General features: G+C 39.4%; 2 protein-coding genes across 5 annotated transcripts; one reads left to right on the forward strand and one right to left on the reverse strand.

Annotated features, from left to right (window-relative positions):
• The first annotated feature begins 37,252 nt into the window (after window positions 1-37,252).
• Cdkl5 (cyclin dependent kinase like 5) lies at window positions 37,253-207,805 on the forward strand. Of its 4 annotated transcripts, XM_051141722.1 has the most exons (21): window positions 37,287-37,359; window positions 44,075-44,179; window positions 98,705-98,935; window positions 102,261-102,295; window positions 120,116-120,244; window positions 150,006-150,051; window positions 160,476-160,612; window positions 164,787-164,907; window positions 166,941-167,000; window positions 169,072-169,162; window positions 171,598-171,787; window positions 178,075-178,155; window positions 181,946-182,097; window positions 187,362-188,328; window positions 191,737-191,838; window positions 192,108-192,213; window positions 194,445-194,568; window positions 200,771-200,870; window positions 204,870-204,992; window positions 206,210-206,329; window positions 207,367-207,805. In XM_051141722.1, the coding sequence occupies exons 5-21, from the start codon at window positions 120,167-120,169 to the stop codon at window positions 207,751-207,753; spliced, it is 2,985 nt and encodes a 994-aa protein (XP_050997679.1). In that variant the 5' UTR covers window positions 37,287-37,359; window positions 44,075-44,179; window positions 98,705-98,935; window positions 102,261-102,295; window positions 120,116-120,166; the 3' UTR covers window positions 207,754-207,805. The 4 variants fall into 4 exon arrangements, with proteins under 4 accessions (XP_050997678.1, XP_050997679.1, XP_050997677.1 ...); XM_051141720.1 differs by lacking the exon at window positions 120,116-120,244 and having other exon boundaries at window positions 37,288-37,359; XM_051141721.1 differs by lacking the exons at window positions 44,075-44,179; window positions 120,116-120,244 and having other exon boundaries at window positions 37,253-37,359.
• A 13,020-nt stretch (window positions 207,806-220,825) lies between these two features.
• On the reverse strand, window positions 220,826-234,436 carry Rs1 (retinoschisin 1). Its single transcript, XM_051141725.1, has 5 exons — window positions 234,248-234,436; window positions 231,660-231,765; window positions 224,987-225,128; window positions 224,324-224,519; window positions 220,826-221,439 (listed from the first exon to the last, which is right to left on the reverse strand). The coding sequence occupies exons 1-5, from the start codon at window positions 234,332-234,334 to the stop codon at window positions 221,287-221,289; spliced, it is 684 nt and encodes a 227-aa protein (XP_050997682.1). The 5' UTR covers window positions 234,335-234,436; the 3' UTR covers window positions 220,826-221,286.
• Between the last annotated feature and the right edge of the window lie 53,922 nt (window positions 234,437-288,358).

Consider the following 288,358-nt stretch of genomic DNA (forward strand, 5'->3'; position numbering starts at 1 on the left):
TCCCCTTACCCTTGTGACCTCCCCAATGGGAAAAAAGGAAATGAAACAAAACAAAGCAAAAACCAGAAAAAAACACAGTCCAATTTGTGTTGCGTGGTCAAACTCCCAGTGGCCAGCCTCTTGAAGAGAGTTGAGACCTTCCCTACCCACAACCCCGCCTGAAGCCATCAGCTGTGGAGAGCTACACTTCAGCATCCTTATCACAATTTTTAGTTAGGAGTTCTCTTCAGTGTCTTTCTATTGTTGTTGTTGTTGTTGTTGTTGTTGTTGTTGTTGTTGTTTTGGAGGGGAGACGGGTTGTATCAGAAGCCTCCTCCAACTCTCTCTCTCAACTGTAAGTTGGCTGTCATCAATACCACTGCAAAAGTAGTTCTTTGCCCTTTATAGTCATGGACCATGCATTCCAGATGATTTCTGATGACAGCATGGACCACCCCATCCACGTGGTCTCCAGCCTCAGCCTGTACCATGGACCTCAGCATGGCCTCTGGTGGCAATACAGACTACAGACATCACCACGGCCCTCTGTCACAGCACAGGCCACAGACATCAACGTGGCTTCAGGTAGCATCACTGACCACAAATATCCTAATGGCTTTTCTTCAGTGGTAAGATGGACCACGGACATCAACACAGCCCCTGGCTGCAGTAGGTTCATGGACCCCAACATGGACACCAATAATGCCCCTCAGCAGCAGCACAGACCACAGACAGCAGAGCAAACAGAGCAGGCCAGGCACATCAACATGGCCTCAGGCAGAAATCAGACCCAGGGACACTACCTTGGCCCCCACAGTTGAACAGATTAGGGATGTCAATCTGTCCTCCAAGAGGGAGCCCAGACCATGACACTCATATGAACCTTGGGCTTCCATTTGGCATGGGGCAGCAGCATGGACCATGGATCCTCCACAGGTAGCACTGACCATGAGGGTCTTTCGAGAAGGTCCAATCCAAAAAATGAACTGTTCTTCATCTTGGACATCCTGCAGTTGCTCAGAGCCAGGGAGATTTTGTAGCTGGGCAATATGTTCCAGGAGGGAGTGAAGTGCTGAGTCTGTACAAGCTCCAGATTGCTGCTCATCACCCTCTCCATCCTACTCAACAATGACATGCTCCCTGGTCCACAGCAGCCTTGCTTGCCTCACAACTGTCACCACTGTCAAGTATCTAACTCTGCCTCTCCCTCCTGCACAAGCGGCACTCTGCTCCTCCATCTCTCCTACCTCTCCATTGCATACTTGTTCATCATAGTGGCATGGAAACTGAAGTGTGGCACACAGTATACCCCTTTGTCCAAACAGCTTTACATGCTGAGAGACATCCAATCTCATGGAACTAGAATTATAAACAGCTGTAGGCCATCCAATGTGGGTCCTGGCAACAAAACTCAATCCTCCAGAAAAGCAGCAAGGACTCTTTGGTGGAGCTATTACTCCAGTGCCTTTGGGTTTTTTTGTTTGTTTGTTTGTTTGTTTTGTTTTGTTTTGTTTGTTTGTTTGTTTTTTGTGGGGATTATTTGGCATTTGTTTGTTTGAGACAAAGTCTTATGCAGCCCAGGATGGCCTCTTCCTCCCTGGTGTTGGGATTTACAGACTTGTGCAATCACACCCAGTTTGGTATCCGCCTTTTGAAAGGTTGGTGGCTATATGGAAGCAGGAGATTTCTTCAATATAACACCAAAACAAGACGAATACAAAACAGATCTGACTTAACTGGGCCAAGGAAATACATGGTTTAATTCCCCTGAAAGAAAGAAACAAACGCCCTTGTAAACTACACTGTGAAGCACTTGAAGATGCCCGCTGTTTTGTCAGCAGATGGCACTATGAGACAGATAAAATCAATTCTGCTGTGTTTGGGCAGTGTTGACAGAAGCTAGGAAAATGGCTCAAACCAGACCTTTTAATTGTTTTCGTCTCCAGATGGGCATGATGGCTCACAACTGTAATCTCAGAACTGTGGGAGGCAGGGGCAGGTGGACATCTATAAGATTGAGGCCAGTCAGGTCTACAAAGTGAGTCTAGGACAATCAACTGTACACACAGAAACCATGTCTCGGAAACCAAAAATGAAACAAAACAACACAACAACAAAACCAAAAGAAAAAAGAAAAAAACCTTCATTTCCAAGGAATTCTTCTGGGTAATGAAAATCTATATAAATTCGTAGGAAAATGGATCAAAGAAGAAGGCAAAGACTTCTCTGAAAGGAAAGAAGTTGCATTTACCTGTGTTAAGTAACCAGAAAGGTCTTTTGGACTACTATTTAAACATAAACGATACCACAAAGCAGCCTATTGTACCATCATTAGTGCCTTTCCAGGCTTTCCTCTGAAATCTTGTATTGGAATTCCCTGACAGGCCAAGAATAGGTCCAAATAGGCAAGACTTGCCAGGAGATCAAGTGTGATGCTCAGGGAAAATCTAGGATGGAACCACAAGTAAACTCTTAGGCACTGGTTTCCAGAAGGAAACTCTGGATGGGTGGTCACTTGGGTTAAAAGGCAATTCCCCAATTGACAGGCTCAGAGGCACTTGCCCCAATTAGGATCAATTGGAGATGAAACCCAGATATTCTGAGCTTGAGATAGGAGCCAATTCCTCAACCTCCCCAGTGGACATTCTTCTAAAACAGTTGCTAATAGTCTCAGAGAGTCACAATTTTTATAGTGTCATCCCACAGTCAAGTCTCAGCTTTTATTGACTGTCCCAGTAGAGGTCACTGATGACTGAAAGCTAGATTGAGGGGTATCTTATAAACATAAAACTAGGATCTGGAGCGATGGTTCAGAATTCAAGAGCACTGGACTCTTCTCGAGTCCTTATGTTTTATTGCCAGAACCCACACAGTGGTTCATAAACATCTGGAACTCTAGTTCTAGAAGATCCAGTGTGTTCTTCTAGGCACCAGGCATATATATGGTACACAGGCATACATGTAAGCCAAACACCTATATACATAAATTAAAATTAAATTAAAAAGGAAAGAACATGAAGTTAACTGGGCATGGTGACATATGACTCTAAACACAGTGCTAGAGAGGCAGAAGCAGTAGGATTGATACAAGTTTGAGGCTGGCCTGGAGCTAAACAGTGAATTTCAAGCTGCCCATGGATATATTGAGATAAACAAATATGAAACTGTAAGGTTCTCTCTCTCAGCCAGCCTGGGAAGGTGACCCAGGCAAGCTTGGGAAAATGACCCAAAAAGAATTGAAGGCCAGCTCACCTTCAGTTTCTGAGATCAAAGTGGCCAACTGAGATAAACAATTTTAACTAAGATAAACAATTTTCAAAAAGGTACCATCTGCAAATTCTGGAAACTCCCCAACACCCCTCCCTGCCAAGAATAGCCCCCAAGACCAACGACCCTGGCAATAGCCAATAACATTTAGACAAACACCCCTAGCGACCACTAGGGCCAATCCTAACATAGGGCATGTAGCCCCTCCTAACTTTTGCGGTTTTAACCTTTAAAAAGTCTGTGACAGTGACTGGGGGGGGGCGCCTCCTCCCTCGTTCCTGAGTGAGTGCTGAGGCCCCCTGATGTGCATCAGCAATAAATCTTGTGCTTTTGCATCAACACTGTGGTCCTCGAGTGGTCTCTCGCGATGACCCCCTATTACCTGAGTGGACTCTAGGGTCCAACAAAACCAAATTATCAACCAGGAGTGGGGTACTCACTTGTCATCATAGCAGTCCAGAGTAGATGGGGAGCACAAGGTCGGCTTCGGCGACATAGTGAGTTCATAGCCAACCAAGTAATATGAAAACTTGACTCAAATAAACAAAATAAAACAAAACAGATAAACAAGCAGAGACAATCACAGCATCCAAGATAAGACATGTTGGATGTGTGATTTTAAGAAAAGCAATGAATGAAAATTTAAATATATAATAAACTTATACTTGAAACATCATTTAGTACTTAACTGAAATTCAAATGTAGACATTTTATCTGGCTACCCTACTATGGTGGGGCCATAGGGCTCTCCCATTTTTCCTCTGGTCTTCTACAAGTCTTCCCATTCAGAGCCAAGCTAGAAGGCAGAAGTAAAGTTGAAGTCTTTAGGGGCCAACTTCCTTCATGTGCCAGTTTTCTCTGGAGTGAAATAGAAAAGAGCAAATTAAATACTTTAGTTGGTGGCATAGAAATGGGAATTAATTGCTCTCTGTGATGCTTTTATTTTCTTTCAGTTTAAAGTTCCTAACCAAATTTTGGTAGGTTTTATTATTTGTGTGTGTGTGTGTGTGTGTGTGTGTGTGTGTGCGTTGTCAAGTTTTTTCACAAGGTCTCACTATGTAGCCCTGGTTAACCTGGTTAACCTATGTAGACCAAGCTAGCTTCAGAATCCCAGAAATCTACCTGCCTTTTTGCCTACCAAGTGCTGGAATGAAAGTTATTTGAGACCATGCCCAGACCCCAAATTTCTAAGCCAAATTTAGTTAAATATTTAGTCTCTGTTAAAGTAGCAATTGGTGCTAGACCTGTCTGTCATTTTAGTATCTTTTTAAAAACATTTATTTATTTTGTCTGTTTGCAAGTGTGTGTGCATATACACGTGTGTGTCAGAGCACAAGTAGCAGGACTCCATTTTTCTTTCCATGGTGAGGGTTCCAGGGATCAAACTCAGACCATCAGGCTTGGGAGCAAGTACCTTTAACTACAGTCCTCTTTCTGACTCTTTGGTGTGTTTTCTTTTGGGGGGGTTCGAGACAGGGCTTCTCTGTGTAGCCTTGGCTGTCCTAGACTTGCTTTGTAGACCAGGCTGGCCTCGAACTCATAGCGATCTGCCTGCCTCTGCCTCTCGAGTGCTGGGATTAAAGGTGTGCACCACCACACCCGGCCCTGGTGTGTTTTCTATATGCTTAAATATTTTAAATGGTTTAACAATGTTAACTATTGTGTAGATAGGTGTCAGGTATAACTTTTATACAATATATCAACATTTACATGGCACTGGATATATGGAAATGTAGAGAAAATTGACACTTTGTCATACCAGTAAAAGATCTAGTGATGACACTGGAGTGGAATTTCTTAAACTTTTCTTATTCTCAGCACATTTCACACACAAATTGTCATGCTACTCCTAGAATATAATTATACAAAACAAATGCAAATCTATATTATAAATAAATATATTTTAAAGCAAAAATTTGATTGTATACAACTTTTATCATTATCAAATATAAAAAGAAATCTGTATACTAATTAGAATGAATGTGCATATTTATTTTATATAAAAATTAAGTCATGGTTACACAGGGAAACCCTGACTCATAAAACCAAAGTAATTAATTTATTAAATCATGGCTAAATATTTAACGCTGTAGGACATAGAATTGGCAGGTATTTTGATTTTATAATTGTCAATATGGAGAATGCTACTTCATATAAACACATAATACAAAGTTGCAGAGATGTGATTAGGGTATGTTCAGAAATTGTTGGAAATTCTATCCTATTATCAAGGTAAAATTCACTTAATGATTCTTAAAAACTTTTATCGAACCTGGGTAGTAGTGCACACCTTTAATCCCAGCATTCATGAGGCGGAGGCTAGCCTGGTTTACAGAGTGAGTTCCAGGACAGCCAGGGCTATACAGAGAAACCCTGTCTTGGAAAACAAACAAACAAAACACCCACAACTTTTGTTGCATTTTCACCTATTATTTTCAGAACCTGTGCATAAATGTGTGGCGTGTAGTGTTTGTGTGTCATGGCACATGGATGGAGGTCAGCGAAAAATTGCAGGAGTCAGTTCTCTGCTCCACCTTTGAGTTTCCAGGGATTGAATGCAGGTCCTTGGACTTGGCAGTAGGAACAGTGGTGCCTTTTTCCTGCTGAGCCATTTTGCCAGGCCATGATTTCATTTTTATTAAACACAAGTCAACAAATCAAACAGCAGTATTTTTATATCAAACATTCTCACAACATAATACAAATATAGATTAATTTGTTATTTTCATGTTGAAGAATGGCAACACAAAAATACTGAAGTGTTTCTTTTCTGAAAATTATGTTTTCTATAAAAATAGAATAGTTTATGTGTACAGTAATAACTGTATATCATAACTTTCAAAAACTTGGAATATGAAGCAAGATATTTAGGTAGGTTTATTGATGTTGTGTGTCATAATGGCACATGTAGGGCAAAGTGTGCATGTTGTGCTGTTAGAACCAAGTCTTCAGGAACATCAAGGAATTTTTGTAGGCCTTGCACTGCCAGGGTCACCTCCAGTTCATTATGCTTTTGACTTTGAGTTCATTTTTAGTCATACCCCATTTAGAAACCTTTTTACCAATCACAAATTTTCAACAAACCCCACATTAGAGGCTAGAGAGCTAGCTCAGTCGTTAAAGCATAAGGATTTGATTTCAACTCTCAGAACACATGGAAAAATGCTGACCATGTTGGCAAACATTTGAACAGATCCTTAGGAGCTAATTGATCAACCTAGTCTAATTGGAGAGTCCCAAGTCTCAGTGACTGCCTTTTTATCAAGAGAATCAAGATAGATGGCTCCTGAGGAATGACCCATAAGGGATGAAATCTGGTCTCTAAGTGCTCTCGCTCTCTCTCTCTCTCTCTCTCTCTCTCTCTCTCTCTCTCTCTCTCTCTCTCTCTCTCTCACACACACACACACACACACACACACACACTAAACTGGACCTAATGATACAGGCCTTTAATCTCAGCTTCTCAGAAAGCACAGGCCAGAAAATCACAATTTCAAAGCTGGCCTGAGTTATAGAGTGAGTGGAAGGCCAGCCTAGGCAATTTAGTGAAACCCAGACTCAAAATAAAAAGTTCAAAAGGATCTGGAGGATATAACTCAGTACTAGAACACGTGCTTAGCATGTATGAATCCATGTGTTCAATGCCTGGAAATAAATAAATAAATAAATAAATAAATAAATAAATAAATAGCAAGCTATAAAGACATTCATATTCAGAATATGGAAGGAACACTGGGATAGAGAGCTAAGAAAGCTTCAAAGAAAAATTGGGATGGATCAGGGTCTTAGAAGCTGGCTAGAACTTGCATAGTATCTATGAAAGAGGCTTAGCATTCTATGTAGTTTTTAGAAAGTGAAAAAAAAATGAACCTACTGTGCAGAACCCTAAATGGTCAGCAAAGTATATGAGGGTCCACAGAAATGGCTAAGGATGAAAAATATGTTGGAACAGGAGTCCATGAAACTTAAAAGTCCCTTCCCCAACCACCAAGCTTACTCTGCATATGCCTTGCTCTATCAGGCCAAAAAAGCATTCTCTTAAAGTCCCTCAAAGTCCCATGAAGAGCCTGCATCTTTCTTTATAGAGTGTGGGCAGTCATAAAGCTTTTCATAGCTAAAAAGTGACACAATGCAATCTGTGATGTAGGCAGATTTACTTGGCAACTCCAACACATGAGAGACTGAAGAAGAGCAAGAACTAGAAATGGAAGAAACATTCAGAGACCAAAGCCATTGAAAGACATGGGGAGGTAAGGGCCTAAAGGAAGCTAACAAGACAGAACTGCAAATAAGAAAAGAAAAAAGAAACAAGGAAATAACTAGCAAACCTGAACAACTATTATGTCTAAAGGAATAAAAGGAATTAAGGAGGGATGCAAAGTTTCGAAGAACAGTGGTGTTCTCTTTTAAAATTTTATTTATGTATTTAATTTGCACCATGGTTGTAGCCCCCTCCCTCCTCTCCTATCACCCTCCCTTCACCATCCCTCTTTTCTTATTCCTCAGAAATGGGGAGCTCCCATACCCACCCACCCCAGCACATCAAGTTTCATTAGGACTGTGTTTGTCCTCTTCCCCTGTGGCCTGACAAGGCAGTCCAGCCAGGGAGGGAGTGATCAAAAAGCTGGCAACAGAGTCCATGCCAGAGACGGCTCCCACTCCCTTTACTAGTAGACCCACATGAAGCATGAGCTGCCCATGGGCTACATCTGTATAGGGGGCCTAGGTCCAGTTCATGGGTGGTCCTTGGTTGCTGCTTTAGACTCCACAAGGCCCTCTGGGCCCTGGTTAGTTCACTCTGTTGGTCTTCTTGTGGAGCTCCTGTCATCTCCAGATCCTTTTTATTTTTCCCCCTACTTTTCCACAAGACTCCCTATGCTTCACCCAATGTTTGGCTGTGAGTCTCAGCATCTGTTTCAAAATCACTGCTGGGTGGAGTCTCTTAGAAGACAACTCTGCTAGGCTTTTGTCTGCAAGCATAACAAAATATCATTAATAGTGTCAGGGGTTGGCTCTCTCCCATGGGGTGGGTCTTCGGTTGGGTCAGGCATTGGTTGGACATTCCCTCAATCTCTGCTCTATCTGTTCTATCTTTATTCCTACATGTCTTGTAGACAGGATGAGTTTTGGGTCAAAGTTTTGGTGGGTGGGTTGATGTTATCCTCCCTCTATTAGGAAACTTCTCTAGTTAGAGGGTATCTGCTTCAGACTTTATGGCACCTACTACTAGGAGTCTCCCAGAAGCCTATTTTGACTTAGGTCTCTAACTTATCACAGAAATTCCCCACCCACAGTATCTTTTCTCTGCAGGCCTTCTGCCCTCCCACTCCTGCTCTACCCAGGTCTGATCTCCACCCTTATCTCTCTCTCTGCACTCCCTCTCCTACCTTATTCCCTCTCTTCAACCACTACCTCTGTCTACTCTATTTTCCCTTCTAGATGAGATTTAAGCATCCTTCCTTGGGTCCTCCTTGTTACTTACCTTCTTTGGATCTGTGCATTGCAGTATGGTTATCTTGTATTATATGACTAATATCTGCTTATAAGATACACCATGCATGTTTTTCTGGGTCTGGATTACCTCACTCAGGATAATCTTTTCCAGACCCATCCATTAGCCTGTAAATTTCACAATGTCCTTGTTTTTAATAGCTGAGTAGTATTCCATTGTGTAGATGTACCACAGTTTCTCTTTCCATTCTTTGGTTGAGGGACATCTAGGTTGTTCCCAGTTTCTGGCTATTATGAATAAAGCTGCTTTGAACATAGTTGAGCAAATGTCCTTATTGTGTGGTGGAACATCATTTGAGAGTATGCCCAGAAGTAGTATAGCTGGGTCTTGAGGTAGAACTATTCCCAATTTTCTGAGAAAGAGCCAGATTGATTTCCAAAGTGGCTGTACAAGTTTTCATTCCCATCAGCAATGGAAGAGTGTTCCCCTTTCTCTACATCCTTACCAGCATGTGCTGTCACTTGAGGTTTTGATCTTAGACATTCTGACAGGTGTCATAAGGACAATACCTTTAAAGTGGCAGGCGGCTTTGAGAAGATTTGAAGTGTATTTGAGAGGAGAGGATGAAGACCAGTTGACACACTGCTTGTTGAATATGAATAAAGCCTTAGGTTCCATTCCCAACACTGTATAAATCACATGAACTGGACATGGTGGTACACATCTATAGTCTCAGCAGTTAGGAGGCAGATGCGGTAGAATCTAAGTTTAAGACAATCATCTACACAGTAAATGTGAGGCTAGCTTTGTCAGTGTAGGGAGAACCCACTTCAAAAATAAGAGGAAGGAAAAAAGGAGGGGCAAGGTTGAAAGAGTTAGAGAGATAATTCATTAGGATAAAATTTGAGCCTGAGGACTAATAAAAAGATTAGCTGAACTGTCTAGTCTATACAGCAGGAGCTTTGAGACCAAGTGCTTGGGGGAAATCAGAGCTGCTGATTCAGGTTTGAGTGTTGCATGCTTTTTTAGATGAACAATTAAGGGAGGAAAAAGGTGCACCATGGGCTTTTCCTATAGAATAAAGAACAAAAAGCTCAAAGAAAGCAGAGAAAAGAGAAAGCCATAGATATTGTATGGCTTAGTGACTCACTCCTGAAATCCCAGTACTTAGAAGATGAAGGACAGGCACCAGAGAAACAGCTCAGTGGTTAATAGCACTTCCTGCTTGTGGTGGTTTGAAAGAAAATGGCCCCAATAGGCTCATAGAGAATGGTACAATCAAAAGATGTGGCCTTGTTGGAGTAGGTATGGCTTTGTTGGATGTAGTGTGTCACTGGGGGTGGGCTTTGAGATTTAGATGTTCAAGCATCCTGTTGCCTGGGGATTGAGATATCTAACACCATGTCTGCCTGCATGCTGCCATACTTCCCACCATGATGATAACGGACTAAATAAACCTCTGAACCAATAAGCCAGCACCAATTAGATGTTTTCCTTTATAAAAATTGCCGTGGTCATGGTGTCTCTTCACAGCAATAAAAACCCTAATTCAGACACTGTTCTTCTGGAGGACTTGAGTTTGATTCCCAGCAGTCACATGATGTCTCACAACCATCTGTAACTCCAGTTCCTGAGGCACAATGCCCTTTTCTGGTCTGCATGGGCACAAGACACAGCCATGGTGCACAGGCTTACAGTAGGGAAAATGCCCATGCATTTAAATTTTAAATCAATGTTTTAAAAAAGAAGAGTTCAAGGCTACACTTGATTTGATACTCAGTTCAGTTCAAGGTGAGCACAGACTGTTGGAGACCCTGCTTCAAGAGAGCAAAGCTAACTAAAAAGTCAGGCATGGTGCAAATGCCTTTAATCCTAGTATATATGGGGCAGAGGAAGAGAGCTCTTTGAGTTCAAGGCCAGCCTTATTTACATAGTGACTTCTAGATCATCCAGATCTACACAGTAATTTTTTCTCAAGCAAACAAAGAAGAAAACAAAACAGACAAAAAGAACAATAACAAAACCCAAAGAGGCCTGTGGATGTGTCTCAGTTGGAAAAATGTTTTCCTAGGAAGCCTGGGACCCTGGGCTCAATCCTCAGCACTACATAATTAAAACTTGAAGGTCATCCTTTGCTTCATAGTGAATTAATGGCCAGCCTGAGCTACAAGAGACACTGTCTCAAAACAAAAGAAAACAGAAAAACAGAAAGTCGGGAGAGAGGGAGAGGCAGCAGACCGAAAGAGATTGGGGAGGAGAGGAGAGGAGAGGAGGGGAGAGAGAGAGAGAGAGAGAGAGAGAGAGAGAGAGAGAGAGAGAGAGAGAGAGAGAGAGAGAGAGAGACTAACTGCATTAAGAGAAGCTATGGTAGCTCACAGAGAAGGAAAGCCAGCTTTCTATGGGCCACAGACAATTGTTTGCCTACCTGTTATCTCTTGAGCAGAGCAGTCTCCTGTCTTGAAGAATTCCAGTGTCCTTTTTAACATTACTTTTAAAAATGTAATCACATGTGCATACATCTTACTCAGAAGGGGTGGGTGTGGTTCACATGAGTGCATGGCTCCCATGGGGAGGTCAGAATCAACTAGTGGCAAGCTGCTACAGTATGGGTCCTGGAGAGCAAACTCAGCTCAGCACACTTGACAGCAAGCATATTTATTCACTGAGCCTTTGTACTTGCCCAAGTACTGAAGAATTCCTAGCTTCCGTTCAGCTCTGGCCACACTCAAGGATGTTCAGGACATGAAATGTTTGCTAGTCTTTAATTGTCCCAGGAAGCTTTCATCTTGCCAATTCTCTCATCCCTCAAGTGTCTTGAAGTGTTTCAATTACATATGTCCTGCTCTGCAACCTCACAGCACATTTCTTGACCTTCCATTGGTCCTCAAATAATTCTACCAAATGACATTCTGATGTCATGTGACTGGGTTTCAACATAGGCTTCATCATGTCCTGTCTGTAACTTGAGGTTGATTAGTGAACTTGCCACATTCGATTTAATTTGGCTAGCAGAGGCCTAGAGCAGTGATGACTGTAATTCATAGTGACTTGGTTGAATCAGACTTTGCAAATGCCTGGGTGCTACGTGTTACTATTTATTGTATTGTACTGCCTTCATGTTTTCATTTTTGTCTGCACTATGGTGATTTTAGAAGAAAAGGAAGTATATACTGGCCACGTGCTCAGGAGGTAGAACAGTAAGAAGAGAGAAATAGCATGTTAATGGAAGGAGACAGTGAAAGGCTTTTTTAGAATAATGAAGACCTGCGTGCAATTGAGGAGCAATAGGAAGAACTGAAATAAGTGCAAAAACTGGAATGGGACTTTGTAGGGTAAACTAGATCTGAGGTAGTCATGAATGCCAGGGCCTGAAGAGATGGCTAAGGAGTTCAAAGCATTGGCTGCTCATCTAGAGGATCCAGGTTTAATTCCAGCACCCACATGGTGGCTCACAACAGGATGTAACCCTGGTCTCAGGGCATTCAACACTCTCTTCTGGCTCTGTAGTACACAGGCATGCATTCAGGCAAAGTCTCATACATATAAAATAAAAATAAAATATCAAAAAATCATGAGCACCAAGGAAGATAATTTCTTCTTCTTCTTCTTCTTCTTCTTCTTCTTCTTCTTCTTCTTCTTCTTCTTCTTCTTCCTCTTCCTCTTCCTCTTCTCTTTATCTCTCCCTCCTTTTTGGTAGGGTCTCTCAGACTAACTTGAACTCTCTTTGTAACTAAGGGGGAGGATACTTTTGAACTCCTGCCTTCAGTTTACACATATACCACCATACTTGGTTTTTCCTTTCTTTTGTTTAAAACCCAATTTTTAAAGATGTATATATTCATGTGTTTTATGTATGTTAGTGCTCTGTCTTTACTCATACCAGAAGAGGGCATCAGAATCTGTTACAAATGGTTGTGAGCCACCATGTGGGTGCTCATAATTGAACTCAGGACCTCTGGGAGAGTAGCCACATCTTCTTAACTGCTGGGACATCTATCTAGTCCCCTAAAAACATTTTTAAACATCTGTGAAAGCAATAAAAATCCCCCTAAAGAGAAATTATCAGTTAGTAGCTGAGAAAGCCATCGTGCCAAATATATAATTTTTAAACAGATTTTTCAATGAAACCTTGACATTTTCATGCATGTACTAATAAAAACTATGTGCAGTAGTAACACATAAATATGCTTTAAATGATTTAACCATTTGAAAAGCAATATGGTCAAATGTATTAAATAAAAATAGAGGTAATTTGTTATGGCACCAAAGACAGTCGAAATCCTCATGCTACATGCTACCCATTAACATTTAAACTAGGGCTAGGGATTGTGGCTCAATAGTAGAGTGTTTGCCTGTAAACTGTGTTTACTTCCTCAGATGGTGAGATGAGATGAGAGCTATACACAAACTTTACTAAGGCATGGCTTGGGCTGAGCCCAGATCATTTCCATCTAACTATCCCTAGACCTAGGCCTGGAAGCTTGTAGCTTCTGTACAATTAAATCTTCTCCACACCTAGGCCTTGAAGGCTTCCACTTCTAGCCTCTGTCTGCTAACTTTGACCTAGAATGTTTTCAGCTTCTGAGATTTACAGCTGAATAAGCTTTCTAGTTCTTTCTGAACTCTGGCTATCCGGTTCAAATCAGCTATTCTTAAAACTCAAAACTCCTCTCCAAACTGACTGATTCAAACTGGCTTCTCACTGAATTGCTTTGCTTAGCCTCAAATTAACTCTGGCAATTTGTTCTCACCTTCTGGCTCTGCCTTAGCCTCTTCCTCTTCAACTGCCTCTGCTGACCTGCACTGAACTGCATGAACTCACAAATGAACTCAGCTCCATTACACTACGCTTACTGTACTGACTCCCAACTGTTCAACTGAACTGCCAGAACTGACTGAACTGATTCAACTCTGTCTCTGTCTCTCTGTCTCTCTGTCTCTCTGTCTCTCTGTCTCTCTGTCTCCCTCTCCCTCTCCCTCTCCCTCTCCCCCACTTCTCTCTCTGCCTCTCTCTCTCTCCAAGACAGGGTTTCTCTTATAATCCTGGCTGTTCCGGACTCACTTTGTAGACCAGGGTTGCCTCGAACTCAAAGAAATCCACCTGCCTCTGCCTCCCAAATGCTGGGATTAAAGGTACACACCACTATGTATCTCTCTTAAGTTGCTTCTCTTTCCTGCCTGTTCTCTTGAGAGTTGGGTGTATCCTATCTATGACTCATTTTGTCAATTCTTTTTCTGAGTCATCCCTTTGTCTGCCCATGAACTAGACATCATTTTTAAACATGGTTGCTTCCTTCAACCAATTAACCTTGCCTACATTGTTTGGGACTAAAGGTGTAGGCTAAGGCCCTGTCTATATTCCAGCTAGAGGGGTTAAAGGTGTGTGGCATTGTCTGCCGTGTCTAGCACACAGCCCTAGAAGGTAATGGGATGTGATCAGAGCAGCCATGTTGATGGATTAAAATTCCTCTACAATTGCCTACTATGTTCAAGACCCATGGATTCCATCTCCAGCATGTAGAAAATTAAAAATTAAAAATTAAGCTCAGGACTGGTAATGTATGTAGTTCAGTTGGCAGAGTGCTTGTCTAGCATGCCAGAATACTTGGTTTTGATCCTCAGCACCAAATAAACTGGCAAGAATAGCATATGTCTATATTGCCAGCACTCAGGAGGTGGAGATAGGAAGATCATGAATTTAAGGTCATTTCAGCCACATTGGGAATTTGTTTGAGGAGACTCTGGGGTTGATAAGGCCCTGTCTTAATCAATGGAAAAAAATTAAATTAGGCTGCATTTGTCCCTGTATCATCATAACTGAGGAACCTGAGTTGGACCACAATACCTTCACTTGCTGGTTCTCTTTTGCTTCAGCCTCCTGAGAACTTATCCTTGACCTCCCACCACAGTTTTGTTCAATACTCAATATGGGAGGATATATAGAGGCTCAGAAATGAGACCCCTTCCATGACACACTGTGATGTGTGATAAAGGGATAATTTGGAGTCTAAGGGAACTGGTGTCTTGGAAGATGCAGATTTTACCATAGGCCAGAAGCTGTAGATACAGAGAAAGCAAATAATTCAATGCAGACTATAAGGAAATTGATGGACAAAGACACAGCAATTCATGGGGCCAGACAAGATCATCTCATGGACAAGAGTGGGGAGTGGCACAGGCTGAGTGAAGTCAAGTTTGGGTTAAAAGCACAAGTATTGACAAGAAGGAAAAGCTACGTTAAGAAGTCTCATTCTTAGAAATGGTGGTGGATGACTGTGGGAGGCCTCAGCCCACTGTCCTATTGCAGGGAGTACTTGGAGTTCACTATTCAGTCTTTTCTGCTGGACAGAAGAATCTTTTAGTCTTTCAACCAGCACATATATCTGTAAGGAGGTATGGTCTCTTTGAAAATTGGGTAGAATATATGTGTTGTTCCCTAAAAGGCAGAGGGGTGCATAAAACCTCCACATTTTGCAAATAGTTTGAGAGAATTGTGGACCCCACCCTCCCTTGAGAATAAATACTCAAGGTAAGAATAAAAATCTTAGGAGGAGAATAGCAAAATAAAAGGATGCAGAGGGTCCTAGAAACCTACAAGTAGAACAATATGATAGGCAGATTTGGGCCAAGGGGTCCCGCTCAAACTAAGGCACCAGCCAAGGACAATACAGGAGGTAAACTTTAAACCCCTTCCCAGATCTAGCCAATGGTCAGAATATTCTCCACAGTTGAGTGGAGAGTGTGATATGACTTTCTCACGTACTATGGTGCCTCACATTTGACCATGTCCCCTGGAGGGGGAGACCTGGTGGCACTCAGACGAAGGACAGCAGGTAGCCAAGAAGAGACTTGATACCCTATGAGAATATATAGGGGGAGGTAATCCCCCTCAGGAACAGTCATAGGGGAGGGGAATAATGGGAAAATGGGGGGGGGGGGAGGAATGGGAGGATGCAAGGGATGGGATAAACATTGAGATGTAACAAGAATAAATTAATTAAAAAATAAAAATAAAAATAAAATAAAAATTAAAAAAAAAAGAATTCCTACTCCAGAATTTTATCCTGTGATGCTCAGGGTGGAACTCAGGGCTTTTGCACATGCTAAGCAAGTGCTCTACCAATGAGCTATACCCCTACTACCTACTCTTGGATGCTTATGTTCACTCCAGCTCCTTATTGAAATCAAAGTATTTAATTCTCATACATTAAAGAAAGGTGTATTGAAAGTTCTTGGCAACCTACTGTTCCCCAGCACCTTCACAGCACAATTGAGAAACCTGAACTGCAGAAACAATATGCTCACAAATCCTCTTTTGAAATGATGTGCTTCCTGGACACAGTGGCTCACATCTGTAATCCCAGCACTGCAGAGGCTGAGGCAAAAGGATCAGGAATTCAGATTGAGAGCAGCCTAGGCCACAGGAGACTGTTTAAAATAAGCACACAACCAAAAATATATTAAGAACAAGAAAAGTTGATGAGCATGGTGCTTATGCCTGTAAGCCTCGCACTTGGGAGGCTGAGACAAGATCACCACAAATATGAAGCCTGGGCTACATTACATCATGAGTTGGAGGCTAAACTTAGCCACGTGCGACCCTGAATTAAAAAAAAGCAGAAAACTCCAAAACAACAGCAACACAACAAACTCTGTAACACTGTTTTTCTGCCTTTTTCCCCTTCCCCTTCATCTCCTGTGAATGAACAGTAGGGAGCAGATGGGTTGAAAGTGCTCTGGGAACCTTTGGGTATATTTTTGCATGAAGTGGGAGTTACAGGTTGAGTTATGTTGCCCAAAATTCATAGACTATACTCTTAATCCTCACCCCCTTGGAATGTGACTGAGGGAAGACATAGGGTCATTGAAAGCACAGTTATTTAGAATGAAATCATCAAGGGGCAGAGGGAATTATAATCCAATATGACTGCTGGGGTTTTTTGTTGTTGTTGTTGTTGTTGTTGTTGTTGTTTTAAAGGAGACTGTGCACACAGACAGGAACTCAGATAAAATAGCATGTCAAGATAAAGGCAAAATATGAGATAAAGTGTTTGCATGCCAAGAAATGTTAGATTTTACCAGTAAGCCACCAGAAGTGAGGAGCAGGTTCTCCTTATTGGCCTTGGGAGGGATCAATGCTACCCTTGACCTTCATGCCAGACTCCTGGCCTCCAGAACTGAATGACAGTGTTAGGGTTGAAGTTCCATAGTACAATGTTTGCTTGGTATGTGTGAATCCCCAGGTGCAATTTTCAGCAACACAAAATAAAAAAGATTCTCAAAGGCTGTTGGGATAGTAAAGGTGCCCGCCATCACACCTGAGAATCAGTTCAATCCTTGGGGACCCACATGATAGAGGAAGGCAACCAACTCCTACATCTTGTCCTCCAAACTGCACATGTACACCGTGGCATTCTCTCTCTCTCTCTCTCTCTCTCTCTCTCTCTCTCTCTCTCTCTCTCTCTCTCTCTCTCTCTCTCTCTCTCTCTCTCTCTCTCACACACACACACACACACACACACACACTTTTTATATAGTTAAAAAGTTCTCTGAGAGTGGTAAGTACTTTGTTACAGTAACCTAAAAGAGTAATATAGTGAGAGAGTATTTCCTACCCTTGTTTGAGAGCTGAGCACTGTCAGAACATAGAGGAACTGCTGAGGTTTACAGGAAAATGCCCTTCCTGTGCAAGCCTTTCTTTGATGGAGGGGAGGAAACAAGAACTGCATGGAAATAGAGTGGGTCAGGCCAACTGGCTCTGACCAAGAGAAGCAGGTTTGTTTGGTTTTAGGACTGAGCAGCCTTTGGAGCAGGGAAATAATGAGAAATGAGGTCACAGAATGGAACAGGAAAATGGCTCAAAGTAAATGAAATTGGCTTCAGATAGATTGATTTTAGTTATGGAAAAGGGAATGTGGGGACAGAGAAGACTAGGGAAGAACCTCATCAGCATTCACCTTCCTAGCATTCACCTTAAATAGCATACATTGTAAATAAAAAAAATGTACTGATGTGAAGACACAGTCTTTTGAAGAGGCAACCAGCTTGTTGCCGTAAGTCCTTGCACTGTTAGTTTGTTGGTGTTATGGAAACAAAATACCACAAACTTTGTAGTTTCACCAGCAAAATCACATTTTGTCATTGTTCTGGAGGTTAGAAATGCAAGATCAAGGTGTTTGCAAGCTTCGTGTATCTTGAGACCTCTCTGCTTGGTTTGGGGATAACCACCTTCTTAGAGGGTCCTTACGCTAGCACATCCCTGGGACTCTTCATCTACTGATGGGGACACCAGTCATATGTGATGGGATATCTACCATAAGTGGCTAATTAAATCATAGTTATTTTCTTTGTAAATTTTTTTTTAGATTTTATTTTATGTGTATTGAGTATTTTGTCTGCATGTATGTATGTGCACCTTATGTGTCTGGTTCCCACAGAGGTCAGAAAAGAATATCAAATCTCCTGGAATTGTAGTTGCATATGGTTGTAAACCACCATGTGAGTTCAAGGAATGCAACCCAAGTCCCCTGTGAGAGTAAGAAATCCTCTTAACCAATGAGCCATCTCTCCAGCTCGTTTGAAGGTCCAATATCCAAATACAGTTACATTGAGGACTAAGACCTCAACATATAAATTTAGGGACAACACAATGTGATCTAGAGCACCTTTCCTATGAAAAATGAGAAGGCCACCTTTGTAGTAAGGTATGGAAAATTGTAAGGAACTCATCATACATTTGGCTTAATAAAACAGCTTGAGAAGGTGAGCAACAGGTGAAACTATGAGGGACAGTTTAAAAGGCAGAACACCAGGTGGGGGTGTTGGCATAATGTTCTTGTGAAATGTATACAGTTTACTCTTGTTCATTCAAAGGCTGGTGTCATTCTAGACGTTGCATTGTGATGTTTATTCTAAGTATCTCCTGTCTCAAGTTTGTATAAACAAAACACTTTGTATTGTCAATAAAATGCAACTAGCCAATGCTGAGCAAGACATAGGATGGGACATCCTAGTCCAATGAGGGGAAGAGAAGAACAAGAAGGACAGGAGGGATGCACATATAGAGATCCTGGAAACACCAGGAGAAATTAGCTGGACCTAGAATATGAGTAAAAAGCAAGTATAATGTGGGAAATCTGAATGAGAAGAAACTATACTAGCTTAGAGTTTTAGGATGGAGTAATTATTGCTGAGTATTGTGCTCTAGGCTAGTTAAATATATCCTAGTCTCTGTGGTTATTTGGGTATATACCTGTTTAAGGAGTAATCAGTGATTATACTAAAATTAAAAATCAACATAAATATTAATGATCACTCAACATGGAGGAGATGTTACCCAGTTTGTAAAGTTCTTGCCTAGCATGCACAAGGCCACTGGATCCACAGTACCACATAAACTGAACGTACTGACTCATTCTTCTAATTCCAGTACCAGAAGGTGGAGACAGGAGGAACAGGAGTTTGAGATTATCCTTGACCACATAGAGACCACACTGGGCTGAAGAAAAAAAGAAAGAGGAAGAGAGAAAGAAAGAAAGAAAGAAAGAAAGAAAGAAAGAAAGAAAGAAAGAAAGAAAGAGAGAAAGAAGGAAAAAAGAGAGAGAATGAGGTGGGGTAGGGTGTTTGTTGAGAGATTGCTCCGCAGCTAAGAGCAATAATTGCTCTTCCAGAGAACCCAAATTTGAATCCCAGCACTAACATGATAGCTCACAAACACCTGTAGCTCCAGTTCCAAAGGACTCAATGCTCTCTTCTGGCCTCCACTGGCATTAGGTACACAAGTGGTGTGCAGATATGCAGGTAAAACACACATACACACACACATTTTTTTAAAAGAGAAAGGGGAAGGGAGGGAGGGAAGAAGAGAGAGAGAATGAGAGAGAAGGAGAGAGAGAGAGAGAGAGAGAGAGAGAGAGAGAGAGAGAGAGAGAGAGAGAGAGAGAAGTTAATTGAGCTTGTTATAGGTTGGATTTCCAAAAATACAGACCTTACAACAGGCACAAGATGTTTATCATTAGAAGCACCCTTAGGGTCAACTCCTGTGGACCAAAGGTGAGTAGTGCAGGAGTGGGAGGCTGCCATGCAGGTCCAACTACAGCCTCCAGGAAGTTAGCTTTTCCACTTGAGTTAGCCATTATGACCTTTATCAACTCTTATCTTAATTATCCACTGGGCCCAGCTGCTCCTTGCAGCTGAGCCACCACCTCATGAAAGGGCTCCAAACTGCTGGGAAAACAAGCCTTTCAACAAACCTAGCTCAAAGTTGCGCATCAAAGTGTTCAGTATGATACTTACAAATGGATGACAAATATGAATTGACTGTGTAGGAAAAGGAGGATTTCTTTAAATTATCATTTCTAGTTTACCCAATCTTTACTCAGCAAGATTTTAAAAAAGAACTCTAAATCCCTCACTGATCATCGATGTCCCGAACCCTAGACAACCGTCAGTTTGCTCTCTCTGTCACCATGGATTTGCTTATTATGGCTATTTTATAAAAGGAAACCATATAGTATATGGTCTTTTTGTATATAACTTCCTTTATTCAGAATAATGTCAAGGCTGAACCAAACTGAACAATGTATCAGGGGTTTATTCCTGGAGTAGGAAGTGGGGATGATCTTTATGGCAGAGCATTGAGACCCTGGGTTAAATCCTCAGCGTTGGAAAAAAAAAAACAACAAAAATATTTGCTTTTATTTCCCAGTGGTATTTTATACCACATTTTTGTTTAGCCATCCATTTCTTCACTCAGGGATATTTGAGTTGTTTCTGCCTTTTTACTACTTCTGTCATCAAATGTTCAATTTTATAGTGGGATTTTGCTAGTTTTACTAATTGATTGGTCACTTTGTTGTTCAAGTGTCAACTGTCAGGAAAAATTACACATATCACATCAACACTATAGGTTGGCTTTAGTGAGCCCTTTATGTGTCTTTTCTCAGAACTACATTTGATAGGAAAAATACCAAATCAAGAATGATAGGGAGTCTGGGGGAGTGGATAGAAAGGGAGACTGGGACCCCAAAATAAACACTGTTGCCTGTGGGAAGGATTGTAAGCGTTGTCACAGGTGAAAGCAGTCTTTGCCCTTGGACACACTATGGATACTCCCTGAGATTAACCTTGAGATAGACTGGGTGGAGCCATCCTGGGCCTGGAATTCAGGAAGCGGATGGGGGGGGTGAGAGGGGCGGGGGACACTCCACCTGGACTATTGTGTTTCTAATCGACCCTCTATGGGAAGAGGAGACCAGCCCTTGCACGTGAGAGACAGGCAGGCATAGAGGACAGAGGAGCAGCAGGTTCAGACTGGACTTGAGCACATGTAGATCAGGAAAAGGATCAGCAAACAGGCTGGACCAGCACGCAGGCCAGAGACACCTAGGGACCTGTTTCGTGGAACGGATCCTGGAAGGTTCACTCTTTTTGCCCTTTTGTGTAATCTAGTTGGGTTGTATAATAAAGTTTAACTGTTAAGGAGAGTGGGATATGACTTTCTCACGTACTCTGGTGCCTCACATTTGACCATGTCCCCTGGAGGGGGAGACCTGGTGGCACTCAGAGGAAGGACAGCAGGTAGCCAAGAAGAGACTTGATACCCTATGAGCATATACAGGGGGAGGTAATCCCCCTCAGGAACAGTCATAGGGGAGGGGAATAAGGGGAAAATGGGAGGGAGGGAAGAATGGGAGGATACAAGGGATGGGATAAACATTGAGATGTAACAAGAATAAATTAATAAAAAAATTAAAAAATAAAAGAAACAGAGCCAGCAATTGCCTACACATTGCCTGGTGTCAGTGAATCCATAGGTAAATTTCTAAAGGCATCTAAGATATTGCAATCATTTAATCTTTGTGTCTACTTAGGTATTCCTTTACTTGGATGCTGGTGAATAAACATGAAGCTTTGAAAACTACTATACACAAGTCTTTTGCTCTGTTTTGTATTATTTGGATTTTTTTTTTTTGAAGCAGGCTTGTACTATGTAAGCTTGACTGGCTTGGGCATTTCTGTGTGAACCAGACTGGCCCCCAAATTTTTGGTTATTCTCCTGTGTCTGCCTTCTCATTGCTAGGGTTATGGGCGTGAACCACAATGCCTGACTTGTATCCACCAAGTCTAGAAGTTATATATTTTATACCAGGGCAATCCATTCCTAAGGAAACAAGCTTGTGTTTTTATTTGATTAGTCTGTATAATGTTTCATGAGATGAGTACCCTATTTACAAATTATAAAGAAACAGGGTTCCATCACCCCTTGATGTTTCATGATTACTTTTTGATTATGTCTATGTGTATGAGCCATTTAGAAAAGAAATAATCAGGAAAATATAGCTTAAGATGATTGGCTGCCCCTTTCATGTACCTCCACTGTGATAATACAGTGTTTTCTATGTAAAAAGTACTCGTTAGTCTTTGTTAGATGGATGAACTCAAGCCAACCTGGCCATTTGCTAGAAATTCTTGTGAGGGAAGAAAAATGTAATATGCAAGAGGCTAACAAAATTGGTTAATGAAATGGTTGTATTGTTGGGGTCAATTGGTTTTAAATTCTTTATTTCCTACTTTGGACAATAAACATGGTTTTTCTTTTGATTTTGGAAACTGGTATGTGCAAATCAAAGGTTTTGTCCTAACTATTGTTAGCAGTTGACTTTAAAAAAACAATTTGTATATGTGTGTATGCAAGTTCAAGTAGGTGAGTGACGTTGAATGCCTGTGGAAGTCAGAGAACAATCCTAGGTTTCTGCCTTTGCCTTCCATCTTGTTTGAGACAGGGTATCTTTGTTGTTCACTGCTGTATACGCCAAACTAACTGGCCCATGTGCTTCCAGGGATTTCCACCCTCTATGCACTGCAGAAGCTGGGGCAGGTGAACAGGCAGAGATTCCACATGTGTGCTACTGTGTCCCATTTTAAATGGTTTCTGGAGATCTGAGTATGGGTCCTCATGCTTGTGTGACAAGTGCTTTATTCACAGAACCAGCTTAGTAATCCTTGGAGCAGTTATCTCTTGCTGAATAACAAACTCCCCCTAAAGTACAGTGGCTTCCAATCCTTTAACTAGAAACCTGCATCAAGGCATGGTGGTGCATGCTGTCATCCCAGCACCAGGAAGCAGAGGCAGGCAGATCGCTGTGAGTTTGAGGCCAGCCTGGTCTACAAATTGAGTTCAGGACAACCGAGGCTACACAGAGAAACCCTGTCTCAAACAACAACAAATTTGGAACCTGCAATTTGAGCTGGGTTTGTATATACAGTTAATTCCATTCCAAGCAGCACCTGCTAGATTGACTAGACTAGCACTGGGGAGTACACTTCTAGAAGTGGCTCTCTCAATGGTGTTATGCCCAAATTCTGAGAGATTCCCTAAACAGACCACCCAAGATCTGAGTCCAAATGCAATCGCAAGGAAGTCTTTATTGCAGGTTCGAACCCAGGCCACACCTCCTATGCACTGACACAGCAGATGCAGGGGAGTGGCCCCGAGTCTCAATTGAAAGGGGTTTTTATATGTTTTAGACAAAGAAATTGGTTTTACAGTACATGAGTGGATGGCATTTGGGCAGAAAAGCTGTAAGCAGGGAGTTAGAAGCCTTGGCGTTTCGTGGTTGGGCAATAGGTGTAGGGCCAAGTTTGTCTACAGAAAAGATTGGTTAAAACAGTCATGGGGGCCTTGGGAACTTTGGCCTGGCTTCTCCTAATTGGTTGTTGATATGTGCCAGATCACCTGCTGGTCAGTTTGATCAGCCGAGAGTATGTTTGGACTTTCCCAAGGTGAGCTGATCCTCCTTATCAATCCAATTCCATGCCTTGTTTCTTTCTCTTTTTAGAAAATAAGCAGGCATATAAAAAAAATAAACTAGTGTAGAATAAAACAAACAAAAATGGGGGAAAAGAACAGAATGCATGAGAAGTGCATATACATGTAGAAACACATGCTCACACAGAACATCCATAAAAACACAAAATCAGAAGTCATAATATATAAGCAAAAGTCCAGTAAGGTAATAAAAGTGTCCATGTAAAGCATTATAATAAAAAGACTCTGAAGTATTATTGAGTTCATTTTATATTGGCCATCTATTGCTGGGCATTGGGTCTACCTTTAAGTGTGGTTTGTACCCGGTGATACTACTTTGGAGAAAACTAATTTTGCCTTTGTGAGTGGTTTTCAGTTGGAGATAGCTTCTTGGCTAGGGATAGAAGATCATGTATACTTCCCCTCTCAGTGCCAGGGCCCCATCTGGAAGGCCCTGGACATTCTGCCGCAGGCTCTCTGGGTCAATATGTGCCAAGTCCAGTTGGAAGATTCCAAAAGACAAATATCGTATGTATTTGCTTATAAGTAGACTCTAGCTGCTAAGCCTTCAATAGGCATGCTACTATCCATATCACAGAGGTGGGTTAGCAAGTGAGGGACTAGGAAGAAAGGAAGTTGTTTTCCCAAGGAAGGAGAAATAGAATATATCATTTAAAAGGTGTTCTTGAAGTGTGAGTATATGTACATGAGCAGGTGCTCCTATCTGTACCTATTGAGAGGCCAGAGGAGGGTGATCATGCCTCTGAGTTGGAGATACAGGCTTTTGCGAAAGAGCTGACTTGTGGCACTGGTACTGGATTCTGGATTCTGATCTTCATGATGGCACAGCAAGCACTCAACTTCAGAGGCATCCCTCCTATCCTACATCATATCTTTATATATATATATATACACACACACACGTATATATATTACTTCTTGAGATTATAATATATCATTTCCTCCTTCCCTCCAACTCTCCCATATACCCCTCTTTGCTCTCTTTCAAACTCTAGCTTCTTTTATTATTGTTTGTTTTTACATACAAATATGTATATGCAAATGCACATATATTCCTAAATACAGCCTGCTCAGTCTGTATAACGTTACTTGTGTATGTTCTCAGGGCTGATCATTTGGTATTGGATACCAATTTGTGTGCTTTTCCTCAGGAAGACCATTTCTCTTGCTCTCCACATTCCTTAGTTGCTTGTATTACTTTGTGTAGGGTTACAATCTCCATTACACTTTACCATGTCTATCATTGCCCCGGTTCAGTTCCTGATGAGGTAGTCATGTTGGTGAGGCTTTATGGATGTAGCTTCTGTCAGTCTTTTTGTTTTGGGGTCTTTTTTTTGAGACAGGGTTTCTCTGTTTAGCCTTGGCTGTCCTGGGCTCGCTGTATAGACCAGGCTGGCCTTGAACTCACAGACACCCACCTGCCTCTACTTCCCAAGCGCTGGGATTAAAGGGGTGCCCCACCAGGAACAGCTGCTTTCCTCATTCTTTCGAGAAACAATCAGGGAAAACTCTATGATCCTCAGGTTCATACAATCTTTCCATCCTCTCTTCCACAATGATTCCTGAACCTTAGGTATGGAAGTTGTATTGCAGATATATTGTTGGGACTGGGCTCCCTAACTCTGCATTTTCATTTGTTATGGCTTTCTGTACTGGTCTCTGTCTAATTGATCAGGGTTGAGTACTACACTTCTCTGTGGGTATGAGGACAATTATTTAGAATGTAGATTGTGTTGGTTTAGTAAGGTGGAGGTTGTAGATTTATTTATTTATTTATTTTTATTTTTTCCTTTTTGTGTTGTAATGTATTTGTCTCTCATGATCTGGTCTCAGAGGTTAAGTCCTTGTCCTCACCACATCTTTCATTAAGATAAAACTTTTTACATGGATTTTTTCTAAGTCTGCATATCACTGTCTAATAAACTTCGACAAACACATGCTGCTCTTGTATTTTCTTTTTTTTTTACTTTTTTTATTAATTTATTCATATTACATCTAGATTGTTAGCCCTTCCCCTGTTTCCTCCCATTCTTCCCTCCCTCCCACTACCCCCCTTCTTCCCTCCCCTATGTCTGTGATTGAGGGAGACCTCCTCCCCCTATATATGCTCTCAGGGTCCTGGAAATCTACAAGAAGAACTTTATGACAGGCAGATCTGGGTCCTGGGGTCCTCCTCAAACTAAGGCACCAGCCAAGGAAAATATAGGCAGTAAGCTTCGAACCCCTACCAAGACCTAACCGACGAACATGATATTCTCCACCGTTGAGTGGAGAGTGAGATCTGACTCACACAAACTCTGGTGCCCCTTTTCTGACCATGTCCCCTGGATGGGGAGGCCTGGCGGCACTCAGAGGAAGGATAGCAAGTTACCAAGAAGAGACTCGATATTGTATATTTATTTATAGTTTTTTTATTTAGAATTTCCCACACTGATTTCCATAGAACCTGGACTAGTTTTCATTCCTACCAAGAGTGAGTAAGAGTTCCCTTTCCCCACATCCATTCCAGCATTTGTTGTTAGTTGCTTTGTTGATCTTTGCTATTCTGAATAGATTAGATGAAATCCAAAGATGTTTTGATTTTTATTTCCCTAATTGCTATGAAGATGAACATTTTTGAGATATTTCTTAGCCATTTTTTTTATTCTTTTAAGAACAGTCTCTTTAGGTTCCAAGATCATTTTTTTAAAATGAGTCACTTGTTTTGTTTTTAGTTCCTTATGTAATTCAGATATTAATCCTCTGGCAGATGTATACCTGGCAAGGTTCTCTCCCATTCTGTTTGGTTTCTCTTCACCCTGTTGGTTATTTCTTCAGATGTACAGTAGCGTTTTAGTTTCAGGAGGTCCCACTTGTCAATTGTTGGTTGTAATTCTTGGGCAATGGAGTCCTATTCAGAAAGTCCTTTTCTACACCTGTATCATGAAGGGTACTGCTTATGTTTTCTTCTAGCAGTGTCTGTGTTTTCGGTGTGCACATCTAGGTTTTGGGGCCAGTTGGAGTTAAATTTTGTGTAAAATAATAGATATGTGCTTATGTCTTTCTTCTGCAGGTAGACATCCCGTTTTTTTCCAGCACCATTTGTTGAAGATGCTTTCTTTTCTTAGCATATGTTTTTGAAACTTTGTCAAATATTAAATGGCTGAAGTTACATGTACCCATGTTTTGGTCTCTGGTTTTATTCCATTGGTCTATAGTGTGTGTGTGTGTGTGTGTGTGTGTGTGTGTGTGTGTGTGTGTGTGTGTCTTTGTGCATGTGTCAGTATTATTTTTATTACTATGGCTCTGTAATATATCTTAAGATCTAGAATGGTAATCCCTCTAGTATGTTACTTTTTGCTTAAGATTATTTTTGCTATCCCAGGTCTTTTTTGGTTACATATAAATTTTAGGGTTTTTTCCTATTTCTGTGATGAATAAGTGGGAGGTTTTCAAGATTGCATTAAATTTGTAAATATCTTCATTTTTCTTCAGATTAATTCTACTAGTCCATGAGCATTTTCTAGCATATTTCTCTATCTCTTTCTTCAGAGATTTAAAGTTTTCATGGGTGAAGACCTTTACTTCTTTGGTTAGGTTTATTCTGTGATATTTTATTTTCTTTGAGATTATATTAAATGGGAGCATGTCCGTGATCTCTTTCTCCCTATTTTTGTTGTTGGTACATAGAAAATCTCTGGATTTTTGAAAGTTGATTCTGTTTCATATCGCTTTGCTAAATGTGTTGATCATTTCTAGAAGTTTCTGTTGCATAATATCATGTCATCTTCAAATAGGAACACATTGTTTTTTTATTTACCTATTTTTATGCCTTTAATTTCCTTCTCTTGCCTTATTAATCCAGCTAGTGCCTCAAGCACAATATTGAAAAGTATTGAGGATAGTCATCATCCCTGTGTCTCTCATCATTTAAGTGGGGTTGTTTCAAGTTTTCTCTTTTAGGATGATGTTGGCTGTGTGTTTCTCATATATATTTTTGACTATGCTAAAGTATGTGCCTTATATTCCTACAATCTTTAGGACCCTTATGTAGGCATGTTGAATTTTTGTCAATAGCTTTTTCTGCATCATTGAGATTATCATGTGATTTGTATCTTTAAGTCCCTTCATGTGGTTTATTGTGTTTACTGACTTCCATATGTTGAACCATCCCTGCATTTCAGTGATAAAGACTACTTAGTTGTGGTAGATAATGTTTTTGATGTATGTTTGTATTATGTTTATAAGCATTTTATTGAGTATTTTTTGAATCTATGTTCATCAGAAATATCGACCTGTAGTTTTCTTTTCTTGTAGTTGGTGTGCCTTTTCCTGGTTTTGGTATTAGAATGATACTGGTTTCATAGGAGGAGTTTGGGAGTGCTCCTTCTGTTTCTATTTTTTAAAATAGTTTTTAAAGGATTGGCTGTAGATCTTCTTTGAAAGTCTGGTAGAACTCTGCTGTGAATCCATCTGGCCCATCTGGCACTGGACTTTTTTTTAGTTGAGAGGCTTTTTATTACTATATCAATGTCCTAGTTTGTTATGGGACTATATAAGTTGTTGATTTCTTCTTGGTTTAATTTTCATAGTTTGGCTAAATCTAGAAATCCTTTTTTAAAAAAGGTTTTCCAGTGTAATAGAGTACAGGTTTTAAAAAATACTCACTTATAATATTCTAAATTTCTTTGTGATCTGCTGTACTGTTTCCCTATTCATTTCTGATTCAGTTAATTTGGGTTCTTACTTTCTTTCTTTTGGTAGGTTGGGCCAAGAGTCTGTAACACTTGTTTATCATCTCAAAGACTCAGCTCTTAGATTTGTTGATATGTTGTATTGTTTTCTTTCTTTTCATTTCATTAATTTTGGCTCTCATTTTTTTATTTCTTGCTTCTACTGGGTTTGTTTTGTTTTGTTTTTGTTTTTTTTCCAGCTTTTGAAGTTGCATCATTAAGTCACTTATTTGTGCTCTTTATGAATTTTTAAATGTAGGCACATAGAAGTATAAATTTTTCTCATAGGACTGTTTTTGATGTTTTCTAGAGGGCTTGTTGTAGTGTGTCTTCATTTTCATTTAGTTCCAGGAAAAATTTAAAATTTCCTCCTTGATTTCTTCTTTGACTCATCCACCATTCAATAATGAGTTGTTTAATCTTCATGAGTTTATATTTTGTAAAGGGTTGTTTGTTGTCAGTTTTGAATTTTATTGCTTTGTGGTAAGACAGGATATGAGGAGTTATTTCAATCTTTTTGTATTTGTAAAGATTCCTTTTATGTCCCAGGATGTGATGTACTTTAGGTAAGTTTCTGTGTGCTGCTAAGTAGAATGTGTATTCTTTGGTGTTTATATACTCTAGATATTTGTTAAGTCCATTTGATGTATGATACCAAATAACTCTGATGTGTGTCTCTTTATTTTTTTTTTCCAGAGGATCTGTGTATTGGAGAAAGTGGGATGTTGAAATCACACTTCTTTCTCATTGTGTTCTATCTGGACTCTCAACAGATTAGATGTTGTCCACTTCCACTAGGGAGGGTGGGCCTGCTTCATTCGGTCTGGTAATCCTGTCTGGAAACACCCTTACAGACAAACCCACAAATATGGTTTTACCAAATATATGGGCATTCCTTAGACCATTCACACTGACAAATGAAATAAGTCATCGCACTTGAGGCAATTGTACAGAAGGGTCAGGCTTATTCCACAACTGCCGTGCCTTTCGTTAAACTTTGCTTTCTGTTGTTGTGATAATCATGGCATGTAAAAAAGAACTTGGGGAGGAAAGGATTTATTTCATTTTACACTTCTAGGTTAACAGTTTATCATGGAGGAAAATCAGGGCAGGAACCTGAATCAGGAGCTGAGGCAGAGGCTGAGGAAGAAGGCTGCTTACAGGTTTGCTCTCAGGTTCATGTTAGCTACCTTTCTTATACAGCCCAGCCCACCCACCCAGGAATGGAACTGTGCACAGTTATTTGGACCTCCCTACATCAATTAACAATCAAGAAAATGTCCACCGACATGTCCTCAGGCCACTATGGAACAAGAAGTTATTCAATTGAGTTTCTGCTTTTCCTGGTGTGTCAAGTTGACAACCCAGATCAGCCATTGCAGCTTTTCATTCCAATTTACTTCCCACAATCGGGGCGACCCTAAATTGTGTTCCTCTTTGTTTTACTTTTCTTCCTGTTAACATGTATTTCTCAGTCCACTGTCTGGATCCATGATTTCCCTCTGTGTATGTCAACAGAGCCTGAAATGAGTGATTGTGTGGGAATACAGATGAGCTAATTAATGGATTAATTCGGCAAATGCTTATTGATTGTCATGCTTCATGCTAGGCATCAAGAAAACAACTCAAATAGAACAAAACTCAATCCATACTCTTTTTTTCCTTTGTTGCTCTTGATTAGAAAAGATTTCCCTGCCTGGCTTGGAACTCATGGACAGTCCTCCTGCCTCTGCCTCTGAAAACTGGTATGGAGGGGTGCACCACTTCACATGGTGACTTTTTTGTTGATGTTGTTCTTCTTTTTGTTTTTGTTTTGTTGTTGTTGTTTTGTAGTCCAGGATGGCTTTTCACTGCAATGTAGCTGAGAATAAGTTTGAACTTCTGATCAATCTGTCCCCACCCACCCCCTCCTGAGTGCTAAGATTACCAGGGGTATGGTAGGTACCATGCTCAGTTTATGCAATTCTGGGGATTGAACTAAAGGCTTTTTGTATGTTACACAAACACTCTACCCTCACAGCCACATCATCAGCCTCATTCTGTGTCCTTTTATATAACTGTCCTAGAATTCTAACATGCCTTATAAAGAGTTTGTAAAATGGCATTGAATCATATCTGTTATTAAAAAGAAAATGTAATGTACATCATTTTACTATTTTTAGTACTATTATTCTGTGAATTCACTTATTTCTGTAAAAATTAAACGTTGTTTTTAAAATGTTTTCCACTTATAAATAAGTATTAGGATATGATAATATATATATATATAGTCTATCTTACTCTATCTGTACAAATTCAGGGGGATGGCATTATTTGGAATCATTTCACACTATGCAAATCCTGTAAGGAACTGATATAAGTAAGATGCTCATTAAGACACCTTGTACTTGAGCTAAGTAAGTAAGCAAAGGACAAAAATGAAATGAATAGCTCAGGCATAGTGGAGCGCACCTGTGATCCCAGCAGACAAGAGGTTGAGGCAGGAGAATGCAGAGTTTTAGGACAGACCAGGCTGCGTAGTAAGACTTCATCTGTTGTGGGAGGGCAGCAGTAAAACAGAGCTCACTCATTCACCTCTATGTACATTGTTGTCATTTGACTGTAATTTGATAACTTGTAAGAGGCAGAAAGGAGTCTTCAGTGCACAGCTCTTATAGGAGTAAAGGACACAACAGTATTTATATGGTTTCTACTGACACAAAGAGGGGGTATAGCCTCATGATTATGAGGTTCAGTTTCTTGGGTCAGTCACCTGTGGACTATTTTCACTGCCTACTACGTGGTTAAGATTGGGCAGCTTACTGAAACCTCACCTGTAAAGTGGAGCTAGAAACCATATACATGAGTCAGGACTGCAGCATAAGAAATTACCACAAAGTGAGTGGCTTCAAACAACAAATATGTGTCATCTTGTAGTTTCTGAGGCTTAGAAATCCATAAGTAGCTCAGTGGAATGCTTCTGTCCTGGGTCTTTCATGAGATTGAAATAAGAATGTCAGGTAGGACTGAGGCCATGAAGGAGGAGACAGGATTGAACATCTGCTTCCAAGATGGCTACTGTCATGTCCTCTGGAATAGTCCTTAGCTTCTCACTTCATGGCCATCCTGAGTGTCCTAATGACATGCATCTGTCTTCGCCCATGGTGAGCAATTTAACAAAGAGAGTGAAATGGAACACCATTTCTGACCTAATGTTACATCAGGACCATTCATGTGAGAGCAAGTATATAGCCTATACAAAGGGGTTTTATGTGTTATTTTTACATTAATAAAATTTAGTGTGTGTGTGCGCGCGCGCCTGCACCTTTACCAACTGGGCCATTTTACCAAGTCCCTTTTGTATGTTCTTAAGATAAAGGCCAATGGTTCTTTCTCTCCTCTGCTTGCTACAAACTATGGTCAGAGACATTAGGTTTGGGCAGGAACGTGAAAATACCCTCTGAGGAACTGGTGTTCAAAGGAAAGACCTATCCCATCTCCTGATCACTCCATTTGCCTTTAGTCACAGCCTGGTGGGCTGGTGATGGCAAGAGAGGGAAAGGGAGATTTTTGTTGTTTATTTGGGGATTTTAAAAGTCTTTATGTATGTTTGAATTTCTTTTGAGACAGGGTCTCTTGTATTATGAAGCTGACCTCACACTTGATGTGTAGCCAAGGATAAACTTGAATTTCTGATCTTCCTGCCTTCACTCTTGACTGATGGGATCACAGGTGGGTGCCGTTATAGTATAGTTATGCAGTGCTGGGAATCAAACACAAGGTTTCATGCATACTAGGCAAGCATTCCACCAAGTGAGGGGTATCTCTGGCTCCTAAAGGTTACCTTTTAAAGTAAATAGTTTCATTCATTACAGCATTTTGACAATATGTGTATAGTTTGCTCTTACTTATCCTCTTCTCCAACTGTTTCTGCCACCATCATCGGCCACCATGAGCCCTTTCTCCCTCTAGCTGGCTCCCTTCCTTCTTCCAGATAGTTCCTCCTTCTACTGTGATGTCTCATTTATCCCATTAGCCTCTGAAATTGGAAAATTTGATCAAATGCAGATTCTAGTATTGAGCTGGATTGATTTTTTAACAGCTGAAAAAGACCCAAAAGTCAGAAGCATCAGCCAAGATGGAAAGGTATATGAAAGGCAAATTCTTCATAAAGTGGAACTCAAAGTGTTGATTATAGGGGGAAAGTACTTCAAGTTTATATGGAGTGGAGGCTGTTGGAAAACAACTAAAGGTTACAAAGTCTTTACTATAGGTCGGTTGATTGGTCTAGGGCATTTACTAGTCACCTACCTACATGTGAAAGAAGTATAAATGTTGTGCTCCCATCATAGAAGAGGAAACCGAGGCACACAGAACCTGAGCAATTGATGCAAGGCCATAACTGAAACTAGCATTTGAGCCTAGGTAAACTGCCCTTCTATAGCTTTAGCTAGGGAAGCTTTCATGTGGCACTCTATTCTGTGGTTTGGTTTTGCTCTCTCTAGTCATTCTTTTTTTACTTTTTGTTTTTTATCATGTAGTCCTGATCCTTTGGCTTTTACCTCCAGAGTGCTGGAATTACAAGAGCACACCACCAGTCTTGGTTTATTTGGTGCTGGGGATCCATATATTAATTCATATATGCTGGGCCAATGCACTACCAACTTCATTACATCCCCAGAACATATCTGTCTGTCTGTCTGTCTGTCTGTCGTCTATCTATCTTACTGAGACAAGCTCTCACTCTATAGCTCAGGTTAGCCTCAAACTATTATGTCCTGCCCTAACCTTCACAAATGAAAGGATTATAGGCATAAGTTAACAAGGTCACCTTTTCATGTTTTAATTTAGAACAACTTCTTACTTCCTCTGACATTAGGATAACTCTCTAAACAATTGTCTGTAGTGTTGGTAGTTAAGGCAGAGTATACAGACATAGGTTGTGTGGTCAAAACAGCTATGTCCTTTTTTTAGAGACAGGGTTTCTCTGTGTATCCCTGGTGGTCCTGCAACTTGCACTGTAGACCAGGCTGGCCTTGAACTCACAGATATCTGCCTGCCTCTGCCTCCAGTGTGCTGGGATTAAAAGTGTGCACTACTAACTCCCTGCCAGAAAGGCTGTATAATAGAACACTTTTGTTGTTGTTTTACTTTGGCTTTGCTTTTTTGAGAGAGACTAACTATGGAGCTCTGGCTGTCCTGGAATTTACTATGTAGACCAGGGTAACCTTGAAAAGCATAGCGATCTGCCTGTCTCTGCTGCCCAAGTTCCAAGAGTAAATGCACATGCCAAAATGTCCTGCCTGTTGTTGTTTTGAAACAAAGTTGGAGTTTATTAAAAGGGCACTTTTTTTAGTGTGTGTGTGTGTGTGTGTGTGTGTGTGTGTGTTCAAGTGTGCCTGTGAACAGATAGAAGGGCAGGTGCATATATGTGCATACATATGTTGAGGCCAGGGGTATTGTTAATCAGGAAATATGCACGTTTATTTAGCCTGGGCCTTACTAATTAAGCTAGGCTGGCTGGCCAATAAGTCCAGGGATCTATACATATCTGCCTTCCCAGCCCTGGATTACAAACCCTCAAGCAAACCTTTGTCACCTGGCTTGGCTTTTGATGTGGGTGCTGGGAATGAAGTCAGGCCCTCACGCTTGAACAGTAACAGCTTACCCACTGAGCCACCGTCCAGCTCCAAAACACAGACTTTAATAGAAACAAAGAATAAGACACACCCAGCGTCATGAACTTGGGCTTCTCAGAGGAAAAGTCTCTTCTTGGTTTTTTTTTTAAAGACATGACCACAGTTTAAGATGTGTTAAAGGCATAGTATGTTAAGGAACATTCATGCTCCTTCTACACCATTTGTGGCTAAACTTAGTGGCCAGAGAACAAAGATAGCGACTTTAAAAGCTTAAGTCAAGCACTGGACTTGAATGCCAAAAATGACATTTCCTCCAATAGCATACCATTTATTTTTAGTTTTTGCTTTGTTTTCTCAGACAATGTGTCACTGCTGTAGCCATGGCTGGCCTGGAACATTCTATGTAGATCTGAATGGTCTTGAAGTTGCTGTGATTCTACTGCTTCTGCCTTTCAAGTGCTGGCATTGCAAAGGTGTGCTACCACACCTTGTTTGTTTGTTTATTTATTTATTTATTTGCTTTTATGTATTATAAACTTTGGACAAAGTCATGTAAGATCTGGTATGGTTTGAACTCTGAACAGGGCAAAACAATTACCGATGCTGTCTTCTGCCTCCAAGTACTGCCAGTTCAGCCTTTGAGTTGATTCTTCGGCCTTGCAGCAGACCCAGGCTGTATCATGAAGTTTAGACCCAGATGGGCACTTCATAAATGTGCATGTTGTCAATAACCTACTTTTTGTTTTCCCTTTCTGTTTTTTTTAAACTTTAATTACTATGTGGGCTTTGAATTATGGCTGGCTTTCTTCTTAGATACAAAATGGCTGATTGTTGCATTTGGGATATTTAACTTCCTTGTTCATCCAGAAGGTATAGAGAAAAAAAAATCTCTCTTTCAAACCATGGGGTGTTAAGCTCTTTCTTTTAGTCTAATTAAGCCACATAGGATTGACTGAGACTAATTTAGACTCAGCCTCTGGAAGTGTGGAGGGTCTGGGTATCTGAAAATAGTGGGGGTTCCTTTAGAAGGGAGAGGGAGCAAATAGATGCTGAGGAGGCTCAGAACTAGGGTCTCCATCTGGAAATGGTAAGACTTGCTGAGACTTGTGAGGAGTACAGATAATGTGTGGAACATTACCAACTTGTTCAATGTAGCAAATAAAAACAGGTTACCCAGTTAGACGTGAATTTCAGATAAATAGCAACTCATTTGTCAGTATCTGTATCCTTTTCTACAAATACTACAAATTTGTTTAGTTTGCCCAGAAGAGTGTTTCATAAAATTCTTTTTGGACGGGGATTAAAAGGTTTACTCATTCTTCTAGCCTTGTTCTGAATGTATTAGGGTACTATATATATTAAACATTACCTTTTGTTCATTTAACACTCAAATTTATGGGGGCAGCCTGTATTTTTTTCTGTCAGACCCTAATATCCGTAGAATTCTTAGCATAAAGTAGGCATTTACAGGAAACTATTGTTGCTCTTTTTACACAAGAAAAGACCTCAGGTAAATGACAGCATGGTATTTCTTAAAAACACTTACAATGTCTAGCTTTCTTACAAAAAAGCAATCAACAAAACTGGATGTAGCTCCAATAAACCAGTGCTGAACACCAGATCAAGCAAACATCCTTCAGTGAAGGGACAAGTTTGCCCGTGGTATGTATGACCCACTGGAAAACATCTAAAACAGCTACTTAAAAGGACATTGAACTTACATCTGTGAGCATTCTATTACTGTTGTTTTGAACCTTCTTCTCATTCTATTCAGATAAACCATCCTTCATTTGATTCCAAGGCAATGGTGCTGAAATTTCTAGTACAGAGACACTGACAGGGGGTGATAATGCAGTGATTGTCCCAGGAATTCTGGCTCCATGTGGGTGAAGCATGAGGTCACAGCACTGTTGGAGACAGGAGCCTCTGCAAAGCCTGACTCCATTTTTTCCTCACTGTGAACTCACTGCTCCTACCTGAAATTTTTTCTAATATGCTTCCTGAGAAAGTAGGTGCCTTCAATTGCTTATGAAATATTTGCCCCGTTATGAAAAAGAACATCTTACTGGTTTGGCATCAAGTGCACAAACCCATAACATAGCTACTTGTCATTACCAGATTCAAGAGAAGGGTAGATTAAATAGATTTAATGCAAGACATATGTTTTCTATTACAAAAGGCTATTTCTGATTTGGTGGCATCTTTGACCTCATACACTACCTATTTTCTGTCCCTTCCTAAAAGCCCTTAGGCTTTCTCTCTTATTCTTTCTCTCTTCTTTTTTAAAGTGGAAATCATCATGCAGTTTTTCATAGATTTCTCTGCAGCATCTTTCACAAAGATCATTTTTTTCCTAAATTAAAAAAAAAACAGCACTGGAAGTATAGCTCTATCCCATCACCTAATTCATCCTCATTGAAAACCTGATCCATGGTGGGTATTACGGTCTTTATATTTCTTCTGATCAGGCGATGACTTCATTGCTTTTATACCAGCCAGGGAATCCTGTGAGGCAGAGCATCGGATGGGAGTAGAGTTGTGGATTGCTGCAGCAGCCTCGGTTTGCATGCTTCCAGCTGCTGTGTAAGGAATCCTCAGGCTGCCAGTTTTTTGCCTTTAAATCACCCCAGGGGGTCGCAGGCTGCTAGCTGAACGCGCTTGTGAATGTGTTTGCGCGCGAGTGCACGCACAGCTGCAACAGTTAGGCAGCAGCAAAGGACTTTGATATGGTTAAAAAAAAAAACCGCTCGAGTTGAGCCATCCTTCGTCCTTTATTCTTAAGCAGCGCCCGGGCTCCCTCCGGGAATGCGTTCTCTCGGCCCTCCACCCACTCTGCACATGGGGTCCCCAGAAAGGGAGGCCAGGATAGCTGCGCTGCAGGCAGGATTTCCCTTTTTTTTAGTACTGCAGTGACAGGTGGATTCCCAGGCCTCCTCCCTTCTATCCCCGCTCCCCCGCATCTACCCCTCTTTCAGTCACGATCTCCCCCCCACCTCTACTCCTCCCTTTTCTCCCCCTCCCCACGTAGGCTCGCAGCTCGAGCCCCGCCCCTCCCAGCCTTGCAGACCAGGTTGCTAGGTCTTGGCGGGGCAACCAAACCTGGTGCTCCAGGAGAAGCATCGTGAACGCGCAAGCGCGTTCGCGAAGCAGAAAGCTAACATAAGAAACCCGAGTTCTGGGATTCTCAGGCTTCCAGAACGAGCGGCGTGGGCTGGGCGCGCGAGCCCAAACTCGAGCACGAGCGTTTTATCGTCATTGGCGCCTATGAGAAGTAGGCGGGGCTAAGGCGGGACCTAGCAGGGTGAGAGGAGATTGCCGATTGGTTCGAATGCGCAGACCGGGGGCGGAGCAAACAGCAAATTAGGGTGCGCGAGGCTTCCAGCGAGAGGGCGGGGTCAGAGCTTTCGCTTACTTGTCCCTGCCGCTAGGGTAGGTAAAGCGGCGACGGCGGCAGCGAGGGAGAGTGGAGGCTTCCCCACTAGAGGTGGGGCACTCGGCAGGGTGAGTAGTTGCTCTGCTGGTCAGGCCGTATCACATTGGTCGTGTGTCCACTATCTTGTCCCTAGAGAGGGAACCCAGTCGGTCCACTCAGAAGGGTGACAGGAGGGGTGGCAGTGCCGGCCCTCTACAACGGCGACGCGGCGAGGGCGTCCCATGCTGGAGTCTCCCTTGGCGACCCACAGCGCGACTCTCGAGGGGCTTCCCAGAAGGGCTGGGGCTGGGATTTTTGGTGCCAGGAGACAGAGTGGGCTTATGTTAGCCGGACAGTAGGTCGAGGCATCACTCCACGGGGCTCCCCTCTGCTGCAGGTCTGCGGTGTCCCCACCCTGCCGCCCTCGTGGCCAGGGCTCTCTGGGGCTTGCTGCGAGGGAAGCCCTTTTCCGCTAACGCCTAGGAGGGCCCTGAACCCCCCCCCCCCCGCCCAAGTTCCCAGAGAACCTGGAACCAGGCAAGGGTTGTGAGTCGCAGCCCTGGTCCTTCTGACCTTGGCTGCCCGGGAGGGTGGGCGAGCGTCCCCCTCTGCAGCCAAGCAGGTTTCTGACACCATCCGCGGGACAACTTTTCAGGCGTTGTTATTAAGTTCACGGCTGGCATGCTGGCAGAGAAGCAGAAATTGACCCCTTCTCAGACCTTCCTATCCTTTGGACCTACATAGAAATTGAATCCTGGGGTTTGGAACCATCTGCCAGAACGAACAGGTCCTTCTCACATTGACACTTTTTTTTTTCCGTGCCCACGTTGGGATAAAAAATAACCTGGGCATATTTCAGTGTAAAAGCAGATCTTTCTTGGAGGTTTTATACCCCCCCCCCCCGCTGAGTGGTATGGCACAGATGCTTGAATAAGAGATGCCCGACCTTAGTATTTCTAAAGACAGGCTAGAAAGCTGCTGTGATATTTAAATAGTTGCAGATCAGTATTCTGTTAACCCAATTTATTTTTAATTGGCTGAAATTTAAGCTGATTTTAGAAAGTATTGGCACAGAATAATTTCTTTCCGCGCATCTGATTTAGGCTTGTTTGAACATAATGGTTATGTAGGCAGTATAAAAGATTACACAAATTAATTTGTCTGAGAGCGTTTGACTAAAAACAGGAGGCATACATATGTATAGAATATAGGATTAGGGTTTTAGATAACATCTGCTGGAATACTTCCAGTTTGTTTCTTTCTTGCTGTAGGCTTACAAAAACAGAAAAACAAAACAAAATTTTATCCAGACACTTTTTATTTAGAAACTGCATAACATTTAGATATAGATTCATTTTTCGTTCCATTAAGTGTTTTAATTTTTTTTCTTAAAATGTGAAGAGGCTGTGTTTCCTTATCCCTGTATATCTGGTGTTGAAAGGGGGAGTATGATCTTACACTGAACAACCCAACTAGGATTCATGAATAATAAAAATGTAAAAGGCCTCCATCTTTCCGAGTATATGGTATTTAAGGACCTAGCAAGCCTTTTCATTTCTTTATTAAAGTACTATTTTAGGTTGGAGCATTTTTGGTGTTGACACTAGAAAAGGAGTAAGGAAGCCTGCAGCAGTATTACCAGTTTGACACCACCAGTGGGTGTTTCTGTTGACAAATGCTGAGAGGAGACCATTTGGGAAAGAAATCTTTTTTTGGGGGGATGGGATGGAGTGGGGTAAGGAGGATAGGTGAGGGAAGAAGGAGCCAGAAGAGAGAAGCTGTAGAACTTAACGCTGCCAACACTGTGTGCTGGCCATCACAAGTACAGGGGAACCTAATTAGGGAGAAAAATACCATTTGGCTGCATTAAAGAATAGAACTCCAAAATAGGCATACTAAATAAAGTTAGCCATTCCAAGAGTGTTTAATAATCCACCATTTCTGAGTACTTGGGAAGAGGGCTCCTCTGTTGGAAAGGGCATCAAATCCTTTTGAATTGGCTTGCCTCTTAAACATAATCAGTGCAGTGGTTCATTTCTCAGGTAGAAAAAGAAACACTTTACTGTCCTTATTGTGTTGATTTAGCATAGCTCATAAGATATATATATATATATATATATATATATATATATATATATATACTTTTTTTTTAGGAAAATTATTTGGAATAAAACTCCTTCCCCAGGGAGCATTACTTTTGTCACTGCTCAGTGTTATTTTAATGATTTAGGTAAAGCCTCCCCTCCCTTTAAGGTTTTGATTTTCTTATTGTTTATACAAGGGTCTCACTAAGTCTATTTAAATCAGAGTTATTTAAATCAGATATATCTACTGTGCTTCCTGGCTTTTTTTTTTTTTTTTAAGGAAAGGCTTCTATTGAGAGAAATGGCAGAGACATCAGACATAAATGAGTAATAGAAGATTGACTAATTGTGAATAAAATGTATTCTGTTCCAGATATTCCGCATTTGAGAAGAACCAGACTTTACATGGCATTTTCGGTTTTGAAGGTACAGTGTTTTTACACTACAAACCTTCAACACAGAGGTGGAGAAATTCCTTTAAGTATGCATTTTCCCCCAACCTGTTTCTCCACAATGGCTAAGAATCCATGAGGCATTCTTAGCCACAGTTGCATTGTTGAAAATGACAGCAGGTCCTTTTGCAGAAAGTTAGCTTTTCAGTATGATTTGCATTTCACTTTACTTTGTAATAGAAGACCAAGCTATATCTGGGAAATAAGCTTGTAGGACATTTGTAAAGAAGCGGAAAAGGGAAATGTTTTCTCACATGTTTTCTGACCCTTTTTCTTCTGTTTTGACAGTTTTGGTGCTTATCTCCTTTATTTTAATAGGATTTTAATGTTTGACTGTTGGAAGGTGTGCTAATATAGAATTTTATTTTTGGCATTTAGTGTGAGAGAACGACACTCTAGTATAACAGGTTGATGTCAAATAACATGAGTTGCTTAAAATGAACAAAGCAAAACACTTGCATAGATCCGAAATAGGACAGAGATCTTTTATATAATTCCTAATGTTAGTACAAAACCAGCAAGATTTCAAGTACTTAGTTGTTTTCTGATTAGAAAGGACTGTTCAGTTAGAATCATATAATTTTAGATCTTAAGGTTTTATTTGGCAACGTCAAATCCCTTGGCAGAGGAGAAGATAAAATGTCAAAGGTTGTTTAACATCTGATAATCATGTCAGTTGGACCACATATTTCAATCTAGGGAACAATGCAGTCAAGACATTTTTTTAGTGCTAGAGCTGCAGATCAGGCAGAGTACATGGCCCTGAATTGGATCTCTAGCACCAGAGGTGAGTGGGACAGTAGTCTGCATTTAAGCTCTTTGTATTGCTTTCAATCTTTTTAGTTTTGTTTTATTTTTATTTTTTTCAGGCAAGGTTTCTCTGTGTAGCCTTTACTACCCTGGAACTCACTCTGGCGTCAAACTCAGAGATCTCCCTGCCTCTGCCTCCCAAGTGCTAGGAGGACACCACTACCACCCAGCCTTGCTTTCTATCTTAAAGTTGAATTTTTTTTTTTTGATAATTAACAGTTTTAGTGTTTGGATTTTTATTTTTGTTGTTTTGTTGTTTTTAGATAGGATGTCATTTTTTTTTAATTCCAGGCAGGCTTGGAACTAAGTCACCTTCCCAGGTGCTGGGATTACTGAGATTATTGGGAATACTGGTATAAGATACTATGCTTGATCCAGATGTAGTATTTTGATATTTTTTCTTTTCTATGAGGTAGTGCATGCATTAGTGAATTATTTAAAGATTGGGACTCATTTCTCATTTGTGTTTATATATTTCTTCATATGGAGATAGGAATTTGGGAGGCAAGTCTGTCAGTGGATATGAAAACTGAGACTGAGAACTTTCTACCTAAAGAAATATTTAACATTTAAACATTGCACATTTGTAAATTAACAGAAAACTATTTATTGGTTTAAAAGGACCAGGCTCTTGGAAATTTTGAATTAAACCTTTTTACTTAAAAACATTTGTTTTAGGGGGGAAGTTTTTTTTTTTAATCAGAGTCAATTTTTGAGTATTGTCTCTCTTTTGTATAGTCTGCTTTATAATTTTCATGATGCTACATCTATTGACTCTTACAGAATACCAGCTGCTTTGGCAAATTATTTGTTCACATGGATGCATGTGTGCTCATAGCCTTTTCTCCAAGGTAGATGTTTTCCTTATTTCCCATATATATGTCAGACAGACTCAGAAATAATCTGCACATATTAGCTAGCTAGTCAGCAGAAGAGGCAACATTGCCTTACAAACCGGTCTGACTTGAAATTGTGCTTTTCCAAGCCATGCTTTATGCCTCTCTTGAAGAGTATGGTTTCTAAAGCCTGTTTTGAATTTATTCTGTACCTTGTGCCTGGAGAGCCTGGGAGGTATAAACTTGCTTCCTGGATTTGATGGACCTCACTGGCAAGGCTGTCTAGCCTTCTGTGACATGGAGAACTGGACTAGATCCATCAAGACTGCTAGTCAGGAAAATCAGAAGAATAGACTTTTGCAAGTACAGGTTCATTGGTGTGAGTCTTTCATAAATGAAAGTTGTACATATTATCGTGTATATGCAAAATGAGATAAGTGTTTCAATCATGTATGTCCAAAATGAGATAATTGTTTCTGGTTAAACACTTGATGCTTCATGTTTCTGCATATTCATTATAGCTTTTCACTGCTTGATTAAATTTACCATACTAATAAAGACTATGCAGATACCCTTTGAATTCAATTTTGCCTGTGTGTGTGTGTGTGTGTGTGCGTGCGTGTTGCTAGGGATAGAATCCAGAGTATTGAATATTCCAGGCAAGTATTCTGTTATTAGCTACATTCCTTGACCAGATCAGAAAGATGTTGTGCATAGAAGGAACCTTGGCAATATTTCTTGTCTTCTCTACAAAGTACATCTTTCCATATATAGTTTATTTATTTATTTGTTTGTTTGTTTGTTTGTTTTTTTGAGACAGGGTTTCTCTGTGTAACCTTGGCTGTCCTGGACTCACTTTATAGACCAGGCTGGCCTCGAACTCACAGTGATCCACCTGCCTCTGCTTCCCGAGTGCTGGGATTAAAGGCGTGTGCCGTGTCAGTATATACTTTAACATGTTTATTTTTGAAAGGCAGTCTCAGTGTGTAGACCTGGCTGGCCTTGAGCTCAAAAGACATCAACCTGCTTCTGCCTCTTTAGTCCTGAAATTAGATGTGTGCCCTGCCCCAAGCAAATTTGTCTCTTATAAAAGTATACTAATCAACATTCTTTAATAAATTTATGTAGGCTTATAGCCACTATTATCAATTTTCAGAATATTTCCATCATTCTCAAAAATAATTTCCTCTTGAAACATAATTTTTGAAATCCTATTTATCTGCTTCAACTAGACCTCTTAGTCATCAAATACCAGTAACATTTTTTGTGTGTGTTTTTTTAAAAGATAGGGTTTCTCTGTGTTGCCTTGGCTATTCTGGACTCACTTTGCAGACCAATCTGGCCTTGAATTCACAGAGATCCTCCTGCCTCTCCCTTCCCTGGCACTAGTAACATCTTAAAAGCTATCTTTAAAATATAACTTACACATATAATTTTTGACTTTCAACTTTTAAATATTTATTACATTTTTATTTATTTGGTGGTGTGTGTGTATGTGCGTGCATGTGTGTGTTTCTGTCTATTTGTGAGAGTATAAACATGCCTGTGCAAGTCAGAGGACAACTTTCAGGAATCAGTTCTCTCCTTCCGCTATGTGGACCTCTAGAATTAAACTCATTAGGCTTAGTGCCAAATACCTTTACCTACTGAGCCACCTTTCGGGCCTGTTTCAAGTTTTGACCTAAGCATGATGCTAAGTAGAAAACCCAGAGCCTCAAACGAGCTAGGCAGCTGAAGCACATTCCTAGTCCTGTTTTCTTCTTTTTGTAAAGCTGGCAAATAAAATAACACCAGTCTTAGGGATATATTAGAGATGCATAGAAAAGAAATTGAGGGGAAAAATCATACAGTTATTGTATAAGGAAAAATCATTTTCAGATATAAGACAGAATATAAGACAGAATAATTGGTTTTCTTGGTACAGAGCCAGTGACATTGTGCTGTTTACTATTTGATCTCTTATTTGAGTTCTGATTGTCCTTGACAGGTCATCTCTGTTGTGTGAGCTATAGAGCAGTCTTCATTGTGTTCAGATACCCAAACCTTTTGTACTTTCTGTGTTGCTTCAGACTGGATTGTGGTGAGATTTAGTCATGACATTCCTACTTGTATCATTTTCTTCTTAGGTATCATTTATGTGGACTGGAGAGTAAACCCAGCTAGGGAATATAGAAAAAGGATAAAATTGTATAACACTGCCTACTTGTGCCACATTGTGGGATAATTGGTCTTTGCCTAGTGCGTTAATGATATAGGTGGGGACTGCTTATAGGATAGCTTACATGTCATCTTTTGGGCATACATAATGAGGGGGATATGCTTTGATTAGAAGTGTTTGGAAAGGTGTGTCTAACCTTTAGATAAATAATTCTTGTGGGAAAGTGACTCTTAAAATGCTATGCAGGTAAATCAGTAACTCTGTTGTGTCTGGATTTGTAAACACAGATTAGACAAATAGTGCTGGTCTGATATTAATAGATTACTGCCAATTCAGTCATAACTGGGTTGAAATAGTGTTTCTAATATTTAACAGCTATGAATATATTTCTTTCCTAATATCTAATAGTACCATTGAAGTGATTTCTGGAAAAAAAAATATATGTTTATGTTTTGTTTGTGTAGGTGTGGGTTCTTGGGTGTACTCTATATATACAGTGGCTGCAGAATCCAGAAGAGGTCATCAGATTCCCTAGATCTGAAGTTGCAAGCATCTGTGAGTTGCCCAATGTGGGTGTTAGAAAAGAAACCTGGGTCCTCTGCAGGCGCAACAAGTATTCTTAACTGCTGAGTCATTTCTCCCGCCCTGCAATAACTTTAGATAAATAGTGAGAAAACAGGTTTCTGAGAGCTAATGAAACATGGATGAGTACATTTGTTTTAAAACATTATTCATTTTTAAAACTTATCTTTTACTTTTTAATTGTGTGTCTGTGTGTGTACATGTATGTCTGAGTGTGTATATGTATGTAAGCAATAGATGCCCAAAAAATCTAGAGGAATTGGACCTTCCAGATCTAGAATGTGGTTGCGGGGAATGAACCCATGTTCTATGCAAGAGTGTACTTTCTCTTAACCACTAAGCCATCTCTCCAGCCCTTTATCTATCTGTCTGTCTGTCTATCTATCTATCTCTATTTATTTATTTATACATACATAAATATTTATAACTATTCTGTGTGCTTGTGTGTATGCATGCATATGTACATGGAATGTGTACAGGTCAAAATACAGTTTCCAGGGGTTGGGTGTTCATTCTACTGTGTGGGTTCCTGGTATTGAACCCAGGTTGTCTGTCAGGCTTGGTTGAAAACCTGGGCCATTTAAATTTTTATTTTCTAGAAATTTATTTATTTAATCACTTAACTCAACCATAGCCCCCTACTTCCTCTCCTCCCAGTCCCATCCTCCTCTTCTCCTCAGAAAAGGGAACACCCTCATTATCAACCCACCCAGGCACATCAATCAAGTGAGGCCCAACAAGGCAGCCCGGGTAGGGGAAAGTGATCCAAAAGCAGGCAGCAGAGTCCATGTCAGAGACTTCTCTGCTAAATTGTTAGGAGACCCACATGAAGACCAAGCTGCCCATCGTATATGTGTGTGTATATATATATGTGTATATATATGTGTGTATATATATATGTGTGTGTATGTATAAACATATATATAGGCCATCCTGGTCTACAAAGTGAGTTCTAGGACAGCCAGAGCTACACAGAGGAACCCTGTCTTGAAAAACCAAACCAAAACAAAGATTGCCCTTAAATTATTTTAGGCAAGTTGCAGTTACAGATCTTTGTATTATGCCTAAAGATTAGATTCTTGGCAAAGTGAGATTAAGTTACAATAAATCAGATCAAACATATAGGAAGATATGGCAAATAAAAAATAAAAAATGGTGACAAATGGGGCTGGGGAGATGAGTAAGTTGGTAAAATGCTTGCCATGCAAGCTTGAAGATCTGAGATCAGTCCCTAGTACTAATTTTTTTTTTTAAGGTATCTTGATGCAGTGGTGCAGACTTGTGATCCCAGCACACTGGGAAGTAGAGGCAGGTGGATCTCTGCTAGCCTGGTCTACAAAGTGAATCCAGGACACCTGAGGCTGCACAGAGAAGCCTTGTCAGAGGAGGCGGTGGGATGGGGGGCCGGAGGAGAAAGAAAGAAAAGGAAAAAAAAGATGTCTTTTTTTTTTCTGGCCTCATTATGCTTTGTGATTGTTTGTTTGTTTTTACTGTACACATCTGTTGGTTTCTGATTTTGTTCTTGCGGGGTGTGTGTGTGTGTGTGTGTGTGTGTGTGTATCTCTATCTCTATGTGTTACCTGTGATTTTCTTTGGCTCTTTTTCTGTTTATTTTGCCCTATTCTGGTTTTTATTTTATTATTATTTTTAGACTCCTCTTTTACTTTTTATTTTATTTTAATTTTTTTGGTCTTTTCAGACAGGGTTTCTCTGTGTAGCCTTGGCTATCCTGGACTTGATTTGTAGACTAGACTGGCCTTGAACTCACAGTGATATGTTTGCCTCTGCCTCCCTGAGTGCTGGGATTATAGGCATGCATCACTGAGCCTGACTTAAATGCCTGTTTTCTAATGCTTGAGAGAAAAAAATGTGTAGAGTTGAGTGATGGAGAGTAGGGGAGGAGCTGCGGATGAGGAGACTATAATCAGAGTATATTGTGTAAAAAAATCTATTTTCAAAAAAAGATAAAATTAATTTAATACAGAGCTTGGTGTGGGGCAAGCACACACTGGTAACCTCAGTGGTCATGATGGGGTAGAGACAGGTCAATCCCAGATGTTTGTGGGCCACCCAGTCTGGCTGAATCAGTGTCTCCAAATTCAATGAGAAACGTTATCACATTAAGAGCAGAATAGTCTAGGAAGTCACCAGATGTTGAGCTCTTGTTTCCAGACACATGTGAACACCTAAGTACACATATGTGCACACAAGAACATGTACATATGCATACACACGTATCCCCCACAAAATGGTGATAAATGATAGCTGAAGAAACCTTGTTGGATTGGATTTGCCAAGTTCCCTGACATTTGGCCAATTGTGGAAACTAGTTTCCTGAGAAGTATTATCTTTCACGGATTGTCAGAGTTGGTTTAAATGAGACATACCCTAGCATTAATCCACCCTCCACCCTAGCTTGTCAGGTACTTGTGGGACATATAGGCTTTAATTGCTAGTAATTATTATTAATAGTATTACAATTAATTTTAAAATTCAAGGTGTAAAATACATACATGAAGAACATTTTCTCCTGAAGCAGAGTTGGAATTTATTAAAAAGGATTTAAAAATATTTATTTTTATGTGTAGGGGTGTTTTGTTTATGTATATGTCTGGATACATGCCAGAAGAGGATGTCAGATGACCTGCGACTGAAGTTGTGATGATTGTCAGGTGCCATGGGGGTGCTGGGATTTGCACCTAGGTCCTCTGGAAGAGGAGGAGCCAGTGCTCTTAACTGCTGAGCTGTCTCTCCAGCCCCTGGATATAGTTTGAACAAAGATTGAAGTGTGGTTGTGGTGGTCATGGTGGTTGTAGCGGTTGTGATTGTGGTGGTGGATGGCAGGTGGCAAGTGTGAGGGGAGTGGTCAATAGGAAGGCACTCGTGAACAAATAAGCTATGCCTGAGTGAAGGCATAGGCTTCTCAAGGGAACATCACTGAGAAGGCTATTCAAAATTGGTTGACATAAACAAAAGTTAATTTTGTGTAAAATGGAATTTCATCCTGTATCAGTTCATTGTAGGACAATCTAGCTTACATCCTGATATCTGCTTTTGCTTCATTTAGCAAATACTTAATGAGTAGCTACTGTGGCCCTGCCCTCTAATTAAGAGTTTAGTTTTGAGATGGAGACAGAGGAGGAAGGAAGTCACCTGTGGGAACAAATAACATGATTAAGGTGGCTAACCTATTCTGAGGCTTAATAGGAAGGTCACCTTGAGATAACTTTTAGGTGAATTTTTTTTAATTTTTTATTTTTTTATTAATTTATTCTTGTTACATCTCAATGTTTATCCCATCCCTTGTGTCCTCCCATTCTTCCCTCCCCCCCATTTTCCCATTATTCCCCTCCCCTATGACTGTTCCTGAGGGGGATTACTTCCCCCTGTATATGCTCATAGGGTATCAAGTCTCTTCTTGGCAACCTGCTGTCCTTCCTCTGAGTGCCACCAGGCCACTTTTAGGTGAATTTTAAAGATAAGAAGGATTGCTTTGAGAAATGTGGTTTCCAAAACAGTAGGTGCAAATGTCCTGAGACAAAGTGAGAGACTTAGAGACTTTTGAAAAATAAGATCTTTGACTCTTAGCTTGATATAATGGTTAACTATATAGAAATATACATATTTATACATTTATATATTTATATTATATATTTTACATGTATATATTATATATTTTAAAATATATATGTACATGTATATAATGTTTAAATGGGTAAAACAAGAAAGGAGGCCAGGAGATAAGAGATGTGCTGAGGAGTGGCCAGTGGAGGGCAAAAAGATTGTGATTGTGGTGGTGGATGGCAGGTGACCTGAGATCTGGAAGGAGACTGGGAAATGTAGAAAGAAAGTGAGAGGGAAGAGGGACGATAGAGGGAGAAGAGAATATACTAAAACCAAAACATATTGCTTTGAAAATGCCATAAAATGAGGGGCTGGAGAGGTGGTTCTGTGATATACTACTCAAGTTCAGTTCCCAGCACCCATGGCAGGTGGTTCACAACAACACTTAGCTCTAGCTCCAGGGCATCTGATCCCTTCTGGAATCCTCTGCACTCAAGTGCACATACTCTCTCTTCTAAGTAATTAAAAATAAATTAAGATCATCTCAAAAGAAAATGCCATAATGCTATCTAATGTCCTTGTATGCTACTTTTTTGTTTGATTTATTTTATGTGTATGCTTGGTTTTGCCTGTATATATGTATGTGCACCACATTTGTGCCTGGTGCCAGCAGAGGTCAGAAGAGAGTACCAGATTGCCTGGGGCTGGAGTTAACAGATGGTTGTGAGCCACTATGTAGGTACTAGGAATGGAATCCAGGTCCTCTGCAAGTACAACAAGTGCCCTTAACTATTGAACAAGTGCCCTTAACTATGGAGTCATTTCTCCACACCCTTGTATGAGTGTCCAGGATTCCAGAAGGGATTGGATCCTCTGGAGCTCCTTGGGAGCCACCTGATGTGGGGAACCATTGGAGATTTTTAAGCAGGGGTGTGATGTGAGATGCATGGCTGCAAAAAAGCCAAGAATTAGAGCTCAGTGGAATCTTAACAGTTCCTCAAAAAGTTCATAATCTCTGCAAGGTAAAATATTCTTCTCATCTTGTTAAATTTTTTTTGCAACTGCTTCCTTGATGGATTGTCATCTGCAGTACTCGTTGCTTGTTTTTGAAAAAGCTACCTTTACTTTTCTAAAGATTGCTTTTCTCCTCCACCATGCTGTTAACCTTACAAAGGAATTTCATTTCTATTTATAACTGAATTAAAATATTTTTTTCTAACAGTTTCATTTTTCTCTTCGTTATTTAAAGTTAAAACTGCCGCTGGTTCTCCCTCATACCATTTATCTGCTGAAGTTATTTAATGTCTTAATGAAACATTTTGTTAAATAGCAACATTAAATTTGATTATTCTTTTGTTTTTCCAAATACAGCATCTTGGATCTGTTTTAATATTTTGTAACACGTATGTTGTTTCTTTCTTATTCTGTAATTTTTTTTGGTGCACTTACAGTGTCTTGAAGTAATCTTGTTAATATTGTTCATGGGCACCCGACTTCAGGAAGAGTACCATTTCAAGTCTCGTTTCTTCATGACCTTGTCATTTATATTAAACTATTCTGCATCAGACTTTTATTCTTCGTTACTTTCTCAGTGTATACACATGTGTAAATGTATGATGTAAGCCAGAGGAGAATGTCTGGTATTATGCTCTATCATTCTCCATGTTAAACTTGTATGGCTGGCCAGCGCCCCTGAGCCAATCCTCTTGTCTCTGAGCCCAGATCCCCAGCAGAAATGGATTTAGGTTCATGAAGGGCCACACCTGGCTTTTTTTTTTTTTACACAAGCACTGGGGTATCTGAATTTAGGCTTTATGCTCTTAACTCCCTAGGCCATCCAGCCTGTGTTTTAGCCTTTTTGTGTTGAGATTAATTTATGTGTGCTCATGCTCTGCAGAGGTGCTATTTTGAATATCCAGATTTGTTGCGTTCTCCTACAGTAAGCATCCTAACATGTTTAGGAGATTTTTTTTTCTATAAGACAAAAAGTCTCAAGTAGCCTTGCTTTTAGCAGAGGATGCATTTGAATTACAGGTGTGTACTTCCATGCCAGACATTTAGTTTATTTTTAAATGATACCTTCAGCCATGCATGATTTTTGTTTGCCTTGCTGACTGCATGAGGTTCAGGTCTTCATTGGTTTAGAATTGTTAGCTCCGACCTGTACTGAATGCTGCTATTTCCACTTTCTCCTTCTACATATACAAATAATAACCACAGCATCATCACATTCTTCCAGGATTTCCTGTGTAACCTACCTTTTGATGTAGCCGTTAACTTAGCTTACTTTCAGCATTGGTTCTTAGGGTTTTTGGAACTGTCCTATACCTGTTCAGTTTGCCTGCCTGCCTGCCCTCCTTCCTCCCTCCCTTCCTCCTTTCCTCCCTTCCACCTTTGTTGGTGGCCCTTCCTTGCTCCCTTTCTTGGTGGTTGAGTTGAAGAGTTGGAAAATGGTTTATGTCAGGATTTTTTTTTCAGTTTTGTCCAGCCCAGGGCATGTACTTGAAAATAATTTTCTCTTTTCCGAATAAGGAACAGGAAACCAAAGTTTTTGTCCTACTGGTTTCTCTAGTCTCCAGAGTCAATATTCTTGATTTAGAGGTGTGTTTTGAAGTCTCTCTGTCTCCATATATGCAGGATTGGTAAAGGAAATTGAAACTTTCTTGGCTGACCTTATGCTAGGGGAACAGTTTGAGTATTTGAGTGTCATTGTTACTGTTCAGGCAACTGAGAGAACGTTCTGTAAGCCAGGAGGAGAGGCCAAATACAGTGACTAAAGCATTGGGTCATAGTACATTCAAATGGAAAAGCATGGGACAAGTGGCCTAGGCAGACTTAAGACCAAAAAAAAAAAAAAAAAAAAAAAAAGGAACGAAGAGTGGTTTGAGAGTGGGTGAAATGAACCTTAAGAGAAGCCCAGATATGTCAGGGTAAAGAAATGGACCTTAAGAGGGTATATTCAAGACAGAGATCTATAAATAGGCATGTAAACCCAGGAGAATTGCAAAAATAACAATGACAAAGATATGAATTCATGTTTTGAACGCCTCACATTGTCCCAGGACTTTGGTTTTCTTTTTTTATGGCCCTTGAGAATGTATGAATATTAAAACTAGTAGTTGAAATAGTGGTGAGTCTTAGGATAATGGACAAGCCCGTGGTACGTTTTTTGTTTTTGTTTTTATTTTTAAAGATCGGTCTTTTCTATGTAACCTTGGCAGCCCTGGACTTGCTTTGTAGACCAGGCTGGCTTCGAACTCAAAGCGATCTTCCTGTTTCTGACTTCCTGAGTGCTGGGATTAAAGGCAGGCTCCATCGTGCCCAGCTCCATGGTATTTGTTTTGAGCTGTAAACTCTGTGATGGCATGGTGTAGGCACAGCATGTGGCACATAGGAAATATGCAGTAGACATTTCTCCTTTGAAAGGTGCCCCTTTTCTGTCATCTCCCATCTCATGCCAGTACCTTCTTGTTTGTTGGCTTCTCCTCTATATTAGGTACCTATTTTGTGAATTTCCTTTTCTGCTCCCCCCTGTAGAGATGCCTTTTCAGTCACCTGCCTATGGACATAATTGTGTTATCTTTGGCCCCACATTGGTACATGAATAGGTGCTGATGGTTTCCTCTGGGGTGATATAAACTCTTCCACCAGCGTTAATAGTACAGTTGATGAGAAAGCCAAAGCTGGTAATTGTAAAAATAACAAATGGAGTTTTTTCATGATTTATTATGCTAGTTAATGTAATTGCAGAGTCCTCATTTATGATAATCTCTCTCTGACCCCATCTCTCTCTCCCTCCCCACTTTCTCCTTCCCCTTCCTCCTCCTTTACCATCAAACAAAAGTGCTGTTCTTGGCGCATGTTGCATATTTATCATGTGTCTTCACAAACCCCTAGGCTCCTACTTAGGTCTTTTTAGGCTGGCAAACTAGTTTTAAATGTGTTACCATACTGAGGTAAAATACTGTCACATAAAAATACTCTGGGAATGCAGTAATGTAACCAAAAAATTAATTTGCCATGATATAAATTAGTTAGAAGGCTTCTGCAGTTTTTGAGGTGTCCAGTAGTTTTAAGTATCCTTTCTACCTTCAAATTAATTTACAGGCTCTACTTTACTGGAAAACGTGTACCCCAAGCCTCTCATATGGGCTTGTGACATCAGTTTGACAAGTAAGTTACACAATGGATGCTTGGGCACAGTGTGAGCCTGGTGTAGTGGCGATCATACTGAATTAATGACCTGTAAATCATGTTGCTAAAGGAATTTTCTTTTTTAAAAATGCAGATTTTTACATTTGTGTGTATGCATGTGTGCATTGTGCATGCAGGAGCCCATGGAGGGCAGCAGAGAGTGTCATATTCCTTGGAACTGGAATTATAGACAATCGTGAACTATGATTTTGCTCCTGAAAACCCAACCCAGGTGTTTTGCAAGAGCAGTAAGTGCTCTTAAAATCACTGAACCATGTCTCCAGCCCCAGGTTTTGAAGGAGTGGCAATTACAGGGCTTTGGGAATTTAGTCTTTAGTGTTACTAAGTAATGGTGGCAATAATGTAAGAGTATTTTTTTTTTTTTTAGATTATCTGGCATTCGAATCTTATGATCATTTAGGGATATTTTTTAGCCATTATTTCCTCAAGTACTTCTGTCTTGTTCTTTCTTCTTTCCATGAGTCTAGTTATATTATGTCACAGCCTTTGATACTGCCCCACAGATCTTTCCTATTAAGCTCTCCCCCAGCATGACATTCACCCACCTTCAAGTTCACTAATTTCTTTCCTTGGCTGGTTTGTGTCTGCTGTGAACTTGTTGAAGTGGGTGTCTCTCTTAGATGGTAGCATTGCACTGGTGGCAGTTTCATTTGATTGCTTTTTACAGTTTCCATTTCTCTGCTGGAATTCCCCCATCTGATTTTTTTTTCATGTTGTTGATTTTTGGGGGCCAGAGCCCCCAACATACTGTTTAACTCTTTTGTGTTTTCTGAGCATTTGTTTCATTGTATTCTCTTATGCCTCGTGGTTTAATTTTCTTATAGCTGTTGCAAGCCTGACTTACTGTGTGCAGTGGTGGAGATGAAGGTGCATGACTATTGTATTTTGCATGGGCATGTCTTTCTTCTAGGCCTTTAATGCTAGGATTTGAGTTAATCCAGTTAAGAGTTGGCCTGTTTCTTTTTCCCTATCATTGTGGTTTCCCTCAGAGTACCCCAGGCTTCAAATTCTCTTAGTGATACTTTGCTTTAGAGTGGGAGTTAGTATCTGTTCCATTCAAAATCTTGAGTCTCCCCTTTGAGTTTTGCCTTGACAAGTTTTTGTTTGTTTGTTTTGTTTTTTCCAGGCTCTTGTTTTTCTTTTGAAATTTGCTTTACTGTTCCTAGAGGTTCTTTAGCTTGATGGAGTGGTAGAATGTGGCCTCTGTTTTTCTGATTAAACCTTGGATTTAGGTTGAAGTCCCAGGGTCTTGCCCCTCTGTGTGTTCTGTTGGCCTCTTTGTGGAATGCTGTCCCACTCTCAGAAGTAGGATACAGCTTCCTTCTGTAATCCCCCTTGCTGGGAGCTTCCAACTAGCTCTTAAAGATAGAAGTGGTTAGAAGTAACAACTGCCTTTCTTTCTCTGTTGGACATGGTCATGATCTGGGGAGTGCCCTGCTCCTTGTACTACTGCTACTGTGCAGCCTGCATCACAATGGATACCCTCAGGGCTTTTTGCCTCAGTGCCTGTGGGGTATGGGCAGGGGTTGGTGGCTGGAGGCTCAAGATCCTGGAAGAGATTGGGCCTCCCCAAACTCTGCAGCCCCCAGAAGATTCACACTACCCCTTCAGCAAGCCACTCAGGCTTTCCCCACTTTGCAACCTGTTTTCAAACTCCTTTTTTTGCTGTTCACTTGCAATCTATTCCAGGTAAGTACTGGATTGTCTCCTTTCCCCCTGTTTCTTTACTCTAGGAGCCAGCTGTTTGCTGTAGGTTGAGCCAGATAAATGGTTATTCTTAAGAATCTAGCATATATATGTAGTTAAACCTGAATTTAATTATCATTCCTATTCTCCTAAATTTGACTGAGATTTTACAATGTTTATTCTTAACCCTGGTGGCCTCTTCCAGAATAATGTTTCTTATATGTTAATTTTGCTTCAATTAAACTACCTTAAGCGGATAAGCACAGTGAATACTTTGTGCACCAATATGTTCTTCAATTTTTTTTCTTAGCTGTTCTTCCTTCACCCTTTTTCTTCCTTGTTGGCTAAGTTTCCTTCTGTAAACATAAAAATACTGACCCTGCTTTAAGGAAAGGAGCCAAATATGAGTAACCATGATCTGAGAACATGGATTCAAGTTACTCTGAATGACCTGTTCTACCATGGGAAAGATGATGTGAACTTTTATAGTCATAGTAAAGAAGCTTATGAATGGATGTACTTAGAAAATACATAGGCGTTTTATGTTAATTGATAGCCCAGGTAAGAGGGGAAATTGTAAGCCTTAGATATATTTCTTACAGTATCAGCTTTAGTGTTGAAGGGACAACGCATGGTAAGCTTAGTGATATATTCCGAGAGTTTTATCTAAAAGTCAAGAAGTTTTAGGTCACAAATAGGCTATTAAAAAGGAACAAGTAGTAACCCAAAATAATTTGATTCTTGACCTGAACAATCCCACCTCTTCACAATCCTAGAGTTGTACTCAGCCAAGGTCAAGCTATCTGCAAGCTCTCTAATGCACATGTGGCTTCCTAAGAGAACATCACATTCTGTCTAAATATTCTTAAGTAGTTAGTTCTTTCAGTAACTGTCCATCTGTAGTAAGTCTGTTCTGAATGTTTCTGAAACCTCCCCAACTTCATGTTTTCTCTTGAATGATTGTTCGGTGGGGCATAGAATTTCAGGTTGACAGTAGTTTTCTCCCTGTACATTGATAATGTGAGTCTCTTATGCTTTGACAAGTTTTGTTAATAAGAAGTCTCTAGTTGATTCACTTGTAATTTCCTAGTAGGCAAATCATTATTTTTTCTCTTGGGCCTCTTTTGGAGACATTTTGTTTTGTTTTGTTTTGTTTTGTTTTGGTTTGGTTTTGGTTGGCAGTTTCTCTGCACTATCTTTAGCCATGGATTTGTTTTTATTTATCTTGCACTTATTTGGTGTATTCCATCAGTCTGAGGACTCCTGATATTCTCAGTTGTGTTTGTGATCTTTAAAAATATTGCTTCTCAGTGGAGACTGACTCTGACATGAACTCTGGTGCCCCATATTTGACCACGTCCCCAGTGGCACTTTTTGAGGTATTGCTCAGTTGGTGTGTATTTTTAACTATTTTAATGGGGTTCTTATATCCCTATCTCCCTTTACCCCAATCCCTTCCAACACACCAACACCAGGTAGGAGAGGAAGGTTAGTAGGGAGAAGGGGCCTAAGTCTCAGCTACTTCCTACTGGTTAGGGTCGTTGGAGTCCTTGGGGGCAAGTCCAGTCTTCATTTCAGGTTATCCAGCAGTCCAGCAAACCAACACTATCAAATGCAGCCCCAAGATGAACCAGCAGCAGTAGTGAGCAGCAGCAGGGAGAACAGCAGCCATCATAGTCACTATTGGGGGTCTTGGCATTTATTCCCTCTCAAGAGTCCCCAGAATTAAAGTAACACCACTGCTGGAGCACAAGATCATCATAGGTAATGAGTGTGAACAAACAGTAGCAGCCCCATATTCCACACCTGGGATTCCACACCTGAGTTTTTAAAGACACCAAAACTTCTACTACATTGCTCAGAAGAGGGAGTATAAATTCTGTATCTGAAGACCATCTTGCAGCCTTTTGATCATTGTTGGGATTCATTAATTTTAGCCAGTGAGAAGTGTAAGTTAGATTTTCAGGAGAAGGAGGCTCTTTTCTTTTTCATGTCTTAGTGCTTTGGTCACTTTTTCTTGGCACAGTCTTGGACTGACATGTGGAGCTTTTTTTTTTTTCACTGAAAAGTATCTGTGTATTTACTGGTGGTTTACATCCAGCTTCTTCCTGTGCACAGATTTGGGTCATTTTTCAGCTTCTTGACTTTATAGTCATTTGACTTTCCAGTTCTTGGTTTAGGGGAAAGAAAGAAGCAAATCTTTGTCCTGTGGAAAATTGTGGGTACTATATTGTCACTATTTGTGTCACTTGTTCCTGTTGTTATTTTCTTCCTGACTGTGTCACCAAGTATTTAAAAAAACATAAGAAGTTACAACCACAGAAATCCTCTACCTTATGCAGGTTACGTGGTTGTGTAGAACATAGTTCATAGTATCTAGTATAATTTTTATTTTTTAAGAGTTAGTTTCCAAAGTGTAACCATCAGGAGCCTGTTTTTTCCATTATCTGGATTAAATTCATAGAATTTTTTTGCAGACTATAATCGATACATAAATGATAACTTCTGTTAGAAAACAATTTTAAGATTCTCAGAAGGGAATATGTAATGGTGCACAACCCCACTTTGTCCATTTTCTGCTTCCATAACATACTCCTATATTATTTGACTCATGTTTATGGAGACTTGGAAATCTAAAAACATAGTTTCAATGTGTGTTGAGATCATTAATGCTATGTGAGCCCATGACAGAAGGGCAAGGAAACACAATATATAGAGAGGGAATTAGGCCCAGGTCATCTTTTCTATTAGTAACTACTCTCTTAATAATGACATCAGTATATTCTTGAAGGAGAGTCCTTATGACATGATAAATTCTCGAAGAGCCCACATCTTTTTTTTTTTCAGACAGAATCTCTCTAGGTAAGCCTGGTTGCCCTAGAACTCACTATGTAAACCAGGCCAAACTTGAATTCATAGAGATCTGCTGGCCTCTGTCATGATAATGTTGGGATTCAAGGCTCCAGCTACCACACTCAATAAGGTTCTACCTATTAATGCTGTTATAATGCCAACTACATATTGGCATTAGTCTTGGAGTAGACATTCAAACCAATGGTTTTGCATTGGTTGTTACAAATCCTACACATTAGTTTCATATTTGCTACTAAGTCATCATCACTCATGTCTGGTGTTGTTCAACTCCTGGAACCATCTTCAAATAAATCATCTTCTGTCCTTAGACCTGCCCTTTCCTTCTCATCTTTCCCATCTGACATACTTCTTGGTGATTGACTGCTGTTTGAGACTAGGCCATGGCCAGGGAGCCTCAACTTCACTACAGCTATTTCAACAGTCTTTTCCTATCACCTATTCCCTCACTTTCTCCCTATGTTGTTCTTGGAGAGTTCTCAATGGGGCAGGACAGGTTTTTGTTTTTGTTTTGTTGTTTGTTTTTTGGTTTTTTGTTTTGTTTTGTTTTGTTTTTTGTTTTTGCTCTCAGGACATCTTTGGGTAGAGGCCAAGGATGCTGGCAAACATCCTAGGATGTACAAGCTCACTGCCCATAACAGAATTACCTCACCTTAAATGTCAGCAGTGCTGAGGTTTAGTAACATTGTTGAATCCTTGGTTTCCCTTTTGCCTCTTCTGTTGTCTCTGCCCATATTCTTGTGTTTTTTTCCCTTTCATTTAAAAAAGTATTTTATGTTTTGCCTGCATGTATATCTGTGTACAGGTGTCAGGTCTTGGAGTTAACAGACAGTTGTGAGCTGCCATGTGGATGCTGGGATTTTGGGTTCTCTTAACTGCTGAGCCATCTCTCTAGCCCCTCTTATCATACTCTTATTCTTAAGGTTCTCATTCTAGAATGCCTTTCCTAGGAGCTGATGAGATAGTGGTAAGCACCTGCTGCTCTTTGAGAGGATCCCAGGTAGGTCCCCAGGGTCCACATTATTGACTTACAACTTCCTGTAGCTCCAGCGGATCTGATGCCTTCTTCTGGCCTCTGAATACACCTATATTCATGTGAATGTATATACACACACACCTCTATTTTAAAAATAAAATTCAACTAATTACGAAAAAGAAAAAAAGGCCATGGTGGCACATGCCTTTAATCCCAGCACTCAGGAGACAGAGGCAGGTGGATCGCTGTGCAGTTCCAGGCCAGCCTGATTTACATAGTAAGTTCCAGGAGAGCCAGAGCTACATAATGCTATCCTGTGTAGAAAAAAACAAAAACAAAAGAAAAGAGAGAGGCATGGGGGAGGGAGAGAGGGAGAGAGAGGTGGGGTGGGGAGGTGGGGGGAGGGAGAAACTCAAGGCAGAAGTTTGAAGCAGAGGCCATATAGAAACTGTGATTATCTTTCTTATGTAGCCTAGGCCCACATGCCAAAGGATGGTGCAGCCTGCAACAAGCCGGACCCTCCAACATTATCTAGGAACAAAAAAACAAAATGTCCCACAGACATGCCCATAAGCCAGGTTGAGGCATTTCTACAATTGAGATCCTCTCTTCCCAGATATGTCAGGTTAACAAAAAACGGTTAGCACAGAATCCAACCTGAGCTACAAAGCCAGTACTAGCCAGCCCATTACAGTGAGACCCTGTCTCAAAAAACAGTAGCAACAAAAAGTACCTTTCAAGGGGATTTTGAAAACTAAATAGCATAGTTAAGTGCCCAGCACAGTACTGACTGAATAATATACACTAGTTCAATATTTCTCTGTGTATTCTTTCTTCATTGGTAGATTATTAAAATAAATATAGAACATCCTACCGTAGATAGAAAAAAATCACATGTGCTTACTGAAGCCTTGCTAAATGAAGGGGTATGGAGATATTAAGACTGTTTCCTGTCTAAGGATAAACGTCAGGTTAGTGTATATTTTTTATTTCTAAGTCACCCTTCCTGCCTTTTTAGCATGCTGTTCTTTCTGACGGTTTCAGTCTTTCAACTATGTCATTTCATTTGAGCACAGAACACTTTAAAGGTTGGTTTGCCACATTTACTCCATTACATCTCTGTAAGAGTGACTATTAGCTCCATTTTATGTATAGGGACCTTGAAGGGTGATCTTGCTCAGTTTCTGACAAAGGGGTAAAAATACAGTATATGGGGCTGTATAAGAATGCTTACCATTATATTTCCAGACACAGTAGGTGCTGAATAAATAGTTGTTGAATGATAGAACAATATGTTATCAAATGGTACATTGAAAGCTGGTTGAGGTAGACCCTGCTTGTATTAATAACCCCAGTTCCCAGTGTTTATGAGGTAGAGCAAGGAGGATCAGGAGTTAAAGACATTCCCAAGCTAACCTAGGCTATATGAGACCCTATCTTGACACGTTGACAGCCATTCACCCACCTTGAAATCAAATAAAATCCATTACTTTTATTATTTTAATTTATTTTTATGTTTGAGATTATACTTTAATTACATATCTCCCTTCTCTTTCCTCCTTATAACCCCTCCCATATAACTCTCCCGACTCCTCACTCTCTTTGTATGTTCACATCTTCCTGTTTTATTATTGTCCCTGTGTATATAAGCTGCTTAATAGGAACACTAGAATTCAATGGTTAGAGTCAGTCATAGTAGTACACACTTGTATTCAGGAAGCTGAGTCAGAGGGATTAGATGTTCCAGGCTAGCCTTGACTACATAATCTCAAGTTTGGAGCCAGAGTAAATGACCCATTTGTTGTACCTTTTTTTGTTAAAGGGAGGGCCTGAGATGTCTCAGTAAAGGTACTTGCCACTAAGCCTGACCACTTGAGTTCAAACTTGGAGACCCTCCTGGTGGAAAGAGACAGCTGATTGTTGAAGGCTGCCCCCTGGCCTCAACATGTGAGCCACACACAGAATAAGTAAATGCAATAACATAAAAATACCCCTCCCAAAACCTAACAAAACTGGAGGCTGGAGAGATGGTTCATGTCTGACTGGTTTGGCTCACTGTACTGTTTCTTACATCTGGTATCATAGAGTATTTGCACAGTAAATGCTTCTGGAACAAAGAAATGATTGGTGAATGTTCCATTTTTTTCTGTATTTTTGTTCCTAGTATTCTAATTTTTAGTTATATGTGGACAAATTAAGTCATGAATTTATTTTTATTTGTGTATGTGTACAAACTATGTCACTGTCCCAAAGATTACATTCTAAAATGCAGGGTTCTTAGTTTTGTTTTTGTTTTGACCTCTGTATGGATTCTTAGTGTACTTGGATTTATTTTCCTTTAGGTGTTTTGTTTGTTTGTTTGTTGTTTTTGTTTTTGCTTTTTGTGGTGGGAACTAGAGAAAGAGAGCCCAATGGTTAAGAGCACTGCATAAGTTTGCAAAGGACCCCAGGTGTTTACCAACACACACATCCATAATTCCAGTTTCAACGGTTCTGAAATGGTAAACATGAAAGCATTATGGGACTAATATAATGCGATTTAGATTAATATAGTAATCTTTAGTGGGGTTTTTTCTTTTCTTTTTCTTTTTGAGTCCTGGAAATGGAACCTAGCACCTCACACAGGCCTAAACACTGATTTATATCCATAGTCTTCATCCTCAGTCTTTTAAATCAAATTTTGTTACCTCTTATTTTTGGCCAAACATGTTTTTCCAGACCTAGTTCAAACCCTGTCTTTATTGTAAAGCATGGCCTTCCAAGACTTAAGTAAACATTGTCCTTTGAAGTATTAGTAACCATTTTTATTTGTATAGCTCATTTAAATTTGAATTGTCTCATTTTGCATGTTGTCTTCCATTATCCTAGGATCTTGAGATGTTGTAGTGTTTGTTGAAACCAGCAAACATTTATTGACTACTTATATTGTCCTAATGGCTGAGTAAAATTTTCATATATTCCAGTTTTTACGACTGGGCTATATGATAGTTAAAGGAAGACTTGTATGGATGTCTGAGTTTCATGAGCAACTCTTTTTATATGTAAGTGGTGTTTTGTTGGTGTGTAATTAATCTGAAAACAAACTTGAAACATTATTTTATTTTCCTTAAACTACTTAGAGTCTTCACAGATCTTTTAGAGAAACTTTCCAAATGCTTGTTGTCATTGTAATTTGCATATTTGCCATGATTTATTGAGATCCTTTTGTTGTACTCCCTCCCTTACCTAAATGATGGGCATCAATCTCCAGAACCTGTACATTTAGATGAGTGCATATCCCCGAGGTTCCATCCCCAGATCAACTCGTTTTGAGAATTATATCAAAATGAAGAAAATAATAATAGATTTTATTTTATATAACTAATTTGATTTCCAAACATGGTTTGAGCTTAAAAGCAGTCATAGTCCAGCATCAGTTGAGGGCTTTCCTTAGATGCATAGATTTTGTGTGTAGACTTGAAGGAATGAGCACTAAGAATGTAGAATGTTTCCTCTGAGAATCCTGTTCATTTGATTGATTGTAGTCAATAATTGGATTTTTAAAGAAGATTTATTTATTTTTATTATGTATACAGTGTTCCGCCTGCATGTATACCTGCACTCCAGAAGAATGCACCAGATCTTATTGTAGATGATTGTGAGCCACTAGGTAGTTGCTGGGAATTGAACTCAGGACCTCTAGAAGAGCAGGCAGTGCTCTTAACCTCTGAGCCATCTCTCCAGCCCAAGTTGGATTTTTTAAAAAGAAAGAATGAAAGAGTCTAACCTTGTAGCAAAAAAAAGGCAAGTCTTCCAAGAGTGTAGATATGTACTCCTACACCTGGCTAAATTAATCTTTCAGGTTGGTTATGTAACTAAGAACACGTGTATAATTATATTGCTATAAGCATTTTCTTATTTTTACTTATGTGACTATGTGTGTGTTTAAAAGGGGAGGGGAGAGAGAGGAGGGAGGGAGGAAGAAAGAAAGAAAATGTGTTCAAGTGTGTGAGCTTGTGTGTATGTGTGTGCATGCGTGCGTGTGTGTGTGTGTGTGTGTGTGTGTGTGTGTGTGTGTGTGTGTCCAACTCCAGGTACCCTTGGAGGGAGAAGCAGGTGTTGCATCCTCTGAGGCCAGAATTAGAGGTGGTTGTGAACTGTCTGACTCGGGGAATTGAACTCAGGTCTTCTCTAACAGCAGTTTATGCTCCTATGCTCCTATGTTTAGGTGGCTATGTCTCTCAGCCACCTAAAGCATGGTTCTTCTCTAATGTGTTTATGTAGGTCCAAGGCCATTTTCAGTTGACCAAAGCCCCATCACACCTTTATTATGTGAACTGTGCCCATAATCTCTCCAGTTGTAGCAGTAGATACAGTTTTAATTCATGAACATGAAACAAAAAAATTAGATAATTGAATAAACCATCTAGTACAGAATGATGTTTCTACAGTTTCATGTTTTTTAATATTATCTAACCCATATCTAATTTGACAGTGACATTTTAAAAGTGATTCATCACCTTTGTTCAATCTTGCCAAAGCATCCAACATAATTTTTGCCAAAAGTGTAACTCTCTTTCTGTTGGTTTTCATACTACTTAATTGAAAAACATGCAATGATTATTTTAAAAAGACTTGAAAATTTTAGGGGAGAAATGCAACTGACTTTGATGTTACCTATGTAGCTCAATTTAAGGGAACGGAAGTGTGAAGTAAAGCTTTGATTCATGGTTCAAGTTTGTAATTTCAGCATAGAAGAGGCTAAGGCAGGAGGATCACTGAATGTTACAGGCTAGCTTTAGCTACAAAGTGGGTCCCAGGACTCTGACTCAAAGAACAAGAAGGGCTTAAAAATAGTGTGAAGGTGTGTTAACTTCTAGAGAAAACGCATAGGTTCCATTGTTATCAGCCAGTCTGTTTTATAGAGGTTGGTGGTTAGGTAAGGTAGTGAGGTCAGTTCTGTTAGACCTGCTAAATAGAGAGACCAGTATGGTTTGAGAACACAGTGTAAATTGCCATTTGTAGTGCACTTTATTCTTTTCAAAACTCCATTAACCCTGAATAACATGCTTAAAAGAAACTTTCCAGAAGGTAACTAGTATTGTCAGACTGCCTGGAGGAAATCAGTATTCTCTCTTGAGATTTAGCCGTTAAGCCATTCCCCTTTCTTCAGCCATCTTCACTTTCTCCCTCATTTAGACATGGGAAACATCTTAAATAGTCCTTTACTTCTAGCACTTTTCAGGGAGAGTTCATTCAGTCTCTTGCTCTTTCTTGAGTTTTTCCTTCATATAGTTTTTGTACCTGATAGTTCATACACAGTTGGTCTAGCTCAATGAACTGAATGAAAGATACTTTTTTGGCATATGTAATAACCTAAACTTGCTGAGAAAAGCTTTCATTGGTGAGCTATATAAAAGTAAGTTGTTATATATACATTCAGGCCAGGAAATACTTTGTACTTATACATAATTGAATATATTCTATACGTCTAAGATACTCTGCTGTCTATAAAGTCCTGATTTGGTTCTTGTCTGTAGACACAGTTATTATTAGTTCAGTGGGACTGTATGAATGAGAGAGCTTAATTAGAGCCTGGAAGAATCCAAGAAGACTTAATATGGATAGGACCTGGACAAGGTTGACAGTTCACTTTTGGGTGGTAGCTACTCAGATCCTTACTGCTTTGTCACATTTAACAGTTGCTGTCTCTTTCAATTGTTTTTCGTTTCCATTATACACTCCTAGTGTTGCTACTTCCATTCCTAGCTTCCTTCCTCTGCCATTTCTTGATTTTGTAAACAATATTCTTTCTGTTCTTGGTGGAGTACTTCATTGCTCTAACCCTAACCCTGTGCTTCTGGAAATATGCTTTTCCATTTTTGCACATCACAATTCTTCATTGATTGACCTCTTGCAATACTCTGGTTAAACATACCTTTACTAGGCTGCAACTTCTGGAAGGCAAGTCACATCTTTGTAGATATTAAAATAGCCTGCGTATCATTTTCTAAGTAGAAGGAGCTACATATTATTTTTCTGAAATTCAGCTTCATTACCCAAACTTGGCTTATCTTTGAGACTTTTCCTTTTTCTGTTTACGGCACTAGTTTTCTTTCAAGTCCACATTTGGTTGGCAAGTTTTGCTTTGTCTTCCTAATGTATGTGTAGCCATATCATTCTTTCCACCCTCATCAAACCTAAGAATTTAGTGCATAATGTATTTTAAGCATTCAGTAGGTTCTAGAAATGTAGAAAGGAACTCTTGTTCTTAGAATAACAAGTGGGTATGGGCCAAGATGGGGAAAGAGCATGAGACACCAAGACTGACTTATTTTGGCATTTTATTTACTGATTTCTTTTTGCATTATCGTAGGCACAGTCAAGCTATAGTCGGTCATTTCTCACAGGCTACTTAGCTTTAAGAAGAAGCTTAGAAAACAGTTGCTAGGTTTCTTTTGTCTGAAGGAGTATTTTCTTTCCCGTGTTTTAGCATTTCTGGAATCCAGAAGAGTCCAAATCTTGTCCTGTATATTTTATGGAGTTTTCAATTTTCCCTTCAAGAGATGTTAAATTGATAAGTAGTGGAACCTTATAACTAGACAGCTGTGTGATAAGTATTATTGTAAAAGTATGTTTAATAGTGCACTGTCAAATATGGTAGCTGTAGCCACAAATAGCTGTTTAATATAACTTAACTAGACATTAAATTTAATCTTAAATTTACTTAAAATTAAAAGATTTAGTTCCTCTGCTTCACTAGGCACAATTCATGTTGCAAATTTGCCTAGTGGTATTGGACAATATAGATAGTAAAGCATTACCATTTTAGATCAGTGGTTCTCAGTCTTCCTAATGCTGTGACCCTTTAATATAGTTTCTCATATTGTCATGTCTACCAGCCATAAAGTTATTTTTGTGCTATTTCATAACTGTAATCTTGCTACTGTTATGAATTGTAATATAAATATCTGATATTCAGAATATCTGATGTGACCACTGTGAAAAGGTTCTTTGACCCCCAAAGGGGTTTCGACCCATAGATTGAGAACTACTGTTTTAGTTAGTTCTGGTTTAGAATGTGGTTTTCTAGTACCTGGAAGTTTGGAATATGCTTTAGTTCTTTGCTCCTTGGTGTTATTATTATATGTATTTCTTCCTTTAAGCATGTAAGGTACTTATCTTTGGTTTTACCAGTGCATGGAGCAATGTGGGACATTAGGAACCAGGGGGAAGGGAACAAAAATGGAGCAGTAAGAAGCTCAGATGGAAGTAAGAAAAGCTTTTAATTTCATAGCTTAGCCCAGTTTTATTCAGTGTATAGCCTGGTGTCTTTTTTGTTTGTTTCTTTTTGAAATTACAATATATGAAGACCCTCTTCCCTTCCCTTTTCTGCTTTTATCCCCTGCTATGTACCACATAGATTTTTTTCTTTAATTTTACAAGCACACACACACACACACACACACACACACACACACACACACACACACACACAGAGACAGAGGCAGAGAGAGACAGAGACACAAAGACACAGAGACAGAGAGAGAGACAGAGGGGGGGGGAACTTGCTCAGTCATATTAATGTTACTTGTGCTTCTTTCCAATTTATCTTGGAGATTGTTCTCTGTGTATCATGGAATTTGCAAACTCTTTGCCTGAGCTTTCTGAGTGTTGAAATTGCAGGTTTGTGCCATGATGCCTCTTCCACTGTCCTTTTTAACAGAGGTAATAGTTTAACAACACATTTCATTGCATTAAATATTTAAGGATTTTTGCATAGGCCCTTAGCACTTATGGAGTATGGTTCAAGGAAGCCTATTATGTTAGAAGGTTATGGTTTCATGGGATGTATACCACAGCAAAAATTTCTGAATTAGATATTACAGTACTACATATATTTCCTCAGAGAAGATGTAGTTTGGATTAACATGGAAATAATTACATAAAATTATAATTCCCATGGATTTATTTTTAATTTGGTGAGTGTGGTTTGCAATGATTTGAGGCAAAGTGTTTCTAAATCTTTTTCTTTTGTATTTTTTTTAATCTTTTTTTTTATTAATTTATTCTTGTTACATCTCAAAGTTTATCCCATCCCTTGTATCCTCCCATTCCCCCCCCCCCATTTTCCCATTATTCCCCTCCCCTATGACTGTTCCTGAGGGGGATTACCTCCCCCTATATATTCTCATAGGGTATCAAGTCTCTTCTTGGCTACCTGCTGTCCTTCCTCTGAGTGCCACCAGGTCTCCCCCTCCAGGGGACATGGTCAAATGTGAGGCACCAGAGTACGTGAGAAAGTCGTATCACACTCTCCACTCAACTGTGGAGAATATTCTGACCATTGGCTAGATCTGGGAAGGGGTTTAAAGTTTACCTCCTGTATTGTCCTTGGCTGGTGCCTTAGTTTGAGCGGGACCCCTGGGCCCAAATCTGCCTATCATATTGTTCTACTTGTGGATTTCTTATTTTATTGCATGAAAACAATCTATCCATTCTCCTGCTAATGGTCATCTAGATAGTTTCTCTCATTTGGCTACAAAAGGTAGGCAGATGCTTTCATTTCTCCCTGTTACATACCTGCAGGCAGTTGCTAAGCTACAGTACAAGGACTCAATGCCAAATAGTTTTCTAAGGTAGCCAGACTAATTCATGTTGATTCCAAGAGATTAAGGCTCAATCATGTATGGATTTTTATATCTATTTCCCCACATGTCCCAGAGCTGTAGAATCACAAATAAACCTAAAAATAACACAGACCTATAATGTTGTTCAAAGTACCTTTAAATGGTACAGACACCAAGGGAATTCTTTTTTTTCCCCCTATGGGCAATCTTGACTAATTGTTTTAATTCACATTACATTCCCATTGCAGGCCCCTCCCCCATCCTCTCCTCCTGGTCCTGTCCTCCTATTCTCTTCCCCTTGATTAATTTTTGAACTACATGTTCTGGTGAAACTCCTTCCTCTCTTTGTAATTGGATTGCATTGAATGCTGGATTTCTATTGCTTTCTGTGATGGGAGAGAGTGATATAGTGTACTTTGCTTATCATTGGTATCAGTTGTGTTTGGGAACTTACAATGCCAAGTATATAAGAAATCGAAGAATAAAAGTATTCTAAAAGTTTTTAAAATTAATTCTTGTGGTGTTAGGACCAAACCCAGAGTCTTACAAATGCAAGATAAGGCCTCTACCATGGAACTATTCCTTCAACCAGGTCTTTAAGTTTCATTTAGTCAAGTTCAGCATGGTAAATTTGCGAGTTTCAAGCTGAATTCTTGGTAGTTTTTGAAGCTCTCTCTTAAGCATTTCATCATCTAAAGGTTGATAAGAACAAGTCTCCTAATGTCATCTCATTTAGTGAGGATAGGAGACACAAAATGCTTAGAACAGCAATCATTATAAGTAAGGTTCCCTGTCTCTTCTGTAGCATTCCTGATTTGAGTTGCAGAGAGGGAATGATATCCTACAAGACTTCAGGGGAGAGAGATAGTCTATGGAATCAAATTTGAGAGGACGTTGGCTAAGGTTGTATTATATGTAAGGTGAAGGGAACTGCTTGATGGAATCATGAAACAGGAAAGTGTATGGTCTATACCAAATTTTTCTCGAGTGTCTGGTCTCAGATCAAGAGCATCACCAACTTCCTGCAGACTTACTAGAAGTGCAGATTCTTGGTCCCCACTACAAACCTCTTGATCTACAAAATCTGGCCTTTTAACAACTCCTTTAGCCGGGCGTGGTGGCCCACGCCTTTAATCCCAGCACTCGGGAGGCAGAGGCAGACGGATCGCTGTGAGTTCGAGGCCAGCCTGGTCTACAAAGCGAGTCCAGGACAGCCAAGGCTACATAGAGAAACCCTGTCTCAAAAAACTAAAAAATAAATAAATAAATAAATAAATAAAAACAACTCCTTTAGTTAATTGTGATATGCTAAAATTTGAAAACCATTACCATGGGCCTATATTTACTTAGTCATCGAATAGTAAAGCCGCTGTTGTTAGGAGAATAAAGATTGATGAAGGAAGAGGTAAACAAAAAGGGAAAAGCTTTAATGGGGATTTGGCGTGTTAGGTTGTGAGTATATAGGTGTTATCAAATGGCCCAGGAGAACTTTAGGAACTTTGGGAACAGTAAGATGAGACTTTTGTAAGAAGTCATAGATGAGGGCTATTGAACTGGGCATGGTAGTACCACATGCCTATAATCTAGCACTGAGGGAGCTGAGCCAGGGGGATTATGAGGTAAAACTGACTGAGAAAAATTAGACTTGTCTTCCACACCAAACCAAGCAATGAAACAAACTGAGCTCTTGAGGGATACTGGAAGAAGAAGTGAATGTAAATTAGGGGCACAGGATCCTTGGGACTTGAAAGGAAACCACTGCAAAGGAGCAGCAGAGCTGGGAGGGGCCAGCCTTGAGACTTCTGGCTCAGTGCCAGAAAAAGGCAACTTAGAACCTAAGAAGCAGCTGAAGCCTTGAACCTGGGTGTTGAGACAGGACTTGCAGAAGCCACCCAGGCAGAGGCTAAGATGTCACATGGTTTAAAAAGTGGGCTAGGGAAGGAAGGAATGTTCTCTACAGGTAAAGATCCCTCCAAGATACAACTTCAGTGTAGGAAACGTAGAGACTTGAGAGAAGGGGAAGAGGAAAGCAGAGTTGCCTTCAATCCCACTTTACTGAGATAAGCAAAACCATGCTCTCTCTCTGTTTAAATATTTATGAGTTCACATTTGTTTATTTAAATTCAGTTTGGCATACATGGAATTATACAGTTCTGCAACCAAATTTTCTTAGACAAGTGATCTTAAACACATGTCAGTGTTCCACGCGTCAGAGTATACCCAGGTCAATGTGTGTTTGGAAATTAGTGGATTTTATGTTAGAGAGACAGAATGTTTATACAAGCAGCTAATTGGTAAAGATTGCAATTTCATTTGGCATGATTACAAAAATGTCCTGTCTGCATCTATTTTTCCATGAAATCTGGAGCAAGACAGTCTAAGATGAATGGTGTGCTGGCTATTGGGCTGAGGAGAAAAACTCCCAAATGTAAAGAAGGAAGAGATAAAACATTTGTGACTTTTATTAGGATTTCAAGGCTATTGTTTTTATAAGAACTAATTAAAACAGGTGTGGTTTAGTACCTGTATAATTCCAGCACTAGGAAAGTAGAGGTGGCAGTGTCTACAAGTTTAAAGCCAGCCTTGTCTGTACAGTGAGTGCCAGATCAGCTAGGGTTTCACAGAGAAACTCACCCTCTCTTTTCATTTCTTTCCTTTTTTCCTTCCTTCCTGTTATGTTTTTATTTTTCTTTTTTTGTTTATTTTTAAAAATTAATTTATTCAGATCAATTGTTATCCCCTCAATTGTATCCTCCCTCCCTCCCTCTTTCATCCTATTCCCCTCCCCTAGGTCTGTGACTGAGGAGGACCTCCTCCCCCACTATATGGTCACAGCCTATCAAGTCTCATCTTGGTAGCCTGCCTATCCTTTCTCTGAGTGCCACCAGGCCTGTCAAACAAGGGGAAGTGGTCAAATATGGGGCACCAGAGCTCACATCAGAGTCAGTCCCTGCTCTCCACATAACTGTGGAGAATGTGCTGTCCATTGGCTAGATCTGAATAGGGGTTTTATGTTTACTATTGTATTGTCCTTGGTTAGTGTAATAGTTTGAGCAGACCCCCCCCCACCCCCGGGACCCAATCCACCCATTACGATGTTCTTCTTGCAAGTTTCTAGGACCCTCTGGATCCTTCTGTTTCCCCATTTTCCCATACTTCTCTCACCTAGAGTCCCAATAGGAAGTCCTCGCATCTATCCCAATCTCCTGTTAAGTGAAGACTTTCAGGGGACATTCCTTTTGGGCTAGTGTCTAATTATAAAAGAAGAAGCTCAGGAATATACAAATAATCAGATGAAGGAAATCAATAAAAACAGTTCTAGATCAGTCATGATGATTCATTTCTTAATAATTTATCAACACCATGTTAACTGATACTAGGTTAGTTTTTGTTGTTGATTTTATGAACATCATTGTTCCATCAACCTTTGGCTATTTGTCAGATAATCTCCTGAAGATAGATTGATTCCCCCTCCCCTCTCTCTCTCACTCTGGTTTTTTGAGACAGGGTTTCTCTGTGTTAACCTTGGCTGGCCTGGAGTCGCTTTGTAGACCAGGCTGCCCTCAACTCACAGCCTCTGCCTCTGCCTCCCAAGTGCTGGGATTAAAGGCGTGCACCACCAAGCCCAGCTGAAGATAGATCTCTTAAAGTACACTTTGAAAGAAAAAAATGTTTTCAGCCAGGAGTGATGGAGCATACCTTTAATTCCAGGCAGAGGCAGGTGTAGCTTTAGTTTGAGGCCAGCCTGATTTACAGAGCTAGTTCCAAGACAGCCAGGGTTACACAGAGAAACCCTGTCAGGAAAAACAAACAAAATAAGGTTTCTTAAATTGAAAAAATATGTATGCGTATGGGCATTTTGCCTATATGTATGTCTACACCACACATATACTTGGTGGCCAAAAAAGGGCATCAGATCCCCTGGAACTGGAGTTAACAGACAATTGTGAACTATCATGTAAGGCTGGAAATTGAATCCAAGTCCTCTAGAGAGTAGCCAGTGCTCTTAACTGCTTAGCCTAGCCTAGTGGAAGTACATTTTAAAAATCAGTTATACATTTAAAATATTTAATACTTGTTGCTGGATTATTCTCCAGAATCCATTATATTCCTACTTACTGTGAGTGTTAACTCACATTTTCTGGCACCTGCAATAGCATGAAATACTTGTAATTTACAGTGTGATTTCTTTTGAAACTTATTTGGACAATCGTGGTAGGACACACCTTTAATCCTAACCCTGGGAATGGGTGGGGGACAGAGACAGGAAGGTCTTTGTGAGTTTAAGGCTAGCTTGGTCTACATACTAAATTCCAGGACAACTAAGGATACATTGTAAAACCTTGTCTCCAAAATTAATTTAAGCTGGGCGTGGTGAAGCATGCCTTTAATTCTAGCACATGATAGGCAGAGGCAGGGGGATCTCTGCGAGCTGGAGGCTAGCTTGGTCTACAAAGCAAGTCTAGGACAGCCAAGGCTACATAGAGAAACCCTGTCTCGAACCCTCCCAAAAAAACCCCAAAACTTTATCATTACCACCACCACTACCACCACCACCACTGTTATTGTGAAGATGTTCCACAGTGCCTATGTGTCATGGTGTGCATGTGGAGGGCAGAGGAAAATTTTGGTAGAGTCAGTTATGTCTTTCCACTGTATGTCCCGGGATTGCACTTGGGTCATTTGTCGGGGTTTTGTGGCTAGCACTTTTAGCTGCTGTGCCATCTTATCTGCCCAGGTTAAACATGCTTTCTTATTTGTATCTTATTTATTTTTCTTTTTATGAGACAGAGTTTCATGTATCTTGGGTTAGTTTTGAACCAAACTCCTGATACTTGTACTTTGGCCTTCCAAGTTCTGGGATTATACCTCATTTATCTTGTATTTAACTGACTACTGGTGAAATTTTAAACAAATCATTTCTTTTTTAGATAGACCTGCTCATATAGCTATTCTTTATCTGTTTTCTTTTGGATTGTTTAAATCATATTAAATTGTAAGGTGCTAACATATTAAGGATATTCAGTCTGTCTCATTTTGTAAATCATTTGTTGACTTTTAAGCTTCTTTATATTGATACATGAAGAAATAAAGCTATATGAGAACATCAATGAATTATCATAAAGCCAACACTAATGTAATGTTACCCACCTTGTCCACTTAAAATTCTATTTAATATTATCACTGGCATATAGAAATTAATACTAACTTATGTGTCCCTTATGTTGATGATAACATTTATTTCTCCCTAATTTGTAAGCCAGTTTTTAATTTTTTATCTATATAATTTGTGAGTAATGGTAGTTTTTTCTCCACAATTTATATCTTTTATTTCCCTTCCAAATATTATAGAGGAAGGGAAATGTCTTTCCTATAGTAAAAATGTACCCACTTCTATCCTTTTTCAAAATGAAGAAATTGAGTAAATTAAGGAAAGAAAAATGTCAGCACTATTATGCCAACCCCAAAAGACATCATGCTGTGGCTGCCACTTTCCCAGGCTTCTTTAGATATTTTAACAGATCTAAGCATCAGAGAATGGAGTAGACTCATAGCAAAACCAGCACTAGTCTGGGCTAAACCTCCCTGGGCCTTGCTATGTAGTCCTATGGTGAGCTGAACAACCAGAGGGCACTGTCATCTCTTGAGATCACTGGCACTGGTTTTGTTTTCTTTTGTCTTTTGAGTCAAGATGTTGCCTATGTCTATATAACCAATACTGCCATGGAACTTGCTATGTGGCCCAGGCTGGCATTGGCCATATGATCCTTTTGCTAAATTCAGCTTCCTGAGTGCTGGGATTATAGGCCCATGCCACCATGCTTAGCTATGTAGCTTTTTCTTCATTCCATGCCCTCATGTTTTGCCCAGCTTTTTGCTTGTCTGGATTGCCTAAGCATTATTAAAAAATAAAATATTTTGAATGAAAATTAAATTAAACTGCATCCTGTTTTCATTTTGGAATTATTTTTTAATATAAACACAGTTCTTTAGAGGTTTCAATGGCCATGAGACTCAGTTAAAGCTCCTAATGCCATAAATGTTAATAATAATGCCACAAATATTTCTAAGGCTGTTAAACAAATCACTTAAAATATTTTTAACGTTGAAAATTTTATTCTGAGAACACTGTGAAGGTAAAGGAGTTATAGATAAAGGCTTGCCAGTAGATACAAAAACTTCCTCCAAGTAATGGAGTTACTAGTGAAGCCACAGGGCATCTCTGGTGAATTCTCCTTTCTTAGTCATTATTCTTAATAGTCTCCCACAGGAGGTAGCCCAGAGAGGTTTCCTTGCTCTTGTGATGCTGTGTGGTGCCAATAGAGATAGGAACTGCAGGAACTGTAGAAATTGTGTGGGGCAGAGAAGTAGCATATGTGTGTCAGTGTGTGCAATGTCTGGTACTGTTTACACACAATTTCCAAGTTAGGTAGTAATTTGTTTAGTTACAGCTGAGGGATCAAGTATCACTTATAGGTTGTCCTCCGGCAACGTCATAGTAGTGAGCAAAAGAAGTCTGTGGGCCATTGTGGTCTGCCAAAGTCAAGTCAATGGAGCATACTGTGGTGTCTCGTAACTGTAAACCTGCACTTGGAAGGCTGAAGTAGGAGAATTGCTATGAGCTCCGCACAAGCTTGGGCTATACAGGGTGTTACAGGTCAGCTAGGGTTACAGAGTTAGACCCTATCAAAAATCCAAGGCAGAAGAAAAACAATGGGTGTTGGGCAGCCTCAAGAGCCAGATGGCAATTTAAGGGATTACTGCTACAGGGTCATCTCCATGGGAGGAGCTCCTGGCCATCATGATGGTGGCCTTTCAACAAAAATGTGATGCAAGTGTCGGGTAGCAAATGACAACTCATGAGACTGGTGAGCTTCTATTGCACTAAAAAGCTGCTTATGTGATAGTTTTATTTTTGGGTCATATGACACTTTTGATGAGTAAGGCCTTCATTGACTATTTGAGGGTTATAAGAGTGGGCAAGCAAAAACTAACTAGTTTTGTGAAATGACAATAAAATTTCCCCTTCCATTTCTTGTCCTTCACAGCCCCTTGCACATGATAGGTGTTTGATGAATGTCAGTGGTCTGTGTGAATCATCATTAAGACTTCAGAAGACTCTAGAGACTTTTGAATGTTACTGAAATGAGTTCCGTTTAAAAAAAAAAGTTTATCTTTGACCAACTAGCTGGTTTAAAGTAATTTTATTTCCCTAGGTTAAGATATTTTAATAACAAGTTTGGAGAAAATCATATTCTAATTTTAGAACATGATGTATTTGAATTCAATTTGCAGATTTCAAGTTTGAAGAAAATAGTGATGGCTGTAATTATAATCAGCAGATGAATGGGATGTGAGACCCATTTAAGTAAAAAAAAAAATGACCTTAAATTAATTAATTCAGAATGTCCTGGATGCTCTTCAGACTGTGCTGGTGTTTTAAGTAGAAATTCCCTTCACAGGACATATAAATAGAATCTATGCAATAGTAAACTAACGATTGTGAAGGAAGCAACGTGGAGTAAACTGCTTCTTGTTTAACTAGGAGTTCTTACTGGATCATTTTATTAGTCGGGTGGGACTTTCTTGAGTTGTGAATTTATGCAGTGAACTAAATGAATCCTTCATGACCGAAACATATTCTCTCCTTAATTAATCTTAAAGGGAGGAATCTAGAAGTGGGACTTTAGAAAGCACAGCTGCCGATATAGTTTAAACTTGCTGCTATATAATAGCACTATCTTTTAAAATAGTTTCCTCTCAACTTCTCTATATGGAGTCATTTCAAATATATCATAGTGCTATTTCTTTTAAATAAAGGGTGAAAAGAATTCTTCCATTTATTCATTAGCATGAATAGCCCAATCTTTTTCTCCCCTACCTGAACACATATTTTGGTCCTTATAGGGAGGGATTTTAATATGTATGTTTCTCAATTACAAATAGTATGTCAGAGATTAGTACCTGAATTTGGTATTTAATAATTGTTCTTAGTCATGGTAGAATGTCTTTTCAATTTTGAAATTTTTTATGTTATTGGATATGGTAGGCTAACTATAGAATACCTTGTGTCATAGTTGTTAAAAATAGTTGGTAATTTAGCATTTATGGAAGTGTATTCAGCTGTTGTGATTGTTAAATTCTGAGTAGAGTGGCCTGGAGGGATCATTGTTTAAGACTATTTGCTGTTCTTGTTGAGGACCTGGGTTCAGTTCCCAGTACCCACATGGTGACTTATACCCATTCATAAATCTGGTTACTGGGGATCCATTGGCCTCGTCTGACCTTAGGCACCAGCATTCATGTGGGTGTATGTACACACAGGCAAAACATTCATACACACAAAATAAAATAAGTAAATCTAGAAGAACCCAAATAGGCCTTGAGGAATCTCAAGAAAAGCTGTGGAAGGGGCTCAGTGGATAAGCACTTGCCACAGAAACATGAGGATTGGAGTTTGGGTCCTGAGAATCCATGTACAAAGTGAGGCAGGTGAGGCCGCCACCTGCAATTCCAGTTCTCAGGGAACAAAGATAGGCTCTCGGGTGCAAACTGGCTAGCTAAACTAACTCTTATTGGCCTGCTCTAAGTTCAGTGAGAAACCCTGCCTTATTAATAGTTTCAGAACATGATGCTTGAGGTCAGCTTTAGGCCACTACAGACATGTAATCACATGTGCGGCCACACATGTTGGCATCCACACACAAACATTTGGCTGTGCATACAAGACACACACACACACACACACACACACACACACACACACACACACACCCCACAACACAGAAAATTAGTGACCCAGACATTTCAGTATCTAGTTCAGAATTTGGTTGGTTAGTGCATACTCATTTTTTTTTTTTTTTAGAGAGAGAAGGTATTTCTCATGGCTTCATGTTTTGCTGACCTTGAGCTCATGATCTTCCTGCTTCAGGCATCTGAGTACTTCCAGGATGATAGGCATGTGCCACCAAGCTCAACTGCATTCTTATAATCTTATAGTTAGAATTCATGAGCTCACTTTGAGAACACTTATTTAAAACTATTCTTTTTGGGCCATTTCTTTTGCAACTCCTCAGAAGAAAAAAAATTTTTTTTAAATTATCACTTAAAAACTAAAATGTTGACACATTATTCTTGTAAGGCCAACTTAGAGTAAATATGGTTAGATTATGTAGTAGGTATTTTTATGTGCTACATATGGGGAAATAATTAAAGGTAATAATAGAGCGGGCTGACCAGATGACTCAGTGGGTAAAGGTACTTGCTAGCAAGCTTAATGACCTGAGGTTGATCCCTGGAACCCACATCTCTTGCAATATGTCCTCTAAACCTGCATATGTGCTCCATCTCCACATACTACACTCATACAAGTAAATAAATATTTTAAATGAAGTAAATGGATAAAGACTTTGAAAGTAGTTATTTCTGGAAAAATTCATGTTAGTAGTAACAGAAAAGCAGCTTTCAGTGTTTAAAGTCATTCTGTCAGTATGGCTGGCTTACAAATTAATTGCTTAATATTGACTATATGGGGTTTCAATCAGATAAATGGAACCACTGTGAGCATTGTGGCAGGGGCATTTGTTACTGTCATCTGCCACCACCACCATCATCATTATTATTAATAGGGGTAGGTGGGGAACATATGGAAAGCAAACTGTAGTCACTAATAGATCCTCTAATAGCACTGGTGAAGGTTGACAAGTGACGATTTACTTAGAAAATTTTTAGAAACCAAATATATACAGCCACCAAAGTGCTCTTGCAATGCATCTTTTTACAGGGATGTCTGTGGGAGGTATTGCCTCTCTGAGTCCACAGCCCACAGCCAAGCATATGTTGTTGGGTCCTTGGCTTCTGTTGGCCAGCTCAGAAGAAGGGCCGGCTACAGAGGGAGACAAGAGGGGAATCAGGAGGATATGGACAATGACATGTACTTCTCCATTATGAAGGCTTTCCAAGACTGGCTTTCTGTATCTCCACCTACATCATATGGGAAGTCAATTTTAGAAAATAGTTGCCAGTTTAATCAACTTCTCCTTAAAATGATTCAATTCATTCAGCTTCTTATTTTGAACATATCTTTTGGTTTCCTCTCATCAATAGGTGAAAATGGGTTCCATTTCTGGCTCCAGGGTATACCTTGGTGGCAGTTGGAACACTTGGCTAGCATGGACTAGGCCCTGAGTTATATCCACAGCAACAACCTAGGAAAGAAAACATCTGTTCTTATTTTTTATGGTATTTTTTAGGGGAATGTTCATAAGCTGTCATCATCACTGGTGAATTTAAAATGTTGTATTTTGGATAGCTTTTCTTTTCTTCTTTTGTTTAAATCCACAACAGTCTTCTCCTAGTGAACTTCACTGTATGATTTAACTACATTTTATGTACTGATTTTTTTTCCCTTTTATTGTTGGTGAAGCTTTACAGTGCCACCAAGCAATTTCTACATGGGTAGTAACATTCTAATTTTGAAGAGAAATCAGATAGAAAATTTAAATATGATTAGCTTTGAATAGTCTTTGGTGGGATTTGGGGTTAAACATAACAAAGCAACCCTTCTGTGGTGTTAAATCTTCGCAGTTGTGAATGAAAGGAGATGACCTTTTGCAAGATTTTAACTTGTGGACATTGAGGCTCTTTGAGTCACCGAACCTCATAGTGTTTTTCACATTATATGTGTTTATATATTCAGCCAGCAAAATTAAGTAGTTGCTTGTTCTTGGACACTCACAATATGCTTCATGTTCTGGGTTGGCCTTCTCTCTTCTCCAGAATGACTGTAATATACATTCCTACTTTTTTAAATGGATAGCTGATTTTAAAAAATGGGCATAAGGGTAAGATAAAAGAGAAAGTTTTGAGATATTGTCATTTATTTCCTTCCTACAGTACATTACTGGGTAAACTCGTTTCCTTTTTATTTACTCCCTTACCCCACCCCCATAAGAATCCGTTCTACTTTGGTAAGGAATGTTTGTTGATACTGACTGAAATATATGAGAGAGTTACATCTTAGACACAGTTTTAGGATGTTTAGTGTATTTTAAGTTGGTTTCCAGGGTCTGTTTTCATTTAGTATAGTAACTTGTCATCCAGGTAAAAAAAAAAAATCATTTCTTGGTCTACTCTTCAGGCAGGTGCAGGTACAGGAGTAAGTGCTGTCCAGTAGGATATGAGTGGAAATGTTGGGGACATCTTCTGTGTTTCCCCTAGAAGGAAAGGAGTTTGGCGTTCCCTGCATCCCACTTTCTATGACTGGGGTACAGTGAAAATGGTGAAAGCTTTTTTTTTTTTTTTCATTATGAGATGGAAAACTCTGGAATCACCCAGATAGTTACATGAAAGATATATAAGTTTCTGTTTTATTGAAGCCACTGTTATTTTGTGTCTTGATGTTAGAGCACCTAAATTAATATCCTGATTCAAGTACTAGTATTCGTTTAGTAGGTGCAGTGGCTCATGCCTGTAATTCCAACACCAAGTAGGCTCAGGCAGGAAGGAGTGCTGGCAATTTGAGGCCGGCCTAGTCTTAGTTTCTTTCCCACTGCTGGGACAAAACACCGCAACAAAAATCAACTTAAAAGAAAAAGGGTTTGTTTTATCTTACAGTTTCCAGAGAGCTATGGTCCCTATAGTGGCAAGGAAAGGCATCAGGAGCATGCCTCATCTTGTCACACCGCATCAGGAAACTGATGAATGCACACGCTGGTGCTCAGCTGGCTTTCTGTGTTCCATATTGTCTGGAGTACCCCCTAGTCAGGGAATAGTCTTGCCCATAGTTTAGGTGGAGCTGCCCACAGCAATCAAGATAATTCCTCAGGGACAGGCCATTCTTGATCTCTCAGGTCAACAGATAAAAGTAATCAACACAACTAAATAGTGACTTTACCCTGAGCTAAAGAAGACTCACTCCCCACAACAAAACAAAACCTCCCCTGTCAAATATATATTTCCTAATATGATTAGGCATTGGCTGAAAGAATAGACATTTTTGTATAAAATAACTTCGTGACAATGAGATTTTGTATGAACTCAGTGTATCATCTTGAAAGTTATTCAGAAAACAATCAGGCCTCTTTTGCCTACCTTTAAGGTTTGCCCCTCTCCAGGTAATTTCCAAAGTTCTAAGTTACTACCACTTGACAATCATAACCTAAAGCCCCCCCCCATCTGGTGGATCTTCTAATGCACTCTGAAGATATTTACTGTCTTGGTCTAGGAGTTGAATCCCCATCTCCCAGAAAGAATATTCTCTTTCCAGCTTTAGCCAGGGGTTTGTCTCTAGTGGAATAAATTATGGCCCAGGGCAGTGCCCTGTGCTATTGTAAAGCTGGCATCTAAGACTTTGAATGGACTCTTACTGTTTTTCCTAGAGTGTGGCTACGATGAATGGAAATGATTGGAACCTTCTCTGGGCAAAAGCTCATGGCAAAATTTTTGAAATGTGTTAATATTTTGTTCTGACTGTTCAGTGGTTCTTTGAATTTCATAACAATTGGAAAGACAAAAGAGGGGCTGAGGACGTAGCCCAGTTGGAAAAATACTTGCCTAGCATGCACAAAGCACTATGTCCAAACCCCAGAACTTTATACACCAGGCGTTGTGGCACACATGTCTGTAATCACAGAATTTGGAAGTGGAGGCAGGAGGATCAGGAGTTCACATGGTTAGCTACAACATAACAAGTCTTGCCTGGCCTACACCCTGTCTCCAAAAATGTAAATTATGAAAAGACAAAACACTTGAAATATTTCAGGAGGCCTCTTAGTGTATGCTGGGTTGTAAGCCCTAAAATAAAATGCTAACATTACTCAGAACCTAAAAGACTTTCATGTAAGTCTACAAATCAAAATATATACCATGTAAGTTTTGGTTTTTGCTAAGACAGAAAAGGCAACTATGCACACTAAAGGATGAGCAGTTTATTCCTTTCATAGTACTTAGCTCTTCATATAATATAGTTTTGTTCTGTTTGATACGTTAATCTGGAATAATGGGTTAGAGTTGCAATAATGTATGCTTCCATATTAAATTTGTTGTCTGAATTTTGGAGTCTTATTTGGCCTGTGGCTTATTTGGAGGTGTAGTTATTATGAAAATGAATATTACCCATTCTGCTAGAAAATTTTTCTTTAATGCAAATCAAAGTGGAATCGATATCATAGGCAGTTTATGCTTTCATGATAAAATGAAAAAATATATAGTACATAGTAATATAGCCCCTCTTTTGTGTGTGTGTGAGTTCACATGTGCCACAGCATGTATATATAGAGACAGGTCAGAGAACAAATAACCTCAGATATCAGTCCTTACTTTCTACCTTATTTGAGAGGAGGACCTGCTGATCACTACCATGGCTACCTGGCCCTGAATTTTCAGTATTCTGTTCTAGCCTCGCATCTCTTGTTATGTATGGCGTCTGGGATTCCAGTTAGCCTGTGCTATTACGTGTGGCTTTTTATGTGAGTTCAGAGAATCTGACCTTAGGTCATCAGGCTTGTATAGTAAGCAATTTGCCCACTGAGTCATCTTGCCAGCTGCTGCCGCCTCCTCCTCCTCCTCTTCCTCTTCTTTTAGATGGGGTCTCACTAAGTAGGTCAGGCTGCCTTGGAACTTCCTGTGTAGCTCAGGCTGTCCTGAAACTCAAGATCTTTATGTCTCAGCTTCCCCAGTGCCAACCATACTTAGCTCAGAGCACTCACTTTGTGCACTACACTGATCACACAATTGAAGACTATTTTCTAGTGTTTATGAAATGCTTATTACTGTGAGCCACATACTTTAAAAAGTGATATTCCTGAGACAGATAGGATTCTTGCTTAATGATTGTGAAAGGTACTTGCTAATACTGGTCATTCCATTGACTTGGTTATATTCTCTGAGGGTGATAACTTAAGCACAAGTTTTGTTTTGTCTTCTGCTGTAGAGACCACTTCATTTGGGTATTTGCGCTTTCATTAGTGCTCCACAAAAATACAAGTTAGAAGTGAGATGTGTGAAGTCAACACTTTTATTTTTGACTGACCATAACCTTTGTTTAAAATAAAATTCAAATTTCATTTCTTGTATAATTGAATCTCTAGCACTGAATTTCATTTATATGTAAGAATTATTTGTGTGTGTGTGTGTGTGTGTGTGTGTGTGTGTGTGTGTGTGTGTGTGTGAGAGAGAGAGAGAGAGAGGGGGGGGGGGAGAGGGAGAGGGAGAGGGAGGGAGAAAATTCAATAGAAAAAGAATTGTTTGTGGTTTTTTTTTAAAGACCTGAAGTATTGGGAGAGGTGGGTATAGGAAAAGTAGATTTTCAAAGGAACTATGATTCTAATGAAATTAAACTTCTATAGCTTGTTCCTTTTATAATATCAGTATAGATTTTATCCAATTTCATAAGACATTCTTTTCAAAACCAAGCTAGCGTAGAACTCCCAGAGATCTGTCTACCTGCCTCTGCTTTTAAGCACTGGGATTAAAGTAATTTAAAGCCCTGCACTATGTCGGGCTCTAATTTGTAAGTTTGGTGTCATCATCACTTTTTAAAACATTTTTAATAATTTCTAATATCTACAGATCAAATGGTACACTGCATACTACATTTGAGTGTTCAGACCCAAAAATAGTCCTAAAATTATTAGTTAATATAATTTTGTCTGAGAGAGAGAGAGAGAGAGAGAGAGAGAGAGAGAGAGAGAGAGAGAGAGACACTCTGAGAGACTAGGGAGGTAACTCAGTCTGTAAACTATGTGCTATGCAAGCATGAAGAACTAAGTTTAATTACCAGAACTCATGTAAGGAAGAAAAAAAACAAAGGCACAGACTAAACTGGGTGTAGTGTTAAGTGCTTATAATTCCATTTCTGGGGAGGCTGAGACAGGTAGATCCCTGGGGCTCACTCCTCTACATACTCTAGTTCAATATCAAGTTCCAGGCCAAATGAAAAAATTTGTCTCAGAGAAGAAGTTGAGGCTGGGCATGGTGGCATAGATTGTTACTTCCAGTATTCAGTAATTAATGGCAGGTGTCTCTCTGAGAGTTCAAGGCCAGCCTGGTCTACAAAGAGAGTCCAGGACAGCCAAGGCTACACAGAGAAACCCTGCCTCAAAAACCAAAAAACAACTAAAGAAACAAGAAAACAAAACAAACAAAAAACAAGATGAGGCTGGGCATGGTGGCATAAGCCTTTAATTCCAATATTCATGAATTAATGGCAGGTGTCTCTCTCTGTGAGTTTGAGGCCATCCTTATCTATATAGCATGTTCCAGTCCAGCCAGGGCTACATACTAAAATCTTGTCTTAAAAAAAAAGCTGGATGGCACATACAACAAAGGATATCTGAAGTTGACTTTCTGGTCTCCGAATACATGCAAGCACACAAACATGCTCACACAAACACACATAGACAACCCACACAAAGAAGCTGAGAGAATAAAGATTAAGTATATATTTGCATGTAATATGGCATCAGTATTTATCATTTTTTATTCTCTTCATTTCTTTATTTCTCTGTGTTGCTATATGTTGTCATTTCCTTATTGCACTACAGATTTGCCCCGTTCACGTTTTTTGTCTTTTGTTTTTGTTTTTGTTTTGCCTTAGTAGCCCTTAAATAAGTGTGTGGACTCAGCATTATTGTCTTGTGTCACTTGCTTCTAGAGTAAAATTTCCTTTCATATTTCTTGTATATCTTCTAGATGTGAATGATTTCATTTTTATTGATGAAGTTACATTTATTTTTTCCTTTATGCCTGAAGCAGTTTACAGGTTTCTGTTTTCATCACTATTTTGAATGTTGAACATGTCACCTGCTGCTTCCTCTTCTTCTCTCCCCATCCCCCTTTCTCTATCTCATTCCCTCTCTTCTTTGACATGGTCTTCCTATGTGGCCCCAGCTGGTTTGGAACTAATATAAACCAGACTGGCCTTGAATGTGGGGGTGATCCTCCTGTTTTTAGCCTCCTGAAGTGCTAGAACTCCATGTGTGTGCAGCCACGTGTGTGCAGCTAAGTCTTTATTTCCATTTTTTTTCTAACCAGAAGTCAGCTATTAACCTTGCTGAGAATACCTTGTATGTGACAGTTTGTTTTTCCTTTTACTGCTTTTACCATTGTCTGTTTTTTTCAGTATTTTGAGTATGTGTCTTGGTGTGGATCTTATTGAAGTTGATTGAAATTCTTAGATGTTGTCTAAGTCACTATTCTACTACTATGAAGAGACACCATGACCAATGCAATTCTTGCAAGAGAAAGCATTTAAATGGGGCTGGCTTACAGTTTCAGAGGCTTTAGTCCATTATCATCAAGGTAGAGAGCATGGTGGCACTCATGGCTCTGAAGCAGTAGCTGGCATGGCCAGAATGTTTGGACAAGTACCTAGGATTTTTGTAACATGGCCAGAATAATGTTTAAACAAATATCTAGGGTTTTTGTGGTCCAGCGAAGTTGACGCTACAATTAACTAACACAGCATACTCAAAAGTAGCCTGTGTTGTTCTAAGGCCTGTTTATTTTCCTTCATTCTGTTTTCTTCATAGTTCATAATCTTTTGCCAGTACAGTCTACAAGTTCACTGTTTCTTCTGCCAGCTAAATTATGGGCAGCCTCTTTAATGAGTTTTTAAAAATAATTAGGTCCAATATTTAGGATAATTTTCAGAATAGAGAAATATTGCAAAGGTAGTGGAGGTCCCATCTTCTCCCATTACCATCTTACATTAGTAGTATATAATCATGACAATTTATAAATTGGTATTGGTAGTGATTATTGGTATTGCTAATATGGTTTCCAGACTTCATTCAGATCTCATTTGTAATATGACAGGAGAATTCAGGAGAGGTAATAACAAAGTCCCATTAAGCAAAAGATTTTGTTACCATTCTATAATACTCAGCCTCTCTGTTTACTAAAGCAACCCACTGGAGTTCCTTTTTGTGTTTTTTTCCTTTTAGTTTACACTTACTTATTTTGTGTATGGGGGTGCATGTGTGCATGTGCAAGTCAGAGGACAAATTCTGGACATTGATTCTCCTCTTTCAGTATGTAGGTTCCAGGGATCAAACTCAAGTTGTTAGCTGTGGCAGCAAGAAATGCTTTTGCCCGTGGAGTCATCACAGCATATCTCCTTTTTGTTTCATACATTGTCTATTACCTAGTTCATATATGACTAGTAATAAGAGAAAAATTAAAATTTCTGTGCTCTGTTCAATTAGAAATTGTTCTCTCAAAACCCTGATATCTTTTTTTATTAATTTCTCAAGTTTTAATTTCCATGATTTAAAAAAATGTCAAAATTCTATAAATTCTTACCCTTGGCTCTTACAGAGATTTCCTCATGTGGTTATTTTTTTCTGTACATGTATATAATCCTTAGCCAAATTATAACTTTTAAAAGGTAGATATCATACCCAGAGCCTGGTCCATGCATATAACATAGGTGCTAATTTTTTTAAAAAAAATCACAAAATATAATAAGAAACATCTAGAATTTCCAAGGTTTTGTCTTTGGGCAGATAGATTTCAGTTTCATTATTTTTGCTGTCAAAAGCTCTTTTTAAAGTGCTCAAAAATGTAATTTCAGTTGTTTTCTGCCTGTACACAAAGAAGAACTTAATAACAGCCCACATTTATTAAAGAATGATAAAATCAAAGAAAGTAAGAGGCTTAGAATAAGTTGTCCTAACAATTCATAAAGAATAACTGAACTGCATATTTATAACAACAGTAACTGATGGAAAATGAACTTGTAAACAATATTACTGTCTCTATGTAGTTTATCCATAATATATTTTGCAGTTCCACAGAGTTATTAGTGTGTGGTTTTCCTTGGTTTTTTGTTTGTTTGTTTGTTTGTTTTTTGTTTTTTTCTCGAGACAGGGTTTCTCTGTGTAGGCCTGGTTGGCCTGGAACTCATTGGGTAGATCAAGGTGATTTAGAACTCACAGAGATCCACCTGCCTCTGCTTCCCAAGTGCTGGAAACAAAGGCATATGCTACCATGCCTGGCTAATTATTTGTGTTTTGAATTCCGTGCAGAACAGATTGTAAAGCCCGTTGAAACAGCATCCATCACTTTCCTGTTCAGGGACCCACAGAATCTGAAAGCTGGAACAAATCTTATGCATTCATCCCACAACACAGAGGAAATGGAGTTTAGATGCATGTCTTAGAAGCAGCTTTTGAGAGGGTGCTTCACAGCAGAGCAGAGGGAGTACAGCATAGCTTCCTGATGACCATTCAGCCTAGGTCTCATCACGGATCATCATTTTTCTCAAAATAAGTACTACTTTACTTAACCATAGATGCAAGATTCAGTCCTCTAAAACGACCCACACACATTGCAAATGTAATAACTATCTTATCTGCTGTTGCAGTTAGTCAGGTTAGCATAGCCTAATTTTAAATGTCATGAGTGACTTTTTAGTTTCCTCACATTGATATGTCTTCCTTAGAAGATGAGACATCATTATTTCAACAACTGAAGTCCTATTAAGATGACGAACAGTCAGTCCCCACGCACTGCTTGTGGCACAAACTCTTCCTACCAGGTTCTATTCTCAGGGAATACTGATAAATCTGAGTGCCCTCGCTCACTAATTACATGACCATAACCAAGTCCTTTTTTAAAAAAACCCCTTTCAGCTTGTTTTCTTATTCATTAAGAGGAAATAACAGTATCTGAACAAAAATAGGTTAATAAGGAAGATTGAGATTATATACATAAAACCTCTGATGCTTGGTAGCTGTATAAAAAAGAACAATTGTTATCACTAATTAGATAATGACAGAAGTATGACATAGAAAATGACAGAAATAAAGCAAATATCTCCATAAAGTGGGATTTATCATCTTAATTAGTAGTTTGCACTTAAAGGGGTTTCCCAACTGACATAAGTAATTTATGTCAAGACCCAAAAGGGATAGTAAATTCATAAAATATCATTAGCAATTTTGAGGGATGGCAGTAGTCAGTCTTGCTGTGTAGCGTCAGGCTAGCCTTTAGCTTCCTGCTAAATGTCAGGATTACAGATATATACCACCCTGTCAAGCTCATTAGCTTTTAAGTGTGTGTGTGTGTGTGTGTGTGTGTGTGTGTGTGTTTGTGTGTGCGTGTGCACACGCACGCGCGGAAGACAGAGACAAAAGCTTTATGAGAAAAGTAAAACTTTAAACCCAAGCAGTAAATATTAAAAATGACTTTAAAAATCTAGGATTGTAAAATTTTGTACAGCAACAGAAATCATAATGGAAATAAAATGAGTACAGTCAGACCTATACCACTGCTGAGAGGATTGACTGTTTGGATAAATGCTTTGTTAGACACATTTTTGTTTTGTGCTCACCATCATTAGATATAAAGTTGCTTAAGCTCTTTAACTTCAAATTTTCCCCATCTACCTGCAATATTTTTCCTTTTAAGTCTATTCTCAGAAATGTATATATACTTATCTATATTTATCAAACTCAGGCTAATTCTTCTTGACTAAGCTTATTGATCTTGGCTAATAATTTCCATATTAATCTGTATTTTAATTTATTTTATTCAAAATAAATTGTTAATTTACTTATTAGAAAAAAATTAACTCATTAATTTATTTAAGTTTAAATTTATTGTTAAATTAAACAACATCATTGAAAAATTTGGGTCTGGAGAGATGATAGCTCAGTGGTTAAGAAACTTGTTACTCAGTCAATGAAACAGAAACTAAACTGAGAAATAATGACACTAACAGACGTCACTAATCAAATGAACCTAACTGATATCTACAGAAGTTTTCACCAAAACACCAAGGATTATACCTTCTTCTCAGTACCTTCTGAAACCTTATCCAAAATTGACCATATAAAGGTCACAAAGCAAGCCTCAATAGATACAGGAAGATTGAAATAATAGCTTGTCTCCTATCGGACCACAGTGGACTAAAGCTGGACCTCAACAACAAGGGAAATAACAAAAAGCCTACACATATAGAAATTAAACAATGTTCTACTGAGTGATAACTCGTCAGGGAAGAAATAAAGAAAGAAATTAGAGACTTCCTAAATTTCAATGTAAATGAAGGTATAACATACCCAAATTTATAGGACACATTGAAAACAGTGCTAAGAGGAAAATTCATAGCACTAAGTGCCTTCATAAAGAAATTGGAAACATCTCATATAGGCAAATTGCAAGTTGCTTCTGTCCTTCTACTGTGTGGGTTCTTGCAATTAAATTCAAATGGGGATTGAATTTAGGGCATCCTACTTCACAACTAGTGCCTTTACCTGAAGAGCCATCTCACAGGGTCAGCACTAGTTGCACACTAATTGGTTATCCAGGACCAAATGGTCAGCCCTGAAAACATACATGAACTGAGAGGTTGCACTTGTGTGTGTGTGTGTGTGTGTGTGTGACAACAATTTTTTAAAAGGCCATGAACTTGAGAGCAAGAAGGGCTGTATGGGAAGAAGTGAGGGAGGAAGGGGAAGGGGGTAGTGATGTAATGATATTAATCTAAAAAATTTGGGCTTCTACTCTTAGTTGAACAGAAAGATTAGGGACTTTTGTTAGGATAGTGACTGTAATATGAATAGATTTTCATTTCTGTTTCCCCCTTTCTGTTTTATGGATATCTAAACTCAGATAGATATCTAAACTCAGATAGATATGGGCAAAATGGATTCCTGGATTGCCTTTCTTTTCAAAATATGATGTCACATTTTCATGTCACCCCTGTGTCTCTGCCCTTCCTTTATGACCATCCAGTTGCTCCTTATATCCCATGATAAAAATTGTAGCATTTGAAATAAGTAGTTTGGGCTAGTGAGTAAAGGTGCTTGACAGCAAAACTGGTGACCTTAAACTCACGCAGTTGAAGAAAGAACCTGCTCCTGGAAGTTGTCCCCTGACCTTTATACCTTCTCATTCATTGGAAATGCACACACAGGCATGTGCAACCACCCTACACACACACACCACACACATACAAGGAGGCCAGGGGCATGGAGTTACAGGACTTATGAGGCACCTAACATGGGTACTTGGAACTGAACTCAGTTCTTCTGGAAGAACAGCAGGTCTTCCTAACCACTGAGCCACCTCACCATCCCCAAACTCAGTATTCATTAAACAGTCTTCAACAGCAGCTTTTTCTATCCTTTTGTAATTTTAAGGGTTTTGTTGTTGTTGTTTTTCTTTTCTTTTCTTGTAGAAGGGGACATAGTAACTTGAATAATATTTTCTGGTTCTTATTAATGTACCAAAATCTAGGAAGTTCCCAACTTTCTAAGTTTATTTTAAATTTGGTTATTTAGGGTTTTGGAATTTAGAATCTATTATTTCCTGGTAACCTTACTAAAATTGATCTTTACATTTTTTTCACATAGGTACCTTCAAAAATAACATCTAAGATACCTTAAAGAGTACCCACACAGTACCCTCTAAGTTTTTCCTGCCCTATTTTAGCTTCTGTTTTCAATCTGGTTCCCAAAGAGCTTGGAGTTTAGTAAGGTTGGCTCAGCTGGGGAAATGAGCATTGAATTGTTATTGGTTCCTTCCTTGTAGAAAGATTGACAAGGACAAAGGAAGATACATGCTTGCTAGCTTAAACTTCTTATGCTAGCAAGTTATGTATAACTCATGCTTATCAAGTAGGTGTTTGATTTAATAATAGGAACTAAATTTTAGAAGGCAGATGATTAAGTCAAATTACTTTCTACTATTGAGAGAATAAAGCAGAATGAAGACCCTGTTAGCTGAGGATCAGATGGTCCTATCTAGGAGGAACACTAAATAGAATGCAATATTCTTTTCCCATTTCAATGTAAAAAGTCCCCACAAGATCATTCTGATGCTTTTCCGTAGAAATGGCTTCCTTCTAGCCGTAGATCCTGAGCTGTTTTTTTTTTTTAATTAAATTTATTTAGTTATTCACTTTACATCCCAGTCTCAGCCCTCTCCCTCCTCTCCTCCTGGTCCCACCCTTCTACCTTTTCCACCTTCCCCTTCTCCTTAGGAAAGGAGAGTCTCACCTCCCCAATCCCCCACCCCCAAGCCCCCCATCCACATACCAACCCTCACTGGCACATGAAATCTCATCAGGACTAAGCAACTAAGTCCTCTTCCACTGAGGCCTGACAAGGCAGCCCAGCTAGGGAAAGGGCATCCAAAGACAGACAACAGAGTCCATGTCAGAGAGAGCCCCCACTTCAGTCGCTAGAGGATCTACATGAAGGCTATACTGCCCATCAGTTATATATGTGTCGGGGGCTTAGGTCCCGTCCATGAGTGCTCTTTGTTTGGGCTACAGTCTCTGTTAGTCCCCAGTTAGTTGACTTTGTTGGTCTTTTGGAGTTCTTGAGCCCTCTGTGCTCTTCTATCCTTCCTCCAGTTCTTCCTCAAGACTCCCCAAACTCTGCCTATTTGGCAGTGGTCTCAGCATCTGATTCCATCAGCTGTTGTATGGAGCCCCTCAGAAGACAGTTATCCTAGGCTCCAGTCTGCAAGCATAGTAGAGTATCATTAATAGTGTCAGGGGTTGGCTCTCATGAGGTGGGTCTGAAGTTGGGCCAATCTTTGCCTGGCAATTTCCCTTAATCTCTGCTCCATCTTTATCCCTACACACATTTTAGGCAGGGTAAATTTTGGGTCAAAGGTTTTGTGGGTATATTGGTGTCCCCCTCCCTCCACTGGAAGTTCTGCCTGGCTAGGAGGTGGCCATTTCAGTCTCCATGTGCCCTGCAGCTAGGAGTCTCAGTTAGAATCATCCCCATATCATCCTAGGAGCCTACCCTGTTGCAGGTCTCCAGCTTGTCCCAAAGATGCCCTCCTCCCTTGGTCTCCCTTCTCTGTAAGCCCTCTCACTACCACCCTCACTCCCCACACACCTGATTCTTGCTCTTGCTCCCCTCCGCACTCCCCTTCCCACCCAGTTCCCTTACTTCATCCACTTCTGATATCTATTTTGTTTCCCCTTCTGAGTGGGATTTAAGCATCCTCCCTTGGGCATTCTTTGTTACTTAGCTTCTTTGGGTCTATGAATTGTAGCATGATTACCCTTTATTTTGCAGCTAATATCCACTTAAAAGTAAGTACATATCATGTATGTTTTTCTGGGTTTTAGTTATCTCACTCCGGATAATATTTTCTACTTCCATCCATTTACCTGCAAATTTCATGAGGATCCTGAGTTTTAAAATGCTTTCAAATCATTTGAACTCTTCTATTATAACAAATTTAGTCATGTTCCAATTTTGTTCCTGTGCCATCTTCAGTGACAAAATGGTTTTCTCATTTGTATGTATAAAAACAATGCCAGGAACAAAAACAAAACTCATGATTCAATGGATTTTGTTCTTTCTTTGAAAAGAAGAAAAGATCCTCTGAGATGAAGATTTTAATTTTGGCAATGAAGGGAACATTCGAGGCCCAGGCAGCTTTTAAGTTCAGTGCTCATAATTTATGAGATACACTGTAAGTCTTATCTTTTTGTCAGTTTTTTAGCTACCTGCTTGCTTATAAATGCAGATACAAAATTGTTTAATTCTGGGGCTGATGAGTTAGCTCAGTACAAGCCTGACTCCTGAGTGTGATCCCCAGAACCCACATGGTGGAGGGAGAGAATAGAATTCTACAAGTTGCCTTCTGAACTCTACACATGTGCCATGACACGCATGCATTATATCTTTGGTGTCTTTTTCTTTGTCTCTCTCTCTCTTTCTCTCTCACTCCATCTCTCTCACTGAATATATAAATGTAATAATTTTTGAAATTCTCTTAACTCTAGATGTTATTTATTATTACTGTGAGACATCTGGTTATTTGTTTATAAGGTTAAGGGCTAGTAATCTAAAGTCTTTCCTTTGGAAGGTACTATAAAGGACATCTAGTTCAGTGTAAGACTCCTTTCTTTTGGGGACAAACTGTTTATAACTACCCCAGCCTGACACCTGCTGGTCTCTTCTTTGTCTGTTCTGCTTTAGATATACAGGCCTTCTCTGTTCTTCAGCTTATCAAGTTCTTCTTTGTATTGCCTTGAATGCTTTTCTCACAGCGCTGTGCAAGCCGTGGCTTGCTTCTTTTCAGGGACAGGAATGAGATTTCTCGGACAGGTCACTGTCAGACCACCTATCTAAAGGACCCTTCCCTGTCTTCTGCAATGACTTTAATTTTTTAATAATAATTGTCACTCAAAATTATCATGTCTGTTTGTTGCCCACGTCCCCTTAGCTTCATGAAAGCAAGAGGCAGGCCAGTGTTCACTAGTGTACCCTGAAGCCTTTCTAGCATCAGCTGGCCTGTCGGAGGTATCTGACACACATGTCCAATGTGAGCTTCATGAATATGACTGATCCTTTCCTAATCACTACTGTTCTGCAATCTGTTTCTTTTCCGCTTCTCCCAGTACTCTTCATTCTTCTCCCTGAAATAAATCTCTACATCCGCTTCCTCTTTCAAACAGGTTCAGATGGGATGTTAGTCATTTCTGATAGAAGGCAAACTCAGTCTCTTCTTTAGCTCCTCATCAGGTATGATTTTAGGAGTGGTCACTTTGGTTTATTGTTCCTTGATGGTATTTTTGCTTTGTTACTATATCTAACAACAGACGTAGTATAATATGTAGAGTTAGGCCTCAGCAAGAGAAAGGACAGACTTTTTTGTTTATTGATGCAGTGCTCAATGCTTTATGAATTTTCTTTTCCTCCAAATAAATGGTTAAGAAACTAAATATATATGGTGTCTTAGAGTCATTGTGAATTCTGAAAAACATGTTTTATTATTGAATATAGCAGCATAGAAATACCTAAAACACAGACAATAGTGAAAAAATATGAGTGAATTGTTAATTAAGACAGCAATTAAGAAACAGAAATGGCATCTCCAAAAGACCATCTTGGTATGCATTTCTTCTCCATTTTACTGCTCCCTAGATGTAATTAATATCCTGAATTTTGTAACAAATACATAATCACATATATGCCTATATGGTTTGTGGTTTAGTTTTTCTGTTTTTATTAGTTTTCTGTTGTGTAATAAGTTGCCACTAGCTTACCTCTGAAAATGACCCATATGTATTTGCTCAAAGTTCTTTGGGGCAGAAGTTTACCCTGGCATGGTTAACTTTTCTGTTCAGGAGATGTTGAAGCTGACACTCTGACTCTTGTATTTTTAAATTTTTGTTAATAGGCTCTCTCTATGCACCCCAGACTGGCCTCAGTCTCAGTCCTCTAGCTTTACTCTCCCAAATGCTGAGGTTGCAGTCCTGTTCATATTCTACCATATCTACCTTTTTTTTAATAAAGTAAATTGTAGCTTTGATTTCCAAGGTCCAAGAATTTCTGACACAAGTGATTTTTTATATTTATCGTATATATCCCTTTTAACCTTGAGATTGGTGATTAGTTCATTTATTTTCAGTGTATGCATTTTCTGATGTATGAGTATTAGTTTCCTTTCTTCTTTAAAACAAACAAACATTTGCTTTGTGTAGTTGTAAGTGTGTGACATATGTGTGGAGGTCAGAGGACAAGGCAATCTACAAAAGCTGGTTCTTTCCTTTCATGATATGGGTCCTGGGGATTGAACTCAGGTTGTCAAGCTTGGTGCCAAATGCCTGTGCCTGCTCTCATTCTTTAGACCTTGGCAGTTTCCCTTTCTAAATATTGATTTAGCTTCTTGTCATACATTTGCAGCTTTGTAATTTTTAAGTGTTTTGATTTCTTGTTTGACTCAGTAATAGAATATTATGGGAATTATTAATTTCCACACTTAATAATTTTTCCTTTATTTATTGTTTGTTTGTTTTTCAGTATGGTGTTTCTCTGTGTAGCTTTGGCTGTCCTGGACTCCTTTTGCTTTGAACTTACAGTGATGCCAATGCTGGGATCACAGGCATGGGCCATTGCACCAGCTCCAATTATTTCTTTTGTATTTGACATCTCACATATTTTAGTTAGGGAGAGAGACTATGCTCTGACTTCATCCCTTGTAATTTGGTTGGAATTATAATTATGGCCTAGCATGCCATCAGTTTTATAAATGTCTATGTGCTGGAGAATTAGAGAACAGGTATTGTGTGGTGTTTTTAGAAACCATCTAAGATCTTCTGAATGCTGACACTTTTCTTTTTCATTGAGTTCCTTTTGTGTTTTGCTACTGTGTTAGTATTCTAACTCATTGAGTTTTGTCTCCCCCCCTTTCCGCTACCCAGTCATAAAAATGCCTGACTTTTTTTTTTTTTTTTTTTTAGTTTTCTTCTACATGAATCCTGCAGGTATTTCATGGGCTATCTTGATTATTTGACTATTTCCGATTCTTTGAGTCACTTTCTGTTTCAGCTGTTTGTTTCTGTTAGTTCTTGCTTATGGGATCTCACCTTGTATTTCTGTCCATCTTTGCTCCCATTTTGTACACTGTAAATGAGAAATGATTTGTGACACTATTATGAGATCTAGATTGGTGCTGTCTTTCCTAGAAAAAATAATCCCCCTTTTACTTTACCGTAGACCAGTGATACCACCAATCTGAATGTGGAACCATCTTAGTCCAAGGTATATGTAGAGGTTTTATATAGATCTGTCCAAGCATTGACATATTGCTGGCTTACTTTGTTCTGAAATTGAAGCTTCTTCTGGGCTCCAGTTTCTAACCAGCTTTGTCCTTTTGAAACACCCCTTTCTTTGATATCCGTGCCCCTATATCTGTAAGGATTTCATAAGCAACCTGTTTTTCTTTCATTTTTTTCTATTTCTTCAAATTCCCAAAGAGATCAAAATAGAGTGATTTTGGCTACCTCTCTGGGTTCTATTCTTTTGCCTTGATTTGAACCAGATACGTCTTTATAAATGTGTTAACTATCAGAGCTTTCAAATTCTTTTTTACAAAGTATTTTCCCCAGTATTTGTATTTGGCCTCAAAGACACATTTCATCCAAGTTATATAATTTGCCATTAAAAGCAGCTAAAATGTCTTCATTTTTGTATCATTTTTTTTCTTTCAAGATTAATCAATGTTATTCAGCTAAATTTGACACAGTGCTTGTTTTGTTGTTTTTGTTTGTTTGTTTATTTGTTTTTTGTTTGGTTTTGTCTCAGTATGAATACCGGTAGTTAAAACATTGAGTTTGACACCAGTGTTATATATGCGCTGGCATATTTAAATTGAGATTCTCAGTTTACATTATTTGGGTTGCCACAGAGACTAGGTGATAACAAATCTTTCCTGTATCTCTTGCTGTGGATCTATTTTGGGTGCTGGGCCTTCTTAGTGGAGATCATTTAATTTTTACCACAGTTCCTTTGAAATGAGCTACACCATATTTGTCAGAAGAGTAGATGCTTAGATGTTCCCTGGGTCTTTCAAACCAGCCTTAGAAAAGGAAGATTAAATCTCAGAAAGACCCTGAGTATCTTTTAACTGGACATGATAGTTGTGTCTCTTCATATGGCTCGTTTCTTATCACTGCCATCTCCACCCTCACATTTGTTGAAAAGCCCTCCCTGTTGGAAAGAAAATCTCATTTTCTTTCTTTTCTACCTATATTATTATCTGTTTGGAGTTTACCTCCCTCTGCACAATGAAAAGCTCTATGATGGTGAGGGCCTAGGTTATTTATTCACTATGGCTTTGTGTGTCTTTTCAGTTAATCAGTCCATTATTATTGTGTCTGTATGGTGTGTGTGCGTGTATGTGTTTACCATGGTGACATGAGAGTAGAGGTCAGAGGTCTGGTCTTTCCTTCACTATGGGCTCCAGGGATCTGTACTTAGGTTATCAAGCTTATGTGGCAAGTGTTTTTCTTGTTGAGCCATCTCACTGACCCTTGTGGTTCTTACTTACCTACTCCCTATGACATGAGAGACAGTCCTGAAGTGAGTGTTAAATCAATAATAGAAGAGTTGGGTTTTTCCCAAACTATAGCATTGTAAGACAGATATTCAAACAGATGCCTGTGATTCCAGCACTCAAGAGGCCAAGGAAAAGGAGGATTGCCATGAGTTTGATGCCAGCCTAGGTTATAGATTTTGTGACTGCCATCTTAAAAACGATAGCAATGCATGATTGTACCATATGTTTTACTGACTATTATAGTAAACTCTTAAAACAGTGGTTCTCAACCTGTGGGTCATGACCCCTTTGACAAACCTCTGTCTCCAAAAATATTTACATAACAATTCATACCAATAGCAAAGATGCAGTTATGAAGTAGCAATGATAATTTTATGGTCGGGAGTCTCCACAGCATGAGGAACTGTATTAAAGTGTCCAGCATTAGGACAGTTGAAAACCTCTGCATTAGAAATCTATACTTACATGGAAGAGACTTGCTTTAGTTTCCTAAGGGAGGTATAGTGAAAGGTGGTCAGTGTGATTGGAGCCAGGCTAGCAGATGTTCCCAGAGGGTGAGCGTTGAGGCATGTGGCCTACGGGTGGGCTTCAGCCACTACTTTTGATGATATGGGAAGTCACTCCAGAATTTCAATGAGAAGTAACATGACCTGATTTACTGTAAAAAGTTACTCTGAGTCTGATCAGGATTGTAAGAAGTTGTAGGGGTATGGTATTATTGTTGTTGCTTATTCTTTGTGTTCATGCCTGTTCCATGGTCTTAATTTGCCAGTCTGGTGTCAAGACCACCTTCTTAATTTCCATTCAGTATATTCTCAGTATATATCTCTCAGTATATTCTGTTGTATATGCAGTCAAATCCTCCTGCCTAAGCCTGACTTCCATTTTTGTTATCTTAAAAAAAACATTTATTTATTTAATGTACATTTGTGTTTTGCCTGCTTGTGTGTCTGTGTGATGGTGTCAGATCATGGAGTTACAGACAGATGTGAGCTGCCATGTGGGTGCTGGGATTTGAACCCTGGTCATCTGGAAGAACAGTCATTGCTCTTAACCACTAAACCATCTCTCCATCCATCCTGAATTCCATTCTTATTCTTTTCTCCTTATACAAAGAGTATTGTTTCTATTGGTAACTCTGCTCTTCCATGTAGATTTTGAGAGCAACTTGTCTTAATTCCTCAGAAACCATGTGGGGGCTTGATTAGAATTGAATTGAAGGAATTGGCATTTTTATAGCATCCAATCATCTTAGCCTTCAAATTTGAAAAACTTGTATTCATTAGGGTTTTCTTTAATGGCTTTAGATACAGTCTTATATATTTGTGTTAGAGATCTTCGATAGCTTTCATGTTAAATCCTAAATTCTTCTTTTGGTTCTTATAAATGTGGTCTACTATAGAACATGCTTATTTTTTACTAATGTTTACAAAGGTAATTAATATTTATATATGAAGCCTATGTTTAGCTACCTTGTTAGATACTTAAATTTCTGATAGTTTACCAGTTATTATCCTCTCAGTTTTCTTTTCTTTCCTTCCTTCCTGCCCCCTCCCTATTCCTTCCTAAACCATACTTCTACAAGCAATAACTGCTTTAAAAGGAAATGAATACAAACAAAGAAATTGCCTTTGCTGCCTATGGTATCTGAAGCTTTTTAAAAATAACTGTCTCATGTAGAGTAGGTAAGTTGACAGGAATTGTTCTTTTAGACATGATGATAGGAATGTAAACTGGGCATTGTAAACTCCCTTCTCTTCTGTGCCCCATTTTTCTTTCTCACATTTTATCTTTTTAAAAAATCATTATTACTCTTTCTGTATATGTATACATATGTGGTCAGAGGACATCTCTTGGTAGTTGGTTATTTCCTTTCATTATGTGATACCCGGGATTAACTTCAGGTTGCAAAATTAAAAGTCTTTTTTATTATCTGAAGCATTCTCAGCCCCTCTTTTTTGATTTGATTTGATTTCATTTCATTTGCACACAAGGTCTCATTTGTTGTTCAGGCTGGCCTTCTGCGCCCACCTTCTTTCTGAATGCTGGGGTTACAGGCATGCATCACCAATTCTGACTCCCTTTAAATTTATAGATAATATCTGTAGTTTCTGTTTTGTATCCCTTTTGAATCCTCTACATTTTATCAGTTCATGTATGTGCATGTGCCCCATACTTTGCTAGTAAGCCTAGAACCTAACAAGATGATTGAATATTTTTAAAAATAAATATGAATAGGTAGAGTTCATTGTTATGTTTTAATATTTATTTTAAATTCATATTTGTGCATATGAATGTGGTACCCAGAAGGCCAGAAGAGGGCAGCAGATTCCTTGGAGCTAGAATTGTAAGCATCTGTGAGCAGCTTCTCTAGGTGCTAAGAACCAAACATCGATCCTTTGCAAGAACAAAATTCTCTGAACTAGTGAGCCATCCCTCCATCCCCAGTAGATTTAATTAAAAGAAAACCATGTCTGATCATTTACTTTTAAGACTATTGGTTGCAGGTGCTCTTTTTTTTCCTTCTGAGTCAGCATCTTGCTCAGTAGACCAGGCTGGCCTTGAACATACAGAGATCCTCCTGCCTTTGTCTTCTAAGTGCTAGATTCATTATGCCTGACTGTTGCAGGGTTCTATATGGTCACACATCTTTATCTGGATAAGAACATTTAAATCTCATTTAATTATGGACATTCTAATTATTTGAAAGTCTTGCCCTAGTTTACGTCTCCACCATCATGTTTGAAAGAACACTTTCTGTCTATAAATCACATGGGGTACTCTTTTATTTTTTAATTTGACATTCCACAGGAAACGAGGAATTATCTTTGTTTAAATTTATTTCTTCCTTTTAAAACATTGGGTTTTAAAAATTTTGTTATTGTAGAAATAGGACACATTTTTTTAAAATAAAAGAACTACAACAAACAAAAAACTAGAGTATTTTTTATAGCCTAAGTATTATCTAAGTCAGTACTGAATAATCTGTAAGCATTTAAATTTTGTTTGTTTGGGGTTGACTTTCAACTCCCAATTTGACCAAGGCTAGGTATGAACTTCTGATCTTCCTGCTTTAACATCCCAAGTGCTGAAATTACAGTCATAAACACCGCACCTGGCTAGATTTATGCCTCTCATTTCTAGTAGAATTGCCACAGAAGTAGTGTTGTGGTGTGTTCTCTCAGGAGACATGTAATGTTGGTTTCTTCCATTAGTGACCATGTTAACTTTGATCACTTAATTATGGTATGGCTGGAATGATTCTTCAGTATATAATTACTCCTTGTCCTTTTGTAGTTAATAGGTACCTGGTGGGTAGATAGTCTGAGACAAGATATATTGTTTTTCCTGTAACTTTCAACTATAAGTTTTAGCACATATTGATGACACTTCCCTAAAGTAATTATTACTAGAATGGCTGCCAAATGGAGATTTTCTAATTCTATTACTGCCTTTATTATTTGTTATAAAACTTCATAAAAAGTTTTGCCTGCATTTATTTATAGATATATGTTTTATTCTACAGACTATAATTTATTAATATCTTTATTTTTTAACTGTTGAATATTACCCATATGGCCAGAATGAGTCAGTTTAGCTTGGCTGCTGAGCCCATTTGACATGTCCTGATTGTTTTTTGAGCATTTCTTTACTTTCTGGCTCTGCACTTATCCTGTCCTATTCCTGAATTAATCATCTCTCCAATGAACTGGGAATCTTTTCACTAGTGTATGCACTGTGCTCAGAGCTATTGATGTGCCATTACTTGTATGCTCACTCTCTCAGGGCATGGAGCTTTAGAATATGTATATGTGGGGACATAAACACTTAAATATTTTCTTGCCCTTTCATATTGCATTTCCCTTTTGTAATATTAAGAAATAAGGGTCTTATTTCAGCCTGGGGAAAGTAGGGTTCCTAAGGCCCTACTCCTAGCAGAGGAGCCATTGGCAGTTGATAGAAACTGTCAGTTTTCTTTAGGGATGTGGCCCAGGGTAGGTTGTCCGTGCTCCAGTGGATGGCGCCCTACATCCATGAACATTCTGGCTGCACTAATTGGATTATGTGGGTTATTAAAAAAGAGAAGGCATGGAGTTTGGAAGGGGAGTTGATGGTGGGTTGTCTATGAGGAGTTCAAGGCTCTAGTTGAAGGAAGCAGGGTAGAGGTGCGTGTGTGTGTGTGTGTGTGTGTGTGTGTGTGTGTGTGTGTGTGTGATGTATGCATGTATGCGGTTCCAAAGAATAAATTTTTTAAAAATTAAAAACAGAAAACAGAGGTCTCATTATTCACTGTATACTTACCTGTTCATTTCCCGGTATACATAGAGAAGTTTCTTGTCAGCTGTGTGTGATGGAATACAGCATTAGTTTCAGCACTCCAGCACACTGGAGTCAAGAGGCATGTAGATCTCTGAGTTCCAGCCGGGGCTGCATAGTGAGACTCTGTCTTCAATTAAAGGTTCTATCACTGTTAAAGACACACATCTAAGATCTAAGTGGCTGAGATGGTTGAGCACAACATTTATTTTTGATTTTAGATTGAGGACACTAAGTGCTAGTTTCAGAAGTTAACTGGTCCTTCCCTTCTCTAGTTGTGGTCATGGTATTAATTTTAAATACTAAGGTTCATTTCATGTGAAGTTCTTTCTTCCTATGCTATCACAGCATATGATACATTAACATGGATTAAAAATCATTAAAAAATAGATATGATAGGTTGAGCATTGTAACATGATACTAATGGTGTTTCATTGTGTTTGTTCTTTCAGACGCTCATTTAATACTTCAACATTGAACAAATGTATAAAAGTTTCTTGCCAAGCACTGAAAATTTCTTCGTTGGAACATTTTTTTTCCTACTTACTGAATAACTTTGTAGAAGATCCTTTTTTGGTGCCATGTTCCATGGCTTACATCAAAAAAGGAGTTTGTCTTCATGAAGATTCCTAACATTGGTAATGTGATGAATAAATTTGAGATCCTTGGGGTTGTAGGTGAAGGTAAGTTAGAGTTTCACATTTGAAGTTTGGAGTGTTATATCATTTTCTACATCACCAAAACTTTATTCAGATCCTCTTAATTTAGCATCTTAACTCAGATATGCACCTGAGTGTACAGTAGTAAAAATAAAACTGCTCTTCAGCTATGTGGTTCTTACTCTCCAAGTGAAAACTAATAACATTTAAAACCATTACAAGTTTAATAGATTTTTGTAAGACCAAGTCTCTCTGTATAGCCTTTACCTTCCTAGAACTTCTTCTATAAGACCAGGATGGCCTTGAATGCAAAGATTCCCTTGCCTCTGCCTCTAAGTGCTGGGATTCAACACATAAACCACCATACTTGGCAATCAGGGACATTTTTAAACTGACCTGATTTCATTCTTTTCACTAGTATGGTTTCCTTAGTCTATGTATTTTTATTATTGTTACATTTTATGTAATCTAAGCTTACTTTTAAATAACATAAAATTTATTTGTACTAGATGCTAAACAAATGGATAAATAACTTCCATTTCTTTGAGAACAACAGATTACAGTTTATAAGTATGGAGTTTGGTTATATTTTTAACATCTTAAATCAGTATGCATGATATGGTTTTAGTGCCATTACTTTTTGTTTTCTTGTAGAGCATACCATGATGCTTTTATGCTTAAGATACTATTGATTTGTGAAAGTATAATTCATTTTCAAAAATTGAATCCTAGAAAAAGAAATCACCCTGATTTTCTTGCTTAGTCATTTTGATTCTTAGAGATAACTTGACAGATACTTTTAAAAATGGTTTTAATAGGATATAAATGAAAATGTTTCTTAGCATTTATAAAAAGCAGATGTTACCAAAGTTTTGTATTTTTGGTTTTTAAAATAAAATTTGAATTTCAAGAATTTAAAATTTTTACAGAGCTCCTCAAGATTTTAATATTAGGTTGGCAAATCTTTCTCAAGTAAATAGAAACAATGAGAGTCTGATTATTAATTAAGTGCTTGTTTCAAGGTTTGAAGTTCAAACCTTACCAGAAACTGGTCCGCCTTCCTTCACTAGTTCACTCCTTTTCATTGCGTCATTTGTAATATGTAACAAAAATTCATTGTTAGTCTCTTATCTGTGTTATAAAATTTGCCGTTGTGGGCCAGCAAGATGGCTCAGTCAGTAGGGGTGCTTGCCACCAATCCTGAGACTCTGAGATTTGTCCCAGGACTCACAAGATGGGTGAAGAAAACTAACTCCACAGGGTTGTCCTCTAATATTCATATGCACAATGGGACACACACACACACGCACACACACACACACACACACACACACACACACATACACACGCTCATGCGTGCGCACACACGCATACAGAGGCACACATTTTTTAAGACAGGGTTTCTCTGTGTAGCCTTGGCTATCCTAGACTCACTTTGTAGACCAAGCTGGCCTCAAACACAGTGATCCACCCGCCTCTGCCTCCCAGGTGCTGGCATTAAAGACCTGTGCCGCTGCCACCACCTAACTGTAACAAATAATTTCTTGTTTTTGAGAGAGGCTTTCTCTGTGTGGCCTTGGCTGTCTTGGACTTGCTTTGTAGAGCAGGCTGACCTTGAGCTCACAGCAATCTGGATCCGAGTGGCTCTGCCTCTGGTGTGCTGGGATTAAAGGCGTGTGCCGCCACGCTCGGCTGTAACAAATAATTTTTAAACACTGTTTTTTCAAATTTTAATTTTTAAAGCTCTAGCAGTTAAAGACTCATGCAGTAAAGGGTAAATGCCAGGTAGAGTGTAACAAGTTTGGAGTGTTCCAATGTTTGTCTTTGACTGTCTAGACTATAACCTTGGTTTTTTTCTAAGTATCTGTCAATGATCTTTTTAGGTATTGGCTTAGATTAGCCAAGATTGCAAGGCTATTCTTTATACATTAGATTCTATTAATTTAAGTTATAGCCAGACATTGCTATATACTTTTTCTTTGTAAACTACCTCGGTTGGCTTGGGGTTAGGAAATGCATCTGTCAAGCATACATTCCTGTAGCCTAGATGAGCCATTTTCACCTGATTGAAAAGTTGCTGTGGATTGACTGTTTTCCGGTGACTGTGGAGTTAGTTTGGATGGTTCTAAGTGCTGGTTCCATCTTACCTATGATTAGAAGATCCATGCCTCTCTACCAAAATGAAGGAGCCACTCTACAGTGTCCTAGAGCCTTAGAGACATATCTCCCAGTTTGTCTCACCCAAGTCTGCCCCCTCTCATAGTAGCTTGCAAGATATGCCTGTCTGGTAATAAAAATATCTGTAGTGTTTCTTCAGCACTCCATCATCTATCTATATGTTATGTTTTGATTCTTTTGATAAGATTTTTCACATTGTAACTTTAGCCTCAGTTTCCAGGGTACTTTCCTAACAATTGTTTCTTTGTTCTGCCTCTAGCCAGGTAAGTTTACCACCTACATAATAGGATGAGTAACTCAAGAGGTAGAAAGAGATCATGTCAGAATAAAGCAGAGACAGTGGGAGTGTTCCGGGCCCTATGCCTGTAACCTGAACTTTGGTGGTTAGAAGGGTAGTGCTTCTTACTGTTTAATGAGATTGCTGAGGATGGTACAGTTCTTTTTGTTAGGGTGTGGTGTGTGTGTGTGTGTGTGTGTATGTGTGTGTGTGTGTGTGTGTGTGTGTGTGTTTTAATGGGCATAGAACCCAGGGAAAGACAAGTACTCTAGCAGTGATCCTCACCCCTAGCTCCAACCTATAATATTTTTCCTGCTAGGAAATATATCACACTATTCTAGAAGACGCTTTATTTTCCTCCAAGGACAGAGAACTTATTTGGGTAGGCTCTGTGTTTGAACTTACTCATGGGAAAGTATTAGCTTTTAATAATCTATTGAGTTGATTTTTATTTGCTCAAAAAGTATGTGTTTGATATGTTGTCTTGCTGTGTACCCCCGATTGGCTCAGTACTCACTATGTAGTCCAGATTCGGCCTCACACTAATGGCAGCCCTCTTGCCTAAGCCTCTTAAGTGCTGTGATTGGAGTGTGCACCACTATGGCCGGTTCACATAACCTTATAGCTGTATGGTCTACTTATTTATTTATTTACTTGATCCTGTCTTGCCTAACATTTCAAAAGACTTATCTGGAGCAATCACTTGTCTATACTCTTGATTTATTAAAAAAACATAGTAAAAGATTCCTGCTATATTTGTACGAGGTTCATGATGTTATCACTCAAGAATATTGTCATAGGTGTTGTTATTCTAACATATGCTCATAAGCTATATAAATATAGAACTATAGTTTGTATGCATGTCTCTGATTGCTTATTTCTTTTTAATTATAGGAGCCTATGGAGTTGTACTTAAATGCAGACACAAGGCAAGTACATGATTTTTACAAGGGAAAATATGAATATATTTCCACTGTTTTGAAAGTAAAGCACTGTTCTTTATTTGTGGGCATATAATTAAAATTGTCTGATTCTGATAGTAACTCTTAATGAAATAGGATTGATTTGTAAACCCAGAGAAAAGGTAACTTTTGGGGTAAACATGATCATGGTAAGTGATCATTAGCTTTTTTCCCCACTCAGATGCTATGTTTCTAAGCCAATCTATTTGTGTATAGGTGAAAAATTGTCTAATGTAAAGAAAGAGGTTGGATGGAAAGAAGGAAGCAAGACAGTTACAAATGAACAAGGAGTTTTGTTGTATGATTTTTTTTCATGTACGCCCAGCTGATTATTTGGTGGATTTCCATCTAGGTTTTAAAAGGTAGTGAATGGGCAGATGTTTGGCTGTGTACTGGGCTTTGGGATAATACTGCATGTTTATAAGTACTGGCTATAGTTTATCACTCTCAAAGTCAACCTTATTATAGGCTTTTGACTACAGCAACCGTAAATTACTCATAAAGTTACTTGAAGTTTCATAGCTGTTACTTGGTGAATTCATCTTACTCGGAGACTTCCTTTTGTTGTTGTTGTTATTGTTGTTGTTGTTTTGAGACAGTTTCTCTGTGGCCTTGGCTGTGCTGGACGCAGGACAGCCTCAACAGCCCCTTTGTAGACCAGGCAAGTCTCAAACTCACGGAAATCCACCTTCCTCTGACTCCTCCTCCCTGAGTTCTGGGACTAGAATTATTAGAATGTATCCAGTCAAAGTATTAGTATTTGGCCTCCTGTTATGGCTTTATTATTTTGTGATATTTTTTTTCCTTTTTAGTGATGCAGTTTGGATCTGAAATGAGTTCAACTACTGGACTCAAAATGTTTAATCATCTCAAAACATGTAATCATTTGAATCTATCATCCATCAGTAGTAATATGTATCTTTAAATAATGAAAGCTTTTTATGTTGGCTTCTCCTTATAAATAGTTGTTGCCTTCTGATTTTAGAATCCATTACCGTACGGTTTTGTGTTTTACAGTACAGACCTTTTTTTTAATACAATGACTTCTTAATTCTTGAATTTGAATGTTTGAATTACTTTTATGTTGCAAAGTTATCTGCAGATCTTTGTCAGTAACTAAGCCTCAAAATTGCTTGAATGCTAGTGGCTCTTGATTAAGGATGATTAAGAATTTAAAATAAGTGCAATCAAAATAAATTTAGTACATTGACTATCTTGTTAAGAAGCATTACTTTAGTTTGAAATCAAACAAATGAAAAGTTCCCTGATGAAATGCTCTTTTTAAATGAGTTTCCTTGAGTCATAATAAATTTCCAAAGCTAAAACAATTCTTGGATGGCTATTACTTATATATAAAAAAAAAAGGGTGTTAGTTTCTGAGTTAAAGCTGACTTTTTTGTGAACATATTATGCCCCTGTCTGTTATGACTATGTTTTGTACAGCATTGTAATATAGAAACTTCAATTTTTAGTTGTGAGTTTTACTTTTTTTTTTAATTATTATTCTTTAAAACAAGGCCTCAAAACTCCCAGACTGGCCTCAAACTGACTGTTTAGCTAGGAATGGATGGCAATAAACTTCTAATCACCTGCCTCTACACTAGAGTGCTGGGATTACAGTTGTGTGCCAACACAGTCAAGTAATGCAGGGTTGGGAATTGAACCCAGGGCTCCTGCGAATAACAAGCAAGTATTCCATGAAGTGAGCTACATCTGTACTTAATCCTAGTGGTGGGTTTTAAGCCTTTAGGATTTAGGAGATACAGACATGCCTGGCGCACGCACGCGCGCGCGCGCGCGCGCGCACACACACACACACACACACACACACTATTTAATTATCATATATATGTATATAATTTTCTGCTAGTCTTTGTCATTCATTGGCTAAATTTAGCCTTTGTTGATTTCTGGGAGGAGTGGTTTGAGAGAGGGTCTCATGTAGTTTAGCCTGCAGTTAAACTTCCTGTGTAGCTGAGGATGACCACAAACTCCTCATCCTCCTGCCTCTACCTTGGAAGCACTGAGCTTACAAAGTATGCACTGTCATACCTAGCAAGATGCTATTTCATTTATAGTAACCTCGAGTTAGTTTTCAGAGTAACTATTTTCATATAGACCATAAAAGGCAAGAAAAGTATGGTATTCATTATTCCTATCATATGATATTATAAGTATTCATCCTTGTAATTCAAAGTGTTGTATATATAGTCAGTAGGAATCACTGTTCACATTCAAAATGGATTTCCCAAGACCAGAGATTGCCCACTTCTAACAGCTTTCCTTCAGGCCTATATTGCTAGTATTATGTATTATCAAAGCCAAATATATATAAAGACAACATTTTAACAAGTAAATAGAAAGATAAAAAGAAAGTACTCCAGCTAGAGGTGTAGCTCATTTGGTAAAGTGCTTACCTGGCATACAGAAAAATCTAGGGTTACTCCACAGTATAGCATAAACCAGGCATGGTGACACACACCTGTAATCCCAGCACTTGGGGGATAGAGGCAGGAGAATAAGGAATTCTAGGTTTAAGCCAGTCAGCCTGGGCTTTGCATCTAAAATATATCTTTTCCTGCTCATCACTAAATGAGAGACTCAGATCAGCATTCAAAGTATTGTTGCTTTTCTCTTTCATGCATCTATAAAGATTATCACAGGATGGAAATTTTAAAGCATAAATTAGTACCTAACTCAGAATAATATGAAACTCTTTTTAGCTTTGACAGCTGTTTAGTCATTTGACTTGCTAGAGTATATCCTTTTCCCAGCTAAAATCAGACCTTCAAATCTATGATCCATTATATAAAAATAAAGACTCTGATGTGCCTCCTAGGATTTATCCTTTAGAATCAAATGAACAGATTACTATGGAGTTCATGTTATAGTTAAAATATATGTAATCTTTATTTTGTTCATTATATGAAAAATAGTTGTGGCAATATATTTGCATAGCCAACATTATTTACACCTATATGATTATTTATACAGTAGGTCTATTTTTAACCATAGATCAGCCATTGTTATATATATATAAACATATATAATTAAATAGTTCATAATATATTATATATCTGAGCAAGTATGAAAAAAGTCACTTTATATCTGTGTACTGATAAGAGGTTTAAAGGTCAAATATGCCTTTTCTTTTCTGAACATAGCTATTCCAGGCCAAAAACTATGTTTGTTTCTTATAAACTTTTTTTTTGAGGTTATAATATGGGGTTGGAGAGATGGCTCAGTGGTTAAGAGATTATATAATTACATCATTTTCTACCATCCTTTTTCTCTGTTTAGACACTCTCATATACTACTCTGTGCTCTCTTTCAGACTTACGGTTTCTCTTTTCATTAATTGTTTTGTGTGTGTGCGTGCGTGCGTGTGTGCACATGTACACATGAGTAGACATACAGTCACACACACGTGTGCAAGCACACACACTCATGTAGATACAATTTAAAATAAATTAAAACATGTTAAAAATAAATTTTGTAAAAAAAAACTAAAATAAAATCTTATAATAAACACCACATATTAAGCGCTGTCGTATACTAGACACTCTGTTGACATTAAATTTCCAGAACAGTTCTGTTTTTGCCCCCATTTTACAGGTAAGAAACCAGTAATAAGTGGGCCATAGAAGAAAGCCATGATCATGTATCTGTTAAGTGGAGAAACCAGGCTTTGTTCTGCCCCCAGAAGTAGCTAACTTGGGAGGAAAATGGAGTTTTGAAATGATAGGATGCTTACATGAGGGAGTACAGAGCTGAATGAATGGGCTATTGAAATTGGTGAGTCTAAAGGAGTTTGGAACGAAGGAAGATCTTGAAACATAGTATTCATCAGTACTCTAAAAACTATAGGACCTTGGATAAGGATTGAGAGGCCTCTAAAGTGAAATGATCACGAGATGTTTTTCATAAAAGTAGACGATTTAGAATGTGCCATTTTCTTCTTTAACATGTTTTAAAAAATGAGATTGTAGTAGAATTGACTACAGAATTGATTGTAGGGGAATTGACTAAATATTTGCTAGTTGTGTTGACTAGTATTGTCTCAATGTGACACAAGCAAGAATCATCTGGGAGGAGGGAACCTCAATCGAGAAAATGCCTCCATAAGATCCAGCTGTAAGACGTTTTCTTAATTAGTGACCAATGGGAGAGGGTCCAACCTGTTGTGAGTGGTGCCAACCCTGGTCTGGAGGCCTTGTGTTCTATCATAAAGCAGGCTGAGCAAGCCATATGAAGCAAGCCAATAAGCAGAACCCCTCCATGGCCTCTACACCATCTCCTGCCTCTGAGTTCCTACACTTTCTGCTTTTGATAATGAACTCTCATGTGAAATTATGATTGAACACTCCTCCCCAACCGTTGCTTTTGGTCATGCTGCTTCATCACAGCAGTAGTAACCTTAATACACTACTAACAAATCTGAGGAGACATTCTTAATTGTTTATTACTCAATTGTCACAGCTTAACATTTGTTATAAGGCTTCATTGTTGTTTTTTACATTTTTTGAGATATGAAGTGTATTGTTGAATAAAAATGGCCCCCATAGGTTCATACTGAGAAGCACTATTAGGAGATGGGGCCTTTTTGGAGTAGGTGTGGCTCTTTGAAGGAATTCTGTTACTGGGGGTAGGCTTTAAAGTCTCAGATGTTCAAGCCAGGCCCACTATCTCTCTCTTCTTGCTGCCTGGGGATCTGGATGTAGAACTCTCAGCTACCCTCTTTTATGTCTGCCTGCATGCCACCATGCTTCCTGCCATGAGGACAGTGGACTGAACCTCAGAAACTATAAGACAGCCCCAATTAAATGTTTTTCTTTATAAGAGTTGCTTTGTGGGTATATTCCAAGGAGTGGGATAGCTGGGTCTTGAGGAAGCCCTATTCTCATTTTTCTGAGAAAGCGCCAGATGGCTTTCCAAAGTGGTTGTACTAGTTTGCATTCCCACCAGCAATGAAGGAGTGTTCCTCTCTCTCCACATCCTCGCCAACATGTGGTATCATTTGAGTTTTTGATCTTAGCCATTCTGATGGGTGTAAGATGGAATCTCAGTGTCGTTTTGATTTGCATTTCTCTGATGACTAACGAGGACGAGCATTTCTTTATAAGTGTTTCTCGGCCATTTGATACTCCTCTGTTGAGAATTCTCTGTTAAGTTCCAAGCCCCATTTCGCAACTGGGTTGTTTGGTTTTGTGGTGTTTAATTTCTTGAGTTCTTTATATATTTTGGATATTAAACCTTTGTCAGATGACTATCCCACTCCTTGGAATATACCCAGAAAATGCCCTACCACACAACAGGGACATATGCTCAACCATGTTCATAGCTGCTCTATACATAATAGCCAGAACATGGAAACAGCCTAAGTGTCCCTCAGTAGAAGAATGGACTAAGAAACTGTGGTATATTTACACAATGGAATACTACTCAGCTATTAAAAACGAGGAATTCCCAAAATTTGTGGACAAGTGGATTGATCTAGAAATTATCATAATGAGTGAGTTCACCCAGAAGCAAAAAGAGACAAACGGTATATACTCACTTATATCAAAACACTAGTCCAAGGGATACATACCATGAAAATCTTTACTTACCAAGAAAGTGGGTCAGAGGAGAGGATATCCGATTGAGACTTTAGGCAAGAGTAGCATGGAAGAAAGAGGAAATAGTAGGACCCACAGGGTCCTGGAAACCTACAAGAAGAACTTTATGACAGGCAGATCTGGATCCTGGGGTCCTCCTCAAACTAAGGCACCAGCCAAGGAGAATATAGGCAGTAAGCTTCGAACCCCTACCAAGACCTAGCCGACGAACATGATACTCTCCACCGTTGAGTGGAGAGTGAGATCTGACTCTCACACGAACTCTGGTGCCCCTTTTCTGACCATGTCCCCCAGATGGGGAGACCTGGTGGCACTCAGAGGAAGGATAGCTAGTTACCAAGAAGAGACTTGATATTCTGAGAGCATATATAGGGGGAGGAGGTCTCCCTCGGTCACGGACATAGGGAAGGGGAGAAGGGGAGAAATGGGAGGGAGGGATAAATGGGAGGAAACAGGGGAAGGGCTAACAATCGAGATGTAATATGAATAAATTAATAAAAAAAGATTAAAAAAAAAAGAGTTGCTTTGGTTGTGGTGTCTCTTCAGAGCAATAGAAACCCCAAAATAGTGTGTGTCTTCATAATGTATGTAATCTAGGCTTCCTGAAACTCACTATGAAACCCAGGCTAGCCTTGGTCCTCCTGTCTTAGCCACCTGAGTACTGGCTTGAGCCATCTTGCCTGACCAGATTTCATTGTTAGCAGCATACTTTTTCTTTTCTTTTCTTTCTTTCTTTCTTTCTTTCTTTCTTTCTTTCTTTCTTTCTTTCTTAGTTTTCTCACCTTTCTGTTTGTCTTTCTCTTCGCTTTGCTTCCCTTCCATCCCCCTCCCTTCCTTCTTTCCTTTTTCTTTTTTTCTTTTTCTTCTTCTTTGTTTTTGTTTTTTCCAGACAGGGTTTCTCTTTGTAGCCTTGGCTGTCCTTGACTTGCTTTATAGAATAGGCTGGCCTCAAACTCACAGAGATCAACCTGCCTCTCCCTCCCTGAGTGCTAGGATTAAAGACCTGTGCCACTGTGCGCTGCTTCTTTCTTCTTTTTGAGCTAGTGACTCATACTATAGCACCGAGTGTCCTAGAATTCACTGTGTAGCTTAAGTTGACCTTAAAGATGTAGCAATCCTACTTCATCCTTCCAAGAGGTAGTAGGATTCAGATATGAGCTATCATGCCTGACAAAATAAAACAAAACAATTTGTGGGCTTTTTAAACATCAAACTGTATTAAGGAAATATTTGAGGGAAAGCCAGTGACCAATCACCAATTTTATACTTTTTTATACTTTGAGCAAACAGCTGCCACCTAAAATCATTCAGTATTTTCTACGAAAATGAAACTAACTTATTTCTTTTTTCTATTTGTTTGGTTTTGTTTTGAGACAGGGTTTCTCTGTGTAGCCCTGGCTATCCTTCAACTTACTATGTAGACCAGGATTGCCTCAAGCTCACAGAGAACCTCTTGCCTCTGCCTCCAAGTAAGTGTTGGGATTAAAGGTATACCACACCATGCCTGGCTGAGTTGGTTTTTTGTTTGGTGTTTTGTATTTTTTGTTTTTTGTTTTGTTGTTGTTGTTTTGAGACAGGGTTTCTCTGTGTAACCTTGGTTGTCCTGGACTCACTTTGTAGACCAGGCTGGCCTCGAACTAATAGTGATACACCTGCCTCTGCCTCCCAAGTGCTGGGATTAAAGGTGTGTGCCACCATGCCTGGCCTACTTAACTTGTTTTTTAAACCACATTAAATAAAGAAAATCTATTTCTTTTATCTTTTAGTTTTAGGCTTCATATGTGAATTACAATTTTAAAACAAAACATGAAAGAGATATACCATGTGTGTCTTTCTGGGTCTGGGTTGCCCCACTCAGGATGATAGTCCCTGGTTCCACCTATTTGCTTGCAAATTTCAAGATTTCCTTGTTTTTGATAGCTGAATAGTATTCTAGTGTGTAAATGTACCAGAGTTTCTTTATCCATTCTTTGGTTGAGGGACGTCTAGGTTGTTTCCAAATATTGGCTTGTATGAATAAAGCTGCTATGAACATAATAGAGCAAATGTCTACATAGTATATAGTCACTTTATAAGTGGATATTAGCCCAACATAGATGTCCTCTGAGATACCCCACCCAGCAGGGGATCAGAACAGATACTGGGACTTGCAGCTGCATTTGGGGGAAAGAGCTGCAAGTTGTATGGCAGAAATGGGGCATGGAAGGGAGGTTGTTAGGAGCACTACAGGGAGAATACCAAGGCTGATGGAGCTGGACACAATAGGGCCTACACAGAGTGATGTACCAACCAAGGACAGTACAAGCAGAGGACTTGGACCCCCTGTTTGGGTGTAGCTCATTCCCCATATGGGGAAGAGGTAGGGGGAATGGGGGACTATCTCTGACACAGTCTCTGGTGCCTGGGATTTGATCACTGCCCCTTGGTGAAGAGGCCCTGTGGGAACACAGAGGAAAGGGATACAGGCTATCAAAATGAGACCTGATAGGCTGTGGTCAGATGGTATGGGAGGAGGACTCCACTTATCAGAGGTCTAGGGCAGTGGAATAGATTAGAGCCAGGGGCTAGGGGAGGTAGGAACAGAAAGATAAGAGGAAGGACATTACAATCCAGATATAATGTGAATAAATTATAATAATAAAAAAGAGGAAAGAGATAATGGAGTCAAGTAGAATAGAAGTTTTTTTTATTATTTTCTCCATCCTTGTTTTCCTTTTTATTTAAATAAATATCAAAGTTCCCATTTCTGTATATATTTTTATTACTTAAAATAATAGAGAAGCTTAGGGTTTTAATAAAGATTATAAAAAAGCTTGAAATAATTTTGCACTTTTCATCATACTTCATTTTAAAGGATTTATTCTCTTAAATGGCTCTCCTAAATTTACTGCAGGTTGTGGAGATTAATGAGATGTTACTGGACTTCAGGCTTGGAACAAAGATAATAGGAATCATTAATAAAGAAAAACATCTTTTGTCCTTTTTTAAAGAGGCACTCATATGGAACCACTAGTTCACTTGATTTCTGCTCTTGACCTGTTTTTGTTGTTGGTGGTGATCCAATTAATTTTTTGAAATACTGCAAGTCTTTCATTAAAATCTTACTTCTCTGTAGTTATGTGTTATATTTCAGAATCTGCTAGTCTTTACTTATTTATTTTTGTAACAATGTAGTATATTGGATCTCACTATGCTGTACAGGCTGGCCTGGAACTTGTGGTGTTCTTTCTGCTCCAGTCTCTGATTTATGAGAATTACAGATATGAGCAGCCAAGCCCATCTGCTAATCTATTGCTAGGAAAAACTACCCATATTCCTATACCAACAAAGAAGTGTGTCTTATTTTCTAGGCAGATATGGCTTCTTTAGGTAACTGGAAGAATTGGACCTTTTCTTGCTTCCTGGTCGCTTTAATGTTCATTGTCCTCATCTAGATTTGGTTTTATGTTTGTTTCTTAGTTACTATGGTAAAGACATACTCATTAGAAGTCCCCTTAAGCTCTGTCTACACTGAAGAGTTTGCCTCATTCTTTTTTTTTTTCTTGCTTTGTCTTTTTATTTTTCCCTTCTGTTCCTCCCTTCCTTTCTTTTTCTTGCATTTAGTCCTGACTGGCCTGGAACTTGATATGTACAGACCAGGCTGGTCTCTGCCTGTTCCTGCCTGTCAAGTGCTGGTATTAAGGCCTGCAACACCATGCCTGTCCCTGACTCAGTTTCTAAAACATCCTTTCCACCCTCTGTAGAGTATTTGTTCCCCAGGCTACTTTTCCAGTTTACCACATTCAAATGATCAGGATCATCCTGGATCCCTTGTTAGGGACCAAGTTCAGCTTTTCTGTCCCACCTCTTTACTCAGTTTCATTTCAATCAATGTCATTATTTATTAGGCACTTCTAGGGTGAGTTTTAAATTCCTTTTAATGCAAATCATGACATAATTAGTTCAAAGACAAGAACATTCTTTTTTTCTCTCTGTCTCTCTCTGTCTTTCTGTCTCTCTGTCTCTCTCTCTGTCTGTCTGTCTCTCTCTCTCTCTCTCTCTCTCTCTCTCTCTCTCTCTCTCTCTCTCTCTCTCTCTCTCTCTCTCTCTTAAGATCCTGTCTCCAAAAACAAACTAAATTCAATAAGAATTTGTAGGTGTGGGTTTTTTTTTAACTATTTAATTTGGTTATTATGTCTACCACCCTTCTCCACCCCAATCCTTTCCAACCCCAAACACTAGGAAGAGGAGAAAGAAGGTTAGAGAGGAAATGGGACATAGACTTCTTTAAAGTATTTCCTGCTGATTAGGGGTGTTGGGGTTCTAGGGGGCAAGTCCAATCTTTGTTGTCAGAGTATCTCTGGGTTCTGCTCATCAAATCAGAACAAGAGCAACCAGGAGCAGCAGGGGGAAGCAGCAGCCTCCCTTCTGAGCCCCTCATTCCCTCTTGGGGCTCTGGCATTTATCCCCTCTGGAAAGTTCCTAGAATTCCAAATGTCACACACTCAAAGAAACTATCTGCAACTGGCAAAACCACACATTCTTGCAGGAGAGTGGTAAATAAATCATAGTCACCTGCTGTGAAGCAGCTGTGGACAATCTGAAGCAGCACCTGGGATTAAAACAAAAACATATTCACATAACACAATAAAATTCTCATTACAAGAATTAATTCTTTTGAGAAACTAAGTTCAGCCTAGCTAAATCGACACATGTAAGGTTACATTTTCCATTGTTAGGGAGCTTAAATGTCGTTAAGGAGGTCAATATGAATCTAATAGAAGATGGCAATTGAAAGGATAGTGTGAAAACCTTTTTCCTGCTAAGTTCTCTATTTAAGCCTGCTTATGAAAAATTCTTGTCAGAAATAAAACCATAAAAATTACAGTATTTCCCAGTACTGCTTAAAACAACTACAACAATGTTGAGAATAGAATTAGGAAGCAGCGCCATTAGCTGATGACATCATGAATGAGAATGGTGTAATGAGAAACTCTTTCACAAACTCTGGGGGCCTAGAATCCTTGTAGTAATAATATCATGGGTTATAGGACTCAGATGGCACACTGCAAACTTGACCATAGGCCCTGGTCATTTCCTTTAAATTTAAGGGCACCATATTAGGATGGGTAAGAAAATTATCCTGAGGATGTAGTCCGGGACTTACAAACTACCACATATGGGCCAAATCAGGCCTACAATCTATTTCTTAAATAAAGTTTTGTTGGAACACAGCCATAGTCATTCATGTGTGTTATTTCTGTGGATGCTTTGGGTGATACAGTTAATGAGCTGTGTATTTTCATTATATGACCCATGAAGCCTGAAGTACTTAGCATCTGGCTTTCACAAAGTAATTTGCTTATTTCTGTAGTTAAGCAAACCCTAACTAGGAGAATATGGTGGGATAGCATAATGGTCTCAATAAACCAACAATCTCAGTTTTCTGTTTCTTTTAGCCCAGGGAATTAAAGTTAATAAGGTTGGGGATATCCACTGAAAATATCTTTTCCTTTTATTTTGGGTAAATTCTTTAAATGGTTATATGGATAGTTGTGTATAGTTACCTCTTCCCTGTATTAGTCATCAAGCAAAGAAGTAGAATGTTCTGGGAATCTAGCATGCAGAAACATAATAACTATTCATGCTTGTCTAATCAACGGTTTGAATGGCTGTTGTTCCACGCAAAGATGAACAAAGCACAATGCACTCTCCTTGAGAACGATGAACACAGTCTTCGATTAAAAAAAAAAAAAAGGACATTCTCACAACATGAAGAATAAAATTCTTTTGAGAAAAGCAATTTCTTGTTTAAGTCAAGTAGAAATAAATATATTAATAGGACATAACAATAACTTCCACTTAAAGTCTCTCATCCATGTATTGTGTTAGCTGTTTTACCTCCTAACTTTAATTTAGAAAAAAAAATTATTCTTTTAGTGAGGGAAACTGATGCTTAAATAGTTTAATGTCCTAAGACCCATTCAAGTTGATTCTTCATAGAAGTGGTAGTTAAGACATATTTTTGCCCCTCCCCATTAATATAAAATTTACATTATGTAATTAACCATTTTCAAATGCACATTTCAGTGACATTGCGTACATTCACAGTCTTTCAGATTTCAGAGTATTTTTCCATTCCCCGAAAGAAAACTCCACATTTTATAAGTGTAAACTCCCCATTTTAACTCTCCTCCTGGCATCTGGATTTGCTCTCTGTACCTATGGATTTAGATATTCTGAATATTTGATAGGTGAAATTGTATGACTTGACTTTTTAATTTGCTTTTCTTTGCTTAACAAAGTTTTTTGAGCTTCATCCACATTGTACTCTGTATCAATGCTCCATTCTTCATCTAGCCTGAATGGCATTTTGATATATTGCTTGCATTATCATGTTTGGCTTATATATTTTTAGTGGATGGATGCCTGGCTGTATCTACCTTTTGATTATTGTGAATAGTGCTGCTATGAGCATTCATGTACAAGTATTGGATTTCAGTTTTCAGTTCTGTAGGGTGGATACCTAGGATGGAAAGACTATCATATGGAAATTCTATGTTTAACTTTTCTGAGGAACTGCCTAACTGGTTTCCATAGCAGCAGCACCACTCTATATTCTCACCAGCAATGTACACAGGCTCCAGTTTTTCCATATCTTCATCTTATTTCCCTTTTTAAACATTTTAGCCATCTCAGTGGATGTAAAGTATCATTGTTTTGATTTACACTTCCCTAGGACTGGTTATGATAAACATCTTTATGTACACTTACTGGCCATTTGTATATCTTCTTTTTCTTTAAAAATATTTATGCTGATTTATTTGTGTGTGTGTGTGTGTGATGTATGCATGTCTTTGTGTGTTTGAGCATGCGTATGTGTACACATGCAGGTGTTCATGCATATAGACACATGGAAGCCTGAAGAAGGCATTAAGCATCCTCTTTAATCATTCATTCTCTACTTGTTTCTTTGAGGCAGAATCCCCTCCTGTATTTGAGGCTTGTGTCTTAGCTAGGCTGGAAGCCAGCAAGCCCCAGTGAGCCTCCTGTGTCTGTCTCCCCCAGAGATGGAGTATTAATAAGCTTTTGTAGGAATGCCTGTTTCTTCCATGGTTGTAGGGATTGGAACTCTGGTCCTTATTGTTGCACAACAAGTACTCTTAACCACTCAGCCATCTGTCTAGCCATTTGCATATCATGTTTAGGGAATTATCCCTTCAACTCTTTTGCCCATTTTTAAATTGAGTTGTTTTATGTTGGTGTAGTTGAGTTGGAGTACAAATTTCTCATCAGGTATATGATTTGCAAATATTTTCTCTCATTCTGTAGGTGGCCCTTTCATATTCTTGTTAGTGATTTTGATGCACAAATGCTTTTAATTTTGATAAATTGTTTACTTAATGTGTATCCCTGGCTTGCCTCAAACTCAGAGATCAATATGTCTATCTTTCCCATTTTAGTGCTGATAATAAAGGCATAATTTGTGTTTTTAGTACATTAACTATAATTTTGTTTTTGTTTGACATAGTGTCTTTCTATGTAGCGTTGGTGGGCCACCTGCATCACCGGTCTGAGTACTAGGATTACAAGCAAGAACCATAATGGCTGGTTTATTCGTAATTATTTTAAATTCCTTATATACTCAAGTCTGTGACTTATCTTCATTTGGCTCTGTTACTACTTTTGTCTAATTGGATAGTTTTCTTGCCGTTTTGCATGCCTTGTATTGTGTGTATTCCTGCTGGATATGGTATATTGGGTGATACAAATGGAAATAACTAGGCTTTTAGCAAAAGGTTTTATGTTCCTCAGCCAGGAACTGAGCCATTAAGTTTTTCCATTCATTCATTCATTCATTCATTTTGTATGTATGCATGCATGCAAGTGTGTGACTGCACATGTCGGAGTCAAAGGACAGTTTGCAGAGATTAGTTAGTTCTTCCTTCCAGCATATGAGTTCTGGGAATTTAACTCAGGTTCTCAAGGTTGGCTGCAAGCACCCTTACTTGCTAAGCTATGTCACCTCACTAGCCCATTTCGAATGCTACAAGTTTAGTTGCTACAGCCTTCAACAATGGTTCCTCTACTGCAGTGGTCCACAAGCTTTTTGTTTGTTTGTTAGATTTATTTATTTATTATGTATACAATGTTCTGTCTGCATGTATACCTGCATGCCAGAAGAGGGCACCAGATCTCATTATAGATGGTTGTGAGCCACCATGTGGTTGCTGGGAATTGAACTCAGGACCTCTGGAAGAACAGGCAGTGCTCTCAACCTCTGAGCCATCTCTCCAGCGCCCCCCTCCCCAAGCTTTTTTAATGCCGCAAACTTTTTAATGCACTCCCTTATGCTGTGGTGAGCTGCCAACTATAAAACTGTGTCATTGCTATTTCATAACAGTGATTTTCCTACTGTTAGGAATTATAATGTAAATATCTAATATGCGACCCCCAGCAGGTTGAGAACCACAACTCTAGTGCCCTTTGTTTGTTTTTTCTACCCTTGTGTCCTTTCCTTTCCCTAAGAACATTAAATAGAGACTGCCTCACTTGCAGCACTTTTTGGTGGCGATCCACTGTTCTGTACTGAAACCCACTGAAATGGCGGGAAAGAGTAAGATGGGGAAGTGTTGTATCACCTCGGGCTTCATTGGGCACAAGTCCTTGGCTCTATCCTTCCCAAACAGTTTTAGGGCTGTTGCTTCATTCTCTTCCTTTTGTCAAGTAAAACCAGAATAACACTTGGACTATATAGCTAATTAATTTCCCTTTTTTTCAGGATATATACGTTTCTGATACATTTTGTTTGGGAGTGTTAGCCTTTGTTATTGAAGAATATTCTGAATTTATGTGAAATAGGCATGATGATACAGACTTGTAATCCTAACTATTTGGGAGTCTGAAGCAGGAGATTCCAAGTTACAAGAAAGAATTGGTTCGAAAACTGTTAGCCTCCCCCCTCCAGATTTCAACAATACTTATTACATTCTCCTTCCCCAAAGAAGAGGGTGGTTTTTTAAATTTTTTGTTTTTTAGCTCTTTCTGTTGTTTTATTTTGAGACAGGGTCTTTGTGCGTCAAATTGCCTCTGTCTCTCAGGTGCTGGCATCAAAGAAAGGCAAGCACCACCATGCCTAACAAGAAAGACATTCCTATTGGCTCTTACTTTTCCTTCCCTACAAAGGGGAGGAGATTTCAGAGTCAGAACCTAGTGCGATCCCAGAAGGCAAATCTGCAAGAGAGGGAGGGCCTCCTGCCTCGCTTCGCATTTGCCGGATTGATTTTCATTGCTATTATTTTACTCTAGAGCCTTCTGCCTCAGGTAAGTGTCTTAGGTGGGCCTCCAAGTATTTGCCTATCTAGAGAGAGGGGACTGTCTGGCCTATGTCCTCACTTCTCTAGGGGGTTGGAACAAACTTGCTGACTTGAAATTTGTTCGGTTTTTTTTCTTGCTGTAATGTAGGGAATGGTAATTTATCTAAGCGCTGCATGTGTTGGAGCTGAAACTGGAAGTCCTACGTTTATATTTTAAAATTAGAAAGATCTTGTCCAGTTTAAAAATAATGTTCTGCAAGAGGTTTTAAACTTTCCTGTGAACCATTTGCTTAGCAAAGATGACTCATTCTTGGTTATTTTCATCCTTTTGAATCTTAGATATCTATTTTCATATGTTTAGTAAGAACTTTTTCAGAACAAAATATTTGAAAAGCTTAAGAACTTCATATAGTTCTTGAAAATTGCTAAGAACTGTATCCTGAATTAACTAAAAATATTACAACTCTTGATCTCCCAGCATTGTTTTTGAATTGTCAGCTACTCTTTATAGAATATGCTAAAGTCGTTCTGGGGATCTCTCTTTACTATTTTACCCCATTTGTTTTTGCAAAAATAACTCAATTTCTAAGGCACTTTCAAACCTCCAGAGATAAAGGCCTGTTTAAATGTGAAAAATGAATGAGAATAAATATGGAATTCTTATACCGCCAATGACTTCTTTTCAATTAGCCTTCAGGAATGAACTAATAATAAACTATAGGTCTTGCTGACGTTAGCTTAATAGGACTACTTTTATAATCTGGGCAACAGAGGACAATTCATCTAAAACATTTATCCAGCTGAGAAAGTGCTCTGTGTACTTTGAAGCCTCGTGATTTGATAACGCGCTAAACATTTTAATTTTGAGAAGCTTCCATTCTTGCCCTTGGATAAGAGTTGCAACCAGTCTCCGGTGATTGACACACTGTAAATTTCCCTAGCCTTGCCCTTTTTCTAGGGTTAATTTTAAATTTTATTTTCTCACAGAAAGTACTGTGAGGAATGGCCATTAAGTAAATGAAGAAAGAAATTAGTTTTCTGTGGGTTTAAAATTGATTATTAATTGACAACATCTTACTGTGTTTGTGTTCTAAGACATATTTTTTTCTGTTTTATCATATTCAGTTGTTTACATTGTCTATCTGTGTTCAGGAAAAATGCTTTTGAAGTAGGTGATTTAAAATGTTAAGTATCATGAATGTAATTTTAGCTCAGCAGATAAAATTTGCTTTATAGATAACTTGCTGCATTGAAAGCACTTATTCAAAAATATTAGTTGTTTGTTATATAAAAATTATCTGTGGCCCATTCATGGTGAGCTGCATTTGTTATATTCTGAATTGGAGGCAGAAAGCCCTTCAATGTGCTCTTGCTTTGAGGAGTTTGTCACCAAGAAATAGAGGCTCTAGGGAGGAAATGGAAAAAGACTAGCATGTTTTCAGAACTGTGAGGCTCAGATTTTGCATCACACCAGCTTCCACCCACACTCAGTAGGCTAGGGGATGGTATCCTCCTGAGGATGTTTTCATCTTAAGCTTAAGAATAATTATATTCTCCTTACTATTGGGCCATCTCTCCAGGTCCCTATCACTCTTGATGTACTCTTCACATGTAGTTTCCATCAAAACTCACTTGGTAGCCATTAGCACGGATCTCCCATCCTTTTACTGGTCTCTATGTCCCTTGCTCTAATCTTATCTGGCTAGCCCTCCCACTCACTCTGCTAAGCCTCAGACAACCATTTGTAATGTCTTCCATGGCCTTGGTCTTGCCCTAGTTTCACAGCGTAATCTTTATTTCTGCACGTAGGCTCCTCTGCTATCAAATAATGCCTGACATAGCTCTTCTGTCCCTTACACTGCTAACCACCTCAACAGCTACACTTCCTACCTTTTAAATTTTTTAATACAATTAGTTCTTTATCGATAAAATCTTTGCTGTTTCTTTCTCATCCAGCAATACTTTTCTTACTTCTTGTATGGCTCTCTCTAATCAGTCTGACTGGGGCTTTCTCACCTTATTCTCTGTCAGTGCCTCCTGGTTGTTATCTTCTTAGCATCTATTTAAATTTGCAATTATTGTATAATCACTTGTTCACTGAGCTTTCATTTGATAAGAACCACACATACATTTCTGAAATTACATTGGATTTCTTGATTCCTTTCAGAATTTATCTGAAATGATTTATCTAATAATCAGTTATATCATGGATTTAATAAAATGCTGTACTTATTAAAGACAAGACCTTACACTACAGCTTAGGATAACTCAGTAGGTAGCCCAGGCTAGCCTAGAGCTCTCAGTGGTCCTTCTGCTTTAGCCTTCTGAGGTTTTGACATCACTGGCATGTACCAGCAAACCAGAATATTTGAAATGATTTATTCCCCCCAGTTGATTGTAAATTCTACAGGTTAGGCATATTGTTTTACTCACCAGTAAGAGCCCATGCCTATTACAGCACCTTTCACCTAGTAGACAATGAATAATTAATGGGTCAATGAATAGCATTATCTCTTTAGAAAATGTGGGCCCAACTTCTAAAGCTCCATCAAATCAGTGTATGAGTATGAGTTGTTAATATGCCAACCTATCAACTCATTATTTTTGGAGATTTTTTAATACTAAAATGAGGGAGACCTTTAAATACATCTTTTTTTTCCCATTTATGTAACTTATTCCATTATAGATACACATATGTTCTGGAGTAGGAACACTTACCACTTATGAAAATGAATTCCCATAAGCTTTCACCTGGTGTCAGCAATTTTCTTTATTAGGAGAAGGAGTGAGGAAGGTACCAAACAGCAGCAGGCTTTTAAACTTTATGCAGGCATGGCTCTTGAACTGACTCTCATTTTACTTCATCCTCCAAGGCGTGCAATCACTTGGTGTGCCCACTTCCCTTTTAAGTGGAAGAACAACGAATGGGCACCATGAATGACTGGAGTACCTTAGTCCAGCTGCTGGAAAAGGTTCAACCCTACTCCACAACTGGAGGAAAGGTATGGATCACGGTCCTTTTCATTTTCCGAATCCTGCTCCTAGGGACTGCTATCGAGTCAGCCTGGAGTAACGAGCAGTTAGAATTCCATTGCAACACTCAACAGCCTGGTTGTGAAAACATCTGCTATGACCAAGCCTTCCCGATCTCTCACGTGTGCCTCTGGGTCCTACAGATCATATTCGTTTCTGTGCCTACAGTCTTATATGTGGTACATGTGTACTATATGATTCGACAGAAGAACTTGAAGAAGCAGGAGAAGGAACTTGGAGTCGCTCATTTTCATGGTGCCAGTGTGGAAATGCACTTGGAGAAGACCGCAGTCAAGAAGTCCAACAATGGCAGTGAAGAACGTAGTAAGGTGAAAATGAGAGACAGGTTGCTGCCAACCTACCTAGTCAGTCTCTTCTTCAAGTCTGTCTTTGAGATGGCCTTCCTGCTGATCCAGTGGTACATTTATGGATTTACTCTGAGTGCGATTTACATTTGTGAACACTCTCCTTGTACGCATCAGGTGGACTGCTTCCTCTCTCACCCCACAGAGAAAAACATCTTCATCCTCTTCATGTTGGTGGTTTCCCTGGTGTCTTTTGTCTTGAATATCATTGAGCTGATCTATGTCTTATTTAAGACCATTAAGAACCATGTGAGAGATAAGAAGAGTGAGGTTTACTGTGGTATAGGTGATCCTCAAAGCTCTTCCCATGTCTCCTCATCAAGTGTTCTCACTACCCTGTCTGCTGATGATCAGGTGGTTCCTGCGGGACATTCTTCAGTTTGTATTTAAAGAGAGCATAACCATGTAGTTGCAATGCATAGTCAAAGTAGGAAGGGCAAGCAGGAAGTATCCTTTTGCTGACACAAACAACTTATTTCCTTTTTCTTGGTAGAGTCATTCTTGAATAACTGAAAACAGCACGTGTGAACACTACTAACTTTTAAAGAAATGCTTAGAGGTGAACTATGAAATGTACCTACATCTATTTGGCAAGAATGGGCATTTTTGGGTATAGTCTACATGGCGCATATTAATGCAGATCTTAGATTTCGTTGTGAGTTTTGCAGTCTCTTGGAATGACTGGCATTTTTCTTGTTCATATTAAGATTTTGTTTGGAAAGCAGGAGAGGGTGAAAGAGGTTTGAACAATACTTTTGTAATTAATTTGAAACAGATAAAAGAAATGCTACCCATTTCTTCTAATGCCTTTTTAAACATTCCACAGATGATTGAAAATGCTGAGCTGCAGACTTCTTCCTGCTTAACAGTTCCACACACTATTTTATGCAAGAAATATTAATCTGCTTACCATTTGATGTTAGGCTACTGTCATGTTCATTTCATGTTTCAGAAAATTCTTTATTCAATAAAGTTTTGCAGAAGTGGCCCATTTGTGTTTCTCCTCTGAGAGCTCCTGACTGGTCTTTGGAATTCTTCCTTGGGACATCTTTACTTAATCAAACTAAACTAGGTGTGGTGGCTCATGGAGACCAAGGCAATTGCAGAATGTTCTAGGCTAGCTTGGATACAGTGAGACATTTCCCCATCTTCTGCCCATGAAACACAATACACTGTAATCAGAGGTTTTATAATTCAGGTTGAATGACTCTATGACAGGGTTCCAGGATCAGCATCCTTCATTCTATTTAATAGAACAATGGTTGTATCCGTGGCTTTCAGATATGCAAAAAGAATGTTCTTGAATTTTTTCCCTTCCCTTTTAAGGGATGTACTCTTCATCATTAAACATCTTCCCACTCCAGGGAACTGGGGAAGATGAAGAAAACAAGAATAAATCAAATCTGCAGATTATAATGTCTTGTTCTGACAGTTGACACAGTCTCATTTGGAAAGCTTAGTCTCTTAGTTAAATCACAAGTTTCAGTTTTTCTTTTAGAAGTGCTGTGTAAGATGAATCTGTTATTTAGTAATCGGGCACTTGTGCCTTTTGGACAATGCAGAAGTTGTAATGCCTTGGAATCAGATTGGGCACTGCCACTGTTACTCCCCATTCCTGCTTCACAGTCACATGTGGCTTGTTTGTTTTCTCTACACTTCTACCCTGAGATAATTACGGATTGGAATAATAGATTCTATATCTCCCTCACCTTCTTTCAATAGTAACTTTGTTTTGAGACAGTATCTCTCTATGTAGCCCTGTTTGGTTTGGTACTTGCCTTAAGGAATTTTTTTATGTGGATAATAAGGCTGGCTTTGAATTCACAGAGATTTATCTGATTATGCCCCTATAACATTGGGATTAAAAGGGTATACTATCACATCTGACCAAATACATATTTTGTTTTGTTCTTAAGAAAGTCATAGAACCAAGTGTCATGTATCCCAATTTGGTCTTGAAGCTGTGGTGCTTTTCTGTGAAACTGAAGATGACCTCAAACTTCTGATCCTCCTGCATTTACCTTCTTAAGACTGGCATTAAAAGTGTATGCTACAAAAAAAAAAAAAAAAAAAAAAAAAAGAAAAACAAAACAAAACAAAACAAAAAACAAAAAACAAAACAAGAACAACAAAAAAATAAACAAAAAAAAGTGTATGCTACCATGCCTGGGTTATAATATGCTGGGGATTAGATCCATAGCTTGCTCAGTCCTGGTGGGGCTTTTGACTTTGTGGTCTATTTGGTTTTATAAATAATAGTAAGGACAGGCAATCTCCCTAAGGGAAAGAGGACCCAGACCTTAGAAATAGCCATAGGTCCTCTGAACTCACTTGGGAACATTCTTCTGATGTTTGGGAATACCTATAAGCAAACATTTTTTTCAACTTAGGTCAATACTGAGTTTTGTGTGTGTGTGTGTGTGTGTGTGTTTTCATTTAATACTAATAGTACCACATCAATATGAACTCTCATTAGATCCAGTTTTCCTAACAAGAAGATTGAGGTACCAGAAGTGAGTAATGCCCCCTGGAGACAGGATTTAAACCCCTGCAGTTTAGCTCTTGAGCTAAAGAGCTCATCCTTCTTTTGGAAGTGTTATGGCCTTTGAGTTTTCTGTCACCACTTTCTTGGTTTTTTTTTATCTTTTTTTTATTAGTTTATTCATATTACATCTCAATTGTTAGCCCATCCCTTGTATCCTCCCATTTCTCCCTCCCTCCTACTTCCCCCCTAAGACTGTGACTGAGGGGGACCCCTTCCCCTGTATATGCTCATAGGGTATCAAGTCTCTTCTTGGTGACCCCTTATCCTTCCTCTGAGTGCCATCAGGGCCCCCTATCAAGGGGACATGGTCAGAAATGGGACCCCAGAGTTTGTATGAAAGTCAGACATCACTCACCACTCAGTGGTGGAGAATGTCCTGTCCATCGGCTAGGTCTGGGTAGGGGTTCGAAGTTTACTGCAAGTATTGTTCTTGGCTGGTGCCATAGTTTGAGCAGGAAGGACCCCAGGACCCAGATCCGCCCATCATAATGTTCTTCTTGTAGGTTTCCCAGACCCTCTGGGTCCTTCTATTTTCCCATGCTTCTCTCACCTAAAGTCCCAATAGGATGTCCTCCCCTCTGACCCACTTTCCTGGTAAGTAAAGTCTTTCATGAGACATGCTCCTTGGGCTAGTGTCTTCATATAAGTGAGTATATACCATTTGCCTCTTTTTGCTTCTGAGTGAACTCACTCATTATGATAATTTCTAGTTCAATCCACTTGTCCACCAATTTTGGGAATTCCTTGTTTTTAGTAGCTGAATAGTATTCTATAGTGTAAATGTACCACAGATTTTTTATCTATTCTTCTACTGAGGGACACTTAGGCTGTTTCCATGTTCTAGCTATTATGAATAAGGCAGCTATGAACATGGTTGAGCATATGTCCCTGTTGTGTGGTAGAGCATTTTCTGGGTATATTCCAAGGAGTGGAATAGCTGGGTCTTGAGGAAGCCCTATTCCCATTTTTTTCTGAGAAAGCGCCAGATAGCTTTCCAAAGTGGTTGTACTAGTTTGCATTCCCACCAGCAATGAAGGAGTATTCCTCTCTCTCCACATCCTCACCAACATGTGGTGTCACTTGAGATTTTGATCTTAGCCATTCTGATGGGTGTAAGATGGAATCTCAGAGTCGTTTTGATTTGTATTTCTCTGATGACTAAAGGGGCCAAGCCTTTCTTTAAGTTTCTCAGCCATTTGATACTCCTCTGCTGAGAATTGTCTGTTTAGTCCTGAGCCCCATTTCTCAATTGGGTTATATTTGGGTTGGTGGTGTTTAATTTCTTGAGTTCTTTATATATTTTGGATATTATACCTTTATCAGATGAAGGGTTGGTGAAGATCTTTTCCCAGTCTGTAGGCTGTCGCTTTGTTCTATTTCTGTCACCACTTTCATTTGCTTGACATCAGCAGTAATAGATATGTGTGAAAGGAGATGCCACACAATTGAATGTTACTAAAGAATGTTTCCAAAGAGAAAGATTGGGTTTGTTTTCCCTGATCCACCCAGGGAACTATGTAGGTAGACATGGCAGCATTAGTATAAGAAAGGACCCAGGACATAACTTCTATTTTTAACTGTTTGGAATATATAACTCTTTAACTGGAAGGTTTTTTTTTTGACTTTTTAAGTAGGAATCAAAATTTTCTTAGAAATCTGATTGATGATATTTAATTGTTACTGCTGGATAGAAAATTTAACATGATTTCTGATTTGTATATTTGTCCTATATCATATTTCTTCCTACTTTCTGATCAATTCTGCTTTAACTTCAGTTTTTTTTTAAATACAGCTGGGAGACAAACTAGAAGGACATTATTCAAAGCCATTATCCATGTTGGATTTAGACTCTAACTCAAGAACTTCCGTAAAGCGGTTATAACTCAGCCATGTTCCTCTATAAGAAAAGATCTATGCTTACATTTATTTTGACTTTTCAGCAAAATACTTCCTTTCTCCCTTTTTTGGAAATGTAGACTCAAGTCCCATTTACATTCATATTCCATGTACTTGGTACAATGTCTTAACACATCTATGCCATACAAACAGTATTGAATATACACTTGCTGTTGTTTTATTAAAAAAAAATGTATAATTTCTCCTAACGTCATCGGTTAACATACAGTTTCCAAATTTCTCATTTTTACCTTAAGTTTCTCGAAGCACTTAGCCCACTGTGGTGTTTATTTCTCAAATTCATATGACTTCACTGCCGATGCAATTTGAATACAATGTACTGGTATAAGGGAAATCATTTTTCTAGTTAAAGACAAGCCACAAGGGTGAACTTTACAACTTCAAAATAATTCATTGAGCAGACATTTTGCTATGGACTTCGGACAAAGGAAATGAAGGACATGATCTGCATCTATAGAAAGCTTAAGATATGGAAGGAAAGGCGTGCATGCACTGTGTCAGAGAATGAACAGTATACAAGAAGAAGACTTTTTTTCCCTTTTTTTTTATTAATTTATTCTTGTTACATCTCAATGTTTATCCCATCCCTTGTATCCTCCCATTCCGCCCCCCCCCCATTTTCCCATTATTCCCCTCCCCTATGACTGTTCCTGAGGGGGATTACGTCCCCCTATATATTCTCATAGGGTATCAAGTCTCTTCTTGGCTACTTGCTGTCCTTCCTCTGAGTGCCACCAGGTCTCCCCCTCCAGGGGACATGGTCAAATGTGAGGCACCAGAGTACGTGAGAAAGTCGTATCACACTCTCCACTCAACTGTGGAGAATATTCTGACCATTGGCTAGATCTGGGAAGGGGTTTAAAGTTTACCTCCTGTGTTGTCCTTGGCTGGTGCCTTAGTTTGAGCGGGACCCCTGGGCCCAAATCTGCCTATCATATTGTTCTACTTGTAGGTTTCTAGGACCCTCTGGATCCTTTTATTTTGCTGTTCTCCCATGCGTCTCTCATTTAGAGTCCCAATAGGATGCCTTCCCCTCTGTCCCAGTTTCCTGGTAAGTGAAGGCTTTCGTGGGACATGCCCCTTGGGCTAGTATGCAGATATAAGTGAGTATATATCATTTGATTCTTTCTGCTTCTGGGTTAACGCACTCGTTATGATCATTTCTAGCTCAATCCATTTATCCACAAATTTCGGGAATTCCTTGTTTTTAAGAGCTGAGTAGTATTCCATAGTGTATATGTACCACAGTTTCTTTATCCACTCTTCTACTGAGGGACACTTAGGCTGTTTCCATGTTCTGGCTATAATGAATAAGGCTGCTATGAACATGGTTGAGCAAATTTTCTTGTTGTGTGCTGGAGCATCTTCTGGGTATATTCCAAGGAGTGGAATAGCTGGGTCTTGAGGAAGCCCTATTCCCAGTTTTCTGAGATAGCACCAGATAGATTTCCAAAGTGGCTGTACTAGTTTGCATTCCCACCAGCAATAAAGGAGTGTTCCTCTCTCCCCACATCCTCGCCAGCATGTGGTGTCGCTTGAGTTTTTGATCTTAGCCATTCTGATGGGTGTTAGATGGAATCTCAGAGTTGTTTTGATTTGCATTTCCCTGATGACTAAGGAGGTTGAGCATTTCTTTAAGTGTTTCTCAGCCCTTTGATACTCCTCTGTTGAGAATTCTCTGTTTAGTTCCAAGCCCCATTTCTCAATTGGGTTATTCGGTTTGGTGGTGTTTAATTTCTTGAGTTCTTTATATATTTTGGATATTAGACCTTTGTCAGATGTAGGGTTGGTGAAGATTTTTTTCCCAGTCTGTAGGCTGTTGCTTTGTTCTCTTGACAGTGTCTCCTGCCTTACAGAAGCTTCTCAGCCTCATGAGGTCCCATTTATTAATGGTTGACATTAAGGCCTGGGCCGTTGGTGTTCTGTTCAGGAAGTTGTCTCCTGTGCCAATATGTTCCAGGCTCTTTCCCACTTTTTCTTCCAAGTGGCTTAGTGCTTCTGGTTTTATGTTGAGGTCTTTAATCCACTTGGATTTGAGTTTTGTGCAAGGTGACAAATATGGGTCCAGTTTCATTTTTTTACACATAGACCTCCAGTTAGACCAGCACCATTTGTTGAAGATGCTATCCTTTTTCCATTGAATGGATTTGGCTTCTTTGGCAAAAATCAAGTGAACATATGTGTGTGGATTCATATCTGGGTCTTCGATTCGATTCCACTGATCAACCAGCCTGTTGCTGTGCCAGTACCATGCTGTTTTAATTACTATTGCTTTATAGTACAGTTTGAGATCAGGTATGGAGATTCCTCCGGAGCACCTTTTATTGTACAAGATTGTTTTAGCTATTCTGGGTTTTTTGTTTTTCCATATGAAGTTCAGAATTGAACTTTCAATGTCTTTATAATATTGTGTAGGTATTTTGATAGGGATTGCATTGAATCTGTAGATTGCTTTTGGTAGGATGGCCATTTTTACTATGTTAATTCTCCCGATCCATGAGCAAGGAAGATCATGCCATCTTCTCAGGGAAGACTTTATTTTTGAAGCTTAGATAGTTGATCCTTTTAACAGAGTCATATTTCAAGCCTTGACTTCCTGCAGTGTTTTTAGTTACAGCTACATCTTCTTATCTCATTTCCTTGTCCAGGATGCCCTTTATCTCATTTCTTCATGATTAGGAAAAATTTCACCAGGGATGCTTAAGACGTGTGTACTGGCCAGTCACAGTGGCTCACACCTACAATCCCAGCACTTGGGAGGTCGAGGCAGGAAGATTGCCACAGAGTGGACAGTGGCAGCCTGGACTAAAAAGTGGGGTTCTGTCTCAAAAAAGCAAAACAAAACCACAGCAAAACTGGCATGCCCAACTGGTCTATCTCATCCTTTTGGAGGGCCTTTCTGCTAGGCAATGCAGTACAGAGTTAAAATGAGGCCCTGTTCTCACAAATGTTAATTGTTGTCCAGCTCCGGAAATGAGGCCACATGGTCAGCTATAGGGAAATTCTTTGCTGGAGGTGTAGACAGAATGTTAGGGATCAAAAAAGAGGACTCACAGAACAAGCTGGAATGCTAATGCTTCCCAAAGGATGGAATTGAAGGTGAGAAATGAACTGGCAGTGGAGCTGGCTTACTATCATTTAAGTAAAGCTAAAACGTGTTACTTCCTTGAAATCCCCTATCTGCACAGATACTATGGACTGTTCCTACCTTTCCCCCACCCCCATAATCTCTTAACAGCATCTTCCTTTATTGTGGTACTAGGTGTTGAACCACGCATTCTAGACAAGCACATCCTCAGCCTTGTTCTTGTTTTGTTTTTTGCCCTTCCTTCCAGAATGGAACCTCCATGAGAATAGACCCCCCTTGCACTGTTAGTACCTATCACATACTAGAAGCTTGAAAAAATGTTTGTCAGTGAAATGAAGAATGAACGACTACTTGAAGCAAAGAATGCACAGATGGAAACAAGTGTATATATACTTGCTGTTGAGAAACCGCAAATAATTAGATGTGGCAGAAAAGGCACCTTTCTTAAACATTTGGGATGTCATTGAGGCCTTGGATAATGATTGTATTTGAAGAAGTTTCGTTTGGTTGGTTTTGGTCTTATGATTTCTCAAAATAGGGTTTCTCTGTGTAGCTCTGGCTGTCCTAGACTCTCTCTGTAGACCAGGCTGGCCTCCAACTCACAGAGATCTGCCTGCCACTGCCTCCCAAGTCCTGGAATTTAAGTTGGGTGCTGCCACCCAACTGGTCTTGAAGAGGATTTTCAACACTATTTCTCATTGATATTTTTCCCATAAATCCCACATTTTTATCCAAATATGAATGAAATTATATGGTACTTCCCATGCCTCTCTTATTTCACTTAGTACAATGACGTGTAATTCCTTATATGTTGTCTCAAATGGCAAGATTTCTTCTCTTCATGGCTACATAGTACTTCATTATGTATATGTACAATTTTATTGTCTGTCCATCCACTGGTGCCCATTTGCCATCACTATTATGAATAGTGTTATAACTAAATATGAGAGTGCAGACTCAATATTGATTTAATTTCTTTTGTGTATGTAGCCAGTAATGGGTCTCTTAGATCATGCAGAAGATCTGTTTTTAATTTTTTGAGGAATCTTCATTCTGCTTTCCATGATGCCTATACTAATTTATTTCTACCAACATTGTGTATGTTTTCCTTTTTCTCCATGTTGCCCCTAGCACATCATGTCTTTTTGATGATAGGCTTTCTTATTTGAATAAGGTGGTAATTTTGTTGTACTTTAAAATTTTTGTACAATGTGTGTGTGTGTGTGTGTGTGTGTATCTGTATGTATGTGTATGTATCACTATGTATATGTATTCCTGATGCCTGTGGGGGCCATAAGAGAGCAATGGATTACACTATTACTGGACTTTTGGACAATTGTCAGCTACCTTGTGGGTACTGGGAGTCAAACCTGGGTTCTCTGGAAGAGCAGCCATTGTTCTTAACCACTGAGCAATCTTTCCAGCCCCATTAGTATAGATTTGCTTGGCATTTCCCTGTGGAATAATGCTGTTGAGCATTTTTCCTATTCATTTTTGTCATTTATGTGTCTTTTTGAAAGATGTCTGTCAAAGTCAAATGCCCATGTTTAAAAATTCAATTGTTTGGGTTTCTTATTGCTGTTTGTTGTACTGTTGGGTTGAATTTCTCATACTCACTGGTATTCTTGACATTAGGTAACCAGACACAGAACTTTGGTTAAAAATGTATAGTGTTGCTTCACTATTTCTCTGATATCAATGCACTGCTGAAGACTTATAGGCTACTGTTGCTCCATGAGTCTCACCACATTGGGGAATTGGGTTTCCTCTTCTTCTCTTTAGTGCTTACAGTGACATGACTAGCTCTTTAATCGTACACATGTGATTATAGTTAATAGTTCAGCCTCCAGATTGTTAATATGATGTAGTACATATGTAAGATAAAATAATGGGGAGTTGGATATGAAAACCAAATGCTTTTAAAAATAACACCGCAGTCTGTTGCTTTGTATTTGATATTCTTTGTGTGGTAAGAGAATGCAAGGCTGGAATTTTCTAGCTTTTTTCATAATGCATAATAAGGCTGGAAGAGTTTTTACTAAATTAGACACCTTGAGCACGTATTTATTTATTTTATGTGGATGAGTGTTTTGCCTGTGTATATATATGTGCACCACATGAGTGCCTAGTGCCTGAGGGGATCAGAAGAGAAGATTGAGTCTGGAACTGGAAGTGAGCCACCACGTGAGTGCTAGGAATCTAACCTAGGTCCTCTGCAAGAGGAGCCAGTGCTATTAACCACTGAACAATCTCTCCACCCCATGAAAAGTTTTAGGAAAAGAACAATTTTTAATGTTAATTATAACTTTCGTGTGTGTGTGTGTGTGTGTGTGTGTGTGTGTGTGTGTGTGTGTGTGTGTGTACAGCTGTGTTGAAGATTAGTGGCTTTGTACTTTAATCAGATTTAGTCCTGCTTGTTGTGTTGTAAACACATCTGTCATAGCACAGGATCACACTGTTCATAGAGGAATATACTGCAGTGTTACCTGGTGACTTTCCACATTTCTCCTGCTATACCTCAGTCTTTCTCATCTTGGCAGGGTCACTGGCACTTATGCACCTGAGGACCCTATACGTAGGTAGCCTGTTTCTTTTAGACTTGAGAGTTTCATTAAGTATACTTAATTTTTTATTTGCATATATTACATATGAATGGGCTTCATCATCAGAGAAGCCTCCTCCTGCAGCACATGGGAAGAAGTACAGAGACCCACAGCCAGACATTATACAAAGTATGATAGACCTTGGAACACTCAGCCCTAAATGGATGTCTCCATCAAATCCCTCCCCTCCTGGCTCAGGGAACCTTATGGAAAGAGGAGGCAGAACGAGTGTAAGAGCCAGAGGGGATGAAGGACACCAGGAGAACAAGGCCCTCTAAATCATCTAAACAAACTCATATGAACGCAGACTAAAGCACTACACACACGGCCTGTACAGGTCTGCCCCCGGGTCCTCTGCATCTATCTTATCGTTTCCAGTTCAGCTTCTTTGTGGAATTACTGAGTATCTTAATGACTGGGTCTCTGAACCTTGTGCCTTCTCTCGGGCTCATTTCATTCTGTTGGTTTGTCCTGCCCAACTTCAATATGATAATTTGTGTTTTCATATTATATTTTATTTTGTTATAATTTCATGTTATCTCCTAGAAGTCTGTTTGTTTTTTAGTGAGACAGAGAGTGGATCCAGATGGGAGAGGAACTGGGAGGAGTTGAGGGATGGGAAACATAAACAGGACATATTATGTGAGGAAAATTTTATTTTCAATAAGAGGACAAAAAGGAATGGACTTCATAATGACATTTTCATATGTGTATATAATATACTTATTATTATTTACCTTCCCATTACCCTCTTATTCCCCTTCTACTCTCAGCTGACCCTGTTCCCAGCTAGTCTTTTTTTCTGTTTTTGTTGGTTGTTTTGTTTTTGTTTTTTGGGTTTTTTTTTTTTTTTTTTTTTTTTTTTTACATTGTATCTTCTTTCTTTCTTTTTTTCTTTGTTTCTTTGTTTTTGTTTTTCGAGACAGGGTTTCTGTGTATGGCCCTGGCTATCCTGGAACTCACCCTGTAGACCAGGCTGGCCACGAACTTACAGAGATCTTCATGCTTCAGCCTCCCAACTGCTGGAATTAAAGAAGTGCACCACCACCACTCTGTTCCCGTTGCATTTTCTTAGGGTATCTTATAAGATGTTAGGCTACTTTTAAGATCCTGGGTAAGGGACTACTTATAAGAGCATGAGCTCTCTACCAGTGATTATACCACCAAAGAAAGTATCTCTTCCTCCCCCCAGGACTATTTGCTATCTATGCGTACTCAGGTAGCAGTGAGTCTTCCTGACCTCCATCCCCCCTTAGCTATCATTACCTGCCTGAAGGTAGTTCTATAGATGTGGCCTTGACTCCATGAGTTTGTTCCCTGTGGCAGGATGTTGACAGGCCCAGTCTTGCACAGGGAAACACAACTGTTGTAAGATGAAGACTGCAACTGCATTGCCATGCTCCAAGTTAGCTTACATACCCTTTCACTCCTTTGTTTGGGTCTTTTATTTCTGCCCTCTTCTTGCCGTGCTCCTTGAAAATTGGGGTGGGTGTTGTTCATGTTGCTTATGGCTGACTCCTTTGTTCTTACTGCTTTGACCACTTATAAGCCTCTGCAATTACCACTGCCCATTGTAAATGGGGCTTCTCTGAACCACAGTTGATGGCAACACTATTTAATGGGTATAAATATGATTCTTTAGAGGGCAATTTCACGGCCACATCCTGTTTGTTTTGTGGAATAATAGCAATAGCTTCCCATCTAGGGCCTGTGACCACCCAAGCCACCCATGTTTCCAATGAATTGGAGAAAAATAACCATTGACATGCACTTTAAGAGAGTGCAATATTCATATTGTCATATTTTATAGGTGAATATAAACCTGGAGTAGTATGATATTCCCTAAAATCCAGAGTGAATAGATAACACACACACACACACACACACACACACACACACACACACGATGTGTTTATCAGTGTTGATGAACAATTGAAAAACAGATGTTACCTTGTAACCATTTTAGTTCTTCTGCCTCTAACTTCAGCAGAAGGTATGAATGTATAGATACCTCTGGATATTTTTGTTGTTGTTAGTATTCTCCAAGAAATAGTTAGCCACTTACTCCAAACTAGCTACCTGTGTTATTGCTAGCTCTCTATACATTGTTTACTCACAAATAACTGCAGACATTAAGACTTCAGTGTTATCTACACAATGCATAGGCAAAGTATCACAAGAAAGTTAGCCAGTTAGTACCCTTGTAAAGGACTTTGCACCAAGCTGTTCTTACTAGTTTATTAGATAAATGTTTTCTCTTTATTTGAACCATTATAATTTTTATGGTTTAATTTTGTTATTTTAAACAGTGTATATGTATATCTGTCTGTCTGTGTAAAATGTGCACATAAGTACAGTACCCACACAGGTCAGGAGAGAGCATCAAATCCCTTGGAGCAGCTATGAAAGGACCGTGGGTTCTTTGCAAGAGCAACACGAGCTCTTAACCACTAAATCATCTCTCCAGGCCCAAGGGCCATGTATTATTTTTTTAAAAATGTTGAGCATCTGTCCATAATTTTAAAATTCCTTTAGTGGTTGTTCTATCAGTATACCTAAAATTTTCTATATTTAATAGAGGTAATTTTGAAACACCTACTGCTGTACTTTTGAGCAATATGTTGGAATTTCTCTCATGACCTTTGCTTTTTATCATAGCCCCAGGAGATAGAGAGGTGGGTAGGGTGGGGAGAGAAGCATGGATGCTACTTTCTAGGAGACTTTTCTTTGAGAATTAAAGGAGAAATGAATGACAGTCCTTTCAAAAAATAAAACAATGTAGAAAGAAGAGGGCAAATGAGCGTAGGAAGCATACGCTGACATTTCCAACATTCCCACTTCAGAAAAATGGCTGTGTTGAAGTTATTGCCAAAAGAGAAGGAAGCTTCTTTCTCGTTCCCCTCTTGGAAGATGCTCCCTCCAGGGCTACCTCATCACAACTGGAGCAGAAGGAGAAAAAAATTTAGTCTCATGTGGTTAAATGGAGAGAGGCCTCTTGGTCCTCCATTACCTTGTGAGCAGTTTCTAAGGATCTCAAAAGAACATATATCTCAGGTATCTGGCTTGAAAACCATTGGTGCTATCAGTGGGACAGTTGTGTTGAGGCAAAGACTGATAGCAACATAGCAGTCAGTGACCAAGTGTACTTGTAAATGATATTACAGTTTAGATGTCTTCAACGCCAATGAAGCTAAGAGGAAGCTTAATCAGTTGGGCCAAACTCCCATGCTCTGAGCTAAGGCAGCTCTCCAGAGTTGATGTGTATCCCTTGAGGCATAACAGAGCCATTGGAGGTTCAAGCCTAGAAAAAAACCTTCTTAGAGTCTAGAGAATCCATGCCTCACTACAGTGAGCTACTTATACCTCACCCACTCCATATTACCCAGATCATGTCTTGGAAGGAGCAGGGAGAAAGATCTGGAAAAATCCAGTGATTGTCTGATTGAGGTTGTAGATTGCCTGCACTTAGCAAGCCTAATCGATGCCATCGTAATTTTATTTGATCAGAAGAAGTGGAACTTTCATTTTCTCAATACCTCCTTATTGTTATAAAAATAAGGGTGCAATGAAATAGTCACACAGTTTGTACAATAACTGCAGTACAGGCAGAGATGGTTAACACCACTTAACTGAAGTGCAGCCTGCCAGGCACCACTACTGCATAGTCTCTGAAATTATTCATTTGCTGACACCAAACTCTGAGTTTGCTAACAAGGTTGTCTGAGGACATCTGTATATAGTGTATGAAAATCAAATATATCTCATTTTACACAATCTTTTATTATTGAACTAGATAATTTTGATAGGACATTTGTTTCTCCCCATCATCATCCTTTTCTTCTCAGAAAATAAGGTCTTCTGGGCTGAGCTTCAACTGTCATTCTTCCTCCTTAGCCTCCTGACTCCCTGGGATTACAGGCTACCTACCACACCTAGTTTGTCACTCTCTCTTTTTATTTAAAGAGATGCTGTTTGCTGTGTGATAGTGGTTAGTGAAAACTGTTTGTGTACCATATTTTTCATCTTGATAGGTAGATTTCAGTTTTGGAACATTTTATTAATTACCTTCTCTACATGACCATAAGTTAGTAAGTTTGTGTTAATCTGTAACTATGAGGTGAATTCTTTTTTACAGTGTTTTTAGTGGTACTCGAGATTGAACCTAGGGCCTTGTACTCGCCGAGGAAGCACTCTACCAGTGAGCTGCATCTCTCTCCAACCCTAACTCATTCGTCTCAAATCTACTTTATTGAGGTATAATATACATAGAGAAGTGCAAAAGTGACCTGCACGACAGTAGAGCTATGCGTGTAACTCAGTGGTAGAGTACTTGCCTAGCTTGTGAACGGCCCCAAGTTCCATCTCCAGCACATGAAAACAATAAAATAATATATGTATACTAAATTATACACAACAAGATGAGCTCATTTTTCGTACATTGTTTCCCTAATAAACATGTCTCCTTACATCATCTTTTCACATTATCAGCCAGTATCTGGACAGGTTGATACTGACCCACTGTAACAGTGAACACTGACTGGGGTCACAGTAGAAATGATCACAGCAACTTACTTTGGTGTATGGGTTTGTGTGCATCTTTCATTAAGTGGTCTAAGACTTTTATGTTTCATTCTGATATTTTTGGCACCTAAATATCAAGCAGAGTCCTCAGAAACTTTTTTTTAAAGATTTATTATTTATTATTATGTATACAAAGCTCTGCCTGCATGTACACCTGCAGGCCAGAGGAGGGCATCAGATCACATTATAGATGGCTGTGAGCCACCATGTGGTTGCTGGGAATTGAACTCATGACCTCTGGAAGAACAGTCAGTGCTCTTAACCGCTAAGCCATCTCTCCAGGCCCTCCTCAGAAACTTTAAAATAGTTCAACCTCATTCTAAGTATTATAAGAACACCTAATACTCCAAGGATTTAGAAATGCCATACTACATAAGCCCCATAGGTATTAGCCAGCCAGCAATCTTATGACTCTTCCAGCACTGGAAATGTCTCTGATGGTGCAAATGTGTAATAGCAGTAGTTAGCTGTTTTTCATTTTTGCTGGACTAAAGCAAATTGCACAACTTTGCCACAGAATAACGTACAGGTTACTGTGGAATAAACCTTTTTTTAAAAATTATTTTAATCCAGGCATAATGGTGCACCTCTTTAATTCCAGCACTTTGGAGGCAGAGGCAGGCAGATCTATGTAAGTTCCAGGATAGCCTGGTCCACACAGTTCCAGGACATTCATAAGACATCTACATAGTGAAACCATATCTTTCATTTTTTTTTTTAATTTGTGTGTGAGTGTATAAGGGGGTGTGTTTGTGTGCCATGGTGCTCACATGGTGAAAGTCAATGGACTACTTTCTGGAGTTTGCTCTCTTCTTTCACCTTTACATGTGTACTGAGCATTGAACTCAGGTCACTAGGCTTGTGTAGCCAGCACCTTTACCCACGAAGCCAGCTCACTGGCCCAAAAAAAGAACCATTTTATTGTTTCAAGGGGAGAAGTAACATCATTGAGTAATATTTTAAATAGTAAACCTGTGTTAGCAACATAGCACATTCAGCCATTTCCCAAAAAAAGATTATTGTCTAAGTCGAGTTTTTATTGCTGCAATGAAACTCCATAACCAAAAAACAAGAGGAAAGAGCAGTCAAGTAGCAAAGGAGACATTTACCAAAGTAGTATCTTTTTTTCTTCACTTTCAGAACTAGTTTAAATTCCTACCCACTAAAGAACTTCTGGTGAGGGCCAAAAACAGATATGAAGGATCTTATGTCTCTTTGAATTGTCTTCATTTTTTGAAATATTCTAAAAGCCGGAAGAACAGATTTGCTCAACTGTGCCTTTAAAAAAAAATAATTGTCTAAGTAGGGTTTTTATTGCTGCAATGAAACTCCATGACCAAAAACCAAGTTAGGGAGGAAAGGGCTTATTTGGCTTAACTTTCCACATTGCTATACATCATCTAATGAAGTCGAGACAGGAACTCACACAGAGCAGGAATCTGAAGTTAGGAGCTGATGCAGGGCCATGGCGGGGTGCAGCTTACTGGCTTGCTTGCCATGACTTACTCACCCTGCTTTCTTATAGGACCTGGGACCACCAGCCCAGGGATGTCCCCACCCACAATGGAGTGGGACCTCCTCCGTTGATCACTAATTGAGAAAATGCCTTACAGCTGGATCTCATGGAGGTATTTTTCTCAGCTGAGGCTTCTTCCTCTCTGATGAGTCTAGCTTGTGTCAAGTTGACACACAAAACCAGCCAGTACAATTGACCCCTTGTCAACTTGACTCACAAACACATCACTGTTAAGCCACCACTGTTCTTTTCTTATCATCACCAAGATATCACATTAAAAACATGAGTAACTTTAAAAGTCCCACAGACTTTACAAATTCAAACACATTAAAATGTTAGTCCCTTTAAAATAGCCAATTTCTTTTAAAATCCAGTGTCTTCTAAAATTTAAATCTCTCATTTGTGGGCTCCAGTAAAATAAAAAATAAACCAAATACTTTCTTATTTCAAAAGGGAAAAATCAGGGCACAATCACAATCAAAGCAAAACCAAACTTCAACCATCCAATGTCTGATATCCACTCAGGATCTTCTGGACTCTTCCAAAGGGCTTGGCTCACTTCTCCAGCTCTGGCCTCGGCAGCACACACAGCTTGTCTTCTAAGCTTGGGCAGGCTCCACTCCACCGCTGCTGCTGTTCTTGGTGATCATCTCATGGTACTGGCATCTCCAAAACTGCCAGGGTTCCTTGCTGCAACTGGTCTGTACTGTCACCAATAGCTTCTTATAGGCTCTTCATGGTGCCAATCCTTAAATTCTTTGCATGACCCCTTCAATCCTGGGTCTTCAATTGCCACTAAGTCTGCATTGTCACTATTGGTCACTCACAGTGACAACTCTCAGCTGCTCTCCATGACCCCTTCATGCCTTCAAAACCAGTACCACCTGGTTGACCCTTCCAGCTGCCAGTACAAGGTATAACTGTAGCCACCTTTGGAACACAGTTTCCCTGTGCTTTCAGCAAACACTACCCATAAGATTTCATCTCAACAATGCTGGTCTCTTAATCAATGCAAATTCTCGGCTCCAACTGAACAACATCGAGTATCCTCGCAAAGCAAAGGTTTCACTCTAGTAGTGCTGGTATCTTGTTAATCATAGCTGATTCCTTAGCCCCAGCTAAACAGAACCACAGAATCAAAGTAGCAAACGGTCCTGATACAGTCTTTAATCTTCCATCTGAAACTTTTCAAGCCAGGCCACCATCTTGCTTTGCTAGCAACATTCTTATCTTCCAAGCTCCTAACAAACATCTCATTGAGCTCTCAACACTTGATGGCTCTTCTAGCCTAAAGTTCCAAAATCCTTCCACAATCCTCCCCAAAACATAGTCAGGGCTGTCACAGGAATACCCTACAACACTGGTACTAACTTCTTTCTTAGTTTGGTTTTTAGTGCTGTGAAGAGACATCATGACCATAGTAACTCTTATAAAGGACAACATATCTTTGGGGATTTCAGTGGTTTAGTCCATTATAGTCATGGTGGGAAACATGGCAGGATGCAGGTAGACATGGTGCTGGAGAAGGAGCTGAGAGTTCTACATCTTGATCTGCAGGCAGTGGGAAGAGACTATAAGCTAGGCCTACCGTAGCTCAAGCCCACATCCAGCATGACATTTCCTCCAACCAGGCCACACCTCTTAATACTACCACTTCCTGTGGGCCCAAACATTCAAACACATGAGTTTATGGGGGGCATTCCTATCCAAACCACCATATTTTATTTTTTTAATTTTATTTTATTAATTTATTCATATTACATCTCAATGGTTATCCCCTCCCTTGTATCCTCCCATTCCTCCCTCCCTCCCATTTTCCCCTTACTCCCCTCCCATATGACTGTTCCTGAGGGGGACCTCCTCCCCCTGTATATGCTCATAGGGTATCAAGTCTCTTCTTGGTAGCCTGCTGTCCTTCCTCTGAGTGCCACCAGGTCTCCTCATCCAGGGGATGTGGTCAAATATGAGGCACCAGAGTATGAACCACCATATTTTAATTAATGTATTTTATGTAATGTATACATGGGAAGTTGAGTGGGGTGGGGCAAGAGGAATAACCCTGTAGTAGGAGAGCAGGTCAATAATGGCTGCAGCTTAGCAAGCACGTGAGACCTGGCAAGAGAAGAAGAATAGAGGCTTGTTCTTTGTTCTGATCACTGAATGGCCCTCCCCACTACCTGGTGGTCGGCAGAACGGGTAGGCTATGATAGAGTGTTTAAGTCAGTGGAGGTTGCGAAGCATCTTAAGGGGACATTAAACTGGATTTCTTGTTCCAAATAAGATCCTAGTGGCTGGGGGTAAACATTCTAGCGTTAGGGTGCTAAAGGCTTGACCTATGTTGGGAACATTCATATACACTTGGAAAGATTCAAATGATATAAGCCACTGTCACATGATGGTCAGCTTGATATATTTGGAGGTGCAGATGTTGGGGATTGGAAGAGGGTTCCTAAATTTCTGGCTAGCATTCACTGAGATTAAGAATTTGGAACAGTCCCAGGTCTAGTAGAGGAACATTGAGGATGATTCTGTCTGAATAAATTATACTTTTCCTACACCCATTTTATGTTTCAACTAAATATTCGTGGAGGGCATATATGGCTTACTGAGGGCAGAAGGTATTCTGTGTTTTTTGGAACTAAAGGAAAAATGGAATTTGGTACGTAGGAACTCTATCACTGACTTGGATTGAAGATAGTTTTTCTGTGTAGGAACTGTCATTTTAAAATGCCATTTCTCAGCTGGAGATGTGGTTTAGTTGTTATAGTGCTTGCTTAACATCACAAAGCTCTAGGTTCCACCCCCTGGACCACATTAAAAAAAAAACTAGGTTTTGGGATGTGGAGATGGTTTAGTTGCTAAGTTGATATGATACCGGGCGTGCAGTTATGAAGACCTGAATTTGGATCCTCGAGGAAGGGAAGATGAAGAGGGTAGGAGGATGGGACTGGAAAGAGAGGAGGCTGTGATTGGGATGTTAAATACATACATACATACATACATACATACATACATACATACATACATACATACAAACAAAGGGTTTAATGACTGTGCCTGTAACCTCAGCACTGGGCATAGGCTTTAGGGAGCAGAGACAGTTGTATCCCTGAAGCTTATTGGCCAGTCAGCCTAGCCAAATTGATGAATTTCAAGTTCTGTAACAGACCCTGTCAAAAAAAAATAAGGTGGGGGCTAGAGAGATGGCTCAGTAGTTAAGAGCACTTGCTCTGCAGACAACCCCAGTTTAGTCGTCAGCACCCACATGGTGGCTTACAACTGTGTATGACTGCAGTTCCAGGTGATCTGATGCCTTCTTGTGTTGTCCATAGACACTGCACACATGTGATGTCCTTACATGAATGTGGGCAATACACTCATAAAGTAAATTTAAGAAAACTTTAAAAATATAGTGTATTCATATTACATCTTAATTGTTAGCCCCTTCCTTGTATCCTCCGGTACCCCCCTCCTTCCCTCTTCCACCTATTCTCCTCCCCTAGTCCTCTGACAGGGGGTCCTCCTCCCCCATCATCTGACCACAGCCTATTAGATCTCATCAGGATAGCCTGCACCCCCTTCCTCTGTATGCCCCCCAGACCTCCCCACCAAGGGGAAGTGATCAAATGGAGGGGTACCAGAGTTCATGTCAGAGGCAGTCCCTAATCCCCCTCCCTCTCCATGTGGAGCATGAGCTGTCCATTGGCTACATCTTTTTTTAAAATATTTTATTTATTATCCCCCACTCTTATCTTTCCTTTCCCACCCTCCCTCCCTCTTCTACCCTAATTCCTTCCCCTAGACCTCTGATGGGGGGGGGGTGGAGGGGGTGGGGGGAAAGGCCCTCCTTACCCACCTTCTGACCGCAGCCTCTCAGATCTCATCAAGATAGCCTGCAACCTCTTCCTCTGTGTGCCTGCAAGGCTGTCCTGCCAAGGGCCAGTGATCAAATCATGGGCACTAGAGTTCATTTTAAAGGTGGAATGTAATTAACAAAGTAACCCAAAATCTAATTCTGATGTCAGTGAGCACACATACACACCAACATGCACACACACATATACAAACCCAAAGGAACATGTACATATAACACATGCCCCCAAAACTTAGTGTAGTGTTACATATCTGTGATCCTTTCACTTTGGAGGGAGAGGCAGGAGGATCAGTTACATAGCATGTTTGAAGCCAGCCTAGACTATATGAGACCTTGCCTACAAGGGTCAAAAAGGAAAGGAAAAAAAAAAAAACAACAACAAAGCAAACAAAAACCCCCAAGAAAAACAAAGAAAATATCCTTCACATCTATTTTGGTTACATGTTGTTAATAAAATATTAATGTTTTCATAAGACTGTCTCATTTTAGAGTCTGAACATGAAATAATAAATACATTAAATTTGTCTTATATTCCTTACTGAACATTAAAGTTTTCCCGAAATTACTCTTAGATATGAATAAATTCATGTTGAGAGCAGTTCTGAGTTTATACCTATGCTTCTTGTGGTGCTGTCTCAACAATGGGAAGCTTAGTAGCTTTTGGTGTAGATGATGTTCTTAGCTAAATTAATTTGGCTCGATGGAAAGCATCTGTGTATGTTTACATTGTGTGTGTGCTCCAGGTTCATGTATGTGCACAAGATATATGCAGTGCCCCTGGAGACCAGAAGGTGGCTTTGGTTCCCTTGGAACTAGTGTTAATAGGTAATTGTGAGCCACTCATGTGGGTGCTGGGGACCAAGCTCTGGCCCTTTGGGAGAGTTTTCACTCACTGAGCTCTCTCTCCAGCTTCACTTTTGGTAACATTTTAATGGAGTCATCATAAAAGTTAAAAGTAACCATTCTTTTTATAAAATGAGTGTGGATATTTTAGTGCCATGATTAATAGTTTTAATGAATTTTTTGAGAACTGATCTTTTAACTTTTGTATTATTATTCAAAATTTCATGGGTCCTACCCCAAAACAAAGAAAACACACACACACACACACACACACACACACACACACACACACACACACACACTGAACTCAGCCAGTTCTGCATATACATATATGTAAACATACATATATATGTACTAATATGCTTGTAACTAATATAATCAAAGAAGAAGAGGCTATCAACTTGAAAGTGGGAAGATATAGGATGGATTCAAGGGAGGGGCTAGAGTAAGGGGAGGAGGAAGTGATGTAATTCTATTTTAATAAAAAACTGAGAAATAAAGTAAAAATTTTAAAATCCATTTTATAATGTATTAAACTTGTTGGAAAAACATTACTTGAAATCAGATGATTTCAAGCCTTCAGATGACAGGCAGATCCTTAAAAAGTGACCTATTTAAAAAGTAGGGTGGGGTTTTTTGTTTTTATGGGCTTTTTTCTTTTTTTGAGACCTAGTCTCAATGTGAAGTTTTGGCTGTCATGAAACCTAATGTGTAGACCAGGCTGCCCTCAAACTCACAGTGATCTACCTGCTTCTGCTTCCTGGGTGCTAGGATTAAAGGGGTGTGCCACCACACCTGTTAGGTGACCAGTTTTTGGTGTTTGTTTGTTTGTTTGTTAGTTATTGTTGTTTTGAGGGATAATATCTACAAGTGAAACACCACAGAATTATTTTTTAAAAATTACTGAACAAAAGTTATGAATAAACTATTATAAAATGAATATTTAAATGAGCAGCAACAATATTAGCATTAGGTACTGGATAATCTCATGCTGTAAGAAAATTAAGTGATACATGGTTGATAGATGACAGATAGAAGGTAGGTATTATATAGGTAAATTATAGGCATATGCATGATGAATACATAGATAGTTGATAAAAATAGAGTATGAATACATGTAGACAGATGATTGAGTTTAGAAAAGTTTGAGAGCAAATAGACAATTAGATAATAGGAGTTAGAAGATTTAAGCTGGTGATACAGTAGATGATAGAATATAGATAATGACATATAGAAAATAAATTATAGACAATAGATGATGGAAAGATGCATGGCAGATTGTAGAGAGATGACATATAGAAGATAGAATGTAGATGAGAGAAGACAGGATAAATCGAAGGTAGAAAGCAGATAGGTAATAAATATAGCACAGGTAGATATGTATCAGGCACACATTGGTATTTCTAAAAAGGAAAAAAAAGAGTCACACACACCCCAAACGTGTAGTATAACATGCTAGTTAATTTTTATTGTACAGATAACAATTGTGGTGGGAATGATACATCCCAACTTCAGGATAGAAATTACCTCTGGAGAGGGCCAGTGATATGGCTCAGTGGGTAAAGGCACCTGCTACCAAGCCCTGTGTCCTGAGTCTGATACCCAGGGCAAACATGGTGGAAGGAAAAGAACTGACTCTGCACGTTGTCTTCTGACCTCCATATACCCAGCACCACCTCCCTCTCTCCCCCAAATCAAAGAAACAACAAAAAGCTTTTCTTTTTCTTTTTTTTTTTTAATTACCTCTAGAAAGAGGCAGTTGAGAATGAATGAAGCTACATTTCTGTTTGTGATATTTTACTTTTCAAAAGACAAGGATGAAATGAAAAGCAAAACAATCCATGATATGTTCAACTGCTAAATCTGAAAGTAGTGTACTTTTTTTTTTCTGTACATTTGTATGACTAACCTGTTTTGACTTCCTGTGGTATATTATGGTATATCAGCATCTCTTGCATTTTTCAACTTCTCTCATGCATTTTCCACTTACTATCATATACTGCTAAACAGCACGTTAGAGGCTTCCATGTACAAGAGCCAGATTGATTTACTCTCGCATGTCAAACACAGCAGCACAAAACCTTACCAACAGCAGAGCCCAGCAGGCATTTGTTAAGTGACAGATTCAGATTCCTTCCTTCCTGCTTATGCTCGATTGTTTCCTTCCTCGTTTGGTCTCACATGTTAACATTTAGTGATAAATCGGGTTTTAATATAAACAAACTATGATACTTTTCAAGTAATCCAAAGCAGGTCTAGTTTTTATCGCTGTGTATAATGGACAATATTTTGTATTTCTGTGGAAAAGACAGTACACATGTAGTCCACCTGCTGTGGGGTGTATCTCATGCTTCAGTTTACTTCCATTTTATAATTTTACTCATAGTATAAAAATAATTTCAGTCCAAGTTATTTTTGAAGGTGTTAATAAAAATAAAAGGATGATAGAAATAACGAAATATTTATATATTTACTTTAACAAAAACATACTTTAGTATAGATACTACTTTAATATAGATGACTGCTATGATTAGAAACTATGTGGAAATAACTGTTGATGCATTTAAGGAAAACATGGAATAGAAATAATGATCCTTCCTTAGTAGGTAGTAGATGTACTGTGTGTGTATGTATGTGTGCATGTTAGGTCTTGCAATACATGTTCATTTATTGGTTGCAAAGGCAGCATAACAATGCCATGCTTTAGAAATGATGCCCAGAATCAATTTGGATTTGGAATCTCAGTTCTACTATCTTTTAATTATGTGTTCTTGGTGCTCTTACCTTATACTCTTCTTCTGGTGCTCTTAGCTTATACTTTTGTACCAGGAAACTCAGCCTCCTTATCTCTCTGCTTTATGTTAGCACACATAGTTATGGATTTCAGAATGGCCTCTTCATCCTTATGTCTCATTATTTTTCCTCATTTGTTCCTTTCAGCATCCTCATCTCTAAAGTGAGCAGGATGAAATCCTTAGAGTAGTGATTTGAGGATTGCATGAAATAATCCATGGGAAGTACTTAGTATGAGACCTGACACAGAAATTGTTTTAAAAAAAAGAGTAATCTAAAATAAAGCTTATCTTGGCCTTGTATTTTGGCAAATATCTATAATCCCATAATATGACAGGTAAAGGTAGGATGGTCAGATGTTCAAGGATAGCCTTGGCTACCTGAGATCCTGCCTTAAAAATGAAAATGAAGTTATGTTTGCCTTTTTAGGTCCCATACTGCCCATTAAAGTATGTCTATGACTGTAAGATTTTGTTTCTAAGTCAGGTGTGGTGGCACATGCCTTTGATCCCAGCACCCAGGAGGCAGTGGCAGATGGATATTCATGAGTTCAAAGCCAGCCTGGTGTATAAAGTGAGTCCAGGAAAGTCAGGGCTACACAGAGAAATTCTGTCTCCAAAAAAAAAAAAAAAAAAAAAGATTTTTGTTGCTCCTGAGCTACTGAATGGGCAGGTGAATGAAGACCTTTGCATATAAAATGTCGGATGACTTAAAATACTTTCGCAAGTTGTATTCCTTATATTTAGATGAAGAAAAGCATTTCTCTCAAGAAAGAAAGGGCTTCCTTGGAGAATAATTAGAAAATTAATTGTTGATTATAACTTTGAAATAGCTTAGTCTGTGACTGGTAGACTAAGATAGGAACAGTGATGCTTTCCCCTATTGTTTCATCATGCATATTTTAACATGAAAAGCAAAATGACTTGGGAGACTTTTATACACTCCCAACGGGAATGGATTTGTAGTCACAAGTCTCTCTATCCATTATTATTGGAGGCTTGTTTGATTTTTTTAATAGAGTTGAAAACTTGATGCAAGACTAACTACAGGCTTTCCAGATATCTTTTGTTAGTTACTATTCATAACATACAATTTTCAGTTTTCTTCTTCCACTGCCCTCCCTACTTTTTTTTCTATTTTGAGACAGTGTCTCATGTAAAACAGATTGCTCTCCAAACTCCTGCCGCCTGCCTCTATGTCCTAAATGCCGAAATTACAAGCCTATGGCACCACACCCTACTTGATTTTCCCCTTTCACTGAAAAAAAATTTATTCTAGGAAATGGTAAAGGCTTCAATATAAAGATGGCATAATACAAAAGTCTTTATCTAAAAATTATCTCATCTTTCTTTTTTATATTTCAAAGTAATCTTAAGTCCAATTTTGAGGTGGAATAAAAGATGAGAGATATAATTGCCATTAATGAACTGTGGATATATTTTTATCTAATTATTAATTTACTGCTTAAAATGGCTCTTTTGAACTCCTTTATATTAAAAATAAGCAGGACACTGAAACAAGAAACAGATTATGTGTATCTTGCTAACTGCAGCTGCTGACATTCTGTTGCACATTTTGTGGGGCAATGGCATGCTTTGGGGAATAAACTGAATTTAAAGCATAGGTTCTTCAGTAATTTTCATGTAATTTCTTCTTTGCCCACATCTATATTATGGATACCATCTCAGGATAGTGGTAGAACTAGTAATAGCATTTGGCATGTGACCTCCTGCCTCTCCATTAAGTACACATGAAGATATTTAAACAGAAAAAGAAACTTTTAATACTTCTGTAAATTAAAAAAAAAATCAAAGATTGGTGACAAACTCCAGGGAGAATTTCATTAGCAAGAGTAGATTTAAAAGCAGTCTTGAATGTCATGTCATTTATTACACTTTCTGAAATCAGCTGAGGCAAAAATAGCTAACGGGAACAAGTAAAGACTTGCACTTAGGTGTAAAGAGGCTGGCCTGCAGGCAGTCGTCTCACCAAGGAACTGGAGTTCTTGGCTTCCTACTAGCCCACTTAACATACATATTTCCAGATCATTTAGAGACTAAGGTGCCCCAAATACATAAAGTTAGGCAAGAAATAGAGGAGGCTTGGAAGAGGCATACAGCATCCAGAGAGAATTGTGGGAGCCACCAGTACCAAGGTAATGTCTCTAGAGCCCACACAAGAAAGATCAAATGGTGTGTGCTCATTAAGAGGACCCTGTCTACATCATCCAAGGTCAAACCAGGCAAGCCCAGTGAGGACAGTGTTTGTTAGCATTCAGCTTTGAAATCATCCTCTTTGGTAACTCAATCTTTATTTGAAGTTCAGGTGGCTGAAAAATGCTGCCAGATGCCAATCTTGTTGAATCTCTTCCATCTTGGTAGTATGTATGAGGTTAAAAATGGTGATGTGGGTAGAGGACAACAACAGAAAGAGGAATCAAGATAAAATATTGCCTTGAGATTTAGAAGCCACATCCAGTCTTGAAAATGTCTTTTCTGTAACAAGCAGAAGAAGGCAAGACATCTCCATTATCTCCTGAAAGGGAACAGCAGAGATTTGCCCTGTACAGTATAGAACAAGCTGGACCAAGGTAACAGATTTAGGACTTGACTAAAATAAGGGAAGATGAAGAAACATAAAGTGGAAGAGATTAATAACAAAATTGATTATACTGCTTTTGAATAATTTACTCATTGAATGGTTGCTAAATATTAAATATCTACCAAATGCACTAAGTATTGGTGATGTAATACTGAACAAAACATATTAGACGGTTTCAAAAGGTACATTTGGAAAGACAGGTTTATATAGTGACGATTACTAGAAAAATTGGAGTAGATAGAGTGTTTAAGGTTATTAGGAAAAAGAAAACCTTCTGGACATCAATACTTTTTAATTCATATTTTACTATAATTTATTCACATTACATCCCGATTGTTATCCCCTCCCTCTTATCTTCCCATTCTCACCCTCCCTCCCTCTTCTGCCTATTCCTTTCCCCTAGACCTCAGATGGGGGGTACTTTTAAAATACTAGTTCAGAACACAAACATACGGATTTCTTCTAGAACATAGGCACATGTTTTTATTTATTTTTTATTTCAAGGAAAAGAAATGACCTAAGAGAATCTAGAGTTAAAAAATATAAGTTAAAAAATAAGGTATCCACTTTGGAGCAAAATGCAAGTTAGAAACAGACATTTTCCTAAAAACGAGAGACCATCATGGCATTCTTTGCTTTGCTCCCCATTTAAACCCTTCTATGGTGTTGCTATAGTTTATGTTAGAAAACAGCAGGCCTTTGTGGAATGGTGGAGGCGCACATGTGTGGGACATATATATATGGAAGCCAGGTGACAACCTCAGGTGTCATTAACCAGGTACTATCTACTTTAATTTAGACAGAATCTTTCACTAGCATGGAGCTCATCAAGTAGGCGGTGCTGGCTAGCTGATGGGCTTCAAGGATATGCCGTCTCCACCTCCATAGCACTGAGCTTGCAGGATCATGCCACTTTTGACATATATTCTGGGGGTTGAATTCAAGGCCTTATGTTTGGCAAAGCACTTTACCAACTAATCTATCTCTTAGCACAAGCAAGCTTTCCTTAAAGGCTTTAATTTTTTTCCTCTTAAAAAATAGCTAATATATGAATTTTTGCCAAACATTTCGTTCTTAATAAGCATATAGATTTGTAGTGTCGATGATGGTACTTTGCAGAGTTTTGCTAAAAACATACAGAAAATCTGTAAGAATGCAAGTTTTCTTTTCCCCAAATTAATTAATCAATTCTTCCTCTCTCCCTTCTTTCGTTCTTACATTTTTCTTTTTAGCCTCACACATGCTAAACATGTGTTCTACCACTAAGCTGCACTTCAAGCTATTCCAAACCTTCTGTATCTGCCCACTTGCTGCATGTGTTCATGTGATAGGAAAACAAAATACTGCCTCAGAAAACCATTCAAAGATAGATTTGTGGTAGAACAAAAATAATGCAAATTAAGCATTCAAATATATGAGAACCATTAGAGAAAAGGACTTTTAGTAAAGGGTGAAGCAACTGAACATGTAAATATAGTTCACATAATAACCTGTATGTATATAGTTATGTTAGGTTTAACAACCAAAACCTACTCTTAGTTTGATTCAACCAAGTGACAAGAAAACCAGGATCAAGGCTAATGTTCAAGTTTAAGGTATCAGTAATGCAAATTGTTTCTGGCATAAGAGCAGGTAGTTCAGTAGCCTACACCAGACTAAAGTTGACAAGAAAGCTCTGAACATATATCTAGAATTTGTCTGTAAGGATGCTAAGATGTAACAGTTACAAATCATCACTGAAGGAGATTGGGAAATTTGGTTCAACATTTAGAAATTATATTAAATGTGGAATTCCTCAGTTTGTCTTTTACTAAGGTAAATTATAATTGGATAAAGATTTAAGAAATGAAATAATTAAAATATTAAAATGTGAAATATAAACATGTTCAATTAGGGACTTGGGGCACAAAAATTATGGACATTGTTACAGAGCCCAGTTATATCAGATTTGATCATATATAGTCTCCAATAATAACCTTAAGTAGTTTAGTTGGGCAACAAGTTTTCACCCACAAATTGGTATTTTTTTAAAATTAACTCTGGTAGGCTTTATTTTATTTATCAGGTAATAGAAAAAAAAAGTCTAGTCAGGGCCAGCAAGATGGCCAAGTGGGTAAAGGCACTTGTTGCCAAACCTAACAATCTGAATTTGATTCTTGGGACCCCCATGATGGAACCAACCCTCACAAATTGTTCTGTGAATCTGCACATGCATTGTGGCAAACACCCACAACCCCAATTAAAAAAACAAATGTAATTCATTTAATAAAAACTTATCTACTAATATCATTAAACTAAAAAATATCCTTTCAAGTAATGATAATTCGTTTTGACACTGCTTTTGGACTGAATAGTATATACTGCTCAAGTGAGCTGTGAAAGTGGAGTGTTTGAGTATGTCAGCTTGGCAATGTGCATTAGAACCCTCAGCATTCGTGGCCTTTGAAGCATCTATCTCACTACAACATGAGCTCTGGAAATATGTTCTTGGAGTATGTTCATTGATGGACTGTTTAAATAACCATCTATTACAAATGGAGTTTTAAACAGTTATTGACCACCAGGTATAAATGTGACTTCTATAATATGAGGTATTATGCACAACTATATATAACAGGTTAAGAAAAAAATTACTAATTATAAAATCTGAAAAAAAAAAAGAAAAAAAGAAAAAAATTACTGAAGAAAATGTGCCAGATTGTTAAGGATTATATGAATATTTCTTTTATGTCCTGTACTTTTGAAGACATGCACAGTTCAGATTTGTGTTTCATGCATATCATACCAGAGTCTGTTCCTTGCCACCTTACTAACCCCGCCCCCCCCCCCCCATTTCTTCACCTTCCTTGGCAATGTCTCCAGGGTGGTAAGGACAGATTTTTAAACAAAGTAATGGATGGATGGAGATGATAATCTGCATCTTTGCTCCTTTGTCCCCAGATAATTGGGATCCCCAGTTGAGACTGGAGAATGATTTTTCCCTTTGCCTCTTTTTCCTTTGCAGGAAACACATGAAATTGTGGCAATCAAGAAATTCAAGGATAGTGAAGGTATATATACATTTTTACTTCTATATTTTTTTGTTAATAACATGAGGGTAAGATGGGGTTTAATTGGTTAGAATCTAGCCCTGTGACTTTAAAATCATAACCTCAGTAAGCAAATGCAACTTATTTATTATCATGCTTTACTATGAAATATTTTATATTTCATGATATTAGAATATCTATTTTAATTTACAGTCAAGGATGGAATTTTTGCTCCAAAGGACAGATAGAAATCTTCTTAACTACATGTTTCCTCATAGATTACAATGGAAAAGCTGATTAAAAGCAAATGCTTCTGTGGTTTTCATAAGTAGTGAGTGCTGTGAAAGATTCAACATTTGGTCAGTGTGTTCTCCCATTCCTAGTCACAGCAAGAAATACAAGGATAAGTGGGAGACTGTATGGAGAGGGAAATTCTTTATATTTAGAAACATTTATTGAGAGAATAAAATATTTTCAATAAGAAATACCGTACTTGAGGAGGTCTTGATCACACTTTTAGACTGTTTCAATGGAGTATTAAAATTCTCTGCTGGGCAAGAAAGTTTCAAATAAAATATTTTACTAGCACCTTAGTTTTGAAGCCTTAGGTGTTAACTCTCACCTAACAAAAGACAGACAAAGAAAGACTGATAATGAAAGTCTACATCGCTTTTGAGGAGTTTAAGCAGCAGTTGTTCACACTTTGTAGTACAGACACCTCAGTAAAACTTTCTAAGTCTTAGCCAAGTTTCCATATACATATTGTAGTATATTGAAAAGCAAGCCTCACAAACTCCTATGTTAATGAGCCATTCCATTTTCTACTACCGCTGGTTTGTGTAAAATCTTAAAAATACTCCATTGTGACATTGAGTTTCAACCGACCGACCATAAGAAGAATGGGTAAAAGGTATCAGCATCAGCCTCTGTATCTAATGCAAAGCCTGAAGGCAGACAACATAGCCTGACTTCATTGGTGCACATTTACTAAGCGCTTTAAGGCCCCAGCTTCTGTATTGATGAACTGTCTCATCACCGTCACCTCAGATACTTAAAAAGCACGAAATAACAAAGAGACTCCTAGGATAGCTTCCATAGCATCTGCTATAACTAAATTATGATGTGCTAATTATGTGGAGTACTGGCATATTACTGAGGGCCTTGTGAAGCTATTGGGAGGAAGTGCTTTTGAGCTTATTATGGGAGGCAGTGTACTTGAAACTATTTGCCTATGTGCTTATAATCTAATGGAAGCAGTTGCCCCTGGCTAACCCACTGCGATATCATTGGAAATGAACTCTTTGAGCAGTGACTTTAGACTAATGGCTGGTGTTCCAGAGACAAATGGTGATCTAAAAAGAGTGAATGCAACAGAAAATCAAAGCAGTACTCTTGCATGTGTATGGAGACTTCCGACTGTGTATATGCCTTTAAGGTCACATTGGCAAGTTGCAAATTGTCAGCAGATCTTCCTTTTTTGGTGTAGGGTCTTACATAGCCTTAGCTTGCTTGCAACCCTGTTAGATCTAGTACTGTCTTGTATGTCTTTACTCTGCTCATCTAGTAGAATTCTGGCCTTATATAATAGAAAGAAATGGTACATATTTGGTGACCAACTCTTTTAGAGTGTGAATTATACAAAAATAGTTTCATATAGATGATGTTCTCTATTGAACTCCTATGTAAACTACTATAATTCAAAATCTATTCTGATAATATTGCTCCCCTTGTCTACCAGCCCTCAATCATTCAATTTGTTAGTTGCTATGAACATTATATTATAGTGGTGATTATTCTATATCAAACATTTCCAAATCTTTGTGAAAATAAACAAATTAATTATATAAATGCATTGTTAAACTTAAGCTAAAATGGAAACTGTGCTTGATCTGAGTGACATTCACATTAATGTTTCTAAATATTCTCTAAATGATGATATGAGGGAGAGTGTGTGAGAATATATGTGACCTTTTGGTAGCTTTAAAAGAGTATAATAATGTCCTATTGTCCTGTTAAGGTGAAATGGATCCAAAAATTTGTGTAAAATATTTTGCTTTTTAATTTAATTTAATTTAAAATTTATTAAATTTAAATTTAATTTACTTAATATTTAAATAAAATTAATTTAAATTAAATTAAATATGTTATTATTTTAAATAAAATACATTTTCAGGTAGACCACTTTTTAGTGCAAAAGATCTATATTATCCCAGAATAATGGACTACTGCTTAAAAATAAGACCCAAATTTTCATAGTAAATAAAAGGTTATATTGTTACTTTAGCTGAAAAAAACCTGAAATTATGAAAATAAGTTTGTCCTGTTCTAAATACAGTTTCAATTATAATAGCAACTTGTGCTAGTTTGTAGGAGAATTGGGTATTTTTAAAGGGGAAAGTCCACTTTTCCAGAAAATTGCATATTAGCTAATAAAATCATAGCAGAGGCTTTATCAGTTTTCTCGCTTTTAATATTTATGTCTTCATGTTTTCGAATTATTTTTATTTTGTATCTATGAGTATTTTATCTGTATGTGTGTATATGTAACATGTGTGGATCTGGTGCCATGCTGGTTGGAGGTAAGAACAGAGCATGGGATCCCCTAGAACTGGAGTTATGGATAGTTGTGAGCCACCATGTGGGTGCTGGCAATCAAACTAGGATCCTTCAAGACCAACAAGTACTCTGGACCTCTGAACTCCACTTCTCCCTTTACTTTCAAGATTTTATTCCCTGATTATTAGGTGATAAAACTGTCAGATCTTTTATCGGTGTCTTTGTCCCCTGAGTTTCCCTGAAGGACCTTAATATTCTAGATAAGGCCAGAAACTTCTGTTAAGAGAAAGAATATAAGCTGGGTTTGAGGCTCAGTGGTAGAGTCTTGGATTCAAATCCCAGCTGCCACCCCCACCCCCAGATAAAAAGGCATGTTTAAATGATAACATTTTTATTGGAGACAACTTCCTTTGTTCGTTTTGTTCATTCATTTGTTTGTTTTACTGTCTTCTGTTTCTTGACACATTATTATAAGTCTGGCATTTCAGAGCGAATTCTTAGCAATACTCTGAATGATGATACAAATTTGTATATTCATGTATGCTTCCACAGAGAACATTAAATATCAAATACCTAACAAGTCAGAAGTCTCTACTAAATCAGTTCTGTTAATTATTTGAATCTTCTAAGAACAAAACATGACCACAGACTCCAAAGATACATGGGATTCTTTGGTTAAAAGATGTTTTTCAGATTGTATATAATAATTATTTTAACCAAATTCTTCTTAACCTTCCTATAACTTCAGCCTTGAACATCAGCATTTGATCATCAGATCGTCATTCTTTTTTTTTATTAATTTTTTCTTGTTACATCTCAATGGTTATCCCATCCCTTGTATCCTCCCATTCTTCCCTCCCCCCCATTTTCCCATTATTCCCCTCCCCTATGACTGTTCCTGAGGGGGATTACCTCCCCCTGTATATGCTCATAGGGTATCAAATCTCTTCTTGGTAACCTGCTGTCCTTCCTCTGATTATCATTCTTAGTACATTTGTTTATTTATTGTATGCATTGTTCCACATGTGCCTCATAATAGCTAGTGTCTGGAAATCAGAGGAAAACTGTGGGCATCAATTCTCTCCTATCTTGTGGGTCCTGGGGGTCAAACTCAGGTCCCCAAATCTTAGAGGCAAGCCCTTTACCTCCTGAGCCATCTCACTGGCCTGGGGTCATCATTCTTATATAGAGACATAAAACCAAATGTATTGAACAATCCAGGAGTGCCCATTTAAACTAGGTAGTGTTTGAATAGTAATAATTAAAATACTGTCTATTAAACCTTTCTGTTAGGAAAACATGTAGTCAGAATTTATTTTTAACCTATATTTTGATCCTCCTCCTAATTCTTTGGATCGTTATCTTTCTTTGAAGAATGAAACATTCTCTGTACTTGCCACTGGGCCTCAGTACATAGCTAACGCCATGGGGGAGGGCTGTTAGGTCATTTCTCTGGTTTTATATCAAATGAAATCACTAGCATTTTATTTTATGTTAGTTGTATACTATAGATAAGTATTTTCTCTTGAAAATATTTCTCTTGAACATATTTATTTATTTAGTTATTATGAAATGTTTAATTAATCAGTCTTTCCTTCAGTTGATTTCATTCTTATTTTTACCTAGAGACTAGAAAACTCTATATTGGTCTCTTAGTTTGTATGATGCTATAAAAAAAGAATTCGTGGAGTTCTAAAACTTAAGAACCTGGATTCCTTATAAGAAGGGCCTTAAAACAAAATTTCCAATCTTTGTCATGTAAAGAATTTGCTTATATGAGCTGTAGCATCTGGCTACTTCTGGTACCATCACACTTCCTTTTTCTGCCCAAACCAGACTCTTTCAAACCTCAGGAGTTCTTGTAAGATTTGGCGACATTTTGTACCTTTTGTGATTTCATAAATTTTCTCTGTTCTTCATCTCTAAAGATTGAAGGTCTTCATCTTTTTCGGTACATAAAACAGTAGCATCACCATTCAAACCTCCATGGCCACATTGATTGCCCTGCTGCTGCATCCCGTCTTCAATCAGAGCAACCAGAATCAAACATGGTACCCCTATGGCTTCGTTCAAGGATGGATTGACTTTTCTTTTTTATTATATCTGTTTAAAGGTCTGTTTTGGGGGCCTCTTTGGCTATACAAAGATGTCAGGTTTGTGATTTCATAAAGTAGGTTACAGCTATTCCTGGATTTCTTTTCCAAGCCCACGGTTCTTTAAAAATAGGGTTACAATAGTTTCTGCTGATCTTTAGATTTTTCTTTTCATCATTGACTTATCTTTGAATTTCTTTTGCTCTTGTGAGCTTTCTTCTTAAAAACTGCTATCTTTATTTTAGTGACTCTCTTGGTTTTTAGGTATGTTAACTTGACTCAATGGTATGTCTACAGAAGTAGGCCAGATTTTTATTTGTTCTTTCTTTGCATCCTTTTTGCTCCTGTCAACTTTGTCCTTCCTAGGTTGGATTGTATACTTACTGCACATAACTTTGCCAGAGTTGTTTTTGACTTTGAACACCCCCTCCAATGTTAACCGTTTTTGTTTTGTTTGAGATAGGATATTGCTATGTAGCCCAGACTAGCCTGAAATTAAATTTTTATATATTCAATCAATCTCGCTCTGTTCTCCTTTCTCCTTCCACTCCTGCATTTCCTCCTTCTCCCTCCCTCTTCCCTCTTCTCTGTATTTCAAAAAAGCATCTTATTCTGTAGTCTAGGACTCATTGTTTAGCCATGGATGGCTTTGAACTTGGAGTAATCCTCTTGCCTTGGCCTTTTGAGTGCTAGGATTATAGATGTGAACCACTGTGTTTGGCTTTCTTCAACAGTGCCTACTGGTGAGATTGGTTAGCATGCTCATAAACAGGTGTAGAAACATTGACTTTTAGAATTAGAAAAAGGCTTTTGAAAAAAAAGAACAGTGTAACTTCAGTCCCAGTTTATAGGTGAGGATCTGGTCTGTACTTAAATGGTTCTAAAATGCAGACCTAGGAGCTTCACCGATTATTTCTTCCAGCCGTGATATGTTCTTTGCCTGTGTGGCTTTGGTAGCAAGCCAAATAGCTTGGTCCAATATGTTACAAAGTCTAAGCATCAATCTAGGTGCTGTTATGCACTCTCCAAAGCTCACTGTAATAGCCATACCACCTAAGTCCTGCTGTTCAACTCAGGATATGAGATTGAGTGTGACTTTGAGTCCATGCACCCTGAGAGAGTCAGCTATCCTTTTAAGCCATGAGTTCTTTACTTATGAACTGGAGAAAATAGCATAGATAGCACAGGAGGATTATCTTAACTAGTGGGGAGGGAAGGGTGGAGGATGCTTATTTTCATAGATGATGCGATGGCTGTTAATGCTTTGCTACTTTTGCTTGTTTTAGAGGGCATGTGTCAGCAGAGTGTATATTACTTTTCTCCATCATCTAATCATATAGTACCACAGTTTTCACTATCAAGTGTAGGGCAGGCTAGAAACCTTAAAAGTACCTACAGAATTCCAAGTAATGGCGGGTGCATAGTTTGCTTGCACTTTGGAAATTAGTAACTCCATTTTCTGCCTTTTCCCAGTCATTATAGTTTTAATGCTCAGGTGATTGTTTATGGCTGGCATAAGGAGCCTCATTTTCTTAAAAATGAGCTCAAATTAAGTTGTATTGGCACACCACACTCTAAATAATGCTCTCATGTGTCCCTTAAATCCACACCCAGAGAGAGAGAGAGAGAGAGAGAGAGAGAGAGAGAGAGAGAGAGAGAGAGAGAGAGAGAGTGTCTTTTACTGGGAACTGAACCTAGGCCTTGCACTAGCGCTGAAAGCACTTTACTACTGAGCTATATCCCAGGCTCTCTTTTTGCTTTTTGTTTAGAGACGGGGTTTTAGGACATTGCCTCGACTGGCCTTGAACTTGGAATCCTCCTGTTGTAGCCTCCCAAGTAACCAGGATTACACGCCAGGTGCCATCAGCTAGGTTTATTGTGTGCTTCTTTTTAAAGAATTACTTATTTTCTTTCTTTCTTTATAAACATTGTGTTTTTATAACTCCACTGTTAAGTGGGGCTTGTATATAGGAATGATATATTTTATCAGTTACCAAAATTCAGTGACATTTAGGCTTATAATCAGAAAGACTTTGGCTGGAGAGATGGCTCAGCTTTTAAAGGCTAGACTCACAACTAAAATTAATCAAAAAGACTTTAATGAAAAAATCAGATTATTCGATTTATTTACTGGTAAAAAGTTTGTAGTCAGAAATACTTTAATGAAACTAATCACAATTAGGCTTATTTACTGATGAAAATGTAACTGCCTTGCCCACAGTTGCATGTTACAGCATAAATTGCTTAAAGGGCAGACTCTAAAGTTAGGTCTCCATTATAAAAGTAACTTTTATTCTCTTGACTCAGTTGTTGCCTGGGAGGCTTATTGCCTCCTTCTGCTAATTTAGGCCTAGTCCTGGAAGCTTCTAGCCTCCGTACAATCTTAGGCCTAGAATGTTTTTAGCCTCTGAGACTTACTGCTTAATAAGCTCATCCTTACTTTTTCTTTCTGAGCTCTAGCTGGCTCAGCTCAGCTGTTCTGGCTCAAACTCTTCTCTCAGCTTGGCCTCAAACTAACTCAGCAATCTGCTTTAATCTTCTGGCTTTTTCTCATTGTCTGGTTGCTTCTGTCTTTACCTGAGTTCTCTCTCTGAAACCCATCTCTCCATGAGTGTCCTGGTAAAGACTGCTTCCTCTCTCTGTAAAACTGCCTCTTAAGGAGCTTCCCTTTCCTTTCTCTTCTCACGAGAGTTGAACATATCCTTTTCTGTCAAATCATCTCTGATTTGCCACTCAATTAGACATCACTTTCAAACATGAGTGCTTCCTTCTACCAACGAATTTTACCTCCATTGTTTTGGGATTAAAGGCGTGTACCACCACACCTGGACCTTCGCTTTTCTTTACCTGATACTTGCTCTATACCAGGCTGGCCTTGAGTTCAGATCCTTTTGCTTCTGTCTCCTGGATTAAAGGCGTGTTTGTATTCCAGCTGGATCACAGAGACCTAGAAGGTCTTTGCACGTGATCGCTTGCTAGAAAAGCCATGTTCTGAATTAACATTCCTCTACACTCCATAGTTCTATTCCAGTGTTCCTTCTATCATCATGATTTTGATTTGTACATTCCAAAGTCACTTTATCTATTAGCACAATGAAACTGTCCCAACTTGTTAACAAAACACAACACCCCCTTTTTGCTTGCTTTTTAAATGCCAAGAGTTCCCAAGCGATGAAAGAAACACCGGCTGTATTTACTTAGCAACTTTGTATTCAGCTCCAGTATAGTTTGTTGATCCTGTAAAGGACTTTGTATATGAACATACACATTGTTGACCCTAAGTACTCTTGGTTTTCTGGGTTCCCCGTTTTTCAATGATGAGTAAGAGAAAATAAATTTTTTTCCACATTACCACCCAAGCTGCCCTTTCAAATTTCTCAAAAGAAAAACTCAAAGCCATTCTACTCAAGATTGAGAGGACAAAATGCCTGTATTGTTGGCCACCCCTTACCTGCTTCTCACACCCGAGTTGTGGGGGGAGATCTAGGCATATATGCACAAAGATCTCTTTATGTGCCCAGCTCAAACAGTCATAATAGGAAGTTGTGATTGTTTACAGCTCTGCAAAGTGAGATCTATACTAGACAGAAGAGCTTAATCAGTAAGCAAGATTGAACAGCCTCAATCCAAATCCCAAAGTCCAAATGTGAGATGTAACCAAATTTACAACATGTTGAGTGTTTCTCTGATGATGGGAAGTTTCATGCTTAACCTAATGGGGCATGTTGGAGTCTAAACATAAGCACACTAAAAACATTGTATAAAATTGCCTTTTAAGATATGGATATATGAAACATAAATGGCTTTCGTATTTGAATTTGAGTCCAAATCCCAAGAGATATCATTACACACACACACACACACACACACACACACACATACACACACACACTTGCTTATTTACTTATTTCAGAATTGAAAATTTCTAAAATATTAAACACTTCTTGGACCCAAGCATTTCAGTTCAGGGACACTCCAGTTGTATCAAGAAAAAGTGGTGAGCTGGTCTGTGAGAAGAAAGCCCTGGATATTGTGACCCGGAATGTTAGGGTGAGGACTCATCTTATTTTAGGATGGGAAATCCCATTGAGAAATGAAATTTTACTTTTAAAAAATCTGAAGACTGGCAAAGGTTAGGGCTGTTTGGGCAACTAAAAGACTAAGATGAGAGGGGCATGATTTGGGGATCCTAATATAATTTCTCATGGAGGCTAGTGATTTTCCCCGGTTCCACAAAGACCTATTTCTACCATCTTCTTTAAACTCATTTTGGAAGAGGGCTTTAAACTCATTTGGAAGAGGTTTGGAAGGGGGCTAAACAGAAAATTGGCTGATAAGCAATCTTTACTCTGCATTAAGAATCTTTTCCATTCCCCGACCACGGCCCCCAGTCAGCTTTTTCCCCCTTTTAGGTGCCTTGTATAGAAAGCATGCCTTCTTGAAAGCCATAGGTGTTCTCATCTCTGTCCCAGAACTTCAGTTTTTCTCTTCAGACTTAAAGACATGCCTGAAATTGAGGTCCCCACAACATAATCTCAGCCAGCCTGGATTCTGGCCCCTAACCAAAGCCTGAGGCCAAATGTGTTTTAGAATTTATAATTTCAAAGTTTCAGAATGGAAATATGGCATTCTACATAACACTATAATCAAGGCATATTTCTATAGCCTAGACTATGAATATTCATAGTAAGTGGGTTAAACAAAGACCATAAATAGTCTCATATCAATTTTGTTTTTGCCTCTGAATGAATTTGTAACAAACTTAGAACGGGCTCAGTTTTCCAACTAAAGATTTGGGAATTATGAACCTGTATTCTTGAGCATACACATTGAAAACACACTACTTAGAATTTCCCAGTTACCTTTTAAGCTATCATGAGTATACATTTAGAGTGAAATATTAGCTCTTTCCCTGCCTGCCCACTAATCCATTACCATTAATGTGATTTCTGTCCTTTCTCCATGTCTCTGGAGGTTATCACAAGTGAAGTTTGTGGTATGGCAGGGCAGACATGGCTACAGCTACCAGTTCTCCATCCCAGAACAGCTACACCATCTGGGATGGACAGATGGACATGCCATGGGAAGGCAGCAGGAACCCACAGCAGCTGCTGTTCAGAGAAATAAGACACTCTTAAGAGTTCCCTGTGATTTGGCTATGAACTGCATCATGAATGCCTGCTGTACAACGTGTGCTCACTAAGGTGATCTGACAGCAACCTGAAGAATAAAATTCTCTTTTAAGCTGTACCTTGAAGCTAACCTTAGGACATAAGGCACTATACGTATTGAACACAGAGTCTCCTCTACACATTGATGGGGTTGATTCTCATACCCTTTTAAACATTTTCTTCCCCAGCTCGGACTTTTAGAGCTAAAATGAAGATAAATTCATATTGCTATGTCTGTGAATCCATGGTGTGGTGCAACAAAAAATAAAGAAAATGCAAGCAAAAAAAAAAGGCTTGAGTTGTTCAAGGACGCTTTTTTGTGTTTGTTTGTTTGTTTGTTTGTTTGTTTTAGGCTTTCTTGGTACCTCATAACCCAGGCTGGCCTGGAACTTACCATCCTCCAACCTCAACCTTCTGACTAGCTGGGATTATTACAGATCTGCATCACAGAATTCAACTAGCCTTTTCTTTAATTTCTCTTTTTCTTTCTCTCAACAAGAAAATGTGTTAATATTCTATCTGTGGGCTTCTTAAATAGAAGATGTTGTTAGTGGTCTTAAAATTCTTTGAATGGTAGCTTTGAAAGTTTTTGTTTATTTTCTCTTCACCATTGCCTATATTCTAGAAAATGAAGAAGTCAAGGAAACGACTTTACGAGAGCTTAAAATGCTTCGCACTCTCAAGCAGGAAAACATTGTGGAGCTAAAGGAAGCCTTTCGTCGGAGAGGGAAATTATACCTGGTGTTTGAGTATGTTGAGAAAGTAAGTCGTGAATTACCAGTGTGCAGATTCACCTTTTTTGTTGATATTTCTGACACTACTGAAGAAAGTAGTGTTACTTAGTATGCCCTGTTGATGTACTCATAATCCGAGGGTATTAAAAATGAAAATATCTTCCATAGTCATTAGATGTCCTAAAATCGATCTAGGGATTTTGTTCAAGTTAGAAGCCTTCAAATGATCTTAAGTTTAAACAGGATAGTGGTATGGTTTCTGAAGTCTTAGAATCTGTGTACAACAAGCAGTTGTCAAGTTAGATTTATTTCAATTAAACATGAATAAAAGCTCTGCGGGAGAAATAGGTGGATGGACAGTCTGATAAAGGATGGTAGAGACACACATCAGAGCTGTGTAAGCTGGACTGGATCCTTCAGTCAGAACTCATATGAAGAATGAGTGAAAGCAGGCATCTTTTGTGAACTGCTAGTGCTCCATTTTTTTCTTGAGGGAATTGTAAGGTAAGACCTGAAGCTGCTTTAAGATTACTGGAAAGTGCTTTGTAAAGAGGGTTATCTTATTAATGAACATTTTAATATTTAATAATATTTAATAATTTAACATAAGGGTAAAAGGTCAGCTGTCTCAGAATTCCGTAGCGAGCAAATGACTTAGAGCAGTTGGTAGCTATTTACAGGAGGAGAAACTGGAACCAGAGTTGCCTCTTGAAGGTTTTGTTGCTGTGTGAGTAGGAGGCTTCTAATGATGTCATGGACTATTACCTAACATAGATTAAAACTGAAGAGGCTTCTGTTTGCTGTAGGTCGATTCCCTGGTGTTTATTATGATGTAAGTGACAAGAAAGCAATGTTTTCAAGAGGACTGACTGGCAATGTGACTTTGAGTTCATTCATTCAGCATTTGCAAAGTATTTTTGAAGTAAACAACATAAAATAATAGTTATTAGCGCAATTTAAAATATACAACTCTTATTATATTTTATATATATCTTTATTTAAAATAATTTTATATAAAATGTTCTGATCATGAATTTTCCCTCTCCCAACTCCTCCCAGCTCCTTGACACCTCCTCATTCACTCAACTCCGTGCCCCTTCTTTCTTTCCTTAGAAAACAAACACAAATAACAACAAGAACAGAATTTTAAAAAATGCTCACATATACATGCACAAAAACAAGGCCCTTAAAAACATAAAACTGGAAACCATAATTTACAAGCAAAAGACCAGTCAGACAAAAAATGGTCAAACAAAGCAATATAGAAAAACAGCCTACAAAAATACCATTGAGTTCGTTTATGTTGGCCATCTACTGCTGGGCGTGGGGCCTACCCTTAAGTATAGTTAATATACCCAGTGAAGGATCTGTCATTTTAAATCAGTTGTTATATGCTACTTTTCCGAAATCTGTTTCATGTGTTAATTTTGATGTTTCCCTATCAAAATAAAACTTTAAACTTATTTTAAGAAAAATGTTGATATACTCAGATTGCAGAAAAATCAGATTATGTTTATTGTCTAATTATCACAAATACTTGTGTGTTTTTTGGCTTTCACTCCAAAATAATAAAATTTGACACATCTAGTATTTAACTTTATCTTTTTTATTTCTGTTGTATTCATGGTGGTGATTTATGATAAATAACAATTTAGTATATGAAATAGATATCTCCTTTGTATATCTGTTTTCTCTCTGGGAGAAGCAATTTGACATACTTGAGATCTCTCTGCTTACAAGTATGGAAATCTTCTGACACTTAGGCCTTGGCTTCTTTTTCTAACCCTTTTGCTTCGTGGATGGAAGTTAACCATTACACATGCAGACAGCGGCAATGCCTGGCAATCTCCAGTGAGTCTGAGAACTATTAGGAGAAAGATGCTCAAACAAGATAGGGAGTTGTTAACTGAGACCCACAATTGCAATGCCTTAAATAAAATAGGAATCTCTTCCTCACAAATATATGCAACAGGAGATAGCACAGGACTGAAGTGTAGCTCTGCTCCCCTGTCTTTATTGTCAACCCCAGCTGTCACATCCAGTTAGCTAGTGTATAGTTATATGGTCACACTTGACTACAAGGTAGGTAGGAAATGTACTCATGCACTCGTCATTCTGAGTATCTAAGTCTGTGGTTGAAAATTGTATTCCCTATGGAGTAAGGAAAAAGGGCTGTGGCGGGTCTTAGTATCTCTGCCGCTTAGGAACCTTGAGTAGAACATGAACTGAGAGATCCCCATCTTTTCTCTACTGTTCAGCCCTCCTGTGCCTCCTAGTTCTTGACATCTCCTACATATTTGTTAATTAAAAACAAAAGGCAATTAAATTAGCAATGCTTAAAAGCTGCAAACATTCTTTTGACATTTTATTTCAACTGAAACCATAAATATACATGAAATCCTATAGAGGTAGGTCTAGGTGTTTTGCATATTGATCTTCTGATTAAAATTCTTACTGGTTTTTGTCACATACAACAATGCATCTTTAAATGGAAGCAAAGGCTGGAAAAACTAGAAAGCAATCTCCATGCAGAACCTGTCAGTATTTATGCTTATCAGTGCCAGCACCTGTTCCTTGCCAGTACTTTATGCATGTGTCTCATCACTGACATGCATTTTGTGGCTCTCTTTTGTTGGGTATTTCCGAACTATTAAGCATGATTTACATATGCACAGCAACTCTCTTTTTAAAGAAACATCATCTCAGTGGTCGAGAGTGCTATTTAGTTATATTGATTGTTGAGAGCCTTCACAACTTTTACAGTGGGTATTATCTAATAGTGTTTCTCATATTAGACGAAGCTGATAGAGTTGCAGCTCAGTGGAAGAGTGCTTACCTAGCAATGCAAACGTGAAAATAACAAAACGGATAATGTTACTGTGAATGGATTGTGTCTCAGTTGTTTTTTAAAATAGAAAATGGTACAGGACAAAAAGTGGCTAGGGTAGCCAGCATCTCAGCACCCAGGTCTAGGCAGCCCCTCATTGAGACTCCCTTCCCATTGTGGCAACTTGACAATTAAAACTATAACAGCCAGGCGGTGCTGGAGCACGCCTTTAATCCCAGCATTTGGGGAGGCAGAAGCAGGCAGATGTCTGTGAGTTTGACATTAGCGTGGACTACAGAATGAGTTCCAGGACAGCCAGGACTACAAGAGAAACCTTGTCTCGAAAAACCAAACCAAAACTAAGTAAAAAACTTAACTATTACAACAAATACAACAAAATTTCATAAACATAATACTTTCTACTACATCAAGGGAATCTTTAACTGCTATTTTGTTCTTTTTTTTTTTTAATGGAATGGCAAGTGTCAGTTGGATTTAAAATTCCATTAACATGAATCAAGATAACGTACCCCAGGTTACACCTTGTAAGCTGCTTCTCTATGTGGGTACCTTCAAATAATAAGTTAAGATTGTACTGTGAGCCTTATTGATTGGGCTTTGCAGAAGAGCTGGGGAATATTGGATAATATGGTAATGCACTGGAGACTGGCTAAGAAAAGTTTTAGCTTAGCATTTCTGTTGGTTTTGGGGTCAGGGTTTCATTTTGTAATGTCTTCCAGGTGCTGGGGTGACACACATGCATCATGATACTTGGCTTACCAGAAATTTTTGCATGAACTTTATATAAAAAACAATCTCTGACTCCAGATCGACAATTTTACCTATGTTTGTGTGTGTGTGTGTGTGTGTGTGTGTGTGTGTGTGTGTTGCCACAGTGCACATGCAGAGGTCAAAGGACAATCTTACTGAGTTAGTTATCACCTTTCCATGAGTTTCAGGATCAAACTCTAATCCTCAGGTTTGCATCATTAGGCAGCAAGTGTCTTTACCTACTGAGCTGTATCTCTGGCCCTCAATATTTTCTAGCCTGTTTGAATTTTTATACCAAATGTATAAATCTAATCATAAGGAAATCTCCCTCTCCTATTCTTCCTCCTCTCCCCTCTCCTCCTTCTCCCTCCTCTCAATATTAGAGGCAGAAGTAAGGAGTAATAAAAATGTAATTTCTCATAAAGGAAAATTTTTATTTAATACACTACCCTGATCCACATAAACAGACTTATAGATTAAATTCAAAACATAAAAAATGCATATTGCATATTAAATGAATCCTTAGCTAAGGTTAAGGATTAGTAGTTCATAATTGATGAGCTTGCCTAATTTTGGAGATGAATGGTGCTGTATTTGCTTTTAGAATATGCTTGAATTGCTGGAAGAAATGCCAAATGGAGTTCCACCTGAGAAAGTGAAAAGCTACATTTACCAACTAATCAAAGCTATTCACTGGTGCCACAAGAACGACATTGTCCATAGAGGTGAGTGTAGACGTTTGAAATGGAAAATACTAAATAAGTCAGCAAAAATGAAAGATTTACTGTTTTAAGAACATTTCTATTTAAGTTAACCATATTTTGAAAGTAAAAGATATGCGAAGCCCTTTGCTCATCAGGTCTCCCACCAAAGGGCAGCATATGAATTTATTCGGCTAGTGTGGTGATATCCCTATTTATATAGCCAGGTCTGCTGGGAACTATAGCAATAACTAATGAGTCAGCAGATGCAAAAGTTGAAGCTTTATTTGGGCTGGAATTGAATGGCAAAAGGACAATTTCCATAACCTTTGTGTCTTACAGATAGACCAGGGAGCATGAACCAACTCAAACCCAGGCTTTCTAAGTGGTCTTAAGTCTCTGACCCTTCAATAGAGCTCTCCTTTCATTCTGTTTTAGATCAGTAATCTCCACTATATATCTTCCCCTCCTAATTGTTTCTCCCTGTTGTTGGAAAGTGTCCCTTTTCTGGAGGTTGGAGCTGTAATCAACCTTGTATGGGCCACGATTATACTTCTCTAAATTATATTACTTTTTCTTTAGCAGCATAAAATCAGTGGTTTCAACAAAAGGAGCATGATTTACTTAGTGTCATTTTGACTCTAATATTTGTTTTCAAATAATCTTACTTACACTGTAAAGTTCTACAGCACTGGGACACAATTTGATTAAATAATGAAGCTAAAAAATTCATCAGAAAATGTTGACATGTCTACTTGTCTGTATTTTCTTTGTATTATGCTGCTGCTGCTGCTGATTATGATATTAAATTTATCTGGTCAAATGTGCAGGGATAATCACCTTTAAATTGGTCTTACTTTTAAGAGTAGCTGAAATGTGTAAAGATTTCCAAATTCTACCATTTGACTCTCATAGTAGTTACCCTGTTATCAGGATTGTAGACGTCATAGATAAACCCCCAGGTTAACTGGGCATCTAGTGTCTTAGGTAATAGTAATAAAAACAGCCTGTGTTACACGTTAGCATGTTAGTGAGGAGATGAGTTAGGTGTATTTCCATTATGAGACTGAAAATGTATAGCTGATTAATGGTAGGCACAATTCTGGCCTGGGGCTAAATGGTAGAGTGCTTTACTAGCATGTGTAAGACCTTTGGTTCAATCTACATGCTTGGGAAATCTGTAGAGTCCACTATACTCACCTCACCCTTCAGCTCTACGAAACTCTAAAAAGAAAGTTGTAGCTGGTCATGGTGGAATACACCTGTATTCTCAGCATTTGGAAGCTAGAGACAGGATTGGGAATTCAAGGCCATCTCTGACTACATAGGAGTTGGAGGACAGACTAAGATACATGGGACCCTGTCTCAACAAATAAAATTGAAAGATACCTCTCAGTGGATTAGTTCAACTTCATTTTCTGCAAATTTATCATGTCTTCACATGATCTATTGGGGGAAATGGAAACCTTGACTCATTAGCCTAACTTCAACATGTTGTCAGTTATGAACCACATGGGAAAGCTAAAATAGGTATGTTCATATAGGAATTATACAGAGAAACTTTTACTTTTTTGCTTTTTTTTCAATAAAGATCATATTGTTTAACTATTGGTATGTGCATTTTTAAAAATAGCAGGTAGATATAAAAATTTTAGATTCAATCTCCAAAATCTTGTATTCTTAATGTTTTGTGAAGCAAAAATAATTCCTTGAAACATACTGGCCTAAATTTAATCATTTAAAAATTCTTTACAGAGTTAAGGTGTATGTCTTCAACAAGTTGTAGGCTCTAGATTCAATCCTTAGCAGAGAAAAGGAGAGAGAGAGGTTTTTGGGGTTTTAGGGATCTTGGTAATTGTCATCTGCACGTCTCATAAAAAATTAATTGAAACTTTTTATATAGCAGCATAAAATGTCTTACTCTTCTGTACATTGCACAGTTTTCTAGCCAAATCATGCTCAGATGATTTTAATTAGATGCTATTGCAGTGCTGCAAATGTCAATCAGCAAAACATAGAACATTTTTACTTACTGTTTTTTAATCTTGGTATTCTAGACATAAAGCCTGAAAATCTTTTAATTAGCCACAATGATGTCTTGAAGCTATGTGACTTTGGTGAGTTAAAAGAAATTGAACTCCAATATTAAGAGAATTAATTTAATGTAACACATGAGTAGCTTTTAAAGGTATTTTAAAAATAATTTTATGTCTTGATTTAAATTAGGAAAAGAGCATTCAGTTGGTTCATATGCTCCCAGTTGATGGCTGGGATAGCTTTGCTTTCTCTTTGTTGTATGGTGTATGGTGTATATATTTCTAAAATATATAGGAAAATTTATAAAAATTATACTCCTAATGGAAAATCTCTATTGTTTCTTACATAGGTAATTGTATTTTAAATGCTGTTAAATATTTTAAATAATTTAGGAAACTTTTAAAATCTTGAGTTAATGTTTAGGTCATGGCCCTATAAATATGTCAGAAAGGAGCATTTACGAAAAGAAGCAGACAACTAGACAACTAAATCAAGTTTTTTAGTTATCTTTAGTACTCAACAGTTGATTTAAATATTTAAATTATTTTGTTTTGAAATAGGATCCCATGTATCCCAGGCTCACGTCTAACTCACTATGTAGTTAAGGATGGCCTTGAACTTCTGATCCACTTACCTCCACCTCTTGAGTTTTGGGATTACGATCATGTGCCATCACACCCAGTTTATGCAATGTTAGAGGTAGAATCCAGGGATGCCTGCATGCTAGGCATGCTACCAACTGAGTGTATTCCCAGCCCCAGGAGGTCAGCTTTTGAAATTATCCTTTTACCTAATCTATATTGTAAAATAAAATGGCAACCCTTTAGAATATTATTAGGAGCTGGAGAGATTGCTCAGTGGTTAAGAATACTTCTTGGTTTTGAAAAAGACCTGGATTCAGGTCCCAGTTCCCCCAAGGCAGCTCAGATCTGCCCCTCACTCCAGTTCTAAGGGCTCTGATTTCCCTCTTTTGGACTCCACTGGTGTCCAGGAATATTTTCTATTTATGAATTGCTGTCTGCGTTTATTATTGCCTCCCAAGGTGTCAATAGACTCTGGGTCCCTTGGACTCTATTTACTATGCCTCCATGATTCTGTTAAGGTCCCAGGTGACTGAAGATTATAAAGCAAGCGTAAATACAAAAGAAATGCCTGCAGAATGATCAGTAACGGGAGGAAAATGGTACTGTTTCTCTGACATTATTTCTTTAAAAAGTGTTCAGGAAGTTCCTTCTGGCAACACTACATGCGGCATTCTGTGCCCTGTGGGCCCCATCAAGGAAGGACTTCCTAATTAATTGCCTTCCCTGGCAGAGAGGCAACTCCTTTGTCTGGCTTGAAGAGCCCCATTCAGAAGTGCACATAGTTATTCAACAAACGCTTCAGTAAGAAAAATTGATTAGCTGAAGTTAGGGGCTTTGCCTTTTGCTGTTGTTTCTTTTCTTGTTGTTTTACTTTAAGGAATACTAATCTTTGCTTCTCAGACTGACACAAACCTTAATTTTTACTCCAATTCTAACGTTTTCAATTCTCTATAACCCTGATGGTGAACTTCTGTTGCATTTGGTGAGTTAGATGGGTAATTAGTTTATCTCACTGTTCATTTTGTGGTTTTAAACCTTTGGAAAGAGTGAAGGACAAAAATAATGCTAGTGTCTGTAAGGTGATTAAGATATTCCTAAGTTTCTTCTCCAACACTAAGGGCGAAGAGTAATTTTCAGCCTCTTTGTTTCTGTTGCTGCCAACGGTTAATTGTTTGCATAATGGCTGGAACAGCTCAGCAAATACAAATATACAAGTACAATGTAGGTCTCACATAGCACAATTAATGTTGCTGTAACTTCTGTCCCTAGTGGGCACTTAATTGTATTCCTAAAATTTTCAGCTTTAAGAGAGCTTATTTGAAAATATAATGTGAATGCTTCCTAAAGCACAGGATGAATTTGAAAACATTGATATCTTTAGCATAAAGACTGAATTTGCAGAAAATTCATCATGCACATTTTAACATAAGAACATGCCTAACTATTTCAAATAAAGATGTTTTTAATAAATAGTCCACTCAGTATTAGTCATTATATTATTTTGGTATGCTTTTAAAGTATTACTAGAGTTGAATATTTTGCTAACATGAAATTACTATTCTTTCAGGTTTTGCTCGGAATCTCTCAGAAGGCAATAATGCTAATTACACAGAATATGTGGCTACAAGGTGGTACCGATCCCCAGAACTGCTACTTGGGTGAGTTATCTTTCTGAAATTGAGTGACTTATACATATGTATTGTTTCTTTATAATTCGCATTGGGATAACGGATATAAAAAAACTTGGTTACATATATATTGTGAGATACACATAATATATATATATATATATATATATATATATATATATATATCAATTGCATATTTTTGGTAATAAAAAAAGACACCCAAGTTTTATTTTATCTATCACAGTTCCCAGTAACTGTAACTTGGGTTCAGTGGAGTGGCCTCTTTTGGAGTCACTCTGATTGATGGTAGTCAGTTAGCTAGCAGATTGACAGAGCTAGTTGATTGAGAGAACTTCAGCTGATATCTGATAGACCTTTTTGGTTTTCTCTGCATGTTTGTGTGGGGTGGCTGCGTGTATGTGCATGTAGAGGCCAGAATATCATTCCTTGAGCATCAGTCACATTTGTGAGATAAGGTCTCTCACTGTCCTGCAACACATTTGTCAACATATGTTCCCTGAACAATGAATCCCAGGGATTCTACTGTCTCTGCCTTTCCATTGCTGGGATTACAAGTGTGTGCCACCATGCCTAACATTTTTACATGGATTCTGGGAACTAAATTCAGGTCCTTATTTTTGGCAAGGCGTACACTTTAGCAACTGAGCCATTCTCCTAGCCCCTTGGCAGACCATCACGAATCCATCAGGACTTACCTTTCAGTAAACTAGTTCAAGTTTCCAAATTTGATAGGACAATTCTGTTCATCAATAGGTTCAGCCCAAAAGCAAAGGTGCTATCCAAGTTCTTTTCGTGTGGCATTTGCCTTATTGACCAAGGCATGTCTCATGACCAAGCCGTAATTCAAAGTATGGAGAAAAAAATCTTACCTCTTGATAGAAGTATTCAAGATGAATTACAAAGGGTCAGTTTGATATTCTGGTTTGATATTCTGGTTTGTTGATACATTCAGCCGCTTTGCTAGACACAGGGTAACTACTGAACCAATTATCAGTTTTCTTCTGAGCAGTGTAAGTCTTATTGAATGATGAATGGCTATTCATATTAGACCTACATTGCTGATTTTTTTTCAGCAACATCTCCACACTTATCCACTTTGCTCATCTTCCCACTCTCAGATGCTCTGTCATTCATCTGCTAATACTTTGTGTCTCACTCATGGGAGTTTGTTGGCTGTTAACTATTCATTTTCTAACATTTAGCAGCCATCATCTGATGCAGTTCTTAATTTGTTGCTGATCTAGAGTCAATAAAAATTATTGAGTTTTAAATATCTTTACTAGTCTCTTAAATCAGAAGTTTGCTTTATCTTGCAAAGTAAGTCATGGTTACTCACCATAATTTGAATGGACCAAGTTTAAGATTTCCATGCTAATTTGTGTGTGCTTGTGTGTGTATATGCAGTTTTTTAGTGTAGTACCATAGGACAGGTTTTCTTTATCTTAAATAATATTTTTAAAATCAGTATACTTCATTGCCCCAAAAACTACCAAAACTGTCCTTGTGATTTTAGGATTTGTGAGGGGGAGGAGAAGGAAATGAGATAAATGAAATGCTGGGTTATTGTTGCAGTAACTTATTATTCTGTATGCTAACAATGCTTTAGCTTAAGTTTTGTGTTATTATAATGGGATTTTAGAATTTCATTTGAGGTTTTTTTAATATATTTTACTTTGGGTTTTCATTTTAAGGCTTGGGTTATTTATGTTTGAAACTGTATATATAGGTTTTATTTTAAAACTATCATAAATAAATTTATTTTAGTCTTTAGGTACTGAGCTATAACACTGTTTGGGGGAGCCTTAGATTTTCATTTATGGCCTCCATTTGTAGCAGGCTCTTTTTCTACAGCTCTCTAGTGACCTAGGTCCCAGAAGAGAAGTACAAGCCCCTAAGTACATCAAAACATGATTTGATAGAAAAAGCTATCAGAATGTCTCGTATAAAGTACAGTTATATTCAAGTAATTCATCTTACCTGTTGGGAATTGTGATACTAAGCAATCAGAAGCTAAATAACATTCAGTATTTGTTTAAGGTTTAAAAAGCATTGGAACATTCTACCAAACTAAAGCTAAAAAACGGATATAAATCTTGACACTTAGCAATCTTAAAGTATAATTATTTGAAAATAGATTTCTTGGGAACATTTCATCCTCTGATATGTTCTCATCCAATTTGTATACTACATTACAGTTTATTAAAGCCATTCATGTTCAAGATATACACTGTTTTCTTTCTGAGTGTGGGTTACAAACTTACGTTCTGAATTTCTGCTTACATAGCTCTAAATCCTTATTTCCGGTCTCACTTTTGTTAGTGGCCATTTTAAATTCCTTGAGTACCTTCATGGTTTAAGTCATGAATTGGTCGAAAATGAGTTGGGAATTATTAAACCATTTTGTGTCTTCAGTTGCTAATATCGTCTCTTCTTTTGCTTTTCAGAGCTCCCTATGGAAAGTCTGTGGACATGTGGTCGGTGGGCTGTATTCTTGGGGAGCTTAGTGATGGACAGCCCCTATTTCCTGGAGAAAGTGAAATTGACCAACTCTTTACTATTCAGAAGGTGCTAGGACCACTTCCATCTGAGCAGATGAAGCTCTTCTATAGTAATCCTCGTTTCCATGGGCTCCGGGTAAGAGGCTTTGCTAAAATCGAAAATGGAGTCAATCTAGTAGTATTTAACTTATTGCTCATTGCACAATGCAACCCTAAACTACGCATTGCACACTCTTCCCTTCCCATCACAGTGTTTTTAATCCTCACTATATTATTTCATTTCTGAATCTTATATAGTATTTGTGAAATGGAAAATTAGTTACAGTTGTCAAGTAGGAGCTGCTAATGATGTCTTTTTTCCCTAATCTGTAAAGTTTAACTTTTCAAAATCTTTTTAGCATGTACATTATCATATTCTAATCCTTTCTTTTTTTTATTAATTTATTCATATTACATCTCGATTGTTAGCCCTTCCCCTGTTTCCTCCCATTCTTCCCTCCCTCCCATTTCTCCCCTTCTCCCCTCCCCTATGTCCGTGACCGAGGGAGACCTCCTCCCCCTATATATGCTCTCAGAATATCAAGTCTCTTCTTGGTAACTAGCTATCCTTCCTCTGAGTGCCACCAGGTCTCCCCATCCGGGGGACATGGTCAGAAAAGGGGCACCAGAGTACGTGTGAGAGTCAGATCTCACTCTCCACTCAACGGTGGAGAGTATCATGTTCATTGGCTAGGTCTTGGTAGGGGTTCGAAGCTTACTGCCTATATTCTCCTTGGCTGGTGCCTTAGTTTGAGGAGGACCCCAGGATCCAGATCTGCCTGTCATAAAGTTCTTCTTGTACGTTTCCAGGACCCTATGGGTCCTACTATTTCCCTATTCTTCCATGCTACTCTTGCCTAAAGTCTCAATCGGATATCCTCTCCTCTGACCCACTTTCTTGGTAAGTAAAGATTTTCATGGTACGTATCCCTTGGACTAGTGTTTTGATATAAGTGAGTATATACCGTTTGTCTCTTTTTGCTTCTGGGTGAACTCACTCATTATGATAATTTCTAGATCAATCCATTTGTCCACAAATTTTGGGAATTCCTCGTTTTTAATAGCTGAGTAGTATTCCATCGTGTAAATATACCACAGTTTATTAGTCCATTCTTCTACTGAGGGACACTTAGGCTGTTTCCATGTTCTGGCTATTATGTATAGAGCAGCTATGAACATGGTTGAGCATATGTCCCTGTTGTGTGGTAGGGCATTTTCTGGGTATATTCCAAGGAGTGGGATAGCTGGGTCTTGAGGAAGCCCTATTCCCATTTTCCTGAGAAAGCTCCAGATAGCTTTCCAAAGTGGTTGTACTAGTAGGCACAGGAAACAACTTCCTGAACAGTACACCAACAGCCCAGGCCTTAATGTCGACAATTAATAAATGGGACCTCATGAGGCTGAGAAGCTTCTGTAAGGCAGGAGACACTGTCAAGAGAACAAAGCAACAGCCTACAGAATGGGAAAAGATCTTCACCAACCCTTCATCTGACAAAGGTTTAATATCCAAAATATATAAAGAACTCAAGAAATTAAACACCACAAAACCAAACAACCCAGTTGCGAAATGGGGCTTGGAACTTAACAGAGAATTCTCAACAGAGGAGTATCAAATGGCCGAGAAACACTTAAAGAAATGCTCGTCCTCCTTAGTCATCAGAGAAATGCAAATCAAAACGACACTGAAATTCCATCTTACACCCATCAGAATGGCTAAGATCAAAAACTCAAATGACACCACATGTTGGCGAGGATGTGGGGAGAGAGGAACACTCCTTCATTGCTGGTGGGAATGCAAACTAATCCTCTTTCATATAGTCTCTTTATTCAAACTGTTAAGCATCTCCAAATGATAGAAATGTGCAAGTGGCCAGTGTTTACTTAGGCAACTAAATTTGTGGTGACTTGGAAGATGGTTGTGACTACTTGGATTCTGCAGATTTAGAGGGGCGGCACCACAGATATTTCTTGTACATTGACAGTGAAACATTAAATCTTTGTAGAAGTCAGAAGCCTTGCTACCTTTGTGCAAGACTTGTTTGCTAAGAATATAATGAAAAACATCTTCAAAATCATAAATTTTTCCCAAATGAGGAACCTGTAACTGCTAGAGGTACCTCATCAGAATGAGTGATTTATAAACTGCTCATTTCCATCTACCCCCAAAAGCAGCTTTTTACATTTTTGAGCCAATGTGTCAATTTGTAGTCATTGTAGAAACTATAAAATAATTTCATCATCCCATCTTTTAATTTCTTTTCCAGTACATATGTAGTATTCTAAAACCATGCTATTATCTTTTAAAAATATTTTCTAATTTTTTTTATTCTTTGAAAATGTTGTATAGTCATACAATGTATTTCAATCATGTCCAACTATTACCTCCCTCCATCTCTCTCTAGGGTCCTCTCACCTCATCTCCATCTAAACTTCATGTCCTCCATTATTTTTAATCCTTGTTATTATTGATAACCCAAGTCCAGTTAGTGCTTTCCATGTGTGTATGAGTGACCTCCCAGCAGCTCTGTCCCCAAAGGAAAGTAACTTTTCTTCCTCAGCAATCATCAATTAACATTCTATGACAAGTTCACAATGTGATCTTGCCATTTGCAAAGCGCTTTGTTTTTTATCTTTGACTTTCTGGATCTTAGGCAGTTTCTGTTTGAGAACACTGCTGTTCACATGTGAATATGCAATACAGCCCCAGCTCTTACTGGGATCAGGACACTTGGAAGAAATGAACAAACTGAGGTGCATATAGTTTTTCATTCCTTCCTCTCCCTTCTGCTTTCAATTCCGCTTCCAAATGTGCCGAAGTTACTTCAGACTAGTTTTTCTCCTTTTATTTTTGCTTGTATTAGCCGAATTATGACTTTTGATTAGGTTACAACATTAAACATAAAAACTAACGCATATTGTCTTGCTTTATTTTCCTATTTCTGGGATAAAATACCCCCCCCCAAAAAAAAAACAACTTAAAGGAAGAGATGGTTTATTTTGGCCCTTAGTTTTGATTATAGTCCATCGTGGTAGGGGAAGTTACAACCGGAGGAGCTTTGAGGGAGCTGATTTCATTGCAACTTCACTTATGAAGCAGAGAGAGGCAAACTATTGCTTAATTCCCTTTCCCACCTTATATAGTCCAGGAGTGGTTCTACCCACAATTAAGATGGATTTTTCTCCATCAACTAAGGTAATCAAGAGAACTTTCATAGACATGACCAGAGGCCCCATTTCCAGAAAATTCTAAACTTCTGTCAAGTTGATAATTAACAGGTACCCATCAAGTTCAATGGCATTTCCTTTCTATCTGCCTCTAATGCTTCTTTCACTCCATCAGCCTTACTTGAACTTTGAGTTACTTGCAAGCCAAACTCTTGAACTTTCTCCCCAACCACACATTTAAATCTGTCTCCCTTTTGCTTAAAACTGTCTATGATTTCTGATAAAATTTAAACTATTAACATTAAAGACCCTTTGGACTCATCACAAATTGTCGTGATCTCTTTCCTATGTTCTCAGGCCACCTTTTGTTTGGCATGACATGTGTCTTCTGTAGTGCTGCACTACCACATCTCTTGTGCTCTGAGCACCAGCCTAGAAGCCTGTGTATCCCTTCTCGGAGTGTTAATCTGGGCTGTTTTGAGTTCCTGTAGCACTCTGATCACATCTTTCTTTTTGCTCACTCCCATTACATACTCAATTAAGTAGCTGTTTGCAAATATGCCTCCTCACTAGAATCATGAATTTCTTGAGGAAAGAAACTGCTTCCTTCATAGCTCACCTAAAATGGTATTTGCTGTGTTGCATAGTGTTGAATAAATAGTTGGCTGTAGAATCGTGATGTCATTAACCTTGGTCTGCTGCTAGTTGATTTATTACAGGCCTCACTAAGTCTATGCCTCAGAATCTGAACAGTGAGTAATTTTTGACATTTCTAGGCCTATTCAATAGCTTAGAATGCAAGTAAATATTTAATACATTTTCTTTTCTTAATCCCTACCCCATTTTATTTTCTGTTCTTTTAGTTAGCATACAAAATAATTTCACTATATTCATACATATATATCATTATATCTTGCCCTTGTCCACCACCTGCATTGCCCTCCCACATCCTTCTTCCTCCCCTCTCTTGCAGGTCCCTTGAACTCACCCCCCAAAATAGTCTTCCTCTTCGTTTTTTATACACACACACACACACACACACACACACACACACACACACACACACACATACACACGCACACAAACCTAGATTTACATAAGAGACAAAACATGTGATATATTCTTTCCCACTACCCTGGTTTGTCTCATCTACCCCTCTGTCCAGACCTCTTCCTTTGGCCTCAGAGTGAAATCCACATTCCACATTTGAAAGGAAAGGCTATATTTGCTTTCTTGAGTGTGACTTGTTTTGTTTCACATGACCATCTTCAATTCTTCCATTTCTCTACAGCTGACATGGTTTCATTTCTCCTGATGACTGAATAAGATTCCATTGTGCTAATATGTCACCTTTTCTTTATCTATTCATCTTTGCTAGGCATCTAGGCTGGATTCCTATCTTAGCTATTGTGAATAATGCTGCATTAAGTATGAATATTCTACTAACTGAGTGGCATGTCATTGTCAATTCCTTCTGAGCAGATACCCAAGAGTGGTATAGCTGGTAGATCAGATGGCAGTTCTGTTTCTGCTGTTCTGAGGAAGCTCCATGCTAATTCCTATAGTAGCTGCACAAGTTTACATTCCTATTAGCAGTGAACATGAAGTCTTCTTTCCCCACATCTTCACCAGCATTTGCTGCTGTTTTCTTAATTTTGACTAGGGTATGATAGAATCTCAAGGCATATTCAATTGTCATTCCCCTTATGGCTAAGATTGTTGACTTTTTTTCAAATATTTATTGATAGTTCATGCTTCAGTAGCATCATCAAAAGGAACTTCTGCAGCTCCCTTGGGAGAGGTAGTTTGTTTCAGAAAGAGTGAGGGTTTGGATCACAGGCTTAGATGCAAATAGGACTTCTGCTCACTAATTACGTAGCTTTCCTTGAACCAGTTATTCGAACTTTCTGATTATTTTCCTCATCTTTAAAATGTAAGGATAATATACCTAAAATGTCTTGCTCAGCATTACTTCCCTATGTTTTTTTTTTAAGTTGAGTTCAAGACATCCACAGGTTCTTCTATAGCTACAGAGTCTCACTAAACATCCCCAGGCTATTCTTGCACCTAAGCCCTTCCTGCCTCAACCTTTGAGTGCTACCATACCTGGCTTTAGCTTTTCTTTTTTTTTTTTTTAATTTTTTAATTAATTTACTCTTGTTACATCTCAATGGTTATCCCATCCCTTATATCCTCCCATTCCTCCCCCCCCCCATTTTCCCATTATTCCCCTCCCCTATGACTGTTCCTGAGGGGGATTACCTCCCCCTATATATTCTCATAGGGTATCAAGTCTCTTCTTGGCTACCTGCTGTCCTTCCTCTGAGTGCCACCAGGTCTCCCCCTCCAGGGGACATGGTCAAATGTGAGGCACCAGATTCAGAGTTCCTCAATTCCTTTTAAATCAGACAATGAAAGCCAGGAGGTGGTGGCGCACCCCTTTAATCCCAGAACTAGCGAGACAGGTGGATCTCAGTGAGTTTGAGGCCAGCCTGGTCTACAGAGGGAGTTGAGGACACCCAAGGCTACACAGAGGAACCTTGTCTTGAAAAACCAAAATCCAACAAACAAAAAAGAAAAACCACCAATGAATTCCTCAAGTTTGTCTCTTGCACTACAGAATATAATGTAGGGATGGTAGCATGAGTATTTATTAATGCCTTATTGATGTTACTACATAACTAGTCCTTCTGTCCTTTTGTTACACATGTTTACGGATTTTTGTACTTTGAAATATTCCTATGTTGGTATAAAGAAAATATGTATTACAAGCTACTAGCACTCAATATCTGAAAGGTATATAAGTGAGCAGATCCCGCCAGTATCTTACTCAGTACTTCAAAACCACTCTTGCTACCCTTCTGTTAGTTCCTCAGTTTGTCAGTATTGAGAATTGTCTGTTGAAACAGACAAAATTTGTCTATAAATTGTTTAGAAGTAAGTTGTATAAGCAGGCAAGATTCAGGATATACAGGCTCAGATTTTTATTCATTTTACAATCTGCAGTATTATCTGTCTAGCTTTAGGTATCATCTTTCATGTTTCCTCAATATTTAATATTTGGCCCTATTAATTCATACCTAAAATATATAGACACCAAAGTAATATATAAACAATAATTTGACTTGGATTGTCACAATGCTGCCTTATGTAACCCTCACAAGCATATGCACATATCCTTTGTCAAATAGTAACATTCATGCTGTGTTATCCTTACAGTTTCCAGCTGTTAACCATCCTCAATCATTAGAGAGAAGATACCTTGGAATTTTAAATAGTGTTTTACTTGACCTAATGAAGGTAAGAAAATATATGCTTGTACAAAAAAAAAAATCCTTTGGTTTGTGGATTCTCCTCTGCCTACTCTGGGACCATAGCATGCTTTTATGAATTAAATGTTTTGTTAGTAGATGGTTAATGGGGAGTATGCCATGTTAAAGGGCATGTAATTTGTTTATGATTGTAACAGGAATCTGGTGTTGACTCAGTCCAGCTAGAGAGGAGCATGTAATCCCTAATTTGCTTTCCTAAAATGGGCAGAATAATGAATATTTGTTGGCACTCAAGAACTACTTGGGCACATGTCTTAAAACAAATTTTAAAGTGGATGTGTTATATGACACAAGATTCTACAGTTATTTTTCTATAACATTGAAGGCCCTCATAGTCTATACACATTGAATCAGTGAATCTAATTGTTTTGTCTGACTGGGCCTCTTCTTCCCTAGGCAGATTGCTTTTTCTAACTTTTTTTTCGATGTATCAGGATCATTACTAACATCATAGCCTGAGTGATCCTCCTCATACTAGCCTTCCTGTTAGTAGGCATCCTACTCCAAACTACTAAAACATCCTTAAAATTAATTTTAACATATATAATATATAATTACAATTATATAGTATGTATATATAATATACACAATTACAATATTATATATTGTGTATATATACAAATATCTATTACTATAATATAATATCATATTATATATGGGTGTTTTGTCTGCATGTTTGTCTGTACACCGTGTTATGCAGTGTTTGTGGAGGCCAAAAGAAGGCATCAGATCTCCTGGAACTGGAGTTACAGGCTGTTGGGAGCTGCCATGTGAGTGCTAGGAACCAAACCCAGGTCCTCTGGAAAAAAAGCCAGTGCTCTTAGCTGCTTTGTTATCTCTTCTTCCTCAAAAATCTTTATTTAATATTTTCTTGCTGAGCATGGTGGCACATGTTTATAATGGCAGCATTGAGAGGCTGAAACAGGAGGACTGCTCTAAGTTTGAGGCTAGCTTGAGCTACAAAGACCCTGTCTCCAAAATAAGCAAGTAAACAAAGATTCTCTACCTCAGCAGACAATAGTCCCTTGAGTGAAAACTACTTTTCATATAGTGCCAGTTTTTATTTCAGGTACTAAATGTAGAGGAAGCATTGATTGTATCAGAGTAGAACTTTAATACTTGACTATGGATCAGTTTTGTTTTATGCCTAGTCATTCGGCTGTCAAAATTTAGAGGTCATGCTTTGTGCAGAAACTTTAAAAGGCAGACTTAGTACACTAACAAGTTACTAAGCTATGTTCTTAGAAATTTGCTATGTTTCAGGGCATGTTCACCTGTGTCTCAGGGAACAGACATGGAAGAAGGGCTCTGGAATTTGGGAAAGACCACATACCATATAACATTTCTAGAGATACACAGTGTTCATTTACTTATAAAAGACTTCAGAACTCTTACAGTAAACCATTTCTGTCTCAACAGTTCCAAAATTTAATTAAATATCAAATATTATGTTATATGGAACTCTAATAAAGCACTGGTGTTAACACAGATTGAGAACTGCTATTTTTAATAGCAACAGTCTTTCGGTTTAATTAGACATAAATTAATAGGTATAATCAGTTGGGTTCTGCTAATACTTTCTTTTCATGTAGTCAATACTTATCAGTCTGGGCCTTACTCATTTAGTAATTTTTAAAATATAAATAGAACAGTATAACAATGGAATAAAATATAATTTTATGTTTCCTGACTTTTGTCTTTCTTTTGTCTTTAGTTAAAAATGCATTGATGACTAGTGAGAGAAAGAGGTCATGCATTTGAAGGAAGGAAAGTGGAGAGGGCTTTATGGAAGGGTTTAGAAGGAGGAAAGGCTTGGAAAGTAAACATTCTAATTTCTATTATTTAGTATGGTTATTGTTACTAGTCTTTAAAAGGAAGCCAAAGTTTTTACGGAAATACAAATTCAGAGGGTGACGAGATAGCTCAGTGCTCTGACTACTCTTCTAGAGGACCCAGGTTCGATTTCCAGCATCTACATGGCAGCTCACAAATCATCTTTAATTCCAGTTCTGGGGGATCAGATGCCCTTTTCTGACCACTGTGGGCACTTGTACACATATAATGTTCAGACATATATTTATGCAAAACACCCATACACACAGATACACACATGCACACATATACACACATGAACTACACATTCAGAGGTACTCAATATATGTCTGTATTCTCTGAGTTTTTATAAATTCAGAATATTTTTTTTTTACCTTACCTGGATTGAGACATAGAAACTTAGTTAATAATTTAGAAACCTACTTTGTATCCTTCCCAGGTCCTACTCTCTTAGCCCATTCTGCCTCCTTTGAAACCATAATTTTGATTTCTATCAATTAATATTGCTTGATTATTATTGAATTATATATGTATGTATATATTTATATCACCATTCTTTTTACATATAAATTGAAGAATTTTAAAAATGAAAAACCTTCATTGTCCTTTCAATTAGTCTCTTTGCTGCTCCCTAAATATATGTTGATAATTGTGTTCACATGTAATGCTTAATATGTTCATCTCATCTTGAACCTCTTTATAGCTGCCATTTTAGTAGAGGACAACAATCACTAGAGTTAATGCATGCCCATGCCCTTAATAATTTAAAAAATACGTACAATGCTATTTTTGCTTTACTTTCTTAATGATAATGCCCCCCATGTGATAAATTTTTAAAACTGTTAGCTAGGTAAATTTCATATTTTGCTCATAAGAACTTCATGATCTACAGTAATTTGAAAATGGACATCTGTATTCATAGCATATAAACGTAGTTTTTGTATTGCAATAGCTTCTACATGATATCAAATGAATTAAAACAGCACCTACACTTCTGAAAGGTCATGGATGCTTTGAATTTAAAAAGACTTCTTGAGAGCAGATTTTCCTTTTTATGAACATCTTATATTTGAAACCATTTTAATGGTAGCTGTTGGAAATACTAGTTAAAACCATCACAGTTTTTGTTCTATAATAAGGGAGAAAAAATAATTGAGATGTTTGCAGTTGTGTCTGAATTAATATGGATATAAATCCACATATAATTTATGGCTGAGTTTCAGTAATTAGAATCTTTGGATCAAAATGAATATGTCAGTATATGGTAGGGCCAGAATTGGAATGTTCTGTGGTATTGGGTTGAAATGGAAGTCTGGATTATTGAGGACAAATTTACTCTCACTGCTTAACTAAAGATCTTAATTATGGATAAGACCAAACTGAACCAGAAATGAATTTGTAAATACTAGAATTCTATCCTTCTTCCTCTTTTTGAAAAAAAAAAAAACACTAGAAAAGTGAATTTCAATACTCTATTATGTTATGTTAGAGTATGTTGGTTATGTTTTTTTTTAAGAATTTGATCATTTTATAAATAAAAATAAAAAATCTTGTCCAGCTACTAAGATAAACAATTTTGTGTGAAAAAAATTCTCTTGTCAAAATTCTAGTACATTCAACATAAAACATAGGGTTAGTGCCTTAATGAACAGAGAGCACTTATAAATAAGTAAGGATGGATGCAAAAACAGGAAAATGAGTGAAGAGAATATGTAAGTAAACAGTAAGTATGGAAAGGCTTCTACCAGTAGGACTGTAATTGTGAGATTGTGGATGATTTTGATGATCTTTTTTTCTTTCTATGAGCTATTGTTGCTAGGTATTTTGCAGTGACCACATATTTCTTTTCTAGGAAGAAAAGGTAAGGTTTGGGGCAGAGTTTAAATTCCATTCTTCTTTTCATTCCTAAATTTTTATTTCCTAAGAATTTACTGAAGTTGGACCCAGCTGACAGATACTTGACAGAGCAGTGTTTGAATCACCCCACATTTCAAACGCAGAGACTTTTGGATCGGTCGCCTTCAAGGTCAACAAAAAGGAAACCATATCATGTGGAAAGCAGCACACTGTCTAATAGGTAAATATTCCCTTCTAAGGAAATACGAATGCAGTCGTGGTCTTGTAAGTAGGTAGTGAAGGTGGCTGCTAAAATTATGCAATCAGAGAAAAGAAGGAAAGCCCTCTTTATTCAAAAATATCTTCTTCATGCTTATTACGTGATTCAGAACTATAATTACAGAGTTGTGTGGGACTTTTAAAGACTTTATTATATTTAACAAGTATATGATGAAAATCTATATATTCTCCTGAAAAGGTTATGTTGATTTAGCAACTCAGGTTTCTTGCATCAAAGACAGCATTAAGACCTAGCAGATTTTGTGTAAATGACAGAGGAAGAGGGTTGTTGGAAGGGAAAGAAGACACTGAACACATATGTGGGGAACTGAACATAATTGAACCTAGGCAGCCTCTGTAGCTTCAGTTGTGATTTTATTGTTCTTGTCATTCAAGCATTGAGTTGACAAATGAGGTGATTTATTTTTAATAAAAATAAGCATAGGAAAATAGTGGTCAATAATTAAAAGCAGTACATTTGAAATCGCTTTTTGAGCATATTTAAAAATATTTGTTTCTTGCCTGAGCATACCTGTAGTCTTGGCACTCAGAAATTCATTGGGTAATCAAACAGGCTTCAGGACTTGCTGAATTCCTCCTCAGTGCCAGGATCACAGGCTTGTCCCCATATCTGGCTGAAAACTTGTTTCTTGAATCAATCAACCAATCAATCAGTCACTCACTCAGTCAATCTCTGTGTCTCTCCCTCTCTTTCTCCCCCTCTCTCTCCATCTTTTATCTCCCTTCTTCCTCCTCCCTTCTATTGGATCAGTTATTTTGCCTTTCCTGTCCTGGCATCCCCCAATTTTGTGGTTGTATTTACATGAAAATGGTGGTGTTCCTTCATTCTCCAGAACCCAGTTTTGGTATCTGAGGATTTTTCTATGCCAGATGTAGAAGTAGTTTATTTCACTTAAGAAATGAAAAACAGTGAAGCTTTTAAAATTTGAATACTACCCCCCACACACACACACGTAAATTTTTCTTCTGTATATAGAAAATTATAGCAGATTGAAATACTGAAAGATCAAAACTGTGAGGCCTGAGAGGGCATTCATAAATTAGGAGAAGCATTTATCCTGTATTTTTCTACTTAGCTGCAAAATCACCAACTGAGTTGCCGAGCCCTTTACTCTTCAAGACAGCTACTTGTTATGGTACAGCTTTCAGCTGTTCTTAGCTGATGTATTCACTGTTCACATCCCTAGGGTTTTTGTATACTAAGCCATGATATAACTGTTACCATTTGGTTGTTCCTTGGCACTTGGCTGGTTGACATTACTCTTGTATCTTTTCTGGTATTGCAGCCAGCTTGGTTCAGGACTTTTAGTCTCCCTCCTACTTGAATTTCCACACAACTTCTCTAATTTAGATTTACAGAGAAAATTATCCCAACGATGTAAAGTTTGGTAGTCCAGTGATAAATTTTTGAGTTGTACTATAGTCATCAGTGGTATAACCTGTAGTCTGTAAGGAGGCTGTATATTAATTAGTCTTATAGACATTAACTTGAGAGGAATTGTGAGTAAATAAAAATTCCTGGAAGAATTCATTTGCAGGTCTTGGTTGAGTATATCACAGGGAAAGTCCTGTTTTATCTTTCAGTAATCTTACGTCATCTGAGGCCTTTCTCCCCACTCTTATCTGCAGTCCATACTTACTCCATGGAAGCCTGGCTTGCCAGGGATATAAATCCTTGCTGATGTCTCAACACAAGCCTTCTAAGACAATTTTAGATATGTTCACAACATCATATCCTTTGGTTGCCTCTCACAGGCTCCTCTGCCTTGTCTCTGGAGAGTGCACTGTTTCCTCCCATCCTACGTCATTTTTTCTCTAGGAGGCAGTGGACTCAGTCATTACTCAGTCCCCTGCTTGTTGCCCTCGGGCTCTTCTGAGGTCCCTTTCACTTTGTGCATTCTGTGATGCCATTTGGACTGTGCTGACCCTCTCAATGGTCCTGTTTTACCACCTGCCCTCATACCAATGTAGTCTTGTGCCTCTGCCTCTGCTTGTCTGTTGGTTTGTGGGATGTAGCAGTATGGCCTTGAACTTGTAGCTATCCTTTAGCCTCCTAAATGCTGGCATTATAGGTTTGTGTCACCACACCTGCCTATTTTTGCTCTTCAACTTATTTTAAGTAAACATATTAACTGTCTATCCATTTCTCTACTCTGCCAAACATTTGAGAGTGATTTGTAGCTGTACACATGTGATCCCAGCACTCAGGAAATGGAGGCAGGAGACTCAGGAATTCAAGGCCAGCCTTGAGCAAGTTTGAGCCTAATGTAGACTAGATGAGGCCGTGTCTCTAGAACAAGTATGTGATTGAGTGATTTATACATTGCTTCTTTTTAAATAGTTAACAGTTTAATACAGATTCTTTGCAGTGTGTCAAAGATATCTATGCAATTTTCAAAGCTGCTTTGGCAAAGCTCCAATGTGAAGATAATGTGATGCCCTTTCTACATAGGAATTATTGTATGTCTAGATCTCTGTAGCTTCCAATTAATCCTGTGATGGAAGCATGAAGAGTAACTGTTTAGACAGACAGACAGACAGACAGACAGACATGATAAATCTGGATCTCTGACAACTGTTTCCACCTTAATTTTATAGCTTCCTTTCTCTTGTGTTCTGTGAATATATGTAAATCATATGGTAGCAGTTAGGTTAGTGTAGCAATAATTCTCATGGTTCTAGAAGCTCTAGCAGCTTTCCTCCCTCTTCTCCATCCCTTCCTGGTCCTCCTTTAAAGTTAAAGCACTTCTGTCATTGCTATATCTTTGCCTGCAGAAGAAAGGGAGAAAAATATGATTCCAGGGAGAACTTGAGTTTGGCACAAAGAGCCCTGTGGAAGGATTGAACTAGGCACTGAGTCAGGAAGAAACAGGGAAGTCTAACCCTGCTCTCAGCCTCCTCCCTTTTCCTGTGATACTTCTTTCTCCTGCTTAGCCCTACCAGAAGATAAGCCAGCTAGGTGCACAGGTAACCAATCTGAAGGAGAAAGAACAGCTGGGCCAGAGAGATAGCTCAGCTGTTAAGGGTTAGGCTCAAAGTCAAAAATTAATTTATTTCTTAGCAAATTAATGAAGTGTCCCCTCATCATCCAGATATGGTACACAGATGCATCATCTAATAAGACCTAGCCACTTTCCTTTTGACTGCTATAAAAATAACTTATGCTTTATCCAAATACTAGATTGTCTTTGTCCTGGAGTCTGCCCAATGCACCTTTTGTAATATATCTCAATAAACTACCCTTTCTTTCTTCCCACTCCTTATTGTGTGTGTGTATGTGTCAGATAATATTTTTTTTTTACCATCGTTGTAATCAGCCTTGAAGATCCTATTGTGTATGCACTGTACTTCACTGATCTGGGGATATGTTCTGTATATCATTTAACGGGGGAAAAAATGGAACTTTCCTCTAATTCCTTTTTAAATCTAGGGAAATGAGAAGGCAGAGTTTCATGCACTGTCATTATTAAATAGCAACAATAGCCCCAAAAGACTTTTCTTGCAGTTAGTGTCTGAAGGGAAAAATTATTTGAATCTTCACCAGTAGCAATACTTGAAACATCTTCTAAATTCATAGGAAGGAAGGAAGGAAGGAAGGAAGGAAGGAAGGAAGGAAGGAAGGATTGTGTAAATCATTACTAACTTGGAAACCTCTGTTAAGGCACAATTTCATCCTTTGATTAGTTACAGTAAAACTAGCTGACTTTTCTAGAATGACATTTTCTGCTTTCAAACAAAAGACATGGTTTCTCTCTGGGTGAATATTTGTATATATTACACTATGTAGGAAATGAAGTTCCAAGTCCTAAAGAAAGGCTCAGTCACTTTGGAATAATGAAGTGTGAAATGAAGAAGAGACTAAATTGTGCCTTTTACCAAGCAATTAGCACTTAAGACCCTGTGTTCCAGTATAGGATTCCTGTTTAGTTTACATAGAAATATCTGAACAGTTAGTGATATGTTTCTGTTTAATGTACAAGGAGCTATCTCAAGAGCCCCAAGTAATTGACACTTCTCTAAAACATAAACACAGATCATCATGTTTTCTAACCAACCTCAGTAGTCAGTTCACATTTCTTTCTGAGTGTCATTTTCTTTTACGTCACTAGAATTCTCACTCATTGACTATACCGGCTAAAGATGAGATGTCGCCGTGTATGTAGATATTGTGAGTGTGTTTCTGAGGCAGCCTACAGGTTTTACAAACAATATAAAGTTCAAAGAACACAGTAACCTTCAAGTCTAAGTGTTGCCTTCTGACATGGAAGCAGATAAAGGAGTTGTCAGCAGTCTGCTAGCTCTCTTATTCTTATAAGCTATTCTGTACCAGACAGTCATAGCCAAAGCATACTTTACCTGAATCTATCAGCAATTGTGTTGGCAGCCAGCAAGTTAGACAAGCGTTTAAGGATGACAAAACAGCTTCATCAGGATGTGCTTTATTGTTCAGTGACTTACTCTGAAAAACTTGCTTGTTATTGATAGGGACATATTTGAGATGGTAGTGCCTGCTGTTTCACCTCTTTAGAAAATGTATTCTTTTACAATCTCTCTCTCTCTCTCTCTCTCTCTCTCTCTCTCTCTCTCTCTCTCTCTCTCTCTCTCTCTCTCTCTCTCCCTCCCTCCCTCCCTCCCTCCCCCTCCCTCTCTCCCTCTCCCTGTGTATACACACAAACACACACACTATTCTTTAATCAAAACATTCCTATTATCCTCCCAGCAAATCCCTTCTTCTAAGCCCTTGTCTGACTTTCATGTTATGTGTGTGTGTACCCAGCCTACTGCAGATAATTAGCATTGCCTTCCTGAACATGTAAGGGGTTATTATCTTGAGTAGGAGCACTGTACCAGTGGCTACACCGCCAAAGAATATGCCTACCCCTCTCTCTGCAATCTTTCAGTGTCTGTGTAGCTCCTGTGGGAGGGTAGGACGTTAGGTTTCCTCCTACATTCATGATGGAATGGTGACAGGCCCAGTCTTGTGCAGGTAACCACTGCTACAGTGAAGATCATCATGCAACAACCATGTCACATCCAGAAAATGCCAGTCCCTCCCCTCCGCCCACTCTTAAATTCTTTCCACAGTGTCTCTGAGCTATTCAGGTGTTTTAAGTATGTTCTCTGGGGTTTTACTGTTTGTTTGCTTATTTGTTTTTTTGTCTCCTACTAAAGGAAACTGATCTGCATCTTTTGTTTTAACTGTAGAAACCCATCCAGCAAGGGTGCTGCTTTACAGACTCACCACAGATCCAACAGCAAGGACATTCAGAACTTAAGCGTGGGTCTGCCCAGGGCTGATGAAGGCCTTCCTGCAAATGAAAGCTTCCTAAATGGAAATCTTGCTGGAGCTACTCTCAGTCCAATGCATACCAAAACATACCAAGCAAGCACCCAGCCTGGGTCCTCCAGCAAAGATCTGACAAACAATAATATACCGCACCTTCTCAGCCCAAAAGAAGGCAAGTCCAAAACAGAGTTTGACTTCAATCTTGACCCAAAGCCTTCAGAAGGTCCAGGCACAAAGTACCTCAAGTCCAGCAGCAGATCTCAGCAGAACAGGCACTCATTCATGGAAAGCTCTCAGAGCAAAGCTGGCACACTACAGCCTAGTGAGAAGCAGAGTCGGCACAGCTATATCGACACCATTCCCCAGTCCTCCAGGAGTCCATCGTACAGGGCGAAGGCCAAAAGCCATGGGGCATTGAGTGACTCCAAGTCTGTTAGTAACCTATCAGAAGCCAGAGCCCAAATCACCGAGACTAATCCCAGTAGATACTTCCCATCCAGTTGCTTGGACTTGAACTCTCCCACCAGCCCAACTCCCACCAGGCACAGTGACACAAGAACTTTGCTCAGTCCTTCAGGTCGAAACAATCGAACCGAGGGCACTCTGGACTCACGGCGAACCACCACCAGACACTCAAAAACTGTGGAAGAACTGAAGCTGCCGGAGCACATAGACAGCAGCCATTCACATTCGCTGTCTACACCTCATGAATCATTTTCTTATGGGCTAGGCTACACTAGCCCCTTCTCCTCTCAGCAACGTCCTCACAGGCATTCCATGTATGTGACCCGGGACAAAGTGAGAGCTAAAGGCGTTGATGGAAGCCTGAGCATAGGACAAGGGATGGCAGCTAGAGCCAACAGCTTGCAGTTCTTATCTCCCCAGGTACTACTTAGCATTTTAATCTGTCTGGTGCCTTATCTTGGGAAAGTGTTACAAGGACTATTTATAAGGGTGCTAAGCATTTTTCCCTACTGCAGTCAGCCTTACTTTCATTGGGACTTTGGATTCGCTCTGTTAAAAATAATAATTAGCTGTGTGTAGTGGCATATACACAGGCATATCCCAGTACTTGAAGCAGAGTAGATCTCTGTGAGTCAGAGGATAGCCTGGGCTACATAGTGCATTCCAGGCTAGCCAAGGCTACATACTGAAACCGTGTCTCAAAAAGAATTTTTATTATTTATGTATTTAAATCAACTGTTAACTGCTGAAGACATCTCACACTTGGTTTTAGTAATCTTTCTTAAATGTTCCTTTCTGACATATTTTGCTGACAGACCATTTTTATTGAAATAAGCAATACAGGTTAGCTTTTAGTTATTTCAAAATTTTGGGGTATTTTTCTCTAATCTTTCTAAACCACATTTGCTTCAACTTCTTTGCTAATACAAAGTGTATTGACTAAATTAAAAAAATTTTAATTGATCTTAAGCTAGGTACATTTAACTTCAGGCCAAGTTAAGTGATAATTGCCCAGTCTTTTGTATTGTTTGAAAGATTTGTAAACTTATGGATTTATATGTACATCTGTGCACACATGGCGCAGGCACCTACTGAGGCCAGAGATATCACATACCTTTGGGACTAGAGTTATAGGAAGTTGTGAGCTGCCTGACATGGGCTCTAGGAACCAAATTCAGGTCCTCTGCAGTGGCAATACATTCTTTTAACTGCTAAATGGTCTCTCTGGCCCCATGGGGTTTTTAAATTATATATTTCTTTATTATTATATATACGTTTATGACATGGGACAAAGAATGTGCATAGAGTATATGTGTGGAAGGATAATTTTGTGAAGTCAGTTCTCCCCAGCCATCTTTATGTGGATTTGAGGGGTCTAACTCAGGTCATCAGGTTTCCATGGCAAGCATTTTACCTGCAAAACTACAAAATCATTAAGGCCTGCATTATTAGAGCACTGGCTATGAATAGGCATAGAGAATAGGGAGAAATCACTGTGAGCAGGAACAGTCTGCAATGGCTTTACTGTAGCTGACAGTCTGACCTGTGTAGGTAGACAGACGAATGGATGAAAAATGAAGCTGAACTAAGTACCACAAGAAGGCTTGATTGGAAAGATAAAATAAAAGCGTCCCTGTCATCTTGAAGTATGTCAACTGGCAGGGAACACTTGGCAACAGATTATGTTTTAATAATGTAAAAGTTTATTCCAGTAGGCACACAGAAGTGTGCTTGTGTGTCAAAAGAAAGATGGAAGTGGTTCTGTTAGTCCAGCCTGGGTCCTATTGGAGGCTCCCAGAGGAAGGAGACTCTGAGCAGATACGGAGGAGGTTGAGGTTTCACTTGAGGAAGAAAGTGGTAGCAAGCAAGAAAGAGGATTCAAACAGGGAAAGTATTCCCAGAAGACATGATGCTGCATGGATCCTGAGTACTTTAACATTGTTGCAATGAAAATGTAAAGGCAAACAATTCTCACGTGAGGTGAGCAGAGTATTCAGGATTGAGTGTCAGGATGAAAGCAGTGTGGACTGCAAGGACTGAGCAGAAGTAGGCACAACAGGACTTGCCAATTGCAGTGTTGAAGGAAACCTTCAGAGTTTCTCTCCTAGGAGCTCCTTTTCAAAGATGGAAAGGGAAATTTTCAGCTCCTTAATCCAACATTTTTCCTCTCAGATGAGGCTCTTAGGAGGAGGGTGAGCTGCCCAGCCTTCCCCAACTGGTAGTTCAAATTAGAGCTGGGATTCTGAGGCAGTCTACAGGTCCCCAAGTATAAAATGGTGGCAAGATGGCCTGGTACCCAGTTAGAGGTGGAGCAGGACATGAGTGTTTGCAGAGACTTTCAGTGGAGTTATGAGAATGGTCAGAAGAGCCTCTGAGAGCTCACTGTAGAGATAAGAAAACCTGGAGTGACTAGAAGATCTCTAGGACCTGGCACTGCCCACGGAAGAGAGTTGCAGTCCAAATCAAGCAGATTGTGTTGTCATTAAGGCAAGTGTCAAACAAAAGAAAATAAAAGGCAGCCTTCCTTGGAAAATGGACAAATGAGTGGCTCCTTTGACAATTCAGAAAATTAATTTCTGTGAACATTGTAGTCATAAACGAATTATAAACAATTGCTGGGGCTTAGCACAGATCCAGCTGTTCCTTAAGTCCAGTTCAGGAGGTGTAGTGCCAAGCCTTAAGAAAGGCCACAATTAAAGGCTAGAAGGTGGCTGGAAGGTTTGAAAGGTGACAAGAGCTGTGAGTAAATCATGGTGCTCATTCTCATGCAAAGTACTGTAGCCACTTTCAAAAAGGCATGGGAACTCTCAAGGGTTTAGTTTAAATGTAAATAACTCATTTCCTAAAAATTCTTTCTCTGAGCCTTTGTCAACAGTACAGGTGGCAAAGTAGAAAGAATAGCTGTACCAAATGAATTTCTTTCCAGAATTCTCTAAATATGGTGGTGGTGGAAAGGAAGGGGGGAGGGGAATACCAAATCTTTTTTTTTTTCAGTTTTTAAATCAAAACATTTTATGTGTATCACATAGGCTTGAGATAATACATTTTGTGCATAACATATAGATGCAATTAACTCCTAATGTGTTCCTTAATCTTCATAACCCAGAGTAGGAAATGTGATTCTTCCCTCCCCCTCCCCCCCACCCCCCTTGGGCACTGTTAAATGCCCCTGCTGTGCTGGGCTTGTGACTTGCCCTACCTGAGAAGAAGCTAGGTAGTGAAACAGCTCTAGAGACAGGCACCGCCATGACCATGCCTAAAACAGAGGAGCTGCAGGCCAGGAAAAGGTGAAGAGGGCAAGAGCATAGACTGTAGGAGGTGGGGACTCAAGACAAAAATCATTCTGAGGGATTGTTCTATCCCCTTTTGCATTCGCAAAGCATTTCTTTTCATCTGGGTCTGCTGTGTTAGTTTCCCAGGAAAATAACGTTCACCTCTGCATCTTTCCTTTTGGAGCATTCAGCGTAAAATCTGTAAGAGCACTTTTGGACTGACTGATAGAATCTCTAAGCATAGTGCTACTTAGAGCTCTTACCGCCTAGATAGAAAGATGTTTTCTTTTGTTGTTTTAAATAATTAATTGAACTATTTTCAGACTAATGAATTACTTGCCTTCACTTTAATGAAAAATCTCACTGTTAAAATTGGTGGGGATTATTTTACATTCATCAAATACTTTGCATTTTTATGGAATGAGTTATGTTGAAGCTACCCTGTGCTTTTTATTTTAGCTAGTTAAGGTCCTAGCTATATTAAATGAAGACCATGATGAGTCTTCATCCCTAAAGATAGGAAGTTTCCATAAATCTTTCTGAATTTGTCTTGCAGCCTGGAGAACAGCTCCCTCCAGAGATGACTGTGGCGAGACCTTCTGTCAAAGAATCCTCCCGAGAAGGCACCTCTTCATTCCACACCCGTCAGAAGTCTGAGGTCTGAGCCCTTCAGAGTTGCTACATCTTATAGAGTGGTCTGTAAGGACCATTCACTTGGCAGCATAACAGCCTAGCCTTTAAACTTTATCCATACCCAATCTCCCATTAATTAATTGAACTGACTTAGAAAGTAAGTAGTTTTCTTCATGATATAAGCCTGAGTTTTCCTTTAAAAAGGTGAAAAAATAGGTACTGGTTGGACTTTGTTGTAAGCAACACTATTACCAATCCATGGCTTAACTATTACATCCTTGTTTTCTGCCTCAGGGTGGAGTATACCATGACCCACACTCTGAAGATAGCACGGCACCCAAGGAAAATAGGCATCTGTACAATGATCCTGTCCCAAGGAGAGTTGGTAGCTTTTATAGAGGTAAGCCCCCTCCCATATTTTCTAGAATCCTCCTCTTTTTCTGTTGAATACATCTCCTTTCCTTGTCCACCACTATGTTTTCAATGCCCCAGCAGACTTCATACCAACAGCATTGCCTGCATTGCCAGCATCCAACAGTCTTCTTTGCCGCTAGTGTCACCATTGTCATTTAGATGACAATGTGATACTATAATACCAAAAGTTTGAACACACCTAGAATATGTTAGTAGATAAGACATATAAAAATATCCATCCTCATTCTCACTTTTACCGAAGAGATTGCCAATAAGTGTAATAATTCTCTGGCACTCAGAGGAAGGACAGCAGGTAGCCAAGAAGAGACTTAATACCCTATGAGAATATATAGGGGGAGGTAATCCCCCTCAGGAACAGTCATAGGGGAGGGGAATAATGGGAAAATGGGGGGGAGAGGAATGGGATGATACAAGGGATGGGATAAACATTGAGATGTAACAAGAATAAATTAATAAAAAAAGTGTAATAATTCTCTAGAATAATGGTACAACAGGAGAAAGATGCATAATGGTATCTATTGCCCCCACTACTTCACAGTTGTGTCCTAATATCTTAGCTCTAATTTGTTAAGAGGCCTTTAGAGGCCTTCTTGTTGACTTGAGGGTAAAATCTAAATTCCCTGGGATGACATTCCAGGCTGTTCATGACCAAATCCTTATTGTCTACTCTGGTTGCTACCCACCCACCTCCACCCACAAGAGCCCAACCATGCCTGGCTCAACCATGGTCTGGAACACATTGCTCTCTTCCTGGCATCAGTTGTTTTCACTCTTTTCTTTGGGAGCCTCTCTGGTGTGGCAGTCTTCACTGTTTTACTCCAGAAGTATTTCTTCTCTGTTCTATTCATGGTCCCCTGTCTTTGTCCATGATACAATGCAGACCACATTGCCCTGCTTCTCCATGTTGCTCTGAAAGGTTTTGAACCTCTTGAACATTCTTAGTTCTCAGGGTGGAGATGGAGATCAGTGATAGATTACCTGCCTGGCTTGTGTGAAACACTGGATTTGATCCCCAGAGAAAGGGGTGGAGGAAAGGAAAGAGGGATTCAGGAACTGCCTGGCACAGCTTCATAAAGAGTTATAAATTGAATTAAAGAACTTCAAGAGTAGCTGTAAATATATACTTTATTGCTAAACAGATGGCTACAACATGCTTTGGAGGTTCTGTAAATTTAGGAAAGAACTAATAGAGAAAGACAACCCTTTGGGATCACAACTGTGTGATGATAAAGTGGAAAATATTTGAGAATCCCAGTGTCCTAGTGAAGATATGAACAGAGGGTCAGGTGTTTAAAGTCTGGACTTCCCACAGCCTTGACTTTTATGTCCCCATTGCCTGACTTTGTGCTCTTTTTGTTGTTTTAGACAGCTGGAGAAGTTCAGTTAAGGTCAGAGGAAACACACCAAAAAAGCTGGTCATTAAAATTAGGAATCTGTTATTTAGGAATAGATGTGTATTAAAAGATTAGGCTACTATGGTACCTCCCAGCTCTACCTTTGAAAAATCACTTAACATCAAATATGCTTCTTAATGGCCCCCACCCCATCCATGATGATTTTAGAATCTTACAAGGCTAAACTTTTAATTCAAATTAAAGCTAATTGAATGTTTTTGTCTTGTACATGAGTAAAAACATCTACAGTGTAAGCTCTTCTTCTAAAATGTCGGATACATTTGTTTGTACAAATGATTGGGGAAAATATCCTTCTTTTGTGGGAGAGTCTAACTGTATAGACCAGGTTGGCCTCCAGCTGACTTCTAGCCTCCTGTCTCTATGTTTCAATGCTGGAATTATAGGTGTGTTATCATGCCAGTAGAGGAGTATTTTAATATAAGATGAAAGTAGAGTTTTAAATAAATGAAATAGTCTTTGACTTTTGGGAGCACTATTTTCATTATAAATGGATTGAATCGGTTAATGTGGATAAGCACTTCCTTTATTTATCTCATAGTCTACTTTGAGATTTGACAAGTAGAACATTTTAATTTTTAAAAGTTCAGTAATAGAAGGGAAAGTTTCAACTAAATGAAACACTTGGGGAGATCTGTTATTACAGTGATATTGGTAAGTCCTAGAGAAAAACTGTGCTTACAAAAATAACAGATGTTTCCAGATATATCTACACAGATGTTTCTGGAATAGATTCATTCTTTCTTATCCAGAGGCAAGTGATGTTTTTTCCTTCTTCATTCAGTGCCATCTCCACGACCAGACAATTCTTTCCATGAAAATAATGTGTCCACTCGAGTTTCATCTCTGCCATCTGATAGCAGCTCTGGGACTAATCATTCGAAAAGACAACCAGGATTCGATCCATGGTGAGTGTTTTGGTTTCATCTTAATCTTCCTTTTATTAATGTAGATCTGGGAATTCAAAGACATGCAGATAAACTTTTTAGTACTCTTTTTCCTATTAGGCCTTTCTTTCTTAAGAATAACGAAAACATGATATTTGTGGGGGTAGGGGATTATAATTTTTTTCAAGTTCAGAATTTCTATTAAATAACATGTAGATGAAAAGCTATGTCAGATAAGTCTTTCATCATATTAATTCATTATTTTATAAACAGTGAACTTGGTACTGACACTTTGCATAGCTTTCTGTATGCATTGTCTCGGATCTCATCATTGTCCTTTGAGGAAGAAGCTATTGCCATTCCATACACACTGAAGCTTAGAAGTTAGATCACCTAAAAACAGTGCCTAGCACTGTAAGGCTCATTATGCTACTAGCTATGGTTACTGCACTTAATGTCATTTAATCTTTCCATGGTTTGTTGGCCATTTTGCTTTTAACTTTGCTCATAAACTTCTCTTCACCTCTCTGTGACCGTTTTGCTCCCTAGTGTGTAGAAAACATAAGAAAACAGGTATAGCTTTTGTTAGTTTTCAGTATTTACCATTTTTAGATATGGCTTGGACAAGCCCTGAGAATGATGTCAGAGTGTCAGAATACAGATGCACAGAAGGAACTATTTTTTCTTGGCTGTTTAATAATAGAGTAGTAATAATCTATAACAGTATATGGTATCAGTTAGAGACTAGCATAGGCCTTTGAAAATTAGATTAGTCAGGTAAAAATTAACTGAAAGTATGGACTGGCCTGGCATGGTAATACTGGCCTATAATTCCAATACTTGGGAGGCTGAGACAGGAGGATTGCCAGTTTAAAGCTAGCCTGAGCTATGTAGTGAGACTCTATCTCAATGCCCAAAAGTAGAATGGACATTGTTAGCAATGCAGTGTTTCTGAAAGGGTGTGTATGTGTGTGTTTTAGGGGTTTGATTTGGCTTTATTGTGGGGACTGAATATAGAACGTACTATATGATAACCGTGCATTCTAATTTGTCTTAATAGAGCTTTAGGTGGGTATATGTATATATATATACATATACAGATATACCTACATACATATGCACATATACATAAATGTGTCGAATTGGTTGTTTTGAAAGCAATCAGAGGTACAGTTGGGATGTTACTCTTTAGTTAAGATACTATCCTTTCTCTAATGTTGATATTATGTGGTTTAAGGAAGGTTCCAGAACCCCAAGCTGTGAATTGGCTCTTCTTTTACTCTCTATCCTCCTGATGTGTTAAGCTTGACTCGTCTTTATTATTTTCTTGACCAAGATCTCTTTGTTTTACCATATTCTTCATATCTGAAGAACTATGCATTGGATAATATAAACACAAAAGTTTATAAGAGAAGCATGGTAAAATGCTATTCTTTTTAAGGTATTTCTTAAGATTTATTTATTATTATGTATGCAGTGTTCTGCTTGCATGTACATCTGCATACCGGAAGAGGACACCGGATTTAATTGTAGGTAGTTGTGAGCCACCATGTGGTTTCTGGGAATTGAACTCAGGACCTTTCAAAGAGCGGTTAGTGCTCTTAACCTTACAGCCATCTCTCCCACCCCTAAAATGCTATTCTTAAACTATCACATAATCTCAGGACAGTCTGTTTCTGTAATAGTGCCACTTTAAATTTCTTTGGGAAAGAGAATATTTGTACAATGTATATATTTTCTACAATGGAAAGATTGAGGTACTATGTAATATTTAAAAGCAATAAATAGATATTGTACTTTAACATCCAGAGCTGTTACTCTGGCCATCTTGATTGTCTTGAACCCACTTAAGCAATGGGAGATAAGCCAAGATATCTCAGAACAAGAAAAATAAACATACTACAGCCAGATTCCTCGTCTTTACTAATAGGATGACACTTCAGTCCTCACTTGGAAGCTATTTCTTCCTCCTTTTGTCCAGTTTTAGTGGTGAGTACCAAGGTTGTTAGGATGAGCTGTCATTCCACCTAACAGCACAGTGTCCAGAGGGGAGAAAGATCACAAGCAATAGCATGTGCGTTTTGTCTTTTCACAGACCTCTGAAAATCCTGTGCATTATAGGTATCCATTTAGAGTGCATGCCTATAAAATGAATGGCATTTACTTTACTAAAGATAGGTAGGTAGGTAGGTAGGTAGGTAGTAGGTAGGTAGATAGATAGATAGACAGATAGATAGATAGATAAAGTATGTAAACAGTTTAGAAAACTGCCGTCAAAGTGGAGTTAAAAATTGATACTTGAACTAAGTTCATTCCAAGTCCAGCTACTGAAGCAAAGAACTGTGAAACTCACTTGAATAATGACAGTTTCTTTCTTTTTACAGAGTTATGAATATATTATGTCCATTTTAGCTTGTCAGTATATCTTACAGTTTTTCTAATAGAATCATGCACTGACTTTCTTGTATCACACAAAAGCTGATGACCTTAGTTACTGCTAGGGGAGGGATGAGGCAGGGAAAGTGACAGAGCAATGCCCCCTATGGCTCCCATTCACTCTCCATGTTGCTCCCACTGGGATTATACTAAAGTTCAAAAGGCTGACCCCATGGTCTTAGCTCCAGTGCTTGTCATTATGAGTCTGGGAGCAGTTTGAGTGAGAGGTCAGGCTCCTTGGTTGGCTTCTGTCTATGTCTATAATACTTAATACAAAACCCAGTAAATGTTGATTAAGTCCATTTTGTTTTCCTTCTTTCCTTCCTTTCTTCCTTCCTTGATTACAATGAGTCTTTGAACTTCCCTTATTCCTCTTGATTCCCTTGGGAATAGTTCTTGTGCTAGATGACAAAGGAATCACAATTTTGTGTAAAACCCTGCCTGTTAATCCATTATTATTCACTGTCAACCCCATAGGTATCCTATTTTCATCACCTTTGTTACTCAAGGTGATGGGCTGGGTCACTAGATGCATGGCCACTAAATCTCTCTGGGATTTAGTGACACCCAAAGCTGCCCACTGTAACAGATGGACGAAAGTCTAGGGGCTACAAATCCAGAAAGGGAAATAGTTGCCACACTCTTGCCTGGAAGGCACAATGCTGCTTATTCAAGGCGCCTTCTTCCTTTGTGTACCACAAAGCTTTTCAAGTGTCTGTGTTCCAGGCAGCTGCTCTCCCTCCCTTTCTCTTCCAGGCTTTTCTCTCTTTGGGTTTTCTGTGTTTCTGTGTAGCTGTGCTTTGTTCTTTCTCTTCTTTCTTGTGTCTTCTGTTCTTGTGTCTTCTCTCCTTTCTTTGCTCGGGCTTAATTTCTTCTGTCTTTCGTGATGAGAACATACTCATGCTCCAGTCTTAGCTTTCATCTTGTTCAAGGGTTATTTATTTCTCTTTTCCTATTGGGCCCTAGAATCTTTCCCTGCCTAGATCTCAGCCCTTCCACCTGGTCTGCTTCAACTTGGAAATGTTTTACTCATCATTCCTCCTACCCCACCTGGGTTGTAGTTTATCTTGTGCCTTAAAGACCCTGGGGAGGATCTTTGATCCATCATCATCTTCCCTCTTTTTCACAGGACCAACTCTATAATGCCAAACTGCAAATTCTAAACTGTTCTCCTACCCCTCTTTTGTTCTTACCCCCAATTTCTCCAGCCCCTCACTTACATGTTACCTCATCCTGGCTAGAGTTTTATCTTCCCAGGCAGAATTCGACTTCCTCCTAGCAGTGGTATCCCTTTCTTTCATTTCCTGTTAGCACTGAAATTCTGCTCTAATGCCAGCCCCGTCCCCCCCACACACACACCTGAGACTGCATTCATGAAGGCAGTATTTTTCCCAACAGTACAGCACTGCATCTAGAGAACCTGTAACTTTCCACCATCCCAGTTGCACCCATGCAACCACATCTAAACTGTCTAGCTTTCAAAGTGATAAATGTACTGCTCTGAGTTCCTCCCAGATTAGTTATAGTGTGGCTGGATTGAATCATAGAACGGGTACTTCAGAACTTAGAACTTATTAAGAGGTGCTTAAATCGGAACTGCTAGTGGATTTCAAAAACACTGTGGTGCTCCTGGGTGCTCAGATTACAGATGTGTGCCGTCATGTCTAGTTTACGTTGTTCTGAGGTCAAACATGGGGCTTCGTGTATGTCAGGTATACATTCCACCAACTGAGCTACATCAGCACCATCTCAGCTGTATCCCCAACCCCAACAGCACCCTGTTGATAACCTGTAGTATATATTTGTCCTCAGAAGTTAAAAAGAAAAATATCAATAATTCTACTACTTAGATAGAGTTTTTGAGGTTTTTTTGGGGCGCAGTCTTTTTTGAGAGGGGGCAATTTCACTGTGTTACCCACTGTTCTCAAACACATATGCTAAAGTGAAACCTCCCGCTTTAGTTTCCTAGCTAGGAATACAAGTATATACCATAAGGCTACGTTTTCAAAAGTATATGTAGGGGCTGGAGGGATGCCTAAGGAGTTAAGTGCACTTATTATTTCTTACAAAGGATCCAGATTTGGTTCCCAGTCAGTACAAATGGTGGCTCACAACCATCACACACCCTCTTCTGACCTCTGTGGGCTCCAGGCACACAAGTGGTATACAGACAGACAGACAGACAGACTAAACACTCAAGCACATAAGATAAATAAATCTTTAAAACCTAAATATTAAAAGTATATGAGTGTAACCTATATACCTTCTGGCCATGTAGTTGGACTTATCTGGTAGAGGAAGCTTGAAATCATATTTTTACTTAGTATTTTAATTTAAATACTCTTTCATGTCAGTGGCTATTCTTTGAAGCTGTGATTTATTTTAAATAGCTTCATTTTGCTTTCTGCCATGTAACTAGTTATGGTTTATTTAGAAGTATTCTGGCTTACATATTTTAATGAAATAACTGGCTGCTGCTTTGCTCATATTTTCTTAGATATTATAATCACTTCATAACTGTTTAGAATTCTGAAACCATGAATATAAATTAACTGTCACTTTTAATGATACTATCACTCTTACTTTTAGGGAATATGTAAATATGTTAGTTTTTTTTTTTCAAGAATAATATACCAGTTGAGTTGCTTTATAAAGAGTGTAAGCCAAAAGACAAAGTGTTCCCCCCCTCTCTTTTCCTTTTTCCTCCCCCCCTCCCGTTAGGGATTTTTTAAGTGGGTTTTCCTTTCAGAATCAGTCTTGGCAGATAACCTCACTGGCCGTCAGCTTAATCTTTCTGTGTCAGCCTCCTGAGTGCTGGGATTATAGGCATATGCCACCACACCTGGATTGTCTCCTATTTTGAATATCTTCTATTTTATTAAGATACCTAGTATTATCTGTAGTATCAATCTTTTTTCACTTTATTCTATTTATTTTCTCATATTACATTTCAAATGCAGTTTTTCCTCTCTGCTTACTTCCCAGTCCTGCCATAGACATCCATTCCTCCTCCATTTCTCTTCATAAAAGAGCAGGCCTCCCATGGATATCAATCAAATATAGCAGAGCAAGTTGCAGTAAGACTAGGCAAGGTTGCAGTTGAGGCTAGGCATTGTGACATCAATCTTAATGTCAGTATTTTCAGCTAGAATGACTCTTACCCACCACCTTGAACATACTGTGATAGAAGATACATCATGTCTACAGTTTTTCCTTGAGTAGTTTTTGATTTGGGTATAATAGGTTAAATGTTTAATAAATAGGAATTTTCCAGTTTGGGGCAATTTTTGCTTCTGTTTGTAATGTTTCTGTCGCAGCATTGTGTTTTTTTTTTTTTTTTTTTAATGTTTAGTAACATGGCAAACTGCTAAAATAAACTTGTTGAGCTATTTTTAAAAGGTAAATAGAAAAAATGAAAGCATTGAAAAGATTTCTGCTCTTTCCCTTGGAGAGTTACAGAGGAGGCATCCTCTAAGCCATGCATTTTACAGAATCTCTAATTCAGAGACTTTCAGCAGCAGGAAAATGGTCCCAAAGAGCAATTACAGATCATTTGTAATAGTGCTCCAATTGCTAGGGTGATCAAGCCTGTGCCAAACAACAGCCGCTCCCTGTACTAATTAGACTCGGTTCCCCGTGTGTTTTGTAGAAGACCTTTACCTGGGGGCTCCATCCTTCATGGCTGATTGAATATGGTATCATGCATTTTCAGCCTTCATTATGTTTGTCACACCATGGCAAAAGAATGATTCAAAGATCCATATGATAAAAATGTCTTCTCATTTAGGAAAAGTCCTGAGAATATTAGTCATTCTGATCAACTCAAAGAAAAGGAGAAGCAAGGTTTTTTCAGGTCTATGAAAAAGAAAAAGAAGAAAACTCAAACAGTAAGTACATAACTAATATCTATATATGACACAGGTTTCTGTATTATTCTGTGGCTACATTTTATACTCTACATGGACTTAATCTCTTTATATGAATATGTTGTAGATATCTTTTTCTTACATTACCATCCTCTCACAAGCCTTTCTAGATTCAGCAGAACCTCAAGGAGTAGAAGAAATTTAATTTGGATGATAAAATACTTTAAGCCTCTCTCAATAAACTAGCCATGTGAATTTAGATTCCTGTAGAAGCTATGAAGACATGGAATTTGCTTCTCTCTGGGAAACATAAAGATATGCAAAAACTTAGGAAATGGTTTTGGTTTACATATAACTCTTAAAATTCATTAATAACCATCATTTCTTTTTTTTTTTTTTAATAATAACCATCATTTCTTATCCTTCCCCGGCTTCTGGGCTATCTAGTCACAAAGATACAATTTTGTCTAACATTTCAGGGCTTGCTTTAGTAAGAAAAGGTATTTCATTTATGATGGCATTGTGAGACAGGCTGCACCTCAGCTACTGGAAGCTCTGCATCTGAACAGTGGGCCAGCTCCATTTGACTGGACTCATCAGTTTTTGGAACCACCCAAGTGAAAATTCTAATCTACCTAGTAAGGAGAAAGTGAGGAGGGAGCAGTAGGGGCAGTCCACTCAAAAGAAGCCTGCCTTCCTTCAATACCGTCACAACTAAGTGACATTGGATTAGCCATTTTCAATGGTTTGGGTTTGAGCTTTAGTTTTATTTCACACAAGATTTACTCTCATTCATTTAAAGAAGAAAGTTACCTAATCAAAATGGCCTGTTCACATTGGTCTTATCTGTAAGATAAGTAGACTGAATGCTTCTAGGCCCTTCAAGGCATCATGAAAATTAGAGATGATGGCTTAGTGATAAGTAAAGAAAGCATAGATGTTGTAGGAAAGTATATAACTCATAATAAGGATATTTGTCTCAGAGCTGTTTGAGAAATGTTATAAGTGGGTTTTGTTTGTCTTTTATTATAACAGTGTGTGTATGACTGTTTTAACTACATATGTTTATTCACAACTTGTGTGCCTGATGACCATGGACACCAGAAGGGGGCATTGGGTTTCCTGGAACTGGAGTTAGAGATAGTTGTGAGCTACCATGTAGGTGCTAGGACTTAAACATGGATCCTGTAGAAGAGCAGCCAGTCCTCTTAAAAGCTGAGCCATCTCTCTAGCCCCTAAAAGTATTTTTAGGCTCCTTTAAATCTAGACCTTTGTAGAGCATTATTTCACTTGCCTATTAAGTGTATCATAAGTATTTCATTCAAAATAAATGACTTCAAGAAAGGAGTGGGCATGGAGCTTGGTATTGTAAACCTTTAATTCCAGCACTCAGGAGGCAGAAGAAGGCAGATCTCTGTGAGTTCATGACCAGCCTGGTCTATAGAGTGTCTTTCAGGGTAGCTAGAGCTACATGATGAAATCCTGTCTCAAACCACCATCACCACCAATTAAAGGTTTAATTATGGGGGATATGTGAAAAAGATCATTCTTAATCTTGCCCAACCTATGGCAGACAATATTAGGATTTAGTATTTCCCTGTGGCTTTTTAACCTATGCATACATTTGAGGAGGAAGGGGTATGTGTGTGTGTGTGTGTGTGTGTGTTTTCTGTCTGTCTGCTTGCCTATCTGTTTTACTGCTTCATCTTAATGGTATTTCTGAAATGTTCATGGGGGGAGAAAAGGGTACCTCTATCTCCTACTGAAACTTGCCTACACTGAAATGTCAAATCAGAATGCCACTCAACTACATTTATTGCTGAAACTGGATTAAGAAATGAAGAAATAGCCTTGCCTTTGCTTCAGGATGTTTAAAGTGCTTTAAGTGCTTAAAAAATAAGTAAACTCTGTCCATTGTCTATAAAAAATATTATCTACAAGTGTTACACTTTGAATACCTCTTCCTGGCCACTGTTATAAATTTTGTGGGGGTTTTTTAACTGCATGCCTACAACTCTGTGATCTGATTAATTTGTAGAAAATAGTAAGAGTAGAAGAATTGAGGCTACTTTGTATGTAAATTTAGATTTTAATTCTTAGACCAACATTAAAAACCTAAAGCTCTTGCCTTACTGTGGGTAGCTAAGCCAAGTATGTGCATTTTGCCTAACTTGATTATTCAAGATTTGGTTCCAATTTTAGATATTTAAATAGTATAGATTGGGGTAACATAAAAATTACTATTCTCTATAGCATCCTTTCCACTTAAACTTTTTATTAAATATTTATACCAATGTCAGAGTCGCTTTCCACAGATCATGCCTTCAGTTTTACAAACTGAAAGTTTTTTAGACCTCTCCATTTTTTAACTAAGGAAAAAAAATGTAAGGGCTTTGGAATCTAGAGTCAGATTTAGAAAGACTGCTACATACAGAGTGCCAGACCTCAGGCATGGAGGCCTGGCATTAGCTTAACTCGACTTTCTTTGACTGAACATTCAAATGTAGCTGAAGGGAACTTGTTTTTACTTTCTAAAGTTCTGTAAATAGAAAACTAAGTAGAGCAAACAAAAAAAATTGATGGGATTGAAACCTTTACATAAGATTCCAAGAAACTGAAATCTGAAGCCAGATGAACATACTATAGCTGATGTGGATCCTAAATCTAGTTTACTAGATTAGGAGCTGAGCCAGGCAAGTGGTGACCTGTCCAAAGTCACATAGAGTTTTAAGGACTAAACCTGGCTTCACCTGATTCAGGGCTTCTGTTATGAAAACAGGAAAATTCAGATGTTACACAGATATCTTCATACATACCAATAAAAAGATGATCTTACTGCATTTCTGGACATCTCTGTTCTCTGACCATTGAGGTAGCCAAAAATGGTACCAAAACTAATTCTGTGTTGTAAAAGTGCCTGCTTTGACTCCAGCAAGTCTGGGAGCTCCCTTGGGGAATCTGGATTTGTTTCTGTATCCCAGGAGTCACACAAGCCCTGAGAGCATGTGGTGACTTTGCCAGCTTGGTAATTGTATCTTACTTCGTATCTCAACTCAAAATGACAGTTCAAGAGAAATATTGGACTTTTAAAAAATATTGTGTGTGCATGATGTGGAGGATGAGTGCACAGGTCCCCCTTTGACTTTTATGTGGGTTCTGGGAGTAAAACTCAGGTTGCTAAGTGCCCCACTGATCCATCTTACCTGCCCTGAAGATGAAACTTCTATCTCCTTGCTTGAAAGCCAGAATTCTGAATTGTGCCAGATGTTCTAAATGAGGTAAATATTTCTAACTGTACAATAGAGCTGCTTCATTAGTGTAATATCCCACAATAGTGGTAATCCTCTCTCAAATGATATTTACGGACTCAAGATTATTGACCAAGAAGTTCAAAAAAAGCTGGGTGCAGTGGCACATGCCTGTAATCACTGCACTTGGGGAGGCAGAAGCAGGTGGATCTCTGTGAGTTCTAGGATAGCTAGGGCTACACAGAGAAACCCTGTCTCAAAAAAAAAAAAAAAAAAAAAGAAAAAAACGAAAAGAAGGAGGAGGAGGAGGAAGAGAAGGAGAAGTTATTGTTCAAAAGAACTTAAAGTATATTTTCTTTTCTAATAAATAACCCCTGAGGTAAAATCTCTTAGTTACTAAAGTCTTAATAATTAGGAAATGGCTGAAGTTTATCAGTAAAACATTAAGCACAGTTCTTCATAATAGTCTTATATTTGATAATAAAGAAATTCTTAAATAAACAGATACCTAAAGGTCTCCAGGCACCCTTGGACTATTGCTCATTAACCAAGGTCTAGGCTGTGAAAAAATCTGTACTTATCTAGACTTATATTATTGTTTCCAGGTAAAAAATAAGAGATAATCTTTCTAGATGCGTAGCACAGAGATTCTTTTCATAACTGTTAATATTTAATCATTTGAAGGCTACCAAGAGCTAGTAGTTTCAATTAAAGCACCTATTTATTTTACTTAATTTTTTTGCAATTAGCTCATTTGTATCTTATATTACAGATAGACTCCACCAACGGAGAGAATCCAAGCATCAAGAAATCCCTCTTTCCTCTTTTTAATTCAAAGAATCATTTAAAGCATAGTTCTTCTTTGAAAAAGCTTCCTCTAGTCACTCCACCCATGGTACCCGTTTTTATGTATAGTAGCCCTGAAAACTGCTCCAGTAAACTTGTTTTACTGATGACAACAGCATGTCTTATTTTCATGGGGTCATATTCTCTTTGTGCTAGTTAAGTACCTGAGCCAGTTCCATAAATTCACTGGGATATATGGATATATAATACATATATATTGTGTATATATTCTGGGTTTTCTGCATCAGTTAAAGATGTTGACGCATAAGCCTACTAAACAAACTAGTAAGTCTGGTTTGGATGGACTGATTAGTCAATTATTGGCAGATGGCATTCTTGAAGTCCTTTAATTCCTGTAAAGAATCTGACTAACATTTACAGTCAACAAATGTCTTTGTACTTGGCTCACTGCATGGACTTTGTTACCATTTGGTTGGCAGTTTGTCTCTTTGAAACCAAGTTCGAATTGACCAAATTAATTGAGCTAGCAGGCTCCATGAAAAAAGCAGCTTGTGCTAGTTAATAATTTGCTCTTTCCTTACCTGCCTCTAGCTTTTGCTAGTTATTATGTGTGAAGCCATGGCTTTTGCTTGGCATTTGGCACAACTCCCCTTTGTCCACTAAAGTAATTGAATAAACCAATTGCATTCCTTCACTTGGAATTCATAGCATAAATTTCCAGCAGTTTCTAAGTGTACAATGCCAGACCCAGATTTAGTGGGCAGTGGTTTGAGACTATGATTCAAACCATACCTTCCCACTTCTTTCTCCTTGAAAGCCCCGTAGACTTCTTTGGCAGCATCAAATAGAGTTTGCATCATATTCCCAGCATGAAATTGTGTTTTTGTTTTTGTTTTATTGAACTGGTTCATAACCTAACTACAACAGCAGTTCCTGGTCCAGCCTACTTTTAACTGCTCTCTCTTACAGCTACTGAAACTAACAGCATGGGAATGCTTTAGGGGTTAAGGTTTTAACCAAGCTGCATGATGTCTGCCAATTTTTCCTAACACAGGGAAAATTCTTAAGAAGGCAGCAGAGTTTAACTAGCAGCACTTGCATCATGAACATTTGGAGAGTTTTGGTTTACTTACTGGGTCTTTTGGTTTTTTTTTTTTTTTTTTTTTTCCTCTCTCACTCTCTCTCTTTTGAATTTTGGTTTAGTTCAGTTTACTTTTCAGTTTGGGTCTCCTCTTGGGTATGGTCATATATCTTAATTAGGGTTATTGGTGTGCTTTTTGAATCCTTCTCCATCTTTCCCTCTAGGTGCCCAACACTGATGGTCCCGATCTGTTGACCTTGCAGAAAGCCATTCACTCTTCTAGCACTGCAAGCAGCAGACCAAAGGAGTGGAGACCTGAGAAGCTCTCTGATCTACAGACCCAGGTGAGTACGGCCAAGGTCATTCCCAGATTTTCAGGCTACAGTGTGTCCTGGGATGGGAAGGCAAGGAAGAAAAAAATAGCTTCCCCCAAATAGGGCCTAATGAATAGCTGTGATCCATTTTGCAAGTCAGAATGAATCCTGCATCAGTGATCCCTTTCCCACTTGGAAGAAAGCGGGCCTCTACTATCCTTCACCTAGCTGTGGAGGGCAGGGGAACAATGTGGGAAGATGAAGCAGAAATAGTCCTCACCCACAAGTAGGGCTACAGCTCAGGTATGCTGTGGAATATTGGTGAGAATGAGCCGAGATCATGAGACGATTAAGGTTACCTTAAAGATGGTAGCATACAAATGGGCCCCTGAAAGCCAGATAGTAGAAACTTTCCTGAAAGAATATTTTTAACTTCTGAAATCCAAACTGTTTTTTTTTAATAAAGACAAGCAAACGCTTTTATTAGGAACTGCATATTATACAGTAACATGGGGTTATATTTACCTGCCTTAATGGAGAGCTTTAGTAATTTTTTCAAGGAACCGAAGTATCTGTTTTAAACAGCTACTTTAATTGGAAATGTTTCAGTATTACATTTCTTTAATACTCTATAATAAATATAGTGACCTAATCTACCATGTTTATTTGAAACAAAGTTTTATGAATAAGAAGCAGTGGCTCTACTTTTTAGAGGTTTTTTGTTTTATTCTTTTTCTTTTTTTCTTAAGAAAGCATTTTATCAGTTAGTCCAGTTTGGCCTGTAGTTTGCTGTGTAACCCAAACTGGCCTCCTAGCTTTATGTCCCACATGCTAGGATTATAGATCTGACTTGTTTCACTATAATTTGATACATGGAGCTATAAACAGGACTTCCCCAAAATTGCCATTCTCTTTGCCTGGCCATTTATATTTTGTACATATAGCATAATCTGCTTGGATGGTAAAGGGGGCATAGAGAACCAGATATCCTAAATTTTTGTATGCTTACTCAAAGTAGGAATACAGAGCTCTGGGGAGCCTGATGGACACCATAATCTTTCTTTCAGAGCCAACCGCTAAAATCCCTTCGCAAGTTGTTGCATCTCTCTTCATCGACCAATCATCCGGCCTCTTCAGATCCTCGTTTCCAGCCCTTAACAGCTCAACAAACCAAAAATTCCTTCTCAGAAATTCGGATTCATTCCCTGAGTCAGGCCTCAGGTGGGAGCAGCAACATCCGACAAGAGCCTACACCAAAGGGCAGACCAGCCCTTCAGCTTCCAGGTCAGATGGATCCTGGTTGGCACGTGTCCTCTGTGAGCAGGAGTGCCACAGAGGGGCCTTCCTATTCTGAACAGCTGGGTGCCAAGAGTGGGCCAAACGGGCACCCTTATAACAGAACAAATCGCTCACGAATGCCAAATCTGAATGATTTAAAAGAGACAGCCTTGTAATTTATGCTGGGATGGAGGGTGTGTTTTGAGGGGGGAAGACAAGCCAGTTGGGAGGGGAGGGTTCAGGGTGGGTTGGGAAATGGGTTGGGCCAGGGTAGTAAGCCAGTATTTTCAGCTTTATGAAGGTGTGTGCAATATTGTGTGTGAGGGGGGCCATCTGGCTCCTCAAAGCCACAAATGCTAGTCAGGGATCTTAGAGCCACGGGAGTTCCTTAGGGATCACTACTCCCCACAGGTCTTGTGTGAGAATGGATAGAGTGTGCCATTGAGGAAGAAGAAATTCTTGCCAGTTTCTCCCCGTTACATTCCAGCTTTAGTGCAATCTCTGTTGAACTTGGGGAAGTCGGGGTATGTCCTGGCTGTGAGGGATAGAAAAATTCATTTTGACCGATGCCCTTACCACATATTTTTTTCTGACTAGACTAAATGTGGGGTTTATCATAATCTAGGAGTATCCCTTTGAAGGGTTAGCAGATGAACTGTATGTCTTAAATTGTTTTCTAAGCTTCCATATTTGATAGGATTTGTAACATTTATTTATAATTAATATTGTACTGTTATAATCATACCTTTTACGTTATAATGTAAAGTTATTTTGAGCTGTTTGGAACATTGTGAAGCAGTGGGACAGCTACGGTAGTTTCTATAAAAACTAAACAGTAACATTTATATATTGCATCAGGAGTATTTTATTCTCTATATAAATATATATATGGTAAATAACTGTCTGTTTTATAAATATATTCATTTAAAGAAAGTATCGTTATGACACTATCTGCCATATTTTTATACATTTGTGATATGAAGTGAGTATTATACTTACAATAAAGGGAGTTGAATTGTGGCTACATGTACTGTAACAGTTATGAACTTTGCTCACCTTTTTGGCCCCAGCAGTAGCCTCTAGACATGATCCTTGGTAGCAGACAAATGCAGCCTCTCTTTCCAGGCCCACAGGAGAAGAAGGTTGGATAAGCCAGAAAGGATCCCAGCAGACCTCACTTCTGTCCTCAGATACTTGGCTCTCTCATTTGTGTCCAGGGACATTAACTTGCACATGAGAGAAGACAGGCAGAAGTGGTGCTTATGGGTCCTTACAGAGAATGAGCTCTTCTACTTAGCATTAGTGTTAGAGTGTAGACCAAAGATTTGCCAGTGAACATTCCTTCTTGTGAGGTTGTAAGAGGCACCTGTCTGCGGAGCTTGCAAACCAGCTTTATGCTCCTGAATGCTGTCCGCCCTCCTGGAGCCTCTTGCCTCCAGGTGGGATATGAGCTACATCTATGGCATTTCTTCTTCTAAATGCTTTGTTGTTGTTGTTGTTGTTGCTCTTCTAATATATTTAAAAGGCTCCTGAAGCAATTTCAGATGTAGAAAAAATTGTTATATTCTTTTTTTCCTTCCTGGGACTGTCCATTTGTAACAAGGTCATCATGTACACTTGTATATAAATACATTCCGTCCATAAGAACAGGACTTATCCTTCCCTCGTATGATCACTTTCAACTCCTGAATTAGTATCAAGTATCATCAAGGCCTCTGGCCAACAAGCCAGACCCCTGTCTCTGAACCATCTTTGACAAAACAAAAAGACAAAAAACAAACAAAAAAAACCCCCACCTCAACACCATCATCTATCAATAGTCATAGAGTTTTGAAAGTAGTCTCTTAGCAATAAGACTTTTAGAGATCACTCCCATCCCTCAGAGAGGTAACTTTTCAGTATTTACTACTTGTTCCAGAATTCTGAGAGTGTCAGTTCTCAAATAAAGTCAGCTGTCACTGAAATATGTTGAGTTACTGTTAACCCTTCCCTGAGATTTCAGAATCATAGCACTGATGATTATGAAGATTATAAAGGTCGTAGATTCTTTGAAGCTTAAATTGTGTGCATATTGCGTATTTATATAAATACTATAATGATGTGTATTGATTATATATAGAGGTCATTTTAAGGTGCTTTTTATTTAATTTTACTAAGTATAATAGGCACTAAAATGAAACTCAACTGGGTACTATCATGGAAACAATTTGATTCATTTTGCATGCTCTTGAGTTCTTTTCCTATCTCGTTTCTGTTCCCAGTTCAGTACTGTCTGGGTAGTTCTGAATTCTGGCTTTTCCCAGGCAAGTCTTCAATTATCCAAGTGAGGTAGACCCTCAGCAGTTTTTGCCTGGATATAGTGACACTAAAAGGGTATATATTTAACTCTTCTTTTTCATACTAGATCATATTAGATCTGTACTTTGTATCCCCTTGCCCCCTGCCCCCTGCAAACCAGAAACTACATTTTGTTTCCTCTGGAAAGACTTCTCACTGTGCTGTGTGCTTAGGAACTGTGAGGTCCCATTGCCATGCTGTGGCATTCGTGGCTGTCATCATCAAGGGGCTGGTTTCCCATGTTGTCATCTTTGCTAACACCGGGATCTCAGATGTTTGCAGAACATTTATACTCGTGATGGTTCTTTAAAGAAGGGCTAGAATAATTGCCTTCTACCTAGAGCAAACTAATCCTAACTGATGAAGTCAATACTTACTTTTCCTACATTCCCAGATTTGAGCCAGAAAATAGCCACAATGTTTTCAACTAGTGTTTCTGAGCTAGCTCTTTTATCCTCTTCTTAGCTCTTGTCTGTTCTGACTTTTCCTTGATCCTCAATAGGCTGTAAGTGAATCTACAATCCCATTCATTCTCTTCCTGCTCACAGTTGGGGGCAGTAACATTTCCTCTCAGATCTAATGGGCCCTCTCTTAGCTTTTAACTGTCATTTCCCCCTCTGGTTGGTCATTCATTGGCCTCAAAATATGTCATCCATGGCAGGAAAGAGTTGAATGAAAGTCTCAAACCCCCCACATTTTCTTTAGGAGGGGAAATTGATGACATACATGTTCTGTTATCTGCCCTGACACCCTAAAGGACACAAAGGTTGAATTGAAGGCTTATGAAGTACTTTGTGTTAGAAATTATTCCTGATATACTTTTGAAAAGAATCTTGGTTTCACTGTTTTCTCTATTTTCACTTCTGTATCATCCTCTTTTTCTTCTCTGAAGTTCTAAGTAAATTTTAACTGATTTTTGTTCAGTCTTGACTAAAGTATAGGACTCTCTCTAGAGGCCAAGAACAGAAGAGAGTGCCCCAATGCCAAAAGGCTCAAGTGAGCTGTCTCTACAACAGCACTTCTCAGCCATGGGGCAGTTTTGTCCCCCAGGGCACATTTGACAATGTCTGGAGACATTTCATTGTCATGGGCTGCTACCAGCATCTAGTGGGTAGAGGTCAGGGATGTTGCTAGGCATCCTCCAGAATGTTCCAACCCATAACTAGTGCCAAGGTTAAGAAGTACTGCCAGAGATCATTCCAGGCCAACCACTGCAGGATTTGCCTCTGGCCATGGACTTTCCAGGCTACGTAACTGCATGAGTGCATTCCTCAACATCATATTCTTTTTAAGACTCCTCCACCACTATTCTCAAATCCTTGCAACCCTATTGTTCATTTCCATTCTCTTGGACCTGCTAAAAGGTGCATACTTTGAGAGGAAACCAGAGTTACTTTATATATGTTTGAGAACTTAAATTCTAGGTTAGCATCCTTAGAAAAATCTTTCTTAGCCACGAGGCTTATATTTAGAAGCAAGCAACAGCCTGGCAGATTGGCATGATTTTTACCAACTGCTCAAAGGCATCATGGCTTTCAGCTGTGTCTACCGAAAGAAAATGTCTTCATTTTTTAATCAAGTCATTTAATAGCTCTTTACAAATATTAGCATATGGCAGACTGATTAGAAGCAAAACTCTTTATTGGTGGTTGTGATGTGGCTATTCTAGAAGTATTGTGCTGTATGCTTTGGTTAAATCTGTTTTAAAACATGCTTAAAGACTCACCATATGCAGTTGTATACTTTAATTCTAAGCAGACCTATGTTGGTCAGTCTCTAGTCATGCTGTGTATTATAAAAGTATGTTGTGGTTGTAGAGTTAGCCAGTTTAGCATGTTGCTAATCAGAGAACTAGTGGACTCCACTAGGAAATGCTATCCCATTTTCCCTTCCCAGTACCTCTTAGTTGATATCATAGTATCCTCACTTAAACTAGTCTTTAGAGTAAATAAGGAAAAAAGCCATTTATTTTCTTCTAGCCATGTATTGAGAATATCTCATATGTGTATATTTTTTTCAAAGGCCAGAGGGTTACTTTTCCAGTATGTAGAAGGCTTTGTCCATTGTGTTCACCTAGGTCTCAGTGGTCTCAGAACTTTTGGCAAGGACAATAAGTAGTTTATTGGAATTCACTGCTGGAGTTCAGCTAGGATGCAGCAAAACTCACATCTCTTGTGCTCAGAACCTATGTTCTGGATGCCATTGCTTTTTCATTTAGAAGTTCATTGCCTACCGTGTTAGAGTTGGCTATCGAACTCCACTATATGGGTATGAAGATCCACAGATGCCTACTTCTGTGACCTGAGACTATGGTGTGTTTCACTAATGCAAGTCAGAAAGCAGTTCGATATTTCCTTGCCTCCTTTAGTTCATCCTAATAAAAGTTCATTGAAACTTATTTATAGCTTAAGAAATAACAGTTCTGCTTTCTTTAAAAAGAGATTGAAGAAAAAGACAGTACAATTGTCATTAATTCCCAGGACCAGACTCTTAGGAGAAAGTCCCTACCAAGTTGTAAAAGGCCAGACTACCAGAAAATAAACAAACAAACAAACAAACAAAAAATCCAGACTTACAAATGGTTGTGGTTTTCTCTTTTGCTTCTTTACCAGCTGGAATCTAGACTATCTTGAGGTCTGGTTAAACTGATAAAAAAATTCAATCTTAGAAACTATGAATGAGGAGCCATGCAGGAAAATGAAGCCCCTTATCTGTCTGTATACACCTGAAGGGAAAAGCTAAGTGGCTAGGAAACTCTGGCCCTATTGCCTATGTAATTTTTTTTAATTCAATTTACTAGACAAGATGGTAGACTTTGTGAAAACCACTTACTTACACCAATCATTGCTGCCCACAGTTCTTTGTTAATTCATCAGCATTGGCCTGGTCCCTACTCCACCTTTTTCTTCTCTGGGCATGACCCACCTTTCTTTCTATTTACTGTAGGCTGTTAAATATGATCCTGACCTGCCTTGTATTTTCATTCAACTGTTTACTCCCACATTTAAGGGAGGGCTGTCTCTTGTTTTGCCAGAAAAAAAAAATAAAATAACTGTCATAGTCTGTACACTGAATTTGTAGGGCCTGCAGCAGAACTGTAGAGGTGAAACTGGTTTCACTTCTAACGTTCTTCATTTCTCATGAGGGTAGGCTCTCTCTGCCCTCTTTGATCCTCGGTCCAATTGGTCCTCCTTGGGAATCTGAAATCAGTCTCAGTGTTGTATAAAGATTAGAAGTTGCCTTGTTTGCTGCTCTTCCCAGGCAGAGTATCAGGGAGAAAGAGGCCTTATGTATCCCTACGTGTCCCCTCCTGTTTGGCAGACCTGCTGAGAATCCCTCAAGACTTCCTTTGGTGGGGGAATTTCCCTTCCCAGAAGGCTGGTGGGATTCATTTCTGGCATAGACAAGCTTGTCCTAGCGCTGTGCTTCAGGTCTAATCAGAAGAAACCCAGGAATCGAAAAGGTAGATGCCTTGACTTTTGTCCCTGTTGGGGGATTAAAGTGTTTATTGCCAGAATCATCCAATGCTCTAGTTAAACTCAGTAGAGTTTCAGGAGAAAGACAACAATGCTTTTCCTCGTGGAGAATGTGTATATTCTCCACTGGCTTCAGTTTTCCAAAAGTGGAAAGTAAAGCTTGCAGAAAATCTATGTTCCCTAGGGAGGATCCGTGGGTTATAGTCACCAGTCCCTCGCCCTCTCCTTGTTTACTCTTTGGTCAGTGATGGAGTTGGGCTGGGGGAGAAGCAGGCAAATGTGGGGAGAGAAAGAAGTAAATTCTCACTGTACACTTGCATTGATGAACAGAGACAATTAAGCCAAACAAAATAGTTACCCCAGAGTTCGATCTCCAAGAATTGCTTTGTGCCATTCAGAATTCAGGTAGTTATTCTGTATATACTTAGATAAGTATTAGAGCTTTTTCAATCTTTACTAAGTTTGAAGAGGGTATTCTGGAAAGGCACAGGACAGGGTGACACTGAGACCCCTGTTCATTCTTAAAAACACAAATAGGGATAAGCCAGAGGGATATGCCAGCTGATGTTTGGTAGATGAAGAAATCAGTGGACATTCTTAATTGCACAGACTTTATAATCCATTATATAAAGTGTAATCCATACTTTTTACTGTGGCAAGGGTGTGATGTGGTTGTTAATCTTTTTAATTTTTGAATCCAAACTGAATTTAAAGTGTTGAATACTTAAAACTCCTCACAAGCTAATTATGAACCATTTGTAAAGTGTTTCTATAACTCTTTGTATCATGTGTTGGTACATCTTATCAAGTTTTTTCTGGCATGTATTCCATTCTAAACTTCTGTAAAATTTCTATTGTTGCTGTACATATTCTACAAATATCTACTCCGTGGTAACCTTCATTAACAGCATGAAATGGTTAATTTTTACTGAGCACAATGTATTTTTGAATGGATCTTCCCACATGTCTTTAATAAAATGCAGATTTTGCACTGACTGATGTGACTGCCAGGCTTTCCCAATCTTGAGCACTGTGGTCCTTCTTGCCTTTGAATAGCAAGCAGCTCCATTTTAGTTCTTTCTTTGTAAACAAGAACATGTTCGAATTCAAATGAAGGGCAATGGGCCTTTGAAGTTGTAATCAATTTAGAGGAAAGAAATTAATGTAAAGCAAAGCAAATCCTGTTACTTAATGATTTTTTTTTTCTATTTATAAAGTTCTTTTCCCCTCCTGGCATTGTGAAAACTTTGGTTTCTTTCACATTTGAGTGTTGTCATTTATATAGTTTGTTTGGTGCTCACTTGGATATTTGAGGATAAACAGAGATTCTAACCTGGCATGCTTAATGCTACAAAGAAAGAAAAATGGTCAGCTCTTGAAGATTGCCTTTTGTTGTAGAGCAGGGGTTGGCAAACTCAGGTCAAATAGTAAATGGACTCTCTGTGCCGTAAGTGTTCTGTGGCCCCATAGAATTCTATACATATAGCACAGAAATAGCTAGATAATATGCCCAGGCATAATTGACTGATGCCTGATTTAGGCCAAATGTACATACTATCCTGAAACAAAGGACTGGACTATTACGAGCAAAAAAGGATGCTACTAGACACAAGCAAAATACAGGCACAATGGCTACACCTCATCTAGTCCAGATGGAGGTATGACTGTGTACTGCTCAGCATGGGAACAAAAAGCTCAAATTTGTGGTACTTTATATGTCAGTCCAATATTATATATCGTTCTGTAAATGAGGGTAAGAGATGAAACTCATCCTATGTGTCTGTCTCTGTCTGAATATAGACATGTTTGTGCCACAGCAAGTGTGTGGAGATCAGAGGACCCTGTTTCTTAAGAAATGAAAGCTGAGTCAAGTGTATTTTGTTTGTCTATTTGGTTGTTTTGTTTCATCTTGGAAAGAGTTCCTGTATCTATCCTTCAACTCACAGTTAGCTAAGAATAATCTGGAACTCCTGATCATCCTGCCTCCACCTCCCATCTTTATAGACATGAGCCACCATGTCCAGTATAACAGTCTTTTCTAAAAGCTCACACCAGTTCATGTGCCATCTTCCATCACATCTTTCATCTGGGAGTGACTGGTTTAAAGATGAAACAGTTCAATGACACAACTTATTGGCCATCTAGGCATGCTGGCGAAGTGGTTAGATAGCCTTAGTGGATGTATCACTTAACTCTGACATGACTTGAGGCAAACTTACTTAGCTTCCCTGTGCCTCAGTTTCTTTTCCTTTAAATGTAGGCGTGTTGTGAGCTTCTAATGAGATGCTGCCAAACATGTAACAGAATTTTGGTAAATATCAGCTAATATAACATTATGTTTTGTGTTTGTGTCTCAGTTGATAGTTCCAAGAAACTGGGAAGGGAGACTGGAAAGATGGCTTACTCATTAAGAACACTTGCTGTTCCTCCAGAGACCCTGAGTTTAGCTCCCCGGACCCACATTGGGTAGCTCACAACTACCTGAAACTCCATCTCCAGAAATCCAGATGTCTTCTTCTGGTTTCCACAGTATACATACATACACACACTCACACACACACACACACACACACACACACACACACACACACACACACCACCAGGCTTAAAGAAACTGAGAAGAAATTTCACAGAATATTGAAAGCCCGCTCTAGAGAGCTCTAAGGTTAGTACATTAAGTAGGTACATGTATTTAATCCAATCTTCCTATCAACTCTGTTGTCAAAAAAGGGTCCAACTTTTTGGAGCCTGTTCTTAGAATCCCAGGGGAAGCAGCAGCCCTTATAAGCTATTCTTCAGTTGTTCTCTACCACTACAGCTCACATGGTCAAAGAAGTGTACATCTGTCAGCATTCATTCAAATGCTTACTTATGAGATGCAGTCTTCTTGGCTCTGAGACTGGATTCATAGCAGTTTCTCTACTTTGAAATACCTTCGCTTTGCCCATATAACCTTCCACATCAAGTACTAGGATCACTTCTAATTTTTTTCTTAATAGCATTATTTAATGCTTCATGATTAATTAAAAGTATGCAAAATGTTGTGTTTTGCCAGGCGTAGTGGTGCACGCCTTTAATCACAGCACTCGGGAGGCAGAGGCAGGCAGATCCCTGTGAGTTCGAGGCCAGCCTGGTCTACAAAGTGAGTCCAGGACAGCCAAGGCTAACACAGAGAAATCTTGTCTCAAAAAACAAACAAAAAATGTTGTGTTTTACCACAATGTTTTGTTTTGTTTTGATCTGCAGGCTGCAGAGTGTACTTAGTGATAGAGTATTTGCCTAGCATGTACAAAATCCTGAGTTAAGGCCTCAAAAACATAAAAAAAATCCTTCATGTATAACTCAAAGTCTAGTACTAAAAAAACAAAACATGCTAAGATATTAGTGAGTTTGCTCCATTATATATTTTTATTGAATTATTCACCCCTAAAAGAAATGATATTGCAACCTTTTTTTGTTTCGTAGCAAGATTCTGTTAGGTTTCCAATTTCTTTTAGGTTTCCAATTTCTTTTAATGCTAGTTTTCTTTTATATATCTCCTGCCACAAATTTAGTGAAATAAGTAATGTGTGTACTGTTGAAAACAAATTACCTACAGATAAATGTTTTGCAGATCTTAGTGTCTCATTGTTTATTAAATTCTGAAACTGTAAGTACTTTCCATTGTGAAAGCTCTGGCTGGCTTCTTTATAGCTATACTTATTTAGAAACTTAAGGAACCCAGAATAGCCAGTACAATCTTGAAAAAGACCAGAATTGGAAGACTTTCATGTCCTAATTTCACAACTCCCTAAAATGTTACAGTAATGAAGACTATGAGGTAATATAATTATGAAGCTGAAGTTAAACCCACATATTTTGGGCTAGTTGGCTTTGGCAAGAGTACAAAGACCATTCAATATGGGGGAAAATTTCAACAGAAGGTACCAAGAAAACTGCACATTAACATGCAAAGAATAAAATTAGACTTTTGCCTTATAACCATTCACAAAGCAGGAGGTAAAACTTTTAAAGTTTTTTTAAAAAAAAATAATCTCAAAACTTTTATAAGAAAACACAAGAGTACATATTCTTGACCTTGGATTTGACAGTAGTTTCTCAGATAATACGCCAAAAGAAGAAACAGGAAAGTTGGACTTTGTTAAAATTTGGAATTTTTGTGCTTCAAAGAACTTCACCAAGAGAATGTTTAAAAAGAAAGAAGGCCAAGTTTGGTGACACATATCCATAGTCCCAGAACTTGGGAGGCAGAGGCAGAAGGATCTCTACAAGTTCCAGGCCAGCCAGGGCTACATCATGAGATCCTATATCAAAACTAAACCAAGACAATAACAACAACGAAGAACAGAATGGAAGAAATGTTTGCAATAAGAGAATTGTATGTAGAATATACAAAGAACTCTTAATGAATTAGTGAATTGAAATCTTTAAATGGGCAAAAGGTCTGAATAGATGTTTCTCCAAAATTATGTAAATGGTCACTAGAAAAGATGTTCAACGGCATTGGTTATTGGGGAAATGCAAAATTAAAAATCGTAGAATGCTACTTCATACATACTCTAGGATGGCTCTAACGGAAGACAAGAAACGTTGCTGAAGATGTAGAGGGATTAAAACCTTCATACCTTGCTATTGGAAACAGAAAACAGTATAGCCACCTGGGAAAGTAGGTCTTCATAAGGATAAGCATAGAGTCACCAAGTGACCCAATGATTTTGAGTGTACTCAAGATAAAACATGTCCAAGCAAAAACTTAACAGATAAATATTCATGTAGCAGCATTAGTCATAATAGATCCAAAGTGGAAACCACCCAAATGGATGGATAAATAATAATAGAATACCTTACACAGAATGATAATAACCAAAAAAGGAAGAAGTACGTCTCCAACACATGGGCGTCAAAAACATGATGATAAGTACAGGAAACCAGTCACAAACTACTGTATATCATAGGATTCCACCTATGAGGGAAAATGCCCAGGATAGGAAAAAAAATCTACATGCAAATAGGAAATAGGTTTCAAGTAACCTAGGGCTAGGGTAGATGATGGCTAATGGGTGGAGGATTGTCTCTGGGGTGATGAGAATAGTCCAAAGTTACTTGTGGTAACAATTGCACAAGTCTGAATATATTGTAATTGAATTATACACCTCAAATTAATAAGGACTGCTTACGTGAAGTTAATAAAACTATTACAAAACAAATTTATGATAAGAATTTTTATTTGGTGACTCTTTATCCATGCCTTGGACCATTTTATTATTTTATTCCCTGATCAGTACTCTTCAGTTATTGCCATTTTCTCTAACTTACTCAGTGTGGTGAGAAAAGTTAACCCAGCTCCTAGATAAGGTTTTGCTTTCAGTAATTTTGTCCAAAATGGATTTGTACATATGTTCTAAAAACAGGAATGTTATTGGGCAAACACACACACACACACACACGGAACCAAAACACTGAGGCTTTTGAAAAGTTGTTCCATTCATTAAGAATGAATGTGACATCCAAGGCCATTCTTACTAATTGATTTACGCCTCACTGTGTAGCCTTGGCTGTCCTGGAGCTTGCTCTGCAGACCGGGCCATGAACTCACAGAGATCCATCTGTTTGTGTCTCCCAAGTGGTAGCGTTAAAGACGTAAAGCACCAAGCCTGGCCATCCAAGGTCATTTTAGTGTGCGTCCATGTAAGCCTCCTTAATATCTAGAAATGGAAAGTTTCTCAGAGAACACTGCTGCTAGCCAAGGATACACTGTGTTGTGAGGTCAGAACCTTATCTTGGGAGGGTCTGCATTCTCTAGCTTCTCAGCTTCTCCCCATATGCCTCGTGTACCCTCACCCCAGTTAACAGCCTCTCCCAAAGAAGGGCCTCAAACCCAGCCTGAGCTACAGATGGCAAATGAGAGGGAGACCAGTAGTCATTCAGACTCCCTATTAAATGGGCTACTCCAGCCAGAGAGTGATGGATCAATCCCTACCTAAAGAGGATTAAAATGGCAGCATGGCTGTACAAGCATGTTTGGGTGGACAAGGCAGAGGTTGGTGAGAAGAAGTCTACCAGAGATGCTATAGGTTAATTTTTTTCCTGCTTATATGTTTGATTTTTAAAAATATAGAAAGAAAGAAAAAGAAAAGGAACATGACTGCTCCTAGATACGGTGGAAGAGAAAGTTTATTATAGATAAGTGAGAGAGTATCACCAGAGGCAGGGACATCTTGGAGAGCCTACAGTGGACATGACAGACCAAGCTGTGCCATGTGAGGAGAGCAGGGACACCAGATGAAATATCCAAAGGTATGAAGAGATTGGGCAACTAAAATGGTTAGATTTATAGGGAAGAGCAGCCCAGCCCCCTGGACTTGAGAGTTTAGGGTAGGGTGTGGGGTATGCCAGCCAGGAGGACCTGGTAGGGGTTGAGGGATATAGAGAGAACCTCTTTGATATGTTAAAATAAGCACCTCAGCCATTTATCCCAGGGTTTGAAACGTGTGTGTGTGTGTGTGTGTGTGTGTGTGTGTGTGTGTGTGTTTGGACAGAAGTCAGTATCTATCTGGTGGCTTCCTCAACCACTCTTCACTTTATTTTTGAGACAGGGTCCTTCAGTGAACCTGCAGCTCACTGGTTGGGCAAGACTGCTGTCCAGCAAGCTCTAGGAACCCTCCTGTCTTTCTGCCTGCCTCCTAGTCCTGGGATTTCCAAGTGTGTTCCCTCCACGCCTGGCTTGTTTTTGGTTTTTTGTTTTTTTTTTCTTTAGACAGGGTCTCACTGTGTAGCCTTGGCTGGCTTGGAACTGCTATATAGACTAGGCTAGCCTCGGATTCAAGAGCTCTGCCTGCCTTTGCCATCCAAATAACTGAGATTAAAGACATGCTCACTCCACCATACCTGTCCATGCCTAACTGTTTACATGGAGTCTAGAAGTCCTCATGCTTGTACAGCAGGCACTTTACTGACTGAACCATGCTCACATAGTCCTCTATGGCAGGAGTCCTGACCCCTTCCCACAAAGCATGGTGTCCTCCCAGTAGCCACAGATATGTCTTGTTTCAGCTGTTTTCTAAGTGTAGTCAATTTTTAGAAAACTGTAGCCATCGGTAAAGGCGGCGTGATATATTCTAGTCCTTCGGGCTTCCTCTATGCAAGGGAAACCTCCCTGCCCACACACACATGCAAGCCTGCCCTTTGCACTCATCTCCTGGAAACCAGAGATGGACAGCTGCTGAATGGGCTGTAGAGTAGAGTTTATGAAAAGGAGCTCCAGCCAGCCTGAAATCCCTCGGTCCTGTGGTGAAAAGTCCAGACCCTTTCAAGGCAAAAACAATCCCAGGAGAGGGAAGCTTTGCCTAGTTGGCTGGCTGGCTGGTTGCTGTTTACAGGTTCCCCTCTGCTTAACTCATGTCTGCGTGCTTGCTTCCAGTCCTCTCTAGTCATGAGAGTGTTAAGGGCAAAACCTTTAGCATTTGTGTGTTGCTTTACAAAATGGTACTCCTCTTCTGAATGTGGTAACAGCCACACACAAAAAAATCTCAAATTATCAAAGCTGCTTTGTGTTCACCTGGGTCTGTACCTTTGACAGTGTCGCTGAGACAAAAAGAAAAAGAGAGAGGGAAAGGGAACAGCAAATTACCCCTGCTATTTAGGTTTGTGTAAGAAAATTGCTTTGAGGGTTATTTTCTTTGTTCTTATTTTCTTTGGCCCTGAGTTGAGGAAAGGCTCCGTTTTTCTTCTTTTTCTCTCATTGAAATTGGAAACTAATTTTTTAATGAAATAACCTCTACCCAGATCTACATTTTAAAGTGCTTAGAAGATACAGCCCTGCTCATCACAGTAGTATGTCAGGGTGCCCCTCCCCCAAGCTCTCCCCGCAGAGGCAGGAGTGAGCTGAAGTGGGCATCAGGCACACTTGCTGGCACACTCAAGCAGCTCCATCCGGATGGCAATTCGGACATGCCAGCCCAGAGGGACCAGTCGGATGAAACGGGAAATGATGGGGGGCCGCAGTAAGTTCTGGACTGTAGAACTCCGGTCTGAGTTTCCATAGAAGACCTAAACAGAGAGAGGAAGTATGGTCATTATTACAATAGAAGGAAAAGGAAAAATGACTCCTAACCAGAGCAAACACATATTCAGGAAACAAGTCAGTTCTCTCCTACCATGAGGGTTCCGGGCCTTGAATTCAGGTTGCCATGCTTGGTGGCAAGTGCCTTTACCTGCTCAGCTATCTCATTGGACCTAGCCTCAATTTTGAACAACAGAAAAGAGTGGATTAACTACAGAAAACTTGCAGCACCTCATAAAATCTGACTAGATGATTGCAAACAGCCACATACTCTGAGAATGTCTGACTATACATGGGGACATTGCACTATTCAAAATGGTAGCCAGTAGCCATGTGTACCCAGTTGAAGTAAAAGTAGATGGAAATTTAGTTTCTCCTCTTATATGTGCTAAGCAAGCACTCTACCACAGCACCGTCTGCCTAGCCCATATTAGCTACATGTCAAGTGCTCAGTAGCATCACATGACTAGTGGTTACCATGTTGGACAGTGCAGATATGACTGTTTTCATCATCACAGACAGTAGTACTATTGGTTTGTTGCTCGAATATGCCTCTTGACTCTTTTTGCAAGTTTTCCATTTTTATCCTTTGCACTTTGACAAAAAAGTTCTGAAAGGGTCCATGCCACACAAGAGAACTGTTCACCTATCCCAAAGATATCCAAGGTGCACTCAAATCAAACTGTGTACCTGCCTCTGAAGTTGGAAGCGAAAGGTTAAATTCGTGTTTCTACTTTGATACAAGTGACAAATGCTTTTTAGGCTTGGGAAAAATAGTTTTTTTAACAAACAAATAAAAACTAAAGGAAAAATTCTGGAAAGGAGAAGGTGGTGTTGACATAAAGAGATGAAAGGCTTGCTTCATGTTTTTCAGGAAGCAACATAAGATGATGAAAACCCTTGACTATTTCTGAGGAAATCATTTTTCACACTCTTTCCAGGGTCACAGTGTTCTGCTCCATGACAGAAGAGCATTTCATTTCCTCCTGTAACTTCCTTCTAGAAATATTTAACAGCTGCACTTAGCTTTATCCATCCACAAAACAGGCAGGCCTTGTTTATAGCACTCTTGCCTTTCTTCCTAGCAACAAGGCCTGAGCTGCCCTCTATAAGCTGTTTGTCCTTGAACTCATTCAAGTCAGAAGGAGGTGAAGAGGAGGTTGATGGAACCTGACCTGAGACTTCGTGAAAAGAGTTGAGCGCTTCCTTCAGAGCCCCAGCAAGGCCTTCACAAGCACAAGGCTTAAGAATGAATTCTAGTGTCTTTTGGAGACTACAACTAGTAAGAGCAGACAATGAAATTAGGAGGTGCAGGAGATATAGCCCAATTGGTAGTGTGAGTGACTAACAAGCACAAAATTTCTGGGTTCTGATCCCCATCACCACATAAACAGATGATAGTACACACCTACAATGCCAGCACTCAGGAGGCGAATGGAGGCAGGAAGATCAGAAGGTCAAGGTTATCTTCAGCCACATAGCAGCTTGGAGACCAGCATGGGATATATGAAACCTTGTCTCAAATAAATAATTAAGTGTGAAAATGTTTTGTCCCAGTGTGTCGAACTCCTCAAAATCTCAACCCATGAATGTCATACTGTGCAAATTGTCATCACTCTCATTATCAGCCACGCATGTCTACTCAACCTGATTAGGTTTCATGAATAATCTGAGGAGAAGTGGGGGCACAGTGATGCATCCCTATAATCCCAGGACTCGAGGAGACAGAGGCAGGCAGATCTCTGTGAGTTCGAGGCCAGTTTGGTCTACAAAAGCAAGTCCAGGACAGCCAGGGCCACACAGAGAAACCCTGTCTCAAAGAACAACAACAACAACAAATAGTCTGAAGAGAACTGGAAGTGGTAACATGTGCCTATAATCCCATCATTCAGGAGATAGAGACAAAGGATCAGGACCATCCTGCACTGCACAGTGACAGAGAAGGAAAGATATAGGAAATGGCCTGCAGAATTCCTTGCTGTTAGGAAAAAAAAAAAAAAAAAAAAAAAGGTTAGAATTTTGAAACAGCTAGTGGCTAGTGAGTTTTCAATTCATTTTTTATTAATTGCCAGGACATCCAGGAGTTTATTCATTCATAGTGAAGATCTAGAACTTGGTTCTCAAGGATTAATAGATTAAGTGTGTCTGGACTGGCACCATCTTTTAAATAGCCATTTAGTCTATGAATAGTACTTCATCTTACTATTACCCATTATTAACATTTTCAAACTTCATTTTAGTATTTTTTTTTCTTATCATGCGCCTCTATGTGTGTCTGTGTGTGGCTCTGTGCACGGGAGTGCAGAAGTCCTTGGAAGCCAGAAGCCCCTGCCTGACTCCCTGGAACTGGCATTACAGAATATTATGATCTGTGTGCTGAGAATAGACTCTGGTTCTCTGTAAGAGGAGTATGTGTTCTTAACCACTGAGCCATATCTCTAGCCTTAAAGTGGCTCACTTGCTGGGCTTCCAAAAGGTTTCTAGCTGTTGATCTCAGTCCATGGAAAGAAGAGACCACAACTGTGCAAATGAGTGATAACAGGTGAGCCAGGCCCATGAAGCCCCAGAGTCAGTGATCCCTTGAGTTTGGAACAGTCCAAAGTGCCAGGGTAGTGTTTTCAAGAGACTATGCTGAGACTGAGAACTGGAAAAATACTATTGTTGCACAAAAGAGGACCATTCATTTACAAACTGCTAGTCTCCCAGGCTACATCTGGGAAAGAGAACAGATCATACAGTGGAGAAGGAACACAGATGACCCAACATGCAGAGGGTTCGGTACTCTGACATAGACACGGGCAGCAGAAGCATAGGAATGGGCCAAGTCCCAAGGGATGTGAGCTGAAGATGCCTTGGAGTGGGCCCACTTACCCGATTGTTTCCAGTCTGATCCTTATAGTAAATCCAGTTCAGGCGTTCATCAGTCCTATATTGCACGCTGTACTTGGTCATCCACTCATCTATGTCACAGCGTCCTTGGGTAAGGATCCCCGAAATCACCTTGATCTCCTTCAAATCTATCTGTAGCCACTGGCTACTGTCCTGATACTTGGAAAGCCAAGCACACCTGCCAGGAATACACCAAATTACCAGCAGCCATCCTCTATAAATGTCTGGAAAAAGCCAACAGGTGCTGAGTTTTGAGGGGCTACTAACACCAAGAGGTATCCTCCCAATTCTGGGCCTTCAACATAGCCCAATTCTCAGGCCTTTTCCCTGACTCCCTTGGCTCTTCCTTCCTTCCTCATCTTTCCAACAGTGTTCATCCTTTGAGCTAAATAATCAGGTTGCAGTGATGTGCTTACAGGCTCTTTCCCCCTCTTCACTATGTGCCTCCAACACCAAGGAACTTAACCCATCCTGCCACCAGTGTACTTGCAGTCCTTGGCACAACAAGGCACTCAGTCGTGGTTTGTTGAACAAGTGCTTTCTGTGCCATCCATTGATGAGACAGACCTAATTTTTCAAAGCAAAAGTTTTCAAATCCTAAGAAAAATCAGAAAGAACGACTCCTGGGCTGCCTGCCCTACTTACCCAAAGCCTTGACTGTTGAGCCGGGCCTTGTTTGCTGTCCATGAGGAGTACCAGCCTACGTACTGCTCTGGGTTAGAGCAAGTGATCTGATCTGGCGTGACCTCCCCTGACTCGAAACCCAGGGGCTTGTGATATGGGCATTCTGAGAAGAAAAAACAGCACACACTCAAACACCCAAATCTCTAGCCAGAGTGGCGGCATATGTAGCATGCAAAGTCCCAGCTCCTCTGGGCTGCCCTGAGAAAGTATTGAGATCTCATTCCCAAAACCAAAAGAAGAAATGAATCTCTACTGAGAATTCCAACAGGAAATGGCTTAAAAAAAAAAAAAAAACCAAAGCAGAAACATTGAAACTTTGCAGGTGGAGGACATTTTATTTCTCAGCATGGTACCGGATACAGAGAGCTAGACCTACCACATTTATATGCTCACACAGGATGAAGGTAACTGAATTAAAGGGATTGCCATAGAGACATTCACTCAACATTCATAAAAGCAGGGGGGTGAGGGGTGCGGAGCTGGTTCTATGGCAACCTCATGGGGGGGGTGAGAGAAATGCATCGCCTCCCTCATCAACTTAGAGCCCTAGATGCCAAGAGGTCCGCAGCGAAATAGCATATTGAAATGCCAGGCATCTGGCTTTAGTTCCCTCATTATCACAGGTTGAACTGTGCTGAATAAGAACATTAGGGTTTCTAATTATTCTTGAGCAGCAGATGATGCCAATTATAGGAATAAAACAATGGTGAGCAGCAAAAATGGCAATTAGATACTGAGACTGACTTCCTGTAAATTGTCACTTTCTCACTGTCTGAAAAAAAAAATAGAGGACGACTGAAGAGGCATCAGATGATAGGGAGTACTTTCTTCTAAATGGGGACAGCCAAAGTAGTCCTTATAGGCTAGTTGCCTGCTTCTCCCTTCCCTTTGTAACTAAGTCCTCACATAAAACCAGCATTGGGTTACCCTTGCCAATTGACAACCTAGCATCTATTCTCCCTTTTGATTTGAAAAACAAAAATGTTTATTAAAGACAGCAGTGTGTACTTGCTTTACACACACACACACACACACACACACACACACACACCACACCACTTTCTGAAAAGGCCCTACCCTGCCCTGAGATGCCATAAACAGGATAGCTGCAGGCTTCAGGCTAGGATGGCTCAGCTTCTTCCTACTTGTGTCTATCTCTTACTGTGTCCAGGCTTGAGAGGACAGCATTTGTAGATTATCAAGTACTCAAGGCCTTGGAGTCTATTGAAACCATGCCAATTTTCAGGAAAGTAGTGGTTTTATGAGCCACTCAATCACACTTGGTGTGGCCAAATCATTGGAAGAGCTTATTAAGAATGCAGTGTCTAGGATTCCACTCCCAGAGTGGAGGATTTTTAAGAAGCATACTTTCAAAGTGCATTTTTTAAAAGCTTTGGCCTGCCAGGGAAGGCATTTTGTGGGCTGGTAGATTGAGAGATCCAGACACACAGGCCCCAACTCCCCTCCAGCCTGCAGGATAGGGTCAAGCTACCAAAAGGAGGGACAAGATCTCAGTGACAGAAAACAGGGTTTTAATGGGCCTTCCCTTGTCACTTAACCTGTTTGGTTTGGTTTGAGGGAGGACAAGGTTTCATGTAGCCCAGGTGGGCTTCAAACTAACTACAAACACCGGCCCAGCCTTGATCTTCCTGCCTTCATTTCCTGAATGCTGATATCATAGGCCCATACCCACCACCCTAACCTCCTCGGGTACTTTAATATGTAAGGGTTTTTTTTTCCTTTGTTTACCATGAAGGCAAATGTGCCAACAAGCACTTTACCAAATGAGCTACATTTCCAGCCTTACCCTGTTCAATTCTAACTGGCTATCTCTAAGTCAGTTCTACTTTGAACATCTAAGGACCAAATTCCTTTGCTTTTTTGCCCGTTCTCTTCAGGGCCACGGGATATAGGAAAGAGGCAGAAAAGAAGGAAAATCTTGTTACTATCTTCCGGTCATTGTTTTGTGGCAGTTTGCTCTTTCCATTGAACTTACACTGACTCTCTTGCTTTGCTTCCCACATCACCGATGTGACAGGAGTAGGCTAGAAACCTCCATAGCAGCGTCCTCAGAGACCTGGGGAGGCTTACTCAGCAGTTGAGATTGTATGGTTTGCTTGAGATCCAAGGCCTTTTTTTTTTTTTGGAGGCCTGGGGCTAAAGCTCAATTGGTAGAGGGCTTACCTTGTCCTGAGTTTCATCCTTAGAACCTGGCCATAGTTGTGCACAACTGTATAGAAGTTAAGAGCAAGAGGATAGAGGGGTTCAAAGACATCCTTGGCTACATAGTTGAGGCCAGCCTGAAATACCTTAGTCCCTGTGTCAGAAAGAGAAGAAAAGAAAGGAAGAAAGGAAAGAAGAGAAAAGAAAAGGGAGGATGAAACTATAAAGATGTATTTTATTTATCCAGGTTGTTCTCACTCTCCAGGGCACACCTGCCTCCATTCACCAATGCTGAGGTTACAGATACAGTAAATGCCTAGTTTTTCTTTTTGTTTGGGGCTTGTGTTGTGTTTGTTTTGTTTTGTTTTGATCAGGTTTCACTTTGTAGTGCTGGCTAGCCTGGAGCTTGGTATGTATACCAGGCTGGCCTCAGGCTCATAAACCTGCTTGTTTCTATCTCATAAGTGCTTGGATTAAAAGTGTGTGCCTCCACACACACCCTGTGAAGTCTAGAGTTTTGTGTGGATGCTGGGACTTGAAACCCAGGTTGTCAAGCTTACAAAGAAAGTATTCTTACTCACTGACCCATCTCAACTCACCAGGCCCATCACACTTTTTCTATAGTCATTTCACTCTTAAAGGAAAATCTCCCATCTTTCATGGCTCAAGTGACCCTTGACTACTAGATGGATAAGGGTACATATGTAATGTGTTGCTAATGTACTTTACAACATATTAGCTTGCTTTATCCAGTTTATATTTTAATGAGTCTGTAGGTGTGAAGTCCAGACTTATTTATAAAGACTATTCAGCACTAAAGTAAAAGGAAGGGATTGCTCAGTGGTAGAGTATTTCCCTAACATGGACAAGGTCCTGGTGTATAGCTCACTGACTGAACACTTGCCTAGCACATGTGAGGTTCTAGGTTCAAACCCTAGCACCACAAAAGAAAACAAAGTTAACCTGAAGAAACCCAAAGAAAACTAAGCCTTTTGGGACATGCCTACAATCTCAGCTCTCAGGACAATCGTGAGTTCAAGGTTATGCTTGGCTACATTAGATCCTGTCTAAAAAAGGCAGGACAGGGCAGCTCTGGAACATTTCTGAAAAGAAATTCCTGAGAGCTGTGAATATTACTGTGTGTGTGTGTGTGTGAGAGAGAGAGAGAGAGAGAGAGAGAGAGAGAGAGAGAGAGAGAGAGAGAGAGAGAGAGAGAGAGAAAGAACTGAAAATATATAACAATAATAGAATGTAGAATAATCAAAGAATAATGTTTATAAAAGATTATACATGTATATATAAAATAGAATATAAATCTGTAATGAAAATGAAGTATTAAGGAACTATTGGATTGTCTTTTTCTTTTTGTAGTGCTGAGGATTGAACCTGAAGCTTCACACATGTGAGGCAAGTATTCTACCACTAAGCTATATCCCTAGCCTGAACCCCTGGATTTCTTAAGCTTTCCCATGCCCCCACCCTCAGGAGGCCAGGTCAATCTTAGCTCAACTTGGAAAAGGCAGAGTTGATATTGGTAATACTTTTAGCTGATGCTAAAGAAGGTCCCTGGTCTTCTTCCTTGTGGGTGGAGTCCCTAGATTTTATCCTAACTACCTCCATGCACTTTTTCAGCAGCTCTGAGTGACAACATCCGTGCTTCTGTGCTTTCTAGGACCTTCCTTCAAAAGGCAGGCCCTGATGGAAGCGCTCAATGTCAAGATACAGACACGTGAAGTGGTGTTCTTGGCATTCCATGAGAACTGAATGAGTGACCAAAAAATGACATCTGGAATTTTGAGTCTACTGCCTCGAATCTTTTCACTTACAGAACAGCCAGTCAACACAATGAACCAACCATTTCACGCTGACATGTTTGTTTTTCTTCCTACCTGAAAATATCTGGAAAAATAAACACTGTAAAGAAAATGCATATGCTAAGATATAGTTTCATGTTAGAACCTCAAGTTCATGGCAAGTCCATAGGGGACCAAACTAGCTCCAACTCTAGGATCTCCTCAGCCCCTCAGTCAGTTGACTTAATAAACCAATTCCCCATAAACACTCTCTGTCCAATTCCTTTTTTTCTTTCTGTATTTCTAATGTGTTTGTTTATTTGGGGAAGTGGTTGAAAGGATTGTGCACATGTGGAGATCGGTGCTTGTATCGAGGTTGGAAGACAACAAGAGTCGCCCTCTTCTTCCTCTGTGTCATCAGGCACCTTAGCCTATTGAGCCATGCCACTGGCCCTATTCCTTTATCTTTGACATAGTGTCCTCTGTAATCCAGGCTGGCTTCAAACTCTCTATGTAGCACTGAGCATGGCCTTGAAAGAATGATCCTCCTGCTTCTACCTCAGGAATGCTGGGATCATGAACCCAGAAATGGACCCCAGAGCTTGGTATGTGCTAGGCAGGCACTCTGCCAATAGTGCTATATCCCCAGCCCTCTCTCTAATTTTCAAGACTCTTCTTTGGAGTGAAATTCTAATATAGCTCATGTCCCTCCTGGAAACATTTCATTGAAAACAAAAGTTAGTGTTGAAGTGGGAGGTCAGACACAATGATGAGAAAATAACAGTATGTCATAGTCAAGCCAACAGGTAAAAGGAATGGCAAGGCTCTGAGGAAAACTACAAAGCTAGTTTTGGCCTGCTCCAGCTGGCTTCCAACAAAGCCCTCTTCTCCTAGGCAGCTTCTCACTTACTAGATGGTTATACTGTTCCATGTATTCTGGTATCTAACTCGAACAGATTGAATTGTGGATAAAGACTACTTCTAATAAAGCTTCCATCCTTATCACAGGAAAAGGACTACCTCCTACTGCACCCAAAGGTAAGCAAGGACAGGAAAATGGTAGACCAAGACATAGAAATCTAGACAATAGAGACAACCCTTTGCCATTGCAGGACACTCTAGCGACTGGACTCACTTTCTGCTTTGTTTCCTCACCTGCTAAAAGCCTTTTGCTTGCTAAAAGAAACCAAACCATGACCACTTGCATGCTTTACCTGTGCCCTAGTGTGATTCGTCCCCTTCTAGGGCACAAGAATGGAAACTTCATGGGCTGGAGAGATGGCTCAGTGGTTAAGAGCACTGCCTGTTCTTCCAAAGGACCCGGGTTCAATTCCCAGCACCCACATGGCAGCTCACAACTGTCTGTAACTCCAAGATCTGACACCCTCACACCAACACACATAAATTTTTTTAAAAATTTAAAAAAATGAATGGAAACTCCTGCTGCAGTTAGGATTAGTGTGTCTTCCTTCAGGAGGAAGCTATCGCCCCATCCATAGCAGAAAAAAAATGTCCATTTCCACTAAATGGTAAACCTCAGTATGGCTGAGCCGATGCCTTTGTTCCTGTCTTTCTATCAATGGCCAACACACCACAAGTATGTGGTTAAAGTCATTGACCAGATTCATACATGCATTACTAGAGAAAGTCCTTTAAGATTGGGCAGATCACATCAACATTTAACAGCTGCAGGAGTCCTTGTCACCAAGTATAATGGGATGACATCCCTGAGGAAGCCCCACTTCACTTCACTGAACATCCTTCCTGTCCTCCAACTGCCCACCTTTCCCTGAGGAAGAAACTGAGTTTCTGTTGTGAAAGAGATTGGAGGACACTGTCATAACCAGGAGAGGCATGGCTTTCATGCACGGTTGGCCCTGGGCCATGAAAAAGATTAAGCCTTGCAATTATTTGTAGGGACAATGCAGGCCTCTGCAAGTCTGCTCTAATTTCTCAGTGTAAAACCTCTCAGGAGGCAACAAAACAAAAGAACAAATGTCTACTAAAGGCTACAGTTGTCCAAGTCCAGCACAATGACACCTTGTCCCATTTATTTCGCCTAACAGCCCCAAAGAGCAGGGTCACCAAACTGCCAGCAGTTCTCACCTTGTGGGTTGCAACCACTTTGGCAAACTTCTATCTCCAAAATATTTACATGATGATTCTTAACTAACAAAATTGCAGTTCTGAAGTACAACAAAAGTAATTTTATGGTCGGGGGTCACCACAACATGAGAAACTATAGAGCCCCTCCATTTTGGCTTAACTGATAATGCATGAAATGACAGTAATTTGGTTTCTAGAACTGAGTCAACTTGTTTAGTTTACTACATTCTTGCCCTCTCTATCCTCATAGCTGATTTGGAGACAGCCCGACTCCAAGTATATATTATAGACTCCTCATCAATCACAGGATATAAAAACACGCCCACTCCTCTGATACCTGTAAGGAAGAGATTTTCCCCACTCTGATTAAATTTCAGATTGTATTGACAGTTGGATCTTATCTGACCATCTCAGGCAAGCCAGGGAGGGAGAGAGCCTGGCAGCTGTTGCCAAACAGTATGTTGAAAGCAGTGGCCAGTGTAAGATGCAAAGCTCACAAGCCAACTTGAGAGAAAGCCAAGCAGAAGAATTGAAAGTTGGAAGGAGGAATGCCAGGGTGTTGAGCCACTCACCTGGAATACAGTCTAAGGAGGCAGCTCCAGCAGACCAAAGAGCATTGACCCCTCCCTGGCAATCACACTTGCATGCTTTTTGGTACCAGGGGTCCTCACCCTCATCCTGCAAGCAGCCAGAGGGGCACAAGTCACAAAAGTTGTAATCAAATGCAACTGACCAGCTTGCCACAAGAAGCTTGTTTGCAAAGGTCAGACACATTCAACACACAGTGGCCACTCATCTTTGAGTCTATATTACTTTTTTGCTTGGGTTGTTTATAGACAGGTTCTCTCTCATATATCCCAGGCCAAGTCTAAGCTCACTATGTAGCAGAGAATGAGATTGAACTCCTGATCCTCCTGTCTCCACCTCTGAGGGCTAGGCTTATAGATGGGTGGCACTTTGCCCAGTTTGTAGGATGCTTCAAATCAAATCAAGACCATCATGAATGCTAAGCAAACAGTCTACTATCTAAAGTATTTCCCAGTTATACATTACTTTTTTAAAAAATGTATGTGTGCATGTTACATTCAGGTGCACATCTACTTGTCTACTCATATATGTGTGGGGGCTAGAGGACATTTTGTGTGTCATTCTCAGGAATTCAATTTACTTCCTTTGAGGCAGGTTCGCTTCTTGGCCTGGAGCTCACCAATTAGGCTAGACTAGTTGGCCAGCATGCCACAGGGATTCTCTTGCTTCACTTCCCCAGCAATGGGATTACAAACTCCGGCCACCCTGTCCAGCATCTTTATGAATTCTATGGATTTACCAAATGAGCCAGCCTTCTGTCCCCTTTTAGTTTTGTTTCAAAGCTGGGTCTCATTCAGCACAGGCAGATGGATCTCCAGGTCTTGGTGTAGCCAATGATGGCCTTGAGTCTTCGGATCCTCCTGCTTCTACATCCCACAAGCTAGGATTAAAGAAATGGTCCACCATGCCCTTCTCATCTTTGATTCTAAATGAGTAAATATGTGTCACTATAGGTGACCAGATGACTATCTCTTAGGGCCACCTATGTACACAAGGGTAAGGGTCACCTTCTTGGGGATAGAGTTCCAGTAAAAGGTGGGACTCTTCTACTCACTAAAGGGGCCTTTTATTTTTAATTTATACATTCACTTTACATGCCAATCATAGCCCACCTCCCTCCTCTCCTCTCAGTCCCTTTCTCCCTCCCTCTTCCCTTATCTCCCGTCATCTTGTCCTCAGGAAGGGGGAGTCCCTTACTACTAATGCACCCCAGCACTTCAAGTTGCCTCAAGACTGAACTTAAGGCAGCCAACTTTAGAACTACCTGTGCTAAAACATGACTATAATTCCAGCCCTTGGAAGATAGAGATAGAAGGGTCAAGAATTTAAGGTTATCATCAGCTATTATCAAGTTCCAGACCAGCCTGGGCTACATGAGAACTTGCTTCAAAGAAAAAAAGCAACAATGACAAGAAAAATCAATAATGGCAGCAAAACATGCCAATCTAACTGGGTGTGGCATCTGGGCCACATACAAAAATCCTGTCTCAAGAACAAAGAAACCCCACCAATCTTACTATGGGTGCATCTAGGTGTTAAATCATTTGCCTAGAATGGGCAAGGGTACCTAAAATAGGTCTGGATGGATTTTTTTTAGATTTTTTTTTTTTTTGGTTTTGTTTTTCTTATTTTCTTGTTTTGGGACACAGTTTCTTGTATCCCAGGATGGCTTTAAACTCTCTATGTAATCAAAAAGGAGCTTGAAATGACACTCCCTATACTCCCTGTTCTGGGATTATAAGCGTGCACATCCACATCTATTTTATGTAGTGCTGGACCATATATGCTAGATGAACAGTATGCCAACTGAGCTATGACCCTAGCTTCTATCCCACCCTTCCTTCCTTCTTTCTTTCTTTCTTTCTTTCTTTCTTTCTTTCTTTCTTTCTTTCTTTCAAGTCAGGGTCTCACTTTGTAGCCCAGGCTTGCCTGGAAACTCATTGTGTAGCCAGGCTAGCACTGAGTGCCTCAGTGTACTGAATGCTGGAATGATAGGGCTAAGCTTAGTATAAAACTTTAAAAACACACACACACACATTTGAAAGAGGGCTGGGGAGATGGCTCAGTGGGTAAGAGCACTTGCTGTGCAAATATGAGGACCTGAGTTCAAATCTCCAGTACCCAGGCAGAAAGCTGGGCATGGCTCCATATGCCTGTTGCCCCAGTTTAGAAGGATAGAGATGAGCGATTTAAGTAGCTCATGGCCAGCTCACCTAGCCAAAAAATCAAGCTTCCAGTTTAGTGGGAGAGCCTGACTCAAGGCAATAAGGGATAGAACAATAGAGGAAGACAGCCAATCTTCCTGTGGCTTTCAAATGAATGTGCATAGGCATGCACACCTTTACACTCAGGTAATACCCCCCAACCCATCCCACCCACCCACCCACAAATAAAATAATATGCATTTGAAAAAAAAAACTCTCAGGCTTCAGGTGTAGGGAGTACAGTGCAAATCACTTGCTTAGCATGCACAAGGCCCTGGATTTCACCCTCAATACTCTTCCTCCAAATACATTAATTTTATTTCAAAAGCAATAATGACAAAAACCCCATCTCTCTTACTGTAACATACCTCTGCCGATGATAATCCCAATGTGGCTGAGCAAAAGAACAGGAGAAGGAAAACAAAATTAAGAAAAGAGAGAGAGAGATGCCACATATTCAGTAATCACATGGGAAAGCAACGTGAAAATAATGCCATAGAAGTTAAGAAGCTATTCTAGAGGAAGTCCAGCTGAGGATGCATTCACCAGGAGAAACTTCCACCAGGAGAAACTTCCACCGGTGCCAGGAAATGAGGTAAGGAAAGGATGGCAACTCTTATTTTTGTTCCTTATGGAATTGTGGACAATACATTAACATAGCAAAGCAATGTGCAATGCAACTTTCTTTTATAAACTACATGGTTTATTTTTGTGAGAGGTTGGGTAAAGTGGGAGGAGTGAGAGCCCCGTTGCACCAATGCGGGACTCAGAGGAAAGTTTGCAGAAGTCTGATTCTCTCCTTGCATCGGGCTTGGCAGCAAGTGCCTTCACCTGCAGAACCATCTTAACAGCCTCAGGGCACCTTTATTTCTCACTGTCAATATCAATACTATTAACATAATATGAACCTTTCCAGCTCCCCCTTTTTTGCAGAAAAGACTTTTTTATATTTTTAAAAATAATTTTTGAGGTTATAATGGAAACATTTCTCCCTTCCCTTTCCTTCCTCCATACCCTTCCACATACCCCTCTCCACTCTCCTTCGAATTCATCTCATTTTTCTCTAATTATTATTGCATGCATGTATGTAGATGTGTGCGCGCACACACACACACACACACACACACACACACAGTGTAATGTTACTTGTATGTATGTTTTCAGGGCTGACTGGCGCTAGGCTACCTTCCCTGAGGCAGACCACCTATCTCACTCCCAAATTTCTTCAGCTGCTTCCTCCAGTCAGTGTTGTTTGCTAGTTTTATTTTGGGGAACACAGAGCCTGGACCATGCTAAGCCTGCAATCTACCACTGAGTTACATCCCTAGCCCCTTCAATCACTCTCCTCCTCCTCTTCTCCTCCTCCTTTTTCTCCCTCTGTTTCTTTTCTTTTCTTTTTTCTTTTTTTGAAAGACAGAGTCTTGAGTACCACATGCCATGGCTTGCCTCCAATTTGTTCTTTTTGCCAAGAATGAGATTTAAATCTTGACCTTCTTGCCTCCATCTTCCCGTTGCTAGGATTATAGACATGCACCACGAAACCTGGTTTATGTGGTCCTGGGGGTTTAATTCATTCATGCTAGACAAGCATTCCAGCAAATGAACTACATCTCTAGCCCTTCAGGCAGTTTTCTGTGTGAATTTTAAAAAATGCATTTGATGTTAGCAATTAAAAAGTGGAACAGAACCAACATGGTTTCAGGAGGTACGTGGGAGAGGAAGAAACTTGGAACTTTTCATTTTTAGCGGTAGAGACCTGGCATTTACTAAAACGATCTGCATCCATTACGTTTCTCATGGTTGTATCAAAATATCCACAGGGAGAGCCTTTAGACGGGATTTATTTTGGCTAAGAGTTCAAGGATGTACTCTGTCACGGCAAGGAAGGTGTAGTGATGGTATGAACAGCTATAGCTGTGGCCGCAGGATCTTGAAGCAGCTGGTCACGCCACATACCACAGAGATACTTGCACATCCACACTTATTAACCACTAGTTACAGTAGCCACAATATGGAACCAGTCTAAATGCCCATCAACAGGGAAATGAGAAAGAAAATGTGGCATGTATGCACAATAAAGAATGAAGTTCTGCCGTTAAAAAGTGGCTTGCCAATGAGTGACAGGATGCTATGCTGTATAAAATATATATATGTTCACCAGGATAAAACAAAACAAAGAAAGATTATTTCTATTTATCAAGCTAAAGGATTTTTAATATTTTTTTCTTTAAAAAATAATTTTTTAAAAGTTTTTTACCTCAAGGAATAGGAGGTTTTGAATGGGTTTTGATGGGGGAGGAGGCAATGCTTATTATAACAATAGACCAAAAGTCTCACAGAAAAGTGTCAGCTCTTCTGACAAAAATAAACATTTAAAGAGACTTTCTTAAAAAAATGCATTGGGGAGTTTCCTTTCTAAGCAATGTTGGACTTCATTTTTCTTTCCTTTTTAACTTTCCCTTTACTGATTACATCTTCCTCTACTCCACCCTTTGCTCCTCCTTTCCCTTCTCCTGCTGCTGATGTTCCTTCTCTTCTTTGTTCTCTTCCTTCCTGTCTCTGCTTAAATATGCAATGCGGGAATCGATTCCCAGTTGCCTCACTCTGTCACACTCACATTAAGAGCAGTTTTGCTGTGGTGGCACATTACTGTAATCTCAGCTCTTCAAGGGGAAGAGGCAGGAGGACTGGGAGTCTAAAGCCAGCCTCGGCAGCATGGTAAGTCTGAGTGAGATGAGCCTGTCTCATAAAAAAATAATGTGAAGCCATCCTGGACTACCTAGCAAAATCCCATCTCATAGACAAACAATGGGGTCTGCATTTAAGAATACTGGATACTCTACCAGTGATCCAAGGTGTAATTCCCAGCACCCATGTGGTAGCTTGCAACCATCTATATCTCTTGTCCCAAATAGACCCTATTCCCTCTTCTGGCCTCTGAGAGTACCAGGCATACAGACAGACAAAACATTCATACACATAAAAATAATAATAATTAAAACAACAACAAAAGGGGTATTTTTAGTTGGGCTATTGGTTAGAAATTTTTATTGAGATTTGTCTATAATGTATAAAAGATAATAAACCACAATAAAATATAAATTCCATACATATAATCTGGGACCATTAAAAGTGTCAGCATTCCTCCCTGGCCATCCTCTCTGACACAGGGTCTCATTATTTAGCTGTCTTGGAACTCACTATGTAGACCAGGCTGGCCTTGAACTCACAGAGATCTGTCTCCTTCTTCCAAGTGCTGGAATTAATAGTGTGCACCACCATACCTGGCACTATACGTTTTTCTTATTGGTTCTCCTCCTTCACTCCCTTTCCTTGTTTTCTGTTCTGCTCTCATCCTCCTGGCTTTCTTCCTACCTTCCAATAACGAACTCCCTGTCTGCTTTCATGTCACATGTATGCTGTTAACCCCACCCCAAGACCTTTCCTTTTCCTCTCATTCTTTCCTAGGAAAGAAGACATGAACTATTCGCCTTCCTGAGTCTGGCTAATTTTGCTTAACATAATGATTTCCAGTTCCATCCACTCTCTTGCAAATGTCATAGTTTCACTTTTCTTTATAGCTACATGCATAAAATTCCATTGTGTGTATGTCTTCCTTCCCTCCTCTCCTCTCTCTCTCTCTCTCTCTCTCTCTCTCTCTCTCTCTCTCTGTGTGTGTGTGTGTGTGTGTGTGTGTGTGTTGACACAAGATCTCACTATGGGTATATGGTCTCACTGGTCTTACTATACCCATGGCTATCCTGGAACTCATTATGTAGACCAAGCTGGCCTGGTCTACAAAAAAATCTACCTGACTCTGCCTCCTGAATGCTGGGATTAAGGACCACACCCTGCTTATATATGGTGTTTATATCATAGGTTGACTTAAAGTCGTGTGGGTAAATACTCAAGAATAGTAAACCTAGATCATATTGTAGTTCTAGTTTTAGGGCTCTTGGGGGGAGGGAACCTCTATGCTGATTTCCATAGTGGCTATACCAGTTTAGACACCCACCAACAGTGAATATGTGTTCTTCTCACCCACCCAAACTTTTCCATGTAAAACTTAACAGGTAAACATGCAAACATGCATGTGTGTGCTCCTGTATATGTGTATGCATGCATGCATGTATGTATGTATGTATGTATGTATGTATGTGTATGGGGAGTCAAAGGACAGCCTCAGATGTTCCTCAGGAACTATCTACCTTTTTTTTGTCAAGGTACAGCCATTTCCCTAAGGTCCTGGAAATGGACAAGTAAGCTAGGTTAGCTGTTCAGCAAGCCCCAGGGGTCCTCCTGTCTCCTCTTCCCCACTGTGCCCAGATTTTTTTATTTGATTTCTGGGGATTAAACAGATTTTTTTCTACTTGTCTATCAGGTATTTTGCCAGCTGAGCTCTCTCATCAGTCTGAATTTGCTTGCTTTTATTACTCTGTCATTTGTTATAAGGAGTCTCAGCCATGAACCTTAGAATGAATAAGTAAAATATATTAATTTTCTTCTCATTAGTTCCAAAGCCCCACTTCTTTTCAACAAAACAAATCCATTTATTTCTGTTCCAGCTAGAAAACAATACACACCTACTGTAAATTTTTCAACAGAAACCGGAGTGTAGACAGGAGAAACTGGAAGCCCCTCCTATAACTACCTTGTTATTTAACAACAGAATCTTATGCCCATGAAAAGCTTTCCGGGTGAGAGTCGATACTCTCATGATTCTAAAAAGTACTAATTAAAGAATAGATATTCTGTAGCCACATTGGTCCACTCACTGTGAGGCTAGAACTGTATTGGGGCACAGACCCTGTGGAACAGAAGCCTGGATCTCTATATGGGGCAACTTGAAGACCTGGAATAAATAGACCACTCGACAATACCCATAGTGATGCTGGGGCTGTAATGGAAGTCAAAGAATCATATCTTCTAAATCTAGTCAGCAACTTCATTGGTAGCCACCACACTGGTAGCTCTTCTAGAATGTTGTTCCACTGTTAGCCACCTGTTATAGGCAAAACTGACCCTTTAGGGTAGCAGTGAAAGTGAAGGAATGCCATTTTTGTTGTTTCTGAGTCTGGTTCTTTTGTTTTTGTTTATGTTTTTTGATACAGTATCTCATATACCCCGGATGGCATCAAACTTACTATGTGGCCAAGGCTGGCCTTGAAATCTTAATTACCCAATGCCCACTTCCTAGGTGCTAAGATTACAGATATGTGGCTCAATGCTGGGTTTGGGAGTTCACCATAGTACTCACTATGGTCTAATTGTTTGGACCTGTTCAATTCTGATGTTGAAATCTGTTCTCCAATGTGATAGCATCAGGAGATGGAGGTTTTTGAAGGCGATTAAATCACTTTGGGACTCTGATTAGGCTGTCCTGGCTTCATCAATGGGATTAATCCTTTAATATGAGGTCCCAGAAAGCTGGATACCCTTCCACATGTGAGGACACTGAGAGAAAACACCATCTATGAACCAGCAGCACTCACCAGACACAGAATCTGCTAGTGCATTGACCAGGGACATCCAAGCCTCTAGAACTCTCAGTGATATGCTTCTGTTGTCATATGCAAGCCAGTCTGTGATATTTTCTTAATAGCTGAGCAAGAGAACCAGTGTCTTAGTTACTTTGCTATTGATGTCATAAAGTACCACGAGCAAAGAAAGTATTTAATTGGGCTATGGTTTTAGGGGGTTAGAATTCATGATGGCAGAGCAAAGGCATGGCAGCAGGAACAGCAGAGAGCTCATATTTCAATAAGCTAGTAGGAGACAGAGGCATACTGGGAAACCTCAAAGCCTTTCCCCAGTGACAGACCTCCTCCAATAAGGCCACACCTCCTCATCCTTCCCAAACAGTTTCACTAACTGGGGATCAAGTTTTCAAACATATGAGCCTATGAGGACCATTATCATTCAAACTATCATAAGCAAGTACCACAGTGGCAAGACCTGTACTAGCAAAGAAATTGCTTAGGGTTTCATCTTTCCAAATGCAATAGATTCTCCCCAGTACTGCTTTTCCATCTCCACACTGCTGTGCTAAATGCTGTCAGCCCTTCCTGTCTTCCTTCCCTTCTTATCTTTGTTCAGCTTCCACCATTTTGAATAAACCTTTATTTCCTTTGAAATCTTGGCTTACTCCAAGCACTGCACAGATATTGCTAAAGCCAGGTTCAGACCCTTGCATTGAGTGGCCTACTGGGTCTCTACCTGTATATGCCTCTTACTATTCAAAACAGGACTCAACCAAATGGGGGTAGGGTATAGAACAACCCCAACTTTTTTTTAAAAAGATTTATTATTTATTATTATTTATACAGAGCTCTGCCTACATGTACATCTGCAGGTCAGAGAAGGATATCAGATCACATTATAGATGGTTGTGAGCCACCATGTGGTTGCTGGGAATTGAACTCATGATCTCTGGAAGAACAGTCAGTGTTCTTAACTGCTGAGCCATTTCTCCAGCCCCACAACCCCAACTCTTATATGCTTCTGTTGGGGGTGGAAGGTCATCCAACCTCTTTGGCTTTTGGTGGTTTATACCAATGCTGAGCTGAGCATATGTGTTCCCCATAAACCACCAACTCCATTCTTAACTAGAAATGCTTTCGTGTATTTTCCCAAAATAAAAAGCTTGTGCCCTGGATTATTCATGGAAGCAGACCTTGTAATACCTGCTCCTCAACTGGACGTAGTCATGTGGCCATCACAAGTAGAGAAACATTGTGATAATTCACAAAATAGAACACTATGCCACAGTGAAGATAATGAAAAGGAAACATGATAATAAGAGGAGGAACCATCTCCTCTCCTCTCCACACACCCTGCCTGCTCTTAGCACTCTCTATCATGCATCACTGCTAAAGAGAGCAACTCACATTTATCCTCCATCTGCCAATGCAGAGAAATGAAATCCACTTGCTCAAAGTCCCTCAGATGGGTGTTCTCAGGACATTTCCTTGTCTCTATGATGACTGACTATTCAACAAGACCATGATCTGCCTCCTGCCCACCTCTCTTCATGAGCATTTTGCACTCTGCATTTCTTCCCATGCTCTGGTCCATAGACTTTTTCTTTTTTCTTTGCTTCAAATCAAATCCCCTTACTTATCTATCTGCCAACTTTTCTTCCACATCCCATCTGTTATAAAGAGGACTTTCTTAATTCCAACTCACTCCTTGGCCTTGGCCTTGGCTTTCATTCTCAACACTTTCCTTCCTGCTTTACTTTTTTTTCCTCCCCCCCACCCCAATCTTTCAAGACAGGATCAGGGCTGGGGCTGCTGCTTGCTTGGTAGAGTGCTTGTCTAACATGCACAAAGCCTCGAGTTTAATCCCCAGCACCACATAAACAGGACATGGTGCCACTCGCTCCTCTAATCTCAGCACTTGGGAGATGAATGAAAGCATGAAGACCAAGAAGTTCAGGATTATCCCTTACTTTATAGTGAGTTCAAAACCAGCTGCCTTCCAGCCATCCTGAGCTCTATGAGACCACTGAGATATACCCCTACTCACCCCAGGAATTCTAGAGATTAGCACCTGTCTGACTTGGGGGTTGTCAAGCGAGAGGCACTATGCTCCACTTCCCATGATTAAGAGAAGCTGGGATAGCAGAGATAGTCTCCCAGAGGCCCTAATTGTTGCAGAACCATCAGTTTGCCAGGACTTCTGTGGAGAAATAAAAGAGTATCAAAGCCCAAATCTGTCACTGAAGAACATCTACTAAAATCAAGTGAGCCAACCCACAGTTCACAATAGGCTCAGCAGATGGCCTTCAGGGACATCTGCATCCTTCCTTATTCCTGGAGGGGGAGGGGTGGGACCTAGCCTCTAGGCAGGCATGGGGTCTGAGCTTTTTCCTGTGCTTCCTTAAATCTGAAGCTGATTTCTTTCAGGTTCTCCCACCCCACCAGCTCCCCTCCCCAGCAAGCATTTGCCTGAAGGCAGCCTGGGATTCTAAGGTGCCAGATTCCTATGAAAATGAGCAGAGAAAGAGGGAACAGCAGGCATTTAACAGAAAAACACTGTCACCAAGGGAGCAACCAATGAAAGTAGCTGTTGCAGTTCCCTCAGTATGATTTAATCACCAAAACAACTGGGGAATAAAAGCACAAGGCTTTTTTGTCTACAACGTATCACAGCAGAATATAACATTGTTGGAAAATGAGAAAGGGGGAAAAGGCAACCTTTAGAAGAAAAACCATAAATGATTTTGATCGTGTGGCTGCATCTTTTTCTGCCTGCTCAGGTCGTTCCCATGCTCCCAGCACATGCTGACAGGTGATACTGCCACTTGCTCATCTTAGATTTGTGCAATGTGGACTCGTGTACCTTTTTCATCCAAAGGGCTATCCACTGGGAAGCCCTTGTTACTGGGGTGGGGGTGGGGTGTCAATCAAGGCATGCTTGTTTCTCTGCATAGTCCTTGCAAGCCCAAACAGAGAAGAGATTATTTTTGGTCTTTTTGATTGGGTATCACCAATCAAATGAATATACAGTATTCACTCCCATAGAAACAGACAAAGCAGGGGAGAGAAACATAAAACTATGAATGATTAAAAAAAAAAAAAAGCAACCAGTCCCTTAATCTACTCGAAAAAACATGAATAAAGACACTGGAGAAATCCAGCAGGCTGCAGTAATGTCCCTCTTGGGAAGAAGAAAGAAGGAAATTACTTCTGGTGTGAAAGTGTTGCTATTTTAGGTGACAGGCATTTTCATGGGTAACTCTGTTAGTCTTTCATGCTTCAACACAGATGAACTTCACAGACACACTGCAAGCAAAAGGCAAGCAAAAGACAAAAAAACCACATGCCGTGTAATCTCATTTCAGTGTAAAAGTCTGGAAGAGGTGAATATAGAGCCAGAAAGAGAAAGTGTGGATGCCAGGGACTGGGGCTGAGATGGATGAGGAGACTAGGGAGTGAGTATTTAATATCTATGGTGATGAAAAGGTTCTAAAATTAAATCACATGTGCCGCAAATCTGTAAGTAGAATTTTTTTAAATGACTGAATTGTACCCTTTAAGTGGATGAATTAGATGGCACATAAACCACATATTTTAAAAGTTGCTTTTGGCTGGAGAGATGGCTCAGAGGTTGAGAGAATACACTGCTTTCCTAGAGGACCCAAGCGCTACCTCAGCATCTTTGTCTGATGGTGCATAACTGCCTGAAACTCCAGTTTCAGGCTTTCTGATGTCTCTAGCCTCCATAGGCACCAGCATGCAGGTGCACATACTGCTTCCCCATACACATGATTAAAAATAATATAAGTCTTTAAAAAACAATTGCTTTTTACAAAAAAAATTGCAATGCCTGATGGCTGTTGTACCTGCAAAAGGGACACAGTTACCTGTAAGATGGGGCTGGATAGCTCCCTTTGTCTTTATACAATAAACATAACCAAAAAAATGGACTAACACATTTTTATAGGGTGGGTGTTTTCATAATCACTAAAGGCATAGGATCCACAATGCATAGTGGAAGACAAACAGGACCCTAACTTCATTCTATGACATCAGTGGTTGTCTTAGTGTGATCACATATGTGTTCCCAAGTGAACCTTCATCTGGTGCAGAAACAAAGCTCATCTACTGATCTTATTTCACAATAATAAGAAGCTGCTGTCACCAAAGAATAGAAACAACAAAGAAGAAATAGGCTAAGCACCTTTGTGCTTGGGCTCCCACTCTCCAATGGAATGTGCCTTTGCCATGTGTGTTGGCGTTTGTCTCCTTCTGGCTAACTGATTGAGCACAGCCATGGTGTCCTCTATTTGTCCTTTGTTTCCCACCATATCCACATTGGCTTGGGGTAGAGTACACAGGAAATTGCTGGGTCACATTATTCATATGGGGATGGCTTGTGTCCTTCTAAGTCGTGTGTGGGGTAGAGGGCCTGGGTTAGGTGAGTAGGAGAATGTATACTCCCCAAGACTTCCCACTCACCCCTTCTACTTGGACAGATGCTATCTACGCTCTTAGTAGAGATATCTGAGCTCCTCGGCCATGCACAAAGATTATCAAATTATCGAACAGGAAAGAGTCTTACTCTTTTCTGCTTCTCGCAGCTTGTCTATTGTTTCTGATGGTGAGAGGGCAAGTCTAAGTTAAAGGTGCATTACAAGCTAAAGAAATGACTTAGCGGTTAAGAGCATTTGCTGTGCAGCCATCAGGACCTGAGTTTGAATCCTTGTACCTACGTAAAATGCCAGGCTTGCAACACCAGTGCTGTGAGGCAGATGGAAATAGGCAGACCAGATCCCCAGGACACACACACACACACACACACGCACACACACACACACACACACACACACACACACACACGTTTAGAGGACTTCTACCAATGGGGCAGTGTGCTGATTTGAATGAGAATGGCTCGCATAGACTCATATAGTTGACTAATTGGTTCCCGGCTGATGGGATTTTTTGGAAAGGATTAGGAGTTGTGACTTTGTTGGAGGAGGTATGTCACTCGGACACAGGCTTTGAGGTTTCAAAACCTCACTCAAGGCCCAGTTAGCTATCTCTCAGCTACTGTGCCAGCATCATGCCTGACTGCCTGTGTTCTACCAAGCCCTTGCCTCACTTTCTATAATTGTTAAGACCCCAATAATCTGTTCCTTCTACAAGTTGCCTTGGCTAAGGTGTCTTAGCAAGCAATAGAAAGATAAGATGGGTGGGAGGGTCAGTGAGCAGCATTGTTAGATGAAGGTATCTATTCTAATTCTGAATGTCAAGTTCTAATGTTTACCCTGTTGCAAATATTCAGACATGGATTTGTGTTGCCCCTGTGGAAGCCAGAGGACAATTGTGGGTGTCATTCCTTAGGAGCCAACCACTTTTTCTTTCTACTTCCTTTTTGAGACAGAGGGCTCTCATTGGCCTGGAGCTCCCCCAGTAGGCTAGGCTGATTGGCAGGCCAACAAGGCCCAGGCACCTGCCTCCCTAGCACTGGGATTATAAGCATGCATCACTATGCTCGACTTTTTTTCAACTTATATTTTTTTTTCATTTTACATGTATGAGTGTTTTGCCTGTGTACATCTGGACCGTGTCTGGTACCTGAAGAAGCTGTGTGAGGTCCTAGAGCTGGAATTATGGCGCACTGGGAACCAAGCCTAGGTCCTCTCCAGCAAGTACTATTATCTGCTAATCCACCTCTCCAGCTGCCATTGCCTGGGTTCTGGGGCTGGAACTCAGGTCATCATGTGTGAACGGTAAGCACAGTACAAACTAAGCTGTTTCTCATGGCCCCAATAAGGGTTCTTGAAAGAACAGAGCAGTAAGCAGTGAATGGCAATGCCATCCATGTGAATGAGTAAGTGTGAGCACTCTGAGCATCTGTCTGAGAACAAGGGGTATCTGGATCAGAGTCTTTGCTTACATCTTTCTGTGAGAAAAAGACAAGGAACAAAAGAGAAACAACACAAATAGCTAATGTCAGATAAGCCTAAAAAGTTTGTGGGAAAAGTTGGTATATATCTCAATGGTAGAGCCATAGGTTAGCATGCACAAGGCTCTGGGCTCCATCTCTAGCCTGACTCCCCACCCCCTAAAAGGCACAAATTTCTGACTCTTAATTGCAAAGAGGAAGGGTAGAACTCTAACAACTGGTTACGTGAACCTTCCTTAAAAACATGTCTTATAGCCGGGCCGTAGTGGCGCACGCCTTTAATCCCAGCACTCGGGAGGCAGAGGCAGGCAGATCTCTGTGAGTGCGAGGCCAGCCTGGTCTACAAAGTGAGTCCAGGACAGCCAAGGCTACACAGAGAGACCCTGTCTCAAAAAACCAAAACCAAAACAACAACAAAAAAAATGTCTTAGAAATTGGGTGTGGTGGCTGATGCCTGAAATCTTAGTACTCAGGAGGTAGAAGCAGAATAATTGCTATGAGGCCACATCCAACCTTGACTACATAGTAAGTTGAAGACTAGCCTGGGCTCCAGTTTGGGACCCTATCTCAAAATAATAACAACAAAAATAATGTAAAAAAGAAAATTAAGGAAAAAAATTTGTTTCTTAGGGTATGCCCTTGAGATTTTATTTTCACAAGTCTTTCCAAACACCAGAAATACTACTAGATAGCAAAGGACATAAGACTGGTGGTTCATATTGGAGAAAACAGATGAGAGTGGTGGAAGTCAGGAATTCTGTCCTGTTTGTGTATTCATCCTGTCTGACTGGCAAGTCACTTGCAGAGCAGAGAGGGCTCCTTTTCTGCATAACACTCATAAACATACAATGTCCACAAAAAGTCATTCAACCAATTTTCTTCCTTCCTTCCTTCCTTCCTTCCTTCCTTCCTTCCTTTCTTCCTTCCTTCCTTCCTTTCTTCCATCTTTCCTTCCTTCCTTCCTTCCTTTTCCCTCCATCCCAGACAGGAGCTTACTATGTAGCTCAGCCTAGCCTAGACCCTACCCCACCCCCAGTTTTGAGTTAGGGCCTCAGATAGCCCAGGCTGGCCTCAAACTTAAGTAGCTTAGGTTGACATTGAACTAATGACCTTCCTGCTTTAGTTTGCCCAGTACTAGGACTGAAGGTATGTGCAGCTATGATGGATAAAGATGAAACAGGGTTTTTGTTTGTTTGTCTTATAGTGCTTCTGGGGATTGAGCAGAACTCAGTGACTCATGAAGGCTGTGCATGAGCTATACCACTGAGCTACACTCCCGAGCCCTTCAACCAAATTTGTAAAATTTGAAAGCATGAACTTTAAAAGGAATTCTGAATTGATGGGACTTCAGAGTTGAGAGAAGCATGAGAGAATATTATTTCTAAGATTGAAAGAGAATTTAAAGTTTATTTGATTGACATTTTAGAGATTTAGCTTTAATCTGTCCTTATTTAAGCATATCATGTCTGCCAGGGCCACATTAAGAAATTTAAAAGTGATGGAGTATATTGAGTCTTTAGGGTTTATTGACTCTCTTTGGATTATCTTATTAGACTTCTATTAGACTGCAGTGGTACTTGGCCTTATGCTAATCCATATTTAAACTGGGGTGACCCTTTGTCCTGGTTTGCCTGGGACAGTCCTCCTTTACACTTGTCCCAGCAAAGCTATTAATAGCTTCATCCTTGCCCCTAAGTAATAGTCAGGTTTAGAATATTAAATTCCTCAATTGTTCTAACTTTGCCTCCTACAGTTCCAAAGACACATGATTTCTCATTAACTGCTGCAATTTACAGTTGTTTTATACAAATGTTGAAGCCCTTCTTTCTTTCTGTTTGATTTTAAACATCATTAGAACTTTAGAAGGTCCCTCATGAAGCCAGGAAGCCAGTAGCAAGACGGTAACAAACACAAACATACAAAGATGACTTTTTAAATTAATAACTTGTTAACTAATTAACATGTTGTTATCCAACAATATTTATTACTCAAGTTGTATTTTAATTTATCAACTATTGTCTTGAATCACATTATTAAATACATAATAAACATCATGGCAGAACAGCACATACCTTCATAGCCAAAGAGAAGTAATAACAAGAAGCCTTTGATCTTTCGTGGCATTTTCTCCTTGTCCTTGGCCACAGCACTACCTAACTGAAGTGGAGAGCTGGCCTAGGAGCAGGCGATTAACTTGAGCCACTGGCCTCACTAAGCATCTTATTCTGTTTAGTTCTTAGGTCTTTCACTCAGCCCCTGTCAAATTAACCCACACAGTTCCCTGCCTCAAAGTCTCAGAAGATAGCAAAGAAGATACTGGTGTTATCCCATCTTAAAATGAATGCCAGTTAATGGAAGGAAATAGAAACTAGAGTCGGAAGATCTGAGTCCCTAATTTTTTCTCCAAAGTTATTCTCTAGGGAGTGACTTTGAACAGTTCCTCCTGAGTAAACATAGCCTCTATTTGTAAGGAAATGTTAGAATGTCCTCTCCCAGAAGAGCTTGCTGTCATCTTGGCATCTGATCATTCAGGAAAACACTAAATTTAATGGTGATGGTGATGGTGGTGGTAGTGATGGAGATGATGGTAGTGATAATGATGGTGGTGGTGATGATGGTGGTAGAGGTTGTGGTGGTGTCTCAGTTCTACATAAGGATGTATAGTGTTCAGGTTACACAAGATAATGACAACATGGAAACAATCAGAATGTTAAAAGTGAGGAAGGTGGCTAAGGGCACAGATCTCCAAGTTCATCTGGGAAGAAACACTACTTTCAGTGGTGTGAACTCAAAGTAAATTTTCTGTTTTTAAAATGATGATAATAATGGCTCCTTTGTAGAATTCTGCTACCGTTGAAATGGGATGATACTACAAAACACATAGTAGGAGGGAGGTGTAGCTTAGCTCAAGATGGTGAAACTTGCTTTAAAAATGGAGAGGGGCTTCACAGCTTATTCCTATAATAAAACAAAAAAAGTACTTATGTCAATGTCTGGCATAATAAACTACGATTATTACATGGCCATTAAAAATAAAGTTGATGGGAGGAACAAGGCTGACGGATGTAGAGTTTCAGTTTTGCAAGAAAAAGTTCTGGTAATCTATTCACAGCAATGCGAATATAGTTAACAGTACCCAACTGTGCATTTTAATGGTTGACCGTTTAAAAAGAGTAAACTGATTGTTAACAGAAAAATCACGTTGTGTTTGTTTGTTAGAAAAAGATGTAGATTTATATACTATATAAACAAAACTAGGGCTGGGAGAGCCAAGAAAAAAAATCCAAAGTTTCTCTTTCCCTGTTTAGTTCTTTGCTACCACCATCTCAACCCTTGCTCCAGGACCTCAGAAATCTTTCACTCATTCTTCTTGTCAAGAATAAAAATTTCTCCTCAACCCCCAAAAGAAGTTCTCCTCCCTGAAATGAAACTGTTTAATAATGGAAGCAAAAATTAACTAGAGAAACACTGACTCATCAAACAACACTTAATGGGTGTTTGTAGAACCTGAAATTGGTGGAAAATGAGAGTAATCAGGATGTATTATATATGTGTATGAAATTGTCAAAAACTACATTCAATTGATAAATGTAAAAGATTGGCACTTATTCTAAACTGTACATCAATTCTTCCTTAAAGAGAGGAATCATCATTCAACTAATCCTCCAGCTACACTGAAAGGAAAAGAACTATGCTTTGTTCTTAGTCTTTATCTTTAGAGCTCAAAAAGGGCTTAAAGAGTTGAATAAGATATTACATCTTTAATCATAATCAACCTTTAAAAACTTCAGCAGCACTCAAAGCGTATGTTGATGTATTTTCGTGGGAAGTTCTGGGGTCAGCTTGTCCTGGTTCAGAAGAAAGGGCTGATGGCAGAGCTCCTGGTGAAATATGTTGAAGCCTCTCTGAGGTGGGCTTGACAACAGCTACAGCTCCGACTAACCCTGCCGAAAGCGGCTGCGACCTTGCTAAAGACGAGGTCTCTGTCCTTTCGCGTCAGAGCCAGAAAGGTTTAAGGAAAAATATAGGTACAAGAAAAAAGTCTCAGAATTTTGTTTTTATCTAAGGTACTTAACAAAAACGGTATGTTCACCAGGGAACCATGAACCACTGAGACTCGAACCTAGGACCTTCTAGGTATAAAGCACACGTGATAACCACTACACTACGGATCCTCCGATAGGCAGCCTTTGATCAGAAGCTCTTTCAGAGAGTGAAGCCAGATTCAGCGGCGCCATCGGAAACCCTGCCTTCCGCTGTAACCCCGCCCATTGTGAGAGGCGCGGAGTTCAAAGCGGAATTTTGACTTGGGGCTCAGTTATTCTAGCAGGTAACCCACCCTGTGGCCTGAAAGTCGGGACCACCTGAAAGCAGTGTTGAGCCCGGGCTCCAGTCCCTCTAACTTCCTGATTCCAAACTTTTCTTCAGCAGCGCAGGCAAGTGGGAGTTTACCTTGTTTAGGCACAGCTGCCTCTGGCGCCTTCCCTCAGCCATGCCTTCCTTTCTCACTTCCAGAAACTGGGCGTGGAGGACCAGAAGGCTGCTGCTGGGGCTGAGGACTCTGGCACTTTGGAGTGTGGCTTGGGGTGAGGTGTCACGTTTATAATAGTGTCTTGCCTCGCCAGGACTGGAAACGGTCTACGGCTGTAGTCCTCTTACTCTCCTCTCATCTTTCCCAACATTAATCCCTTCCCGGAGTCACCAAGAGGATAAAATTCTCAGGGCATCCCTTCAGTCCCATTTGTGTAGGGCTAGACTAGAAACGGTTGTATACAGGGCAACTCTTCCTGGTTGTTACAGAGGAAATAGCACCAGGCACATAACATAATGTGAGAGGCCTGCTTGGTGCAAAATGAAGGGGGTTGTCCTCTGTTTGGTAGGTTATGAAGAATTCAAATGGTGGCCTTAGAGCTTTACACACAGCGCTCTGAGCCTCCCTCAAGGAAGGTAAGAGTTTGGAACTCTCCATCACCAAGCACTCTCAGGTGGGTTTCTCTCAGGCTTCTGGGTGGATCTTTGTCACCGTCCGAGGATTGCTCAAGCTTTAAAACCTGCTAAAAACGCATCTGGGGGTGTCTTTAACTACTCTAGTGGACAAGAAGGCTGAATGTTTTCCTGGCATCTTCCTCTGAGGCTGGTAGGATAAGGAGGGTATGATACTGGTTATAATTACCACTGCTCCACCAAACCTGTTTTTTATGATAATGATGAGCGATGAAATGGGTTGGGGTGGGAGTGAAAAGAGCACAAATGCGGAGGTGGAGTGGAATTTTAGTCCTGCTGTGGCTATTTCACCAGCTGTGTACTCAGGCTAGTGAATTCAACAAGCTAACTCCCATCTCCTTTATGGGTTAGACTAGACATCCCTACTTCCGCTCTGAGTTTAAATATTAGCTTCATGGAAAATGAAGGCAGTTTTAATTATTATTTCTTTGTTTACAGACCTAATTAAAACTTATAGTTAGTGATATCTGAGGGATTTTTTGTTTTTGTTTTTATAAGACCAGATGTCATATAGTTCAGACTGCCTTCAAATTGGCTGTGTAGCCAAGGTTGACTTTGAATCCTCCTGCCTCCACCTCCTGAGTTCTATGATTCTAGGCACATGCCACCATGACCAGTTTTATGAGGTCTGGAGCATTCTGCCAACTGAGCTTCCAATTTCAGTGCCAGCTTGCCTTTTCCTTGTGATACATTTCTGAGAGGCCTTTTGAGTATTTTATGCCTAGTTTGTCAGCTATGAAATAGTCATGAGTGGCCAGCCATCAGCTGAAGAATTAATTCACAAAAGCTGTGTTTCTTACTCACCAGTGGCTATAACCCATCTATCTTCAATCACACTTTTAATACAAAATAAGATGGCCAAGACTTGGCCCTAAAATTATACCTACCAGTTGTGTTTTAGTTTTGTCTCTAGGGAATGCTTTTCTTTTCTTACAGATTTCTAACTCTGTCCTTGACTAAAAGAGTCATTTGCCAGGTTTTAGCCGAGTCCCTACATTTACACTTCATGAACAAATGAGACTGGGGCTCCAGTAATGCATGCATACAACAGAGATTTCTACCTTTGGAGAAAAAAAATTTCCCTTCCTTTTCTACATTCTAACTCTCCCGGTCCCTCTCAAAGCATAGTCACAATGACTATTTATTAGTCAAGTACAAGATAGCTTACAAAGCAGTCCCACATTCATTCTTGGGTAATAACACTGTGAGGTAGCCGTGCCATGACTCTCTTTGTTTTTAAGTTGAAGGAACTGAAGCCGAGGAGCTGAGGTACTTTTCCTGTGTGACCTTGCAGCTGATAAGTGGTAGGGCTAGGCTGGTACTCACACTGCTTGCTGATGCTTAAGAGACTGTGCAAGGATTACATCCATAAAGGCTACATGCTGTTCTTCCAAGACTGGCTTGGCCTCATGTCTATTTTCTCTCTTTGAGAGTAGGGAAGTGGATATACATATAGTAATCGTTTGCAACTTTTACAAAAAATTCTCAAAATTAGCAACTAGGAGCCTTCTAGTAACAATTGCTGATGACTTCCAACGTGATGGGATCTCCAGCAGTGACAGTGTTGTCTAAAGTTTCAGATTGCTCAGTGAAATGTGTGAGGCCTGACACCCCCATGTCTACCCACAAGCTTCTGAACAACTATAGGAAAAATGTATACATAAGTTAATAAAGAAGACTAGAAATCATCTCAGAGCTCCCTGATTTCTCAGATGGTTTGTGTTTGGCTTTACTGAAGGAAAGCAATTTCATTTACTATACCCTAGCCCTAGTTAGAAAGCCTGGTTTATTTGATTGCCTTTGCAGACTATCTCGCTTCGTCCTTGGTGAGAACTGAGAATTTAGTTGAGAAAGCAAATTACTGCTACAGTGTGGTGGAGCTTACCTTACCTCTTCTAGCTCATGTTCAAAACACTTTGAAACTACCTTCTGTAATACATGATTGTTGCTTTTGAGTCTATCTTTCCACAGTCCTTTATATATCTGCCCTCTAATTCAGCTCAGCTTTTGTAGCTATTTTTATCACTTCTTGTCTGCTTTATTGTGTCCAGACTATATATTTGCATGGATAATTCACACATACATACATCCATGTTTGTTTTCATTTTACTAGTGTTCTGAGGCTGGGTTTCTCCATGTAACCTTACCTGGCCTGAAACTTGCTGTGTGTTCTAGGCTGGGTTTGAACTCAGCAATCACCTAACTCAGCCTATGAGTGCTGGGATTAAAGGCATGCGTGACTATGCCCAGCTGTTTCTTATTTTTTGAGTTTGACATGAAGAGCAGGCTGGCCTGGAACTCACATTGATACACCTGCCTCTGCCCACAGACTGTTGAGCTTACAGATGTATACCACCACACTGGGCTGCTTCCTTATACTTATTGGCAAAAGCAGAATCTGTTCACTTCAACTTGGTACTGTGCCTCTGGCTAAGGAAAACATACACCCAGGCTGAGTGAGGCCAGCATGGTTCTCTACCTCCTTGTGGTGGTTTGAAAGAGAATAGCTCTCTAGTCCCCAGCTGGTGAACTGTTTGAGAAGAATTAGGAGGTGTCCTTGTTTGAAAAAGCATGTTACTAGAGGGGAGCTTTGAGGTTTCAGAAGCCAACACCAGGCCCAGTCTCTGTCTGTCTGTCTGTCTGTCTGTCTGTCTGTCTGTCTGTCTCTCTCTCTGTCTCTCTCTCTCTATCTCTCTCTCTCCCCGCCCCCCACTGTTCCAGTGCCTTGCCTGCCTGCTTCCCAACATTATGATAACGAACTAACCTGAAACTGTAAGCCTGCCCCCAATTAAATTATTTCTTTTATAAGAGTTGCCTTGGTCAGGGGGTCTCTTCACAGAAATAGAACACTAAGACACTCCCTCACAAGACAGTTTCAGTCTCCTCTCCTATACCACCTGTATCTTCTTCCAAATCTTGCCACCCCCCCCCAAAAAAAAAGAAAGAAAAAGAAAGAAAACAATCTGAAGAGAGATACAAGGACCTCCTGCCCCTGTCTTTGGCCTCATACACTCCTTTCTTTAGGTTAGTGTTTTCCCACCACAGCCATGGATTGGACTGGATAACCCCTTCACAGGAATGCTCCTCTGCATGATAGCATGAATGTGTTTTGCAGCATTCCAGACCTCTATTTATTAGTTGCCTACAGCACCAACCCTTAGCACCTGGTTGTGACAATTTAAAATGCCCTGGGGGAGGGGATATCTTAGAAAGCTTTGGCAGTACCTGGGATCCTTCTGTTTGTCATGACTAGGAGAGGAATGTTGTTTACATCTAGTAGATAAAGGGCAAAGACGCTGTTTAATAGCCTACAAAGCACAGAAAAGCCCCACACAAGAACTTTACCTGGCCTCAATGACAGAATTGTCACAGTTGAAAAACCCAGTTCTACTGGCCCCAAGGGCATAGGAGCCTGAGAGCCGGACCTGCCCCGTCTCTGGCTGTAGCACTCAGGAGAGCAGGCCCTGCCCCTTGCCTGCACAATACAGTTGGAGCTGCCCCTGATGGCAAATGCACAGGTGGAGGGTGAGAGATTGAGAGAGCTGACCCTGCCTCCTGCCAATAGCAGGATGGCCTAGCTGGAGCAGCAGGAAAACTCATGCTGGTGGTGCAGATAAGGGAGAACTGGTGTGCTTACCAGCTCAGCTACCACCCAGGGCCAGATCTGGGGCTCTGAGGTGGCCCACCCCAAAATATGTATCATCTGTAAATGGGCCAGTCCTGCTGATCCAAAACTGCAAGATCTCCATGACACAGGGCAACAACAATAATAATGGGGCAGAGCCTAGTGAAGATCCAATATTGCTGGTGTCACAGAAGCTAGAGATCTCAAAACAGACCAATGACTCATTGCAATAAGCATTTGCAACCAAAGATGGATATACTGTGGAACACACTGTGACATACTACAGTTTCCACGATAAGATGTTTTCTGTGTTTTGTTGTTGTTTGTTTTATGTTTTTTTTTTATTTACAGGGAGGTTGCAAGGGCAAAGGGCAGATATGAGGGATGAGGAGATGAGGAGGACTGGGGTGCTTGATGTGAAACTCACAAAGAATCAATAAAAATTATTTAAAAGATTAAAAAAAGAAAAACGCAGCTTTAGATAAATTGTATCCATTTCTTTTTTGAAAACATTATTTATTGAGGAAGGGACAGAGATCAGAGGACATATTATCTCCTTTAATCCTTACAACAGCCCTGGGGGGAACTATTATGCTTGGTTTACAGGGGAGAAAACTAAAACACAGAATAATTGGGTAACCAACTCAGTTACACAGCTAATGAATAAAGGAACAGAGTTTTAAACTCAGGCCATGCTTAAACTCCATAAACTGTGTTTAACTTCTGCATTACACAGATTAGTTTTGATTTTGCAGTGTTCCTCTAAAACAGTTTGATTTTCCATGTCCCTCACAGCGGGGAGAGATGATATGACTTCATTTTGGCCCATCAGATGTCTGTAGGCTTCCAAAACATTTTCTATAAAAGGGAGTAGTAGACTGTTGGCATGGGCCATTCTCACATTAGTTCTTACATTGACCTTGCTGTATTTGAGAACAGCTGTGAGCAAAAAAGTTATCCTACTACAAGTGGCCATTTTCATTCTGTCAAGAATGTCCCTGTCGTGCTGGCAGTAGATGAGTCATTGTGATCCTGTGTGGACATATATTAAGAAAAAAAACTACATGGTTTGGTCAGAGAAAAAAGGAAAATGGCTATATTTCCCACTATCATATTCCTTGTTATATGGTGAAAAATAAAAAAAAAACCTAATTTAAAATTTCACTGTTTAGAGGAAGTTTCAATTATATTAGGGAAAATACAAACCCTAGTGATTGACTATTCCCACATTTCTCACTGGTAGCTAGCTGTTTCCTATATCACTTTGACAATATCTTTAATCTGCTCACCAGCTGCTGATGGATTGTTTTGTGTCTCATCTTATGTGTATGATATGTCTTGGATCACAGTGTTGGAGGATCACAGTGGGAGTTTTTTGTTTTGTTTTGTTTTTTTGTTTTTAAGTCTAAGACACGGCCACCTTAAAAGGTTTGAAGAACATTAGTTAACCCAAAGGACTAATTTGTTCTAAGGTGTTAATGGAAGATAACTGTTTATATGGGTTTCCTAAATTAGGATAATTGATTTTTATCATAATTAGGGGTATGTGTCCTTTATTTTAAAAGAAATGTGAAGAGATGAAGGCAGATGAGGCACGAGACTGAGTGATTGGTAAGCAATCACCTGTCTAAACAGTGAAGAAGTACTCTGTGTCATATTCCTCTCAAGACCAGCTATCTAAAATCTCCAAAATAATCTACAGTCACATTCAGTGAGATGAGATTTTACATAAGCAGCCATTCTAGAAATAGATCAGTCCAAAATACTTTGTCATCCCCTTCCTCACTTGTTTTGAGTTATCCCTAAATCCTAAGGTCATTTCCCCTGGGGCCATGTAAGTAAACACAAGAAAAATTGGCTACTCCCACGTCCATACTGCAGGACTTACAGGGCAACATCTGAAAACAAGCAATGAAATATACTTGTTCCTCTATTTCTTTAACACTCTGCCTTGCTCAAGTTTCTACGTGAATTCAACTGTGCACAGTGTCAAACCTGCTGCTAAGCTGTTCTCCATAGCCCGATGATTTCAAGAGTGCTGCAGGTGTTCTTCAACCCAAATCACATGTATATTTTTATTAGTGATGTAAAATATTTGGGATTAAAAATACAATTAGAGTATAGTCCGAAGGTTATGTACAATAATAAAACCAAGATCAATGAATAGATTAGAAGCAAAAAACTCAGTTAAAGACTGTCTTCAGGCTAGCAGTTTTCCTCTGCTAAAGCCTGCTAAAATGCAATAAGTTCTATTTTGTGCAAAATGAGCCGGCTGCCATGACAACTGTCTGTGAATATTATTTTACTATTAGTCATTAGTTTTCAGTAGATGCCTCTGGGTCCAATGTTCATTCTAAAACTCAGATGCACATCCATTCTTAATGGAGTTCTCCTGGACATGTTTACAAAAAACAAAACCGTACTTTCAACTGACTGACTCTGGCTTTTCAAAGAGAAATTTGAATTAATATATACAATTGCAACATGATTGTAAATTTTATTGCTGATTTTTTACCTTTCTTCTGGAAAAGGTGATTTCAACATGGATTTATATTGTGCTCAACTGTAGATTTCATTAAATAGATGCACTAGATCAGAGTTAAGAATGTTTCCTTTTAGGTAAGTACTTCATACATTTGAAAATATATTTGGGTGATGAAGAGACAGCTCAGTTGATAAAGAATTTTCTATGCCAGCATGAGGGCCTGACTTTTGATTCCTAGCACCTATGTAAAATATCTGGTGTAGTGGCTGGCACCTATAATATCAGTTCTGGGGAGGCAGAGAGATGATGTCTCAAAAGATAAGGTGGAGGGATGGTGAGATAGCTCAACAGGTAAAGACATTTGCTATGTAAACCTGACAAGTTGACTTTGGGCCCTGGAACCCATATAAAGGTGGAAGGAAAACATCCACTCTACACAGTTGTCCTCTGATCACTACACATGCACATGGAAGCAGCCCTCACAACTCAACTCTCTCTCTCTCTCTCTCTCTCTCTCTCTCTCTCTCTCTCTCTCTCTCTCTCTCTCTCTCAAATGTATTAGAAAATAATAATAAGAAGAAGATACCCGATATTTGACTTTGGCCCTTATGTCCACATGTGCACATATAAGGCCACATATAACTACAGCAATTTCTGTGGTTGCAAGTGACAGGATATCCTATTCAAACTGACTCTGCAAAAGAAATTTCAAACAAATTTTATTTGAAATTTCCAAGATAAGATTTAATACAGAGATCTTTGATCCTGTTCCATTTCTCAGATCTTCTTTTGGCCTTCCCTTTCCTGTGTATCAAGTTAACCCTCTCAGCAGACTGTCCTGTGGTGACAGCATTTAGGAGAGTATGCTGAGTCTCGGTCCCAATTTTCCTTCCAGGAGCCCTGAGAGTCACTCACATTCCCTCTTTAGTTATGCCTATTCCTGAACAATTGCTTGGGAAGTGGACTATGTTAGTTGACTTAAGTCAATCAGAACCCACAGTTACTATGGAATGGTATTGATTTCATACAAAAACACACATCTGAGAATCAGGAAAAGGTTGACTTCAAAAAGGAAAACTGAGGTTCTGTTACAAAGAGATCGAGGGAATATTTGCTGGCCTTATAACTATAATTGTATTTATTGAATAATCTAAATCAGGTACAACTTATACCAGTTTACAGCTAGTTTGGTTAGAGGACATATATGGCTTCAAATAATGAAATAGCAGAAACTAAACACCGAGGGGTTGTTTGTTTTTGAATCCTTTGTGATATGAAGACAAGAAATAGGCAACTTCACTTTGTCCTTCATATCTCAGGGTATCACTTTATAATTTACAATAAATTTCCACTGAAAATGTTCTCTTTAAATATTATCTTTATTTAAAAATCGTTTTATTTTATGTGCATGAGGGTTTTGCCTGCGTGTGTGTCTATGCACCATGTATATGCAGTGCCTGAAGAGACCAGAAGAGGGCGTTGGATTCTTTGAAATTGGAGTTACAGATGGTTGTGAACTGCTATGTGGGTGCTGAGAATAGAACCCAGGTCTTCTGCCTGGACAGTCAGTGCTCCTTTTTAAAACTAAGAAGCTGAGGCAGGTTCAGAGGGGATTGTATAAGTTGCTAAAGGTTATAAGTGGTAGAACTGATAGCTTCTTGAAATTATAAGAGCTTAATCCTGTTTTTGGAGGGATTTTTTTTTTTTCAATCTTCCTACTTGTTCATGTACCAAGAACGTCGTTTTTATTTTTAAAAAATGACAGTATTTTGTTTAGGCCCTATATTAATTTCATGATCTTCTTAGAAAAAGACAAGAAACGTTCTCTGCCTCCCAAGTGCTGGAATTAAAGGCATATGCCATTGAGCACAGCTTTCTCTTACTTCTTCATTTATTCTTGCAGTATGTTTTCTCGTTTTTTTTCCAACTTCAAATTTTAATTATTTAATATGTATTTCCCATACAAGACTCAAGAGCAAAGAGACCTTGTTAATTTTATTTACTGTTTTATTCTAGGGTTTACAACAGTATGTAGCATACAATAGATGCTCAACAAATACTTCTTGAATGACTATATGAATGAAACCAAGACAAGAATAAACACTTTACAAGAAAATGCCTTAAAAACATTCTCAAAGACCTTGTCATAAATTCTTAAGTCATCTGAAGTAGAAAGAATTAAAAAAACAAAGCTATGGCTCTTTCACAGGGCATGTTTTAACTAATAGTTTTCCTAAGACACATCTGTTCTTTATTTTCCCAAGTTCATGAACACACACACACACACACACACACACACACACACACACACACACACAGTTGTCAGGGAGGTGATGATGATCAAAGAAAGTGTAAAGAAACTTCTTATAAGCCAGAAGTAGTTCTCTCATCTGGATTACAAATGCCCACATTTCTTTTTTTGTTACCCCCTTGATCGTATCTTTCCATTCCCATCCTCCCTCCCTCTTCTGTCCAACTCCCATACCCTAGGCCTTTGACAGAAGGGGTCCTCCTCCTCCACCATCTGACCACAGCCTATCAGGTCTCATCTGGATAGGCTGGATCCCCTTCCTCTGAGTACCTGCAAGGCATCCCTACCAAGGGGGCAGTGATCAAATCAGGGGCACCAGAGCTCATGTCAGAGCCAGTCTCTGCTCTCCCCACAAGCATGGAGAGTGAGCTGTTTGTTCATTGGCTAGTTCTGGACAGGGGGACTAGGTTTATTGTATAACAAATGTCCATGTTTGCTCTCTGCCATGTCTCTATCCTACAATGTGGGGTTGCCAAGACAACCTATGAAAGAGTCATTCTAGAATTTGGCTTTGAAAGATTCCAGACAAGGCTGGGGAAACCTAAGTAAGGCCTGGAAACGTGAAAATGGATTGTGTCCTGAGCCTGCAGGTCAGGCTGAAAGATTCAGCCACCAGTAAAATGAAGATATAGGAAGCAAGCTTCCTTGAGCCTGTGTGGAACATATAACCTAGAGGAAACAGTAAGAGCCCTTAGTGGACAGCTGCAGTGAGTAAGCAAGCACTGGTTAGGCAAGGGAACATTTGAGTTTTGAATCTGCTTCCTCTCTTTAGTTTGGCCTAACTCCCGTGAACTGCATGCTTTGGGTATATGTGTTAATGTATATGTATACGGTACACATTATATTATCTTAATGGGATGGAAAAAGTACTGACAAGCCACTAGGTTAGAAGACTGACCTTGGGGAGGCTGTGTAACGTCTCTAGGCCTGTTTATTTTTTGATGTCTTAAATTGTGTGTGTGTGTGTGTGTGTGTGTGTGTGTGTGTGTGTGTGTGTAGGTAAGAAGACAACTTGTGAGATTTGGCTCCCTTTTTTTACCATGTTGATCTTGGGAATTAAACTCAGGTCACCAGGTTTGGCAGTCTAGGCCTTTACCAACTGAGCCACCACACCAGCTCTTCTTCACTCTTCCAAATTGGAGATGTCTGAGTATTGTCACCTATCACAAGTTCACGAATATCATGACGGTCTTGTAATGCTCCTTTGGCATCTATGCCTAAGTAACTTCTGCCTTGTGTATTCATATGACAGGGACATGTATTCCCATATAAGCTCTGTTTCACTTGTATCTTGGAATGGCAGATTTTAGCTCCTGCAGGAGGAAAATGAGAAGAAATAGGGAGTTGCCATCACTGCCTTTGACTCATATTCTAGATGTCAAACTGAGATGCATGCAAAATGTAAGCACTTACAGGATAAAGGAACAGATTGTAGCAATACTTAAAATATCATAGCTCTTTAAATAAGAAGTGGTTCTGATAAGCCTATTTGGAGTTCAAGCAAAACACCCATGGACTCTGAAAATTGGAATTGTATCTTGCCAAGTAATGACTTCTGTACTGAATGGTAGATAAAAGTAGGTGTGACTCACACAGTACTGAGTCTCCCTTGGTTGACAGATACCCCTTTGCCTCAGCCTCTTATGTTGTACATTGTTTTTGTTACCCTCCCTGCCTCTTGCTCCTCTCTTTCTCTCTCCTCTCTCTCTCTCTCTCCATCTCTCCCCTTAGTTCCCTAAGGCTCTATTTTTGCCCTATTATACCCTTCTTATCTATCGGCGCTCTTCCTGGCCATCTTCTTTGCCCTATTTCAGCTTTAGCTATAAGCCATGAGCTCCTTAATCAGATGTAGTGTGTTCGCCGGCTTTGAAACCCAGGCTTCTACTGCGTATGAGATATTGGAACAGTAAAGTTTCACTGGCACCCCAGTCTTGTTTCCTCCATGATAGACATGCCTATTTCCTTTTGTATATGATTTTACATCCTAGCAATTGTCTCTTAAACTGTAAGGTATAGGAAGGCAGAACCATGTTTATCTATCCACCATTACAGCCCCAGCACCTGGCACATGGTAGACACCTAGTAAGTAGTACTGTTGGACAAATAATGAATCTGTGTATTGCAAACTAGAAATCCTGGAATCCTCCATGATGTTACAGGCTTCCTTACTTCTCATCACCACTTATAGACTTGTAGGGCTCATTATATAAACTGCGTACATTTGACTCCTCCCTTTTCTTCATGCCCACAGCTGTAGCTTTAATTCAGCCTTCATAATTTATCTCCTGGATTATTGCAGGAGCCTCCTCATTGGTCTTCCTCCTGCCAGCTTTCTCCCAGTCCATTACCAGCTGACCCCCAGAGTGATTGTCCTGAAGCTTGAATTTAATCAGATTACCCTCAGGATCCCCTTGACTTAAACAGAGTGCAATCTGGCAGCTTCGAAATGAATCCAAACACGTCTATTTACGGTTTTGAGAAAATGAAAATTACTGTATTCCTTTGATTCTAAGATGCATATTTTTTCCACATTTTAGTATCTTTGATTTGGGAATGTCTTTAAATTGACTGAGTGTCATAATTTGATTGCTGGTGGCTTTTCTTCTTACTAGTACATAAAATAGAGGTGTACCCTTGTAATCTATGGCATCCTGATTCTTCTGAAATGTACTCGTGTGGGCATTTAAAAATAGAAGATCATGCATATAGAAATGTGCTTAACTCCTCTTAAGAAACTGCGTTAGGCAACACTGGACCAGAATCTCTGGCTGGTAGCCTGAGATGGAGCTGTTGGCAAGTGATGGCTGCTTTATTTAGATAAAAAAAAAATCTTTGCAGTGTCTGTATCCTGGCTGTTATTCTAGCCCCATTAAGCACCTTTCCTGACCAGCAGCTTAAAGTTCTTTTTTTAAAACTGTGATTTATAAGAATGCTCACAGTTGTCACTAACCTACCTCCTCAGGTTAGTGCCTCTGACCTCTATTGTATACATTTTTTTTATTCCTTAATATCGGGAAGCATTACTTACATATCAAAATGCTTTTATGACCCTTGGGATGCATTTCCTACCTTTTATGCTCCATGAAACATTTCCTGGCTTTCCCAGGCATAGGTGATTTCTTTCTGGACTTCAGCAGTATGTGGATATATATCTCTATTCTTACACCTCATTTTAAAAAGTTGTGTGCCTGCCCATGTTCTGTTGCACCATAAGTTGATGCTCAGGGGAGAGCACTATAAATTGATTCATCATTGCTTCACTGTTTCATAGCTGGAGCAGATTCAGCAAGTATCTGTTAAATGAGGAGAAAATGGACGAGCTATACCTTTTGTGTGCTTTCCATCTTGTTCTTGTTTTGCTATGGATTTTTTAAAGACTTAATTTTTTTGTTTTGTGTGTATGAGTATTTTACTTGCATATATGTATGCACATCTCATATATAGGCCTGGTGCCCTTGGAGGTCTGAAGATGGTATCAGATTTCCTGTACCTGGAGTTACAGACAGTGGGGAGTCACTATTAGGTGCTAGATATTGATCCTTGGTCCTCTGGAAGAATAGCCAGTGCTCTAAACCACTGAGCCATCTCTATGGCTTATTTTAAAAAAACAGGGCTGGAAAGATGTCTCAGTGGTTTAGAGCACCACCTGCTCTTCCGGAGGTCCTGAGTTCAATTCCCAGCAACCACATGGTGGCTCACAGCCATCTATAGTGTGATCTGATGTCCTCTTCTGCAGATAAAATGCTCATGTATAATAAATAAATAAATCTTTAAAAAAATCATGTAGTTGAGGTTAGTGTTAAACTCTTGATCTTCCTATCTACACTGTCTAATTGCTTCAATTACAGTTGTGTGTTACTCTGACTGCCTACTTTGATTGTTTTCAGTATTTTCTATCTGAACCTGCACACAGGTTTTTGTGCGTACTTAAAAGTAGTTTTAGTCTCTAAAAAACTACTGTGGAGTACAATTGTTGTCATATGGTTGTTAGGTATATGTTCAACTTTAAAAGTAACTATCTGTGTGCTAGTTAGTTTTTTGTCAACTTGACACAGGTTCAGGTAATCAGGAAAGAGGAAAACTCAACTGAGAAAATCCCTCTATCAGTTTTACCTGAAGATTGCAAATCTGTGAAGCAGTTTTTTTTATTAATAATTGATGTAGGAGGGCCCAGCACACAGAGACCAGTGCCATTCCTGGGAAGGTAGTCCTGGTTTATATAAGAAAACAGGCTGAGCAAGTCATGGAGAATGGTATTTTGGGGGCTGGTTGGTTTGTTGGTTTGTTTTGTTTTGTCTATTTTTGTGGTATCTGCTTGAGTTTCTATGTCTAAGTCCCTGCCTTATTTTAGTTCCTACCTTAGCTTCCTACTGTGATCCTCACGTTTTTTTCCTCAATTTGATTTTGATCATCGTGTTTATCACAGTAGTAGAAAAGCTAGCTAGAACACTACTCTATTCTTCAGAGGGATTATCCACTTTGCATTCCTATCAGCAATCTAGTAACATTCTAGTTCTTCACCATCCTAGCCAGTTCTGGGCATTGTTAATACTAAAAAAAAACAAAAACAAAAACAAAACTGTACTAGCAGGTAAATGCTGTATCCCATTGGGGTTTAAATTTGAAGTTCTGATGCCTTGAATCCAGTCTGAAAGACCTGAAAGAGAAAACAAGGCAAACTCAGAGGTACTTCAAACTGATCTGTTGATGTAATCTACCTTTTACTATTTAGTTTCCAGAGGAATCCTTATAGTAAGTATTTTTATGTAACAGATTAACATTTTGGTAAGTGTTGGTTGGCTTTTATCAACTTGACACAAACAGACATATCTTGGGAAAGGGATTTAAAAAGAGTGAGGGAATGGAAGTAACCAGAGGAGTCAGGAGCTCCACAAGGAGACCATCAAGCCTAGTCGATCTGGACCTAGGGGCATTGCACAAACTGATGCACCAGCCCAGGACATTACAAGCAGAAAACCAAGAGCCATGTTCAGATATAGCTAATGGATAGCTCATTCTCCTCCTTCTCATGTGGGAGGAGAGCAGGGACTGTCTCTGGCAGGAACTCTGGTGCCCATGATTTGATCACTTGCCCTTGGTGGGGTGGCCTTGCAGCCACACAGAGGAAGGGGATGCAGGCAATCCTGATGAGATGCTATAGACTGCGATCAGACAGAGGGGGAGGAGGACTCCACCTGTCAGAGGTCTAGGGAAGGGGAATAAGGCAGAAGAGGGAGGGTGGGAACATGAAGAGAAGAATGAGGTGATAACAATCGGGATATAATGTGAATAAATTGTAATAAAAAGTTAAAGATGTATTTATTTAATGTATATGACTGCTCTATCTGCATGTATATCTGCATGCCAGAAGAGGACAGCAGATCCTATTATAGATGGCTGTAAGACACCATGTGGTTCCTGGGAATTGAAGTCAGGATCTCAGGAAGAGCAGACAGTGCTCTTAACCACTGAGCCATCTCTTCAGCCATAGAAAAGAAACTCTTAATTGAGAAAATGCCTCCATTAGATTGGCCTGTAGGCAAGTCTATGGGAATATTTTCTTGAGTGGTGGTTGATATGGAAGGGCTCAGACCACTGTGGGTGGGGCCACCTAGGGCATGTGGCCCTGGGTAGTGTAAAAGAACAGACTTAACAAGCCATGGGGAGCAAGACAGTGAACAGCACCTGTCCATGGCCTTTGCTTCGGTTCCTGACTCTAGGTTCCCGCTTAAGTTTCTGCTCTAGCCTCTGGTGATGGTCTGTAACTCATAAGCTGAAAGAAAGCCTTTCCTCCTCAATTTGCTTTTGGTCATGGTGTCACAGCAGTAGAAACCTAACTAAGACAGTGACTTGTAATTATACTGTTTCTGTGGGTTAGGACCCAGGCACAGCTTTTCTGTTCCTCTACTTCAGGATCTGTGTGAGATACTGCAATCAAGGTGTTAGATTAGCAGCAATTGTATGAAGGCTTGACTGAGGAAGGACTCACTTTCAAGACTATGTGGTGGTTGGCAAGATTCAGTCTTTTAGGATCTGTTTGATTTTACATTTTTCCCACCCCAAGATGGTATTGGTGTTTGGCATTGCTAGTAAAGTGTGTTTCTTGGAGGCAACACAGAGACAGATCTTGGGGGTTTTGTTTGTTTGTTTGTTTGTTGCTTTTTGTTGTTGTTTTTTAAGCCTTCAAGACAGGACACTCAAAGTGGCAGTGCTGATGGTCATATCCTAGGGTGATGTTCCATGTCCCACCAGGACCTGGCTCTGCTAAGAGACTTGGTTTTGCCAAGAAACAGAAACCTGAAGCATTTCTTAGAAAGGCCTTAATGGCTAGCTGAGAACTCCTGACCACAGAAGTCACTCTTGGATGCTTCTGACCCAACTCCTCTGTCTGACAGAATCCCCATGCTAACCCACTGTCTATTTTAGAATCTGAGATGCCCCCCCCTCACAAGGTTTGTCCTTATATAACTCAACAAGCTTTCCTCCTGGGCACTGTCTTCTACTCTCCAAGGTGGCCCAGGAGTTTGTTGTTGTTGTTGTTGGTGGTGGTAGTTTTGTTTTTGTTTTATTAAAACTGCTGTTTCTTTTCCAATGAATTTGATGGTTTCTTGTTGTGCCTACTTATGGTTTTCTGATCCATTCTTCTAATCTGTGCCTTTTTATTGAGTAATTGAGATGGTTAATATTCAGAGTTATTGTTGAATGATGCATGTTAATTCTTATTTTGTTGCTTTTGCAGTGTTTTCCTTGACCTTTTGTTCTTTGTTGTTGTTGTTGACTGTCCTTGTATTTTTTTTTTTTTTTTTTTTTTTTTTTTTTTTTTGCCTGTGACCCCTGGGTGTTTTTTTTCCTTCTCTTCATACTGAAGTATTCCTTTCATTATCTTCTGTCCATTTGGAGTTCTCTAGGCCTCTTGTATCTAAATTAGCATCTCTTTTTCTAGGTATGGAAAATTTGACTTTCTTGTATCATTCAGGTCTTTGCTTTTGTCTTCTTTGAGTTGTTTAAACAAAGTTATAATCATCCGTTTAAATTCTTTCTTTGGGAGTTCTTCGGAGTCATTCTCATTTGGGTCCATATTATGGGGTTAGTCATTTCTGGAGGAGACATGTTTTCTTGGATTCTCATGTTGTTTCTGTTTGGTTACTGAGATTTGCGCATTTGAAGTTAGTTGGTTGAATAAGAGTGTGGGGCTAGGGTTGATGGTCTTGGGACTGTTACCTCCTACCAGTGTTAGGATAGGGAACTGCAGAGGTATGAACAGTTGGTTCAGGGACAAGGATTCTTGTAAGTCAGCACCAGGAGCTGTGCAGGTAGGGAAAGTTTGGACCCAGTGGTTTGGGTCTGGGGAGCTCTTACCTGTTGGCATTGGAAACTGGGTTGCTTGAGTAGTGTAGGTATAGTTGTTGGTGCCAGGGGCCCTTACCTACTGTGTGCATGTATGCGTGTGTGTGTGTGTGTGTGTGTGTGTGTGTGTGTGTGTGTGTGTGTGAGTGTGTGTGTGTCTGTGTTGAAGGAGGGTGTAGCTCAGTGGACCAGGAATGTAAAGTGAATGGTTGTGGTCTGGGGGGACCTTTACCTGTCAGTGACAGAGCTCTTTTAATTACTTCCTGTGACTGGTCAAATCTGACCTCTGTTTTTTCTTTCTAGGTGTAACTTTTTTTCAGTACCTAGAATTCATCCTTGGAGATAATGCTTAAGACTTTTTATTTACTTAAATACATTATATATAATGTATAATATAATACGTGGTATCCTTTTAGTCTCTTCAAAAGAGAGCAGGCCTTTTAAATCAAAGGTACTTGCATTTTTTAGATAAATTAACCCTGATGCAGTTTTTTTGAGGATGGATGTATGATATAGACATATATGTTTATTTACAGATAAGACTACTAAAGTCACATATTGTGTACATAATTAATGCATGTGGAAATAGAAAACTTAGTGATAAATAAAAGTAGATAAAGATATAAGTTTCAACACTTTGTTTTCTACTAACAGATACCTGTGCATTTGTTAGGGACCAGACACCCCAATTTAGAAGACTACTAGGAATCAGCCAGTATTAGTTGGGTAAACCCAGTATTAGAAGGATGATACTAGTTACTGTGGTTGGGAAACCTGTCGTGAGCTGTTACATTTTGATGCTGTTGAACTTGAAGGTTCCAGGGACTATGAGTGGATAGACACCTTAAACAATCCCAGCCAAGCAGATAGATGAATGTTGGCATTTCTCACTCGATTCAACCTGCTGCTGTACCTAGATTATAGCATAGTCCTCAGGGTATGTCATGATTCATAATAGCAGCTATTAGAAGTACTTTGCCTTGGCAGAAATTATAGTTGTGGCCAGTTCCAGGAAGCATGTGAAATAAAAGAGCTTTTCCTGCAATGTCTTCTCTTGCCAACATTTTCCATTCTCTTCTGTCCTTTTTCAGTTTGTTAGTACCATCTGACCAACCAAATATCATACTTGGCCTGAGACCAACATTTTAGAATGAAAAGTGTGTGTGTGTGTGTGTGTGTGTGTGTGTGTGTGTGTGTGTGTGTGTATACATATGTGTGTGTTTGACAGCAGTCTCACTACGTAGCCTGGGTTGTCATGGAATTTACTAGGTAGACCAGGCTGGCCATGAGCTCAAAGAAATATGCTTGCTCTGCCTCCTAAATTATGGAAATAAAGTTTTGTGTGTATGTTACTATGCCTAGATAAGAAGTATATTTGTAAGATGAGGAGTGGGGAAGTGAGAAGCAGGAGACACTGAAGCATGAATGATTTCTTCCTGTAGAGATGGACAGGACATCTTTGTCTATTATCATTGAGATTGTAGTTCATTCTGGTCTTTAGTTCCCCTTTCCCATTCCACATCCTTGCTAACTGCTGTACACGTTTATGAGAAAAACCAATCTCACCAGGTCACGCCACTTCTTTTAGAAAACTTTCTCACACCCCCCTCTATGGGCTCTTTGTGCCACATAGTACCCTACATTCGTCCTATTAGGGATTCTATCTTACCATATCACTTTCATTTTTTTATTGATGTAATACTGCTTATGTGCCCAGCACCATTAGAGGTACCTAGAGTTTATAGAACAAAGGAGGAAGGCTTTCTTTTGTAACTTTATGCCATTTCTCATCTACTTATGTGTATGCTCCACTAAATATGGTATTTTACCTAGCATTTGTGCCCTTTCCTTTGGAAAAATTGAATAAACTAGTGTCTGTCTGTTTCTCTTTTGAGACACAGTCTCATGTATTCCAGGTTTGCCTGGGGACTCATTATGTATACAAGAATGACCTTAGAACTTCTGAGTTCTTACCTGCACCTCCCAAGTACTGAGGCTAGAGGTATATACCACCATGCCCAGCTTTACATCCTATTTGTATGTTTTAGTTGCCTATGCTTTTGATAGCTCATCTATGAAATCTGTCAAAACTAAAGTCATGAAACTTCTGTTGTTATTCCAGGAAGTTCTTCATATTTTCTTCTTAGGAATTTTATGGGACATAGGTCCTTTCATTTAAGACTTTAATCCACTTTGATTTTATTTTATTTGTTCATAGTGTAAGAGAAAGATCCACCTTTGTTCCTGTGTATATTCAATCTCCCCAGCAGTGATTAATTGGAAACTATTGTTGCTTTCTGTATTTTGAGACAGGGTTCTCACTATATAGCCTTCAGTAGCCTGGAACTCACCATGTATAACAGGCTGGCTTCAAACCAATAGATATCTATCTACCTTCGCCTTCCAAATGCTGGGATTTTGGGTGTGCACCACCAAGCCTGGCTCTCTATCATGTTAAAATGATATCAGTACTTGATAGAATAATCTTTGCTACTAGTGATTTACTTTCAGAGCTTGAAATATATCTTTCCATTTTTTTTTTTTAAATTTTGGTTTTATGATGAAAAGCTGAATGGTTCTCTAACAGGCTTGCTTTTTATGAGTTTGTGGGGTTTGGGGGGGCTTTTTAACAATGTTTCTTTGTTGTGTCATTTTGGCATCATCACAATAAGGGAGGGCCTACTGTGGGTTACTTAGTTATATAAGAAAGCAGGATGAGCAAGCCATGAGGATCTAGCCAATAAGCAGCATCCTTCCATGGCCTCTGTATCAGCTGCTGTCTCTAGGTTCTTTCCTTGTGTTCCTCCTGATTTCCTTCTGTGATGGACAGTAATGTCAAACTGTAAGTGAAAATATATCCTTTCCTTTTCAAATTCCTTTTGATCATGGTTTTTTAATACAATAGAAACCCTAAGACAGACATTCTTCTCTAGTCATGCCTATTTAGCATGTTAAGTATCTCTTGTGCTAGATAGTCATAGATTTAGGAATTTTCATATGATGATTTCATTGAATAGATTGTCTATTCCTTCATCTTTTATGTCTGTTTCTTTTTCTACTTCATGTTTCATGGATTCTCAGGTCTGGTTTTTTTCTCACATCTAAGAGTTCTTGATTGTTGTAGTCATATTTGTTTTTCTTTATCAATGTGTTAATTTCCCTCCCAGTGTCTTCTATCTCTATTTTTTCATGTTTGATCTAGCCTATTTGTGATCCTTTCCATTGTAATTTTCTTTGATTAATTGAGTTCTTAATTTTCAATATTACCTACCTCTAATTTCTTTTTGCCTTGCTGAACTTTTCATCCATGTTTCTTTCTCTTTTTCTTTTAGTTACTTCTGGTTTCTTTTTCTTGGTATCTTACTTTCTATTGATGGGCTAAAACACCACAACTAAGGAAACATAAAAGAAAACATTTAATTGGGCTTACAATTTCAGAGGGTTAGAGTCCATGATGGCAGAGCAAAGGCAGGGCAACAGGAATAGCTGAGAGCTCACATCTTGATCTGCAAACAGGAAGCAGAAAGAGAACACTGGGATGGTGCCAGTTTTTTTGAAACCTCAAAGCCCAACACCAGGGACCTTTGTCCTCCAACAAAGGCACATATCTTATTTCTTCACAAGTGGTTCTACCAACTAGAGTCTATGTTTGTCAAACCTATGAGTCTATGGGGGCTGTTTTAATTCAAACCACCATGATTGCTAACTTATCTATCTATCCATGTCTTGAATTGACTTCTTAATTCATCTCATAGTTTGGTTCCTCATTGAAATAATTGCTCATTTGTAGTTGTTTTTTAAACAGAGTCTTATCATGTAACTAAACCAGGGTGGCCTTGAACTCACAGAGATCGATCTGCCTGCTTCTGCTGCCAAAGCTCTGAGGTTAAAGGTATGTGCCAGCACACTCAACATCATTGAATGACTGCATAAAAACAGACTTTTGAATGTTTTGTTCAGTATGTCAATCATTTTAGTATCTTTAGATTCAATAATGAATTTTTGGAGGTGTTAGGTTGCATACTTCTTCGGATTGTGTCTGTGTTGTGATTTGTGCATGTGTTGGTTTCTATATTTCACCCAGATTTCTTTGTAAATAGTACTAGTGAGAAGCCTAGAAATTCTTTTTTTCCTCCCATTATTGAGATTGGACCTAGCTACCCATGCATGCCAGGAGAGCACTCTATCCCTGAGCTATACCTCCAGCCATCTTGAGACAGGATCTTAGTAAGTTTCCCAGGTTAGCCTTCAGCTCACTCTGTAGGTTAGGCATACTTTGACCGATGATCCTCTTACCTCATCCTACAAAAATTGCTGGGAATACATGTTTGTGCCATTAGGCCTGGATAGCAACCTACTCCTCCCTTATTTTTTAATTAAATTATATTTACATAATTTTATTCCTTCCATTTCCTCCCTCTAACTCTTCTTGTTTCTTTTCTCCAGTTCCTCTCAAATTCATTGCTTCTTTTCCTCTATTTTGTTACATATGTATACACACACATTACAGAGCAATTTCCCGTACCACTTGGAAAAAGGCAAACTGCTTTTATATGTGGTGGTTACTCATTTTTACTTTCTGTTTCTTTACGCTCTTCAACTACCCTAAGTAAGGTTTCTTTGTGATTTCTTGCATCTATTCTTTGTTACCCTGACTCTGATCATTCAAGTGTCACATGGAGGCAGCTTCTTATCTGCTATCCTACCTTGGAAGTCATCTTATGCCCTAAAATTAATTTATATTAAGGGTATATAGCAAATCTAATTCATGAGCCAGAGGCTAGCTGTTAAAATAGCTATCTGAGTTCTTTTCCTTCTTTTCTTTCTTTCTGTGATTAAACAAATAATTATTGAGTGCCTATTGTGTATCCAAGGCTATGGATGCCAAGAGGACTAGCATGAGTCCTTTCTCTTTGGGGTTTAATTTGTAAAAAGACAAATTAGAGCACACTTTGGGAAGCTCTGTGATTGGACACGCCCATGGCTTTTTGAGCCAGGAGACAGGATGACTAACTCCCCTTTGGTGATTCAGAAAAGACTTCATACAGAGAAGGTGAAAGTTGAACTCCTGCGTCTAGGCATAGCCATCATTTAATCACTGTGGATTGAGCAGGCACTTGGCTGGAAAGCTAGCCATGTAGCTACATTGTTCACAGTTTTTTGAAGGAGCCTGGGTAATTATGCTATCATTTACAATGTGTGTGGCAGCCTCATCAGATCCTAGCATTGGTGTTCCTGCCACGAAAACCTGTATAGTTGTAGTGGCTCATAATGAGACTCTCTGGTAATATAAAATATGCTAGCGAAAATACAGAAACTTCAAAGTGCCTTCCCAGTTATTTTTTGAAGTGACTCCATTAGATTAAATAGCAAACTAGTCACTATTTTTTTAGATCTCCTGTGGTTCTCAATTGCAGAAAGATATCAGACTAAAGAGCAGTTTGGTTAAGGTTATGGAATGGTTATGGCCAAAGTCCTGTCAACCTTGGTTGCCAAAGCCTAAAGACAGTTAAGTGTGAAAACATATATGGATGTAACCACCTAGGGAGAGTTTAAGAGAAAAAATGCTGTTGGTGTAGCTAATACTCAGCACGAGTCTCTTGGAATAGTCTTTGGGCCTAGGATTGTTCCAGAAGGTAGATGAGCTACTGCCATTGGCATTTGCCAATGATATTGTTGCTTTGAGTTTTCACATGTGCCTCCTTCTATTCATTCTAAACCCTGCAGAACTACAGATTAAAGTTCGTTTCCTTTTTGATAATAAGGAAACTGAGTCTCTTTAACAGGTAGGTTCTCCATCAAGAAGTTAACTAAGCAGCTAAAGAAATATAAATGTCACATGAAATAGTGTTTGACAGTGTTCTCAAATGTATTTCCTTTAAGCAAATGTCTTTCTGGTGTTAAGGAATATTTTCCTACTTCTTTCTCCTAATTATATACAAATTATGTCAATGCTTCCTAAAAATAGCCTTAATTTGACCCAAAGAATGATTTTCTGCCCTTATTTACTGAAACGCTCTTTTCTATTTAATGCTGATGTGGCTTGCCTTGGCAAACAGCAGTCTGGTCCTGCCTGGATAGAATATGGTCCCTTTGGAAGCAGTCATGTGACCACTGAGATTATAGCCCATTACTTGAGCAATCCCCTTTATAGCCAGGCCGGATACTGCAGGGTTGTGGCAGACAGCCACGCCTTAGAGGCTCCATCAGCTTCTCCAGGATGTGTGTGTATCCCAGCGTACTGTCCACACTGAAAGGCACAGTCGTCTGGAACTATTATAGCTATTGTGTTCTCTCTCTCTCTCCCTCTCCCTCTGCCCCCCCCTCTCTGTCTCTGTCTTGCTCTCTGTCTGTGTCTGTCTGTCTGTCTGTCTCTTTCTCTGTGTCTCTCTCTCTCTGTGTGTGTGTGTGTGTGTGTGTATTTAAGCAAGAACTTTCCTTCCAAAAATGTCAATGTGGTTTTGTGTGCATATGTGAAAGAAGTGCTCTAGACTGCTGAAGTTGTACCTTTTTCCTTTTAGACCTCTGAATTCTCTCATACGCAAGGATTTTCTCATCTTTGTTTCTCCCAAAACACCTGGAGTGAGGAAAACCTCTGTGTTGGCCAAGCAGAAGACAAAGGTAATATTTTTGTTTATAATTAGGCATTATGGGTCAGCAAAAATCATATACCATAAGCATAGCTCATATGGAAAGAGGGAACATGTACTCTCTGGAGCATATTTTATGGCTTTGTAATTTCTCAGAATTATTTTTTCCAGTATTGCTTTTTGTAAAGCAGGTGGCATCATTTAAAACGAGGGTACAGATGAGTGTGCACTCTGAAGAGGTGTAGCCTATTCCAAATGAATTTGCTATTTGAAAAAATTCTACAGTTTCCTTGAGCAAGGGGTAAGAAATGAAGAAAGAGATACTCTAGGAAAACCTTCAAAGCAGGTCTCTAATGAAGTATTTTCCACATTCCTGTATATAATTTCAAAAGTAAGATTTTCCCTTTCTCTCCTCTGGCCTCATAGAGTCTGTGTACAAGAATTGGTAACATTTCCGTGCAGCGGTGAAGGATTTTTGTTTAATGATTTGGTTCTTATATAGAATGATAGACCAGATCTGGAAACCAAGACCTAGCTAGCCTTTTAATGGGCAGGCATTTTCGTTCTTCTGTTTGTTTTCCAGACATAGCCTTGCTCTATAACTCAGGCTGGCCTGGGCCTTACGATGTAGCCTGGGCTAGCCTGAAATTTAAGGCAGCTTTCTAGAACACAGGGATTATAATGTGACCCACCATACCCAGTTTAAGTCTGTCTTCCACCCTCTGCCATCCGTCCCAAGCCCCCATATTCCCTGTCCACCTCTTTGCCATGGTTTGTGTATCCTAGGCTGGCTATAAACTTAATGTGTCACTGAGGCTGTTTTAAAACTCTTGATTCTCCTGACACTACTTCCCAAGTGCCAGGATCATAGACATAGGCCACCATACTCAGCTATCATAAGAGGTTTTAGTTTTACCACTAATAACCTATACTAAGGAATATTGTATTTAGTATATGAACCTTATTTTCTTCATAAAGTGGAGTGACAATCATACTACCTTGAGATGTACTCTGAAAATTTACTAGGATGATATAAATATAAAGTACCTACTGGGTTAGTGAGCCCTTTAATAAACAGTAATGATTTTAGCTATTCTCTTTATTGTTGGTATAGCATTCTTTCAAGTCTTAGTGCCTGTGTAAGGACTAGGGAGCTGATTTCTTTGTGAATCTTCAGTTATCCCACATTCTCTAGATATCTGTGGTGGTTTAGCCTCAGAGAGGCCCCAAACAAAACATTCTGAAAGAAGTGTGTTGAGTAAACACAGTGGTTATCTACTATGTACAATTCCTCCTAACCTTACATCTACTAAGAAGGGCTCCTCTTTGTTCAAGCCAGTTTTGTTTTCAGCAAGGTCTTCACTTAGTACCGAGTAACTCCATCAGGTATGTGCTGGTATTCCCCATCTTCTTACACATAATCTGAAGTATAGGAGAATTAAAGACAAAATGAATTCAGATTCTAGTTTGACTTCGAAACCAAGGCTTCACTGGCCCAGCATTAAACAGTTAGGAACAGCCAAGTGTTTTTGAGACCCTTTACCTCTGAAGAGCTGAGAGAGTCACAATGTATATTATTGTTGAGAAGCCCTGCAGTAAGGAGAGCTTTCCTGAGCTCCTCAGACACCCATGCAAATGGCTCACCTGCATCTCTAAAATTGTAAGCTAGACAGGCAGACAAACTTTAGAAAACCCGATGCTAATTCAACCTACTGCTTGGTTATAGTAATTTCAGATGTATCAACAGATACTTGCAGACACTTCCCAATAACTGATATAGTTTCCTTATTTTTTCTTTCTTCTCATCCGGTGGGATCAAGGAGGAATTGCCACATCAGCCTTATATGCCTCTAGTTGTTCATTTAAGACCCTGGATATAGGCAAATGGTATAATATTCTGCTGGAAGTAGAACGAAGTTGTGGAAAGAACATATTTAGTGTGGTCTGCCTGGGATTTCTCTACCTAGCCCTATCTCTCTTAAGGATATTTAGGACACAGACAACAGGCTATACAGCTTCTGTTTCAGTAATTGCCAATTAAAAATGCCTGATAAGGTACCTATCCCTCTTTCTTTCCAGTGACTGTTTACACATTTCATGGAGGATAAAGTATACTTTCCTGCCTAATTCCCATTATGGTGGTGAGGAGGGACTTGATGGCAGGGGAATGACTTTGGGCTCCAGATTTCACTCCTGTAGGTCCAAAGCTTGTGTAGCAGCAAATTTTCTCAAAACCAACACCTTTAGTAAAAGCTAAACTTCTGACATGGGGAGCTGCATAGCTTGCATCTAAAGCATTGTCCGAATTGGACTCGTGGTCAGAGTGGCTGAGCCAAGGTGTGGGAGTTGGGTGGACATAGATATACTTTGTGATAAGGATGATGCTAAGAATGAGTAAGAACAAGGAGGAAGCTGGGCTGGCACTTGGAAAGCTCCTAGAGCTAGAGGTTAAGCTAACTCCAGGGCTCACCTTTTGTTTTTTTTGTTTTTGTTTTTGTTTTTTTTTTCAAATTTTTAAAAATTTATTCTTGTTACATCTCAATGTTTTATCCCATCCCTTGTATCCTCCCATTCCTCGCCCCCCCCCATTTTCCCATTATTCCCCTCCTCTATGACTGTTCCTGAGGGGGATTACCTCCCCCCTATATATTCTCATATCCCACTCTCCACTCAACTGTGGAGAATATTCTGACCATTGGCTAGATCTGGGAAGGGGTTTAAAGTTTACCTCCTGTATTGTCCTTGGCTGGTGCCTTAGTATGAGCGGGACCCCTGGGCCCAAATCTGCCTATCATATTGTTCTACTTGTAGATTTCTAGGACCCTCTGTATCCTTTTATTTTGCTATTCTCCCATGCATCTCTCATTTAGAGTCCCAATAGGATGCCTTCCCCTCTGTCCCAGTTTCCTGGTAAGTGAAGGTTTTCGTGGGACATGCCCCTTGGGCTAGTATGCAGATATAAGTGAGTATATACCGTTTGATTCTTTCTGCTTCTGGGTTAACGCACTCGTTATGATCATTTCTAGCTCAATCCATTTATCCACAAATTTTGGGAATTCCTTGTTTTTAATAGCTGAGTAGTATTCCATAGTGTATATGTACCACAGTTTTCTTTATCCACTCTTCTACTGAGGGACACTTAGGCTGTGTTTCCATGTTCTGGCTATAATGATAAGGCTGCTATGAACATGGTTGAGCAAATTTTCTTGTTGTGTGCTGGAGCATCTTCTGGGTATATTCCAAGGAGTGGAATAGCTGGGTCTTGAGGAAGCCCTATTCCCAGTTTTCTGAGATAGCACCAGATAGATTTCCAAAGTGGCTGTACTAGTTTGCATTCCCACCAGCAATAAAGGAGTGTTCCTCTCTCCCCACATCCTCGCCAGCATGTGGTTTCCGCTTGAGTTTTTGATCTTAGCCATTCTGATGGGTGTTAGATGGAATCTCAGAGTTGTTTTGATTTGCATTTCCCTGATGACTAAGGAGGTTGAGCATTTCTTTAAGTGTTTCTCAGCCATTTGATACTCCTCTGTTGAGAATTCTCTGTTTAGTTCCAAGCCCCATTTCTCAATTGTGTTATTCGGTTTGGTGGGGTTTAATGTCTTGAGTTCTTTATATATTTTGGATATTAGACCTTTGTCAGATGTAGGGTTGGTGAAGATTTTTTCCCAGTCTGTAGGCTGGTCGCTTTGTTCTCTTGACAGTGTCCTCCTGCCTTACAGAAGCTTCTCAGCCTCATGAGGTCCCATTTATTAATGGTTGACATTAAGACCTGGGCTGTTGGTGTTCTGTTCAGGAAGTTGTCTCCTGTGCCAATATGTTCCAGGCTCTTTCCCACTTTTTCCTCTAAGTGGCTTAGTGCTTCTGGTTTTATGTTGAGGTCTTTAATCCATTTGGATTTGAGTTTTGTGCAAGGTGACAAATATGGGTCCAGTTTCATTTTTTTACACATAGACCTCCAGTTAGACCAGCACCATTTGTTGAAGATGCTATCCTTTTTCCATTGAATGGATTGGCTTCTTTGTCAAAAATCAAGTGACCATATGTGTGTAGATTCATATCTGGGTCTTCGATTTGATTCCACTGATCAACCAGCCTGTTGCTGTACCAGTACCATGCTGTTTTAATTACTATTGCTTTATAGTACAGTTTGAAATCAGGTATGGAGATTCCTCCAGAGCAACCTTTTATTGTACAAGATTGTTTTAGCTATTCTGGGGTTTTTTGTTTTTCCATATGAAGTTCAGAATTGAACTTTCAATGTCTTTAAAAAATTGTGTAGGTATTTTGATAGGGATTGCATTGAATCTGTAGATTGCTTTTTGTAGGATGGCCATTTTTACTATGTTAATTCTCCTGATCCATGAGCAAGGAAGATCATGCCATCTTCTCAGGTCATCTTCAATCTCTTTCTGCAGAGTTTTGAAATTTTTTTCATACAAGTCCTTCACTTCCTTAGTTAGGGTAACTCCTAGATATTTTATATTGCTTGTGGCTAATGTGAAGGGTGTGGTTTTCCTAATTTCTTCCTCTGCAAGCTTGTCATTTGTGTATAGGAAGGCTACAGACTTTTTTGAGTTAATTTTGTATCCAGCCAATTTGCTGAAGGTGTTTATCAGCTTTAGAAGTTCTCCGGTGGAATTTTGAGGGTCACTTATGTACACTATCATATCATCTGCAAAGAGGGATAATTTGACTTCCTCCTTTCCCATTTGGATACCCTTGATCTCCTTTTGTTGTCTTATTGCTCTGGCTAGAACTTCGAGTACTATATTGAAGAGATATGGAGAGAGTGGGCAGCCTTGCCTTGTTCCCGATTTTAGAGGAATTTCCTTGAGTATCTCACCATTTACTTTGATTTTGGCTATTGTGTTGAGGAAAGTGCCTTGTATCCCCGATCTCTCTAAAACTTCAAACATGAATGGGTGTTGAATTTTATCAAATGCTTTCTCTGCATCCAAGGAGATGATCATGCGGTTTTTTTATTTTCAGTTTGTTTATATGGTGGATTACATTGATGGATTTCCGTATATTAAACCATCCCTGCATGCCTGGAATGAAGCTTACTTGGTCATGATGAATGATATCTTTTATGTGTTCCTGTATTCGTTTTGCAAGTATTTTATTTAGTATTTTTGCATCTATGTTCATAAGAGAAATTGGTCTGAAATTCTCTTTCTTTGTTGAGTCTTTGTGAGGTTTAGGTATCAATGAGACTATGGCCTCATAGAATGAATTTGGTAATTTTCCATCCATTTCTATCTTTTGGAGTAGCTTGAAGAGTATCGGTATTAGCTCTCTCTTGAAGGTCTGGTAGAATTCTGCACTGAAACCATCTGGCCCTGGGCTTTTTTTGGTTGGGAGACCATCGATGATTGCTTCTATTTCTGTAGGGGAAATGGGACTATTTAGCTTGTTTATCTGTTCTTCATTCAACTTTGGCAAGTGAAATTGATCAAGAAAATCGTCCATTTCCCTTAGATTTTCAAATTTTGTGGCGTATATGCCTTCAAAGTACGATCTTATGATTCTTTGAATTTCTTCAGTGTCTGTTGTTATGTCTCCCTTTTCATTTCTGATTTTGTTGATTTCAATACTGTCTCTCTGCCTTTTAGTTAGTTTGGCTAATGGTCTGTCTATCTTGTTGATTTTCTCAAAGAACCAGCTTTTGGTTTTGTTGATTCTTTGGACTGTTTTCTTAGTTTCTAATTTGTTAATTTCAGCCCTGAGTTTGATTATTTCTAGGCGTCTACTCCTCTTGGGTGTTTCTGCTTCTTTTTTTTCTAGGGCTTCCAGTTGTGTCGTAAAGATGCTTATGTGCGATGTTTCCAATTTCTTTTTAAAGGCACTTAGTGCTATGAATTTTCCTCTTAGCACTGCTTTCAATGTATCCCACAAATTTGGGTACATTGTTCCTTCATTTTCATTGAATTTCAGAAACTCCTTGATTTCTTTCTTTATTTCTTCCCTGACCCAGGTGTCATTTAGCAGAGAGTTGTTTAGTTTCCACGTACGTGTAGGCTTTTTGTTATTTCTGTTGTTGTTGAATTGCAGCCTAAGAGCATGGTGATCTGATAGGATACAAGGTATTATTTCAATCCTCTTGTATCTATTGAGGCTTGCTTTGTGACCTACGATGTGATCAATTTTGGAGAGGGTTCCATGGGGTGCAGAGAAGAAGGTGTATTCTTTCTTGTTTGGGTGAAAGGTTCTATAGATATCTGTTAGATCCATTTGACCCATGGCATTGGTTAATGATGTTATTTCTCGGCTTAGTTTCTGTTTCAATGACTTATCCTTCAGTGAGAGTGGGGTGTTGAAGTCTCCCACTATTATTGTGTGGGGATCGATGTGTGGTTTAAGCTTTTTTAGGAGATCTTTTACAAATGTGGGTGCCCTTGTATTGGGAGCATAGATGTTCAGAATTGTGATGTCATCTTGGTTGACTTTACCTTTGATGAGTATGAAGTGTCCTTCCTCATCCCTTTTGGTTAATTTTGGTTGAAAGTCTATTTTGTTCGATACTAAAATGGCTACGCCTGCTTGCTTCTTGTGACCATTTGCTTGGAATATTTTTTTCCAACCTTTTACCCTGAGGTAATGCCTTTCATTATGGGTGAGATGTGTTTCTTGGATGCAGAAGAATGTTGGATCTTGTTTATGTACCCACTCAGTTAGTCTGTGTCTTTTTATTGGAGAATTGAGGCCATTGATGTTGAGAGATATTAATGACCAGTGACTGTTAAGAGTCTTAATTTTGATGTTGTTTCCAGTCGAGCATTTGTGTAGTTGTGTTTTTGACATGGGATAGTTATCTATTTCCTGGGTAGTTTTGGTTGTATCTTGACCCTTTGGGATGGAGTTTTCCTTCTAGTCCCTTCTGTAAAGCTGGATTTGTGGATAGGTACTGTTTGAATTTGTTTTTGTCATGGAATATTTTGTTTTCTCCGTCAATGGTTATTGATAATTTTGCTGGGTAAAATAGTCTGGCCTGGCATCTGTGGTCTCTTAGGGTTTGCAGGATCTCTGTCCAGGCCCTTCTGGCTTTTATGGTCTCTGCTGAGAAGTCAGGTGTAATTCTGATAGGTTTACCATTAAATGTTATTTGGCTCTTTTCCCTTGCAGCTTTTAATATTTTTCTTTGTTCTGCATGTTTTGTGTTTTGATTATTATGTGGCGGGCAGTTTTTCTTTTCTGGTCAATTCTATTTGGTGTTCTGTAGGCCTCTTGTATGTATAGGCATTTCTTTCTTTAGATTGGGGAAATTTTCTTCTATGATTTTGTTGAGAATAGTTTCTGGGCCCTGGAGTCTGATGTCTTCTCTTTCTTCAATGCCTATTATCCTCAAATTTCTTCTTTTCATGGTGTCCTTAATTTCTTGGATGTTTTGTGTCAGGAGTTTTTCAGATTTGGCATTTTCTTCTAATGGTTGATTCAATATCTGTGATTGTATCTTCTAGCCCTGAGATTCGTTCTTCCATCTCTTGGATTCTGTTAGAAAAGCTCACCTCTGTGTTGCTCGCCTTCTTCTCTGAGGTCTCACGTTCTCGTTTTTCTTCTGTCTGTGTGTTTATCATTGAATCCATTTTCATTTTCAGATCTTGGACTGATTTTTTTATTTCTTTCATCTGATTTTTTGTATATTCCTGAGTTTCTTCCATTGCCTCTTTATAGGTCTTCAGAGCTTGAACCGTTTTATTTATTTCTTTCATCTGGTTGTTTGCATTTTCCTGCAATTTTTCCAGTTCCACTTTATTTGCTTCTTTTATGTCTCTCACCTGTTTGTCTGCGTCTTCCTGCATTTGATTACGAATTTTATTTGTTTTCTCCATTATCATCCTCATTACTAAGGATTTGAGGTCATTTTCTTGTATTTCCGTTGTATTTGAGTTCTCTGGGTTATTTTCTTTGGGATAGCTGGAAACTGGAGATGCCATGTTGTTTTGGGGTTTTTTGCGTATGCTTTTTCATTGTCCTTTAGACATCTTGCTGTCTTTGTTTTTGTTGGGTAGCTTCCAGAGTTGGATGAAGGGAGTCTGATGATAGATTCACTTGTTTTCTCACGATTTCCCTAGGCTGGGAGCTCAAAGCTTCACTGGTGTGGATGTTAGGAGGTTAGCCCTGTTGTTCTGGTCTCTCACAGCCAGTGATCTTCAGCCCACCTGTGCTGTGGATCCTGCAATTGTTCTGGGTCTCTGAATGAGCTTTGGGTCAGGCCAAGGTATCCACAGCCTTCTGTGTTCCCTGCCAAATCCAGCCAGGAGCACTGGGCCCAAACCACGGGCTGAACTCAGCTAGATTCTCAGGGCCTGAACCATCTGCCAAGCTCAGCTAAGGTTTCTGGGCCCAAAATGCACACAGGGTCCAGCCAGAATTTTTGGGCTGGGACTACGCACCAAGCTCCGCTAGGGCCTTTTGGCCCAGAGTGCATGCTGTGGTCAGTTATTGACTCAGGGCCCGAACTGACCACTAATCTCAACCAGGAATTCTGGATTCAAACTGCACACTGTGTCCAACCAGAGTCTTAGAGCTGGTGGAACCGAGCGCTCTGTCCAGCCTGCGCCACAGCAGGAGAAGTGCGGCTGCTCTGAGTTAGCACCAGTGGTGGAACCAAGTGGTCCGCCCAGACTGTGTCACTGAAGGGGAGCTGCTGCTGAGCTGAGGTGGCGCCTAGGGTGGAACTGAGTGCTCAGTGCTCGGCCAAGCCTGTTCCACAGCAGGAGAACTGCGGCTGCTCTGAGTTAGCGCCTGTGGTGGAACCAAGTGCTCCGCCCAGACTGTGTCACCGTAGGGGAGCTGCCGCTGAGCTGAGGTGCTGCCTAGTGTGGAGCTGCGCACTCAACTAAGCCTGCACCACAGCAGGGGAGCTGTGGCCACACTGAGTTAGTGCCTCGGGCAGAATTGCTTGCTGGGCCGGGCCAGTACCCGGGACTCTGGGACCGAACTGTCCGCCGAGTCCAGTCTGGGTCCGAAGGCTCCACGCGACCCAAATCCTGCCCCGAGTCCCCTCTCCCGCAGCAACTCCCACCAGCCACCACACCAATCGCCTCTACCGGAAGGCTATGAGCTGCAAACCTCAGCCACCGCTGCTGGCGCCGCTGGTGCTGCTGCCTCTGCCGCTGCCACTCCGATCAGAGAAAATCCACGCTCCTCCCGTGTGCAGGGGCACACAGGTCCTCCGCACCCTGGTCCCTCCGAACCGTGGAGCACTCCCGCTGCCGTGATGTTCGGACCTCGGTGTTACTGGCTCAGAAATCTGTGCAATTCCCTGAATTGTTCACTGGAGCCTCCAAACGCGGTCCACACTGCTCGCCGCCATCTTGGATCCCACCTTTTGTTTTATTTTCCGTGTGTTTCCGTGTCTTTTCAGCGTTGCAATTAGAATGACGAGGTGAAAAGAGTAAATAACATCACACAGTTCCTCCCTCCAGATCAACTTGCAATACATAGTATAAAACAAGTAGAAGCCCTTCCTTTTGTAGATTGTCCCTGAGTGCCTGGTGACTCACCGGCTCATGTTTGCTCTTTAAAACTATCCTTTGTGTGGCTTTAGAGGCTTTTTCTGCCTGCGAGATATCCTCTCAAGTGGTATGAATGTGTCCTCTTAACCAGGGGCTTTTGTGGAGCTTTGGGAACCCCTGAGAAGTCCCTGCCCTGTTGAACCTGGGAGCTCCTCAGGGAATGGCTAGTTCAGGTTTTGTTAGTGCACTAAGTGCTCTGCTAATGCTGGCAGAGGGTGGGATAGAAGCTTAGGCTTTAATAAGGAGTGGAAAATCTCTAAATCATCTTTATCAGCTTTACAGTCAGAGGTATCCTCAAAGGCACATGGACATGGCTCACAGAGCATTTCCCCACCCCCCTCTGCTTCAAGGTCTAGGCAGGGAAGCTGGAGATAGCAGTTCCAGTCCTTAACTAGCTCATGTTTTGGTGAGAGCTAAACAGAACTCATCGTTTCTTTATCCTGCCTCCCTTCCTTTATCCCTCTGTCCATTAATGGAGAGAGAATAATGGGTTTTTAATAATTTAAGAATTAAAGCATAAAATTCTTAGAGTCAATTACTGTTTCTAACAGACAACCAAATAATTCTAGAACAATTACCATTTCTTTTCATCATGATCTTAAAATATACTTTAACAAAAGAGAGATAAGCACTACTTACTTCTACTTTAATAAAAGGCTTTTATACCATCAAAATAGCACATGTCTGTGTATAAAATGATGTAAAAATAATGATTTTTAGTAATTAATTTTTAAGGAACTCTGGCTTAGAAATATTCATTTCTTATCTTTTCTGCTTTCATCAAACACAGTCTACGTGAATGCACTATACAAGTGCCTAAGAGTAAATGGGTATTCATGAGGAGCGCACAATGTAACAAAAATGAACTAAAGTTTCATGTTTTTTAAGTTGCCAGTGAATCCTTGGTTTTGCTTCTGAGATAAGTTCTTCCTATGTAGTTTAGGATGGCCCCAAAGTCTTACTTTTACAAATTAATGAAATTTCTTCTTTCACAAATTCTTTTTAAGGCCGGGCATGGTGGCGCACGCCTTTAATCCCAGCACTCGGGAGACAGAGGCAGGCGGATCACTGTGAGTTCGAGGCCAGTCTGGTCTACAAAATGAGTCCAGGACAGCCAAAGCAACACAGAGAAACCCTGTCTCAAAAAACTAAATAAACAAACAAACAAAACAAGTTCTTTTTAAAAATGTATTGCATTATTTATTTTATGTAAATGTGTGGCACCTGTTACAACTTGTGTGTGGAGGTCAGAATACAATATTGTGAAATTAGTTCTTTTCTCCATTGTGTAGGTTCCAGGAATTAAACTTAGGTCATCAGGCTTGGTGGCAAGTGCCTTTACGCACCATGCCACCTTGCCAGCACTGTTTTTGACCATTACTTACATGTATGTAATACATTCTGTTTACTCTTACCCTCACTCTTTTCACCTTCCCACTCCTGTCAAATTCTTTTCCCCCATTGGTTCCTTTACCATGCTCATGTCTTTTTGCTTTGTTCTGGGATTCACTGAGTTTAACCAGGGCCACTGGTTGAGTGTATCCTTGGATATGGAACTATCTAATGAAACATGATGGGTTTACTGGTGAGTGCGCAACTGAAGACAATGACTTGCCTCATCCAGAATCCTTTAGTAGCCAATAGTGAGGGATAGGGCCCCATGTGCCTGTCCTCCATCTGTGACTTGGTATTGACTGGGTTTAGCTGTAGAAAGAGCCTCACACTCTTGAGTCTCCCATTTCCAACTTCTGAGTGCTGAGATTATAGGTATGTGGTACTGTGCCCAGCTTCATAATGACTCATGTGTGTGTAACTTTGTTATGTGATGAATTAACATTGAGGGGGCTGAAAGCCAAATATCTTTGGAGAGACACTATTTTATGTATTTATTTTTCTGGCAAAAGAAAATCAGGATTAAACTATATCACTCCCTGTTATTCAATCAGTGTTTGTTGCCTGCTCAAGGTCCAATTCTTTAATTTTTAAAAATTATTTTATGTGAATGGATGTTTTGCACACATGTGTATCTGTGTACCATGTACATACCCAATATATGTGGAGGCCAGAAGAGGGTACTGGATCCCCTAGTATTGGAATTAAAGATGATTGTGAGCCAACATGTGGGTGCTGGGACTAGAGCCAGAATATTCTGGAGGAGCAGCCAGCACTCTTAACAGCTGAGCCATCTCTCCAACCCCTCAAGCTCCTACTCTGACAATTCATAAAAAGGGGTAGAAGAAGCAGTGTAAAGACGGAACAAAACCCGAGGAAATATGGATGCTATGGGAAGATAGTGGGTTTTTTGACCTGGGATATATGGACTACCAGCTTCAATTTCCCTGAATGGTATACTTTATTTTGTTTTTATAGTTCTGGGGATTAGACCTGATGTTCTTGTACAAGGTAGGAAGCAGTTCTCCCATTCAACTATACCCCCCAGCCCATAGTTGTGTTTCCAACACAGATTCTAAGACCATAGATTTTAAAAGATGTCTCATAAAGCCTGAGAATCTGTATTTTAACACCTCTTCCCCATTGGAAAGCACTGGTATAGAGAATGCTACTAGGTCTAGAATAATTACTTCAAAGGGTGGTCGAAGAACTTGCTCTCTTATAGGTGCTACAAATGACCTTTGAGAAATTCCTGAGAGAGGAAGTGGTGCCCTAATTTACAAAGTGAAAAAAGAGTAGATGTCTCAAGCCTACAGGCTTCTGATTGTGAATGGGAAAATTCCATTCCAAATAGAAGGATTGAAAGCATTTCCAGAAAAATGGTTGCTAGGCAGCATCATGGGATTGCTATATGCTCTCTAGTAGAGACTGTCAAACTTTGTTACATATTAAAATTATTTAGAAAAATTTAATAGCATCTTTATTCTATTCTATTATTTTATTATTTGTGTATATATATGTGTGTGTTTGAGTGTGCAGGGAGGTGTGTACATTCATGTATGTATAGGTGCACTGTATGTGCTGTGGAAGCCAAGGAACAACTTTGTGTATTGTTTCTCAGAAGCTGTTCGCATAGTTTTGTTGTTGTTGTTGTTGTTGTTTGTGGGTTCCTTTCTCCATGAGGCTGGGCTGAGAATCTGGTCACAGAGTTTTCTTTAGCCTTCTGGAGGCTAGCTAAGGAAGGCTCTGTCCCGAGAACCAGTCACTAGGAAGGCCTCCTCGGCAGTGAGGGAGCTTTCAGGTCAGATCCTGTAGCTTGAGGGAGCTCAGGGTGGCTGCGCATTTAAGTCAGAAGTCCAGTGTCCCTTCCAGCTGGGAAGGGAACCTTGAACTTGTGAAAAGGCCAGATAACCTAGAGCAGTTGGTTAAAATAAAAACAGTTGAGAGTTGAAGAGCTAGATTTTAATTCACTAAGCTTAATGATAAAAGACAAAGACAGGGAGATATGGAGGGAGGAAGAGGGGGGAGTGAGTACCCACACCCCAGACCTCTGGGTTTTTAAACAAAGAGTATCTGAATTGCAGGAGCCACACCAACAACACCTCCCAGGGCTTGTCTCCAGGGCAGCTTTGAAATGTGTTTCTTCAAAGAGCCAGCTTTTGACAGCTTTTGGCCTAAAGTCTGTGCAGTTTGCTTTGCAAGTATCCCTGCAAGGAACTAGCCTTTTAACACATTTTGGTCTTGTGGACTGTTGCCAGCAAGGGGGATGCCTGTCTATTTCAGAGCATGAAGTTTACTGGGAAAGGGTGTCTCCTCCACGTACAGACAAAGGCCTACAGTTGTTTTGTTTTGTTTTGAGGGCTCTCATGGGTCTAGAAATCTTTGGCTAGGCTATGCTGGCTGGTCACTGAAACACAGGGATCTGTTCTTTTTTTTTGCTTCCTCATTGCTTGCATTCCAAATATGCACTGTCATGCCTGTTTTTGTTTGTTTGTGTTTTGTTTTGTTGTTTTATAACTTGGATATTGGAGGTGAAACTCAGGTTCTGATGTTTGTACACCAAGCATATTACCAACTGAGCCATCCTTGTAGTTCCCACATCTGATGCTCAGTCACCATCCAGTCACAATTATCTGAGAATCTCAATAGGTGGGACCTGAGCATCAATCTTTTTTAAGTCCCAGAGATTCTGATTTAATAGTTCAGGCTGAGCAACGGGAGTTTAAAAAAGTTCCTTAGGTAATTCTAATTGCTAACAAAGTTTGACAACTATAGGTCTGTATGACACTAAGCAAGCTGCTGCTTAACTTCCTTATACTTTGTATACATACTTTCAAAGTAATTTTAAAGATATTTCACACCTTTAAGCATCTGTCATTCCTTTTTAAAATTCTTCCAAACTGACTGTTTTTCTCCTTTCCTCCCTCATCTCCTCTTCTTTCACTTCCCCTACTCCTGAACAAATATGTTTAGGCTATAATTGATTGTGGATATAGTGATCTATGAAGAATGATGTGGAGTGTCACAAGGTTTACTCTGCCTTTGAATTTGAGCTCATGGACATTTTTAATCCACATGCAGTATAACAAAACTTTTCTTAGGAAGACATTACACACAAGTCTACTCACGCTAGACAGGAAGCTCATGACAAACAAAAGTACAGATACCACTCAAGTCCAACTTGGTGAACCAATGATTTAATTGGAGTTACTTATAGGAGTATAGGTGAGGGGTTACTTCCAGGAGCAGAAATGATTCAAAGTCAGCTGCATCACCAAAGCCCACCCCAGCATGGATGGCAGCTCCCAAAAGTTGGGAACTTGGAGTACACTGCACAGCCTGCAGGCAGCTCAACAGGTTAGAGAGTGTCCCTTCCAAGTGACTCAGTTCGTCTAAACCTCTTCCAGGCATCTGATCTGGTCTCAGAGTCTTCTTTATAGTTCGGATCCCTTGAGAGTGAGTGCTTGTCTGGGAATGACTTCCAGTAGTATTTATTGCTTTCTCTAGCAAGGAGGGGCCTAGTGAATCCAGTCAGCTTCAGGGACTTCCTGAAGTTATTTTGAGTTGTTAACCTCCCTGCTTAGATTCTCTGTAGGGCAGAATGTTTTAATCTTGGAAAAAAAAACTGTTCCACAACATCATAATTTAGAAAAGAAAGACACAAAAGAGAGATCTAAGGATCTCAGATTATGATTCATAATTATTCATAATTATTCCTCCTTAGTGAGTCTAAGGAATATAGCCAAAAAATTTCACTTTGGTTTGGTTTTTAGCATAGTTCAATGTTTTTGTCTCATAGTCAGCCTCCAATTTGTGGTTAATAGCCTAAATAGATGTAATTATTTTCATCTTTAAGCCAAAGCAACTGGATTATGTTAGTTCAATTGGTATAGTGCTTGCCTAGCATACATGAACCCTCTAGTACTGCATATACTGAGGGGTACAGATCTGTTATCATAGCACTTGTGAAGTGGAGGATGGGGATTAGCAGTCAAGGTCTTTTTTTTTTACATAGGGAAGTTGAGGCCAGACTGTGTCACATAAGTCTTAGTATCAAAATGAAACAAACAAAACTACCAACAGGAAAAAAAATCCACAAAAGGAATTTCATCTAATTTGAAATAACCCAATGTTTAGAAGGGTTAATTAACTTAATACGTAATGAAATCAGTTCTGATGAGAAAAAACTGGTTATTAAGGTTATTGTTGACTAAAAATAATTTCATAGTTTATTTATTTAATTTTGGTGCCTAGACTTGAATTTAGAGCAATGGTTCTCAACCTGTGGGTCACAACCCCTTTGGCAAAACTTTCTCTCCAAAAATATTTACATTACAATTCATAACAGCAGCAAAGTTTCAGTTATGAAGTAGCAATGAAAATAATATTTTGAAAAAAAAAGAAAATAATATTTTGTCTGAGGGTCACCACAACATGAGTTGTGCTAAAGGGTTGCAGCATTATGAAGGTTGGAAAGCACCTTAGAGTATCAGGTATACCAAGCACAAGCTATACCATTGAGCTGTACTACTAGTTTTATCATTTTAATATTTCCTTTATTTAGCTAAGTTGAAATTTTTAAAGGTTTTAATGTAGCAGTGAAAGAAAAACTATAGCTGTTGTCTGTGTTCTTATGAATAAATGTAAATAGACCATCTGAAAGTATCACAAAATAAAATAAAAACCCTCCACACTGAACCATTAGATAGATATGACAAGATGGTATGCTGCACAGAGGAACCCTGTTGAACGCCTTCATCAGGTCATTCTGAAAGTTCCAATTTGGTGGCCTTGT

The sequence above is a fragment of the Acomys russatus genome, chromosome X, assembly GCF_903995435.1.
Source record: "Acomys russatus chromosome X, mAcoRus1.1, whole genome shotgun sequence".
Lineage (NCBI taxonomy): Eukaryota > Metazoa > Chordata > Mammalia > Rodentia > Muridae > Acomys > Acomys russatus.

Bases quoted from the DNA above. Each gene is read 5' to 3' on its own strand.
- Cdkl5 (XM_051141721.1), top strand. From the start codon at position 98,872: ATGAAGATTCCTAACATTGGTAATGTGATGAATAAATTTGAGATCCTT. The intron at 164,908-166,940 runs GTGAGTGTAGAC...TTGGTATTCTAG, and splicing joins GAACGACATTGTCCATAGAG to ACATAAAGCCTGAAAATCTT. The intron at 178,156-181,945 runs GTAAGAAAATAT...TTATTTCCTAAG, and splicing joins TTTTACTTGACCTAATGAAG to AATTTACTGAAGTTGGACCC.
- Rs1 (XM_051141725.1), bottom strand. From the start codon at position 234,334: ATGTGGCATCTCTCTCTCTCTTTTCTTAATTTTGTTTTCCTTCTCCTG. The intron at 231,766-234,247 runs GTATGTTACAGT...GGCTGCTTGCAG, and splicing joins TGGGATTATCATCGGCAGAG to GATGAGGGTGAGGACCCCTG. The intron at 221,440-224,323 runs GTAAGTGGGCCC...CTCTCTGTTTAG, and splicing joins ATCAGACTGGAAACAATCGG to GTCTTCTATGGAAACTCAGA.